Consider the following 286,919-nt stretch of genomic DNA (forward strand, 5'->3'; position numbering starts at 1 on the left):
GCTACCCAACAAGTTGAAGGATCTAGAGAGTTTTACGATTCCTTGGTTAATTGGAAGTTTAACTGTAAGCAATTTTTTGGCAGATTTAGGGGCAAGTTTAATATCATGCTCTATAAAATATTTAAACAACTAGGTCTTGGAAAACCCAAACAAACTAGGATGAACATTCAATTGGCAGATAAAACAATTAGATTTCCTAGGGGTATTATTGAAGACGTGCTGATCAAAATTGATAAATTTATATTCCCAATTGACTTTGTTGTTCTAGACATGGACAAGAATAGTGACGTACCTTTAATTTTAGGAAGGCCCTTTTTAGCAACTACTAGAACTATTATCGATATTGTCACAAGTGAATTGATACTTCGTGTAGGTGATGATACGATTAAACTTGAAGCTCATGATTCTGCTAAAATATCTAGTAATCGAGATGATTGTTTAAGTTCGGTTAATTTGAATAATGTTGTAACTCAAACTCCTTTGCAAGAGTCGCCTAGGAAGAAAGTGATGGAGCCTTATTCTAATCCATCTAACAAAAATAGAACGACTCACGAAGAATGAAGGCTTCAGCTCGATGAACTAGACAAATGGGGAACACATGTAAGGAAAAACCAAAAGCACACGATGAATCAAAGCGACACCACGATAGGCGTAGGGATGAAACAACGCAATTTAAGGTTGGGGATAAAGTATTGTTAAATGAAAAGGACCCCTGAATTGCTACTTAAGAGCTTAATGCAAACAGAGTGACTCCTTTCACGGTACTGAATGTTTTCCCATACGGTACAGTCGAGGTAAATCATTCTTAATTCGACACTTTTAAGGTAAATATTACTCGACTTAGACTTTATATGGATAATAGAATCGATAACGAAAAAAAAGAGTCTCGAATTCGTGATCTGCCATGACCATGCGAATGAGAGGAAAGTCGAGCTTAGACTCTAAATAAGTGCTTCTCAGGAGGCAACCCGAGCACTAATATTACTAACTAGTTTATTTTAGCTATTTTTCATATTTCTTTATGCAAGAACAGTGACCCACATGGCCTGGACACAAGGGCGTGTCCTTGGCTGTATGGAAACAGGGCTAAAAAATCCTCAAGTATCGAGCCACACGGCCTGCGATAGATCCACACAGGCGTGCGACACGGCCGTGTAGACCACACGGCCTGGACACACGGGCGTGTCCCAAACTTTATGAAAATTGGAGCTAATTTTTTAATTTTCAAACAAGTCAAAGAGTTACACAGGCAAGGCACACGGTCGTGTGTTCGGACATACGAGCATGTGGGATACCACACGGGCATGGGAGAAACGAACAACGAAGGACACGGCCATGCGATACAGCTATGTGAACCACACGGGGGTGTACCAAGCCGTGTGACGATTGGGCATTCAATTTTCATGATTAACACTGGATAAACTCGAGCCACACGATCGTGTGACACTACCGTGTGGCCTAACATAGGCCTTCACACGACCATGCCCCTATTTTAACCCCTCAAACCTTAATTTTTTCTCTCTTGTCTTTTTCATCCCACATTTCTCCTAGCCGCTGCAACCCTTTAATCCTCCTACTCCAGCCACCTTCCACTCCTCGTCCGGCCACCATCATCCCTTCTCACCTTCCATTTCCTTTATTTTTCTTTCTTCCCTATCTCTTTCCCCCTCTCTTTTTTCTTCTTTTCTTCCTCTCCTTCCCTTCTCCCTGCACCCGTCCGAACCCAAGATCCACCCACACGCCTCCACCATCACCCCGTGACGCTGACGCATCTGATGATGGGGACCTCTGAGTCCATTTATTTTATTTATTTTTATTTTTATTTTTATTTTTATTTTTATTTTTATTTTTCTTTTATTTAATTTTCTTAAGACTTATGTTTTATATTTTGAACTATGTTTATCTTCATATTTATTATCGAGTGATCCCTTAATTTTCTTCCACAGTTGTGTTTATTTTCTTATTAGCAACTTAGAATTATACCTTTCATTAGCCTTATCCACAACTCTGGCTTTTACTATTCCAAAGATTTCATCCAAAAATTCAGGGCAGTTTCGCTTCTCTCCCTCTCTTCTGATATTATACTTACATTATTATCTAACTTTGTACATTGAGGACAATGTACATCTTAAGTGTGGAGAGGTAATTTATGATTATCAGAAAATCCATGAATTTTTATCTTGTTCTTAAATAAATCTCTCATATTACAATTAGAATGAATTTGATTGATTTATAATTTTTATTGATATGTTTTGAATTAAATTATAGGTAACTGTGCATTGATTGTTTAAACTTTTAGACATTAGAGGATCAAGCATGATAGGTTGACTTTTGAGAATTGAAATTGTTAGGTTATTTCCCTGAATTGAGGTATTATCTTGAAGTTTTGAGTTTACAGGATTGACATCAAACACCCATAACTTTCATGATATTTTGAGCCTTTTAGAGCATTTATCTTTCTTGTTCACTAATTTTTTATGAGTGTGTCAAAATTGATCTGCTATTCTAAAACTTGCATCAATAATATATGTCGAGACCATACCTTTGATTTGATATACTGAAATGATAAAGACACTTAGGTTTTAACCCATTTACCCCATAAAAAGCCTACCCACATAATTGACCCCTAGTGAACCCCTTTGAGCCTTGACTATTATTTCTTGATTTTTCTCCTTAATAGTAACCCTCAACTTAACCCTTTTTGATTTGCTAAGAATTTCTCCTTTCTCGTTGACTCCTTTTTTATCGAGATTTAATTTGATTAATTACCTAACTATGCTCATTCATTCCAGTTGCTGAGTTATTATGTACATTCCATTATTATACTTCTTCTTATTCTTAAAAAAAAAAGGAAAAATAAAAAAACAATATATTTATTTTCATTCAGCCACATATTTGTCTAAAGAGCTTGGATAAGTTAAAGTTGTTTTATTGAGAAAAAGCTCACATCATTAGTTTCGGATAGTTCGAATTCTGGCACTTTTTTTGTACTTCAGCAATTAGCTTCATTTGTCTAAGTTTGGTAATTTATTTAAATTAATCTCGATTCTAACCCTCGTTTTCAGCCTTTATCCACATTTTTAACCCAAACCCCATTACAACCCTGTTAAAGACCTTTTGATTTGTGTATCATCTCATTATAGTGGTGGAGATTTGATTTTCATGCAAGCCTAGGGTAATAAATTTTCATGTTTGACTATTAAGTGCTTAATTATTGAACCTTAAATACTTTGAATGATTTGAGTGAATCTTTAGTAAGGAATGTCAACTCTTGTCGATTTGAAATTAAAGGTAATTACTTAGATAAAGGGGGATACCTACGATTTTATGATTGAAATGTTCAATTTGGATTGTTAGAAATTTTAATGTTCTTTTAGTTAAGCTTTCAATGTATGATTGCTAGGGATTACTTCGAAACATTATTGATGAGAATTATAAGTTGAGAAAGATTTATTTTATTTGTGAGTTGCGAATTTTGGTTGAGGACAAGCAAATGCTTAAGTGTGGGGATAGTTGATAAACTATAATATATACATTATTTTACCCCATACTTGGTATATTTATGGACGATTTTTTCTTGGTTTCATTGAATTTGAAGCTCCTAATCCTTTAATTTCATGTTTTATACTCAAGAGAGTTTAGGATAGCAAAAAAAATCGAGGAACAGGCTAAAAACGGACAAATTGAGCCTAAATCAGTGTTTCACACGACCTAGGTACTTCCACACGGGTGATTCACACGCCTGTGTGTCATGGCTGTGTCGACACTAAACCAAGTCAGAATTATACACGGCCTGAGCACCTTTACACGGGCGTGGTACACGGTCACGCCGTGTCCCTGTCGAGCCCAAGTCTAATTCTACTCGGAAAAGGCTAATTTTGAGAGTTTGAAAGCATTCCAAAGTCTATATAAACACTCTAGAAGAGGATTAAAAGGGACAACGCAGAGTTGAAGACAGAAAATACTCAAGGACAGCCATCAGAATCACCTCAGATGCAGGATCTACATCAAGACTGAAGATTTCCATCTAATTTCCTAGAAGTTCTTTGGGTTTCTTTATGCTTTGTTGTTTTCCAAACTTTGAGATGTTTTACATTATTATTATGAACTAAACTCCCTAAATACCTAAGGGAGATAAAACCTAAGACGGATCTTATTATTATTTGAGTTACATAATAAATACTTGTTCTTATTTTTAATTGTGAATTTAACCCTTGCTTTAATATTCCAGGATATTACTTCAGGTTTTTGATATGCTTATTCAGTAGAGAAAAAGTCTCTGTTTAAGAGTAGATTATTTATAATTAAGTGGAGTTGCATGCAATCCTAGAGATAGGACGACATAAATCTGTCGGATTAGAGTCAAATCTAATAAGGGAATCCATAGATCGAGTTAATGCGGCAATAAGGGTTTTAATTAGAAAGAGATTTCAATTAATCAACCTAGAGTCAATTTTTTTTAGTCTCGAGGGAGATATTAACATAAATCAGGGATTTCTACAGTTTAAGTCAAGTGAATAAATCGTCTAACTCAAAGGTAATAAGTGAAGTCTAGGTGGATTCTTCCTTGGGTATTGTCTTCTCCATCGGTTTTCTAAAAAGTATTTCCAAATTTAATCTCTATCGTTGTAGACCCAAAATTCACGGGCACCGGAAAAGTGAGTTATAGGGCTTCCGTCTTAGTGAAATAAGTTCGAACATACTTATTAGAAATATCTATGAGTTTAGTAGCGTGTCTAATTAGGTTTTAATTAAGTGAATTTAGCTTAATTTAAAGAAATTAGTAAAAAGAACTAAATTGAATAAGGGGTAAAAGTTTAATTCTAGTTATAGAAAATAAAAAGGATTAAAATGGTAATTAAACCATTTACAAAACATGAGGCGGCATATGTGTTAAAAAAATCTAAGATTTTATTATTATTATTATTAATTATTAGTATGGTTTTATATTAAATTATTATTATTTTTAAATTAAGTTAAATATATTTATTAATTAAATAATTAATTTATGAGATTTTTGTTTGACAAACAAATTGAATAATGACAATTGTAATAAAAATATTGGTACATTTGTAATAAATAGATATATGTACACTTGTAATAAAATAATTAATTTACTTAATATTAAAGTAAAAGATATTTGTTAATTAAATTATTAAATTATTAAATTTTTGTGTAAAAAAATAAAATAAATGGTGACAAATGTATGGTATTGATGGTGTACACTTGTGTGTATATAATTAAATACTTAATAGATATTTAAAACAAATATATTATAATATATGTTAATTAAAAAACAAAGTAAATAAAAGTATAAAAGAATGAAATAAAAAGAAACAAAGAAAAGTAAGAACAGAGACATTCGAAACAGAGCAGGAAGAAAAGGGAAAAGAAAAGAAAAAGGAAAAACTAAAAGTTTAAGGTTTAAAGCTTTGATTGGTAAGTCATTTAAGTCCTTTCTATTTAATTTTGATGTTTTAGAAGCTTTAAAACAAAGGGTTCATGTTGGACAAATTATGGAATTAGGATTTTAATTGAATGAATTTTAAGCTAGAATTGATTAAAGGATTAAATTGTAAACAAGACTATAAGTTTTGTGTTGTAGGGAATAAATTGAAAGAAGTTTTAAATTAGGGTTTTGTTATGAACATTAGATAGTTAAGTAGAATATGGAAGGAAATTGAATAGAAATAAAATATGAATTGAGTTAGAAAAGTAAATGAGTTAATTAGGATTTAATTGGAATTATGGTATAAATTTGATAGAAATTCAGTTATTATTTTTAATTAATGTTGTAATTAATAGTGTAAATTATTATTATTTTTGTAGCTAACAAAGAACCCGAGACATTAGCACAAAAAGGAAAGGAGAAAGTTATCGAGGAGTAATTGCGAAATTTGAGTTTGTATTACTATAATTCAAGTTATTTATTATTAAGTATTAATTTTAAATTTATTTATTTTATAGTAAGTAAATATTGAGGTAAGTCATTTTATTGAATTGAATTTAGAAAATTGAATTGAATGAGAAATACGTGTTAGTATTACTATAATTTGAATTTAATTAATATTAGTATTAAATTGTATGAAATTAAATTGAATTGAGATTTATATGTGAATCGAATACCCTATTAACTAGTCGGGCTGAGTCGGATATAGTTGGCATGCCATAGGATTAAAAGTGTTCAGGGATGCTTCGACCTCGAGTCGATGAGACACTGGGTGTCACTATATTTATTCGGATAGATTCGATGAGGTACTGGGTACCAACTTTACTTCGGCTAGGCCGATGAGACACTGGGTGCCAACTATTATCCGATGAGACACTGGGTGCCAACTATTATCCGATGAGGCACTAGGTGCCATATTAGTGTGTTTGGTTGGATCCGTGTATCCGCCAAAGTCCGAGTTACGTTAATAGGGTGAAAAATTGAAATGTGAATTTAAGGTATTGAAATGAGAAAAAAGAAGTTAAATTATGAATAGAATTTGGAATTGTGATAGAAAGAGAAAAGTATGAGCTAAATGTTCATAAGTGGTTTAAATTCAAGTTTGTGAAAAATACATTGATTGACGAATAATTAAATTGAATTGTTATTATGAAATGATGAAAATAAAAATAAAAATAAAGTATGAATTAGTATTTAAGAAATTAATTGTTATGTATTTTAATATTTATGTTTTTATTATTGATGATATATTTTGAATTATGGTAATACCACTGAGTATATCCATACTCAGCGTATGGTTGTTTCCATGCGCAGGTTAGTAGAAGTCAATTGTCTTGGCTCAGCATCCAGAACATTCCAGACTCCAACACAAACTTGGTGATGTATTTTTCTTTTGGAAAAAGGTGGCATGTACATAGGTGTTGTGTGATCACTAGAATATGTATATTATTTTGGTTGTGAATGATGAATTATAAGGTTTAGATGCTTAAATGAAATGGTAAGAAAGGTATATGATATTTTGACACATGAACATTAAGTTGTTAAATGAATGAAGTTTTCAATCAATTTTGAATGATGCTATGATAGTTATTTAAGTTCAAATTATGTTAATGATATAAATATTAGTTAAGTGAATTTGAAAGAAATTGGTATTGGTTGTTTTTTTTTTGTTTGAAATTGCAGGGGTTTTTAGGTAAAAATAAGCAGAAATACTGTCGAAATTAAAAAAAAATTAAAAAATATCGAAAAATTTTCTGGAATACTCGAACAAGTCTCGTTCTACTTTTAATACGTGTTTTGGGATTCGAGGGTCCAATATAGGAACTTAATTACTAAATTATACTATGAAAGGTATATTAATTGTAAATTATTTGTAAGTTGTTTGATAAGTCCGGTAATGCCTCGTAACCCCGTTCCGACGACGGTTTGGAGTTAGGGGGTGTTACAGTCGTAACCTTAGTTAGTTAGACATTTAATTTTAGTTTTAAAACATCCCTTCCATTCTTAGGCTAGATAATAAAAAGATAGTAATTACTAGTAATTTTAGTCATCGTGGATACGATATTTCCGGTCTCACCACAACTATACTACTATTTGATAGGAGCGCTTGCCTTAGTCAAATTTTTAGTTTGTTTTACGACCATCAATCCTCTTCTAATATGTATTTATAAACTTTAGAATGCTTAGAAACCCTAAAAATTGGGTTTTTCCACGTAAAAGAAAAGCAGGGTTCGAAATTGACAAGGGCTAGCATATGGTCGTGTGGCTAGCCCGTGTGGCTCACACGAGTGTGTGCCCAGCTCGTGTGGAAGTGCCCAGGCCATGTGGTTCCTGAAAACAGCTCTTTTTGTCTGATTTTGGCTCGTTTTTCGCTCCTTTCACTTACCTATTCTCACCTAAGTATAGAAACATAAATTTAAAGGATTAGGAGCATCAAAATTCACTAAATCATAATAAATCATCAAAAAACATGCCAAGTAAGGGATTAAAACATGTTACTTTTATGGTTTATCAGAATCAGAGTTGCACAGTAGAAGTGTGCTGGTCAGTGTGGATTGAGAAGTTACAAATTTTGTGGTTGACTGAATAGTGTGACAACATAAATTTCATGGACAAAATTCTTGTAAAGAGGGGAGAGTTGTCATATCCTAAAAATCAGGTTAGTAGAAATTGGAATGGTGAACTGAGAGTGGTCACGCCTTTTTTTTTAAATAAATGTAGTAGAGCTATATTAAGAAATTTAATTTGTTGTAGTGGTTAAGCGTTAGTCATGTGTGTTTGAGATCTTGTGTGTAAATCTCTTCCTTTGAATTTTTACCATTTTTGTTCCAACCTGTGTCTTTGAACATCTAGCTTATATATTATTTTTGCTCAAATATTAACAAAAATGAGCTTGTTGGTTTAATAGTAAGGCTTCAGCTTATTTAAAGGTATTATGTTTAAATCTTAAGAGTGCAATGCAAAAATTATTTTTGGTTCTCCCTAAGTGTGCCTCCATGTGGTTAGTAGTTGGGTCAAAATAGAATTTTGGAAAAAATTGATTAGTGGGGATGTGGGTAGTTTTGCTAAATTCTTTTTTTAAAAATTTCCCAAAAATCTCTCCAAACTGCAGTCTACATCCCACTATCTTTCTTTTCACATTAGTTCCTTTGTTACTGCAAAATTCTTCCTTTTTTTTTTGCAAATTTTCCATTCAATTGCTACTAAAATTTTCTCCCTCTTCTGTGGTGAGTTTCTGTTTTGGTTTAATCTATCTTCCTTGTTCATCCTTGTTGCCGCCATTTTGACTTTGAGTTGTCCTTGATTGTCGACCCATTTCGTTTTTCCTTTGTGTGGTTGATAAACCATAAAAGTAGTATATTTTAATCACATACTTAACATATTTTTTGGATGGTTTATCATATAATTTAGTGAATTAGATGCTCCTAAACCTTTAATTTCATGTTTTATACTTAGTAGAGCATAGAAGAACAAAAGGAGCAGAAAACGGGCCAAAAACAGACAAAATGGGCTGATTTAAAGATCCACACGGCCAAAACTTCTTCCACACGGGCAGAGCATACACCCGAGTGAGCCACACAGGCTAGCCACACGCCCATGTGGTAGCCCGTGTCGATATCGATCATTGTTTCCCAAATACGCGAAAAAAGCCAAATTTTAGGGTTTCTGAGCATTCTAAAGTCTATATAAACACACCAGAAGAAGACCTAAAGGGGCACGCAGAGCAGAAAGTAGAAATTACTAGAAGGAAGCTGTTGGTATCGTCTCAGAAGCAGATCCACATCAAGATTGAAGATCTTCATTCAAATTTCTCTCGAAGTTTATTTGGGTTTTTTATGTCTTATTATTTTTCTAAATTTGAGATGTCTTCCTTTTATATTATGAACTAAATTCCTTAGATACCTAGATAATATGAAACCTAAGACTGATCTTATTATTTAATGTTCTGAATTTAATGATAAATACTTGTTCTTGTTCTTAATTTTGTGTTCTTAATACTTGTTTTAATATTTTCATGATATTAATTCAAGTTGATGTGCTTATTTAGTGTAGCAAAAGTCCCTGTTTAAGAGTTGATCTACCATAATTAAATGGAGTTGCATGCAATCCTAGAGATAGAACGACATAAATATGCCGGATTAGAGTCAAATCTACTAAGGGAATCCATAAATCAAGTTAATGCGACAATATGAGTTTTAATTAGAAAGAGATTTCAATTAATCAACCTAGAGTCAGTTGTTCTTAGTCTCGAAAGAGATATTAACATAATTTAGGGATTTCTATGGATCAAGACAAGTGAATAAATCGTTTGATTCAGAGTCAGAATAATAAGTGAAGTCTAGGTAGATTCTTCTTTGGGTATTGTCTTTATTATTGGTTTATTCGATTGTTTTTTCACTCTCTGTCGCGTTTAGTAGTTAATTAGTTAGTTAATTTTAGATTAAAACAAATCCCTTATATTTTAGGCTAAATAATAGAAATATAGTTAATACTAGTACTTTTAGTCCTTGTGGATACGATATTCTGGACTCACCATAGCTTTACTACCATTTGATAGGTGCGCTTACCTTTATCGTGAGCGTAGTCTAGTTTAGTGAACCATAAAACAATCATTAGTGGTTGTGGGTGGTTAAGGTGTTCAGATTGTAAGTTTCCTCTATTTAATTTCCTTAATTGTTATATCGAAGTATGTGAGTTGATTGTAGGATATCAGTTTAACTAATTTTGGGTTTGTTTAGGTGAAAATCTTGATACGAACATTCCTTCAGTGATTAATGAGCCTTAGAAACTGTTGCTTCAATCTTGGTAAGCAATCGAATGCCTTGTAGAGGCTGATTTTGTTAGTGTTAAAGTCGATTGAATTTTCATTTATTGTTGAATTAGTAGTTGGAGTTAGTACGAGAATTGCTAATTAGTTCGTTCTTAATGTCATTTTAGGTTTTAAAATCCTCGTTGTTGCGTTGACATCGAAAAACGACCAAGTGTATGACTTGAGCTCATAAAAACAATTAATGACATGAAATCGAAAAACCTACTATTGACGCCACACGGCCGCGTGCCAGGCCATATGGCCATATAAACTAGGTTAAATGGGTTGTGTAGGCCACACAACGTGTGCTAGACTGTGTAGGCCACACAGGCTAGGCCAGATAGGCAGTGTGTAATGACCCAAAATTCACAGGCACCGGAAAAAGTACATTATCGGGCCTCCGTCTTAGTAAATCGAGTTCGAAATAATTACTAGAAATATTTATGAGTCTAGCGATGTGTTTAATTAGGTTTAAATTAGGTGAATTTAGCTTAATTTAGAGTAATTAGTAAAAATGACTAAATTGAATAAAGGATGAAAGTTAAATTGTAGATTAAAAGAAAATGAAGATGACCAAAATGGCAATTATGCCATTTGTCCTAAGTGAGGCGGCATAAGCATAAAAATCTGAGATTTTTATGTGTTAAAATATATATTAAATTATTATTAAAAGTAAAGTAAATAGACAGAAAATAAAGTAAAGAACAAAGAAAAGAAACAGAATAGGCAAACGAAAAGCAGGGGAAGGAAAGAAAGAAAGAAGAAAGAAAAGAAAAAGGGAGAATTAGGGTTTGAAGGTTTGAAAGTTTAATAGGTAAGTTAATTTAGCCATTTTTACTTAATTTTAATGTTTTAGAAGCTTTAGAACAAAGTTTTGATGAAATTAAATTAATATTTTGAAAGTTACTAGAATTCTAAATATTGTTCATGTTGAATAAAAAAAATGAAATAGGGGTTTAATTGAATGAAATTCAAGTTAAAATAGATATAAGGATTGAATTGCAAAGTAAGCTATAAGTTTTGTGTTTTAGGGACTAAATTGAGGAAAATTTCGGAATTAAGAAAATATGTTAAAAATTTAATAGTTAAATTTGAGTTTAAATGAAATTTGAATAGACATAAGGTGTGAATTGGTGTTATAAATTTGGTTATTAACATTTTACATCAAAACAGTTTTGGGAAGTAGCAATGGTCTGATTTTGAAAATTCACTAAAAATTGTATAAATTGAACTAGAGGATGAACAAAATATGTAATTAAATCTTATTGAGTCTAGTTTCTTATAGTATAAATAGTGTAAGCAATGAATTGATGAGTTAAGAGATATTTGAAATTTTGTAAGATTGGTTTGGGGTGATTTCGAGATGCCCTGTTTTAACTTTGGAAAATCATTATAAATTGTACAAAAATTATTATGGAGTGTAATTTATATGTGTGAACTCCTTAATGAATCTAGTTTCAAAATAAGTAAACAAGTACCTTATTCGAGTTCTGTACAATGAGATAATTTATTTTTAGTAGAGAGAGGTCAGAACTGTCAAATGAAATAACAGGGGAGTATTTAATGAATAAACTGTACTAATTGGCTAGACCAAAAATTTTGAAAATCTTATGGTGAGAAGATATATGAGTCTAGTTTTAAGAAAAAATTATGGATATTAATTTGGAGTTTCGTAGCTCAAGATATAAATGATTTAGTAACAACGACTTAAGTAGACAGCTTTGAATGAACATATAAGTAAATAGTGGAATTATGTGTATAAAAATGGTTAAATTTGCATGTTTAGGCTCATGGATTAAATTGAATTGTGTTATATTGATAATTATAAATTATTATTATTTTCGTAGTTAACAAAGAACCTAAGACATCGGCGCACAAAGGAAAGGAGAAAGCTATCGAGGATTAAAACGAGAAATTCACGGTTTGTATTACTATAATTCAAATTACTTTTTATTAAATGCTTTATATCAATTCTATATTTAATAAGTGAATTATAAGGTAAGTATTGATATTTGAGTTGAATGAGAATTGAATTGAATGGTGAATGTGTATGTATAATTGAATTGTAAATTGATTTGAATGTGAAAATTTTAATTGAAAAGTAATCTTGGAATGGAAATGAAAGTGAATTGAAAATTGAAATACCCTATTAACTAGTCGGGCTAAGTTGGATATAATTGGCATGCCATAGGATATGGAAGTGTACGGGATTTGCCGGCTTTACTGATCAGGCACTTTATGTGTCGTATTTCAGGCACCTCGTGTGTCGTATCAGGCACCTCGTGTGTCGTTTTAGGCACTTTATGTGTCGTATACTGATCAGGTACTATGTACCGTTTTAGGCACAATGTGCCGTAATGGTGTGTTGGGTTGGAATCCGTGTATCCGTCAAAGTCCGAATTTGTTAATAGGGTGAATATCTAAGATGAGAAGTTCAAATGAATTTGATCGACTGTACTAGTGACTATGAAAGAAATTAAAATTGTGGACTGAAAATTTAGATTGGAAATGAAATGCATGGATTTAAAATGATTGTGGTGATTAAAACCTGGTAAATGTGATTTGTAACTAAAATTGAATAATAGCTAAAGATTGTTTATTTTTTGTTATTTAATGATAACTTAAAAAAAAAAAGAATTGTTATTTGATGCTAAGTTCTTATTTTATTTTTTTAATTGCTATTGCAATTTGAATTATGGTAATACCACTGAGTATGAAATACTCAGCGTACGGTTGTTTCCGTGCGCAGGTTAATAAAAGTCTAGTGTCCTGGTCCAGCATCCGAGTGATCCCGACTTCAGCGAAAGGATTTTGGGTGATGTTTTCTTTCTTAATTGAAAGTGGCATGTACTAGGTGTTGTATAAGTTATATAGATATACTTGTAAAGTTAGTTATAAGAATGGTATACCATATTTTGTTATTAGTTTGATAAAATGGTAAATATTATAATATATAATTTGGTATAAGTTGGAATGAAAAAAATGAATGAAGTTATTAGTTAATTTGGATTAATATTATGAATGTTTAGTTATTAAATGACTATGTTAATGAATTGGTTATGATTTAGATATATTTAGGTTTAAATTGTTTTTGATTGTGCCATTGGTTTTGGATTAGGTGGTTTTTGGTTTGAATTTGCAGGGGGTTTTATGTAAAAATTAAGAAGAAATGTTGTCGAAATTTTTGTAAAAAAATATATATATATTTCCCTGAATACTCGAACAAGTCCCGTTTCATTCCACTTTAATACTTGTGTTGGGCTTCGAAAGTCCATTATAGGGACATAATTCTTCAATTATACTATGAATGTTATAATAATTGTAAAATATCCATAAGTTGTCTGATAAATCCGGTAATGCCTCGTAGCCCTGTTCCGGCGACGGTTTGGGGTTAAGGGGTGTTACACAGTGTGAGCCCATTTTCAGTAAAAATTAGTTAAGGTTGTGTTTGATGTTCGCTTCGAGGTTAGCTACTTCGTATGGTCTATTATGTGTTATTTATGACTTTTGTATATGAAATCCAATATTCTTCTTTTGTATGTTTAACTTCTAAAAGCATGTTAGCATGTTCTGATGTGTAAAATATTTATGATATGTGTGCATATGGATATATGGATAATAATTGCATGTGCATTGGGGTAGGATTATGATGTGATGGAGGAAGTGTTGGCAATTTAATGATCTGGTAGTTTAACCACGTATCTGTTTATGGTAGCTTGGCTACAATTCTAGTGGTTTGACCATTCTTATGTGATTCTAGTGGATTACCGCACTATTTATGGCAGCTTAATGCACTATTTTAAAAAGTGACATATGCTCACTTATAAGTGTGGGGGGTTGAATGGGTAATTATTACCATATTTGGTGTGTAGGGATGGACGGAGATGGTGTGTAGCAGATGGGGGTGGGATCTTTTTCGATTTTGTATTAAATGTTGCATCGCATGATATGTCATGCCTTTTGTATTTGATTTGATTATTATGTTGCATTGCATAGTATGACATGCTGTGTATTCTGTTCGATTTCTAACTTTTGTGTGATTTTGTTATCTATTCTGTATGTATGGGCTAAGTTACACACTGAACTTTGTAGGGGCTCCTAATTTTTTTTGACTTATTAGATAATCAGCAAATTTAGCATCAGACAACGCAACAGAGCTCGGATTGATTTTTTGAGTAATACCATAAAATCATTTTGTTGGATTTTGATATTTTAAACATAAAACTACAAAATCGTATGAATTATCAAACTAGAAATCGGTTTTCAAAACTAAAACTTTGAAAATTTTCCGCTACTATACTAAGTAAGTAATTAAGTGATTTTATTGTAAAATGAATGTTTTTGAGTATGAGATTTTTTAAAAAACGCATAAAAGGTTAGCTAAAATTAATATTTTCTGACCATGGATTTTCCAAAATAAGATGTGTTTCAAGAACAAATGGCTAAAGTTTTTTAATTTATCAATGTAACCTTCATAATCCGGCCATAACTTTTAGGTCAGGCTTAGGTGTTACAAAAATTGGTTCTCACCACCGTTTTGCATTATAGAAAAATATCCAATGGTTCAATTGGTTCTTTGATTAATTAAAATTCCATAGCAATTAACTTTTACCATTTTTACAATTTAGTCATTATACTTTAATTAACTGTCCAATTAACAAAATTAAGGGACCAAACTTCAATTAAACTTTATACTAACCTCGTAAATATTAAATAATAACATTCACGAATTGAATCATCAGAAATGGGGTTCCAAAATCACCGGGTTCGACACCATTGAAAATTAGACTGTTATAGATTTTATTTTTTAATTTTTTTAAAATTTTTATAAATTTTAATAATGTTTTAAAATTTTATGAAATTTTTTAAAAAATAATTTTAAAAAATATATTTTAAAAAAAATTAAGCTTTGAAATGAATGAACCTAGACAACCATTTATCCAGATTCATTCCAATAAAAATATTTTTTTTTATTTTTCATTTAAAAAAAGAATGAATTTATTATATTTTGTTGACGTGGCAGTACATTAGCAACTATTTTTGACATGGAGCGCAACATCAGCGCTGTTAACAGATATGTTAATGTTGTAACAGTCATCATTAGTCAAATGGCCTATTTGACCAGTTTTATTAATTTAAGGGCTCGATTGAGTGTAAAAAAATTCCAAAGGGCTAATTGATTTTTTTTTGAAAAAGTTCGAAATACTTTTAAATCATTAAGCCTAAAAACAAAGATAAAAATTAACTAAAACCTAATAAAAAAATCAAATTTTTTTGTTAAAAAATTAAAAGGCAATTTAAAAAAAACAAAAAAAGTGATTTTCAAGTTTTTAATTGGATTTGTTTTCAAATTAGTTCTAATTATTTTCGATTATATGTTATTGATATGATCTTTTATTCTCAATTTAACATATCAGTTGGATTCAGTTTTGATAACAATCATATAGATATAGTGTGAATATACTAACCAAAATAATAAACCTAAATTTTAAACTACAATATGTAAAAATAAATAAAATGAATGAATGAAATAATACTTAATTTGCAATTTTTTTACCGTCCATTGGATAGTGCTTCTACTAAGAAGGTAAACAGATACGAGGGCCATTTAGATAAAAAATTTTATATGATGAATTAATAATTCCAAATCACAGCGAAAGAAATTAGGGATAATATAATTTTTGGTTATTAATTTGATAATTAAGTTTATTTAGATATCTGAATTTTGTAATTTATTTTAGTCCCTCAACTTGGATTTTGATAAGATTTGATGATGTGGTTAGTGTTTTTAGAATATGATTGAATTAGTTAATCAGATCGATTGGATCAAGTATCAACTTGTATACTAATCCAAATAAAGAAGTTGAATCGATTAAATTACAAACTACTCAAAACCGGTATAAATTCAAAACTAGGACAAAAAACCAATAGTTGAACAAGTTGAATCAATTTAACATTTAAAAATTTTAGTTTTTAATGATTTTTTAATTTATTTTTTTAATTATTGTTGGTTTAGTAGTTGAATTGATCAAACCGATTGAATCGAGAACCAATAGTCTAACACATTCAACCACTAATCTAATTATTAGGATATTGTATGTGACACTTCAAGAATATATCATATAATCACTTAAAAATATATATTTTTTAATTTTTAAGTAATGATATGACATAATTTCATAATACCTTAGTATCAATTGGTAATTTGTCTAAATTTGTTGACACTTGGATTTGAAAATAGGAGCCATTGACTTTTGGTTACATGCCAGTCTTTTCACTTATTGGGGATGAGGTAAGAAAATATGCAAATAAAATCTTATAGAAGATGGAAATTTTAAGGGTGGTTGAATTGGGTCACCACTATTGCAGGATATATTATCATGAAGTAAAATCTCCACTCAAACCCCATTCTATCATGGATGTCAAAAACAATGATTGCAAATTATGACTATTTTCACTCACCCAGGGTTTGTTACTGGATTGTTGCAGAAATTTAAATATGGAATATTATTTAAATTTAAAATTATTAAATTTATTGATTTGAGGATATATTTGAATGATTGGTGTATTTACTTATAGTTAATGTAAAAATATTAGTCGTAGTGAGATTAGATATTGTAAAATATTTTAACATAAGACAAAAAAATAAGTTAAATAAACCGTACTACACTCCTTTATTCATCCAAACCTACTCTGAGTCTTTTAAATCATTTAACGTTATTGATGTTATAATACGTGAAAAGACATGAATTAGAATATACTTAAATTTGTATTATTTTTTTATTTTAGAGTTTAAAGATTTTGAGTGATAATAAAAATTGTATCGGTAATAATTCTAATTTGATAGGACTTAATCTAAAAACTCCAATTGATCTCAAATTCGGAATGAATTAAACCCAAACATGAAATGATTCAAAATGATCCATTCAAATTTAATAGGACTTAATCTAAAAAAATATCTAAACTCAAAATGATCCAAATAAAAATTACCTCAACTCGAATATTTCAATCTTAGAAAACCTTGTTAATAAACTAGAATTACTTGAACCCAAAATAATCAAAACTTACTAAATAGTTGGTTACAGTAAGACAAATTTTACTCTTAACGGGAGACTGTAAGTTTAAACATTAGAGATAACCTTATTGAGAAGGATATTTATAAATTTCGAACATAAACTATAAAATAAAAGAAAATTTGAAACTCACCGCAATGAAAATATTTTATGGTGGGTTTGAATGGATGGTACTATGCGTTTAACTTACTTTTTGTCTTATTGTCGTTGCTATTTTTATGATAAACGCACATGCATCAAAACCCACCTTTACCAAGAAAATTTTAAACCTGTTTAATCCGGATTGAAAATCAACTGGATAAGCCCAATATTAAGTAGATAAATTCTAAAAGGAATTGAGTTTAAAGCCTAAATGAAAGAAAAACTCTATAAAAGATGGTCATTTTAGTTTCTAAAAATCCAATATCATGAATTTACACAAATTCATGTAGCAGACCAGGAACTTAATACATGGAGAATGCTATCTGCAAAAATCTGTTTATAAATCTCCCTAAGTCACTGTTATTATGGTCCATTTCCCCACGTTTCAGCAAAATTCATGGGAACAAACAAAAGTTATCTGTTTATACACATCAATGCTCAATCTCCCCAGTCTTTGTAACCCCGCTTCTCCAACTTCGCCCATCGGATTTCTCATCGTCTTCGCCCTCCACGACGCTGCCCCCACTCGACAGCCCTTTAGTCCAACCGCCGTCTCGGAGTGGACCCTGTGGGGAATCAGACTCAGAAATGTTTGCTTTCATCTTCTCATTACACTGATTTTGAGCCGATGAATCCGAAGCAACCTTTCGGAAATGAAGTCTATATTTCTGCACAAACCAAAATTTCTTTCAACAAACATAAAGGGCATAAAACAAGGCCATCAAAAGTCTAAGATTTCACATATGGTACCTGTAAATGGCTTTTCACTTCATCATTGGTAAGACCATCAACTTGCATCAATTCCCTAATCTGTTTAGGAGTTGCCACTGTCAAAAAACCATTAAGACACCAACAAAAGAATCAGATTCCTGGTCCTAAAAAAGGGTTCTTTTCAGTTCAACTTGGATAACAACCATACATAAAATAAAATACATCAAAATTTGATTACTTTATTTGTAAAGGCCTAACCTTTTGAACCACCAAGCTTTTGAAGAGCTTCAACAAATCGTTTATGAAGCTCAGGTGACCAGCACCGTCTTTGTTTCTTACAATTCTGCATATCTTGTTGGTGTTTGGTCTGAAACTTAGTTTGGTTTTGATCTGAACCAAAACCAGTTTTGCAGTTGTCATTGATCTTCAAGATTGGATTATGAGAAGGAGAGGAAGAACCCAAATCAAAACTTGGGGTCATAAGAGAAAGCTCTAGATTGTCCTTATCCATTTGTCCCTTGAATCTTTTGTTATTAAAAAATTCAATTGGGTCCTCAAACATATCTTGTTCTTCTTCTTCTTCTTCTTCTTCTTCTTCACTTCTCTGTCAAACCCAAAATCCCCTTAAAAACATTAGTAAATACTGTTCTATAAAACAAGATTAAAATCACACACTTGGTTTAGGATATTACCAGTTTCAGTCTTGGAACTTTGTTTGGTTTCTTGTTCTGATCAACGTTGTCGGAATCAGAGTTCCACAGTTGAACAGTACTCCTCCAGTTCCTCTTGTCGCCGGCGCCGCCATCGTTTTCCTTGTTTACCTTTCCATTTCCTTCATCAATGGTCACTGATCCATCACCAAGCTCCTTACACATCATTTCTTCCTCCTTCAATCTCTTAATCACTAAAATCCCATTAAAAATATCAAATTAAATCCCGGAAAAAATTGAAAAAAAATAAACAAAAAAAATACCATCTTTCAAGAGAAGCATGCAAAGAGGAAGCTCGCGTTTGAAGGCATCAATTTTCTTCATCTCATCTTCCAATCTTCTAACATAATCACTAATCTTACATAATCTTTGAAACCCATTTTTGATCTTTGAAGCTTGTTTCAAAAACTCAGATACAGTTTCTGGTACATAAACCAAATCCACATCCATGTTCAACTCCATTATTCTTTTTTTTTTCTCGCTCTCTCTTTTTTCTAACATGACAATAACCAACCAGACATGTTCATATAGTATAAAAGAGATTCAAGATTCGCTGCCTGTTTTTCACGAACGGATCGTCGCGTATTTTTAAAGTTTATAAGAATATAACTCGGTGACTCGGTAGTCGTAACTCAGTGATGTTTGTAAATAATCTATAGGTTCCGTAAAGGCCACGCGGCGAACTGTTGAAAATATGAACATTTTTTAAAATTTTTATTTAGTTTTTTTTTCCTCCACTTTTTGGGATGAAATTACTGTTTAGGTGTAAAAAATTGACCATAAATAGTTGACCCATGAATAGGGGATGCTTTGTCAAAAGTACGTTAGAGGGGTATTTCGGTTATTTCATTATTGTAATAGATAATTTAGTCATAAAATAATTAAGAAACATATGTGTTTGGTAAGAAAAAGATGACCCTAGATTTTCTATTTCAAATCCAAGAAAATGTTACTTAAATGCGAATGATACCCTTACATCTATAGATATTTGTCATCTACCACATTGATTTTACGAATTAACCCGACACTATTTAAATTTTAAAAATTTATAAAATCAATCCAAATTAAATATAAAGAATTTTTATACTAATATTAGTTATTTAGTAAAGTGAATGTTTATCTGTCAACTTTCTTTCCATTTTTATCTATTAGTTCACGCGTCGAACGTTACTACTTGTTGTTATCCACTCAAAACCAGAGACAAATACAATGGGCGAGTAATGTTTAAATCTCTTTACAAATTATAAAATTATAAGTTGGTATGACGGTAAAGTTATATTTTGACCTCAAAATTTAAAATTTCGTTTTGACCTCCCCCAAATTCTTAATAGAGTATGGTATAATGAATTAAGCGAACATCAATTCAATTGAAAAAAATACGAAACAATCAAATTAAAAAGTAAAAAAATTTATACTAACGTTAATTATTTTTTTGTAAATTTAAAACTCGGTTGACTACTTTCATTACATTTATCTACAAACTCACTCGTCAATCGTTACTATTGAAGCAAGGTGTGCTGAATGAGGTGAGTGGCACTCGAAAATGTCACTGTAACTAGCACTGAGGCAGTGAAATTACTTACCATATTTGAAGATTGTATAATCTTTCTATGGAAACTAATCCAAGGCTATTGAAGTATAGATTAGTGCCGAGTGAATCAATTCGACATATTGTGCTTCGAATGTTTAAGGAGTTGTGATGCACTCGTAAACTAATTAAAAATATTAGTAATTACTGTCTTTCTATTATTTAACCGACAAATTGGAGAGATAGATTAAAACTAAAATTAACTAAAGAACATGATAACGAACAAATCAAGAAAATAAATTATTAACAACCAAGAAAAGAAACAATATCTAGGAAATAATCCATCTAGATTTCATCTATCATTATCAATCTGAATTAAACAATTTCTTCACTTAGTATCTTGATCTGTAGAAATTCCTAAGTTATACTAATAACTCTTTCGAGAGTAAGAGCAACCGACTCTAGGTTGATTAATTGAAATATCTTTCTAATTAAAACCCTTATTATCGTATTAACTCGATCTAGATCCCCCTATTAGATTTGACTTTAATTTGGTAGATTTATGTCATCCTATTTCTAGGATTGCATGCAACTCCACTCGATTATATTAGATATACTCTTAAGTCTATTCCTCATTTGATTTAAGCACATCGAATATGTATTAATAATTTAGAAATATCAAACCAAGAATTAAGCACACATAATTGAGAACAATATCCAAGTATTTATTGTGTAAAATAGAAATTAAATAACAGAATCCATCCTAAGGTTCATCTTCCTAGGCATTTGGAAAATTAGTTCATGATAACAATTAAAAACATCTTAAAGACAATATAACCACAAGAAACAACGAAACTCATAATAAACTTCAAAGAAATCAAAAAGAGATCTTCAATCTTGATGGAAAACTAGTTCAAAGTCAGCTTTAATGGTGTTTTCCGAATTGTTTTCTTGAATATTCTATGACGACTTACTCACATCTTATTACATTTGTCATATATAGGTTTTAGAATGCCTGAAAAACCTAAAAATTGTGTTTTTTCGTGTGTTTGGAGTGCAATTTACGATTTTAATACGGCCTGGCAGATGGCTGCGCAACAACCCGTGTGAATCACACGGCCATATGTCCAGCCTGTGTGGAATGGACTAACCTGTGTGGCTTCTAAAACTTGCTCTGATTTTTCGATTTTTGCTCGCTTTTTGCTCATTTTGCTCCCAAATGCCCTTCTAAGTATAAAAAATGAATTTAAAGGATTAGGAGCATAAAATTCACCATTTTAAATTGAATAATCATCCAAAAATTCATTAAGAATGAGACTAAAATATGTTACATTTGTCATTTATCAAGTTGATTATTATTCACTTAGATTCTATGTTAGCAAGCCGTAATTGATATATGCTATGAGGATTGTCTAAGTTATGTATGAGAGCTTATAGAGAGCACTTGAATCTGTTCATTAATGGATTATTTTTTTGAAAGAGTGCAAACTGGGTTGTAAATATTGAGTATTTACTGCCCAAGTTTTCAGGGGGAGGGATTGTAGGTGAATGTTTCAGTATTAAGGTATAAAGGTGATATCTCTATACAAGTCATAGAGTGTGATTCACTTGTTGTATTGGTGATTAAAGATAGTAGAGTTACTCACTAAGTTAGGCTCTAAAGACATGGAAACCAAACTGTGTAAAAAAAGATTAGTGTTCTTTTTTTTTTTTGCACAGTTTTCACAATGATGAATCGTAGTAGTCACTGTAGTCAAACACTTTCATTAACTATTTTAATTCACAATAAACGAAAATTGTATAACTTGCTTGACAACTAATTATTTATTTAATTTCATTGTTTTCACCCACACACGATTTCTAATTTATTTCAGCCTATACCAATATTAAAATTTTGACAGAGTTAATGTCAATCGTTAACCTAACACCAACATAGTTGGGTTAAATGTAAAAAACAAAAAAACCAAATTTAATATATAATATTAAATGAATTTAAGTATAATTATTTAAAAAAATTATTTTTCAAGCCCACGAGTGCAATGGGCTTTAGTATAAGAAAATCTTTTGTTAGATTAATATTTAGAGAGCGGAGATAACCTGCCAAATTATAGCTGTTTGTTTTTCTTTACAAATATTTGATCTATAAATAAATTAAAATTTAATTACATATAAATTTAATTTTGATTTAATTTTAATATTAAAATCAACCAAGTGACTTACATTGAAATTGAATTAAAATAAAGATGTTACTCAATCATATATACAACTTCACTCGGAGTGAAATTAGGGGTACTAACATGTGATCGACTCTTAAAATAGAAAATTTTCTATTTAGGTAATTTGAAGTTTTTAAAATTTTAAATTAGTAAAGATAAAATTGTACTTTAACCCTTTAAAAATGTAAGAATTTGATTTAATCATTTAAAAATTATAAAAATATAAACTATTAAAATGAAAAAAATATATTTTATATATCGTAAAAATTACAATTTAATTTTGACCCTTTTAAAAAAAATTTTAATTTCATTACAATAAATGCAATCTTCGGGATTTGTACCAAATGCATATAAAATATCTCATTAGTTTCACACACACCTTGAGTTTTAAAGCCTAACACAAATCTAAATTGTTTTAAACCTAATAAGTTTCTTATTATAACATTAAACATTTTTAGGTGATTTGTCACTAAAATATGAAGTCTCATAAGATTTTCCTTAGCTTTATTTATTGAATAACAAAGATCTTTTCTCTTTATTCCTTCTCAATGCAAATGCAAATGTGAATAATGAGCAATCAATTTAATTCAAGATCATCCATCAAGTGCCACCCACCTATTCAAGACTTTGTCCTTCACCTAAGACTCGAGATGGAAAAAGATAAAACAAGGCATGCGAAAGATTCCTTTTGACAAAGCCACTTTATTCATTGTATATATATATTTGTCTTCCCTTTTTTTCGGATTGGTGTTCAAATAACTTAACTTTTATATATATATATATATTTTTAAGCATTTGTGTGCCCAAGAAATTAGAATCTCCTAGAGAAAGCAAAACAACCAATTGAATGATGGCAAATGGTAAGGAACCGTTGATGAAGATGAGAGATTCTTTTGCTAATACCCGTTCACCCCAAAAGCAACATACTTTATTGAGTTGAATTCATATCTAAAATTATTTTTAAAAAATTTACATATAAAGTAAGTTATATCTTACTATAATATTTTTATTCATTTTAAACTCAAAATATAATGCGTAATAAACAATTATGTAAAATTTTAATAAATATATTTATTATATTTTTTTTCATCGTGCCTCAGGGATCAATTGATTCCTTAAGGAGAGCCCAAATTTTGTTGTTGAGTACAACATACTAGTGTCACGGGACTAAAATTTTAGTTTGGAAAACCGTACGGTCTTAGGCAATTTCTTGGGTTTAAATCTGTCTAAAGTCATCCATACTCCAGAAAATAAGAATTCTAGTAGAAATTCTCCAAGGCACAAAAAACAAAGCGAAAGCAAACTTGTAAAGATAAAGAAACTTGTATCAAATAGAAAAGTAAAAAAAAAGAAAAAGAAAAAAAGAACAATAACACAATCAGTGTTTGAATAAATGCTTTCAAAAGTATTCTATTACTTTAAAGAATTACAATTGAGTGATAAGAAATTACATCAACAACTAAAGGTAGTGCCTATCTACAATATGAGAGTCCTAAGGGACTTAAACTCTACACATTCTTATCCTTTAGGATTTACAATAACTACAATGGTAATTCTAATTTTACTGGAGTTTTTCACTATGCTACTAAGACTTCAAGTAGATGAGCTTTTTATACAAGTATAATAAAAATAACCCGACCCGATAAACCCCCTATATATATTTCTAAAAACCCCTCTTGGGGGGAAGAGCACTCCAGATACTCTATTTTTACTATCTTCTTCTTCTCTGCTTCTTCACTAAAACTCCCTCCACCTCTTTCTCTACTTCTGTTGATTTGTGTATCAACAATGGTGCGGTGAGTGTGGACGAATTACTCTGGTCTCCATATTGGGTTTGAACTTAGGCTTGACTTGCAGTAGATGAGTCATTTGGTTGCTGGGATAGAACCTGTGACTGAGGCTGCAACGGGGTTTATTCACTCATGTGAAATCGATCAAAATCTGAAATATAATTTAGAACCCTTTAGAGTGTAACATGCCGTTTTCAGTGGTGTAAAAAATAGTGGTTTTGGGACCACAATTTCGACAAGCGAATCAATATTTTAGTATTTACTTAATGTTTATAGGGTTAGTATAGGGTCGTATTAAAATTTGGTTAAGAAATTTAATGTTTAAATAGTTAATTTAGTAAAAAGGACTAAATCATAGAGGCTACAAAAGTTAGTTTCTAATAGCTAAAGATGTTAAATGGATATAGGAAAGTAAACTGGTGAACTTAAATGGTAATTATACCATACCATTAGATAGCGGATAGTTGTGGTTTGGTTTTGGTGAAATTTTGATTATTTTTAAAGGTTAATTTTATAATTAGGTAATTTGGTAATTAAAACAAAAAATGACAAAATCTATTATCATCATCTTCTTCCTTTAATTTCCCATAGTCAAATCCTCCATTAGAGAAATTGGAGAGCTTTGGTCAACATTTGTTCATGCATGGTAAGTGATTTTGATCCCGTTTTTAGTGATTTTTATGGTTTTAAAGTTGTTTTAGCTTAATCTAGCTAACTCGGGGGTCAATTTGTGAAATTGTTAAAAGTTTAGGGACCTACCATTAATGAGTTAAGTGTGTTTGTGAACTTAATTGATAGATTCATGAGTTTGATAGCTAATTATAAGTATTTTGTTAAGTGATTTTTGGTAATTTTAATGTTTAAGGATTTAACTGTTAAAATAGTAAAATTTTATGGAAATGCTCTGAAATGGTGATAAACATGGGCTGATTAGAAACCCTAAGAAATTCAGCTAGCATGAATGATAGTTAAAAATGGTTAATTTGCAAGTTTCAGATTTAGGGGCTAAATTGCATAAAGATTAAAATATTAGGGGTAATTTTATAAATTCACTTTGATAAGGGTTATAAACCTAAGTTTAATTATTTGATATGCATTCATGTGTGCATTCCTAGCTAATAAACTCCATTGAAGAAGCATCTGAACCACAAGTAGGCTTTCGGATTATGTTATAAGTGCTTGTTTGTGTTTAACAATCATTTGGGAAAAAAACAATAGCTATATTGTTCTTCACCACAAATGTATTTTCAATACATTCTTACATGTGATGCTGACACTTTTGTAAAGAAGGGCTAAAAAAATGTTTGGACAGTTCTTAATCTTTTCTAAGTGTTTCATGTAGCTTGATGGTAATTCTTTTGGCAATAGTTGCATTCTTGGCAATAACTGCATTCTGTATATATATGTAAAACACAACTTTTCTATTACATGGAGTCAGTTATGTGGGTCAAACTATATTTTTGTTCTATATTTAGGATCTTATCTTAAGTGAGATTGGTAACATCAAAGTTTTTCCATTAAATCACATGTTCTTACATGTAAAATGTACTAGAGTTACATTATTTTATTTTATTAATTAAACAACTATCTTGTATTCAATATGATTGCCTTAATGTAAGCTTGTGTTCCCTATATTTGTTCCCTATCTATTTCAACGTAATAGGATCACCCTTTAAATATTTTTTCCTTAATGCAGTTTGGAGTAACTCATACTGTTGATGTAGTTTTGTCACCCTTGTCCAGTTAAAGTTGCAAGCCATTAATTCTCTCTTCACAAGCATAACTTAAAAAATATTATGTATGAACGTTATACTCTCTTTTTCAATAAAATTACATTTTTTGCAAATATTGTTTAACTTGCCTAGACAAGAAACAACAAAATATATGAAACAACACGTTGATTTACAATCAAAGTTGATATTATTAAGGTTCATTGATTTGCGATTACAACCTAAGTTCATTAATTTACTATCATGAACAATCTTCTCTGAGTTAGCTGATTTACGATCGCTACTCCAAACAGCTTATTGATTTACGATCACAGTTGATATTATTAAAGTTTGCTGATTTACGATAACAATCTAAGTTCTTTGATTTACTATCATGAACAATCTTCTCTGAGTTAGCTGATTTACTATCGCTACTCCAAACAGCTCGCCAATTTACGATTATAGCTAATATTATTAAGATTCACTAATTTATGATCACAACCTAAGTTCATTTATTTACTATCATGAACAATCTCCTCTAAGTTAGTTGATTTACTATCTTTATTCCAAACAGATCATCGATTTATGATTACAGCTGATATTATTAAGGGTCATTGATTTATGATCAGAACCTAAGTTCATTGATTTACTGTCATAAACAATCTTCTCTGAGTTAGTTGATTTACTATTGCTACGATCACAACTGATACTATTAAGGTTTGCTGATTTACGATCACAGTTTAAGTTCATTGATTTACTATCATGAACAATCTTCTCCGAGTTAGCTGATTTACTATGGCTACTCCAAACAACTCACTAATTTACGGTTATAGCTAATATTATTAAGGTTTGTTGATTTACGATCATGACTGTCGTTTTTAAAACCCATTAATTTCTTCAACAAAGTGGAAGACAAATTTTTACTTACGGGAAAACATTTCATGGTATTCTGCAATACAATTTTTTACTCCTGTACCACACTATTGGACAAAAAAATTTGCTAAGTAAAGTTTCAAGTTAAAACTTATATACTAAGCCCCAAATTACACGCATCACACTTGTAAGCTTGTGTAACACCCCTTACCCGTACTCGAGACTGGGACAAGGTACAGGACATTACTGTGCACGAACAAGACATTTCCGAAAAATTTGGGCTATAAAAATTTCGTCTAAATTAAAACCAGTCAATCATATTTATAATGTCCCTATTATGGACCTACGAGGCCCAAAATATGCATTGAGAATGGTCTGGGACTAAATCGAGAACTTAAGAAAGTTTTTGGAAAATTTCCTAGGTTAAGCCTCACACGCCCATGTGGAGGCAATGCACACGCCCGTGTGCTTTGGGACACGCTCGTGTCCCTTACTTGTATGGAATTAATTGAATTTATTTCTCATTTCGAACCTACAGGGGTTTTCACACGGCCGAGCACACATCCGTGTCCCTAGCCCGTGTACTTCACACGGCCTAGACACGCCCGTGTTGTCGCCCGTGCCCAAAAATTAAAGCAGTCTGTTTATGAGGTCATCACGCATTTAGGGACACACGGCCAGAACACACGCCCGTGTGCTAGGCCGTGTCCACCACACGATTAAGACACACGGCCGTGTCTCTACCCGTGTGTTTACTACCATGCATTCTGACCTAAAAATTTTAGGTGCAGGGGACACACGGCCTTACCACACGCCCATGGGGCTGATCGTGTGTCACATACGGCCTAGACACACGTCCATGTGTCTAACCGTGTGGACCATTTTGGAGGCTACAAATCTAAGCCAATGGTCACCCTCAATAACCACTCATATTCGTGAATCTCAATAAAGTTTAACATGGCCTAAACATGCTTAAGTACTACCATAAATGGTCTATTGCATGTTAACCTCATCTCATCGGTTATGTACATGCTAATTTATCCTCTTTGTATTTGGGATTTACATCTCATTCAAGAACACATTTAGACTTGGCTCATTGTTATAACTCATTGCCAATTATGACCTAACCATCCCAAGTGATTTGGCCACATTTCATATGTCTATTTATAATATACCACATTTAATCATAACAAGAACATTTAACCACAAACAAGCACAATTAGTAGGTCATAGCCTACATCAAAATGAGCTATGTCTTATGGCCATATACAAAAAAAGAAAGAAAGAATAAGTTTAATATTTAAGCCCTTACATAGGCCCACCAATGACACATATCACAAAATAACCAAAACCTATACATGCCATTGAAACAAAATAAAGTATCTATATGCCAAAGCAAAACAAGTTGTTAGTGTTGACAATGCTCCAATTGTCTTCCAATCTTCACGAGTCCAGGAGCTCTGTAAAATAGGGAAAGGAAAGGGGGTAAGTATTAACATGCTTAGTAAGTCCGGATAACGGGAAGTAAACTTACCGGTTATTTAGCATGCAATCATACAAGACATTCAGGCCAACATTCATAGTAAAATTTCCTATCACATGTACTCAACCATCAAGTTAGTCTCATGCCAGTATAATGTAACATCCTACATATATGAGCTCATCAATTCAAACATGTCTATTCCCATTTAACATTTTAATCCCGTCGAATTTCTTGGAATATCGATGGATATCTCGTTTACTATCAAATCATACAAGTGATCTTTCAAATACGCACTCCTGTGAAACTCACTTTAATCCCCCACAACGTAACTCACAGAGTAATGTCGGGATTACCAGTCCAGGCTAAATCCCCTACAATGACATGCACTCCTACGAGTTCAAGTCTGAATTACCAGTCTAGGCTAAATTCAGACCCCATTTGGATTACCCGTCCAGGATAAATCCATTAAAGAACACATATTCTTCGGGATGCTAGATCACTATAGGATCACCTGTCCGGGCCAGATCCTTTATACCATTATTTCATTTTCGAGTAATCCATTAGACATTTCTTTTTATTCAACCGGGACATTTCATCATAACGTTAATAATTCATGAGTTGTCATACAATAAATATTACTATTATAATTCATCTATGTACATACATCTTAAATGTATTTTAAAGATAGTTTACATTCGAGTTACACGAACTTACCTTGTAACTGCTTAAGTTTCGTATTTCAGTTATTTCGAAACTTTTCGTTTTCCACTATTGATCTCTGGAATCGGTTCCTCAGGGTATATATCAGTAAAAATGAATTATTAATACCTCATGCTATTTATTTCGGACCTAAAATTCACCCCGGGCAAATTGGGCAAATTGACCATTTTGCCCCTAACATTTCAAAATTTTACAACTTAGTCCCTAGGCTCGTAAAATGAAATACATGAAATTCCTTGGTTACTCAAGCCTAGCCAAATGTATTATAAACTCATACTAGCCCACATTTTCCCCTATTTCACATTTCTACCACATATTTTGTACCTTTTGCAAAAAGGCCCTTTTAGGGGTTTTTCATGAAAATCACTTAGAAAAAGATATTTAAATCACATCTAACTTTCATATTCCCTCATAAATCATCAAAGAAAAAACATGTCACACATGGGTCATTTTGCATACATGAACCCTAGCTTAAATTATGTGTAGAAATGGAGAGAAAATGTTACAAGGATCTCAAAAATACAAAGAACATTAAAATCGGGGCTAGGAATCACTTACTATTGAGCTTGGAAAATGAAGAAACCCTAGCTATGGTATCCCTTGAAATTTCGGCAGTAAGAGGGAGAAGAATGACTGATTTTTGCCTTCATTTTCCCTTTTTATTGCTTTTATTACCAAATGATCAAAATGCCCTTCTTTACTAAACTTCCAAAATTTTCCATGCATGCCCATTTTTGTCCAAAAACTTAGAAATTGGTCAAATAAATCTTTAAGACCTTATAATTAATAATCTAAAGCAATTTCATGCAAACTTCTTCTAGAATCCAAGTTTTGCCATTTATTCGATTTGGTCCATAATTTCCAATTGGACACCTTACACTAAGAATTTCTTCATAAAACTTTAACACATGCTTAATTTCATATTCTACGCCTCATAATAATCATAAAATAAGTATTTTTACATCGGATTTGTGGTCCCGAAATCACTGTTCTGACTAGGCCCAATCTGGGGATGTTACAGCTTGTCTCATAATAGTCACTTTATAACTCTTTTTTCACAAGGTAGGGGAAAATTGTTATACACCTATAATAAAAATAACTTGGTCCGGAATTCGATCCAAAATTCGACCCGATATAACCCATATATATTTCTAAAGACTCCTATTGAGGGGAGAGCACTCCAGATACCCCATATATATATATATACTATCTTCTTCTTCTTTGCTCCTTTACTAGAACTCCCTCCCCCTCTTTCTCCACTTTTGTTGATACCGTATATCAACAAACTTCTTCATGTGTTTCACGAATCGGGCCAGTTCAAGTGGGTCAAATGAGCTCTATTTAATCAGTTAACCTTCATGAGATGTTTTGTGTGCATTCTTTTGGACTTAGATCCACGACCCTTGACACTAGTAAAGGGTTTTCCAATCTAATGATTGATGCCTCATTTTATAGGTTTGATTCATTCATTGCTCTTATTTGTTATTGGTTGGCTTTAACCATCGCTTCAAATGGATTGTCATGTATGGCTTTGGACATTTGAGATAAGAGTTTCTTCATCTAGCTGAGGATGGCCTTGCTTTATTGTGTTAGAAAGGTGCTATAACGTTTTGTAACCCCACTTTATACTAATTTGTGTTGCTCCTTGTTCTTTTTCTTTTCAAGTCAAGCAAGATTGTATCTTACCATTTTTATGGTTAGTTTATTCTATTTTTTTTTCTTTTGATTAATAGCGTTTTATGTGAACAAAAATTATGTTGTAATCATGTTATTATAAAATTATATTAAATTTCCAAGTTTTTGAAAAAATATATTATTTAGATTTTTTTTTGGTAAATTACAATATCAAGACAAAGTCCAAACAACCAACGTGACTAATGCAACTCAAACCCAAGCTACATTTAGAGCGGTAAACACCCTTGACCATCGAGCCATCACATGGGGTTCGTATTCTTTTTAATTTAATTGTTATATTTAATAGTCTATTTATGTAGGTTGTGCTCAAATTTCAAATAAAAAAATGTGTTTTTTTTATTTATAATTTGTGTAATATCCAAAGAAGCAGTAAAAACTGCTAAAAAAATCCTTTACAACAAGCAAAGGCAACTCAAATTGATAACAACATTCTATCTATCAATCTTTGTCATTATAAGTGTAATATGTACAATTTCTTTAATTATGCAATTAAGAATTTCTTTTAATCCCTAAAACAATTTCTTTTATGCAATTTCTTTGAATGTTGCACAGCTTTAGGACATCTCCTTAAACCTTGTTTGCAAAAACACATTCAGAAAACTAAGTGGTCCCTTATTTCCAACTCTCTTTAGCAGAGGGTAAAATGACCCTCAAAGTCTGTCTTTGGTAGGAAGCCTATTAATAACACCCATTCATGTTATGTTATAAGAGAGTGCTTCCAAGTTAGGAATGTTGAGAGGAAACCTAACAATCTTATGCCGATAGCTTCTCTCCTTTTAATTTCATTCCAGTTTTGGAGTTGGAACATGCAAAAATTCCACCCCGAACATGTTTCAATATTTTGATCATATCTTAAATTACAAAATTTCGATTTAGTCACGTAAAACAAGAATTTGAAGATTTAATTGACTTATTATTTCAAGCATTGGAGCTTAAAAATAACGGAAAGAAATCCAAAAATAGCTCGAAAGGTTTTATTTCCAAACATAACTAAAATTTAACTTAAATCATATCATAATTATCTTTGAAGTTTATCAAATTCCTCCATATACTCTCTCCAACTTTAAAGATATGTTAAAAAATAGTCTGCCTTTTTTAATTAAAAATATATTATTTAATGCATTAAATACATTGTTTAGTCATTTTAAATTAAAAAAAAAAGAAATTATCCAATATATTTTAAAAAAAACAGTATATTCTCTTTTAAAATATTAAAAATTGTATTAGTTTTATGATTATTCTTTTTATTAAAAAATAAAAATTTTAAAAATACTTTTCAAGTTTAAAATTTATTTTAAAATGATACTTAGTGGTTTGGTTTCAGGAAATAGATGCAATTTTCTTTTTCGTTTTCTTGTAAAATGAAAACATTGAAAAAAATATATTTGGTTGAAAATTTTAAAAGTAATTTTTAAAAAATTAAAATACTATACTATTAGAGGATATTTATCAACCCCATGACATTGTTTGTGAAGTTTAAAAAATAAAAATTCTACGACAGTATACTTTTTTTAATTCCATAAACAATTTTAAAAAAATTGACTCTCCTTGTAAATTTTTTAACTTTACTTATAGAATCTAAAAACTTTATTAGTAATGTACCAAATATAACTTTAAAACTTTCAAAAAAAATTGGAGGGATTATATAAAATTTTAACAAACCTTAAAGGGCCATTATAATATTATCCCATTTGAAATTTAAGGCACTCCAGCTTCGAAGGCGTCTCTCCGTCCGAAGGATAGCATTCAATCAACTCTAAAATAATATAGGTACGGAGATTAATTTGTTTTCATTATCCTCTCAAAATTCGAGACACATGTCAAAACATCATTCTAAAATTCGATATTTCTACATGTTGAAAAAAAAAATATATATATATATATATAAAGGTAGTGAAGATAAGGATTCATTGAATTGTTGACGTTGGATATTGATAAATGAAGAAGAAGATAAAGATGCCTTTTTCATGCAAGCTGACAAACCATTTCTGACCATCAAATTATGGCATTATTAATATATCAATTATTTCAACACCATTATCTTGGACTATCAAAATAACTCTCTTTTTCTTTATAAAGTATTTTTTTCAAATTATTCTCTGGATTTGATAATTATTCTTATATTAAAAGTTTGAATTTTTTTATTCATGTTAATTTTTAATATTTTTTTGAAAATTTTAAAGTTTAAGCTCTTATATTAGAACAATTTCAAATTTAAGAATTAATTTTAAAAAAAAATTCATATCTTAACGTAGAAATAATTATTTAGTTTAAATTTCAATACGAAAATAATTGCTAAATACAATTACTAACTTGACAAAAAAAACTTGAGTAAAAATTGTTTTCAAATATCAACTTAGGACAACTTACAGATTACTCAAATATCAAGCATAATTATGGGCCATGGTAATGCATATGTCATACGAAAAAGGGCATATCATGGAATAATAAATTTTTGCTTTGTGATGGTCGAAAAGCCCAACAACTAAAATGATAAGTTGTTTTGTGTTACTCTTATAAATAAATATTAAAATTTTGAATTTTTCTAATTTTAGCTACTCAAAAGTTTTTAAGCTCATTAGTTCCTATTAGTTGGACAAATAGTTAAATATTAATTATTAAGTATTAATTAGTATTTTAATAAATATTAATATTTGAAATTTAAATAAAAAATATTAAGTGCAGTTGTAAAGTATATTATATATATTTAAAAAATATATAAATTTAAATATTAGAAACCAATAGAGAGATAATTGTAAAACTCAAACATAAATTTTAAAACCCATACTAAAAACACAAAAAAAAAAAGTTTGCAAATTTTCAGTCTCTCATCAATAATTTCATTTGGACGAAAAAAAAAGGCTTTAAGTTGATTTTAAGTTAACAATTATCAAATGATATTTTAAGAACATGTTAATGTTACAATATACTAAGATGAATTTAGCCTTAGGGATATATAAAAAGGCTGTATGGGTACTAGAGGTGATCATGGGTCGGGTCAGGTTGGGCCTAGATAAAATTTTAGGCCCATCTATTAGGCTCGGGTCTGGCCCGACCCGAAATATAGGCCTAAAAATTTGTTCAAGCCCGGCCCGAAATAAAATTGCTAAGCTCGAGCCCAGCCCGGCCCATATTAATTTTTTTTGCTTATTTCATTAAATAAAAAAATTTAAAAATATAATAAATCAAATATATTTAAAAACATAAAAACAAATATTAAAACAAATAAAAATAATACTAAAACAATTCTTAAAACAATATACAAATTGATAATATAATAAAAAATGGTTATATTAAAAATTTAAAATGATTAAAAATAAAATAAAAAATATATTAATATATAATTCGGGCCGAGCTAGGCTAGGCCCTGGGCCAAAAAACTCTTACACGAGGTTCGGCCCGTTTTCTAAACGGGTATTATTTTTTTGCTCAAGCCTATTTTTCGGGCCTATATTTTTATCCAAACCCTCAAATTTTTTAGTCGGGCCGGGCCACCCGGCCATGATCAGCTCTAATGGGGACCTCGTCTTCTTTTCCCCTTTTTTTTTTTGGGCCTTTTCATTTGTTTCTTCGACCTTTGGCTGGCATTTTGTGAGCTTTTCCGGCCGTCTTATGAAGGTTCCCTCTTTCCGTTCGTAGCTCGGGCCTAGGCCTTTGACTTCTCTTCGATATTCCCGATCTTTACTTGTTGTGCTCCGCTGTCACCATGGTCCCCTGCTGGTTAGAGCTTGTCGGTGCTCGGGTTTGCGTTGCACCAGTCTGTTCAACTGGTGGCTGAAACTGTTCGTGGTTGTAAATTCTTCCTTCGGCATCGATTACCATCTGGCTTCATGGTGATTGTCAAAGTTTTTCTCTGGGTTGTTGAAGCATGGTCTAACTTCGGAGGCGTTACATGCCGTCATTTGGTGCATTCGCCTTTGACCTTTCGACCTCCCTTGGAACTTTATTCCGGTGACGACGGCTCTGATGTTTTGTTCTTTGTGTTTGCTTGTGGCTTGTTGAGGCTGGGTTCTGCTCTATCGTAAGCCTGTGAGCTTTTATGTTGTAGTAATATAATTTATTTGGTAAAAAAACGTGGTTATCAACTCGTTTAATGATTTTAAGTTTTTAATAATTTATTATGTCTGTCACTATTTATAAGTTTAAAAAAACATCTAAAATAAGTAACACAGTAAGACAATGGTTTTTGTGGAAATACAGACCAATTCCCCTCAACATCAGTCACATAAAGCACTCATCTTATTGCTTTATCGGTCACTTCCCAACAAGCATTACCAGTCTCCATGGCAACCCAATCTCAATTTGGTTGCTTCTTCCCTAATTAAACCAAGACCAGTGATGACAAATATGAAGATGAAATGAAACTAGGATGCTAATTAATTAAAGCTTTAGAAATGGAGATTTTTTACTGGTCAAGAAATTGATTCGTGTATCTCCAAATGAAACGAAACATGGAGTCGCCACCAATCTTTTTTGTTTAGGTGTGATCGGGTCACCTAAGAATTGGGTTATTTTAATAAAACATTTTTTTATTTACTAAAACAACGATTTTGGTCTACGAACTTTGAGAAAGCAGGTTCGGGAGTCGGTTACGTATGAGGAAGGATTAGCACCCTCACTACGCCCAAAATTGGTACCAAATCGATTAAATACTGTCCTTATGTCTAAAATTAAAAATATTTTTGAAATGTGGTTCTTTTTTAATAATATTTGAATAACCCGAGTTGGTTGCCAAAAATCTTCTTGTTTCGACTTCCGAAAGTTTATAATTCGAAAATTGCAAAAGGATGCCCAACTTATTTGGTCCAACGAAAAACTGAAACCCAGCACAGTAGGGCACGATTCCTCGAATTTCCAAACATTGAACATTGCCTTGCCTTAGAAAATACGAGTGAAATTCCAAAGGGATCTTCGATTGTTTTGAACAAATGAAAAAGCGCAACCCAGCACAATAGGGCCCGATTCTCAAATCGCCAAACATCGAACATCGCCTTCGTTTTGAATGGTTTTTAGTAAACATGAATGAAATTCCATAAGGACATTCGATTGTTTTGAGCAAACGAGAAATTGCAACCCAGCACGTTAGGGCACGATTCCTCGAATTGTCAAATATCGAATATCACCTTCATTTTAAAGAATTCTTGAATAATTATGAAACTAGCTTAAAAGGCCTTAATATGTTTGAAATAAGACGAAACCAATCATTAAAAAAATTGAATTTTATAAAGCCATATTTCATAAATCGAGTGGAAAAACAATGATATGGGATATATGCACATGAGATACGATCAATTAACAAACTAATAATTAGGTATAACTAACCTAGGAAATATAATTAAACTCACAAGCATGGTTGAACAATGATTGGTTTAATGACATCAAAAAATAAATGAATATGGTACAACCAATATACATAGTACACAAAACAATATGAACAAACTACAACCACAATAATTATTAAAGCAAAGATTATGAAGAAGGAAATTTGCACCAAATAATATATAAAAACATGTTAAAGATGATGTGTTCATTTAAAGTGGACAAACATACATATGCATATAAAAATAGTATTTAAATGTGAAATCAAAACAATGTGTAGTAAAATGTGTTCTTAAAAACGGTGACTTGTGTACGTAAAAATATATATAGGAAAGTTTAAGAGAATTCATAAAATAATTTAGTATGGGACTAAATATGTACATAGAACCAAATTATTAATTATTCATGAACAAATATATACATGAAACATGTGAGCAAGTGTTATATAAATATTTTAAATAATATAGTATAAAAAAAATGAACTACAAAATGATGGTTAAAAATATATATAAAAAGGTTATTGAAATAGCTCAACAAATATATAAAAATATTAAGTACTTTAAAGTAATGAATATTACAAACTACAAAATTTAATTAGAGATGTACATGTAAAATATTTAAAGAAATATCGTATAAATATCGAAATAACATGGTAAAAAGAACCTCAAACTCATTGTACAAAAAAGACTATAAGTATAAAATCATGAGTCTAATAATGTGTATAGATTAAATATATGTACAATATATATATAAGTACAAAAATAATTTAAACGATATGTAAAACGTGTACACAAAACATATTAAAATAACAAAAACATATGGGTTTAGTAATGTATAGATTAATATATATACCAAATATATGAATATTAATGGTTTGAACAGTACACATATAAATAAAAAAAATAATCATAAACAATGCTAATTAGATAATAGTACATGAAAGAATTTTGAATAATGGAAATACAATAAAATATATTTTTAAAATATAAACTATATACACCATAGACTTGAAAGAAAATATAGATTTAAAAGTGATTATATACATAAAATAATATGGGATTAATAATGTATGTAAAATAAAGCTGATTTTAATATAAACCATATATATATAATATAAAGGTAATTTAAAATAAATATTATACAATATTTCAAGACAACATAATATAAAAGAGAATTTTGAGACAATAATTTTAAAATTTAAACCGATAAATAAAATAAATAAACAAAGTGAAATTATTATAGCGATTCCAAATGTGTATTTAAATAAATCTTTAAAGATAAATATTAAATGAAATTTTCTAAAAAAAATAAATAAAGAACTACACATATTGAAATGAAAAGAAAACTTAATTGAAATAGAATTAAACTAACAAAGATAATTAATAAATAAAAATAAATTAATGAAACTGACATAAGGACCAAAACGCAATGCGCATGAATGCACGAGGGCTAAAAATGCCAATGTTCCCAACCCCCAAAAAAAGCACTCAAGCGCGGACTAAATTGGAGTGGCGCGCAAAGTTTAGGGCAAAAATGAAAGAAATGGAATAGGCTTAAATTAAAGGTGGTGCAAATTGCCCTTTTAAGATGGAAATGCGCAATTCCAGCCTAATGGGCAGGTCAACATGCCGGTTTCCACCCTCTTAATTGCACCACTCTAAATTTAATATAGCTTTTATAATACATTTATTTTAAAAGCTTGCAAAACCATTTTTCTAAGCAAAAAACCCCCCAAATTCCTAACCCTCTCAACTAAGGTTTCAATCAATAAACCTGTAGCAGCCGAAGCACCACCAGATCCGGTGGCTGACAGTGCAGACGATGGCCTAAACCTATCAACGATGGAGAACTTTCAGCCTTGAGATCTCTGCAAGATAAGGCTCTCCTCTCTCTTTTTCTTTAAACAAATTTGATTTCTTTCCTTTTATTTGTTTTATTTTTTGCAGTAGATAAATCAAAGAAAACAGAAGCTAAATCGAAAGAAAAACGGGATTAAAATCACCTTGTGGAGACTTTTTCTTTTCAATGCTTTTTTTGTATTGATTTTTTTTTGTTGTGTGTGTCTGTTTTCGTGTCCAACGATTACAAAGAACATAGGGCTTTTATATAGCCGAAAATAAAAATGAAAATACAAAGAGTTTCTTTTTTTCTCTTTTTTTTTCTTGCTGCTGTCTTTGCTGTGCTGTTCTTGTCCTTTGTTTGTCTTCTTTTGCAGGTACGGAGGAGAACGTGGAGCACGTACAGAGGCTATGCGCTGGCGTACGGAGGTAGCTGGCGATCGGGGGCTGCTGGTGGCTCAGCTGCTGCGGCGCAAGGCGAACCTTAGGGTTCCTGAGGATTGCTTGACCTTTGGGCCAATCGGGCTGTATTTTTGGGTCTAGGTTAATGGGCCATTGTATTTGGTTTTGGGCCTAAACAATGGGTTTGGGCTATTGGATTTTAATTGGGTCTTGGGTTATGCTGCTGGGTTTGGGGTTGTTTAATATTGTAAGTGGACTTGTGGACATTGTAATGATTTGAACTGTAAATGGACATTAGATGGGCCGTTAATTATTTTTGTTTTTTCTTGGTTTATTCTTGTGGTCTGGGCCCGGGCATAATTTGGGCCTTACACACTTCTCTTCTCTCTTCCATAAAGCTATGCAACAACAAATAAAAAGGGCTGTACAAAGCTTTTAAAGCTCAAATTTTCAATCTTTATAATTTAATCCTTAGTTTTACTAATCACTAAATTATCACTTTATAATTTCTTACTTTACTAACATCATTTATTTACATATTCACTACATTTATTTTCTCTTCACTTTCTTATGCTTTCTTTCACTTTCTCCTTCAACTGATTGATTTCTATGGTAGAAAATGATCTAATAACACTCTAACATATGAAATTAAGCTATGGTTTTAAAGTAGAACTCAAGGAAAATTACTTTCTTTTTCTTTTCTTTTCTTTTCTCTCTTTCCTTCTCCTTGCTGCCGTCCCATGCTAAAATAATATAAGAAAATTCTACAATTTTCTTTTCTTTCAATTTCATCCTTATTTTCCACCCATCAATCAAATTTCAACAAATTTCATCCTTAATTACCATATTTCCCCCTCAACTTTACACTTCACTAGGTAATCTCATTATTATGTCTAAAAATATCAATTAAAATAGTAGCATTGCATTTAGGTCCTTTTCTCACAATATACTTTCCACTACTATTCAATTTAGCCCATACTTAGATTTTCCAACTCCACACATCAATACATATCCATGTAACATTCAATAAAATATTTATTCAATTTCAACTCCTTTAAAAAATGGTGAATTTTCACTTTTAATCCTTCAACTTTTACAATTTTTTAATTTACTACATACTAAATTTTCACTATTGATACTTTCTCTCCAAATACTTATTTCACTTTTAAATTACTTAATCCTTTCTGGAATACTAAAATTTTGGGTATTACACCATCATAAAACCATTTAGTCTCGAAATAGCTCGTCATGCATCATGAAAGAATGCATATCCGATAAAATCATATTTCTTCCCCGATCTACTCTTTCTCGACAGTATGAAAACGTCCACCACTCTCCCATGGTATTGGAACAGTTTCCATAACCATATCCAATGCATCCTAGCCGAAAGGTTATTGACGAACACGGTCACTATACCACGAACACAATACATGGTTGAGATCACTGGCACTACTGAATATTTTGCAGGTGAAACGCAAGAGAAGCCATACGATAGAGGTATGTCGGTGACCACGATGAAAGTCCAGAGGATGATTCAGTCACGGTGGCTGCAGGTGGTGGGACAACCGAAGGAAAGCAATGGTGATGTTGGTCGGCAGCTGCAGGACGCACGGCGCTAGTGAGTGGTGGTGGCTAAAGGTTCCAAGTTGAGTGCTTTAAGTTCATGTTAGATTAATTGCTTAATGAATTATCTCGCTTGATAATAACTATAAAATTGCAAAGATTTATAAAATATGTATAACTATTTTGCTGGTTGTTTTGTTGTACATTCAATTTAATTTGTGTTAGGAATTGAATTTTCATTACTGAATTTTATGGAATTGAATTTTGTGTTTAGTGTGCATATCACAGGTAGCTTTTTGTTTTTAATAGTTATGGGTACCTATGTTCTTATGTTGTTTATTGGCATCTTCGTACCTAAGTTTTTGATCCAATCCTTACTCCTTAATTTTCCTTTTGGAGTAATTGGTTGCCATGTTACAGCATGTTCTCATGGATTGAACTTCTTTAATTTATTGTAGCTTCCTAGGATTGAGGTTGATGGTGGGAGCACTGACATGTGACAACTTCTTGTGGGAAACAGATGAGAAACGAGGTTTTTTTTTTTTTCTAGCTTAAGCCAACCAATATATATACTATTTACTCGCATGGGAATGTTTTAAGGTGCTAACTATTGATTATATGTGAAAAGAAAAAAACTATAGATTATGTATTGTGAATTTGCCATTGTGTTTAGTAATTTTATTTTGTGTCTTACTAACAGGAAATATTCGAGTTTTTATACATATTATTACTGTTTATAGTATGACTTTACGGTTCATGACTTGACTCTACTACTTTTAGGACTGACATTTTGAGCGGACTGACATTCTGAGTTGACTTTAGGCATGTTGAACACGTGTTTTATTTTAGATAGGCTGTCAAACCACGTGGTCTCCCTTCTATGAGCTTCCTGGATACATGCGAACTGAGATTGCGACCTCCCCTCAATTCGTGCGAACTATCCTTGTGAGCTAGACTTGCAAACTCCCCTTATTGTCCTCTTACGGTTCGGGTCATACTCAATTTTCTGGTGGAACCTATCTGCATCGCGGATAGGTGACGTGGATCCTACTTGATATTCGGATTAGTGATCACCGATGTATAATACATGGTATATTTTATCATGGGAAAGTGGTCTGATCTTTTTTATCTTCTTAACGTGGGATTGGATCAAATCAAATGAATATCTTCAACCACAATATAAAAGAAAATCGAAACCAACATCTTCAGTTCATCAACAGAATCCAAAATTTTCCCAGTATCTTTATATATCATAACCAGAAAGAACACTTCCAACTCATTCAAGAAGTTCTCTATATCGTCTAACATATTGGATTTTGGCTTGTTAAAATGTTGAAGCACTTCTCAATGTCTATGTTTCTTCCATTGATTGCCATTCTCATCTTTGATCGTGTGAATGATATTCCTAATTCTTCGTTTGTTGGCAGTGAGATGAAAGTATCTGGTGTTCCTCTTACCATCCATAATCCAATCCAATTTGTAATGAAAATTCATGCAAAATGTATATTAATTAAAAACTTCTGCTAAAATCAGATGAAGCTTTGAAAGAGTAAAATTGAAGTTCAAATCTCATAAAATATAAACCTTTTTTCTTTTGTCTTGAGGCTTTTCATCTACTGCCTTAACCCTTCTCCATTGTGGCCATTGGCAAGGACAGCTGCATGGGTTAACTTGTGATATTAGCTTAGTAAAAGTTTTATGTATTATATATATATTAATTTTTTTTATAATTCATAAAATTAACTCAATCAAATATTTTAGATATAACATAGTATACTATAGTATATATATCAATTTTTTGTATAAAAAAAACCAAACATCACACAAAAAAATTTGCAAATATTAAGATACAATTTCTTTTATACATTGGATGTCGCCTCTTAAGAGTGATTATATGAACCAACTAAATTAATTATCGGACTCTATATATATAAATATCAATTTTGTTTCTTCATTTTCTTCTTGTTTTCCTTTTCACCAACTTTGCCCACCACACTCCCAAAAAAAGGCTTAATTCGATCCCAGTTTTTTGCCACCAGCATAGGAAATGTTGTACCCATCATAACACCTGCAATAATGCAACATCAACAACCAAACAAAAATTCTAACATTTTGAATTCATTAACAATATATATTTATATACTTCAATGAAGTAAGAAAAATTCTAGTCATTTCATGTTTAAGATCAAAATCATTTTGAAGTTAAACCAATTTAAGTTGGAATCAAACCAGGTTGGGCATATATTTACCTCTAAAATGCGTTGGCAGATCAAAGAAGGTTCCGGTATAGGAGAAAAGCAAAAGAAAGGCAACCGTTTGTGGAAATACAGACCAACAATTCCCCTCAACATCAGTCACATAAAGTACCCATCTTATCACTTTATCAGTCACTTCCCAACAAGCATTTGCAGTTTCCATGGCAACCTGTTCTCGCAGTTTTTCCAATCTCAATTTGGTTGCTTCTTCCCTAATTAAATCAAAGTAGTGATGATGAAGAGGAGGATGAAACAAAATTGGGATTTAATTAATTGAAACTTTAGAAATATTGGAGATTACTTACCGATCAAGAAACCGATTCACATATCTCCAAATGAACAATGCAGTGATAGCAAAAATGGCTACCCATGAAACAATAGTGAGGAAGTTGTATTCGTAAACTTGTTGTAATAGCCATGTTGCAGCTGAGCTTGCAAAAAGTGATCCACTTATCTTCTTTCTCTTCCATAAAGCTATGTCGTTTACAAGCTCTGCAACAACAACAACAAAAAGAAAAGGTCGTAGAAAGCTTTCAAAGGTCAATTTTGATTTTGGTAAGCTAACATATGAAATTTAATTCTAACAATAACTTAACATAATTTAATCCTCTAATTTTTGGTCGACAACCATGTTTGTGGTGTGTGAACTGATAGTGATTTGCTCCTCCTAATACAAATACCAAAATCAGAACCAAAAGGAGTATATCAGGAACTGACCTGCAGGCTGGGAATTAACAATTTTCTCAAATGAAGCTTTGGATCGAATCAAATCAAGAAAAATGCCACCAGTATTTTTAGCACCCGAATGAAGATCTTCAACCGCAATAGAAAAGAAAATCATAACCAACATCTTCAATTCATCCATTGAATCCAGAATTTTCCTAGTATCTTCATATATCATAACCGGAAAAAATACATCTAACATCGTCCGAATCGAATTATCCACTTCAATCAGCTCTTTGGCAAACTTATACTTCTTGGCGTAGCTCCATGAACTCACCCTATTTGATTTATCAACTATTTCCTTAGCTCGAGTCAAATGATTCAACAGCCTCTCGATCTCATGCGAATCAGTGGACCGACTTATCTCCATCACCCTCGGCGTAACCCAATTACCGTGTCGTTGAGATGATCGAGGAGTGGCTTGAATCTTTTTTCCGTCCTCTTTGCTCTCTTTATGGAATCTAGTAATAAGTTTATTATGTTTGATAGAGCAACTCCTGGGACAACGTTCATCAGTTGAGGAAACATCATGAACTAGTATTGTTTTTGTTTTTTTTTTTTTTAAATTGACGTGAACGTAAAAGGTGTACAATATATATATTCATGAACTCCATTTTATGAACTTTGTTTCTTGGAATCTGCTTTGTTCATCACTAGAAACTGATGATTTTATGTATAATTTGACCGGGTTCTGATAAAATTATTTCATTTTGTATCTGCTAGGAAACCTTCTCCTTCATATTTAATTCCAACTTTCAGATAGTTTAGCTTCAACAAATCTTATGAAAATGGCAGAAAGCAACCTCTGTATATATATATTGTAGCAATATATGTGAACAAAATGATTAGTCAACTAAGCATGAGTCATCCTCCTCTTTTATTAAAATTTTCTGAAACTAATGAAACTTTTCCTGGTTTGATATGTTTTGGTTTATTTGTATTCTTAGAAACTTTGATTTCCTTCGCTTCGATTTATTTTTCTGAATTAATTAATATATAATTTTGTTAACAAAGCTTGTATGGAATATGGTTTCTGTTTGAAACACTTGCTTTATTAAGAAAAATAATAATTTTTTTATTATTTAATTGGAATTTGGACTGACTTGACAATAAACTATTGCAAGTTGATATTGAAGGTAGTAAAATCATTTAATTAATTTAAAATTTAGAAATCGGTTGAGTTTTAATTTGATTAGTATTAGTATTGTTGTTAGTGTAAAGAGGACGTGCTGAAGTTTATTATCCTCCTATTTAAGAATTTGGAGAGAGATTATGGATCATTTTAGACATTGTATAAAAAAACAGATATAATAAGAACTTATAACGACGAGATAACAATATTTCAAATTTTCTATAAAATTTAAAAAAAAATTCATCACTTGTGTATTAAATATAAAGAAGATTATATACAGAAAGAGCCAAAGTAATATAAAATTTCAAGTCAAACTCCTAACTAACAACAACTTGAAATTAAAGGACCATTAATATAATTTATGTTTTTTTTGGGTATACTATTATGGCAATTATCAAAGCTGTATCAATATCGTCAAACTAATAAAAAAACTATATATATATATATATTCGTACATCAAAAACCATATTAAATCTTATTAAAATGATAAAAATTAAATTATGACAGTGCATGATGTGGGCAGTGGCAGGGTGTAGTGTAGACGCATGGTCCTCATTGTAAAATTTTAATTTACATCTTTTATAATTTATACAATTATAAATTAATGGTAAAATTGTATTTTAGTCCCCTCAAAATTATAAAAATTTTGATTTATCCCTTTAAAAATTATAAAGATATAAGTTATTAAAGTGATAAAATTACTTTTTTATTATCATAAAAATTCAGGCTCCGTCAATGAATGTGGGTAAAAAAGTTATGCCTAAAAGCAAATGAGATTTTGGTTGAAATGATGAAATCTATAATGTCTTAGATTTAAATTTGTGGATAATTCTTAAGTTTAAATTGGGGGAGAATGTCTAAAATTATACATGAACTTTGGTGCAATATGTAATTAGACCTATTTATGGGCCGGACTACCTACCCAAAGTTTGGGAGGGTTTAAATAAAAATATTAGGCCTAAAAAATAGGTTTGGGTAAAAAAATTAGGCCCCTTTTAAAATATGGATCAGGCTCGAGCTTGAACATTTAAGGCTTGAGCCCAACCTGACCCGACTCAACCTGTTTTTAAATTTATAATACTTTATATTATGTTATTTTTATATATATTATGTAATTTGTAACACATTAAAAAAATAAACTTGTACTAAAGATATAATTCTATTCTAATGTACATATTAAAATAATGTTAAGAAGACTATATAACAATTTTCAATTAATAAAAAAATAAAATTATGTATATTAAAATAAAATAAATCTTTTTAAAAAATATTTAAAATATAATATGGGCAGGCCTAAAATGACTTGGGTTAGTCTTTTGCAAATATGAGTGAGTTTGCGCAAAATTTTAAACCAATATTTTGGGTCGGGCTGGGCTAAACAAACATAAAGTATGTTAATACCATGTTTAGATCTGGCCCATGAGCACCTCTATATGAAATGCTATACACAAACTTTAATTTTATGCAATTTTATATATTAACTTAATGTTAACTTAATTCAATTTTCACAAATCACCAACATAATTATCAATATAACATCTTTTACATTAACCTACCACATTCACAAATAATTATATTTATTCAATATAAAAATAAGTTAACGTATTTATTTCTTCAAATGTGTACAATAAAGTCAAAATCAAATTTCCATACCTACATTTGAATAGCAATTAAAGTTTCATTAATATAATTGCATCAAAGTTTTTATATTTATCCTTTAAATTGATTTTTATAAATTTTATATATAATATAAAAAGGCAAAAACACTTTGTGACTATTGAGAGAGGTATCCATAGACCTCAAAAAGATTCGTTTTCATGGACCTTAGAACGAACATGAAGGACACATTGACCATGGAAAAAAATATCAAATCACTTTTTTTTTATGAGTTACTATAATGACTCTACAATGCTTAGAACAAGTTTTCAATTAAAATTATGTGAGAGAATATTGCTAATGAAACCTTATTAATGAAATATTTTTTTAATTTTTCATGCTTCAAATATGTCATTAAAGAACCAGGTATTAAATAAATAAATAACTATTAGATTTATTTCATTCAATATAGTATATAAAAATATAATATTTAACATAAATATAATAAGTAATTATATAATAATCGTAAAAGGAATAATCATATTAATAGATAAATAAGAGAAGAATGATAATTCTAAAAACAACCTTTTAAGTGCGTGATTGAGAACAATAACATGCTTGAAAGTGATGAGCTTATGGTGTTCAACGACCTATCATCTTTGCTAGGATGGGAAGCTGATTGCACACATCTTTTGTAATCGATCATGTTAACTATGGTTATTACCTTTCTGATGAACCCAATTTCTCTATTTTAATTTAGCATAATTAATTAGTTGTTTTATTTTTATAATATTATTTGTATATTTAAATTGATAACACCAAATGATTGGTGTGATTTATTTTTGCACAGTAATTATTAATAATATTATTAATTTTAACCTACTTATAGCATTATAAAAATAGAAGGATGAAGTTCCACCAAAATAAAATAAAGGAATTGAATTTTGCATTTCAACATAATTGAAGAACTAAAAAACTATCAAAAAATAAATGAGATGATATTTTAACTTTCCTTGTGAATTTATTAAATAATAATCCATATGTTTGTTATTTAGTCTATTTTTAATTTTTAGCACGATGGAATGTGATAAAAACACATCATAGGTTTATATCGAAGCAACAATATGATTTTAGTTATTATCGATCCAACTAAATTAATACTTGATTAATTCATGATATTAATTCAATCAATGCTTTAATATATAAAATAGTATAGAAATATGTCTTGATAACCCACTGTAACATTTTTTAAGAAGAAAATAATGTAAGTGTAGCTAATTAAGGGTTCGTTTAACATTACTTTTGAAAAATATTTTTAAAAATTACTTTTTAAAAGTACTTTTGAGAATTTTTTTGAAAAGTTTGGTCTAGATATAAGTGTTTAGTATTACTATCAAAAAGTACTTTTAAGAAATAAAATATCCATTTTAGACATGGTATTATAAAGTAACAAATATGCATTTAGATAATGTTTAAATTAGTTAATATCATGATATTTTAGTAAGAATATAAAAATAATTTATTATAACTTGTTAATATTTTAATATATGAAAATATAAATTTTAAATATTTTTAAACAATTAATATTAATTATTTATAAAATTTAATTCGAACATATAAACTATATTTTAAATATTTAAGTATAACCATTAAATATTTGTAATTAGATATTAACACATTTGAATGCTTTTTTATTTTTAATTAATGATTTTAATACATTTTTATTATTTTATTTTAAAATGTAATTTGAATATATAATCCATATTAGATATTAACATAACAAAGAAAATATAAACCTAACAAATTAAAATAGGCTTAAGGGTGTAAAAAGGCCTCAAACTTTAAAAAAAAAACAATTAAGCCCCTCCTTTTTTTTTTTTGCACTCAGTTGAATACTGGAATTTTCAAAATGCATCAAAAAGTCCTCAAACTTCTTCCAAAAAAGTAATTAAGCCCCAGCTCTTTTTTTTTCCACTCAATTGGATACTTGAACTTTCAAAATGCATCAAAAAAACCCTTAAATTTTTTCAAAAATTCAATTAAGCCCCTGCTCTTATTAAAAATTAGAAAAAAAGTATAAAAATAATAAATAATAAATTTTAGAAAAAAATTATTAAATTTTAATAAAAATATAAAAAATTAGAAATTTATTAAAAATTAGAATTTTTTTATAAAAATATTAAAAAATAAAAAAATGTAAAATTTTATAAATATCATAAAAAATTAAAAACCCCTAGTTCTTTTTCAATTAAAGTCATCATGTGTCGCAACATAATGTGTTATGTGGTGAAAAATGATAAAAAAAATCAATAAAAGTTATAAAAAATTATAAAATACTTCTTTTAGTACGATATTTTTATAAAATGTTTTTACAAAATTTATATTTCTTTATATTTTGTATAATTTTCTTACGACATTATAAAATTTTATAACTTTTTTTATATTTCTATATATTTTATAATTTTTTACGATTTTTATAAAATTTTATATTTTTTATGATTTTTATATAAAATTTTCTAATTTTTAATAAATTTTAAATTTTTATATTTTTGTTAAAATTTATTAATTTTTTCTAGTTTTTAACAAAAGCAGTGGCTTGATTACTTTTTTTGAAAAAGAATTGAGGGTCTTTTTGATGCATTTTGAAAGTTCAAATGCCCAAATGAGTGTAAAAAAAAAAGCAAAAATTTAATTACTTTTTCTAAAAAAGTTAAAGGGTTTTTTACTCCCTTAAGCCAATTAAAATATTATATGTATTTGAATTAAAGTTTAAAAAATAGGTAATATTTATATACCAAATATAAATATTAAAAATTTCACATTAACATTTACAAGTACTCTTCCACTGCTACTTCACAAATCAAATTCTATTCAAAGAAAGTGCTATTACTTTATTGTATTTCAATCTATCCTAAAATCAAATCCAAATTAGGATGTCATTATACAAATATTCTCCACAAAAGTAGATTGAAAATGGTCCTAAAATTGCAGGCAATTTGTACATAAATCTACATCACAAAAATTAAATCTACAATCCAACAACAGAATCAATATCATTAAGATGTTTCTTAGCAACTAAACAGAAAACCCAAAAAAATCAAAGGAGAAAAAGAAGGCAGGCAAAAAGAGATTAACCTGAAATATGGAAAAAAACGAGAGAAAGTTAAATGGAGAGATGAAATGATAGATGGGATTAGGGGAGTAGAAAGGGATAGTGTGAGAGAGAGAGCAACAAAAACCCTTGGAGAAAATGAAAGAAGGGAGAACCAGAGAAAAAAAAGGTAAAGTATCGTTGGATTAGAGATGAAAAAGTAATTAAGCACTAAAAAGTGTTTTGGGAGAAGAAAAACTAAAAATTTTAGCATTTCCATTTGGTCAAAAGTAGTTTTAAAAAGCCAAAAATCTCACAAAAAAGTTACATTTTTAGCGAACTTTTCTCCCAAAAGTGATTTTCAAGGCAAAAATGCTTATTCACATCAATACAAAACAAGCCCTTAGCCTTAGCATGATTAGTATCGACATTGCTGTCAGTGTAAGAAGACGTGGGTTTGAATGTATTGAACAGTATTATCCTCCTATCTAAGGGTTGGTGAGAAACTATAGGTAATTTTACACATTATATCAAAATAATATTAATATACCTAAAAAATTCTTGTAAATGTGAACACATACCTACCTTTAATTCTCTCATTTCTACCCTCATTTTCATTCCATTCTCTTACATGAATGCATATACAACACTCTTTTACCACACATAAAACAAATTACCACATCTTTAAATAATCAAATGCCAATTCTCTCTTTTCATACTTCTTTTTCAAGCTTTTGCCTCTCACCTATGTTTTAAACCTGGAGAGATTCCTTGAATACAGAGTAGTAAATTAACAGCTGTCATATTTTGAAGCTAGCAGATCCCCTTTTATCTATATATATATATATGTCGTTGAATAGAAGAAGGGGAAGAATTTTGGGTTGGGAAGAAAGAGCTGAAACAATGGGCAGAAAACCATGTTGTCTCAAAGAGGGAGTTAATAGAGGAGCATGGTCTTTCAAAGAAGATCAACTTTTAAGCAACTACATTAATCTCCATGGTGAAGGACAATGGAGAACTCTCCCTCAAAAAGCCGGTATATATGTAATAGCAATCACTTTTTTATTTCACTTCATAACCTATCTTCTTACTCTTGAATGTGCTGGTTTTTATGGCTGAAAAACCAGGTTTGAATCGATGTGGGAAGAGCTGTAGGCTACGATGGATGAATTACTTGAAACCTGGTATTAAGAGAGGTAACATTTCTCCTGATGAAGAAGACCTTATCATTAGACTTCATCGTCTTCTTGGTAACAGGTAACTACTTTTTCATTTTTTTTTTAATTTTATATTCTAGTCTATTTCTGATTTAAGTCCCTCTATTATCTTGAAATTTAAGGCCCCTCCAGAAATGGTTTTTAATTTGTCTGCACTAGAAATGGTAAAATTTTAAATTAATTAATATAGTGATAAAATTACATTTTAACACCTTCAAAAGTTTATAACTTAATATTTCCCCCTCAAAAAAAATTTTGAACGTCGCCTCTTATCATTATCAATTAACCATTAATTTACACTTTAAAGATAGCAATTAACAATGTGTTATCAATTTGGAGCTACTAATAACATTATAAAAGTAGAGGCAGAGGTGAAGGTAAAAAATAATTTTTTCTGGGGAGGTATCAAGTTGTAAATTTTGATAAGAGTGAAAATAAGGGGTGAAGTCAGAAAATTTTTTTAGGGGCGAATGAAATTTTAATTTTTAGTCGTCTATATGTTTATAATTTTTGAAGGATTAAATCAAATTTTTATAATTTTAGGGGAGCCAAAGTATAATTTAACCTTTACTAATTTAAAATTCTAAAAAAATTTAAAGGGCCTAAATAGTAATTTTCCATTTTAAGGGGGTCGGGGCCCCCTGCCAGCCCCTAGATTCGCCTCTAGTTAAAATTTAATTTCGCCATTGTATTAGCTAATATCCTAGATTCGCCTCTAGTTAAAATGTAATTTCACCATTGTATTAGGTAATATCTTTATAATTTTTTAAAAGACTAAATTGAATTCTTATCACTTTTGGGGGTAAAGTGTAGTTTTATTATTACTAATTTATAGTTTTATACATTGTAAAGGGTAAAAATGCAATTTTCTAATTTTTGGGGGTTAAGCCCTGCCTCTCCTCCCGCCACCTGATGGAATTATATCAAACAAAATTAGAGATTAAATCTTAAATTTTTCAACATAGTAGAGGCACTATAACTACAATTAGACCTTTTAATTTCTTGAATTTTTTTTTTTATATATTGGAATTTTGCAGGTGGTCTTTGATAGCCGGACGGCTCCCAGGACGAACAGACAACGAGATCAAGAACTACTGGAACACCATACTATCAAAAAAGTTGAATGCCGATGTTTCAAAGAAAACATCTGAAAGTGAAGACATGAAATCTATCGAAAAATATTTATCGGCCGGCATTATTACTCCGGTTGTACCAAAGGCCACTCGTTGCACTAGGATTTTCTTCTCATCTGACGAAGTTCAACACTTGAAGAACAACCAATGCCCTCCTTTGTCAACCCCGACGGATACCGATGATGGGTTAACGTTGGAATCTTCCAAGGATAACGATGTTCCCGACATGGATAACGCTTTGGATGACTTTGGTTTCTCACAAAATGGGATAGCGGACGTGTTTGAGAACAGTAACATGCTCGAAAGAGATGAGCTTGCACCAATGTTTGAAACGAAGTTCAATAATGACTTATCATCTTTGCTTGAATTCGAAGATGATTGGACAAATTTTTTGTAGTCGATTAAACTCTCCCTTACTCATTCTAAATGCTTACAATTTCTATTTTTGTCACTCCAAAAAATTAAATTTATTAAATTAGCCACTCCACAATTAAATAGTGACGGAAGTCTAATGATGCATTTTTATATTAGTTACTAAGTAATAAACTAAGGTATCTTTTATATATATAAATACAAGTAAAAGTATTATGGAGATGCTTGATTTAAGAGTTGGATTATATTTGTGTCTCCCTTACTAAAAAAAGACAAATTAAATTTTATACATTAAATCAAAGAGTAAACTGATTCTTCTGTTAAAAATTTTATCTATTTCTACAATTAAAAATTGCCCTGTATGTCAGCATGAGGTACATGTGGCATGCGACGTGTAACTATTTGGTTATTTTGTTAGTCAAACTAGTTTATAATAGTAGAAACGGATGAATTTTTTGTGGACATGAGTCTAAAGAGGTCCTACACGTTCTTAGAGATTGCCCTGCTGCTAGAAGCATTTGGGACAAAATCGTTCTAGATGGAACACTCTCAAGCTTTTACACCAAATCTCTTTAGGAATGGATAACGGGCAACTTTCAGATGCATCAACATTTTTCTTTGGTCAGGATTGATTAGCTGTCTTTTTTGGGATCATCTCTTGCCTCTTGGTGTATTTAGAAAAACTGCAACCTGTTTTCCTTTCAAGGTATTTCATGGAGCACTGACAAAGTTCTTAAAGTTTCTCTTAGCTAGGCAAGACAATATACCTTCGCTTTTAAGTCATTAACACATAGAATCCAAAGGTCTTTTGATAGTTCACCTATGAAAAAAAAAATTGGGTGTGCTTAAATATGGATGGTTCAATGAGATAGGATGAAGGATTTGTTGGAGCAGGAAGCTTAGTGCAGGATCAAAATGGTAGATGGATCATTGAGTTTAACAGATACTTGGGAAATTGTACAGTGACGGAGGCTAAACTTGGGTATCTTGGATGGGTTAAAACTTATTTTAGATAGAATATTTGAAAGAGTCTTAATTCAAACAAACAGTCTAGAAGGCTACTACTACCATTCAGGAACGTGCCTTTAGAATCTCAAACTCAACACTCCTTAGAAGAATTCATCAGATCCTGAAAAAGATAAAGTAGTGGAAGATTCAACATATCCCCTGGGAGGAAAACACAATTACAGATAGACTTATCAAGATGATTCGTGATAGAAAGTCAGGTTTAAGATTGTTTGAGGATCCTCCATTGAATGTCTAGTTTTTTTAGTCTATATCTTGTATTTTTCACCAATTTTTTTATTAAAATACCCTCTCATTTACAAATTAAATTATATTTTATGAAGGCATTTTTATCTTTTTTATATAATAAATCAATAAAAATTTGGTCATAATTTGAACCCAAATCCCCATGCTTGGTAAACAATTAATTTTACTATTGTAACCAAATCATCAATTAACTTTTATATAAATTTTTAATAAATATATTTGTTACATATTTTTTACTTATATCGCGAGTGTATCATAAATCTAAAAATAATAATAATAATAATAAATGTTAAAAATTATTGTGTATAAATAAAAATAATATAAAATTAATCCATAATATATTAATATTTTAAAAATTAATTTTTTAAATATGAATTCAAGCTAGTTAGGTAAGAATTTGCAGAATCTTTATCCAGAATCTAGCTATGCCGAGTGGGCTAATTTTTAAAATTAATTAATAATAATAGCTGCTACAATTTTTACATGCTAGACATTTATGGTCCACCTCAACCTAAATAAAATAATAGAAATACGTTGCATGTACATTATATATTGGTTGACTTTTTGTATGGTTTTGGTCTTCTTTGATCTGTCACATTAATTCACCAAATTAATGTAAAATAAAATAAAAATTTGAAATTATTTAATAACAAAAATATTTTTAAAAAATGACTTAATTCACTTTCTCGGGGGAGACTTACTTCACTTAGGGCATGGCTTTTCCCCTTACACAAAATATTGTTTTCTATGCAATCAAATTTAGTATTAATGTATTTTAAATAAAAATATTTAAATAATAATTTTAAAATATTAAAATCTTATGTCAACTGGTACGAGTTTATATGCACTAGTATGAATTAATATTAATTGGAATGGATTAAAACACATTGGTACAATCTGTACTAACCAAAATTTACAGTAGAATGAAAAATATAATTTTTTTTTTCAGTTTACAACTGGAATAAAATGTTCCAACCGATATAAGCAATGTCGGTACAAATTTGATTTCCTTAGTATTGTATATAATAGTTTCAAAATATATAAAATATTATACCAATAAGTGTTGAGTATTCCGAATGGAAAAAAACATATTTAAAATTTGGAGATAACTTTGTTGGGAGTGGCCATAATGAACCTTAAACATAGACTGTAAAATCGGATATTATGAGTACTAATAAATATGTATATATAATATTTTAATGACATAATTTGATACTTGAGTTTGACACTTTTTTTATCTAATGTGATACATGTGTTATTTTTTTGTCTAACATGATACTTGTATTTGACAAAAGTTATAAATTTTGGTACTTGAAGATAACAATGTTAACCTTTTAGTGTTTAATTCGAGTTTTAAAGTTGATTTGATGAAATTCATAATTAGCTAATAATATTAGCAATTAACTTTCATAAATCTCATCCATCGATCGGGTTGTGTTTGACAAAGTAACTATTAAAAAGTTAACATCGCTATTTTTAAGTACCAAAATATATAACTTTTGTCAAATACATATATTTAATTGAATAAACTCGAATATTACATAATGTATTAAACCTATTTTAAAATTAATTTTTATATTGTAACATGTCTAAATAAGAGTTTTGGATAAAGAAATTGAAATTTTCCTTGTATATGTGACATCCTATGAATGTGAAAAGTGAATCCAGTCATCAATTAGGAGACACCGAGACAGCATAATAAGTCCACAGCTTTAATGCTTCCAATAGAATTATAGAAAGCATACAATTGTGGACAAAATTCAAAGGTCCAACACAGAAAATAAATTATGCTTTAATTTTATGATTTTTTTAATTAGGCCCAAACTTTTTCTTATCAATTTCCCAATTTGGAAAATTTGGACAAGGCCTAAGAGTATAGACTCAACAACTGCTGGAAATTAGGGATCTCATTGTATTTTTAAAGGTAAAATCATGGTTTTAGCCTTTTAGGGTTTTCATTATTTCGAAATATGAATAGACGTGATGTCAAATTTTTTGTGTTAGAAGTTGAAACAAGATTAAAAAAATTTAGCGATTTTTTTTAATAATTTCATTATAGGTTTTAATCATATTTGTTCTTTTTGACACAATTCCTAGAACTACTCATAACTCCCCCTTAACCCATAAATAGGAGGATAATACACTTCAAAGCACTCGAACTGACGTCCTCCTGCATTAGTAATAATGTTCATGTCAATCAAACTACGACTCAATTGACAATTTTAGCAATTTAATTTTAGCGATTTAAAAGCATAAATTTTATACAAACAACTTTCCCTATAACAACCATGCATTGTAATAGTATTTCATTAGAATAACATGTTTATTGTAGAACCGGTTGTTTTTATAATTTTTAGGTTTAAATGATAAATTTGGCTATTAACGTTTTTATGTTCTATCAAAATGACTCTAATTGTATTTTTTGAACATTTTTTGGCCGTCAACCTTTTTTCCAATCTACTTTTTATAACAGATTTAATGAAAGTACCTTTAAAAAAGTTAAAGAAGATGATGTGGAATTTCATATATGGAATTTTTTTAATGAGATGTAATTTATTACTTAGATAACTCAATAAAATAATTACATGAGGAAAACAATAAAATAAATAAATAATACATTAAATTAAAAAAATCTTAATTTAAAGAAAATAAACGTAATTATCTAAAAAAACTAACTGAGTAGAAAAACTTCTCAGTATACAAACGTATGAGAGATTGAAACCTTTTGAAAAAAAAAAGAAAAAGAAAAAGAAAAATTGTAACTTTAAATTTATTCATTAAATCGGTTGAAAAAACATATTGAAAAAAAAAAGGTTGATGGCCAAAAAAGACTAAAAAATACAATTAGAGCCATTTTGACAAACCATGCAAACAATAGTGACCATATCTATTATTAAGCCTAATTTTTACAACTTTTTAACTATAACAATAACAATCCTAAAGTATGGATTATACCCTTTACAAAATAAGTTCTCTATTACAACCTTAGCCACTTACCTTAAATTTTAGTAAAATTAATTTTATTTTTAAGTGAAATAAAAATAATAATTTTTACATGATCTATTACTTCAATAAAATGTTTAAATTTTATATAAAAATTTATTAATCATATATCGTTAAATGATAATAATCTTTAATAATTAGAATTACATTTATAAGTTTTATTAATGATGCGATTTAAATCTCACTAATAAATATTAATAATATATTATGATTTTAAATTTTAAATTTAAAAAAATTAAATATGATCTAATTCTTAAATGTTGTTAGAAGTGTCTCGAATGTTGTTATAAGTGTATAACAACCGTCTCTCTAACTTTCAAAATTTGGATACATAAATGGATTATTATAAAGATAATTGATTGTATCTAAAAAAAATAAATTCAACTATAAATCTTTGGAAATTGCTAAAAGAAAATTATAACAATTTCAACTAAGGGAGGTAAAACCCATGGTTGCCACCCTTGAATCTGCCCCTAAATATAAGATTTTTTATACTTAATATAATTTGATGTCTTCAATTTTATTGGTAGAAGGTAAGGGGGAATGGGTTATCCAAGGCATCAACCTAAGATTAGATGTTAATGCAATACTTAAACCAATAAGTTTTGTGGTTGATGGTCATGTCAAAATACATTTTTAGGGAGGCAAAAGCAGTTGGTGAGACTATCTATCAACAATGAATCATAGTTACAAATCTTCAACAAAGCTCCTATATTAGTGGAGAATGCAGTGTTAGGAGACATGTTTGGTGTAACCCATGACCCTAATTGTGTTATGTGATTTTTGTTAGCTTTAGGATAGCATCTTTTTTTAATTCCAAATTAAACTTGATTATAGGCTGGATCGCGAAGATTCGTTCGAAAAATGAAAAGATTTTTGTAAAAATATAGGTTTGAAAAATAAACTTGAGTAAAAAAATGAGGCCTATTTTTTATACAGGTCGGGTAAGCTTTTTTAACTCAACCCAAATTTGCAAGAAAAAAATTCTGCTACTTTTTGTTGTTGGTTTGGTATTATTTCGCTATTATATTGTTACTGTTTTGTTGTTATTGTTTAGATATTGTACAACTCTTGTTTTATTGTTAATTTTACTACTATTTTAGCAGTATTTACTTACTAAGTTGCATCTATTTTAATGTTATTTAAGTTTAAATAATGTTTTTAGTATACTTTATGTACTATATTTTTTAAATTTATTTTTATATAAAAATAATAATATAAAAAAAATTAATAAGAGCGGGCCGACTCGAGTTTGGGTTTTATTATTTTTATGCAAACCGGACTTGAGTAAAATTTTAAGCCCATTTTTCAAGTCGGGCCTTGACATAAAAAAATAGGTCTAAAATTTTATTAAGATCCAACTTGACTCGACCCATAATTATCTCTACCCCAAATGAAACCAATGCAATGCAAACTTTTTAACTATTACTTGGTAACATGGTGAGAGTGACATGGAAATTTAGTAAAAATTATTTAATTAATAATACATAAAATAAAATTATGGATTTAAACTTATATAAAAACATTACAAAAATTGACATCTCAAATTTCATTAATAAAACCATTTTTGAATAACATCATTAGCATGATCTATTTGATGCACTATTTATGTTGAGGCTATTGAACCTACATTATCCATCTACTCAATCTCTGAGTGGATGCAATATTCAATGAGACCACCTATCGTAATTAATAGGTAAACTTTTATTGTTGGTTCTATAAATTTTCTTTCCATTATTGTTCATCCAAGAGTAATCCAATTCTTAATCTCATATAATTCACAATTTTAGCTACTATAGTCTTGGCATTAGTCCCCTACATATCACCATTCCAAATCCCTTTACTCTATAAACTATATATACAAGGACGTGTGAAGTTAGCTCTCATTTCACATTATAAAAATCACAATATTTCAATTTTGATCCTTCTTTATGCCTAGATTTGAGATTTAATTCATATATTTTAATTTTTAATTGAATTTAATTCTTATATTTTTATAATTTTATTAGTTAGTTCAAATAATTAATATTGTTAACTATTCGAAGAAAAAAAAATCTATTCTGACATTATGAGATGAAATAATGATTAAGGATACTAATTAATGAGGTTATAATAATAAAGGCAGCAAATTAGATCAAATAAAAAGTATACAAATTAAATCATAAATTTAAGTATAATAGAGTGATGAATACCACGATATGGCTTAAGACCACCTATACCTAATACAATTGTTTCTTATATATATATAGTAATTGAATGTATAATAGAAAATAAAATATTCAACAATTTTTAATATCTTTTTACAGATTTATATATATTACATATTTGAATATTAAATTTATTATGAAAGAACAAAGACAATAATTGCAAGCAGAAGCAATGCTTAATAATAATGCCAAAAACTAAGGTACTAGTGAAGAATAAAGTAGAAAAACAAACAACATTCAAAATGTTTATGCAATTCGGTTTTTCGATATCTGTAGGGTTGTCGAGGCTTTATTCAGAGAGATAATTTACTATCTTAACACCTCATACAACAAGTGATTACGAGAACTGGCACTCACTAGATTAGCAATCTCACATTTGCACCTAAGATCTAGATCACTCTCCTCTAAGTTTTCCCTTGAAAACTTAGGATAAAAACCAAGTGATTCACTTGGTTTCTTACAAAATGAACTCTAAAAAAACAAGTTCTAAATAACAAAAAATGTGTTAAACTTCTCCACACCTTTTACCTACACAAACCATTAATATATAAGAGTTTAAGGCTGATTAACATAAAAATTAATTACCATCAATCGTCCCATCAAAATAATAAGATAATAAGCATATAAAATATCTTCAATAAGTTCAAGATAATTCTTCAAATTTTCAAGAAACGTTATCAAGTTACCCAAACCAATTCAATCTTCTCAAAATAGGAAAGCCGATTTGCTTGATCCAATCTAAACCAATATTCAAGTTATGTTCCTATAATAGATTTAGATATCATATATGAGCTTACATATGTCCACATAATTAACAAAGAGCACATCCTAAAGATTTTGTTAACAAAAATTGTCAACTCCATATGAGACAAGTTATAAGGCTGAGCAATGCTATATAGTAGAATGCACTAGTCTAGAAACTATTCATAATTGTCTCAACAATAAAACCCATATTAAGGTTGGACAAGCCTTCCATATTTGGAGCATGAATCCAACTTCACTAAGCAAACTTCGATCCATCATGATCTACCCAGATTTCATCAAATAAATTACTCTTTGTATAAGGAAACAAAAGATCATAATACTAAATATTTTAATGCAAATATTTCAGATACTAATTCACTACTTAAATTCACTTTTATCTTAATGCAAATATTTTAAATATTTAAATTTTAATCAGAATTAGAATCACTCATAATACTAAATATTTTAGATATTCAAATAGAATATTCATTTTTATTGTTTAAAAATAATGTAATAAATTTTAATGTTTTTAAAAATCTAATTAATATATTTTATTTTAAAAATCTAATCAATTCACAAAATTATTATTTACCATTGAAAAACATGCCATATGGATAATTGATTTTAATGGACATGATGAAAGAGATAAAGGCATAAACATTATTAGACAAATTTTAATTGGCATTCCATTTGATTAAACAAAAAGCCATTTAACCATCAAATGAACACCCTTGGAAATTTTGAGAAAAAATACCTAGTAGGTTTAACATATCAACACCAAAAACTACACACACATCATTTTGATTTAAGTTCATGTTCCTAACATAAAGATGGTGGAGAATACAACTGCAAGACAAAAACAAACCAAATCACATGGCATTAAGTCACCAAAGAGCAAATAAACAAAAGGATTATATAGTACTATTTGTACTTTCATGTAGCTAGTAAATTAGTACTAAGATTAACCTTGTACTAGAAATTAACATGAACAATGAACCCCCCAAAAGAGGTGATGATATTCACTTGACCCCATTGGCAGGGGTTGAAATAGCAAGATCAGGCCAAGAAAAACAATCCCCACCAACAAATCCAGTCTCTGCACCTTCAAACTGCCATGCATTCCCCATTCCCGTGGCAGCTCCACCATTACCACGCCCACCACCACCACCAGCGGCCCCTCCATCTCCTACGCATGGCAAAGGCCACATTCCTCTTCCAAGCCCAAACCCAACATCATCAAGTGATGGAGCAATACCTAGCCCAAACCCACCAAGTGCTAGAAATCCAGGTCCTTGAGTATTCAACAATGAAGTGAAACTTCCAAATATATTGCTTCCTTTGGACTCTCCACCGATACTAAAGCTTCCTTGGTTGGATGAGATTGGCAACAAAACCGGGGTAGCAGGTAATGGGAAGCTATTATAACTGGTTGTGGTGGCCGTGGTGGTGGTGGCGGCGGCACTAGGTGCAGCATTGGTTGTGGAAAAGGTGGTGGTGGTGCCAATGTTGCTACGTGAACGCTTAGCATTTTTCCTAGTGCCACCACCAACAGGGATGTCCCTAAGTGTACCACCATGAGTCCAATAACGTCTACACGACTTACAGAAATAACGAGGCTGAGAAAAGTTATAGTTGTTGTAATAACAAAACTTCGTGTTAGTGGAATCACAACGTGGGCAAAGCAGTTGTTCTTGTTCTGGTGGTGGGGCGCCATTGTTAAGCCCCTTGTTAAAACGCCTACATTGATCTGCAGAACTGGATGGCATTTTCAAACCAAAACAGAAAAGAACAAAACAAGCTTAAGTTAGAGAGTATCAAGGGGGGGGAGGGTTATGGGGGGAAAATGAGACATGTTGTGAAGGGTTTATATTATAAGAGAGAGAGAGAGAAGAGTGAAGAAAACACAGGCTTTTTACAGTGTTTTGTTAGGCACGAGATTCTTTGATCAGTGACTCTGCAGGATGAGGTCTGACCCTCTGTGTTGAGGGTCGGCTCCATCAGGTATAGCAATGCTGCATGGTGTTGTTAGCTGTTTGATTTTGGATTTTTCTTTTTTTTTAGTTTTTGGATTTTGTAGAATTAGGTAAAATTACTGGGAGGTTACATTAAATTTTATTTTGTTTCATTTACATAAAATTAGTTAAATTAATTCTCGTATGTTCAATTAAAGAGAAAAATGATTATTTTTGTTAAAAATTTTATTTGTTTTTACTATTAAAATTAGCCTAGCGGACTGACTAATTAAATAGTTATGTGTGGTGTGCCACATGTACTTTATCTTGACATGTAGAGACAGTTTTTTAACAATAAAAATTAATAAAATTTTTAACAAAAAGACCAATTTACTTTTGATATAATGTATAGAGACTAATTTACCTATTTTTAGTAGAAAAAATGCAATTAGACTCCTAGGTACAGTAGGCTCATGCCTAGAAAAGGAAAATTTTAAAGGTTAAATTCTACTATTACTCTATTAGTTCCTATACTTGTTAAAAGTTATGAATTTAATCTATGTACTTTAATTTGATCAATTTTAGTATATGTACTTTTCGATTTGGTTAATTTTAGTCTCTGTATTTTTCAAATTCTAAAATTTTAGTTTGACCCAAACAATAGTAGTTAAATCAATTCGGTTATATTCAATTACTAGTCTTGTACTATGCATACCGTTGTAAATTTATTTCATATTCTCCAATTTGATAATTTTAAGTCATTATATTTTTCGAATTTTAAAATTTTAGTCTTGATGCAAATGACAATAATTAATCCATTAACTGAATTTTTAGTGAGTAATATGTCAAAATAGTAAGCCGACATGACATTACACATATGATACAATGTTTGCCGCATCAAATTTTGGAAATAGAAGAACTTAATGAATTTAACAATTATCATTTGGTGAGGACTAAAATTATAAAATTTGAAAAGTATAACAACTAAAATGACCAATTAAATATAGGGATTAAATCCACAACTTTCATAAAATATAAGGACTTATAGTAGAATTTAACCAAACTAAATCTAACGGATATAAAGCAGTCAAATAAAGGTCCCATTTTGGATTTATGTAAATTAACAGTAGTGAAAAAGACGACAAAATTCAAAAGGATATACAAATTTGTCTAATTCTGATAATGGCAGTAACTAAATCATATTTATGGTCATAATTTTGAGGGTTAAAATATGTTGTTAGTCCCTATACCCCTACAGAATTTAAGATTTAGTCCTTGTACTTTAAAAGTTAAAAATTCAATCTCAAATCCTAGTCCAAGCATTATTGTTGTAGGTAATTTCTAGCAAAATTTGTCAACCTAACATTTTTTTTCCTTTAATCATGTACCACAGTCATATGAGGACATTTTAATTACTAAGTCAAATTAACAAAAAAAGGGAACGATATTAATGATTGGATTGAAAAAATTTTAAATTAGAAAAGTAGGACTTAATTTTTAACTTTTTAAGTACATAGATTAAATCTTAAATTTATCGAAAGATAAAGACTAATAGCATATTTCAACCTACCACTTTCATAATTAGGGCCGAGTAAAAAAAATAAAAAATCGATCCAAACAGATGTTGTTTGGATGATTTTGGTTCACAAATTTAAAACTGTAGTTAACCGAAATGAACTAATTTTTTTTAAATTTAATTTATAGTTATTTTTAACTTTTTTATAATGTAAAAATTAAATATTTTTCGAAAATTTAATTATTTTTTTTCTTGAAAAATTAACTTTTTTGTTCGAAATAATAATAAAAAACTTTAAATAAGATAATATCCAAAAACCATTAAACAAAGAAGATTTTATTAAAATAAAGTTCAAAAATTCAAACCACAAAATTAATATGAAAAAATAAAGAATTGAACCAAAATAAATTATCATAAAGGTTTTAAAAAATTTTTGACCAAATTGAACTGAACTCACTCTTATTTATAATGTTGTTAGTAGATCCAATTTGATAATTAGTTGTTGTCATTAAAATGATCACATGAACTTTATTTTTTTTATCGATATTCAATTATATAATGAAGATCACTCAAAAATCTAGTTAATCATATTCAACCGATAATAAGTTTACATGTTAATGAGATTGTTTTAAAAAATAAGTTCACATATTCATTTAATAGCAACATCTAAAAAATTTTCTAATCTATGATATTATTTAAACCCCTCACTGAATTAGTGTCACGAGTTAACCGAGCACAAACTCAAGTAAGAAAATTACTAAACTACCATTATATATGTGAGACAAGTTATATTTTTAGAATGATACTTTTATCTTCTTCTATTTTAAATGAAACCAATAAAAAATTATAGATGATATAATTTGAACCCATGTCATCAGCACGACATAAAATCTCAATTTTACCACTTCAACCAAAACTTCTAACTTGATTTCTTTTGTAAATTTTAATATTATTACACAAACATTGCTTACCCGTGTTAGAATTTATATCAGAAGTCAACTTAATACCTACTCGATTGAGAAAATTTACTAAAATACTCTTAATTTAAAAAATAATTACTATTATTATAAGAATATTTTTGTTTTTTCATACTTTTATATAATCTTCAACTAAATCAATTGAAAAACGAATCAAATATGAGACCACAAATTTATATAGAAATTTCTTATAGGTGGAGCGGCTGGAGATGGATTGGCAACGGACTTGCCTCCCTCTGAAAATATAAAATTTAATTTTTAATTTTTTAAATTAATAAATGATAAAATTATATTTTGACCCCTAAAGCTCTCGTTACAAAATACAACTAAATTTCAGGTTGAAAAATGTTTTAGGTTCCCACCTTTTCTCACTCCACCGTTGATGATAGGTGTATTAAAAATTTTCATTCAAGTTTTCTTAAAATTCTTTGTTTCACGTTTCTTTCACTCCATTTTTAATTTGCTAAAATAGGAAGTAGACCATTTCAACAACAAATTTGTTCCCTATGAATAAAACTTTGGGGTGCAAATTGTGGCATTGCCATCGTCCCAACAATTAAATAGACCGAACTGAAAGTAGTACAGACAAAGCATGCCAAAGAGTTTCAGCTAATAATGTCGAATTCCCGACAGGTTCTGGCCGAGCAATGGGGGGGGGGGCCAAAAGAATTCGAAACAAACTGGAGTTTTGATGGTCAAAAGAGTAAGAGGATAGAGATTGATGGAAGGGGTGGTGGGGATGGGGATAGTACAGACAGAATCATGAGTTGTCGGACAGCGTGGGGTTCAATTATAGGGTCACCCCCTCTGATTTTCCGACACCTCATGTCCGTATCAGATTCCTGGTCCGTACCTTCCGGTCCTTTCCCGATCTTCTTGCCGGATTTCTCGCCCCTACTGTTACTGTTTCGCTGTTAGCCTTGGATTGCTTCTCTTTGTTTTGGATGTTCACCGTTGATTTAGCTTCACGGTACTAGACCCAGCAGGAACCCGGGGCTGCCATTGCAGGAAGAGATGCTGTCCTATAATCTGGTGTTGGATAAAATGAACAGTGTCCTAGGTTTATGAACCCTCTGTCCCTCTATGAAGAATCTTTTGCAAAAGATTACAGAGTTTATTGTGAAAGGGTAAACTAAACTTAATATGTTTCATGCATTACAAATGGAGCCACTTGATTTGATTTTGGTAACGTTTATGCTATTCCTTAATATTTAGGGTAGATTACACCCAAAGGTAATTAAATTAATAGTAAATTTATATTTTGGTTCCTCAACTTCAAAAAGTTACAAAATGACCATTAAACTAATCAAAAATTTTCCTTTTTAAGTTAATGAACTATTTTGAAAGTTTTTATTTAAGCCAATGGGATATTAAGTTTTTTTTATTTAAAGTCCAGCTAGCGAGCTCTAAGCGACGATCAATACGGTGGAAGTACCCATTGATGAATTGAAGAACATACTTTAGATCGAAGTCAATCTGATAGTCAGTTTTGAAAAACAGAGAAGAAAGTTGTTTCAAATTTGTTTCATGATAAAAAAAATTGTAGAAGAGACAGGTAATGAGAACTTTCGATTGGTTTATTGACCATTTTGTAACGTTGAATAGCTTAGTGACTTATATGAAAATTTTTGAATAGTTTATTGACCATTTTGTAATTATTTTGAGTTGAGTGACCTTGGATGTAGTTTACCTTAATTTTTAACTCACTACTGTACATATTAGTAGATTGTATATAGGTTAAACTATGCCATAATACCTTGTACTTTTTAAATTTTTGAAATTTAATCCCTATACTTTTATTTCTAGAAATTTAGTCTATTTACTTTTCAGATTTCAAAATTTTAATTGATCCAACTGTTAATTTTTTTTTGTTAAATTAAGATTAATTACGTCTTTTTTTAATTATTTGGCTACTAAGTTTTTTTTTATTTCAAAATGTCACACCAACAAATTTAACAAAAAAAATCAACAATATTAACAATTGGACCTGAATTTTGAAATCTAAAAAGTAGAAGAACTAAATTCTTAAAAATAAAAGTATAATGACTAAATTCAAATTTTTGAAAAACATAGACTTATAACATATTTTAACTGGAAGTATATTCTTGAATAAATTAAAAATTAATAATAGTAAGCTTGGGACACCTTTATTTAACATCTTATTCGTAGCGTTGATTTAATACTATATCTTAATTAAGCATAAGTTCAATTAGAAGAAAATAATTTACATTCAAAATAAATTTTAAAAAAAACTTATTTATTACAAATAGAAATTATTTAGTAGATTTTCATGTCACATCACTCATGATCTCATCTAATAATATAATGCCATGTGAAATGGGTAACTAAAAGAGAAAGGAAGGAAAATCTCATGTGATGGCTTGATGGTCAACGTGTTTATCACTTTAAGTGTGACTTGAGTTTAAATCATGTTAGTCGTATTTGTTGTAATTAAAAAAGAAGAAGGAAGTAGATGATTTGAAAATGATGAGTTGGCAAAAATTTTAATCACCTGTAAAAATATTCCATATAATATTATATTATTAGATGGGATCATGAATAATTTGATAAGGAGGACTTACCTAATAAAATTCCCCTACAAATCTTAAACCTAAAAAACCAAAATTTTAATTTTCAAATTGAACCTCATCCATCATGAGTGTATATTGGGCTAAGTTTGGGTAAGTCAAATTTTGTATAGCTAAGCTTTGGGTTTTTCTTGTGGGCAGCATCCTTCACCATTTATAAAAAGGGGACAATTCAAATGTTAGCCCCAAATTTATGTGTCATCTCCAACCCAATACATCCCACAAAACAGGCCCCAATAGCGTACAACATTAAAGTCTATTATATAACTTCAACAGCATAATCAAAAATCCCGAAAATAAATTATAAAATTATAGTAAAAAATATAAAAAATAATAATTATTTAATTTTGTAATAATGAAATTTCAATTTAATGATAAAATTAAACATTTTAAAACTTTTAAGATTTTAAGTTTAACTACCTTATTTTTCTCATATTTTTATTATCATGGTTTGAGTGTTTCTATTGTAACTGTCATTAAATATGAGACTAATTCACAAATTGTCATTTTTTCTATATCGGAGTTAGATTGTATTCTGACTTTTTATTAAGAAAATTGAATAAATCAAATCTTATACGTTAGATCAAAGAGTAAATTGTTAAAAATTGACGTAGCTAGTTGAATAATCAGATAGTTACATGTGATATGCTATGTGTACCTCATCTTGATGTACAAAGACAAGTTTGTAACAGTAAAAATAGATAAAAATTTTACTAAAATGATCAGTTTACTCTTTGATCTAATACGTAATGATTGATTTGCTCATTTTTTTAATTAAAAAGGACAAATTATAATCCGACTCCTAATACAAAAGTTGTTTTTCACATTTATGATGTTTTAAAATCTGTATGGTCGGAAAATTTTAAAGACATGGCCAAGTATAAAAGCATTGATTAAATCCCGCATGGATTAAGCATTGAAGACTGAGAAAACCTTTGGAACATTGGTACTCGGCATCAATGGCAATGCCATGCAGTATAATAATATAAAAAACAATGGAAACTCTTAGCTCAGACTGTAAACTGGCTTTAAGTAACTGTCGGAACCAAGACCAGATATTAAAGCATATGTTTTCAGACCAAAGGCTGATAGTCTTAATTTTCTACACGACAAAGTTAAAGCATTAATTATGCTTAGGAAGCTTTATGATCATCAATTTCATTACAAATATAACATCAATATTGTCTCATTAATACCGAGGGAAAGAAACATCACCTTTACTCCTGCTTACTGCATTGAGCTTTAAATGTCAAATTCTAATTATTGACTTTTTAAAACAAATTCTAAAACAAATTCTAGTTATTGACTTTTTAAAATAAAATTAAATCAAATTTTCAAATTCAAATACATAATAAAATGTCTAACTACCACCTATAAAAAGTAACCAAATAAAGATAAAAAAAAGAAAAGAAAAAGAAAAAGATGATCTCCCACTCATTGTAATCAAATGACCCCAACTTTTTACAAAGTATGATTATGTCTCTTATCAATTCAAGAACAATGACCATAACATGCATGGACATGGATGTTTATGTGAATGAGGTACAGTCAAGAAATGCATTCCCTCAAAAGCCCAAACCCAAAAAAGAAATTCTATTAGGTCCTTAGTGAATTCCACTATCAATGAACAGATGAATGATGATGATGATGATGATGATGATGATGATGATATTATACAGGGTCATTCGATAGAGTCTATACCATGTGGTCCAAGACCTTTGCAAAGGGTATTTTAGTACTTTCAAAAAGATAGTTGACTAATCATAGATTATGAAACATGAAATCATGATCATAATTGGCTGACTTTGACAAATTATATCACAACTAAAGTAATGCACGTGCTCTCTGAAGTAAACAAATTGAATTAAGATTATATTACATGAATATAATTAATTTTTAAAATTTTTTTAAAAAATTATATTTCTATATTCATGTATCGAATTCGAAAACTATATTTAAAAAAATCCGAAAAAATATAAGTTTTAATCCAATATTAAGGGCTGACTTGAAATTTGTTTGTTTTGTATAACTTTTTTTGAAGATGAAGCAATATTTGATGTAGCCATTTTTTTTAAAAATTCAATGTAACCCTACAAATACTTGTTCAAACTTGTGACTAAGTTTTTTTTTTTTCATGTTATTATAAATTTATATTCAACGATACTATATAATTAAGAAAAAGTAGATCTTATATATTTATATTTTATATTTATATTATGAATGATAAGAATTGATGTAAATTGACAATATGATTAGAATTTTAAACCTTTATTAATACGTATCTAATTGGACTTTTACTTTTGAGGCAGATTATTTTTGGGGTTTCGTGCATTGGTTCGGCTATTGAGGAGAGGGAATCCAAAGGCAAAATGGCTTATATGTTTTGTTTTTTCCCTTTACCTATTATTTATGGGATATTTTTTTATCCAATTTATTCTCCAATTATATTATAAAACATTCTTCAAAAACATTACACAAAATAATATTTTTGTTTAGACTTACAACCACTAGCTCATTGGTCTTAAAGGTGATTATAGTTGGGGTCGAGATTTAATTGAATAGTATAACAACTTTCTTTGATAATAGTCTCCTAATTGATCAAGTGCAATCGCCTTTTGTCATTTGTTCCCCCTTACAGCAAGTTGTGATTGTTACTATGAAAATAAAATAAAGAACACACAAATTTTTAAGTGGAAACCCTTTCGGGAAAAAATCACGGGCAGAAGAGAAGAAAATTCACTATGTCAAATTCGAATTATTACAAGAAGAATAGACTATGTCTATTTATAGGCTTGTAAAGCCATATTCTAGTAAGACTGAAACACCTTATTCTAATCAATATCAAATAGATGAAATTTAATAAGGTTTAAAAAACCTTATTCTAAAATAAAATAAAAGAAGTGTAATTCTATATGGATTCTTCTTTTATTTTATTTTACCACTGTATTTTATTTAAATAAGGATTTGAATTATTTAATTCTAACAATCTCCACATTGACACGAATTCTCAATGAACAAGTTCTTCATTGTGAACTCTCAACGAACAAGTTCTCCACCTCTTCTATAAAACCCCTTAAGGGTTCAACTTCAACAATGAACACCAACAAAGTCTAAGCAATGTTCAAACTTCGTTATAGCAAGTGACTTAGTCATAATATCTGCAGGATTTTCACGAGTACTAATTTTGCTCACAACAATATCACCACGAGCAATAATATCACGAACAAAATGATACTGAACATCAATGTGTTTTGTTCTCTCATGAAACATTTGCTCTTTTGTAAGAAAGATGGCACTCTGACTGTCACAAAATACTGCGCTGATTTAAAGGTCTTCATTGAGTTCACTAAAGAGTCATTTCAACCAAATAGCTTCTTTACAAGCCTCAGTAATCGCCATGTACTTAGCTTCAGTGGTAGAAAAAGTGGTTGTAGTTTGCAAAGTGGCTTTCCAACTGATTGCACAATCTCCAATTGTAAAGACATAACCTGTTAGAGATCTTCTTCTATCAAGGTCTCCAGCAAAATCAGCATAAACATACCCAATGACTCCATCTCTAGTTCTTCCAAACTGTAAGCAAAAATCAGTAGTACCTCGTAAGTATCTTAATATCCACTAAACTATTTTCCAGTGTTCTTTACTGGGATTCGCCATGTATCTGCTAACTCACTGACTGCATATGATAAATCTGGACGTGAACAAACCATAGCATATATGAGAGATCCCACTGCACTAGAGTATGGTACATGTGACATGTACTCAATCTCATCATCTGATTGTGGAGACAAAGCCGATGAAAGTCTAAAATGGGCTGCTAAAGAAGTACTAACAGGCTTAGCACTCTGCATACTAAACCTGCAAAGAAGTTTCTCAATGTGCCCCTTCTGACTTAGGTATAATTTACTTGCTTTTCTATCTCTGAGAATCTCCATACCAAGTATCTTCTTTGTTGGTCCTAAATCTTTCATCTTAAATTCTTCAGTTAGTTGGGATTTGACATTTCTTATATCTCCTTTATCTTTTGCTGCTATCAACATGTCATCAACATAAAGAAGTAGATACATAAAAGAACCATCACTGTTTTTCTTAAAGTAAACACAACTGTCAAAACTACTTCTTTTGGAATCATGAGAAGTCATAAAGGAATCAAACCTCTTGTACCACTATCTTGGTGACTGTTTCAAATCGTAAAGAGACTTTTTTAGCAAGCAAACATAGTCTTTTTTTTACTAAGCCTGTAAAACCCTCTGGTTGTTGCATGTAAATATCCTCCTCAAGTTCTCCATGCAAAAATACAGTTTTTACATCTAACTGCTCAAGCTCCAAATCATGCATGACCACAATACCAAGCAAAGCTCGAATTGAACTATGCTTAACAACTAGGGAGAACACATTATCTGTGAAGTCCACTCCTAGAATTTGACTGTAACCCTTTGCAACAAGCCTTGATTTATATCTGGGTTCTTCAACTCCTAGAGTCCCTTCTTTTTTTTTAAACATCCATTTACAACGAACATTCTTTTTACCTTTAGGAAGTTTCACAAGATCTCATGTTCTATTTTTGTGGAGTGATTCCATCTCCTATTGCATAGCAAACATCCACTTTTTTGAGTCTTCACAGCTAACCGCCTCAGAATAATTAGATGGCTCTTGATTCGCATCTATATCTTCAGCCACATTTATAGCATAAGCAACTAGATCAGCCTCGGCATACTTCTTTGGAGGTTTAATTTCTCTTCTAGTTCTATTTTTGGTGATAGAGTATTGTGGTGAAGAAGCAACTCTATTCTCAATTTTTGTATTGGCTTGAGGAGTCGACTCTGTATTAATCTGATGCTCCACCTGCTTTTGATTTTCTTTATTGGAAGAGTCTTTAAGAGATAAGTTAGGTAACATAGCAGTTTCATCAAAAACAATATCTCTGCTAATCACAACTTTTCTATTTTCAAGACCTTATAACTTTTACCCTTTTACACTAGTTTTATAACCAAGAAAAACATATTTAATTGATCTCGGTTCCAATTTTTCATTATCAACATGAGCATACGCAGGACACCCAAAGATCTTTAAATTAAAATGATTAGCAGGATTACCACACCATACCTCTTGTGAAGTCTTTTTCTCAATGGCAATGGATGGGGATCGGTTGATCAAAAAACATGCAGTAGAGGCTGCTTCGGCCCAAAACAACTTTGGAAAGTTGGCATTTGACAACATACATCGAACATTCTCCATAATCGTTCTGTTCATTCGTTCTACAATGCCATTTTGCTGTGGAGTATGACGAACTGTCAAATGTCTCACGATCTCTTCTGACTTGCACAATATATTAAAGTCATCAGAACAGAACTCTAAGCCATTGTCTATGCAGAGGTATTTTATTTATTTTCTCGTCTGTTTTTCAATCATAAGACTTAAATGCGAAAAACACATCGCTTTTCTATTTTAAGAAGAACGCCCAAACTTTTCTGAAAAAATCATCAATAAAGGTTAGCATATAATTAGCTTCACCTCTCGAAGGCACTCTAGATGGCCCCCAAAGATCAGAATGAATATACTCCAACGTTCCCTTTGTGTTATGGATTCCTCTGGTGAATCAAACTCTCTTTTGCTTCCAAAAAATACAGTGCTCACAGAAATTCAATTTGCAAATTCCTTGCCCATCAAGAAGTCCTCTTTTGCTCAATTCTGCCATGTCATTCTCACTCATATACCCTAGGCGCATATGTCAAAGTTTAGTAATATCATCATCTGACAAGGAAGAGGAAGCAATAGTTGCATCACCAGTAACAGTAGAACCCTGCAAAATATATAACTTGGCAGTCTTTTTCTGCCCTTTCATCACAACAAGGGAACCTTTGAAAATCTTTAAAACCCCACTTTCAGCTGTGTATCTATACCCTTTTGAATCAAGAGTGCTCAACAAAATTAAATTTCTTTTCAATTCTGGAACATATCGTACGTCACTAAGTGTTCTGACAACTCCATCAAACATCTTAACTTTAATTGTTCCAACACCTGTAATTTTACACAAAGCATTATTTCCTATCAAAACAACACATTCAGACACTGTTTCGTAAGTTGTAAACCAATCCCGATTGGGACTCATGTGGAAGGTGCAGCCTGAATCAAGTATCCACTCTTCGCTCACTTTAGAATTGTTGACTGAAGCGACTAGAAGTTCACCATCACTGTAGTATTCTACAACATCAGCTTCACCAAAATTTTCTGGTTGTTTTTCCTTTTGATTCACAGCCTCCCTTTTAATCTTGTTCTGTAGCTTTTAGCACTCAGATTTAATGTGTCCTTTCTTCTTGCAGAAGTTACAAGTTTTACCTTTGTTTGAAGACTTTGATCTACCTTTAGATTTACTGTGAGAATTCTATTCTTGTGTCCTTCCACGATCATCATCAGTATTCTGATCTTGTCTCTCACGAACAATGAGACCCTCTCCTTGAGATTCGGGTTTAACCACAAGATGTTTCATCTTATCATACGAGGTTAAAGAATCATAAACCTCATCAACTGTGAGATACTCGTGGCTATATAAAATCGTGTCTCTAAATGTTGAATAAGACGGGGGTAACGAACAAAGTAGAATCAACCCTAGATCTTCCTTGTTATACTGAACCTCCATGACCTCCAAGTTTGAGAGAATTTCTTTAAACATTGTTAAGTGTTCGTGTACAGACGCACCTTCCTCCAAACAATGAGCATAAAGACGCTGCTTCATATACAGCTTGCTTGTTAGAGTTTTTGACATACATATTTGTTCTAACCTCTTCCATAATACAGTGATGGTCTTTTCTTTCATCACATCTTGCAAAATTTTGTTGGACAAATGCATATGTAATTGTGTTAACGCCTTTCGATCCTTACGCTTTTTCTCTTCATCTGTTAATGTCAAAGGTATCTTATCTATCCCTAGCAGGGCATCCTTCAGATCCATCTGTGCAAGAACTACTTGCATCTTAATCTGCCACAATGCAAATCTAGTGTTGCGATCCAACAGCGGAATTTCATACTTCAAAGACGCCATTATCGTGATCGAGATGAACAACCCGAAAGTTCTGATACCAATTTGTGAAAATAAAATAAAATAGAATAAAGAACACACAAATTTTACGTGGAAACCCTTTCAGGAAAAACCACGAGTAGAGGAGAAAAAAATTCACTATCTCAAATTCGAATTATTATAAGAAGAATAGACTATGTCTATTTATAAGCTTATAAAGCTATATTCTAGTAAGACTGAAACACCTTATTCTAATCAATATCAAATAGATAGAATTTAATAAGGTTTAAAAAACCTTATTCTAAAATAAAATAAAAGAAGTGTGATTCTACTTCTTTTATTTTATTTTATCACTGTATTTTATTTAAATAAGGATTTGGGTCACTTAATTCTAACGGTTACTATAATGGTATGTATGAGTGTGAGTCTTCCTATCAGTGACACCTTTGGAGAATTTGATACTTTGACCTAACTCTGCCATAAAAGATTGTAGTACTCCTCTCTTATAGTGAGGATGGATTTTTTTGTACTTGGCAAACAAAATGACCATCCATTAAATGCAATTTCCTATTAATGTGACATGAGCCCCCACTTCAACTAACATATTTAATAAGGATTCTATATCTATGCATTCATTAAAGGCTGTATATTCATAATTCTTGGAAAAATTTAGTGTCCTTTGTGAGTTTGAGTACAAAAATAAAGATTGGGAAATAATATAAACTTAATATTAAATAAATTCATTCAACTGTTGAGTTTCAGAAATATCACCCATGATGAATATAAAAAAAACTAAATAGTCACTTTTATTTATCTCAGGTTATATTTTAGTCACTTATGTTTAAAATGTTACGTTTTAGTCACTTACGTTATCCCATTGTAACATTTTAGTCACCGAGCTGTTAATTGCCACCAACGGTGTAATGGTAAGTTGATTGACACGTTAAATCATCATTTCAAACAAAAAAATTAAGTTAATTTGTACAATCGGTCTCCATATTTTTTTCGTTTTGAGCTATTTAATTTTTTTCTTTTATATTTTTTAACTTTTTTTTTCCATTCTCTTTTGCTCCTTCCTCTATTTTCGTCCATTCTCCGTTTCACTTAACGTAATTTTTCTATGTTTTCCATTGGTTAAAACTAGTCCCTATACTTTTATTTTTTGAACAATTTAATTTTTTTAAGTAAGGCGAGCTTTTGGAATAGTTTTAACAAATGAAAAACATAAAAAAAACCACATTAAAAGAAATGAAGAATAAAAGAAAACAGACGGAGAAGCAAAAGAGAATGTAAAAAAAAGTTACAAAAATAAAAGAAAAAAATTAAGTTGTTCAAAATGAAAAAAAAATAATGATCAATTGTAGAATTTAATCTAAAAATTTCATTTAAAATGATGATTTAACGTGTCACGTTAGCTTACCGTTACACCGTTAACTATAATTAATAGCTCAATGACTAAAATGTTGCAATACAATAACGTAAGTGACTAAAATGCTACATTTCAAATATAAATGATTAAAATGTAACTTAAGACAAACAAAAAATAACTATTTTAATAATTTAACTTAAAAAAATGTGAACCATCTTAAATTTTAAATAATCAAAATCAAATTTTAAATTTTTTATTGATTATTTTTTTTTCTAAAAGAAAGACAACTAGAAGTTTATAGAATTAAATATTTATCCAACTAGATGTGCCCTTATATGATAGCATGAGTTTTATTCCATTGCAAATATATATTTTTGTCTACTTTCAGAAAAGCTTAAATGATCATTTAATTTTAAGATGGCCCATATTAAAAAAGAAATTCAAATAAACATTCATCACATGCTGCAAAAGCAAGTATTTTCTTTTAATATTATTTTTCCTTTAAATAATTTAATTTAATTTTTGTCAATTTTTAAAATGAACAATTAAAGAAGACTACTTACAATATTAATGTTCTTTTCATTAATTGTACATGTTTTTTTATTCATATAATAAATTTAGTTAGTAAAATTTAAACATTCTGTCAATTTAGTTTTGATTGAATAAATTTAGCTTATAATATTTACGCATTTTATCAATTTAGTATTGCTTTAATAAATTTAGCCTATAACATTCAAATAGAATATATAAATATTAAGAGCTAAATTTGTTATTATATCAATTAAAAATATATTTAATCGGCAAAAAATATTAAAGTTGTGATTAATTGTCTTTGGTTGCGAGGGGCAAAGCTAATTTTTTTTAGGATTTTAGTTGTATATTATATTATAATAGGGTTAAATTAAAATTTTATCATTTTTTTAAGTTAAAGTGTAATTTTACCAAGTACTAATTTATAAATTTATAACTTTTAAAGGGAAAAAATTAAAAATTTTCATTTTAAAGAGTTAGACCCTGCTAGCCCTTTGGTAACTAATACAACACTGGTTAATTGCTTACCTTCTAAATTGACAAAAATTAAATTATTTCAAAATTTTAAATATCAAATTGAGAAATTTCTTACCTTTATTAAATTGGGTTACAAATTGCTCATAACTCAAAATAGCAAAATACTTGTGATTGAACCAAAAACATACCTTATTTTATGATCTGATCTCATTTTAGATAATTATTATAGTGTCAACAAAACACTCAATCTTTTTGCATGTATGAAATACACCAATTAGCCACAAAAAAGAAGAAGAAAGAAGCTTTTTTTTTTTGTCCTTTTTAGGTCACTTTGTTTAGTAAGGTGTAAGTCAAATATATAGTTTTAGGCAGATAAAGCTAACATTGTTTTGCAATAGTAAAATGGCTGAAAATTTGTATATAAAATAAATGTAAAAGAATCTGATATGGGGAAAGTTAAAAATGAAAAAAACTGAAGGATTTGGAAGAGGTGGACTTTTTAGTTTTGCTTTTAGTTGGACAGAAAACAGCTTTTACAAGCCAGCTGATTATTTGACTTTTTTTAGCTAAGAGTTTTTGAAGAAAAGGTCTTTTCTTTATATAGGTCCCACCCACCACAAGAAAAAAAAATTGAATTTGGGATATTAAAGCTTTCATTTTTTTAATGTATAAAGAATTAAAAAAAAAGCATCAAACAGATAAATATTAGCACAGTTACAAACACTTCTCGTTTGATTTGTTAAGGAGAGTGGTTATCATTAAAAAAAAAATTGGGTAAGATCTTGGAGAGAGAGAGTCAATGAAAGAGAGAGAAAGACTGTGGTGGGTTATCATCAATTCTTGTTTTTGTATGTATTATTTTGGGTTTTTCACCTCTTCCCCAAAGTAATTGTGCATTTGATGTAAAGGGGATAGCTTTAAAAAAGGTTCCAATTTTTAAGCTGTTTTAATGGTGAGGTGGATTTGTGTTTTGGAGAAGGGATCTTTATAATCTTTGTTTTGTTCTTCTTGTTGAGCCTTTTTTGTTGGTTTCTTGATTTTTGAAGTGTCTTCTTTGAAGAGAGTTTTTTGGTTGTTGATTTTTGGGATCTGGGTTTTTGGGTGTGTTCTAGCTTTCTAGGGCTTTCAATTTATTCACCCTTTGACTCATTTAGTCTCTTCATTGGGTTCCCTTCCATTTTTATTCTTTTGTCTTTCTTATAAACATGGGCTTTTGACTTTCTGGTATACTTCCAATTCTGGGTTCTTCTCTGTGGGTTTTGCACCTGAAATAAAAGTTCATGGGATTCTCCTTTTCTCATATTAGTGCCTGAGATTTGCTTTTTTGGGGGTTTTTTTTATGGGTTGTTTTCCTCTGAATTGAATCCCTTTTTTCTGAATTTAGGGATTTCTATGGGTTTTTGTTTGATGTGTTGAAATCCCATTTTTTGTGGCGAATTTTAAGCTGGTTTTGTTTCTGGGTTTGTTTCAAGCTTTTACCGCTTTGATGCATCTTTCACTGTGGAAACCCATATCTCACTGTGCTGCTCTACTTTTAGACAAGAAGAGCAGCAAGAGAAGAGATGGGTCTGAATCAGCAGCTGAAATAAAAAAGAACCCATCAGTTCTTCGTAGATTACACGAGAACAAACTCAGGGAAGCTCTAGAAGAAGCATCTGAAGATGGGTCTTTGTTCAAATCCCAAAACATAGAACCTGATTCAACAAATCAAGATGAGAGCTTGGGACGGTCAAGGTCCCTTGCTAGACTCCATGCTCAACGTGAATTCTTACGAGCCACTGCTTTAGCAGCTGAGCGTACATTTGAGACTGAAGATTCCATCCCTGATATCCGTGAAGCTTTCAATAAGTTCCTCACAATGTACCCAAAATACCAATCATCAGAAAAGGTTGATCAGTTGAGGTCAGATGAGTATGCACATTTGTCACCAAAGGTATGCCTTGATTATTGTGGATTTGGGCTTTTCTCTTATGTTCAAACTTTGCATTACTGGGAATCTTCTACGTTTAGCTTGTCTGAGATAACTGCGAACTTGAGTAACCATGCGCTTTATGGTGGTGCTGAGAAAGGTACTGTGGAATATGATTTAAAGAGTAGGATAATGGATTATTTGAATATTCCTGAACATGAGTATGGACTTGTGTTTACTGTAAGTAGGGGATCTGCGTTTAAGTTGTTGGCTGATTCATATCCATTTCATACCAATAAGAAATTGTTGACCATGTTTGATTACGAGAGTCAATCGGTGAATTGGATGGCTCAGAGTGCTAGGGAGAAGGGTGCAAAAGTTTATAGTGCTTGGTTTAAATGGCCAACTCTTAAGCTTTGTTCTACTGATTTGAGAAAGCAGATTTCAAATAAAAAGAAGCGAAAGAAGGATTCTGCTACTGGTCTTTTTGTTTTTCCGGTGCAGTCTCGAGTAACAGGGGCTAAGTATTCGTATCAGTGGATGGCACTGGCTCAACAGAACAACTGGCATGTCTTGCTTGATGCTGGCTCATTGGGTCCCAAAGACATGGATTCGCTTGGTTTGTCCTTGTTTCGGCCAGATTTCATAATCACATCATTCTATAGGGTGTTTGGCTATGATCCAACTGGATTTGGGTGCCTCCTTATAAAAAAATCAGTCATGGGAAGCCTTCAGAACCAGTCTGGATCTACTGGTTCTGGAATGGTGAAGATTACTCCTGAGTATCCTCTCTATCTGAGTGATTCTGTAGATGGTCTTGATGGATTGGGTGGAATCGAGGACAATGAAGTTGGTACAAATGGTGATAAGCCCTCTGACAACCGTCCAGGTAAGCAGTTGCCTGCCTTTTCCGGTGTCTTCACATCTTCTCAGGTTAGGGACGTATTTGAGACAGAAATGGATCAAGATAATAGTTCTGATAGAGATGGAGCAAGCACCATATTTGAAGAAACTGAGAGCATTTCTGTAGGAGAAGTGATGAAAAGCCCTGTTTTCAGCGAAGATGAGTCATCAGACAACTCATTCTGGATTGATTTGGGTCATAGTCCTTTGGGGTCCGATGGTGCAGGTCAGTTGAATAAGCAGAAAATAGCCTCCCCTTTGCCACCTTTTTGGTTTAGTGGCAGGAAGAACCACAAGCGGCCCTCTCCAAAGTCAACATCAAAGATATATGGCAGCCCGATATATGACGATAAAGATGCGAACTTAGGGCATGATGATCATGTATTATCCTTTGATGCTGCTGTTTTATCAGTTTCACAAGAACTAGACCGCGTGAAGGAGATCCCTGAAGAAGAACTGTTTGCTGGAACGAACATCAGATCACAAAATCAAAAGAAGGCTTCTGATCATTCACATGTTCCAGAAATAGAGGAAGAACAAAGTACCAGCAAACCACTGGCTGTGGGGTCTGTATCTGGTTCTGCTATAAATGGAGCTCGCCTCAATAATGGGCTAGCAAATGGCTCAACTTCTGAAATTTCCTCGGAGATTAAAGAGAGTGCCATTAGAAGAGAAACTGAAGGTGAATTTAGGTTGTTGGGAAGGAGGGAAGGGAACAGATATAATGGTGGCAGATTTTTTGGGTTAGAAGATGAAAATCCTAGCAGGGGACAAAGGGTATCCTTTAGCATGGAGGACACCCGTAAAGAGCGCATGAGTCATACTTTAGAACCGGGAGAAGTGTCTGTGACCAGCCTCGATGATGAAGACTACACCAGCGATGGAGAATATGGTGATGGACAAGACTGGGACAGGAGGGAGCCTGAGATAATATGTCGGCATCTTGATCATGTTAATATGTTGGGGCTCAATAAAACGACTCTTAGATTACGGTTTTTAATTAATTGGCTTGTAACGTCATTGCTGCAGCTTAAGTTACCTAATCCAGATGGAGATAGCAGAGCGAATCTTGTTTACATTTACGGCCCGAAAATAAAATACGAAAGGGGTGCAGCTGTTGCATTCAACGTGAGGGATAGAAACAAGGGTCTCATTCATCCAGAGATTGTACAGAAGTTGGCTGAAAGAGAAGGTATCTCTCTTGGTATTGGTTTTCTCAATCACATACGAATATTAGATAGTCCGCGACAACAGCAAGGTGCTCTGAGCCTCGAGGATACTACCTTGTGCAAACCCATGGAAAATGGGCGACATGATGGGAAAAGCGGGTTCATAAGAGTTGAGGTTGTCACAGCATCTCTCAGCTTCCTAACTAATTTCGAGGACGTCTATAAATTGTGGGCTTTTGTGGCAAAGTTCCTTAACCCGTCATTCATCAGAGAGGGTACACTTCCAACAGTGGCCGAAGAAGATCCAGAGACATAATGAATCAAGCAATTCAAAAACCAGTCGTGAAACAATCCAGGAGTCTGACTGGAAGATTCAGAAGACCCTAAAGAGGATTTTGCAGGTACATTAGTATATGCATGGCTTGTTCTTCCTCAAGACTCTCCGATGCAAGTGGGTGAATTTGTTAATTAATGTTTGTTGTTGCTTGAAAATGTCCATTCTCTTTTGGAGGTTCTTGTAGAGTTGTTTTAGAAAAAAAAAATGTACCATTTTGGAAGTCACCATGACCTCAAAGCAGAAACTATATGGACAACTGTTACCACTTGAAAGCATTTCTGCTTTTGGTTTATACAACATTCCATTTTCTTCTCTGTAAAAAAGTAGCATCTAATTTTACCTTCTCATTTGCCTAGTTGGTTCTTGAACCATTTTTACTTTTTACCATAGTCAAGATAGACAAGCTTTTTAATGTGAGAATATCAAGATAGACAAAGCATGAATAAACTTTGTTGGAAGTTAGAAATTTTTGTTGGCTATATACCAAATTATGCTTTACTGTCAAATTAGAAGCCATGAAAGTGTAAGAATATCCATGGTAGATACTGGTGGGTGAAACACATTGTTTAGATTAGGTTGAAGTTCAATAGATCATACAACTTGTCAATAACATAAACAATCTTAATAGAATTGACATTAAACAACAAACCCCATCATGAAACTGGATTAATTAGTCAAAGAATCCAAGGGTGGACTGAAAATCAAAGAGTCTGTATTCGATGTCCTTTTCCAACTCGTAAATTATCAAAGGTTGGGCCATAGCCATTGAGTTTTGTTCCCTATGGAATGTAATGCTGAAGTTACATATCAATATCATTATGCTTTTCTTTCTTTTGGTTACTTATTTTGGATCCCACGTTCAACTTAGTGGGGTTTTTTTTAATAAAGTTGGTAGGGTATAAAAAAGGGGCACTGCAAACTTCTTTTCATATCCTGAAATCATGATTCAAGACCTACTTTAAGTTATATTTTTTTCCAACAATATCATCGTATGGTATCTTGTAGGCAAAGCTGTCTTGTACAGGGAACTTGTACGAGGTGGTTGATGATGGTGAAACATTGACAAACTTCATCTAAATTGAAAATTGCAGTTGGTCACCAGTTAAAAACCTGTTTGATATGGAAGATTTTGCATGTCATCATCTTTATGAAGTATTGTTATTATTGTTGTATATTAATAAGGGATAAGGTATGTTAAGGGGGGATCAACTCCTCACGGAGAAGTCTTTGAAGTGTCGTCCTTGGGGATGCCAACCCAATCCTTCAACAGTGTAAGGTATTATCTCTTAGGGAAGAGTTTTGCACCCTCCGTAGAGAGCATGTACGTTTGACAGAGGGGGAGGTGCCTCGATTGTATGTGGACATATGACCACCCACTAAGAAACAATGTGAGCACCTCGCCCTTGGTAGCTAGCTCAAGGGGTACCATATGCCCCAACAAATGACCTATATACCATAGGTTAGGAGTTCAAATCCCAAGGACAAAACACTCATATTGCCTCTTGGTGGATGGTTGTATGTTCACATACAGTCAAGGCATCTCCCTCTGTGAACCATACATGGCTTTCTATGGAGCGGGGGCAAAACTCGCTCAAGGGACAATACTTTCCATCGTTGAGGGACCGAGTCGGTGTCTTTGAGAATAACACTTTGAAGACTTCTCCCGGAGGAGTCAATCCGCACTCAACAAGGTGCAATGACAAACATGGCCAGAAATTTGGTTGATTTGTCAAAGGTGAACCATATTTGGTTGGTTAAACAAGCAACCATCTGGCTTATCCTTATAGTTTGGCCAGAACAGAGATAAAATCATAAAAAAAGCATTAAAGCCCCACTTTTCTAGCTTCTTCTTGCATCGCATAAGATCAATGGCAGAATCATAATATGGAATGATAGAAGTCAATCCATGCTTCCATTGCCTTTAACACCATATGCTCCATGCCAATGAAGCAATCCGGGGCTTTGTCTATCCTTTCTATTTTTTTTTCCCTTTAGTACAGAATGGTTAAGGCCCCATAATAAGAAGAGACATCATTGATTTTTATTAACAAGCCAAAATTCAGATAGGGCATTCCAAGAGTTTTATTAACATCAAATTTTCACACGTGTTTTCTCAGCAATGGCTGAAGGTAAACCTTAACCATAACAAAACAAACTCCATGATTTTGGTTCTTCCTTGGACAAGAGTTTTCAGCCAATGGAGGCCTTTTCGTTTTTTTGTTCAGAGCCAGTGGAATCAAATCAATTTTTAACATTTTTAGAAACTGGGAAAGCAATTCAACAGGAAATCCTGTCCATGATAGCTATAACTGAAATAGTATAAAAAATCCTGGACTGATACTATAGTATTCAATTGTGAGATACACCATAGTTTGAAAGCTATGCTTTATTCTCTGACAGATTCAAAAAGAAAGAAATAAAATGGAGAGCCAAAGGAGCAACTGAGAGCTGCAACAGTTGAGCAAACTTTCAATATGACTAGGAAACCAAACGAAGCCCTTAATTCTTCAAGGTCTTGGTAGGAGACTTTGATAAGAAGTTGGTAAGTTCAAGTCCTACTAGCAGCTATTTAATGTTTGATGTATATAATAACTTATTAGCTGCTGTTTTTGTTCTTTTCTTTGCAGAGAATTCCACCAGCTTTTGTGAAGTATGCTTCCAACGGAAATGTGACTACCATGTTCACCTTGTATTCTGACTCAGGGAACTCATGGCGAGTTTAAGTCAAAGTTCAACAAGGAAGCTACTTTTTCAACAGTGGATGGTCAAAGTTTGACAAATACCATGGCCTGGAAAAAGGGATTTTCTGGTTTTCTTTTTGGTTGATAGTTCAATGCTTGATGTTTTTATTTATAATCGAACAGCATGTGCAAAGAACATCAGTTTGGCTGCTAAGAAACCAAAGGGTCGACCCCCTAGAGTTAGCAGACAGATTGAACAAACCCCAAACAAGAAACCAAGAACAGTTTCTCGTGAGCCCCATCCTTTTCATTTCATGTATAATCCTCCATGTTCATTTTCCATTTCACTAACTTTTTTAATGTTTCATGCGTAGTTTAGGTGCACAGGAGGCTGAGTTTGTATCTGAAGTAACCCCAAAGCATGTTTCATTTCAAATGGTTGGGAAGGAATACCATAAATACTATGGTGTAAGAACGACTACTTATTAAATGCTGTTAACAAGTGTTAATTACTTTCTACATTCATGTAAATATCTGTTTCTTAAATTTCAGTATATTCCGCGTTGTTTTGTCAAAGAAACAGGCATGGGAAAGGAATCCATAACGGTAATTAAGGATCCAAGAGGAGGGATGTGGCTAATGAAGACCAACGTGAGCAGAGGACAGGTTCGTTTTGGTTGTGGATGGTTCCAGTTTCTGCATGGAAACGAAATAGCTGCTGGAGATACCCTGTTGTTTGAGCACCTTCCAAATACAGGCAATTTTATCCACATACAAGTTATTAACAAGGGTGGAAATGGGAATTGTGGGAGACTAAACAAGCAAGCAAATCCCTGTGAGGACACCAGCCTTGCTGCTAAGCGACCAAGAGGTCGACCTCGCAAGCAAATTGAAGAACCACCAAGCACAAAATATGCTCCAAGCACAGCTTTTTGAATATTGAACTGTTGAAGATGGTGACCATGGGTTACATTGTATGCCAGTCTTACTTTTGTTTGGTCTGTAAGAAAAAGAAATGGTATGATCATGAAATTGAAAAGCCCTTTAAGTTCGGTGATCAACACTTCATATCATTATTTTTCTGTTTATAGTACTTCCTCCATTAGACTAAAGATTTTAACAAGACCAAACACGTTACACTGACAATGATGAAGACTAAACACGTTACACAGTTAATTACTCTCTCATAATTCTTATTATAAGGTTTTAATTAATAGTGCTGGACAGATAAGATTATCTGCTATAATTGGAGATCCTAGCCTTGGTTTTGAATGGCTGAAGAGGAAGATGAAAGGCAAATACAAACGTTGGTCATTAAATGAATATGTCCTTCGGTTTCCCGTTGAGCTCAGAAACAAAGAATTTAGCAGTCAATGGCTAATAATCATCATTAAAATTGTATTAATTACTTTTGAAATATGGGTTTACAGGCATTTCCTTATGATGGATAAAATACTCAGCAATGGTCATTTAAAGTATATAAGCGACTCACCTTATTCCTTCAAAATAATTCCCCAAGACACTACCCAAAATGGAAAACTTGTAACCATTTTCCCATCATCTCTCTTTTATTTTATCTGATAGTTGCATGTATTGATAAGAGTTCTTTTACGGGGAATTCCGAAAAAGTTTGTGAAAAACAATGGAAATGGCATGTCAAGCCCAGCAATGTTCTGTGTCCAATCTGGTGAAGTATGGAAGGTGGAACTTACAAAATGTGACGGCAAAATATGGTGTGAAAATGGCTGGCTAGAATTTTCAAATCATTACTCTTTGTACATTGGACATCTTTTGGTTTTTAGTTATGATGGGAATAGCAATTTTCATGTAATCACCTTTGATAGGACTGCTACAGAGATACAATATCCCTACACCGGCAATTATCACAGGCAGTCCAAGTAATTCTGGAGCAGAATATCGAGCAATCCAGGAAACCGAGAGAGGAATCGCAATTGCCTGGCCCTCGCCCTCGCCCTCGCCCTCAGTCTCATAAGATGATGAGAAGTACAAAATCAGCAATGGAAACCGAAACCGAGTGCATTGGGAAGCCTGATTTTCCTTCTAGAAAGGGTGATACAAGCACGAACCATAACACAGTTCGACGATTGAATACTTGTGAAAAGGTTAAGGCTCTCGAGAGAGCTCGTAGTACTTTCAAATCTGAGAATCCATTTTTCTTGGTTGTCATTCAACCAGATTATGTGGGTCTTAGTCTCGGTAAAAGATATAGATTGGTAAGCAATCAATTGAATTCCCACTGTCAACATATATGTTAAGAAATGGCTTAAAATTGGTAGTGGATTGTTGTTGTTGGTAGTGGGTTGTTGGTGGTAGTGGATTAGTGGATGGTTGTTGGTGTCCATTTTCAACCACAAATCTTTGCCAAAGTTTTGGACAATTATGTCCTTGAACTCTCTTATAAATAGAGAGGTTCATTAGCCATATTAATCATCCCAAACCAAGAGAGAGCAAAGCTTGTTCTTTGAAAGCTAGGATTTTAGCTTTCGGGTTTTCTATAGGGGTTGAGAGTTGTGAGGTTCTCGGGTTGTGTCTTGAGTGTAAAACACTTGTAATCTTCATCTTGTTATAGTGAAATTTCTTTTCGCCTCTGCCCGTGGACGTAGGCATTAAAGCCGAACCACGTAAATCCTTGTGTTCACTTTATTTTTCGTTCCGGTCAATTTACTTGTAGTCATATCGGAGTTCACGAAACGATCCTTTCCGCAACAAATTCACCTTAGTTAACATATCTGCAGGATTCTTCTCGGTAGCAACCTTGCTGATAACAATGTCACCTTGCGTAACATGTTCCCGAACAAAATGATATCTGACATCAATGTGTTTGGTCCGTTCATGAAACATCTGATTTTTAGTCAGATGTATGGCACTCTGGCTATCGCAAAATACAACAGTGAAATCCTGTTGTAAACCCAAACTGCTTACTAGACCTTTCATCCACAATGCTTCTTTCACTGCTTCTGCTAACGCCATATATTCCGCCTCAGTCGTAGATAAGGCTACGGTAGACTGTAACACAGCTTTCCAACTAATGGCTCCTCCAGAATAAGTGAAAACATAACCCGTCAGAGATCTTCTTTTGTCCAGATCTCCAGCATAATCAGAGTCCACATAGCCCGTGACACTGCTAGTGCAGTCACTCTGATCATATACCAAGCATAAATCTGCAGAACCTCTCAAGTACCTGAGAATCCATTTCACGGCCTGCCAGTGTTCCTTGCCAGGACAACTCATGTATCTGCTGACCACACTAACTGCATGTGAAATGTCTGGACGAGTGCAAACCATTGCATACATCACGCTTCCAACTGCACTCGAGTATGGAATGTGAGACATTTGCTGCTTTTCTTCATCAGATTGTGGTGACAACTCTGCAGAGAGTTTGAAATGTGGTGCCAACGGAGTACTCACAGTTTTCGCTTTATCCATGCCGAAGCGTTGAAGAACCTTTTCAATGTAGTTCTTCTGCGACACACGAAGCTTGCCCGCCTTGCGATCTCTGTGAATATCCATGCCCAAAATTTTCTTGGCAGCACCCAGATCCTTCATCTCGAACTCACCACTCAACTGCGACTTTAACTTGTTGATTTCCGACATGTTTTTGGAAGCAATTAACATGTCATCAACATACAGCAACAAATAAATGTGCGAACCATCTGAGAGCTTCCGATGATAGACACAAGCATCATAGTCACATCTTGTGTAACCATGCTGAATCATGAAGCTATCAAACCGCTTGTACCACTGCCTTGGGGATTGTTTCAATCCATATAAAGACTTCTTTAATAGACAGACATGGTCTTCTTTACCAGGAACTGTAAAACCCTCTGGTTGACGCATGTAGATTGTTTCCTCGAGCTCACCATGTAAGAATGCCGTTTTTACGTCAAGCTGCTCAAGTTCTAGATCAGACTTGGCCACCATGGCAAGTAATACACGAATGGAAGAATGCTTTACGACTGGGGAGAAAACTTCATTGTAGTCAATCCCCTCTTTCTGAGTGAAGCCTTTAGCAACCAATCGTGCCTTGAATCTAGTTGCTTCAACCCCTAGGATGCCTTCCTTTTTCTTGAAGACCCATTTGCAACCAACTATCTTCTGGTTACTTGGCGGCTTAACCAACTCCCAAGTATGGTTCTTGTGAAGAGATTCTATCTCCTCACTCATAGCAATTGCCCACTGTGCCGACTCATCACACGTGACAGCCTCATTATAACTGGAAGGTTCTATACCAATGGACTCCGCCACACTGAGCGCGAAAGACACCAGATTAGCGTAACGCGGATTTGGTTTGATTTGTCTCTTCGTTCTTCCAGTGGCAATGCTATATGGTTTTTCTTGAGGTGACTCATCTTCATCGGAATCTTGCACCTCAACTTGATCATCCTGGACTGAAGTACCTTCCGTAGGAATTGGAGCGTCCACCTGACACTCCACCTGCTTCTCAACACCGTGATCTCCCATTCTATCTGACTCCTCCTTTTCCCGGGAATTTGTGGTGGATCGAAGCATGGATGACTCATCAAAAGTCACATCTCTGCTGATGATGAACTTGGACGAAACCGGATCAGGACACCACAACCTGTATCCTTTCACCCCTTGGCCGTATCCAAGAAATATGCATTTCTTCGCCCTCGGTTTGAGTTTTCCCTCATTTACATGAGCATACGCAGGGCAGCCAAACACTCTTAAACCAGAGTAATCAGCAGGAGAACCAGACCATACTTCCTCAGGAGTCTTCAGCTCAATAGCTGTTGACGGAGATCTGTTAACCAAATAACAAGCAGTATTAACAGCTTCAGCCCAAAATTCTTCACCGAGCCCAGCATTTGATCGCATGCAACGAGCTCGCTCCAAGAGAGTTCTATTCATGCGTTCTGCAACTCCATTTTGTTGTGGTGTTCGACGAACAGTGCGGTGTCTCACTATTCCTTCATTTTTGCAGAACTCATTGAATTCACCTGAGCAAAACTCCAAGCCATTATCCGTCCGGAATCGCTTGATCTTCTTTCCTGTTTGATTTTCGATCAAAGCTTTAAATTGCTTGAAGTTGATGAGAACCTCATACTTGCTCTTCAGAAAATACACCCAAACCTTTCTCGAGTAATCATCGATAAAGGTAAGCAGATATCTGTAACCACCTTTAGAAATTGTCGGAGAAGGCCCCCAAAGGTCAGAATGGAAGTAATCCACTGTGCCTTTTGTCTTGTGAATCCCAGTGCTGAACTTTACCCGAGTCTGCTTACCGAAGACGCAGTGCTCACAGAAATTCAACTTTCCTGTACACTGCCCAGACAATAATCCTCGTTTGCTTAGCACCGATAAGCCTCTCTCGCTCATATGCCCGAGCCGCATATGCCATAACTTCGTGGTGTCAGAATCTAGATCATCTGATGATGACACTCCCGCAACACCTGTAACCGAGGAACCATCGAGGAAGTAAAGGCCCCGCTCCAAATTACCACGTATCACAGTCAAAGCACCCGAGAATACCTTGAGAACTCCACCTTCAGCAGAGTACCGAAAGCCTTTCTTGTCCAACGTACTCAAAGAGATCAAATTTTTCTTCATTTCTGGAATGTGCCGAACATCAGTTAGAGTTCTAACAATACCGTCAAACATCTTTATACGAACTGTGCCAATCCCCATGACTTGACATGCGTGGTCATTTCCCATTAGTACTGAACCAGAATGCTTCTCGTATGTTGAGAATGCATCTTTCGAAGTACTTATATGAAATGTAGCTCCCGTATCAAGAATCCATCTCCCACCAGCGTAAGAGTCGGATACTGCAAGAACGATCTCGGCATCACTTGAAGAATCTGCATCAGCTACATTCGCACGATCATTTTGTTGCTCCTGTGATTCTGATTTCTCCTTCCTTTTCGGACAATCTACCTTCATGTGCCCGTACTTCTTACAGTAGTAGCACTGTATTCTCTTCTTGGACTGCGATCTAGGATGGCTTTTACTTGAACTTCCACCCTTTGCCTTGGATCTTCCTCGAGCAACCAAGCCTTCGCCTTCATTGTTTTCGACCACCTTACCAGTGATTTTCTTCCTCAACTCACTGGAACTTAAGGCATTTTTCACCTCCTCTAGAGTCAGGTCATCACGACCGTACATCATTGTATCAACAAAATTCTCATACGAGGGAGGCAAAGAACACAAAACAATTATTGCTTGATCCTCATCATCGATTTTGTTATCGATATTATTCAAATCCATGATAATGGAATTGAATTTATCCAGGTGCTGGGAAACAGGTGTACCTTCCTCCATCTTCAGGGCATAGAGTCTTTGCTTGAGGTAGAGCCGGTTCGTCAATGACTTCGTCATGTACTTGCTCTCTAACCGGAGCCACAAACCGGACGCGGTTTTCTCATCCGCTACTTCTCGTAGCACTTCATCTCCTAGACATAGCAGAATAGCACTATGTGCTCTTTCTAGCATGTCATCCTTTTGCTCTTCCGAAAGCGTGCTTGGTAATTTATCTTTACCAGACAATGCTTTTAGCAATCCTTGTTGAACCAGCACTGCCCGCATCTTGATGCGCCATAAACTGAAACTATTTTTCCCGGTAAATTTCTCGACATCATACTTAGTCGATGAAACACTTGTAGCCATAATTTGGAACCTTTGAATGAATGATAATATTTTCTTCCTGATGTGAAAGATCAGACAAAGCTGCAGTCACAGGGCAATTCAGAAAATATTATCACTCCTTCAACTACGCTCTGATACCAATTTACTTGTAGTCATATCGGAGTTCTCGAAACGATCCTTTCCGCAACGATATATGTATGCTGTTCATTCATTTTGTTATGTGCAGGCCATACCAGCTGACTTTGTAAGGGAAAATTTGATGAAAGAGCACTGTTCTATGACTCTTTGTCACTCAAGTGGGAAAAGTTGGATGGTTACCTTCAAGCAAAATCAAAAAGGGAAAAAGCTATATTCATTTCTACAAACTGGTTGGGGTAATTTTGTACGGGATAACAATTTCCAAGTCGGTCATATACTTAAATTTTCAGTGAAAAGTTAGTGGAGCAAAATTGTTTTTGCTACCTCAGCAACAGATAAATTTGCACCATCAATTTACTAAAGTTGTCTATCCTTTTATCCAACGAGGTTTTTTTTTTAATTTTAAATATATTAAAAAAATCTTTTCTAATAGGTAAATATATTAAATATATTAAAATTTTAAAATTAGTTATACTTAAAATTTTTTTAATATGTTCAAATTTTAATATATTTAAATGTATTAAGTATATTAAAAAAAATTAAAATTGGTTATACTCAATATTTTCTTCAACATATTTAAAATTTTAATATATTTAAATTATTTTTAAATTTCTTTAAAATTGTAAATATATTAAAAAAATTCTCTTTACCTATTAAAAAATATATTAAATATATTAAAATTTTAATATAATTAAAAGTTTAAAAATTTTTAAAAAGTATATTGAATATATATATATTAAAATTTTAAAATTGGTTATACTTAACATTTTTTTAATATATTAAAAATTTAAAATTAATTATAATTAACAATTTTTAATATATTTAAAATTTTAAAAAACTTTAAAAGAAAAAATCACATTGTAGCTTTGGAGTCTGGTGGCCCCAGTTTATTTGGCTCCACCTGAAAATAGAAATTTTTTTAAAATCCCTCGTTGTTTAAAAAATTACAGTAATTTTTTATATTTATACAGGTAGTACCATTCTATATAGCTCTATCAAAAAATTAATTTTTTTTATTCCGGTTGTTATGTAGCATGTTGGTGGCGCCAAACTCTCTAGCTCCATTAACTTTCACTGTAGATCTAAAGTCATTTATGCGTTTAATAAAAAAATGAGTCATTTATATAATTAATTAAATTTTTTTAGTTAATTTTATAAAAAAGCCTGCCTTTGAGCTAATAAATAGCATCAAAATATCCTTCAATGTAGTCATTTACCAAGGCCAGCATGCAAATTGCCATCAATCATTAGCTCCAACTGATGTGTTTCGTTCAGTGAAATGAAGGCTTTGATTCACTGAAGGCTTTGAATGCAATTGCAAGTCCACGGAAGGCTCCGTTGTATGCAAGTTGGGGCAGCCTGGAACCAGTTAGTTCAGCTTGGTGATTAAAACTGAATTGGCTTGGATGAAGGAGAAAGCAGAGATACCAGCCTGTAGGGTCTATGTCATTGATTCAATGATTTGTTTGTCGTGTAACCATTTCGAGGATCACTATGTTCGATTGTTTTCCTTAGTTAGCCATGATATTGTAACATGTGTCTAATGTTCTCTGTATGAATATTTCACCTGTAATTGAATTTCTGATCCTAGCATTACCTAAAGCTTTCCCTGTCTTCATTCAATTGCCTGGTTTCAGCACAATGAATCACTTGAATAAGGCCAAGGCCATAACTAGAGCAGAGATAAAGCATTAAACCCCACTTTTTCCGGCTTACAAGAAGTGCATAAAATTAATGGTAGAATCATCAGAATGGAATGCTAGAACCCAACTTATGCCTCCATTGCCTTCAAAATAAATGCAGTCTCCAAAGCTGACTTTTAGCACTTACGAAACCTGTTCTGTTCCACAGTGCCTGTCATTAAATTAAGCACTATAGGATGTCTATCACATAACTCAAATTTGAAAAGAAAAATGGTTATGATATTTTCACTATTCGGCACGAAATTATAGGTGAACAATTTTTGTATTTTTGCAGATACACATATTTTAGCCTGTGCTCCAACATTTATCAAGCAATTTCACAATATATGCTCCATGCTTATGAAGCAATGACTGAACATAAACCCATAAGTTAAGAAAACAAACTCTGGGTTCTTTCATGGTTTAGTATAGGAGCCTGGGGGGCTTTAAACCAAATCAAAATTTACCAATTTTAGAAACTGGGGAAAGAGATTTTATACTCTATAGGTAATGCTGTGATAGCTTTTCCTGAAAATAGTATAGAAAATCCCAGGAAAATGAAATCTCTGACACCGCTAAAATCTTTTTAACTCTAGTATCTTATGGAAAGTCATTTGACTGCAAATCTTCTGCAACTCCACGTTCAACAAAAAAATAAAAAAAAAAAAAGATAAAAAGAAAGAAATAAAATTGACAACTAAAGAAGCAAATGAGAGCAGTAGCAGTAGATGCAAACTTTGAATATGACTAGGAAACCCAAAAGAAACCCTTCTTTCTTCAAAATCTTGATAGGAAACTTTGATAAGAAGCTGGTAAGTTCAAATCCTACTAAACAACCATTTAATGCTTCTTAGTTCTTAATCACTCAAGTTTTCTGTATGTAGTTATTAAATGCTGTCTTCTTTGGTTTTTTTGCAGAGAATTCCACCAGCTTTTGTAAAGTATGTTTTTAAAGGAAATGTGCCCACCATGTTGACCTTGTATTCAGACTCAGGGAACTCATGGCGAGTTAGAATCAAAGTTGAACAAGGAAGCTATTTTTTCAACAATGGATGGTCAAAGTTTGTCAAATATCATGACCTGGAAATAGGGGATTTTCTGGTTTTCTTTTTGGTTGATAGTTCAACGTTTGATGTTTTCATTTATAATCGAACGGCATGTGCAAAGAACATCATTTTGGCTGCTAAGAAACGAAAGGGCCGATCCCCTGGAGTTAGCAGACAAATTGAACAAACCCCAAGCCATAAATGTACTTCAACTTCCAAGAAACCAAGAACAGTTCCTCGTGAGCCCCAACCTTTTCATTTCATGTGTAACCCTTCATGTTCATTTTGCATCTCACAAACTTTTTTTAATGTTTCATTCATGGTGTAGGTGTACAGGAGGTTGAGTTTGTATCTGGAGTAACCCCGAAGAATGTTTCATATGTAATGGTTGTGAAGGGATACAATAAATACTATGCTGTAAGAACACAACTACTTTATTCGATATTGCTGGCTGTTAGTGTTAATTACTTTCTACTTCATATATGTTCTTTTTTTCAGGGTATTCCGATATGTTTTACTGAAGAAGCAGGCTTGGGAAAGGTATCCATGGTGATGGTTAGAGGTCCAAAAGGTGGAATGTGGCCAATGATGACCACTTTTAGTTCAAAACAAGTTCTTCTGAGTGTTGGATGGTCCAAGTTTCTGCATGAAAACGAGATTGTAATTGGAGATACCCTTTTGTTCGAACACGTACCAAATACAGGCCATTTAATCCATGTCCAGGTTGTTAACAAGGATGGAACTGGAAACTGTGGTAGCCTTGCTGGTAAGCGACCAAGAGATCGACCTCGCGAGCAAACTGAACTACCACCAAGCACAAAATATGCTTCAAGTTCCAAGCGTACCAAAGGTCCTTTAACTTGCATTTCATCACTTCAATTTTTTTCATGTTTTTTAGTCTCATTTCATTTCAATCATCATTGCTTGTTTAGGTGTATCAGAGTTAATCTTGGAACAGGCTTCATTTGTAGTTGTTTTGAAGAAATACCATCAATACTCTGTTGTAAGAACTATGTCTTGATTATCTATTCTCAATTCAATGCTGTTTCTACTCCATTTTAAATATCTTTTACTTAAAATTTCAGTCTGTTCCAGCCAGTTTTGCCAAAGAAACAAGCTTGGCAGAGGAACCGAGCACGGTGATAAAGGACTCAGAGGGTAGGAAGTGGGAATTAAACATCTTGGTTGATGCAAAATCAAATGTTCGTCTAGGTGCAGGATGGTCACAATTTGTGCAAGAAAACAAATTAGAAGCTGGAGATACCATTTCGTTTCAACACATTCCCAACACTGGTAATGTAATTTACTTCAAGATCATTAGCAAGGCTAGAGCTGCAAATTATGGTGATGGAAGAAACATGAGAAAAAATGTCTGTTAAAAAGTGGTATCATTTGTAATGTCTGTTGTTTACCAGTTGTTGAAGATGGTGATGGTGGTTTGTAACTTGTATGATTGTGTTGTACCTGTCTATCTTTTGTTTTGATGGTAAGAAAAAGAATTGGTATGATCATGTATGAATTTCCAGGAACCCTCTTTGAAGTTGGAAAGTCATTCAGGAAAGCTTGATCATTATGTTTCTGTTTATAGTTAACTTGCTGCAGTAGACTAAAGATTTGTTGGAGATTGGATACATGACAATATGTACTTGACAATGCATGTACATGATGATATAGTTTAACAGATCCCATTTTTTGGTAATTCATATTAAAAATATTTTTAGACTTTCCAATTATATATTCTTTTATATAGCAAAGTAACTTTTTTATAAAAATAATTAATTATTTAAATCAATTATTTTTTTATAAAATATGAAAATAATTCAAAATCTATTATAAAAGTTAGTGAAGTCAAAGTGTTTGGCGCTATCAACATACTAAGTCAGCAATTTGTATTAAAAATTTATTTTTTTGGTGAAGCCAACATGTCAAGTTACCAATTTGCATTATAAAATTAAAATTTTAATTTTTGGTGGAATCATATAAAATAACGTTACTTTAGAAATATTGTAATTTTTAAAAGTATAGGAGATTTAAACAATTTTAACTTTTTCTAAATTGGCGTCACCAAATTTCAAAATATTAGCTAAATTTCAAAATATTAGCCTGTTATGTATATTTGCCTATTGAAACAACCTAAATTTTTTATTTTTTTGTTGGTTACTTTTTCTGATTTTTTGTTTTTTTTTTCATTTTTTTGTTTTTCATTTTAAGTTTTTTATTTATTTACTTTTTATAAAACCAATAACAAACAAATAAATAAAATAAATAAAGTAAAAATAAAAAAAAACTTAAAAATTAAATAAATAAAAAAACTTAAAAAGAAAAAAAAGAAAAGGACAGAATTAGAAAAAGTAACAAATGAAAAAAAAATTAAGCTGTTCCAATAGACAAATAGGCAAAACAAGCAAGTGTATTGGAATCTAGTAGCGCCAATTTATTTGGCTCCACGTGAAAAAGGTAAAATTGTTTAAATTTTCTATACTTTAAAAAAATCACAATATTTTCCTAGTATATATACAAATGACGTCATTTTATATGGCTCTACCAAAAAATTAATTTTTTAATACAGAATTGCTGACGTGACATGTTGGTAACGCCAAACACTTTGGCTCCACAACTTTTACTGTAAATTTTGGATTGTTTTCATATTTTATCAAAAAACAGATCACTTAAGTAATTAATTATATTTTGGGTTATTTTTATAAAAAACCCTCAAGTTCTTAATATGATTTTCGTTAGTGCACCTCTCATAATTTAATAGATAGATTAATCTGTTGTAACTAGAGATACTAGCCTTCTTTTGAATGGTTGAAGAGGAAGATGAAAGGCAAGTACAAAACTTTGTTTAATGAAATGAATCTATCATTTTGTTTCCCTCGAGTCCAAAAACAATGAATTTAACAGTAAATAGCTAATAATCATCATTAAAATTGTATTAATTACTCTTGAAGTATCGATTTATAAGAAATGAACGGAAAGCTAAGCAGTCAACTATCTCTAAGCATATGTTTCATAGTATAGTAACCAGTTCAACAGTCCCTGGAAAGTCGAATCAACCTATATTAGTTATTACTTCTTTTTTTTAGCTTGTTTTGTGTTTAGTTCTCAAAGGCTTATTCTAAAGCTGATCAAGCATGGCTGTTGCTTCTCATCAGCAAGGCAGTGATCTTTTAAAGTATATAAGCAACTCACCTTTTTTCTTCAAAACAATTTTCTTAGACACTATTCATAATGGAAAACTTGGAAGCATTCTCTTAAGACCTTTCTTTTATTTTATCTTATTCATAAACCTCAAGAGTATATGCAACTTACCAAGCGCTTTTGTAAAAATGTCAACCAATTGAACTGAGGTCGGAACATAAAAAGGTACAATCAACTCATCCTAAATTGTATCCCTAACAAAGTGACAATTCACTTCAATATGTTTAGTACGCTTGTGAAATATAGGATTCTGTGCAACATAAAATGCAGATTGACTATCACAAAATAAAGTAATAGCTTTAGGATGATAAACACCTAAACTCAATAGCAATGTCTTCAGTCACTTGAGCTCACAAGTGGCAGAATCCTAGACCTATACTCAGCCTCAATGGAAGAACGAGAAACAATACGTTGTTTCTTAGTTTTCCAGGAAATAGGAGATTGTCCCAGAAAGACAAGTCAGCCAGTAAACGAACGTGAGTTAACAGACAAGCAACCCAATTTGAATCATACCACCCCTTTAAGGACAAATCACTATCAAATCTCAATAGAAATCCTTGGCCAGGAGAGTCTTTCAAGTACCAAACAACCCACAGAGTTGTGTCCTAGTGCTTCTACCTCGGCTCATGCATAAACTGAGATAAAACATGAACCGAGTATGCTAAATCAAGTCTAGTCACTACCAAATAGATTAAACAACCCATTAACCATCTGTACTACTCAGAATTAGTCAAAACTGCCCATGGAGCATGCATCAATCTATGATTTTGCTCTGGGAATCTTACGGGCTTTGCTTCCAAATAACCAATCTCTGAAAATAATATCAAGTGTTTATTTCCTTTGACAAAGAAACATACCCAAAGAAATATTTTTGGAAGCAAGAATTGAGATACCCTTTACAAGTTTTTAAAGCAACATAATCATTCCTAAAAATAATCAAATCATCAACATAAACTAGCAAATTAATGTGTACAAATTCCTTAGTGTCTGTAAAGAGATTAATAAGAATATGATTGAAGAAACTCATAGCCTTTCAGTGTAGTAATCAGCTTAGCAAACTAATACCAAGGAGCATGTTTTAACCTATACAAAGACTTGTGCAAACGAAAAATTAGTCTAGGCATATCAAGTGCAAAACCTGGAGGAAGCTTCATGTAAGCCTCTTCTTCAGGATCACCATGCAAAAAGGAATTATATACATCCATTTGATGTAACTCTTATTTTTCGAAACTGCAACAACTAAGAAAGCACTAATAATCACCATTTTTGCCATAAGAGCGAAAGTTTCATTATAATCAATAGCTTCTACTTGGCTATTACCAAAAATGACAAGACAAACTTTAACTCTCTCAATATTTCCATCGGAGTTATATTTAATCTTATACACCCACTTACAATCTAGAGTTTTCTTTTTAGGAGGAAGTGTCTTTATAAACCACGTGTCATTATCCTCCAAAGTATGAATCTCCTTCTACATAGCATTATGCCATACTGCATCTTTCACAGCCTCTTTAAAAGACTGTGGCTTGATCTTTGCAGTAGTAGCTATATGAAAATTCCAGTGTTTCATAGTAAATTTGTCACAGAACATAATACGCTATAAGAAATGGAGTACCTGTGGAAGGCCCTAAACTATCTAAGGTGGGAGATGGACTTTTCCTTATGGCAGTATTAATGATAAAATCTTGAAACTATTGAGGAAATTTTTCTCTATGCTCTCACCCCAATTCAGATACATCATTATCCAAAGCCCCAAAACCCTTTGTACCACCGTGTCATCGGAGGAAGAAGAATACTCCACAAGTGACGAAAAATCCGCAAGTGGCGAACTCACAAGCTACGGAGTGACAAGAGAATGAATTGTATAAAAAATATGTATAAAATATTTCGTCCGCACTCTTATATGGCAGAACAACATTGTCGAGCTCAATAATTGCAATATTCCCATCCAAATTCTAAAATAATATCTTCAAAAAATTTCACATCACAGACACAAAAAACTTCTTAGAATCCATACAATATAAATATAAACCCTTTTTTCCAAAAGGATACCTAACAAAAACATACTTTCGAGCAAACGTATTAACTTAGAACGCCGATTATGAGCAAAACATAAGCAACCAAGCACACGAAGATCATCAAACAAAGGAGGTCTACCAAATAACATTTCATAGGGTGTTTTACCATGAAGAAGAGGTGAAGGAGTTCGATTGATAAAATGAGAAGCAGCCACATTTAAAATATGTTAAAATATGTTAATGCTTCTTGAGGACTCCCCCATTTTTCTGAGGAGTACAACACAAAATGTTTGAAAAATAATATAATTTGTAAGAAAATAATCCTAGAGATACAATATCCCTACACCTGTAATAGTCATATGCGATCCGATGAATTTCCGGAGCAGAATATCAACCAATCCGAAGATGATAACTCTATAAAGATCATAAAATACATCTCTCCAAGAACAATGATGGAGGAGCTGAAATCGAATTCAGCTATGGAAATCGAAACCGAGTGCAATGGGAAGTCTAATGGATGTCAAGTTAGAAATGGTGATAAAAGCAAAAGCCATACTATAATTCAACAATTTAAACCTCATGTAGTGATTGAGAACCCATTTTTCCAAGTTGTCATGCACCCATCATATGTTGGTCACACTAGTGATAAAAAGTGCAGACTGCTAAGCAATCAATTGAATTCCCCACTAGATCCTATGCATGCAGTTCATTTCATTACTTCATTAATATGTACTAAACTTGCATAAATGAGCAAAATTTTCCTTTTCACAGGCCATACCAGCTAACTTTGTGAGGAAACATTTGATGAAAGAGCAATGTTCAGTACTCCTTTGCAACTCAAGCGGCAAAACTTGGATTGCTACCTTCAAGCGGAGACGAATAGGGGAAAGACTATATATACGAAGCGGTTGGGATACTTTTGTACGGAATAACAATATTCAAGTCGGTGATTTTTGCGCGTTTGAGCTAATAAATAGCATCGAAATATCCTTCATAGTAGTCATTCACCAAGGCCAGCATGCAAATTTTCATCAGTCATTAGCTTCAACTGATGCATTTCGTCCCGAGAAATGGAAAGCTCCGTCGTACGCAAGTCGGAGCCGCACCGAACCATTGACTGCTCTTGAGAAAACTAAAGCTTTTCGAATAGCTAGTGCTTTCTAATCTGAAAATCCGTTCTTTATTGTAATCATACAGCCATCAAATATTAAGTCATGTAGATTGGTAAGTTTTTCTGTTGAAACTTGTTGGCCATTTCCAAGTTCTTATGACTGCACCATGCAAATGTTATAATGCAACTTGAAAAGGCAGAAAATAACTGAACTGACATGTTTTTGTTTATACGAACAGAGTATACCAGTGAATTTTGCTAGGAAATATCTCACAAAGATGCACAAAGAGGTCATACATCTCCTTTCAGATGGAAAATCATGGCCAGTGATATTTTTTCAGCACAGTATCGAAAAACCAAGTGTAATATCCGGTACGGGTTGGCGTGGATTTGCTATGGATAATAACTTAGAAGTTGATGATGTTTGTGCCTTTGAACTCATTGAGGGTCCTAAAACATCAATGAAGGTAACCATTTATAAGATGCAGGCTGTTGAAGACTTATCTTTGGGTAAGTAGGTTCCATTTCAGGTAAGGCCTTAGAAGAGGCAAATTAAAGCTATCAAGCTTTTCAAGAGGATGAAGCAAATCCCAGCTACCAAACCGTAGGACCGATTTCATTGATTCAATGATTAGCTTGTCCTGTAACTGTTTAGCCATGACATCGTAACTTGTTTCTGATGCCGTCCTATGAACATTTCACCTGTAATAATTTTCCTTTAGATGGTTTTGTAAATTCACTAACCATTAGCTTGAAAAACTGGTCTGTTTCATATTATAAAAAACGCTGCTTGCAAAACCCTCCAGATTCTCCTAAAGAACCCAAATTACCTACGAGCTTGATGGAGGTGTAAACAATGGTTGGATAAACTGTCACGAACATTTTTTTTTATTCCTAAGCAAGTAAATGAAAATAGCAAAATTAGTGATATATGTAGCTTTCTAAAAAATTAAAGCACTGTTAATTTTAATGATTCAATTTACTTGGTCAAATAATTAAATGATTTTTGTGTGAAAATATATTTTCTAGCAATGTATCGCAAAGAAAAAAAAGTAAAATAGAACACAAATTCGAATGATACAAGTGGAGAGGCGATTATATCTATTTATAAATTTGTAAAACTATATTCTAATCAAAATTAAATAGAAGTAATGCAGTAAAGTTAAAATATCTTATTCTAATTAACAAATAGAGATAATATATTTCTATACGTATTTCACTTGTGCATCCCGCATCGTACTGCGAGAGTCCAGAGGCCCCTACACTCTCGATTGTGACCTGAGCCCAATATCTTGCCACTTCTATTTTATTTTAATAAGAATTTTACTATTTTATTAAAGAAATTAAGTTATCAAAAAAAATTTATAAAATTTTTACAAGACCCATTCTTTATCATGTCTATTTGACTATTTCTAATGTGGTTGAATTTTTAAAAAACGACATAAATTTACCGAATGCAAATGATATGGGCAATGTAAAAGGTAAGTTTTAGGTTTGCTCTTCAAGTTCTTGCTGCTCGGGTAAATGGATTTCGGTTCACTTTTTGTTGGAGCCAATGGAGGACAATGTTGGCTCTTAAGCTTAAATCAAATCAATGTGTCTTTTAATGAAAGAAAAAAAAATGGAGATTGTCATCTGCATTTTGATTCTCTGACATATACAGGATCATCTTTCCTGCTCTGGTGGGGTAAAAAGCTAATGTGATGGAAATCATTTGACTGCAAATCTACAACTTCACGTCAAAACAAATAAATAAATGGAGAGAATCCAAAGTAGCAAAGCAAATGAGAAAACTGCAGCAGTTAATGCAAAACTTTGAATATGACTAGGTGTTAGAATATACCATATCACATGTGCAAATTGTTAGTCTGTTATTGAATTGTTAAATGGAGTAGTTTAGTGATTGAAAATAGTCAAGGGTCTAGACTATAAACATATAAACATGTGTATTGTATAGGGTAGATTTTCAAGTTTTAATATTAAGAATATACTACTCTCTTCGATCCTTGTTCATTCTTGTAGGTTTCGATAGGAGATTTTGATAACAAGCTGGTAAGTTCATATCCTATTAACAGCCATTTAATGCTTCTTAATGGCTCTAGTTTCATGTATATAAACAACTTATTAACTGTTTTTTTTTTTTTCCTTTTGCAGAGATTCCACCAGCTTTTGTGAAGTATGGTTTTAAAGGAAATGCGCCCACAATGTTCACCTTGTATTCTGACTCAGGGAATGGCGAGTTAGAGTCACAGTTCAACAAGGAAGTTACTTTTTCAATAGTGGATGGTCAAAGTTTGTCAAATATCATGGCCTAGAAATAGGGGATTTTCTGGATTTTTTTGGTTTTTAGTTCAATGTTCGATGTTCTCATTTATGATCGAACTGCATGTGCAAAGAACATCATTTTGCTGCCAAGAAACCAAAGGCCCAACCCCTTGGAGTTAGCAGACAAATTGAAGAAACCCTAAGCCAAAAATGTGATTCAATTTCCAAGAAACCAAGAGCAGTTTCTCGTGGGATAAATTTTTCATTTCATGTGTAAACCCTTCATATTCATCCCCCTTTTTTTCACTACTCATTTCAATGTTTCATGCATGGTTTAGGTGCAAGAAATGTTAGCCAGGACCAGGAGGTTGTGTTTATGACCCCGAAGAAGGCTTCATTTGTAGTGGTTTTGAAGCAATACCAGAAGTTCTATTTTGTATGAACAAAACATATTAATTCTCAATTCAATGCTGTTTCTACTCCATTTTACATAAGCATTTTTCTTATATTTCAGCCTGTGCCAACGAGTATTGCCAAAGAAATTGGCTTGGCAAAACATAAGTTCTAAAGGCAAATACGAGTTCTTTTTTGGTAGAATCAAAGTATCTTTCATTTCCTTTTACAAGAAAAACAAGCTCTTGGCCATTAATGAATCAGCCTCGAGCCTAGAAACACTTAATTTAACAGTCATTAGCAAATCATATTTTAGAATGGTATTAATTACTTCTAACAAATGGACCATTCCATACTTTAGGTAGATATGAGTAATAATGAGGAGAATGTACTCAGCTATCTTCTTCAAGTTCATGTTTATGTTTATTAATTTCTCAAAGGCTCATCCCTCAACTGTTCAAGCATGGCAACTTCTTCTCACCAGCAAGGCAATGGCCATTTAAAGTATATAAGCAACTCTCCTTATTTCTTCAAAATAATTCTCCTAGACACTATACTGAATGGAAAACTTGTAAGCATTTTCTTTTACTATTTATGTATATTATATATATAACATTTGCATATGTTGATAAGAGTTCTTTTACAGGGAATTCCCAGAAAGTTTGTGAAAAACCATGGAAATGGCATGTCAAGCCCAGCATTGCTCCAGGTCCCATCTGGTGAAGTATGGAAGGCGGAACTTACAAAATCTGATGGCAAAATATGTTTTGAAAATGGCTGTCTAGAATTTGCAAACCATTACTCTTTGGAGTTGGGGCATCTTTTGGTTTTTAGATATGATAGGAACAGCAATTTCCATGTAATCATTTTGTTGAAGTCAGCTCCCATGTAGCAGCAAAGGTGGCCATGCAGGGAACGTGCTTCAACAGCAAATTGGTGCAGCAAGCTGAAGCTATTCATTTAGTTTCTTTAAATGAATGTTTTGTATTTAGTTAGGATCAAACTTAGTTGGTAGCTGCCGTTTGATGTAACTAAGTGATGAATGACAAGTTTAGGTAGCTGTTTATGTATTCAAACAAGTTTACCAAGTTACTAGGCAAATTAGTGGTGTTAGGTAAGTTATTAGGTGATAACTTGTTTGTTTTGCTATTGTAATCCCTTATATGTATTGGCATCATGCCTTCTTAAAATGTTAATGAAAATTCAGCTCATTTTCATTCAAATCTCTCTCTTTCTTTTCTGTTTTCCATTGCAAGTTTTTTGATTGTTTCTGCTGCAAGCCTCGAGACTTGCTGTTTAAGTAAGCTGAAATCAGCTTGTTGCTGCCTCTTGCACCAACAATTGGTATCTAGAGCCCTTGTCTTAGTGGACCTGTTGCTTCAAACCAAGGAACCTGATGGCTTCTTCAGGATTTTCACCAACAGCCCTACCAGTCTTCAATGGAGAAGGCTTTCACATATGGCTGGTCAAGATGAAGACTTACCTACAGGCCTTCGATCTGTGGGAAGTTGTCAACACAGATGCTGAGCCAGCACCACTGAGGGCTAATCCCACAGTAGCTCAGATCAGGCAACATGCTGATGAGAGGACCAAAAGGCACAAAGCCATGTCCTGCATCCAGAACTGTGTGTCAGATGTCATCTTCACCAGAATCATGGCCTGTGAGACTCCAAAACAGGCCTGGGATAAGCTTAAAGAGGAGTTTCAAGGCACTGAGAGAACAAGGCAACAACAGCTGTTGAATTTGAGAATGGATTTCGAGAACCTAAAAATGAAGGAAGAAGAAACAGTGAAGCAGTATGCAGACAGAATCATGGCAGTGGTTAACAGTATAAGGCTCCTAGGTGAGCACTTTGATGAGGCAAGGATAGTGGAGAAAGTCCTCTCCACTTTGCCTGAGAGATATGAGGCCAAGATATCCTCTCTAAAGGACTCAAGAGATCTTGCTACCATCTCTTTGACTGAGCTAATCAACACCTTCTATACTCAGGAACAAAGAAGAGCTAGCAGAACTGAAGACAACCAGGAAGGTGCATTCAATGTCAAGGCCAGAGAAGCCTCGAGCATCAATGCTTCTAGAGGTAAAAAGCCTTGGAAAAGCAGACCTAAGCCTGATGCTGCAAGGAGCAATGACCAGCCCTGCAGACATTGCAAAAGGCCAGGTCATCCAGAAGGCAGATGCTGGTTCAGGCCAGATGCAGTATGCCAATACTGCAAGAAGAAAGGCCATGTTGAAAGGGTTTGCAAAAATAGAACCAAGCCAAGGCAGAGCCAATTTCAACAACCAAAGGTTGAAGCTCAGGTAGCTGAGGACAGTAGTGACCAAGAAGAGCAGGTCTTTGCTGTGTCTTGCTTAGCTGCTGAGAAGAAATGCTCAAAAGGCTGGTTATTGGACAGTGGTTGCACTAATCACATCTCACCAGATGCCTCCTTGTTTAAAACCTTGGATAGAAGTTGCAAAACCAAGGTCAAGGTTGGAAATGGTCAGTTCATAAGGGCTGAAGGAAGATGAGAGGTGCTGATAAGTACTCCTACAGGCAACAAGATTATTCCAAATGTGCTTTTGGTGCCTGAGATTGACAGAAACCTTCTCAGCATAGCTCAATTGCTCGAGAAAGGCTATTCTGTTGTGTTCAAGGACAAACAGTGCCAGATTGCTGATCCAAGTGGATCAAGCCTTATGAATGTCAAAATGACTGACAAATGCTTTGAGGTGCACTGGCCAAATGACTCAAAGTCAGCATACACAGCTTCTGTTGATGATTCCAAGCTTTGGCATCAAAGGCTCGGACATGCCAACTTCAGATCACTGGCTCGAATGGCCAAAGAGGGCTTGGCAGAAAACTTTACCAGCTCAGTAAAGCATGATGATGTGTGTGAAGTTTGCCAAATAGGGAAACAGGCAAGACTGCCATTTCCTACAAATTCAGCTTGGAGAGCTTTTGAAAGACTGCAGCTGGTGCACTCTGATGTATGTGGCCCGATGAGGATTGAATCACTCAGCAAGAACAGGTATTTCATCCTCTTCATTGATGATTTTACAAGGTTTTGCTGGATTTTCTTCTTAAAACACAAGTCTGAGGTAGCTCAAGTGTTTGTGAAGTTTAAAACTGCAGTAGAGACAGAAACAGGTTGCAAGCTGAAATCCATAAGGTCAGACAATGGCACTGAGTACACTTCAGCTCAGTTTCAAGCCATTTGCAATGATGCTGGTATCAAACACCAGCTTACAAATGTCTACACACCTCAGCAGAATGGGGTATCAGAAAGAAAGAATAGAAGCTTGATGGATATGGCCAGGTGCCTGCTGTTTGAGAAGAAACTGCCCAAGACCATGTGGGCTGAGGCAGTAAACACTACTGTCTACCTTCAAAATAGGCTTCCTACCAAAGCTCTTGCATCCAAGACACCTTTCGAGGCTTGGTTCGGTTTCAAGCCTTCATTGGCACATCTGAAAGTGTTTGGTTGCCTGTGTTATGCGCAAGTACCAGCAGCAAACAGAGACAAGCTCTCTGAAAGGGCTCAACCAGGTGTTCTTATAGGCTATAACTCAGTTAAGAAGGGCTATAGGGTGCTAGATCCTTTGACAAACAAAGTCCAAGTGAGCAGAGATGTCATCTTTGATGAGAAGGCTTGCTAGAATTGGGAAAAGAGTAAACCAGAAGCTGCTTCAGAAGACCTGGTGCCTAATCAAGCTGAACTCGAGCACCTTGGTCCTGAAATGGATGTTGATGATGTGCTTGTGAGAGGCACAAGACCCCTAGATGAGATTTATGAAAGAGCACAAGCTGCTATAGCAGAACCTAGTAGTTTTGAAGAAGCTGAAGCAGATGAAGGTTAGAAACAGGCTATGGTTGATGAAATCAACATGATTGTGAAGAACCAGACATGGGAGTTGGTTAAAAAGCCTGCCAACAGAAAGACCATTGGTGTAAAATGGGTCTATCGAGTGAAGCACAATGCAGATGGAAGTTTAAACAAGCTAAAGGCCAGGCTAGTTGTGAAGGGCTTCAGTCAAAGGTATGGTCTGGACTACTTGGAAACATTTGCTCCAGTAGCCAGACTCGATACAATCAGATTGCTGATTGCAGTTGCTGCTCAGAACCAGTGGACAATCCACCAAATGGATGTCAAGTCTGCATTCCTCAATGGATTCTTAGAAGAGGAGATATACATCGAGCAACCCCTAGGTTTTATAATGCCTGGTAAGGAACATTTGGTGTATAGGCTAAGAAAGGCCTTGTATGGCCTAAAACAGGCCCCTCGAGCCTGGTATGCTCGAATTGACTCATACCTGGTCAGTTTGGGATTTGAAAGGAGTGCTAGTGAGCCAACACTCTATGTTAAGAGGAATGGAGCTGAAACACAGCTTATTGTGTCACTGTATGTTGATGATCTTCTAGTGACTGGAGGAGACAAGTTTATGTTGGCTGATTTCAAAACAAAAATGAAGGAAATGTTTGAGATGTCAGACCTGGGATTGATCACATATTTCCTAGGAATGGAAGTCAATCAAGTAGAAGGAGGAATCCTCTTGAAACAAAAGACATTTGCCTTGAAAGTGCTGGCTAAATTCTCAATGGAGAATTGTAAACCAATGAGCACACCAATGGCTATTGGCATGAAGCTATCGAGCCAAGAGGAACATGAATCTGTCTGTGAAACAGATTACAGAAGCCTTATTGGCTGTTTGTTGTATTTGACAGCAACAAAACCTGATATTCTATTTGCTGTGAGCATGCTGTCACGATTCATGCATTGCTGTAATCAGCAGCATTATAAAGCAGGAAAAAGAGTTCTGAGGTATATCAAAGGTACCTTGAACCATGGTATATGTTTCAAAAGGGTCAAGGAGTTGAAATTGATTGGCTATACAGACAGCGATTGGGCTGGTTCAAAAGATGACATGAAGAGCACCTCTGGTTATGCTTTTACACTTGGCTCTGCAATGATTTGTTGGAGCTCAAGAAAACAAACAATGGTGGCTCAGTCAACAGCTGAAGCTGAGTATGTAGCAGCTGCTAATGCTATTAATCAAGCTGTGTGGCTGAGAAAAATTTTGAGTGATTTAAACCTACAGCAGAATGAAGCAACTGTGATACATTGTGACAACAAGTTAGCAGTTGCTATTGCAAAAAATCCTGTCTTCCATGGTAGGACAAAACATTTCGATATTAAACTGCATGTGATAAGGGAGATGGAACAAGCTCGAGAAATTGAGCTGATTCATTGCAGTTCTGAAAATCAGATTGCTGATATCTTCACAAAGTCTCTTGGTGTATCAAGATTTCTAAGCCTAAAGTGGGAACTAGGAGTCTGCTGCATAGAAGCTGAGGAGGAGTGTTGAAGTCAGCTCCCATGTAGCAGCAAAGGTGGCCATGCAGGGAACGTGCTTCAACAGCAAATTGGTGCAGCAAGCTGAAGCTATTCATTTAGTTTCTTTAAATGAATGTTTTGTATTTAGTTAGAATCAAACTTAGTTGGTAGCTGCATTTTGATGTAACTAAGTGATGAATGACAAGTTTAGGTAGCTGTTTATGTATTCAAACAAGTTTACCAAGTTACTAGGTAAATTAGTGGTGTTAGGTAAGTTATTAGGTGATAACTTGTTTGTTTTGCTATTGTAATCCCTTATATGTATTGGCATCATGCCTTCTTAAAATGTTAATGAAAATTCAGCTCATTTTCATTCAAATCTCTCTCTTTCTTTTCTGTTTTCCATTGCAAGTTTTTTGATTGTTTCTGCTGCAAGCCTCGAGACTTGCTGTTTAAGTAAGCTGAAATCAGCTTGTTGCTGCCTCTTGCACCAACACATTTTTTATAGGAGTGCTTAAGAGATAAAATATCCCTACACTAGCAATTATTATAGGAGGTCCGATGAATTTCCGGAGCAGAATATCAACCAATCGGAAGATGATGCCTCTATAAAAGATCATAGGAAACATCTCTCCAAGCAAGAAAATGAGAGAGGAATTGCAACCGCCATGTCCTTGGCCTCATAAAATGATGAGAAGTACTAATTCAGATAACGAAACCGAAACCAAGTGCAATGAGAAGTCTGAATTTCTAACTCAACAAATTAGGCATAATGGATGTCCAGCTAGAAATGATGATAAAAGCACAAGCCATCCTATAATTCAACAATTTAAGACACATGAAATGACGACTGAGAAACCATGTTACCAAATTGTCATGCACCCATCATATGTTGGTCATAGTAGTGATAAAAAATGTAGACTGGTAAGCAATCAATTGAATTCCCCGCTAGATCCTATGCATGCTGTTCATTTCATTACTTCATTAATATATACTAAACTTGCAGAAATTAGCAAAATTTTCCATTTCACAGGCCATACCAGCTAACTTTGTGAGGAAACATTTGATGGAAAAGCAATGTTCAGTACTCCTTCGCAACTCAAGAGGGAAAACTTGGATTGCTACCTTCAAGCGGAGACGAATAGGGGAAGGCTATATATACGAAGCGGTTAGGATACTTTTGTACGGGATAACAATATTCAAGTCGGTGATTTTTGCGCGTTTGAGGTAATAAATAGCATCGAAATATCCTCCAAAGTAGTCATTCACCAAGGCCAGCATGCAAATTGTCAGCAGTCATTAGCTTCAACTAATGCATTTTGTCCCGATGGAAAGCTCCGTAGTACGCAAGTCGGAGCCACACAGAACCATTGACTGCTCTTGAGAAAACTAAAGCTTTTCGAATAGCTAGTGCTTTGAAATCTGAAAATCCGTTCTTTGTTGTAATCATACAGCCATCACATGTTATGTAGATTGGTAAATTTTTCTGTTGAAACTTGTTGGCCATTTCCAAGTTCTTATGACTCTACTATGCAAATGTTATAATGCAACTTGAAAAGGCAGAAAATAACTGAATTGACATGTTTTTGTTTATATGAACAGAGTATACCAGTGAATTTTGCTAGGAAATCACAAAGATGCACAAAGAGGTCATACATCTCCTTTCAAATGGAAAATCATGGCCAGTGATATATTTTCAGCACAGTATCAAAAAATCAAATGTAATATTCGTTACTGGTTGGCGTGGATTTGCTATGGATAATAACTTAGAAGTTGGTGATGTTTGTGCCTTTGAACTCATTGAGGGTCCTAAAACATCAATGAAGGTAACCATTTATAAGATGTAGGCTGTTGAAGACTCATCAACGAAGGTAACCTTTTCAGGTACAATGTGCATATATGTATAAAATTCATTATACATTTGATATGTTCAAATACAAGCTTGGATTTTGTTCTTTGAAAACAGATGATAGAAGTAGAGAGAAACAAGTTGAACCCCATGAAAGCTTGGTAAGTAAAAACTGCAGAATCAGCATCGATGAAGAAGAAAGGAGATATATCTAATCTGCTTGTTGATTATAACTGTGATGCTTCAAGAGAAAATCTTAGATGACATTTTGGTGCCCAGAAAAGGCCATCGAAGGGGCAAGTCAAAGCTATCTAACTTTACAAGAGTATGAAATCAATTCCACATACCAACATGTAGGACCGATGCCATTGATTCAATGATTAGTTTGTCCTGTAACTTTTTAGCCATAACATTGTAACATGTTTCTGATGCTGTCCTGATGAACATTTCACCTGTAGTAATGTTCCTTTAGATGGTTTTCTAACCGTTAGCTTGAAAAGATGGTGTATTACATATCCTAAAATCAAGTTCAGAACATGAAACATAGCAGTTGCTTGAAGCTACCCAAGTGCTAATTTCGTGTCTACTCAGGTGCATGGATTTTGTTTCACTTTTTCTTGGACAAGAGTTTGCACCCATGGAAGTTGCTCTCAGCTTAGAAAAATGGAAACCAATTCAATAACAAATGCTATGGTAGCTATTACTGAAATAGTATTAAAAAATGGAAGAAAAAGAATCCTGGGCTGATTGTATAGCATTCATGTGTGAGTTATCATCTGTGTTAAGTTTAGTTCCCATGCAAAGGTGGCCATGCACGACATGCAAAGGTGGTCATGCTCGAAGAAATAGCAGTAAGCAGTGGTGCCATGGTGTGCAGCAACTGAAGTTTGAAGCTGCCAATCCACTTGCTGTTTTTAGTTCCATTTTGATTGTTTTGTAATCTAGTTCATGTTGAACTAAGTAGGTAAATGTTTTGATATTGATTGACTGAAAAGTCAGCAATGCAAGTTGTACAAGCTAATCTTGTAAGTTTCAATGCAAATTAGTGGAGTTAGGTGGTTGATTAGGTGATTACTTGTTTGTTTTACTTGTTGACTGAAATATGTAATAGCTCAATGCCTTGTTGGTGTGTTAATGAAAAAAAACATCAGCTCATTTTTCATTCAATCTTCTTCTCTCTTTTCTGTTATTCACTAGCTAGTTTCATTTTCTGTTTTTGCTTCTGAGTTTGTTTCTTCACCAAGGCTCGAGGCTTACTATTCAAGCAAGATACAAAATAGCCTGTTATTGTCTCTTTATTCCAACAATTGGTATCATGAGCCTATGTCTTACGGGACCATTGATTTTGCTTCCCCTGCTTGTTGAAAAGAAAGAAGCTGTCAAAGCACAAGCAAGTCATTAAGGACTGCTTGTAGAGAAGATAATATCGGCTCAAACTTATAAGATCCCCAAACTAGCTTGAATAAGCTGAAGGAGGAGTTTAAAGGAAAGGTGTGAGCTTTCCAAATGTGCAAGCTTAGCAAGATGTCAAAGCTGCAAGCTTAGCAAAGTGCGAGCCTGATGAAGACACCTATTGAAGACAATATGCAAAGATGTGAGTCTGTCAAAGGTGTGAGCTCAGCAACATGTGGAAGCTCAATGCGTGTTGTATAGTTGCAAGCCTCTTGAAGACAGTAAGCAAAGTGTGAGCCTGTCGAATTGCAAGCCAAAATGGCAGAATGAAGGCAAGCAACTATACTCACGAACTGTTTGTGCAAGAAGAAAATGAATTGGTCAGCTTGAATCAAAGCATCTAAGAGCTGCCAAGTTCAAAAAACTTGATGAATGACTGGTATTTGCAGCATGGAGTCCAAGGAAGAGTATTGGAAATTGGCCAACCATGCTGCTGTTACATTTTGTGGTTGAAGTGCATGCAGCTTGATGACATGCTGCAGCACATATGCTTGCTGTAACAGCAAGGTTTCTCTTTAGTTTCATTCTAATTAATCTAGTTTAAAATGGACAAGTTGATGACAACTTGATGCATTAGGTGTTGAATGACTAGTTTAGGTGGCTTGTTTATGTGTACAAGCAATGTTTTAATAGTCCCAATGCTGATTAGTGGGGTTAGTTGACTATTTGGTGATGTATTTGACTATAAATGTATGTTTTTTCTAGTTGAATGAATGAGCTGAATGAGCTATCAACCATTAGCTCCCTTGCTGCACATTTGTGAGCAAGTAAAAATGCTTCTTGCACCTTGATTCATGTTTTGTGCTCTTGTTCTCTCTTTTGTTGCTACCTCTTGCACCAACAATTGGTATCTAGAGCTTCATTCTTAGTGGACTTGTTGTATTAAACTAAGAAAGCTGAATGTCTTCCTCAAGTTTTTCACCAGCAGCCCCACCAGTCTTCAATGGAGATGGTTTCCACGTCCTGCATCCAGAACTGTGTATCAGATGTCATCTTCACCAGAATTATGGCCTGTGAGACTCCAAAACAGGCCTGGGATAAGCTTAAGGAGGAGTTTCAAGGCACTGAGAGAATAAGGCAACAGCAGCTATTAAATTTGAGAAGGGATTTCGAGAATCTGAAGATGAAGGAAGAAGAAACAGTGAAGCAGTATGCAGACAGAATCATAGCAGTGGTTAACAGTATAAGGCTCATTGGTGAGCACTTTGATGAGGCAAGAATTGTGGAAAAGGTCCTCTCCACTTTGCCTGAGAGATATGAGGCCAAGATATCCTCCTTAGAGGACTCAAGAGACCTTGCTACCATCTCTTTGACTGAGCTAATCAACACTTTCTATGCTCAGGAACAAAGGAGAGCTAGCAGAGCTGAAGATCACTAAGAAGGTGCATTCAATGCCAAGGCCAAAGAAGCCTCGAGCTTTAATGCTCCAAGAGGCAAAAGGCCTTGGAAAAACAGGCCTAAGCCTGATACTGCAAGGAGTAATGACCAGCCCTGCAGACATTGCAAGAGGCCAGGTCATCCAGAAGACAGATACTGGTTTAGGCCAGATGCAGTATGCCAACACTGCAAGAAGAAGGGCCATGTTGAAAGGGTCTGTAAAAACAGGAGTAAGCCAAGGCAGAATCAATTTCAGCAGTCAAAGGTTGAAGCTCGGGTAGCTGAGGACAGTAGTGACCAAGAAGAACAGGTCTTTGCTGTTTCCTGCTTAGCTGCTGAGAAGAAATGCTCAAAAGGCTGGTTGTTGGACAGTGGTTGCACTAACCACATGTCACCAGATGCCTCCTTGTTTAAAACCTTGGACAGAAGTTATAAAACCAAGGTCAAGGTTGGAAATGGTCAGTTTATAAGGGCTGAAGGAAGAGGAGAAGTGCTGATATGTACTCCCACAGGCAACAAGATCATTCCAAATGTGCTGTTGGTGCCAGAGATTGACAGAAACCTTCTCAGCATAGCTCAACTGCTCGAGAAAGGTTATTCTGTTGTGTTCAAGGACAAACAATGCCACATTACTGATCCAAGTGGATCAAGCCTTATGACATTCACAATGACTGATAAATGCTTTGAGGTTCACTGGGCAAATGACTCAAACTCAGCATACACAACCTCTGTTGATGACTCCAAGCTTTGGCATCAAAGGCTTGGACATGCCAACTTCAGATCAATGGCTCGAATGGCCAAAGAGGGCTTGGCAGAGAACTTCACCAGCTCAGTGGAGCATGATGATGTGTGTGAAGTTTGCCAGATGGGGAAACAGGTAAGACTGCCATTTCCTACAAATTCAGCTTGGAGAGCTACTGAAAGACTGCACCTGGTGCACTCTGATGTATGTGGCCCGATGAGGACTGAATCACTCAGCAAAAACAGGTATTTCATCCTCTTCATTGATGATCTTACAAGGTTTTGCTGGATTTTCTTCTTAAAACACAAGTCTGAGGTAGCTCAAGTGTTTGTGAAGTTTAAAACTGCTGTAGAGACAGAAACAGGTTGCAAGCTGAAATCGATAAGGACAGACAATGGCACTGAGTACACTTCAGCTCAGTTTCAAGCCATTTGCAATGATGCTGGTATCAAACATCAGCTTACAAATGTCTACACACCTCAGCAGAATGGGGTAGCTGAAAGAAATAACAGAAGCCTGATGGATATGGCCAGATGTTTCCTGTTTGAAAAGAAACTGCCCAAGACCATGTGGGCTGAGGCAGTAAACACTGCTGTTTACCTTCAGAACAGGCTTCCTACCAAAGCTCTTGCATCCGAGACACCTTTCGAGGCTTGGTTCAGTTTCAAGCCTTCCTTGGCACATCTGAAGGTGTTTGGTTGCCTGTGTTATGCACAAATACCAGCAGCAAAGAGAGACAAGCTCTCTAAAAGGGCTCAACCAGGTGTTCTAGTAGGCTACAGCTCAGTCAAGAAGGGCTACAGGGTTCTGGATCCCTTGACAAACAAAGTCCAGGTGAGCAGAGATGTCATCTTTGATGAAAAAGCCTGCTGGAATTGGGAGAAAAATGAGCCAGAAGCAGTTTCAGAAGACCTAGTGCCTAATCAAGCTGAACTTGAGCAGCTAGGACTTGAAATGGATGTTGATGATGTGCCTGTGAGAGGCACAAGGCCCCTAGATGATATTTATGAAAGGGCACAGGTTGCAATAGCAGAACCTAGCAGTTTTGAAGAGGCTGAGGCAGATGAAAGCTGGAAACTAGCTATGGTCAATGAAATCAACATGATTGAGAAGAACCAGACATGGGAGCTAGTTGATAAACCTGCTGGAAAGAAGACCATTGGAGTAAAATGGGTCTATCGAGTAAAACAGAATGCAGATGGCAGTCTGAACAAGCTAAAAGCCAGGCTTGTTGTCAAAGGATTTAGCCGAAGGTATGGTCTGGACTACCTGGAGACATTTGCACCAGTAGCCAGGCTTGACACAGTTAGAATGATAGTTGCCTTGGCTGCTCAACATCAGTGGACCATTCATCAGCTTGATGTTAAGTCTGCATTTCTCAATGGTTTCCTGGAAGAAGATATCTACATCGAGCAGCCTCAAGGATTTGTGATCACTGGCAAAGAACACATGGTGTACAGACTGAAAAAGGCTTTATATGGCCTGAAACAGGCTCCTCGAGCCTGGTATGCTCGAATTGACTCTTACTTGCTCAGTTTGGAATTTGAGAGAAGTCCCAGTAAACCAACACTGTATGTAAAGAAGAACCAAGCTAAAACTCAGCTTATCCTGTCACTATATGTTGATGATTTATTGGTAACTGGAAGAGATAGAAGAATGCTGGAAGATTTCAAAAGAAAAATGATGGAAATGTTTGAAATGTCTGATTTAGGCAGAATGAACTACTTCCTTGGAATGGAAGTGAAGCAAATAGAAAAGGGAATCTTTCTTAGTCAGAGTTCTTTTACTATGAAGATCCTGGATAAGTTCTCTATGAAGAACTGCAAGCCAACAAGCACACCAATGGCTGTTGGAGTGAAGCTTTCGAGGCAAGGGAGTGGTGAACCAATTTGCGAGACTATGTACAAGAGTCTCATTGGTAGTCTGTTGTATTTGACTGCAACAAGACCCGATATCATGTTTGCTGTTAGTGTGCTATCGAGATACATGAATTGCTGCAATGATCAGCATTTTCAAGTAGCTAAAAGAGTGCTAAGATACATCAAAGGCACCATTGATCATGGTGTATTGTTCAAAAGGGCTGAAAACATGAAGCTGATAGGCTATGTTGATAGTGACTGGGCTGGATCGAGTGATGACATGAGGAGCACATTCGGATATGCATTTAGTCTTGGCTCAGGCATGTTTTGCTGGAGTTCTAAGAAACAAAGTCAGGTGGCACAATCAACAGCAGAAGCTGAATATGTTGCTGCTGCATCTGCTGTGAATCAAGCCATATGGCTTAGAAAAATCTTGGCTGATTTAAACCAAAACCAAAAGGAGGCAACAGAGATTTATTGTGACAACAAATCTGCTGTTGCAATTGCAAAAAATCCCATTTTTCATGGCAGAACCAAGCACTTCAATATTAAGTTGCATGTTATGAGGGAGATGGAACAAGCTCATGAAATCGAGCTGATTCATTGCAATTCAGAAGTGCAAATTGCTGATATCTTCACAAAGGCACTCAATGTGTCTAAATTTGTTAAATTCAAAAGGGAATTAGGTGTTACTAGCATGGAAACTAAGGAGGAGTGTTAAGTTTAGTTCCCATGCAAAGATGGCCATGCACGACATGCAAAGGTGGTCATGCTCGAAGAAATAGCAGCAAGCAATGGTGCCATGGTGTGCAGCAACTGAAGTTTGAAGCTGTCAATCCACTTGCTGTTTTTAGTTTCATTTTGATTGTTTTGTAATCTAGTTCATGTTGAACTAAGTAGGTAAATGTTTTGATATTGATTGACTGAAAAGTCAGCAATGCAAGTTGTACAAGCTAATCTTGTAAGTTTCAATGCAAATTAGTGGAGTTAGGTAGTTGATTAGGTGATTACTTGTTTGTTTTACTTGTTGACTGAAATATGTAATGGCTCAATGCCTTGTTGGTGTGTTAATGAAAAAAAACATCAGCTCATTTTTCATTCAATCTTCTTCTCTCTTTTCTGTTATTCACTAGCTAGTTTCATTTTCTGTTTTTGCTTCTGAGTTTGTTTCTTCACCAAGGCTCAAGGCTTGCTATTCAAGCAAGATACAAAACAGCCTGTTATTGTCTCTTTGTTCCAACAATCTGTATTCTGATTATCTGACAGATTCAGCAAACGTGATTTTAATCATTTCAATGCTAATCTACAACTTCACGTCAAACAACCCATTTCCCCCCAAAAAATAAATAAATGAGAGAATCCAAAGAAGCAAATGAGAAAACTGAAGCAGTTAATGCAAAACTTTTGAATATGACTAGGAAACCAAAACGAAGCCCTTCTTTCTTTAAGGTCTTAGTAGGAGACTTTGTTACCAAGCTGGTAAGTTCAAGTTCCATTTAATGCTTATTAATGGCTCAAGTTTTATGTATATTAAATGCTGTCTTCTTTTAACTTTTTTCAGAAAATTCCACCAGCTTTTGTGAAGTACGTTTTGAAAGGAAAAGTACCCAAAAAGTTCAGCTTGTATTCTGACTCAGGGAACTCATGGCGAGTTAGAGTCGAAGTTCAACAAGGAAGCTACTTTTTCAACAGTGGATGGTCAAAGTTTGTCAAATATCATGGCCTGGAAATAGGGGATTTTCTGGTTTTCTTTTTGGTTGATAGTTCAACATTTGATGTTTTCATTTATAATCGAACTGCATGTGCAAAGAACAGCATTTTGGCTGCTAAGAAACCAAAGGGCCGACCCCTTGGTGGTAACAGACAAATTGAACAAACCCCAAGCCAAAAATGTACTTCAGCTTCCAAGAAACCAAGAGCAGTTTCTCGTAGGCCAACCTTTTCATTTCATTTCATTTCATGCAAAACCCTTCATATTTATCCCCCTTTTTCCACTAATCATTTCAATGATTCATTCATGGTTTAGGTGCAAGAAATGTTAGCCAGGAGGTTGAGTTTATAACAGAAGAAGCCCCAAAGCATGTTTCATTTGTACTGGTTGTGAAGAAATACCTAAAATACTATGTTGTAAGAACAAGTACTCATTCAATGCTGTTAAGTGTTAATTACTTTCTACTTCATATAATTTTATATATACTTTTAAAATTTTCAGTTTATTCCAAGATATTTTGCCAAAGAAACAGGCTTGGGAAAGGAATCCATAACGATGATTAAGGGTCCAAGAGGTGGGATGTGGCCAATGAACACAACCGAGAGTGGAAGACAGGTTCGTCTGGGTGGTGGATGGTCCCAGTTTCTGCATGAAAATGATATAGTAGTTGGAGATACCCTTTTGTTTCAGCACATTCCAAATGCAGGCAATTTAGTACACGTCCAGATTCTTAACAAGGCTGGATATCGAAACCATGGACGAGGAGGACGACGGGGGCGACAAAACAAGCAAGCAAATGCCTCTGAAAAGAACACCATTATTGCTATTAAGCAAAAAAGAGGTCCACCTTGCAGGCAAATTGAAGAACCAAATTCAAAGATAACCAAAGGTCTTGTAACTTACATTTCATATGTTAACACTTTAGTTTTCATTGTTCTTTTTAGTTTCATTTCATTTCAATTGGTTGTTTAGGTCTAAGCATTGAGGGGGAGACAGATATTACCCGGAAGGATGAGTTCGAATCAGAGTTAACGCCGAAGAAGGCTTCATTTGTGGTGGTTTTGAAGCAGTACCAGAAATTCTATATTGTAAGAACAACTTATTTATTCTCAAATGGTACTCGACTTTTACACATTATTCCAATATAGGAACAATGTTTCTTTTATCAGATAGCAAAAATAATCATTGTATGATTTATCATGTATGATTTACATGTGATAGATGTCATAATACTTCTTTTTTTTGCATTTTAAATGTTGATTTACTTTTAGTTTAATTTATTTATTTTATTAATTTTAAATAATGAATTTCTTTATTTTGGGTTTTCAAAACTATTGTTTTCTCATTCAATACTTATTTGTTAAGCATAGCTCAATTCAAATTTTTTTAACACGAATGTCCTCATGTACTTATGATATTTTAGAGCATACACGAATTTTATCAAAACCATTAGTGTTATGGGTAATTTGTATAATATTTAAAAAGTTTAGGTACTAAACTAAATCTAAAAAAAGCTAGGCATCAAATTGGGAAAAATGTCAAGTTTAGGTACTAAATTAGGCCCCTAAAAAGTTTAGTTATCAAAAAAAGTGTAAGTTTAAGTACAAAATTAGACTGAAAAAAGTTTAAATACCAAATTAAGAAAATATACCAAGTTCAATTACCAAATGTTATATTAAGCATTATTAATTCAATGAAGTATGTGCCCCATTTTAAATATGTTTTTCTTGAATTTCAGCCTGTGCCAACCAGTGTTGCCAAAGAAATGGGCTTGACAAAGGAACCAAGCACAGTGATAAAGGACTCAAAGGGTAGGAAGTGGCGATTAAACATCTTAGTGTATGCAAGATCAGTTCATCTTGGTGCTGGATGGTCCAAGTTTATGGAAGAAAATAAATTAGAAGTTGGTGATACCCTTTTGTTTCAGCACATTCCCAACACTGGTAATGTCATTTACTTCCACATTATTCGCAAAGCTAGAGATGGAAATCATGGGAAAAGAAAGAATTGAGTAAATGCCTGCTAAAAAGTGTAGTATCATTTTGTAATTTCTCTTTCAGTCTTTTGTTTTATTAGTTTTTTGTTTGAATATTAAACTGTTGAAGATGGCAACAATGGGGTTGTATTGTAAGGTTGGTTTTTTTATCAGCCTCTCTTTTGTTTGGATGGTGAGAAAAAAAAAAGTACGGTATGATCATGTAATTCCAGGAAAGCCTTTTAAGAAAGCTTCACCAGTATGTTTTTGTTTACAGTTTACGTCCTCTATTAGACTCTAAAGATTGGATGGAGCTTACCAATGCATAAACAAGATAATATGGTGTAACAGATTCATATATGATTATATGCTATAATTGAAGATCCTAGTCTTGTTTTGAATGGCTGAAGACAAATTTTGGTCATTCAATGAATCTGCCCTTCAGTTTGCCTCGAGCCCAAAAACAATGAATTTAACTGTCGATAGCTAATAATCATCATTTAAGGTTATATTAATTACTCTTGAAATTTGGATTTTATCACCATTTCCTGCTTTAAGTAGATATAAGAAACAATGGATCCTTTTTAAGTATATGTTCAAGTTACCCAATTATTTGCAGAAACTCTCTAAGTAAGCTGTTCAAGCCTGGCTGCTTCTCATCAGCAAGGCAATGACCATTTAAAGTTTATAAGCAACTCACCTTGTTTCTTCAAAATAATTCTACAAGACACTATTCAGAATGGAAAACTTGTAAGCATTCTGCCAACTCTGTTGTAAGACATTGTATTTTACTATATATATATTTGCATATATTGATAAGAGTTGTTTTACAGGGAATTCCTAGAAAGTTTGTGAGAAACCATGGAAATAGCATGTCAAGCCCAGCAAGCTCAGGGTCCCATCAGGTGCAGTATGGAAGGTGGAACTTACAAAATGTGGTGGCAAAATATGGTTTGAAAACGGTTGGCTAGAATTTTCAAACCATTACTCTTTGGAAGTGGGGCATCTTTTGGTTTTTAGATATGATGGGAATAGCAATTTCCATGTAATCATCTTTGATAGGACTGCTTCAGAGATACAATATCCCTACACCAGCAATAATCAAAGGCAATCTAACGAAATTCCGAAGCAGAATATCAACGAATCCAAAACCGAGTGCAATGGGAAGTCTGGATTTCTTGCTCAACAAGTTAGTCATAATGGATGTCCAGCTGTAAAAGGTGATAAAAGAACAAATCATCCTGTAATCCAACGCATGAAGGGTCGTGAAAAGGTTAAGACTCTTGAGAAAGCTATTAAGACTTTTAAATCCAAGAACCCATTTTTCCTGGTTGTAATGCAACCGTATTACGTCGGTCTCGGTCACAGTAGAGGATGTAGACTGGTAAGCAATCAAATGAGTTCCCACTAGATCCTATGTTCTATTGCTTCAAAAGTTGAGGTTCGTTTTTCAATTTTATTTTGTGCAGACCATATCAGCTAAGTTTGTGAGGAAACATTTGATGAAAGAGCATTGTTCTATGACTCGTTGTAACTCAAGTGGGAAAACTTGGATTGTTACCTTCAAGCACAATCAAACAGGGAAAAAGCAAATTTCAGTACTGCGAGCTGGTTGGGGTACTTTCATACGGGATAACAATATCCAAGCCGGTGATGTATGCGCCTTCGAGTTGATAAATAGTCTCCAAATATCTTTCAAAGTAGTCATTTACGAATGCCAGCATACAAATTGTCATCAGTCATTTGCTTCAACCGATGTATTTCGTTCTGTGAAAGGGGAGGCTCTGTCATATGCAAGTTAGAGCTGCTCGGAACCATCGACTGCTTTCGGGAAGATGCACACATCTCCTTTCAAATGGTTGGCGTCGATTTTCTGTGGATAATAACTTAGAAGTTGGTAAAGCTTGTGTCTTTGAACTGATTGAGGATCCTAAAAACATCAATGAAGGTAACCATTTATAAGATGCACAGGCTGATGAAGACTCATCTTTGGGTAAGTAGGTTCTATTCATCGTCCAATTGTTATATAACATGTTTGAATGTTTGTCCTGTAACTGTTAGGTGGATCATTGTGTTGGAATGTTTTTTTACTTAGCCATAACATTGTTAACATGTTTCTGATGCTGTCCTGATGAAACATTTCACCTGTAATAATAAGGTGCCTGAGAAATTTTGCAGTAAAATATAGTCTTCAATGGATTTTGCTGCTTGGAGAATCAGAGACCAGGCTTGGATTTCTTCATATCGTAAAATCATGATCAAAACATAAAACAGAGGGGTAGCTTGAAAATTCTGAAGTGGTAATATTTCTTTAAAATCATTAATCTAAATGCAAATTAAACCGACTTAAAAACATAGTTATTGTGCAAATTTCAAAACATTCTAAGGGTAAACAATGCCATTAGTCACTCAACTATAGAAAAGTTTTCATTTTAATCACTTAATTAAAAAAAATTACAATTTAATCGGTAATGTTTTTGAATTATTTTTGTTTGGTGTAACAATTTTAATCTTCAGCTTTTATACTTTCTGTCAATTTTAGCTTAATTTTGTATAAAAATTGTAAAAATTCAAAAATATTTAAAAATATAAAAATTCAACTAAAATTAATTTTTTTTTAATTTTTATATAGAATCAATGTCAAATTGATAAAAAATATAAACCCTTAAAATTAAAATTGTTATTTTATCAACTAAAAAGGTGTCATCGTTAGTCTTTTAATGATTGGGTGACCAAAAATAATAATTTCAAAAACATTAGTAATCAAATTGTAAATCTTTTTAGTTAAAGTATTAAAACAAAAATTTACCTATAATTGAGTGAATAATGACGTGTTTAACCGCATTCTAATTGTAAAGTACCATTTGGTATTTGAAATTTATATTTGTTTATAATTTCGATATCAAAATATTAATAATGAATTATGACGATTTAAATTCATGTCACCTATGCACCCTATTGGGAGCTTTAATCATACTCCAAACAAATGTCAATTAATATTAGTGATTTTTTTTCCAACAACTAATATTAATAAATTTAAATATATTTTTTATTTTATAACATTATATTTAAGATAAATATTTTATTTTCTCAGGCGTACTTCTTATTGTGTTGAACTTTAAAACTTTAAATACTAATTTGAACTTTAAAACTTTAAATACTAATTTGAATTTTACATTAAATATATTTAAAACATATAAATATCAAATGTGTTGAAAAAACTATTCTCATTATTTTTAATAAAATAGTTTTTTTTATAATACTTTAGATACAAAATTATATATAAAACAAGTACTTAAAATTAATTTAAAATCTTTACCATATTTTTTAGAATGTCAGATTTAATAAACATTTTAAATTTAAAATATTCATATTAAATGAGTAATATCTTATTGAAAAATTTTGGGGTTGCTTGATATATCATTGAAAATTTTAATTGGTTGAAAATTAAAATTTTTATATTTTAATTTTTTTTAAATTCATTTGATAATACAATATAAAAGCTACTTGATATTGAAAAGGTGATGAAAATGATGGATAAGTAAGAGATATTTATCATTTAACAAATTATTACTAAATTTATATTTTGATTATTTAATTTTAAAAATTATAAATGATCATTAAATTATTTAAATTTTTTCATTCAAGTCACTTGACTTTTTTTAATAAAATAGTTTTCAAAGTCACAAATTTGAGAATTAAGATTTTCTAGACACCAATTGTCAACTGGATCTAAAATATATTTTTTTACTCGTCGATTAGTGCTGATCATCTAATTATCGTTTGAAGCTTGTTGGTTGAATATTTTTAGGATAAATTACATCAATAATCACTCAATTTTGAGTAGCTGGTAAAACAGTAACTCAAGTTTTAATTTAGTCACCGTTAATCATTTTCTGTTACAAAAGTAACGGAAATATCATTTTCCATTATAGAGTTTCAAATCACTTACTCAACTATCAAAAAATAACAAAATAACCATAACTAACTATTTTCTGTTTTGTCAGTTTCTTAAATAGTTTTGTAATTTAAAAAAAAAAAGTGACTAAATTTTTAAAATTAAGCAATAACTTACTAATAATTTGGTAGTTTATGGATGGTAAATGTTAAGATTATAGAAGAATGATGGAAAATACTGATATTACTTCAAGCGAATACAGAAAAAATTACATTCTTGAGGAGAAGCTGTGCATGCTTATATAGAACAACATGCAGTCAGTAACTGCTAACAGTAACAGAAACTACTAACTAACTGTTGTTAATAACTGATATCAACAGACTTAACAGCAATAACAGAAGCCAACTATTACTCTAACATTCTCTCGGTTTCTTTGTGTTTGCACAAGTGAGAGCATCAGTCAATGTGAGAACTCGAAGAGCTTGTCGAAACGAGCTGAACTGCTTAGGTGTAATGGGCTTGGTAAGAACATCTGCGACTTGTTCTGATGAAGGGACAAAATTCACTTGAAGTGTGCCATCGAGAACCTTTTCCCGAACAAAGTGATGATCTATTTCTACATGCTTTATGCGGGCATGATGTGTGGGATTTGCAGCTATGGACACCGTAGAAGTATTGTCACACCAGATCACAGGTGGTGAACAAGTTGACAGGCCTATTTTATCTATCAGTTGTTTAACCCACAAAAGTTCTGACACACAATTGGCGAGACTACGATACTCTACTTCATAGGACGATCTGGACACAACATTTTGTTTCTTGGAACACCATGCAACAGGGTTTGGTCCTAGGTATACAAATAACCAGTGGTGGAATGTCGATCTTCAACAGATAAGGCCCAGTCAGTATCTGAGTAACAAACAACCTCAACTCGCCCTTTTGAGAAATATAAACCATGATCAACAGTCCCAATAAGATATCTTAGCACCCGTTTTACTACTCGCCAATGAATTTCACTCGGAAGATTCATATACTGACTTAGCTTGTTAACATAAAACGAAAACTCTGGTCATGTGATGCACAAATACTGAAGTATCCTGTAACACCCCTCGCCTGCATCCGACGCCGGGACGGGGTTCGAGGTGCTACCTGACTTTTACTAACACTTCTATACTAAACAGGGCCATGAAATCTCAAATAATTAAAAACTTTTCTTTTCACATACAATTTGTCCCATATACGGGCTTACGAGGCCCAAAACATACATTTGGAGTGGTTCGGGACCCAACCGAGAACTCATGAAAAACTTAGAAAATCTCTTGCATCAAGGCTTCATACGCCCGTGTGCTAGGGACACGCCCGTGTCCCGAACCCGTGTCCAAAAACCTAGACAAATACAAGGCTATTTTCCAAGCCATTTTGTCACACTCACAACAGATGCACGCATACTTATACAATAACATACAATATGGCAAAATTAGGTGCTTAAACATTCCTAACATGTCATGATTATGGCAATTTCACATGCAATAGATATTATAGATTTTACACACATCTTTACCACATTAATGTTATAATCATTATAAACTCATCACATAATACCATAGCACATGCATGCATAATTAAAATGGATTTACAACCCCATAATCAAAATAGGCCAACACATATGGCTAAAGCCATGTCACATACTCTAATATTTAAACTCCTATACATGCCATAGGCTCAAAGTACTAGAAATCACTACACCAATAACGTTAGCTTGACAGTGTGATAATATCTCCGACGAACTCCAACCCGAGCTAACCTGGAAACCCTAGGAAACATGGGAAAGAAGGGGGGTAAGCTTTCGCTTAGTAAGTTCATATGAAAACAATAAGCAACTCATTAACTTGTTTTATCAATGTTTACAACATATTCTCAAGTTCACTACAAGCTGCCTTTCTGAGCAATTGTTACTAAATTATTTATATCTGGAGCTACAAAACTCCGAATTAAGTTCCGTTAATTTTCCATGAAACTAGACTTATTTTCCTTTCTTCCATAAAATTTTCATAATTTTTGGTTTAGCCAAATAGTACAGTTTATTCCTCAAAGTTACCCCTGATTCACTGTCTGATAGCTCCGACCCTTCTGTACTAAAGTTCAATTGTCTCATAGTACAAGACTCGAATAATGTTCTCATCTATTTCTCTTGAAACTAGACTCATATTTCTACTTACTAATTTTTTTCTAGAATTTTTGGTTGGGCCAATTAGTACAGTTTATTAGTTAAAATCTCCCCTGTTTCAGGGTATGACCACTCTGAACCCTGTGCACTACGAACCGAATTTCTCCCTGTACAGAATTCCAAAGACCATGCCGTTTATTTCCCCTAAAAATAGACTCAATAAGGAATCCATGCATGTAAGGTATGACTCTTAATAATTTTTGTACAATTTTTGGTGAATTTCTAAAGTCAGAATAGGGGATCTCGAATTCATTCAGATCCTGTTTCACAAGAATTCAAATATCACACAATATGAAATTCTTTTTCTTCCCCTGTTTCTTTCATGTGAAAATAGACTCATTAAGCTTTAATCCCATATTTTATTCTGCCTCTAACTCATTTTCCACTATTTTTAGTGTATTTTCAAATTTACACTACTGCAGTAACTCAAATCTGTCAAGGCTAAATTACTCATTCATGATCATTGTTCACAAAATTAATACAACATCATTTGTATAATCATCACCGAGACATTCATATCACATTTTCATTTACCATCTTACCATTTTGTTGTTATGTCGAGTTTTCAACCCGAGGGTTAAGTACATACCTGTTCAAAGTATCCATTTCACAACATTTATCAATACGTCCCTTTCATCTCGAGTATTCCTCCATTTGAGTAGAATTTTACCCATTGAACACATCGGAATATAATTCGGATACATGGAAAGTTTTCACATAAGTGCCACATATGTAGCCAAGCTACCATGTAACCCGCCCATAAGTGAACTCGGACTCAACTCAACGAGCTCGCCGTTCGCATCCATAAGTGAACTCGGACTCAACTCAACGAGCTCGGATGCCTAGTTACATCTCACGAACTCGAACTCGGACTCAACTCAACGAGTTCGAACATTCGCATCCATAAGTGAACTCGGACTCAACTCAACGAGCTCGAATGCCCAAATATTCCAGTGACATGTCACTTGTATCTTAATCTATTCCTAAGGTTCAACGGGACCTTTTTTCCAATCATGTGTCTCAACCATCTTCTACGGAATGCCGATACCAATACTCGGTAGTATTTCACATTTTCCAAGTATATCATATAATTTGACATATTATCAAACAATTATCACAAGTATAATATCTCATAATAGCTATCATATCATTTAAATAACATCAAAACATTTAAAATAATAACTATGTTACCAACATTTACATATGAACTTACCTCGATACCACAAAGGTAAAAAAAGACGTAATTATCCCTTAATCGATTTCTTTCCGTTCTAGGTTCAAATCTCGATTTTCATCATCTAAAATATCACATTCAACTTATTAAAATAATGTACTGATCAAATTAGTCCATTGACACACTTGAGCAATTTTTACAATTTTGCCCCTATATTTTGCCAAAATTACTAAATTACCCCTAGGCTCGTAAAATAATTTTTATCACATTTCTTTACTCCTTGAGTCTAGATGAACCATTTTTATAACTATAGCAACTCATAATTTCAACTATTTCACACATTTACAACTCATTTTACAACTTAGCAATCTAGCCCTTTTTAAGGTGTTTTCATGCAATTTCTTTCACAAAAGTTGTTTATTAGACAACTAGGACTCATAATATTCCATAAAAACACAGAAAACAACACATTTACTCTCATGGAAAAACCCTAGACTCTTCATCATTTTGCAAAATAGACCCCTCATATGAAAGCTCATGCTTTAGGGGTTCCAAAAATATAAAAATCATCAAGAAAGACATTAAAAATCACTTACTAGCAAGGGATGTAAGTGGCTGATATTTCAGAGCTTCAAAACCCCTTTCTTTTCTACCATTTTCGGTGGAGGAGAAGAGAAAAATGATAGCTTTTTCTTTTTAATTTGTTAATAATAAAACTAGTCAAAATTGGTGACCAACTTCACCTAATTTTGACTTTTCAACAATTTTTTTTTGTCTCCCATGGCCGACCATCATAATTTAAATGGCCTAATTTCACTTTAAAGACCCCCAATTTAAGATACAAGGCAATTTAACACCTTTAGGTATTAAAACACAACTTTTACCTTTTACGCGATTTAGTCCTTTTTCGAAATTGGACTAGAAATTGCTAAAATTAACTTACCAAAATTTACATACACTTATAAAATTATATTATAACACATAAAATAATACTAAAAGAATTTTCTCTGGCCTCGGAATAGTGATCCTGAAACCATTGTTCCGACTAGGCCCAAAATCGGGCTGTTACATATCCCCACTGTACTGCGATATAAATGAACATCAGGAAAAGGAGGGTTGCCATCAGAAGCAGACAATTTTGGAGTGTTTACCATAGGTGTAGGAGTAGCTGCTGCCCCTTCCATGCCAGTCTTGGCAAGTATCTCTAAAACATATTTTTTCTGACTAAGGAACACTCCTTGCGACATGTGCTGCACATCAATGCCTAAGAAGAAACCCAGCTGCCCCATATCCTTGAGAGCAAATTTGTGGTGAAGTTGTCAAACCACACTGTCCACCTCAGTAGCTGAACTGCCTGTTATTACGATATCATCAACATACACCATAAGGAGCACCACATTGTCAGATAAAGTACGGATAAACAAGGAGGTATCAGCATTGGAAGCATTAAAATGGAGCTGCGTAACCAAGTATTGCTTGAGAGTAGTAAACCATGCTCGAGGTGCTTAGCGCAGACCATAAAGTGCTTTGTTCAGCTTACACACGAGCTGCTGGCCATTGACACCTGGTACCTCAAAACTTGGTGGCTGTTGCATGTAGATTTCTTCTGTCAGATCACCATTGAGAAAGGCGTTATTGACATCAACCTGTCGCAAAGACCATCATTTCATAACAGCAATAGCAAGCACAATTCGGATGGTTGCTGCTCGAACCACTGGGCTAAATGTGTTGCAAAAATCAATGCCAGCATGTTGAGAAAAGCCTTTGGCCACTAATCGGGCTTTATACCGTTCGACAGTCCCATCAACCTTTTTCTTCACTTTAAACAGCCATTTGCAGCCAACAGCTCTTCGATTAGCAGGAAGAGGATAGAGACTCTATGTGTTATTTCGAAGAATAGCTTGTAGTTCATTGTGCACTGCTGCTCGCTAACACTCACTCTGCATTGCTTCATGGATGTCAACAGGAGGATCACCTGATAAACAGGCTGCCCGAGTTAGGTATACCTTAGGCTTAAATATTCCGGCTTTACTACGGGTGACCATGGCATGAGAGTTGAGTTGAGTAGTAGGTTGAGGGACAGTAGGTTGAGGAGCAGCAGATTGAGGGGATGAGGCTGGTGAACTGTTATTAGGAGTAGGTTGATGAAAAGGTTGAGCTGTACTAGACGAGCGGGCTAAAGGAGTAGTAGGAGTAGAGTTTGGTGAAGGTCTAGGAACCGCATTAGATACTGACGTATTGGCAGATTGAGAATTATGGTCTAGAACAAGTAACTTAGAACTTGACTGTAAAGAGACCACAGCGGGACCAGACTTGGATTTAACAGCTTTGTAAGGAAATGATGACTCATGGAACGTAGCATGACGAGAAATGTATATTTTGCCATTATCAGCTTGGCAACGATAACCTTTATGTAAAGGTGAATAGCCTAAAAACGTGTAAGGTGTGGAACGAAACTGAAGCTTGTGGGTGTTATATGGCCTAAGGTTTGGAAAACATAAACAACCAAAGACTCGAAGGAAAGAATAGTTTGGTTGGACCTGAAATAATTTCTCATATGGTGACACTTTGCCTATAGGTGAAGAGGGCAACCTGTTGATCAGATATACAGCACTGCTGAAGGCATCGTTCTAGTAGGACAACGGCATAAATGCATGAGCTAGCATGGACAGACCTGCTTCCACGTTCTGTTGATGTTTTCTTTCAACTAAGCCGTTTTGTTCAGAACTATATGGACATGTAACCCTCTGCTGAATACCTTGCTGAGATAAATAACCCTTTAATGCTTGGAACTCTCCACCCTCATCTGTTTGTAGAGCAAGCAACTTGTAACCGAGAACTCGTTTTACTTGTTTATGAAAGAGTGGAAAAATATGAAACACATCGAATTTTTTCTTCAAAAAATAGAGCCACATATATCTGGTACAAGCATCAGTAAAAGCAACATAGTAATGAAAACCATTAGAAGAAATCGGAGCAGGGCCCCAAACATCTGCAACTACAAGTTGCAATGGTTTAGTATATTCAGATACAGACTTAGAAAAAGGTAATTTGTGTTCTGTTCCTAAGTGACAAGCAACACATGGAAGAGGCTCTGTAGAAGCACCAAAACTTATATTACAATGACGTAACGCCGTTTGAAGTGTAGCAGTACAAGGATGTCCGAGTCTGGAATGCCATAGACTTAGAGGAAGAGAAGTAGCAGCAGCAAAACACTGAGCTGAAGTCGTAGAGGCAGCAATAGAAGACGAGTCAGGTAAGTCAAGTTTATACAGACCATTATGTACGGAACCCCGGAGCAGAACCTCATTGGTTTGTAGATCGCGAACCTAACACTGTTTGGGAAAGAACTCAAACATTACCTTGTTGTCCTTAGTGAACTTAGAGACAGACAATAAATTTTTGGTTATCTCAGGTACAAATAGTAGAGACTTCATCAATAAAGGACGAGAGTGAGGAAGAAGAGAAGATTGACCAGTTGACCGGATAGAGAGAGCATTACCATTGCCCATATACACCATACCTGAACTATTGTATGGAGTACTGTCACATAGGGAAGCAGAGGAGTTAGTGAGATGGTGTTAGGCGCCGGAGTCTGGATACCATGCATTATCACCCACAGTTTCAGGAGTAGCAATAAGAGCCTGAGGTTGAGAAGGCGATGGTCCTGGAACAGGTGCACTAACATGCTGCAGAGGATTGACAGCAAACGGACTAGTCCATGCATGAGGATGAACTGGGGGAGCAAACCAATTATGTTGTGAGTAGGGAGGCACAACGGGCATAGAAGACGATACCCAGGGATTAAGAGATGAACCATTGCCAACCATGCAGACATTGGCCTGAGAAGTGGGATTAGGCCGATAGGCAGTACTCTTATAGGTGGAGTCGAATCGATAATAGCAACAATCAACAAGATGACCAGCCTTTCCACATAACTGACACTGAAATCGAGAGCCTGAGGAACGACCACGACTTCCTGAAGGTCGATAAGCTGGAGGGGAGACAGTATTGACTTCAGGAGCAGTAGGCTGGTGAGAGACCATGTTCGCAAACTGGGAGCATCAAGCATAGTGAGTTGTTGACGAGCTTCAGCATCAAGCAACATAGTAGTAACCCTCTGGACACTATAAGGCACCGGACTTGCAGTAATGATTGTGAGTACAGACTCATAATCAGATGATAAGCCATTAAGAATGGCTGTAACATGTTCACGCTCACTGATAACCTCTCCACAACTAGCAAGACTGTCATAATAGCCCTTGATTTTCATCTAAAATTCTTTTATAGAAAGATCAGCCTTTCGCTGAGAATGTAACGCCCTTCTATAAAACATTAGTTGAGAAGTGGTTTTGCTGCCAAACAAACTAACTACAGCATTCCAAATTTGAAGACTTGTATCTAGACCAATAAGATGATGAAGAATAGAAGGACTCACCGATGACAGTAACCATGATGCAAGCGCACTATCTTGCTGTTCAAATCGAGCAAACTCAGGATTTTCATGCGAGATGCCAGCATCATAAAAAATGAATTGAGAAGAAGGAACAAAGCACGAATTAATGAAGTTCTGAAGCTTATATGTCTTGATTGCAAGAAGAACCTGTTGACGCCACAATAGGTAATTATTATCATCAAGAATCACACTGATCTTCTTAGTAGAGAAAAACCGACTGTCAACAACTTCATTTGGAAGAGAGGACATTGCTAGAGTAGCCGAGTGAATATCAAAAGAATTGGGAGGAGAAGTCATGAGAGATTACGCCAGGCAAACATGGACCTCCGATACCATGTTAAGATTATAGACGAATGATGGAAAATATTGATATTACTTCAAGAGAATACAGAAAAAATTACATTCTTGAGGAGAAGCTGTGCATCTTATATAGAACAGCATGCAGTCAGTAACTGCTAACAGTAAGGGAAACTACTAACTAACTGTTGTTAATAACTGATATCAACAGACTTAACAGCAATAACCAACTATTACTCTAACAGTAAGCGCCAGGTATCTCCAGCTTTATGGATTTTAACCTCCCATTAACTAATCCCCAGCCCCTAAACAACGTTGATATTTGGAGGGAAAATCGGTAGAGAACCCTAAATTTAACTGTCCCCAATTTCTCATGCAATCCACGATTTATGACAAAAATTTAAGATATCATGGTTTCCAACTCCCATGGAAATTCTCAAAGCCTCCAACTTATGGTAAAAGATCCTGACTTTGACCAATTCACTAAGAACCCAAATCATGTACGAGCTTGAAGGAGGTATGATCAAACCCGGGCAAGCTCCCGGTATTGATACGGAGGTACGGAGAAGTTTCAAGGTACTTTCAGGATAGAATTCGTGTCAGGTTGCTTGCTGTTGACGGCGGAGCCGGCAGTGGGACGTCATTTTGTTTCAATTTGGATAAGGTGGTTGAAGCTTCTAGCTTGGATGTTAGGAACCTTTTTATTGTCAAGCAAGTCAGTGAAAATATATGAGCTGTGTAAACTGTAAAGTGGAAGTTTTTAGCTCTGCTCTTCAAGTTCTTGCACTCAGGTAAATGGGATTAATGGTTACTTTTTCTTGGAGCAGTTGTCTCTAAGCTTACATCAAATCAATTGATTTTTTTAGAAAATGGAAAACAATTCAATAGTATAAAAAATGAAAAAGAAAATCTTGGGGCTGATTGTATAGCATTTACGTGTGAGATCATCATCTGCATTCTGATTTGCTGACATATACATGATCTTTCCTGCTCTGGCGGCGTAAAAAAGCTAATGTGATGGAAATCATTTGACTGCTAATCTACAACTTCACGTCAAACAACTATATAAATGGAGAGAATCCAAAGTTGCAAAGCAAATGAGAATTGTAGCAGTTAATGTAAAACTTTGAATATGACTAGGAAACCAAAACGAAGTCCTTCTTTCTTCAAGGTTTTGATAGGAGACTTTGATAACAAGCTGGTAAGTTCATATCCTATTAACAGCCATTTATGCTTCTTAATGGCTCTAGTTTATGTATATAATTATTAAATGCTGTCTTCTTTTTTTCATTTTTTTTCAGAGAATTCCACCAGCTTTTGTGAAGTACGTTTTGAAAGGAAATGTGCCCACCATGTTCACCTTGTATTCTGACTCAGGGAATTCATGGCGAGTTAGAGTCATGGTTGAAGAAGGAAGCTACTTTTTCAACAGTGGATGGTCAAAATTTGTGAAACATCATGACCTGGAAATAGGGGATTTTCTGGTTTTCTTTTTGGTTGATACTTCAACGTTTGATGTTCTCATTTATAATGGAACTGCATGTCCAAAGAACATCATTTTGGCTGCTAAGAAACGAAAGTGCCTACCACCTTTAGCTAATAGACAAATTGAAGATACCCCAAGCCAAAAATGTGCTTCAGTTTCCAAGAAACCAAAAGCAGTTTACCGTGGGATAGCCTTTTCATTTCATTTCATGTGAAGCCCTTCATACCCATCCCCTTTTTTCACTAATCATTTCAATGTTTCATGCATGGTTTAGGTGCGAGAAGTGTTAACCAAGAGGTTGAGTCTATAACAGAAGTAACCCGTAAGCATGTTTCATTTGTAATGGTGGTGAAGAAATACCATAAATACTTTGCTGTAAGAATAACTACTTTATTCAACGCAGTTCATTACTTTATACTTTATAAATATTTAAATGTTTCTTAAATTTCAGTGTGTCCCGAGGTGTTTTGCCAAAGAAACAGGCTTGTTAAAGGAATCCATAACGTTGATTAAGGGGCCAAGAGGTGGGATGTGGCCAATGAACACCACCGAGTGTGGAAAACAGGTTCGTTTGGGTGGCGGATGGTCCCAGTTTCTGCATGAAAACGAAATAGTTGTTGGAGATACCCTTTTGTTTGAGCACATTCCAAGTACAGGCAATTTAGTCCACGTACAGATTGTTAACAAGGATAGATATAGAAACCGTGGGAGACGAAACAAACAAGCAGATGCCAGTGTGAAGAACACCAGCCCTGCTGCTAAGCGACCAAGAGTTAGGCCTTGCAAGCAAATTGAAGAACCATCAAGCACAGAACATGCTCCAAGTTCCAAAAGAACCAAAGGTCTTTTAACTTATATATATATATATATATATATTTACCTTTTCATCGCTTCATTTCAATCATCCACGGTTGTTTAGGTGTAAGCATTGGAAATGATGAGATTGTATCAGAGTTGACCCCAAAGAAGGCTTCATTTGTAATGGTTTTGAAGGAATACCAGAAGTACTCTGCTGTAAGAACAACCACTTGATTTTAATTCTCAATTCAATGATGTTTTCTTTTTCAACTTCATTAGATATGTTCTCTTAAATTTCAGGTTGTTCCAACCAGTTTTGCCAAAGAAATGGGCTTGGCAGAGAAACCGAGCACCATGATAGAGAACTCAAAGGGTAAGAAGTGGCTGTTAAACACCATAGTTGATGCAAAATCACAAGTTCGTCTAGGTGCAGGATGGTCACAGTTTGTGCAAGAAAACAAGCTAGAACTTGGAGATACTCTCTTGTTTCAGCACATTCCCAATACTGGTAATGTCATTAACTTAAAGATTATTTGCAAGGTTGGAGATGGAAATAATAGGAAAAGAAACAAGTGAGCAAATGTAAGTTAAAAAGTAGTAGCATACCATCATTTGTAATTTCTCTACCACTCTTTTGTATCAAATTGTTGAAGTGGCAACCATGGGTTGTATGTATGATCATGTTTTTACCAGTCTCTCTTTTGCTTGGATGGTAAGAAAAAAAAATAGTTTGATCATGGAAGTGCAGGAACTCCTTTTTGTAAATGATCTAATCTTTCTGTTGAAATTGGAAACGATTTAAGAAAGCTTCATCATTATGTTTTTGTCTACACCTTACTTCCTGCTTTAGACTAAAGATTTGATTCCATGTCACATTGACAATAATGAAGATTCGATATTTTTAATTCAACTCTTTCCTTCTTTTTGTTTTAATCAGTACAATATTTAGCTTAATTAATAGTGCTGGACAGATAGATAAGTTGTCTATGATTGGAGACCCTAGCCTTGTTTTGAATGGCTAAAGACGAAGATGAAAGACAAATACTAACTTTGGTCATTAAATGAATCAGCCCTACAGTTTTCTCGAGCCCGTAAACAATGAATTTAATAGGGCAATGGCTAATAATGATTACATTTGTATTAATTACGCTTGAAATATAGGTTTACGAGCAGTTTATTATGAAGGTAGATATATGAAAGGATGATGGATGAAGTACTCAGCAATCTCCTTAAGTTTATGTTTATGTTAGTCTATTATTTGTAGAAACGCTCATCGTATTGGAAACTACATCAACCTATTTTTCCAGATATTACTTCTTTTTGAGCTTGTTTTGTGTTAGTTCTAAAAGACTCATTCTGGAGTTATTCAAGCATGGCTTCTTCTTCTCACCAGCAAGGCAATAGCCATTTAAAGTTTATAAGCAGTTCACCTTATTTCTTCAAAATAATTCTCCAAGACACTATACAGAATGGAAAACTTGTAAGCATTCTCCTAACACCTGTCTTTATCTGATATTTTGATAATCTCTGAAGTAATTAGGTCATAGCTGAAAAACAACAGTTTGTTCTTGGACATTGTATTTTGCTATATACATAAGTATTTGCATATATTGCTGAAAATTGTTCTACAGGGAATTCCCAGAAAGTTTGTGAAAAACCATGGAAATAGCATGCCAAGCCTAGCAATGCTCAGTGTCCCGTCTGGTGCAGTATGGAAAGTAGAGCTAACAAAATCTGATGGTAAAATATGGCTTGAAAATGGCTGGCTAGAATTTTTAAACCATTACTCTTTGGACATTGGACACCTTTTAGTTTTTAGATATGATGGGACTAGCAATTTCCATGTAATCATCTTTGATAAGAGTGCTTCAGGGATACAATATCCCTTCACCAGAAATAATCATAGCCGGTCCAGTGAAATTCTGAAGCTGAATATCAATGAATCCAAAGATGATGGCTCTATACAGATCCTAGAGAACATCTCTCCAAGCAGGAAAACAAGAGAGAAATACAAATCGCCATGTCCGCAGTCAATTAGGATGACGAGAAGTACTGATTCAGCTATGAAAACCGAATGTAATTTGAAGTCAGCTCAACAATTTGGACATAATGGAAAAGGTGATAAAAGCACAAGTCATCGTAGGATTCAACGATTGAAGGCTCATGCAGAGGTTAAGGCTCTTGAGAGAGCTAGTATTACTTTTAAGTCTGAAACCCCATTTTTCCTGGTTGCCATGTACCCATGTCATGATAAAAGGTGTAGACTGGTAGGCAATCAACTTAGTTCCCACTGGATCCTATGTATGACAGAAATGAGCAAAATGTTTTAAGTATTTCTCTTCTATTGCTTGCAAAGTTGAAGTTTGTTCTTTAATTTTTTTATTGCCGACCATACCAACTGAATTTGTCAGGGAACACTTGATGAAAGAGCATCGTTCTGTAACTCTTTGCAACTCTAGTGGGAAAACTTGGATTGCTAACTTCAAGCAAAGTCAAATGGGGAAAAACTAATATTCATATCTACAAACTGGTTGGGGTACTTTTGTACGGAATAACAATATCCAAGTCAATGATGTTTGCGCCTTTGAGCTAATAAATAGCACTGAAATATCCTTCAAGGTAGTCATTTACAAAGGCCAGCATGCAAATTGTCATCAAATATTAGCTTCAGAGATGCAATATCCATACACCAGGGATAACCATAGTCAATCAGACGAAATTCTGGAGCAGAATATCGAGGAATCTGAAGATGATGACACTACAGAGATCCTAGAGGTCATCTCTCCAAGCAGGAAAATAAGAGAGGAACTGCAGTCGCCATGTCCTCGGTCTCATAAGATGATGATAAGTACTAACTCAGCTATCAAAACCAAAACTGTGTGCAATGGGAAGAAAGGTGATAAAAGAACAAGTCATCATACAATTCGACAGTTGAAAACACAAGAAAGTTTAAGGCTCTTGAGAGAGTTCGTAATACTTTTAAATCTGACCCTTTTTTCCTTCTGGTCATTCAACCATCATATGTTGCTCTTGGTCACACCACAAACTTTAAACTGGTAAGCAATCAATTGAATTCCCACTAGATCCCATGTGTTTTCATTTATATTGCTTGTAAATTGAAGTTTGTTTTTCAATGTTCTTTTGTGCAGGCCATACCATGCAACTTTGTCAAGGAACATCTGATGAAAGAGCATTTTTCTGTAATTCTTTGCAACTCAAGTGGGAAAACTTGGATTGCTACGTTCAAGCAAAGAAAAATAGGGAAAAAGCTAACTTCATATCTAGTAGCTGGTTGGGGTACTTTTGCAAGGGAAAACAATAACCAAGTAGGTGATGTTTGTGCCTTTGAGCTGATTAATAATAGCATCGATATATCCTTTAAAGTAGTCATTTACCAAGGTCAGCATGCAAACGGTCATCAGTCATTAGCTGCAACTGATGTGTTTCATCTGGTGAAACTGAAGGCTCCGACATGTGCAAGTCGAAGCTCCTCAGAACCACCTGTGAAACACAAGGCTCCATCATATGCAAGTCAGGGCTGCCCAGAACCATTGACTGCTCTCGAAAAAGCTAAAGCTTTTCAAATGGCTGGTGCTTTCAAATCCGAAAATCCATTCTTTGTTGTTGTCCTACAGCCATCGTATGTTCATGGAAATAAATTGGTGAGTTTTTCATTTGAAGCCTGCTAGCCATCCCATGTTCTTTTTGTTGTTCCAATAGGGTCGGAAGCGTGTAAATTATTGTACTAAAAAATCACACAAAGTTCAGTTCCCAGGGAAGAGAGGTGGATCACATGGATCTCTTAAATACCAAGTCTTTCCTTAGACAGAATATCCCTTCTATAGTAATTTAATAACACAATTAAATACTACTATTATACCCTCAAATATTGAAAGAAAAATAGGACAAGAAAGAACACAATAGTTTTAACGTGGTTCGGTAAATTATACCTACGTCCTCGGGCACTAACACCAGATGATAACTTTACTATCTCCAAAGTATTACAAACAAATAGAATTCCTTAAGAATTCTCAAATGGGAGAAGAGAGAAAACTAAGAGAGAAAGATTGGTTGGGATGGTTGAAATGAGAAATGGTTAGGCCTATTTATAGTTGAAGTTCAGGGACTAACTTGCAAATGGCCTAAAAATTAGGGACCAAAATTGCAATTATCCCTTTCAACTTTAAACAACTTGCCAATTATTTTTTCTTTCGGTGCCAATTGCACCTCCCACCATTTTTGACTTTTCAACCCCTTTTTAATTTAACTTATCAACAATCTCCACCTTGAAGATTTGATTAGGATAATCACATCTTCACACACTTCCTTCAACTCCCCAAATTTGATAAAGCTATCTTTTGTAGTGCCTCCAAATGCTCTCTCGAGCGCCATACACCTAAAGGTGCTCAAATTCTCAGGATGTTAATCAAGTTCAAACAATGATTAAACTTGATTGTTGTTACCACATTGGTCATCATATCTGCGGGATTATCTGTTGTCGGAATCTTCTCAAGTAGAATTTTTCCTTTTTCAAAGACTTCCCGCACAAAGTGATATCTTACGTCGATATGCTTGGTTCTTGAATGATAGACTTGATTTTTCGCTAAATGAATAGCGCTTTGACTGTCACAATATAGACTAATGTGACTTTGAACAACTCCCAAGTCTTTCAATAATCCATTAAGCCAAATAGCCTCCTTAACAGCTTCTGTAACTGCCATATATTCTGCCTCTGTAGTAGACACAGCTACTGTAGACTGTAAGGTAGACTTCCAACTCACTGGGGCTTTCGCAAGAGTAAACAGATACCCCGTAGTTGAACGACGTTTATCTAAATCACCAGCAAAGTCAGAATCAACATATCCAACTACAAACTGACCAAGTGCTTCATCCTGTTCAAAAATTAAACCAACATCTACGGTTTTTCGAAGATACCGTAGAATCCATTTCACAGCTTGCCAATGTCCTTTTCTAGGATCATGCATATACCTGCTCACAACTCCAACAGCTTGTGAAATGTCAGGCCTCGTACACACCATCGCATACATCAAACTCCCAACTGCATTAGCATATGGGACTTTCGCCATATATTCTCTTTCTTCTTCAGTTTTCGGAGATAATTGAGCACTAAGTTTCAAATGAGAAGCAAGTGGGGTACTTACATGTTTTGTGTTTTCATTTACACCAAAACATTGTAATACCTTTTTCAGATATTGCTTCTGATTCAAACAAAGCTTGCCTCTCTGTCTATCTCTACTTATCTCCATGCCGAGAATCTTCTTGGCCTCACCTAGATCTTTCATCTCGAACTCTTGATTCAACTGAGCCTTCAGCTTATCTATCTCATTTTGGCTCTTCGAAGCGATTAACATATCATCAATATACAAGAGTAGATAAATGAAAGATCCGTCATGCAGCTTCTGCAAATACACACAATTGTCATATTTGCTTCTTGTGTACTTCTGCCTTCTCATAAAGCTATCAAATCGCTTGTACCACTGCCTCGGGGATTGCTTCAATCCATATAGCGATTTGTTAAGCTTACAAACCCAATTTCTACCACCAGCATCTGTGTATCCTTCTGGCTGAGTCATATAGATCTCCTCTTCTAACTCACCATGCAAGAAAGCCGTCTTAACATCAAGTTGAGCTAGCTCCAAATTCAACTGTGCTACCAAGGCCAACAAAATTCTAATGGAGGAATGCTTCACAACAGGGGAAAATACATCATTGTAGTCAATTCCCTCCTTCTGAGCGTAGCCTTTAGCTACCAATCTTGCCTTGTAGCGAATATCCTTCTTGCTAGGAGATCCATCTTTCTTTGCGAATACCCACTTGCATCCGATTGCCCTTTTACCTTTCGGTAATTGCGCCAACTCCCAAGTATTGTTCTTCCGGAGAGACTGCATTTCTTCATCCAAGGCGCTTTTCCATTTATCACTTTCTAAGCTTTGCATTGCTTCTTGATAAGTGATAGGAATATCATCAAAAACGGGAAGGGCGTAGGCCACCATATCAGTAAATCGAGCAGGTTTACGAATTTCTCTCCGTGGCCTTGCAACTGCAACTGGTTCTGGTGTACTTAGTGGTTCTTGGGTCAGAACCTCTTCAACCTCTAATTCCTCCATTGTGGCTGGAGAATTAGACTTATTAACTAGGCAAATCCCCATCTGCTCAAACTCCACCTGTTTTGGAGTACACTCCACCTGCTGTGGAGTATTGCTCGTCTGAATATCTTTATCTGCTACCTTTTTCAATGTGGCAGATTCATCAAAGGTAACATCTCTGCTACAGATCATTTTCTTTGTGCTTAAGCACCAAAGACGAAATCCCTTCACTCCAAAAGTGATTCCCATAAAGAGAGCTTTCTTTGCCCTCGGATCTAACTTTGACTCCTTCACATGGTAATATGCAGTGGTTCCAAACACATGTAAGGAATCATAATCTGTAGCCGGTTTTCCAGACCATACCTCTATAGGAGTTTTTCTTTCTAATGCAGATGATGGCAAACGATTAACAAGATGGCCAGTGTATGTCACAGCCTCAGCCCAAAATTGCTTGCCCAACCCAGCATTGGACAACATACATCGAACTTTCTCCAGCAATGTTCGATTCATACGCTCTGCCAATCCATTCTGCTGTGGTGTATCCCTAACTGTGAAGTGTCGAACAATACCATACTCTTGGCACACATCCAAGAACGGATCACTTTTATATTCCCCTCCATTGTCCGTCCTAAGCCGCTTGATTTTCTTGCCAGTCTGGTTTTCGATCATAGTTTTCCATTTAAGAAAAACTCTAAGCACTTCATCCTTAGTTCTCATGGTATACACCCAAACTCTTCTGGAAAAGTCATCAACAAAAGTAACAAAGTAGTGTTTTCCTCCCAATGAAGGTGTCTTGGAAGGCCCCCACACATCTGAGTGAACATATTCCAAAATACCTTTTGTATTATGGATAGCAGTACCGAATTTCACTCTCTTTTGCTTTCCCAGAACACAATGCTCGCAAAATTTTAATTTGTAAGCCTTTGCACCTTTCAACAATCCTTGCTTTGCCAGAATTTGCAAGGATTTTTCGCTGACATGTCCCAACTTCATATGCCACAACTGCATTGAGTCCAAGTCTTTGTTACCGGAAGCTGCAGCGACTGCTCCAATAACTGTACTACCTTGGTAGTAATACAAGTTATTTTTCCTGATGCCCTTCAATATCACAAGTGCGCCAGATGTCACTTTCAAAATCCCATCTCTCATAGTAACAACTGAACCATTGGATTCCAAGGCTCCCAATGAGATGAGATTTTTTTCAAACTGGGCACGTACCGAACATCAGTCAGAACTCTGGTTGATCCATCTTGATTCTTTAATTGGATTGAACCTATCCCAACAGTTTTACAGGCATTGTCATTGCCCATATAAACAACTCCTCCATTTAGTTCTACTAAATCAGAGAACCACTCCCGGTTAGGGGACATATGATAGGTACAACCCGAATCCAATATCCACTCATCTGAATGGAACGATGATGATGATGCAACCAGTGATAGTTCAGAGTCACTAGTATCATGCTTTGCAACACAAGCATCTACAGCAGCTTTTCCCTTATTCTTCAGCTTTGGACAATTTTTCTTCCAGTGGCCTTTCTCATGACAAAAAGCACATTCATCTTTCCCGAGTCTGGACTTTGACTTTGATCTCCCCTTTTGAGTTTTCTTCCGAGTGTATGAACGACCTCGGACTACTAAAGCTTCTGTATCTCTGATTGAGTTTTTCTGTTTGTCCTTCTTTCTCTGTTCATAACTGTATAAGGCCGCACAGACTTCGCTCAGAGATATATCACTCCTGCCATGAAGTAGAGTAGTTTCTAGGAACTCAAACTCCTCAGGAAGTGACCCCAACAGCATCAAAGCCAAATCTTCATCTTTGAATGTCTCATCCATATTCAGCAAATCAGTGACTAACTAATTAAATTTGGTGATGTGATCATTCATTGTGGTACTTGGGACGTATGTGAAGCGAAACAGTCTTTTCTTCAAGTGGAGCTTATTTTGACTGTTTTTCTTCAAAAAATTTTCTTCAAGTGCCACCCACAACTTATTTGCAGAAGTCTCCTTTGAAAAAGCATACCTCTGCTCTCGAGAAAGGCATGATCGAATTGTGCCACATGCCAACCGATTGATCGTCTTCCAATCTTTCTCCTGTACATCATCTGGTTTCTCTTCATCAATGGCAATGTCTAGACCCTGCTGAAAAAGGGCATCTAGAACCTCACTTTGTCACATACCAAAATGGCCCGTGCCATCAAAGATCTCCACGGCCAATCTTGCATTTGCAATTGTCGGTCTTGTCCACATGGACGATGTTGAAGCTCCTACACCGACCATTTTCTCCATAATCTTTCAATATACCTAAGGAAATCTTTTCTGATGTGGAAGATCAGTTTAAACTGCAACCACAGAGCATACTACGATTAACCTTCGGCTCTTGATACCACTTGTTGTTCCAATAGGGTCGGAAGCGTGTAAATTATTGTACTAAAAAATCACACAAAGTTCAATTCCCAGGGAAGAGAGGTGGATCACATGGATCTCTTAAATACCAAGTCTTTCCTTAGACAGAATATCCCTTCTATAGTAATTTAATAGCACAATTAAATACTACTATTATACCCTCAAATATTGAAAGAAAAATAGGACAAGAAAGAACACAAGAGTTTTAACGAGGTTCGGTAAATTATACCTACGTCCTCGGGCACTAACACCAGATGATAACTTTACTATCTCCAAAGTATTACAAACAAATAGAATTCCTTAAGAATTCTCAAATGGGAGAAGAGAGAAAACTAAGAGAGAAAGATTGGTTGGGATGGTTGAAATGAGAAATGGTTAGGCCTATTTATAGTTGAAGTTCAGGGACTAACTTGCAAATGGCCTAAAAAATTAGGGACCAAAATTGCAATTATCCCTTTCAACTTTAAACAACTTGCCAATTATTTTTTTCTTTCGGTGCCAATTGCACCTCCCACCATTTTTGACTTTTCAACCCCTTTTTAATTTAACTTATCAACACTTTTAACTCATGCAGATGACACAATGCAACTTGAAAAGGCTTAAAATGTTGAAGTAATTATTTAAAAACATTTTGTTTTGCTTCATCTCCTTTGAATAAATGACTGAACTGACGTGTTTGTATGAACAGAGTGTACAAATGAATTTTGCTAGGAAATATCTCACAATGATGCACAAAAAAGTCATACATCTCCTTTCAGATGGAAACTCATGGCCAGTAATATATGACCCGCGTTTTGAATGGTCCTATGTATTCCTCTGTAATGGATGGCATAGGTTTGCTGTGGATAATAATTTAGAAGTTGGTGACGCTTGTGTCTTTGAACTGACTGGGGGCATTGAAACCTCAATGAAGGTAAACATTTATAAGAAGCAGGCTATTGAAGATGAAAATTTGGGCTCATCCTTGGGTAAGTGGTATCCATTCCAGTACTATATACAGTCATTGTCCATGTGATTTGTTTATATATATATATCTCATCTTTGTATTCTTATTTTCAAATGTTTTCCTTAGAAGTGTTTATTTCAGGGGGTCATCATCTGTTATATACCAGATGATTTTTATTATCACCTACAATTTACCTTGAAAGTTTTGTGTCTGATGGGTTGAAATTTTTTTCCAATGTTTATGTTTCTCAGGTATTTTGCAACACTGACTCATTTTTGCCATTCCTGAGACACAAAACATAAAAAATACCGATTGATGATGGGACCTGGCTTGTCATTAATGGGACCTAATTGGTAATAAATTAGACCTACTGGATAAAAGCTGGTGAATGTGCAAGCAAGTTAAAACCCAAGGCTCTGCATGAAACATGAAGCTGAAGGATGAGTCTCTTTTACTCTTTGACCAGCAATGAAATGCTAAAAAGCAGCATTGGAAAAAGGAAAAAAGAAGACAGTTTTGCTCCTTTTTAGAAATGGCTATGGCAATTGACAAAGCACATCATGCCTTAAACTTTTGTAATTTATCTCACACTCTTTTGTTTACTAGTTGTTGAAGATGGCCATGATAGGTTGTCTGATTGTGTTTTACCAGTCTCTCTTGTAAGGTAAGAGAAAAAATGGTGTGACCATGTAACTCCAGTAACCTCATTTTGTAAATGATGTAATCTTTCAGTTGATACTGGAAAGTCCTTTAAGAAAGCTTCGTATTAGTGCTTGACAGATATGTTATCTGCTTTTAGTTGGAGATCCTAGCCTTGTTTTCAATGACTGAAAGAGGAAGAAGACAAAACAAAACATAAGCTGTGAAAGCAAATACAAACGTTGGTCATTAATGAACCTGCTCTATAGTTTCCCAATAGCCTAGAAACACTGAATATAACAGCCTATAGCTGATAGTCATCAGTAAAATTGTATTAATTACTTCTGACAGATTGACCATTTTGTACTTTAAGTAGATATGAGAAATAATGGAGGATAACTTACTCAATTATCTCCTTTATGTTTTTAGACAATTATTTGCAGAAACTCTCATAGTATAGTAACCCATTCAGCAGTCCCTGGAAACCATCAACCCGTATTTCGAGTTATTACTTCCTTTTATCCGTTCAAGCATGGCATCTTCTTCATACCAGCAAGGCAATGACCATTTAAAGTTTATAAGCAACTCACCTCACTTTTTCAAAATAATTCTCCAAGACACTATCCAGAATGGAAAACTTGTAAGTATTTTTCCAAAACTATTCTTCTTTTATCTTATAATTTTTTATTATCTGTTAAGTAATTAGTTCATAGCAGAAAAACATCAGTTTGTTGTAGGACATTGTATTTTACTGTATATATATTTGCATACATTGATAAGAGTTCCTTTTCAGGGCATTCCCAGAAAGTTTGTGAAAAATCATGGAAATAGCATGTCAAGCCCAGCAATGCTGAGTGTCCCATCTGGTGAAGTATGGAAGGTGGAACTGACGAAATGTAATGGCAAAATATGGTTTGAAAATGGCTGGCTAGAATTGTCAAACCATTACTCTCTGGAGTTTGGGCATCTTTTGGTTTTTAGATATGATGGGAATAGCAATTTCCATGTAGTCATCTTTGATAGGACTGCTACAGAGATCCTATATCCATACACCAGATATAATCATATTCATAGACGATCCAATATTGACAAATCCAAAGATGATGACTCTACACAGAACCTAGAGGACATCTCTACAAGCAGAAAATTGAGAGAGAAATCACAAATGCCATGTCCACAGCCTTGTAAGATGATGCACAGTACTAATTCAGCTATCAAAACCGAAATCGAGTGCAATGGGAAGTCCGAATTCCTAGCTCAACAAATTAGGTATGAAGGATGTCCAGCTAGAAATGATGATAAAAGCACTAGACATCGTATAATTCAACAATTGAAGCCTCATGAAAAGGATGATGCTCTTGAGAGAGCTAGTAAAACTTTCAAATCCGAGAACCCATTTTTCCTGGTTGTCATGCAACCATCATATGTTGGTCTCAGTCACAGTAAAGGATATAGACTGGTAAGCAATCAATTAAGTTTCCGCTAGACCATATGCATGCTGTTTCAACCCATTACTTCACTAATATTTAAGTTTTTTCCATTTCTGTTGCTTGAAAAGTCGAAGCTTGTTTCACAATTTTGTTTTGTGCAGGCCATACCAGCTAACTTTGTGAGAAAACATTTGATGGAAGAGCTTTGTTCTATAACTCTTTGTAACTCAAGTGGGAAAACTTGGATTGTTACCTTCAAGAACAATCAAATAGGGAAAAAGCGAACTTCATATCTACTGACTGGTTGGGGTACTTTTGTACATGATAACAATATCCGAGTCGGTGATGCTTGTGCCTTCGAGCTGATAAATAGCATCGAAAAATCCTTCAATGTAGTCATTTACCAAGGCCCGCATACAAAGTGTTATCAGTCATTATCTTCAACTGATATCATTCGTCCCATGAAACGGAAGGATCAGTCATATGCAAGTCCAAGCGGCTCAGAAACATTGACTGCTCTCGAAAAAGCTAAAGCTTTTCAAGTAGCTAGTGCCTTCAAATCTGAATATCCATTTTTTATTAGTGTATTACAGCCATCATATTCACGTAGAATGGTGAGTGTTTCAATTGAAACCTGCTAGCCATTTCAAAGTTCTTATAACTCCACCATGCGGATGATATAATGCCATGTGTGTCTTTGTATGAACAGAATATACCAGTGATATTTGCTAGGAAATATCTAGCAAAGATGCACAAAGAGGCCATACTTCTCCTTTCAAATGGAAAATCATGGCCAGTAATATATTGTCAGCACAAGATTGAAAGTACAGGGGCAAATGCAATATTCGGTAGTGGTTGGCGTAGGTTTTCTCATGATAATAAGTTAGAAGTCGGTGATAGTTGTGTCTTTGAACTGATTATGGCTGCTGAAACCTCAATGAAAGTAACCATTTATAAGAAGCAGGCTGTCAAAGACTCATCTTTGGGTAACTAGGATCTGTTTCAGTACTATATATATAATCTATATTCATTGTTCATGTGATTTGTATATATATATATGTTTAATGGTTGGGTTTTGTTCTTGAAAAACAGCTGATAATAGTAGAGAGAAACAAGTTGAACTCCATGAAAGCTCGGTGATTGGAACCAAATCTGCTTTGATGAATGAGAAAGAAGATATGTTTAATCTGCTTCTTGATTATAACTGTGATGCCTCGGGAGAAACCTTGGATGACATTTTGATGTCAAATATCAGTTCTCCAGGTAAGGCCTTAGAAGAGGCAAGTCAAAGCTATCAAAGCTTTACAAGAGAATGAAGCAATCCAAGATACCAACCAGTCAGATCGATGTGTTTGATTCGCTGAATAGTTATGTTGGAATGTTTTCCTTAGTCATGACTGTATAACATGCTACTGATGCTGTCTTGATGAACATTTCACCTCAATAAGGTGCAATTTTCCTGTAAAATTAGTTTGCTATCACTCTTGGTTCTCATTTTCCATTGTAGCATTTCGTGAATTAGGGACCAATTTATTCGTTGTCGGAGAGAGCACAGCTTTGGTTGCTACTGAAATAAACACACCAATACGGATGTTTTCGGATCTAGTAGCTGATGCCTTCATTTCGGATCTAGTAGCTGATGCCTTCATTTTGTAGGCTTGATTTTCTCTGTTGCACTTGTTTGCCACTGGTTGGATTCAACCATTGCCCCTATCACCCTGATGATGACAGTCCTTTATGGCTGCTTTTGCCTCTGGGACAGGTTTTATCATCCAGCTGATGTTCTCTGCTCATTGTATTGGAGATATGCTATAGCATTTTATTACCCTTCTTTGTACATACATGTGGAGAGCGTTTTAAAGCTTCCAACCAAAGGAGGAGTGCAATATGACTTACAAACACTATGAGTTTACATTAAAGAAATTCTAATATAAATGTACTAGCGAAATTTATTTTTTAAAGATATGAAAAAATTTAAAAATTAAATTTGAAATTCAAGTAAATAATTTAACTTGGTCAAATGACACTAATAAAAAGATTAATTCTTTCTAAATTAGGAGCTGAATTCTTTCCCAAAGCACCTTGAATTGAAACGTTTCGTTTTAGTCCAAAAATAAGTATGCGGTTTATAGTGTAACTACCTTTATCCTTTATCAACTCTGTTTCTTTCTTAAACCCTAAACCCTCCCCTATTCCCAGCCAATCCCCACCCCTTAAAATACACTAAGAATTGGTGGGAAAATCGTTAGAAAGCCCTAAATTTCATTGTCCCCGATTTCTCATGCAATCCACTATTTATTACAAACCTTCAACTTCTCATAATTTCCAACTCCCATGGAAATCCACAAAAAACCCTGCTTTCAAAACCTCCAGATTGTCCTCAAAAATTCCAACTTTGACCAATTCGCTAAGACCCCAAATCACGTTCGACCTTGAAGGGGGTGCAAACGATGGGTTTCGGCCATCTAACCCGGTCAAGCTCCCGGTAGTGATACAGAGGCACGGAAAAGTTTCGAGGTACTTTTGGGATGGGAGTCGTGTTAGGTTGCTTAGTGTTGATGGCGACGGCGTTGAAGGCAGAGGTTCTCGGGTGCCGTTTTGTTTCGATTTGGATAAGGTGGTTGAAGCTTCAAGCTTGGCTATTAGGAACTTTTTTATTCCTAAGCAAGTCAGTGAAAATTATATAGGCTATGTGAAGTGGAAGTTTTTGCACAGGGTTTTTAGCTCTGCCCTTCAAGTTCTTGCTACTCAGGTAAATGGAATATTTAGTTTTTTTTTGAATGCAAAATTTTAAGTGGAATTTTTCGTCTTTTTTTTTTTGGAATTTTGATGTTAATGTTATACTGTATGGTTATATTATGCATTGGATTTTGACAGTTTAAGGAGAAAAAAATTATACATTTGCATCTTCTCGTTGTTAGACGTTGATTGTAATTTTCACAAAACTGTATTTAACTTATTTTTGACAGAATGTGGTGAAAACAGGCAATGTTTCGGGCTATAGGAATCGGGTATTCTCGTTCACTTACGTCAGCTGCTGCACTTAACTGGGTATTGAAGGATGGACTTGGACGATTAAGCAGGTGTATTTATACAGCTAGTTTGGCATCTGCTTTCGATACCAATTTGAAGGTAATTGGCTCGTGCTCATGTTATTATGATTCTTCTTAATCACAGTTTTGCGGTTACCAGTTATCTTACTATTTGTAGTCTTATCTCGTTTGAAGAGTATCTTACTATTTGTAGTCTTATCTCGTTTGAAGAGAGTTAGGTTTACAACCTCGATGCTGTTCACTTTTAGCATTGGAGTTGAACTGCTCACTCCGGTATTTCCTCACCAATTCTTGCTTCTCGCGTCATTGGCCAACATTACAAAACAAATGAGTTTGGCATGCTATATGGCAACCAGCGTAAGGATTCGGTGTTCATTTAAGTGTAGCATCTTTTAACTTTCATCATCTCAGTCTTGGGATTTTTTTCACGTTATATGCTTTGGTGTTTTAATGTTTTCCACCATGAATGAGCAGCCTCCCATTCATCGAAGCTTTGCAATAGCTGATAACCTTGCTGAAGTTTCTGCAAAGTCACAGGTTACAGTTCGTCCTTCAAATTCATTGCATGGTTGATACTTTTTGTGTGGAAAATGCTCTGATCCTTGGAATTGTTTTCAGATTCAATCAGTATGTTTCGATAACCTTGGACTCATGCTTGCTGCTATCTTGAATATGTTGCTCAAGAACAATCAAAGGTTTATACTCTTTAATATCTCTACTGTTTCAATGATGTTGCTCAAGAAACAATGAATGGTTTATACCGGTTTCACTGTTTGCTATTTTGGACATGCTCATTTGTAACGGCAATTCAGTACCATTGATTAGGCTCATGCTTGTCTAAAGCCTTATATTAGATGAATTTGTTTCTACTAGTGCATAATTATGCTTGATCGTTCAACTCATTCTATTTGGAAATTAATTCCGGTTTTCTTGATTGTCCCAATTACGCTAGGCTGCAAACTGGACTACCTTTCATTCTATACCCTATTTTCTCAGCAATTGACCTGTTTGGAATATATCAAGGTCTGAAGCATGTCCATCTGCAGACCTTAACTAAGGTAGAATGTTTATTTTGAGTACATTTTCAGCTTTCTCATATTTAAGTTGTTACTCTGAAGAAATAAAAGAATCCACACGTATTTGCTCTGATACCATTAAAATGTGGCACCTCACACTTGACCCCTATGGGGGATCCAAATGTAGGATGTCACATTCTGTTCCCAGAGCAACTCAGACTATTATCATTCTTTTTCCTTGAGTTAAATGGACAAGCATGGCATAATCCGTAAGTTATACATTATGCACGTATATAAGGTCAAATGGACCCACGTAAAGTGGCCCAGGGTCTTACGAGGTCAAAACACAGAGTCAAGATACAAATCCAGTTATCCAAACTCAATCTATCAAGATGGAGGGTTGTCTCGAGACAGTGAAGCCATGTCTCGATATATGCCTCCCTGTTTCAAACTTGTTATGGGGTTCTTGTCTAGAGACAATGACCCTTATGTCTCAAGACACCTTATTCGATGTTCATTCCTTAGAGCATGCGGACAGTTGAAAAGAGAGTTTCTGTTTTCCTGTCTTAGTCTCTGGGTTTCTTAATTGGTTCTCTCTTTTTCTTTACCAACATTCAGGATAGATTGGAAATTATAATTGATTCATGGATTTCATCCGGATATGTACCTTCACCTGAAGAAGTGAGTAAAGATGAAGAAATCAATTTTATGTGGAGCAAAGGTAAAGGTTTTTTCATGGTTATGGTTTACCTTTTATTCACCATTTACCTGAGCTGGTAACCATGGATGAAACATTTGGATTAGGCAAAGAGCCATTGCGCATCAGAATAGGGTGCTTGAATCCCAAGGCCCAATTATCCAAGTTATCGGTGATGACAATGCAGTCTGTAAGTAACGAGGATCATTATTTCATATGCACGGAAATCTTCTACCGAGGATTAGCAAAAACTAGAGAGGTGCATATGCAATGCAATCTTTACTAGCTGTGTTTCACTATGGTGCTTACATGAAAAGATCTCATTTGTGCCTTTTGTTCCTTTTCATTTCGTTCTTGTACGAAACTCTAGCAAGGGATCCTTCTTTGCATACGTGAAGGAGCTCGCATGGCTGATGTTATAATGGGATTATTGCAGGTGAAAGGAATTAAGTTTCACATGTACTCACAAGCTTATGTTTATTGCTGGTGGCTAAATGTTGTGTTGTTGCAGGCTTGCAATGTTCGCAAGGCACTCCGTTCAAGCATGTGGGAAAGCACAACAAAGGCTAGTGATTCCTCGGACTTAATTCTCAAAGAATGGTTTAAACTGATTGATGATAGCAAGCGGTACGTACAGCAACAGTTCGGGCCGTTGAATGAACAAATGATGGTACGAGGTTGGGCACTTAAAAAACATTTTATTGAACACAGAAGAGCAGACACGGTACAGTTACATGGATGACTGAAAAATAAACATTCCCTTGAATCAAGTTGCTCTTCACAAATCATCGAAGAGTATTTGGGTTCGCATTGGTTCAATTCTTTTTCATTCAAGAAAAGCCAACAATACAACCATTTTTCACAAAATGCTTTGTTGTAATATTGGACATTTGTTCTCATTTAATTGTAAATAGAAAAGGTGACCCTTAGCAGTCATAATAAGGTACTCTGAAGTGATTGCTGCAATTAGCGCATCTTTAACATACTTGAAGAGCCATTAGCAAATCACTGAACCCTGCATTTCCATCATATATTACAAATGAATGTAATGAATTGTGTACAGAGGAAGAAACTAGACAAAGCATTTTACAAAAATACATCTGGTCTCACTGTATAAGAAATGGAGATTCACTATATATTCCATTATAATTTGTATTCTAATACCCTAATAAAGCACCATAGCATGAGTCATGACACTGTACACTGGCATTGATGACCAAAAAAGAGACCTTTTCTGACCCGGAAATTAGACATCAATGAGAGAAGGAACTTGCTTCGGTGCTGTAAAATGAGTGTTCACTTAAGCTGAAGTTGATTCTCTCTTCATCCCATTTTAGAATCTCCCTTGCAAATTTAAGTGCAGCATCAACGCTGTTGGGTTCCAGTCCCTTCACGTGTGAAACATACAACTTCCGGCCAGTGAGTGAAGAATAAAGTCTCTTGAACTTGACAGCAACATAATGGAAAGCTAACTGTCCCAGGGTAGGGTTATTATTAATGCTGTTGCTATTTGTATTTGTACGATGACGACTGATCAGGGGATGAAAATCATCAAACCACTCGCATCGAGTCAATGGTACCCGTTCTACCTTTTCCTCGAATATATCAAACTTGTTTAGTATTAAAAGGAAGTCCATCTGCTCAAATGTTGGATGAGTAACAATGGTTTCAAAGAATTTCTTGCTCAGTAGCATCTTATTAGTCCCATCAGCCGAGTACTGGTCATAGTCACTCAATGAAACACAGAAGATGACCATCCCAACATCTTCAAACATCTCTAGCCACTTGCAATTTTCTCCAAAGCCTCTTGCTTGCACTCTAATTAATTGGTACCTGAGATCCAAAACAGACTTTTAAGGATAAAAGACACTCCACAATAGCCTAATGAGTTTTTAAAATTCAATAGGCACTGTAGATCAGCACAGAGTACACTGGTTTAACAAAATAAGAAGTGATTTTTAAGTACCAATTGGTTGATAGCAATCAACAAGAACTACAGCCTCATCACATGCAGAAAACTTCATTGGAAAAAGCACGTGATTAAGACTTTGCTTGGTAAGAAAGGGAGAATTTGTTAATCTAATGGTCATTAATGTTGGCCATTAGATTAACATGCATTTCATCCTTACCTCTTTCCATTATTCCTACCAAGCAAAGCATAAATGTGCACTCAATATTGGCACCAACCTGAGCAATGAGTCATGCTGTTCAGCAGTGTCGATATTTTCATCGGGTGAAGATTGGGGAAAAGAAAAGTCGACACAGGCAAGACCATTGGAAGAAGTAACACCTTCAGCATAGAGGATATCTAAATCTGAAGGTTCATAGTCCGTTTTCAATATCTCATCAACCTGGAGAGTAGCAAAAAAAAGGTATTACAAAATAATTAAAAAAGACAAGCACTGATCATAGAGACAATCTGGCATAAAAGCTCAATACAAAATGTAGTGCCATACAAGTGCAACTGTGCAACTATTAGTGCAAATTGAGATTGCTTGACAGATCTGTGTTAAGAATGATAGACCAGTTTAAGAGGTCACTATAACTTTAGGGATTAGCCTAGATAGAAGGCAAGTGTATTGCTAAATAAACCAAATCTACGGACCATACACTTCAAAATGAAACACAAAGAAGTCAGCAACTTCTCCTTTTGTGTCAATTAAATGTTTGTCTCTAACCACATTCTGAGGGTACAATTCGTCATGGAAGCTAGTGGAACGTTAAATTTACATCAAGGACTAATTTAGTTATAGGCAACAAGTTGGAAAGATAAAAGGAGTATTATTCTTGAAACTAGTAATATGTTCAAGTAACCTTCATTATTCTGATACATAAACCTAGCTATATATATAAATCAATGCTCTCTGAGAAGTTACAACAAATTTAAACAATAACTTCTGCATCAACCATAATCTTACCCGCTCGAGGTAATAACTAGCAACACTGGGTAACATTTCCAATTCATTTCTCCTGTTGTAAGTTTCCTGAATGGCTGCATGTTTCCACAGCTCCTCAACTAATGGAGCATATTCACGAGTAGCAGCTGGAAAAATGGCTTCTAAATTGCCAGACACCATAGTCTTCAGAAGCCAGTCAGAGAATGATTTGAGCCTCGGGCCAATGGAATAGATAGTTTTGCTGTCAGCACCATCACTACTACCTGCTAATAAACACGAAAAAAGAAATAATTAGATGGTTCAAATAGAAATGCTATTAATCAATTCATTATGCTCATGCTGGATATGAAATGCTAACCTGCCTTGCAAAATTTCGAGAAAATCTAGACTTAAATCCATAATTATCCATATATAGAGAAGTTACTCATAAAGAAGTTGTCTATCAAAAACATAAACATTGTCATATTTGAACATCCAACAAGGGATATGAACTAATTTCTAGGTGTAATAAGCTTGTTCCTTCCAAAGTAATTGTCCTTTAATGACGGCAGAAACATGCATATACATTCACAAATCGATGCATATGCAGGTAAGAAGGATGATTTCGAGAATAAAATCAACACACAGCCTCACCTTCAGGTTCAGTTTCCTTGGAACTTATCCTTTTCCTCATTTCAGCCAAACTCTCTTCCTCAAAACGTTCACGGCCCTCAAGAAGGATGCCAAGATAACCATACACATTGGTTTGGATAGTCAACTTAATATTTTCTCGCTCATCCTCTGAGAATGGTACATCTTTATAAAGAATCTTTGCCTGAAACAATCCATTTCATTTAAAAGATCAATAATGAGTTGGATGCTGGCACAATGGTAAACAAAAGCACTGAAATCAAAGATGCATAAAATTTCAGGGACAATTTCCTATGCTCACAATTAAGTATATAAAATTTCCCTACACCATGAACTTGAGAATCATAAATGTTGTAACAGACTATCCCTGAGAGTCTATTCGCACTATTATCTCCGTAAAACTATGGTGTATCAACTACAGAAATATATAAATTCTATAGAACCTTTAGAGGATTATACCCCAAACATAAAGAGACCCATACGCTGGTTAAATAAATTTGATTGATGCACTTAAATATCTCTTTGTGTGCAGAGGATTATACCCCAAACATAAAGAGACCCATACGCTGGTTAAATAAATTTGATTGATGCACTTAAATATCTTTTTGTGTGCACATAAAGAATGTGAGGTTCTTATACAAGCGGTTTTAGCGATGAAAAGCTCTCTGCACAAGTACAACTACAAATCAATGAAAGTTAAGATGTGATTCCCAATAATTTATTTACCTGCTTAAATATGGTACTTGACCCAGATCCAGTAGATCCAACCAACAGAATTTTCTGTAATGTGCGCTGCTCAAGATAGTCAGGAACAGATCTGCTGGTCATGCTTTTCAGTTGCTCCTCACAAGAATTTGAAGATTTAGAAGGAACAGGCAGTGATAATACAGCACAGACAAGCTTTGTTCCAGCCTACATTAAATTTGAATGATAAACGAATGCTTAATAGAACTATCTTCATCCAAAAAAAGGAAAACATATAAATGCAAAGTGCATATTGATATATGCATATATTATATACCTTTCCCCATATATATCCTTTCGTATTTTTTTGTCCCTCTTCTTGGTATGACCCGTCCTCATTCACCCAAAAATGTGGGTTGCCTGCAACTTGAACCCCTGCCAACTGCAATGTTTCACCAAAATTGTCATTGATAATCTAGCACAATAGTGACCATCTAAACAACATTAGGTGTTTAGAAATTTAAACCTGCAACATCCGAAGTTCAACTTTTGTGATTTCTCGTCCATTTATAAAAACTTGTGTGTTTCCGTTGCTAGCATCTGGCCTGATAGAACCACCAACATTCAGATGGGGACTAATTATCTTCGAAGGTTTCTGTCCCTCCTGTGAATTGCAGAAGAATCATCAGTTTCCTAATAATACAAATGAATTCTAGCAAAGAAACCAATGAACAAAGTCATTAGAAAGATCCCATATTCACCTTTCCCCAAAGACCAGATACTTTATCATACCAATAGTTTCCGGGCTTTAGCTTCTTGGGTGGGTTAGGGCAACTCTGCAATATAGCTAGCTCCTCATACAAAAGAGCTTGACCATTCACACAAATATACTCAGGGGGCAGCTGATTTGCTTCACACAACTTTTCAGCCTTCATTATCTGTCTTACCTCCAAATCATTAAGCAAACGTTTAAGCATTCGAGAACACTTTCCCAAGCCTCCACGTTTCAACTCATCAATCGGAAATCCAATACAAGTAACACATTTCCTTCCTTCAGGCATAGACCCCATAGCTCTAAGCACACAATTACTACAATATTTAGCATCACAAACAATACAAACCTCCTTCTCAGTAAACCTATTCCCTTTAAAACATCGATAACATGACCCTTTCTTCCCTTTTGTTTGCGGCTCTCTTTTAACTCTAACAACCTGAGCTTGCACCTCATCTTGACTAAAGTCCTCGTCGAGTCCATCGTCCGATTCAATATCTCGAAAAGTAACAACCTGAGGCCTCCTAACATCACCATTTGACTCATTATTACAATCCCCTGTCTTAAGCGATGAAACACGCGAAGACGGGTAATCCAAACTCAAAACAGACTCGTTAGAACCCCAATCAGCTTGATTCAAATCATCATCATTTGATATCCTAGCTCGTGAAGAACTTCCCCTTGATTTATCAAAGCTATCACAAGAATCAAGCTTACTCGAATGTTCATTACTAACAGAACAAACCGCTGCTAATCCCCTCGAAGAACTATCATTATTAATAATCAATTCAGCTAACTCCCCAGACTCATAGCTACTCAACTCCCCAGATAACAAACAATTATTCGTATCCTCAGAAACCCTTTCTTCAAAAGCAATAACCGAAGTTGGTGAAACAGTTGGTTGAAGAAGCAATTCTTTAGAAAACTTGTTACGATCCGGTGCTAAAATTGGAGGCACAACCGGTATATGTAGTTCAGTATTCGAAAGGGGTACCTTAGAAACAACAGCCGCAACTGGGATTTTCTCGACGTTGATTGGAACAGCCCGTGGAATATCGTACGTCACCGGAGGACCGGTATACTCCACCGCAAAAGAATACTGTTGGTCTTCATCATTTTCTTCGCTTGGAAAACCAGCAACCTCCTTGGGTGGTGGCATTTTTTTCTGGGTTTTCACTGATTAAACAAAAGGGAGTAGAAGAGTTGTTCAAATTTGGGGAAAAAAGAAGCAAAATGAAGGTAAAGGGTAAAGGGTAAGGGAGGGAGGGAGGGAGGGTGAGGGAAAATGACAGCAAAAAAAAAAAAAGGGAAAAACAAAAAATTGGGTAATTTACTGGGATTGGCTTAGAATTGGAATCTAATTGTATAATTTAATAAATTGTTTTTCAAGATTTGTAAAAAGAGAGAGCATGCGGGGTATGAGCTGTGGAAGAACTTTTGTCTTTTTAGGTAAGAGGAGGGACCAACTTGTTCAGCTTATGTGAAAAACTTTGAGTGGTGGTGTATTGGAATTGGAGCTATCAAAGGCCAAAAAAAAAATTAAAGTATTGGAGAAAGCAGCCATGGCGGAATTTTGGATTTGGCTGTGGATTTTTCTTTTCGTTTTTTGATGGTAACTTTTGATTTATTTTGGTTTTAAATGATTGAATTGATGAATCTCTTTTTTGAATTTTGAACTGAAATAATAAGTACAAAATTTTGGGTTGAAATCATATGATAAAAACATCAATATTGAAGGATGTTAGATAAAGAAAAATAAGTATACTTAAGTGGGGTTTGAATAAGCTATTGGTTACGGTAGGATAGGTTTAGTTTATTTTTTGCTTTATATTAAATATTTTTTATAGTATTTCGTAGATAAATGTATCATCATCCAAACTAAACCTTATTATGAAACATCTTTTTAATAATAAATTTATTTGTGATTTAACTTTTAATTCGATTGATATGAATATGTGATTCGAATACGCTGAAATATATTATCTTCTTATTTATGAATTAAGAAAATGTTAAGCATTATGTTAAAAATATATATAATCAGAATTTATAATAAAATTATTCTAAAATATAAATAATACAAAGGAATTAAAATTTAAAACACCCACAAAATTGTTTGTTGGCATATCAAATTTGATTAAAGTTGCTTTTATCAAACTTTCATGCTTTGATATCAAGCAAGCACAATTGTAGTTTGTGCTAAAGATTAGGGCAATTAGGCCCCAATTTAATTGCAAATTAATATATATATAGATTCTTCTGGGGCTTCGTTGGACTAAAATAATAATTTAAAATTACTTTGAAAAATTTTATTATTTATAATTTAAAATTTTTCAAATAATAAAAATAATAATTTATTATTTTCGAGAGGGTCAAGGCATCATTCCTACGTTGAGATAAAATTAACTATCACTGAAAATGGTTAACGAAAGTTTAAATTGACATCTTTATTTTCGTCTTACTAAAATTTTGATAAAATTTCTTATAAAAAAGCATTTGTGGCATGACAATGAAATGGAGAAAGATTGTTTATTTACAAATATTAGATGGTGGATTTGAAACTGCAAAAACAAATCTTTATCCTTAGACAATTCTTATTGTTCGAAGAACATGTTAGGAAATGCAAGCTTCTAAATAGAGAAAAAGGTTGAATTAATTTATTACTATAGAGATCATGTGTAGGATGAAAACTCTTTCTTGCTAACAACGATATCTTACTAATGATGGAACATGCCAATATTATACAGGGACTCAGATTAAGATATGTTGTTAATGGAGGAGATGAGAAGATGGATAAAATATGCATCAAAAGTTAGAATATCTTAATGATAAATTTAGTTTTCAATATTTATATTTTTTTATTAATTTGGCCCTTTTTTATTTTTTGAGTTAAATTAAATTATTAACCTTTCAAAAAGAGTAACAATACTCACGTGCTTCATGTTAGCGTGATATTATTTATCTTATATATCACAAAGTCAATAAATAATTTAATAATTATAAAAAAAAATCAAAATTTTGAAAAATATATAAAAATTTAAAAGAAAATAACATGAACTACGAGTAGATTGGCCTAACATTGAATCGAAATAAAATTCGGATGTTTGTATGAGGAGAAAAAAAATGAAAAAACGGCAATTCGTTACATTTCCTTCTATCTTTGAATCTGGGCATGACATAACATCAATTAGGCCATGGAGATCGAGTCGAGCCCCGAAATTACGTTTAAGCTCTTCAATATCGTTTCCCCAAAGTTAAGTCGATGATGATGATGAGGTCGGCGTACGTTTGTCGTCCGATGAATCAATCTCATTCGAGCTTTGAATCGACTGTTCTTCCTCTGATACCCGCCAAATCTTCACCGACTTATCTAGGCTACCACTGTAAAGAATCCACTCATTTTCAGTCGATTCTTGATCCTTTTCGATCGCCAAACACTTAATTGGACCCTTGTGACCTTTCAACGTCGACAACCAACGATGCTCGTTCCCCGCCGTTCTTTTCCATATCGATATCGATTTATCTGCCGATCCGCTAATCACGAGATTCCCCGCCGTTACCAAACAAAGAACGGCCAATTTATGTCCTCTAAAAGCACCACCATGAGAAAAATGATTCTCACATTCCCAGTAATTAACCAACCCATCGGAAGAACCACAATAAACAAACTTAGAATCAGGGCTTACAGCCAATGCTGTAGTAGCACAATCCTGTTTCAACAATGTTTGAGACAATAAATGCCTTGTCCCTTTCCCTTCCAATTCTCGTCGCCAAACCTTCACCGTCCCATCCGCCGAACCGGTAAACACCAAACCATCACACCCGACAACGATCGAGTTCACCGCATCGTCATGTGCTTGAACCGATTCCAAACATTTCCAATCCGAAACACGCCACACTTTAAACGTTTTATCCCAAGAAGCAGAGTACAACAATGTTTTATCTTCGTTAAAACTCAAACACGACACTGCATCCGTATGTCTTAACCAAACATCACGACGACAAGGCTCCGTTTCGAAGTACCGTCTCGGTTGAATCGCGGCTTTTATATAATCTCTAATCTTCGGTAACGACCCAACTCGTTTATGTACTCCATTATTATCCATCTTACTCGAAACTTTCCAGACTCGAATTTTTCCGTCTCTATGACCCGTAAATATCTTATTTCCGACGACGACAATCGCTTTAACCAATCCACCACGTGATTTAAACCATGAAAATTCCTTTTGTTTCATCCAAACACGTATGTTTTTACTATCAGAACCTGTATATAACAAGTCCCCTATAACAGCCAATGAATAAACATGTCCTTCTTCACGTACTAATGACCCAATCATCTCCTTAGAACAGATCGATTCATCATCTATCGACGAATCGTAGACCACCAAAGCCGTCATTGACCACGGCGAATTCACATACGAAGATGGCGTTGAATTACCCGAAGAACTCCCTAATGAAGAACAATCATTACAATTCGTTAAACGCGAACCACCACCATTATCATCACACGACGTCGTTGGTGAACTACCCTTTGAATCTTTAACCTCCTCTATGCCGGCGATGGAACATTTTATTTTCGCCAGTTTCCGGCTGACGACGGAGCCTGTTTCTTCAAATAAAACGTTGAAAGCACCCCTTTTTTTAACCCTAATGGATTCCATGCAAAACAAGGAGGTAACGAAACCAAGGTAGATGATCCAACGAAAGGGTAGACCATAAAATAAAGTTACACCTAAATGAAGGAGAATAAAAAACGAGGGGAGGCAGTGGAAACGCAGCATTTGCAATGCCTTCCCCCCCTTTTCTTTTTCCCCAGAAGAGAAAATGATCGAACAACAAAGAATTTTGTGCCATTTTGTTCTTGTTCTTTAGAAGGTAGCTTGGATTATTGATTGTTGCTGTTTTGGGATTGTTTTTATCTTTATCCAATTGGGTTATGACACGTAAGATAGACTTGTCTTTTTCTTAAAACTATTTTTGGCCATCTTATTCAACGGCTTGTAAAAAGGAAATTTTATTTATGATCATATTTGGTTTTGGTCCCTTTATTATGCTTAAATTTGAAATTTATCCTCTATATTTTAATTCAACATAATTTCATCTTTCTATTTTTATAATTTCATTAAACAATCTAAACAGATAGCACCATCAACTATTACAATGAAAATGCTTACATTAAATCGAGTTTCTATTAGAGAATTTCACATCAAGATATAAACAGAGTATTAACGGTGCTAATTATTTAGACTAACCAATAATATTATAAAATTAGAAAGACCAAATTATGTCAATTTTAAAGTATATAAACTAATTCACAAATTCAAATATGGTAGACGACCCAAATTATGACATTTTACTATGCTAAAATTTTAGAATTTAATCATTGTACTTCAACTCAAAATAATTCGATCTCTTCAAATATTTAACAATATTAACTATTTCAACTAGCTAATGGTATTATAAGAATAAAGTGACCAAATTAAACAATATGGACCAAATTGAAATTTTGAGTAAAGTAAAGGGACAAAAACCATAATTTAATCTTTAGTTTTTTGTTTCCTTTAGGTTTAAGATTGTGGCTAAGAATGTTTGTAGGGAACAAGTTTTTTAGGGTTGTTTTTGGTTGCATGTAGTGAAGTTAGGATTATATCAAATATTTTTTAAGTCAAAAATAACTCCCGAAATTTAAGGTGAATGTTTATTTTCATAATAATAAAAAAAAGGATAATTTAGACAATGGATTAATTTGGTTGTTTTTTTTAATACATAATTAGTTGTTGATAACATACCTAACATAGATTTGGTTCTGTTTTTTTTATTGGATAATTTCATATTCAAATAGGACCAAATCCAGGTTTAGTAACTTATACAAATGGTTAAACTTGATTTGAAATCTATTACATAAATAATTTTTAAAATATTTCTCCAATATTTTAACAATCGGAGTGATAATGAACATGTATTTTAGTACTATTAAACACGCGTACAACCTCCAAGTTTGTAATTTTTAATTGTTTTTTTTATAATCATCAAAATAATATTAATTATAATTAAAAAAAAAAGGATCCCTGCTATATGCCACATCAATTACTGCGACCAATTACATTTGACCACTTATTTACCAATGCTCTAATCACAGAACAACATGTAATTCCATGAGATCAAAGAAGATCCCAAAATATATAAACCGAGAACTTAATGAGAGGGGCGAGTAACCAAATACCTAATCTTCCTACATAACAAAAGTGAGTTTGGAGAAAAATACGTTTACCTACGATTAGTGTAAAAATAGCGGTGATCGTGAGATTAGATACTGTAACAATACTATAGCGTGAAACAAAAAGTAAACTAAACATACTACACCGCACCCAACCGCCCATCTAAACCCACCCTAAGCCTCCACTATTCCTACACCTTTCTACTACCCATCTCCAACCACAACTCTCCGCTTAACAGGGTGAACCGTCTGGAGACACAGCCACCTCATCTTTGTATCAACATATACATGTATATATATTCATAAGATATAACTTCTGCATTAAGAAAAGTTAGTATTTAGTATATGAAGTAATTTCCATCTCATTAAAGGATAAAATGATACCAAAAAGAAAAGTATTTTTCCTATCTAAATAGCTTGAGTATGCGATATTAAATTTGCTCAAATAATAAAACATGATCAAAACCACAAAGGGCACAAATTGTTGGAATCCCCTATGAGCAAATTAACAACCCAGAGGAGGCTTACAAATAAGAGGCAGCTCATTTTTCAGCTTCATTTCGTTCAGAACCCGCAATAGGAATAGGCTGCATTGAACCCTCTTTTAGAAATATTGACGCAATGTCCGGTTCAGAACGACACTAGCAAACTTCATTACAGTCTTTTACAACTTTCACGTAACCCAGAAGTCGAAATGGCACAACTAAGGCGGAGTACTTGGTTAGAGTTCTTTAAAACCAAAGATGATCTTGGAACCTGCATTTTCCTTTTCTTCAAGAACTCCAAGGAGCTTTGTAAGCATTGAGGAGGTGGCATGTCGTTCAAAATAACGGGTTCAACCCTGCATGTAACAAAGGAAAAAGCTTAATTTCAATTCGAAATGCTTCTTTTGTTATCTCAAAGAGAAAAAGACCGCTTTTTTACGATAACGAGAAGAGTAACCCCTCACCCTGAGTTTTTCTTCTTTTTCTTTCTCGGAATTGGATTTACCTCAGCCTTCTCATCCTCGGAGTCGGATAAGAAAACTTGTCTGCAAAAAAGAACATGTCATCTTAACTTTAAACTACGCACACAAATTGTATAGATGAGTAGATAGATATGTCATACTTTTCACGAGATGCAAGCATTTCAACGATGTTGGTAGGAAGCATCCCCTTCTTAGCCTGAGATTCCTCATCAGTTTCTACATCTTCTTGGACCTTTTCAACCTTTGTAGATTGACGGGGTGTTTTCCTCTGAGCCCAAAGCCTTCGACGTTCTTTTCCCTCACGACGAACCCTATAAAGAAAAAAAACAGATTAAGCTCCATTAAAAGTAAAACTTAATGCAATCAAAAGGTCAACAAGACAATTATGAAGCAGAACAGCATAAGCATTCAATATGATCCAAAATTTTCTTCTCGAATCCGTAAAGTTAATCACTACCAATTCTTTCTCACTGTATTCGAAAATACCAGTCACCGTCTTTCTCACAAATCGCAGCAAAGCAAACAACTACTGCATTTTCGAGACAATCCCATGAACCGAAGGGAGCTAGATAAAAATCATAAACCACAGGTAACTCAAAACCAGCATGGCGGCATATCTAAACTCTAAAATCCCATACTTCATATTTAAAAGAATGAACTTTAGCATCACAACATTAAATCAAGCTCGATACTAACCCCTGAATATAGTAATACTTAACCACTAATCACAGCAAGCGCACAACTACTGCACTTTCAAAACAACCCCATGAACCATGGGGAGCTCAATAAAAACACAGACGGCATATCTAATCTCTAAACTCAAAATTCCCATACTTCAAATATATATATATACATGTTTCCGGTCAAGGATGAACTTTAGCATCACCGCATTACCACAAAACCGGCCAATTAATCAACCTTTTCTTGCTCTGATGTTAAGTTCAATAAAATTAAATCAATAAAACTCTTACATTTAACCAAGTATTCATTTAAACCTGGTAGTAACATATCAATGTCTTAAGCAGCTAAAACATACCCAAAGCTACAAATTCTTCTCCAATTTGATTTAAGCCAATCAAATAAGCAAATTGATTTTACACAAAATAAACACAAAAAAAATTACCTAAACAATTTTCTCCAATAATAACAATATATATTAAAAAGAATAGTAAATAATAAATTAACTACCTGGCCTTGTTTTCTTTCTGGATTTTTCTTATGTTCTCATCTTGCTTTATTCCCTGCAATCCAAACAATTTTTTAAAAAAGAGAAATTTTGAAACTCTCTTCTTCTTTTTTCCCTGTAAATTTTCAATTACAAAAAGTATATATATGATTTTTTTTTCAAATACCTGCTGATTTGAAAACTCTTCGGGTGCATCAGAATCGTAATCTTCTTCTCTTTCCGACATGTTTAGCTGCGTCGTCGACTGTTTCCGGTTCAAGGTGTTTTTAAGACTGCTACTGTCTCTGCTTCTCTAGGGTTTAAATTTTTAAGTTAACGCCATTGAAACCAGAACTTGAGAAAATATAAAATAAATTCACCAAAAAGTGACCCAAAAATGTAATGGCCCAAAACTTTAATATGATTGGATTGTGAGGCAATGGGCTACTTTCGATGTTGTTTGTTTTTTATATTCTGTTGAGCCCAGAAATTTTATAATGGGGATGATTATTTGCATTATAAAATTTTTCAAGGGTTGAAATATAATTTACTATTTTCTTAGCTAACAATAACTACTATTTTTTAGTGTTTGAAAGAACAGATAATATAATTATTCGACTTTGAATTTGGCATTGACTTTGATACCTATATTTTTTCGGCTTATTTTAACACTTAAACTTGACAATTAAGTTTATTTTGACTTTCGAACTTGAAAATATAAAAGTTTAATAATATAGAACTTTGAAATTGTACCACAATTTTTAACTTTCAAGTAATGATATGGCACAATATTATAATGTCACATTCAATGTATTAGTAATCAGATCGGTAATTGAATAGGTCAAACCATTGATTATTGATTCAATCAGTTGGGATAATTAAACAAATAATTGAAAATTCATAAAAGCTAAAAAAAAATAAAATGGTTAATCTGTAGTTTACCCTTTGAATTTGTCCAAAAGCACCTAATTGGTACATGAGCTTGTATTCTGTCATACACATTGCCCTAATTTATTAATTGTGTTAATTTTTTAAGGGTTAACATGTAGTTTGTGCCTTAAACTTGTCCAGAAGTACCTAATCGGTACATGAACTTGTCTAAAAAATTAGACTTTTTAAAATTAATTTATATTTTTCAAAAGATTTTTAATTTTTTTAATTAGTGTACATCATGTGTCACTATAGTATTGGCCATCAATGCCACACCAACACAAATTAATGGTGTTAGTGCAAAGGTACGAATTTTGGTGGAAATACAAGTTCAAGTACCAACAAGGTACAAAAAAAAGTTTAAGTACCAACTAAGTTTTTTTGGGATAAGTTCAGGGGACAAATTATATATTAACCCAAAATAAAAAATAAACCATTACAATATGTTTCACTGTCTATTTTTGTTATGATTTTTTTTTACCAATTTTAAATAGATTTTGAGTCAATCGATTCAAGCACTTTGTTCAGACCGTTATATCAATTAGTTCTCCATTCGTTTGATCTAATCTTATTCCAATAATACTAGTCACATCATCAAATGTTGACATAATCCAAGTTCATGGGCCAAATTGAAACTAATCACCACGTTTAAATATCAAAATGAAAAAAATACAAGTACCAAAGTAAACTTAATTGCTAAGTTTAGAAATCAGAATTTATATTGTACATTGAAAGAACAAGGGAGACCAAAGCTCTTGTCTACCTATTTTCGAAATACTCAAGTATTATTTAAATTATCTGTTAAACGATTGCCCCTAGAGTTACATACGGAAAATATATGAAATAAAACAAATAAACAAAAGTTCGAAACTCATGCAACAAATGGCCAAATAAACATGAGTCGTGAAACGGATTAGGATATTAATTGAAAAAAATACATTAAAATGATTAGTTTATAAATTAGTGCGGATTAGTTGAATTGAGTTGTTAAATTAATTTTTTTATAATTCTTTTGATAATTTATTAAGTAAATTAATTTTAATTTAAATAATAAATCAACTACTTAACTGATTTAATCACTAATCCAATTTTAAAAACGTTGATCGAAATTGAAAGAGGGAGAGAGTAATATGGCATTGTAAGGGTAAGGTTTGTTTATGGTTTATCACATTTTGATAATGATTGGAGGAGGTGCATTCGGATGATAAGGTAATGAATTTATGCTCAATAAAGTTTGATTATTCCACGTAGACCATGACGTGTCAAGTAAAAGACATCTTAATGAATGAGATTGAAACATATGTCTTGAACTTTTTCTCTTGTTTATTGTTCTCTTCTGCAAAATAAGATGCCACGAAATTTAATATTTTTTTCTGATTTTAAAATTTATGTTTATTTTATTAAATTTATTGATATAATATTTTAAAATAAAAAAAATATTCTAATTAAATATATATATTTTAACAAATTTAAATTTTAAAATCTAAAAATTAGAAAAATTAAATTTTAAATTTACAAAAAAATATAAGGATTAATGATATATTTTAATTATTTTTCCTCCAAGCACTTAAAATTTGAAATCATCACCAATGAAAAACCTTGTTCAGAAGGATTCAAAGATTAATGCGTTCTAGAGGATAATGGGAGGTCAAATACGTACACAAGGATTACAATTTAATTGCAAATCAACTAGCAAAAATTAACCACTTAGCAGGCAAGCATACAAATCTTTGAAGTACCTCTTGATACTATATTTATGACTCTTCAACAAGACAAAGTATTTAATGTTTCTCAATAGTCAATTTAATATAATTCTATTTTATTTTTCAGCAAAAAAAACTACTTTATCTCAAATTATAAAACAAACAGAGACATGTAAGATTATAAAACAAACAACAATCCATTTCACAAATTTTATTTGGACATGGAAAAATGAGAAGAATCAATCTCACACATCACTTTCTAATTGCTCCATGTTTTGAAAAATCACTCTTTTTTTTTTTAGCACAAATCAAGTTGTAAAAGGCATAGAATTACAACTGGCCATGTGCAATTCCTTGACTTACTTAAATCCAAGCTAATTTCAAGTCCCCACCCCTTTTCCTACCTTTTTTATGTTTCTTCCACACCCTTCCAAATGTTATTATTTTCCACAAATTAGACGTTGGCTTTGACTATGTCAATAAAACCCAAACCATTTGTACATCCTTTCTACACCCCAACTTGCACGTTATGAATACAGGGGATAACGTAATTTTTTTTCTCCTCTATTCGGTAATTAGCTCTATTTTAGCTCTATTTTAGTATTTAAACTTAGATTTTGTCAATATTTGATGATATAACCAGTGTTATTAAAACATTATTGAATCAGATGGATCAAGAACTGATCAATATAACGGTCCAAATAAAGAGTTGAATCGATTGACTCGAAAATTACTTGAAATTGGTAAAAATTGAAATTTGAGCTTTTTTAAATTATTTTTTAGATTTTTATGTTTTTTAATTATTGTTGGTCTAATGGTCGAACCAATCAAATTAGTTGAATAGAAAACTAGTGGCCTAACTTGTTCAATCACTACTTTGATTATTAAAACACTAAATGTGACACTTTGAGATTGTATTACATCATCACTTAAAATTATGTATATTTTAATTTTTAAGTGATGATGTGGCACAATCTCAAAGTGCAATGTCATCTCACTTTTATAATTTTCAAGTTTAGGGATGAAAAAAATATAAGTGTTAAAGTGAACCTAATTATCAAATTCAGGGGCCACAAATTATATTATCCCTAACAATAATTACAAATAAGAATACTAGAGGATTATCTAAAATTGAATTCGTAAATTTGTTTAAAATTTTAAATCTATTTATTATTTATAAATTATCCATGTTTATGTTTATATGTAAATCTAAATTCAAATTAAATATTATTATTATTGATCGAATATTCGAAATTTAAAAAGAAATTATTTCAAAATTTTCCAATAATTTTTCGAATATCCAAATATGCAAAATCTGAATTAAAATATGTCAAGATTCTTTATATATGTAAATAAAATTATAAGACAGATTAAATATTCAAATTCACAATCCAAGTTGCCATCGCTAATTATAAACAACACATATACGAATTAAGTATAATTAGAATAAAGTATTACAAAGCATAATTAGATTCATAATCAAAGTATATCTCGAGTCAAACCAAAATAATTTTAGAAAAAAGTATATAAATTATATATTGTGAGACTCGAATACGAGACATCAATGTCTCAAAGCTCAACCTTACCAACTCTGTCTAAGCTCCATTGTAGGATCGTTACAATGTCATTTTTACTTACATTGTTACCAAGTGGATGCTTTTTAAGGTTAAAATATGTCACATGTCATTGTACTATTCGCAAATCTAATTTTAGTCCCTATACTTATTACTTTCAGGAATTTAGTTTCTCTACTTTTTAAATTTTAAAATTCAGGTCTCATTGTTAACATTGTTAACTTTTTTTGTTAAATTTGTTGGTGCGACATTTTGAAATAATAATAATAAACTCAATTGGTTGCAATGTAATTTAAAAAATGACCTTATAATGAACATGATTTTAATAAATTATTTTTTAATAATATTAACAATTAAATTTAAATTTTAAAAATCTAAAAAATATAACAACTAAATTCCTAAAAATAAAATATATGGAATAAATATGAAATTTAGTAATGTGAAATTATTGTGTGATTATCTTTTCTTTTCTTTTTATACAATGAAGTCAACCACGTGTTGCGACCATGATTAAATCCTATGGTTAGGTCGTGCTGTTTACTCAATTACACTTTATCTACTTAACAATTAGTGAAGTTAGAAAAAAAACTTTGGAAGGCTGAAATTAATTTTTTCTAGAAACTTAAAAATGTAATTTTTTTATAATTTTTAGAAAGATTAAATTGTAATTTTATTATTTTAAGAAGTAAAAATGTAATTCTATCATGTATTAATTTTTATTTTTTTAAATTCTAGAAGGGTTAAAACACATTTTTATTTTATTTTAAGGGAGCTCAAGTCACTTGCTTGTCCCTTTTAGTGTCGCTCCTCTAACTAGCTTATAATTTCCTCAAGGTTCTTCTTAATAAGATAGTCGAGTCTTAATATCTATCTCAAGAGTGGATCGTGATAGACTGTCTAAATTTATAAAAAAATTTAATTATACCTCCAATATTTATGAAAAAAATTCTCATTAAAATTTTAAAATCTTTTAAATATTTGAATTAAAATCCAGAAAACTTAATTCCAATATTGGTACTATTATTCGATTGGTCATATAAATGCATTGGCCTACTAAATCTACTTGGTGATCAATTGGTTGACCCTTTAACTTTAATTGCTCAAAGGTACTTTCTGATAATATTATCATATTATTCTATGGCTTAGTTTATAGTATGATGAGACAATATTAATATCATCAAACAATATTTTAAAATGAATAATTTATTAACATATTTTAAATACAATATCTACTTGTTATTTGTAATGTTGTTAGGTCAATTTTCCACACAAGTTGTCCCAAGCTACATGCACACAAAAAATACGAAATAAAAAATAAATATATTTGTTGAAATATTTTTGGCCATGCATGGGCAGTCGTCATGCATGCAAATTTCCAAAGGGTTTTTTAATTGTGTGTCTAAAAAGTCATTTTCAATGAGTTAGGCACCATGGTGTACTTCACTGGTCAATATTTGCTGCTCTTTTTGCATCTTCCTACGTCATGTGGAAAATTCACTTACATTGCCTACTGTTTTACGAACCCAAGATGGAAAATTTCAATACGATTTGAACTTTTTAAGTTAGAATTTTGAGTTTTATTTACGAAAATCGAGAAATTAATTTAAGAATAATAAAGTAATTAATAGTTCAACGATTTATACGTCATTAAATAGTAAAAAAAATCAATAGTTTAAGGATAATTGAATTAATATCATTAAAGTAGAGGATTAATTATGTAGTTTTCATAAAGTAGACATGATTAGACTGAAGTTTTACCATATAGGACAAACTAAATCAACTTTTTTCTTAATAATTTGGTCTAATTATGGTTTAGTCCTTTAATTATATTGGTATTTGGGATTTGATGTTGCACTTTATTTTGGTATGATTTGGCCATGTTTTTTATAATATTATTGGTAAGTCTAAATTAATAACATTGTTAATTGTTTTCATCAAATTGATTATGTGAATTTTTTAATTGTTACTTGATTACATTGCCAATGGTACATAGAAACAGGGGTGAAGTCAGATATTTTTTAAGGAGATCAGAATTAAATTGTGATTACATAGAAACAGGGGTGAAGTCAGATATTTTTTAAGGGGATCAGAATTAAATTGTGATTTTTACGATTGTAAAAATATAATTTCACTATTTTAATACCTATATCTTTATAATTTTTAAAGGACTAAATTAAATTTTTATTAATTTTAAGGGGGAAAAATGTTATTTTACCTTCAAAAGCATAGAAAATTTTCTATTTTAGAAGGGGCTAGCCCCTACCAACTCCTCTAACTATGCCCCTACATGGAAATTCAATTTACCTTATTCAACTAATACTAAATTTACATATAAACTGAATGTTTAATATTTTTAAAGGGACAAAATGTTATTTTACCTTTAAAACGTAAATGAAAAATTTTCCATTTTAAAGGAGACTAACACCTACCAACTCTCCTAACTATGCCTTTACATGGGAATTTAATTTACTTTATTCAACTAATATTAAATTTACATATAAGCTAAATGTTTAATATTATTTAAAAATTTCATACTATCACTTTAACAATTAACAATGTTATCGATTTGAACCTTCCAAAATAGGATGAACAAATTATGTCAAATTATAAAGATTCGATTCATTATTATTTACTTATTTTCTTTCCCTCCTTTTAATCCAAACATAAAATTAAGTATATAGACACTTTGGGAATTAAATTTCAAACCATGAAAATTTTTATTTTTATTTTCTCAGCAATTCATCTTCTTCAAGCAACTCTTCTTCATCACTAGCTTCTTCTTTTTTTTTTTCCTTAAAAAAAGTTAATTGTTTAGGTAAAAAGAAAATCCATGTACATGTAACATGTTAGTGTGTTAGGTTATCCACCATGTACTAACACTCCAAGGGACAATTTAGTTTTCCTGTCATAGCCACCTTATGCCATGGATTCATTAGTAATTTTTATTTAAACAATAAAAAAGAAAACAAATTATGGTGATGGTGTGTCAATTCCGTGTTATACATAATTAAATTGTGATATTTGTGAATAAAAAAATTATAATATATTTTAAAAATTAATATAAAATTAAACATAACTTTAATTAAAATGTTCAGCATAATTAGAGTAAATTTAGATGGACACTGCACTGCCATGCACTGTGAATTACCCATTCAACCCATTAACCTATTAAAGTAAACAATAAGACTGTGTCAGTCAACTATTTTGTCTGCATGGGCAATATAGTCCAATCACTCAATGTCACCTTATTATATACGGCAATAAATTGCCCACATCAAGGAAATGTGCTTCATATGCATTAGTATTTGATACAAGTTTAAATTATCATTGTATATATATATAATTAAAAAAGATCTACAAGCAATTTTTAAATAATATGACATGTTTAATTAAAAAAATATTTTTTATTATTTTAGTACATAGGATATGAGTTACATATTTAATTCTGTTTGCAGGTGGGAGGGAAACCAATAATTCATTATTAGAGGCTAAAAATAATTTTTTAAAAGAAGTTTAAATTAAATACTTTATAATTAAAAGGGTTTTAAATGGATATTATATTCTTTAATTAAGTGGTTTGGGTCATTATTTATTGCTCTTAAACTACGCCTCTATTTGTAGAGTTTAAAAATTCTACTGACAATATATAAAAATAAATTTTCATCAAATATATAAATTAAAATAAAATTCGATTAAAAAATTACGAATTGCTGGACCTCGAATACTAAATATAGGAGAAATTAATTTTATAGACCATTCCTACCATATCATCTATGATCCATTTCTAATTATTTAATGTCATTTTAACAATATTTTCTATGTCATTGACACGTAATTTTGGTAATTTTTTTTTATTTTAAACCCTAAACCTCAAATTTAGAACCATAAACCTTGAATCATAAATATTAAATCTTGAACCTCAGACTTTAAACCCTGAACCCAAAACTTGACCTTTGAACTATGAACCTCGAACCTCTAGTTTAGGATTTGAGACTCAAGTTTAGGTTTGAGATATATAATTTAGAATTCTTTGTTTGAAATTTATACTTCAAAATTTGACATTCAAGATAAAAAAAATTATTAAAATTATATATCAATAATTCTTAAAAAATTGCTAAAAATTATTAAATAATTAAAAATTAACTATAATAATATAATTAAAAGGCTCGATAAAATAATTTCTCCCCTTCAACCCCTTAATCATCTACTCGTTTCGGTTGTTGAAAGAGTTGTTCATTCGTTTAATTTATTAAAAGGCGTGAAAGCATGTTTGTGACAATTTCAATGATTTTACATTGTTTTATAATTTTTTTTTTGTACATAATGCAAACAAGTCCACCACAACCAAATCTGGGTTGTAATTTATCATTTAACCGTACATTAAGAATAAAAAATAATAATTGGTCCCAAATCTAACGGCACTCATTGTTTCATCACTTGGTCATCTAATATTAAATATATTATTATCTTAGATCAAGTTTTAACTCGGTCGACACTGATATTATTATAGTAATAAAAATAATATGAATTCGAAACACTTAAATTCATATTATATTTGGTTTAAGTATTGAGATAAAATTATGAGTAGAAACAAATTTTATACTACCATGCTTGAATTAAAATTTTAATTTAATATGATATAATTTCTTTTCATTTTTATAATGTTATTAGTAGGTTCAATTACAATTTTAATTATTCAACTAACTTATATATTTATTATTGATTGAACACGATTTATGAAATTTTAAATTGGTTTGTAATCGCCTAATTTAATAATAAAAATAATCATGTTTCCACTCTATCAATAGCTAAATATAAAAGTAAAATAATTAAATTATGTCAAGTTAAAGTCAAATAATTAAATATCAAATTTAACATAATAACGGATACTAAAACCATAATCGGGTCGAAATATTTAGAAGTTACAACTATAATTATGATTACAATTTAAACCAATATACTTGAATACTTGTAACCATTGATTGAATCACGAGTAAAGTGGTAAATTTTTTTTACATCAAATCATCTATTGATATCAATCTCAAATTCGATCTTAAAGCTTAAATTAGAATAAAATTTAAACTACAACATGAAACCTCAAAATAAATTTTAGAAATTAAAAAAAAGAAAAGAAAAAGAGAGGAATATTTACGGTAGGCCAACAATGTGATAATCATTTTTATTTGTCAAAACCTTTTTCTTAATTGCGTGCTGACCACAACATTATTCCTGTCAGGGGTGGGCCCTTTTGTAATTTAGCCATACTTTTTCAATGGATTTTTCGTCTAAATTACTCCCACTTGATCCCACAACATAAGGGTATATCAGTCATTTCACATAAAAATACACGTAAGCTTTTTTAGCTTTTTTTAACGCATGGAGTAGTTTGCTAACATCTCTTTTTCTTCTTCATTTCCTGTAAAAAATCTCATTACTTTCCCTCGAAATTTTCCTTTTTTATTTGATTTTAAGTAAGAAAAAAATCAAAAAACCCAAATTAAAGAACTTCAAAAAAATGAAAAAGGGTTAAAGATTCAAAGCAATTCGTTTCTTTTTGAAGCTAAAAAAAAATGTGTTATTAATTGCATTGCGGCCATTGAAGAAGTTTAAAGGTGAGCTCATGAGTACCCATTTAACTTTCTATTAAGCTTTTTAAGTACCCGTTTTTTACTTTATTGCTCTGTTTCTCATAATGAAGCTCTGTTTTTTGTTTTATCTTATTGTTTTCAGGTAGCTAATGATTGCTCTGTTTTGTTATTTGAGGGTTCGAAGATGATAAGGATAAAGCTATGCTTCTCAATAACCATAACAGTTCTTTTCGTTATCTCCCGACTGAATTCAGTTAAGTCGGAGAACAACAACATCAAGTGCAATGGCTCCTACGTTATAGGCAACACCCGGAGATTCCTACCGTTTCCATTCGGATTCTCATCGGGTTGCCCGATTCGACTCAATTGCAGCTCGACCGGGGTTAAGATCGGAGACTTCCACGTTTTAAACGTTACTCCCACCAACATCATCGTCGACCTTCCCGCCAAATGCAACCGGCGGCTGGATTCAATCGCCGTTCTTTTCGGCGAAAACTACAGCGTTTGGGCCGCTAATAATCTCCTCCTCGAAAACTGCTCCAAGGCCGTACCAACTCCTTGTGATTTAAGTCCGACGTTTCTAGAACGTTCGTTTAAACTCAAGCCTTGCGTCGCTAAGAGCAACGATATAAGTTGTTTAAACGGCGGTTACGATGGTGGGTTGATGAATTACAACGAAGTTAACAATACCCAGTGCCGTTTCCTTCTTTCGTCGACTACAATTTTAACCGAACCGGAAAGGGGTTCGGCAGTTTCATTGGTCATGGGCCGAATTAACTTGAAGTGGTGGGTTAAAGGGGAGTGTAATTGTGATGAAAATGCTAATTGTACCAAAGTTAAAAATGGGAACAGAACAGTGGGGTTTACGTGCCTTTGCCGTGAAGGGTTTGAAGGTGATGGGTTCAAACAAGGCGGTGGCTGCCGGCGAGGTGAGTCAAGTCCTTTCCATATCGATAATTATGTATTTTTGTTGTTTATGGGGGTGACCTTTAGAAGAGGGAAGTGGGTAAACTAGACGTTAAAGTGAGGAGCTCGTTTCCCAATGAAAATGTTGACGCCCCATTTTTATGACTGGTATTGGTATATAGGGATTAATTATGGCTTTTGGTTGTTTGTTTTTGACTTGGAATTTAGATTATTTTGGAGCGAAATTTATGGGATTCTTGATTAGTGTCTAGAAATTGAAGCTTTTATCATTGCAAATGAGGTGCAACATTAGCTTTTGAGAATTTAAGTTGGAGTTAAGCTCATTAAGTTTAGTGTTAATAATATTATTTTTAGGTTTATAATGATTAATAGAGAAAGTAAAAATATTATAGAAGCATTTATAGTAAGAGTCATATTATATTTTTTATTTATTAAAAAATTGAAAAAAATAATTATTGTATATAACATCAAAGGGTAAACTGATTTTTTTTTGGTAATATTTCATCAGTTTTTATTGTTAAAAAGTGGTATGATTAATGAAATATCTTGACCATTACATTGGTGTACTGCATGTACTAACATACATAGATTATATTTTAACAGTAAAAATAGATAAAATTATTATAAAAAAGATCAGCTTGTACTTTGATTTAATATACATGGATTAATTTATCCAATCTTTTACCAAAATTATAAGAAGGTAGGTACCAATAACTAGAATCATCTGACTGAACATGAAGAGTTTTTATATAACAGGCTGTTTTTTTTTCAATGCATTTCTTATTTGAGTTGATGAATTGTGGCAAAATGGAGGAGCTTTTTGCTGAAAATTCGAAACAAATTTTAATTTTGGTCCTCTATGTTTAAATTTCAGATTTTATTTTTATACTTCATATGCATAATTTGTACTTGGATAATTTACTAACTCCCCTTTTCATATATGTTTATCAGTTTCTAGCTGCAATTTTTCGAAATTCTTGTCTGGAAAATGTGGTAGAGCGACAAGAGTCGGTGTTCTCATTGGAGGTAATCATGCAAGAACTGACTCTAATTGTGTATAGACTGTTGTTTTTTTCATCATTCGTCTCGTAGTTTCCGAATTGTCTTCTTCGAGTAACCGACGAACCATGTTGCTTTTCATCTTAGGACTCATCGTCGGATCTTTGCTAACGGGTGGTCTGGTTCTTTTATGTTGCTATGTTCGCCGGTGTTGTAATTCCTCGAACAAACGAGCAAGGGCAAAGCGCCGTTTATGTGAAGCCGCTGGCAGCTCGAGTGTTCCTTTCTACGCATTTCGGGAGATCGAAAGAGCTACTAATGGTTTCTCTGATAAAAATAGGTTGGGTACTGGAGCTTATGGTACAGTATATGCTGGGAAACTCCATAATGATGAATTGGTTGCTATAAAAAGGTTTAGATATAGAGACCCTGATAGTATTGATCAAGTGATGAATGAGATTAAGCTCCTTTCCTCGGTTAGCCACCCGAACCATGTTCGTCTTTTAGGTTGCTGTATCGAGGAAGGTGAACCGATCCTCGTTTATGAATTCATGCCTAACGGAACTTTATCCCAACATCTACAACGAGAAAGGGGTGAAGCACTCCCATGGATGGCAAGGCTCACTATCGCTGCCGAAACTGCCAAGGCTATCGCATATCTTCACTCGGTGAATCCGCCGATTTTTCATCGAGATATAAAGTCTAGCAATATACTCTTGGATTACAACTATCGATCCAAGGTAGCCGATTTTGGTCTTTCCCGGCTTGGGATGACTGAATCATCCCATATCTCGACTGCACCTCAAGGAACACCAGGTTATCTCGATCCTCAATACCATCAATACTTCCATCTTTCCGATAAAAGTGATGTTTACAGTTTCGGGGTTGTTCTCGTTGAGATAATAACCGCATTGAAAGTAGTCGACTTCTCCCGTCCTCACTCCGAAGTAAACTTGGCCGCACTTGCTACCGATCGGATAGGAAAAGGCTGCGTGGACAAAATAATCGATCCATACCTCGACCTAGACGGGGATGCTTGGACATTGTCATCGATTCACAAAGTGGCTGAACTTGCCTTTAGATGCCTTGCTTTTCATCCGGACATGAGACCGACAATGCTCGAAGTAGCAGAAGAGCTCGAACGTATCCGACTCAGCGCTTGGGTTCCATGTATGTGCATTGAATCACCTTCAGCTTCCTCTTGTCCAACATCTGACAATGAAAGCGACACGTCATTGAGTACCAAAACAGTGATCGAGAAGGCACTGATCATCGGGAATCGGAGGTTGATTACGAAGCAGAATTGTTTAACTTCATTGAATGATGTTAAAACAAATTCCCCTGTTTCAGTCCAAGATGATTGGTTAAGTGAGCAAAGCTCACCTTCAACAAATAGCTTGTTGGGTAATAATGCATCTCAACGAGAATGATTTTTGAGACCTTTGTAAAAAATCAAACATTAATGTTATAAAAGTTAAAAGTTATTTGAATTTTGATACAAATGTTAGATATACAATATGTTCGTATTCATATATCACACCCAAATGTCAAACAAGAATAAGAATGACAAAAAAATAAAAAATAAACTTGATGAGTTTTGATTTGATTCGACTTGATAGACTAATTTTTATATTGAGTAAATAAATTTAATTTTAAAATTTATTTGGTTGGGATCGACTTCAGAGAAAACCCACCGTCCTAATATTTATTTTAGTATATAATATATAATATAATATTTTTTATATAAAATTATACTATAATTTAAAATATATGATAATAAAATTTATATTAATATTTATTATAGTATAAAAATATAAAAAATAAAAATTATAATCTATCGAATCGAGTCTATTTGAAATTAGATATAACTTTAATATTTTATATCAAATTTGGGATAAATAAAATAATATTTAATTTAAAATCAATTAAAAAATATATTAATTCTGAGTTACACCAAGAAGGCGGTTGACAAAAAATCAACCAACCCCCATTACACTTTTTCTTTTTAAGAAAAAAAGCATGAGAACATGGTAGTCAGTATAGTATTAGAAAGTACGTATCGTTTCTGTTCTCACTCGATATTTAGAAATTTAAATTTTGTTTCGATCAAAATTAAAATTTTGATATATATTAATAAATATCAAATTGTATTTGTACATATCAACCCGGATCAGTTGGTAAAAAATTTAATATTTTAATACTAACTTTTTTTTTATCTTATACATTTTAATTTTTCTAATTACATTTAAAATTAAAATTAAATTACAATTATTAAATTAGGTTATTAAACTTAATTAATAATTTTAAAACTTATATCCACTTATAAATATATTTATATAGATGTAATTGAAAAATTAAAAATTAGATTATATATACTAGAATTTCTATCAAATGTGTATACGTATGAAAATCACAAATTTAAAATTGAAATATATGTTTAAAAAAAACAAACAATAAATAATAAAACGTATAACTTAAAACTAATTATAATAATTACATATGAAATATGTATGATATTTAAAATTTTAAAAAATATATTTAATTGTTTATCTGTGTTGCAATCAATCTTAAGTTGATATCAAGTTAACTCGTAACACCAATTCAATCAAATACATTATCAATATATGCACAATTGATGGAAGTAATAAAAGTATGCATAATTGAAATTAAAATGTATAAAAGTATTAAAATAAAATTTTAATTAATAGTAAATTAAATATTTTACTAATGTAATTAGTTCATGTTCAAATTCCTCTATAATTTTTTTTTACTTTTTTTAAATGTAAAAAACTAAATTACGTTTAAATAATATAATTTATTTTAATTATGAAATATATTTTTGTAATTTAACAATTGAGTTGGTGATTTAGTTAATAGTAAGACTCACTTAATAGTAATTAATCATTTATATATCAAAATGAAGCTTTAGTTGATTGTTAAATTGAAGGTTTTACTAATGTAATTAGTGTGAGTTTGAATCTCAAAAGTAAACTACCTCGAATAATATTACTTATTTTAATTATAGAGATATACTCTCGTAATTTTCTAACCGAATTGATAATTAATTAACTCGTGACAGATTAGAAATTTAAATAATAATATACATAACCACAACCGACTCATCCGTACGAATTATATAATAACACAATGAACAAGAAAAAAAATTGTAATTACTTCAATTAATAACATTACTTTAAACCAAATTAAACATCCAAAAAATTTTAAGATTTTTGAGGATCAGCCCCTAAAATTCCATTAACAATAGAAGTAGCCACCACAACCCCGACTAATTCGGCTCCCGCCACGGCACCCGCCTGAACCAACGCGCCATAATCAACGCTACTTTCTATTTCCTTTTCCGCCGTTTTAATCTCAATCTCCGCCGTCTCCAGCCCATTCTCAGCTGTCCGGATCCCTTCCTTTACTATCTCCGTCGCTTCCTCTTCCGCTTTCTTCAACTTCTTCCTCAAACCGAACAATGGAATGTCCTCCGCTTTCGACGGCGGGTCTTTAACTGTCAATGCCGTCGTTGCCGTCAGAAAGAACAGAAGCTGCCTCCGGTTAGGGAGAGAAACCGTCGGCGCAGGTTTACTGACCTGCGCCTTGATGGATCGTCCGGGGAGCGCGTCGCGAACACGGCGGACTGAGAGAGAGTGGAGTACAGGTGGCGAAATTGTGAAAGCCATTTTGCTTTCTTTTCTTCTCTGCCTTATCTTTCGAATCAGATGCTTGAGACACTAATAAATTTAAAATAGAATGAAAGGACAATTCCACCCGAATTAAGTTTACTTATTTAATTTTAAAACAAATAATTACTAAACTTTTCAAAAAAAAAAAAATATTTAATTTATCCAACTATTCTAAAATTTTATTTTTCTCATTAAATTATTATATTTTTTTTAAAAAAAAGTTTAATTAACAAACTCTAAATAAGGATCGATAATCGGTATGATAAATTAGTATCTTTTGGTAAGTAGAAAAATATATACTAGATCAAAGTTAATCTGACGATTGGCATCTAAGATCGAAGAAGAAAGTTATTTAATTTTGATTCGTAAATTTGTAACGTTCAAAGCTGTTTTGTAAAAAAAATAAAAATATAGAAGGAAAAAAAGGAATTAGAGTTTTCGATTGATGCAGGCGGTACGAATAGATAATGTCATATAATAATTATTTTAGCAAAGTGACTTAAATTAAAACAATCGAAAAGTTTACTAATTATTTTATAACTTTTTAAAGTTGAGTAATCAAAACATAAACTTACTAATAGTTTAGTGATACAGAGTATAGTTTACCCATAAAAAGAAAACAATTTTCTCTCAATTACGAAAATATCCTTCATCGAGCTACCTACTAGAAACGCTGTCGTTTAGAATGTTGGTCTTTCCCTCCTGAATCTCCAATTTTATGTATCTTTTCCGCCAGAAAGGGCTTTTCGAAAGGAAGCGCAAAAGAGAAACCCCCAGAAGCCAAAACCCTCTTTCCATTTTTTTTTTCTTTTGCATATTTCGGGAATTCAGTAAATCAAAAGACCGATGGCCGAAGAAGAAGTTACGACCGCGGAATCAGAGGTGACGGTGGCTGTGACGGAGCAAACACCAGGGAAGGAAACAGATGGAACCCTAGAGACGCAAGGTTCAATCGAAGCCACTGTGGAATCGGCGGTTCAAGGTGGCACCGAGTCTACATGCAACAATAACAACAATGCCAACGGTTCTGAACCGGCTTCCGATGTTGATCGAGAAAAGACGCTGGAGTTCGCAGACGAGTTAACGGAGAACGGATCTAAAGCTTTTAAAGAAAATGATTTCGCCGAAGCTGCTGATTGCTTTAGCCGCGCCCTTGAAATCAGGTTCAAAACCTTTGGCTTATCAGCTTATGTTTCATTTCATCTCATTTTAGGGTTACAAGAAGAAATGGAAACGAATTTTTACTAGTTTAACAAATAATTTCATGATTTAGGGTTTAGGATTTAATTAAAAAGTGGTTGGAAATCTATGAGGAGGTAATTTAAACTACCTTTAGGAAAAGGCAGGTTTCGAGAATTTCCATTAGTATCTTAATTTACTTGTTATGTATCAAGATTGTTATTTTTGTTCGCTCTAGGGTTGGACATCACGGTGAACTTGCAGTGGAATGTCTCAAGGCCTACTATCTCTACGGCCGTGCATTGCTGTACAAAGCTCAAGAGGAGGCTGATCCTTTGGTTTCTGTACCGAAGAAAGAGGGCGAAACTCAACAAGAATTGAACAAAGACAAGTCGAGTAAAACCATTGCAACTCGTGAATCTTCAGTTGCTTCTGTATCAAGTACTGCAGTTGCAGATGGCAGTACGTATTCTATTCATAAAAGGGGTTATGTAACTCTAGTGAATTGAGCACAGATAACTAGTAGAGCCATTTTTTACTGCCTTGGTAGTTTTGCCATTGTTACCAATTGTAGATAGCTGCTCCACGAGCAATGTCATCATTGCATATGTTATCTATAAACCAAATTGTCAACCTTTCCTTGCCCGAATTTTAGTTAATATCATTATGTGCTTCAGGTGGAAAAGATGAGGAAAGTGATGATAGCGACAGTGACACTGATGAAGTGGCCGAAGCAGATGAGGATGCGGATGAGTCCGACCTGGATTTGGCATGGAAAATGCTGGATGTTGCCAGGGCGATTTCTGAAAAACAGCAGGTGGGTGACACCATGGAGAAAGTTGATATTTTATCATCATTAGCTGAGGTTGCACTCGAAAGAGGTCAGTACATGATGGCTCATTATTATTAGTTGCATGTGCTTTGTTGGGTGACTGGGTGGAGGAACCTTCTTTATGAATTTTCCGTGGATTTTTCTTGAAGCATGTCATTTCACCTAAAATCATCGATTTTTGTTTCTGTCATGCTTCTTTAGAGGATATTGAATCTTCGCTTGGCGACTACCAGAAAGCTCTATCCATTTTGCAACGGCTGGTTGAACCAGATAATCGACAAATAGCTGAATTGTATCCTTGATATGGCTGAAATATCTTTATTATCAATTTCTAGTTCAATTAAATGGTGCTGTGTCTTGGTTAGTCAATGCATGCTAGTTAAAATTGAAATGGGGATTCCCGAATTACACCCTTTAATTCCATTCGGGTTCTATTTTTGCCACTTAACCCCATAATTTAGAAATTTTCGAATATGTATGTGTTTGGAAATTGGCTCAAAGCCTGAAGAAGCAATTCCGTACTGTCAGAAGGCCATCTCCGTTTGCAAGTCTCGGCTGCAGCGACTCACAAATGAAGTAAAGACTTCCTCAGACCTGGCATCTTCTTCAGCTACCTCTGAATTGGATGATGGTGTTCAACAGTCCTCCACTGGCTCTCAAACTGTCATATCTGTCAAAGATAAAGAAGCAGAAATTGAAACACTTGCCGGACTTGCTGAAGACCTTGAAAAGAAGGCAAGTGCAATTTTGATTTATCTAATTTGAACTAAAACGGTAAAACCTCAAGTGTATAACTTCATTATTCCATCCCTTTCGGCATTTGCAGCTCGAAGATCTACAACAGCTGGTAGCCAACCCAAAGTCCATTATTGCCGAAATCCTGGGAATGGCATCTGCCAAGGCAAAGGCTGATGAGAAGAGTGCATCTCCCGCTGTGGGGAGTTCATCGCGGATGGGTACTGTTAACAGTAATGGAGGTTTTGATTCTCCAACTGTTTCCACTGCTCATACAAATGGGCCTGCAGCGGTCACGCATCTTGGTGTTGTAGGACGAGGTGTGAAGCGTGTTTTGATGAGTCCGGTAGAATCGGGACCAGCAAAGAAACCAGTCACCGAGCCATCGTCAGACAAAGCAGATGGAAGCAGTGCCCCTTGACAGATTTTGGTTTTGGATTCTGATAATGCATGCTTAGTAATTGCTAGTGAAAATTAGCCATTGAGGATATTATGCTCTTTGAACCCATACCATACTAATGCTTGATTTTAATGGATTGTTGTAAAATTCAGATGAGGAATTTGTGATGCAATGGACTTATTGTTGCTATATATGATCTATTGAACAGTTAAACTATTATTTATATTTTTTTAATTGGGAAAATTACCCCTAAATTCAGTAATAATAATTTATGTTTTAGTCACTCATTTTTTTAAAAAAATTTATAAAATGGTTATTAAAGTATTCAAAAGTTTTCATTTAAGTCCTTGTATTATTATTGTATAGTTTTTTTTGTTTGACTTGGATTTAAGGTATCTTTTACTCGTTAATAAGTATTGATTCTTTGCATCACTTGTCGAATTATTATTTGGAGCTTGGTAGTTGAACTTTAAAAAAAAGATTAACAATCAAATAATTTCAAAGAAATTTTTTGAATAATTTAATGATTATTTTACAAGTTTTTGAAGTTGAGTGAACTAATAAAAACTTATTAATAATTTAGTAACATTGTAGTTGTTTACCTTAAAATTTAAGATAAATTATACTAATAGTCACCTAAATTATGAGTGTTTTTATTTTGATCATTTAATTATAAAAAATTCAATTTCATTAATAATGGTATCAATTTGATTTTGATTTTAAAATTTTAATAAAATATTAAAATACATAAATTATAAAATATTTTAAAAAAAACAGATGTAACGATTTGGTACCTTCTAATTAGAAAAATTAAGTAAAAAAAAAAAGGGCAAAACATCAAAGTAGAGAGAAGGAAAAATAGAAATTAACCTGCCCCATAGTCATGCCTGCATATCATGTACAGACATAAAAAGAAAACATTATATTATCCATTTCCCTAACGATTAGCTACCTAACCTAACCTAACCACGTGAAAAATAGCTAAATTAAACAAAAGTTCTTCCAGTACACCTGAGTCTACCTCTTCAATCATTTTTCTCTATCTTCCAATTTCCCTTCCAAACACAATTATTATCAGAAGATTCAGCTTTGAATAACAAAAGCTTTGTATTTTTTTTTTTACTTCGACATCATCATCACCACCACCATTTTAACTGAATATGACAACAACACTCTTTAATAAGTTAAAAGAAAGAATCAAGGAGAGTAATAATTGTAATTCATGTCTAATCACAAATCCTTTGCCTTGTCTTCTTCCTTTGATTTTGATTCACATTTTATAAATCTTTCCAACTCTTCATAATGATCCTATTGATCTTCGATTTTTTTATATTACTTTTTAGAGTTTTTAAATTTATTTTTACAAATGTTTATGACCTTTTGGACATTATTTGGTATAATTCCAAAGTCTTCCCTATAATATTTATAAAAAAAAGAAAACAGTTTTTCAGTTAAATATAACATAATTAATAACTTTTCAAAATATTTGAGTTAAATAAGGTTAAAATTATGAAAATTGTTCTCGTATTGAAAGTTATCACTGAACTTGACAATTGTTTCAACATTTGGTCTAAACTCTAGGGTTTTTAAGGACTAACTTGAACAAAAAAACTTCAAGCATAAATTTGAGAATAATTGTCAAGTTCAAAGCCTAATTTAGACAAAAAAAATTAAGCCCCAATGTGAGAATAATTACTAAGTTTAGTGCCTAACTTGGACAAAAAAAAAGTTGATACTTCAATGTTGGAAGAGTTGCCAAATTCAAGCTCCAAAAAGTAATTTAACCAAAATATTTTTATAAAGATATTTTATTTTTTTACTATTTTAAATAGGGGTAAATATCATAATTATATATAAACTTTGATACAATGTCTAATGTCATACGTGAACTCTGATTTTGTGCAATTTTATACATGAAATTTTAATTTGGTTCAATTTTCAAAACGCACTAATAGCATTATCAAATTGACACTATTTTACATTGATATATTGCATATATAAACAAATATATTAATCCAATATGAAACTAAATATATATATTTATTTTTTAAGGGTGTACAATTGAATTAAAATCAAAATTTCATATATAAATATGAACCACAATTCAAGTTTCATGTGTATAATTACACAAAATTAAAGTTCATAAATCAAATGACACATTAGACAAAAGTTCGATAAAAATACCATGGAGACCATTTTTTATATTTGATATTTATCCCTAATTTTATATAAAAAAATTAACTTATTATCGTTATTTTAAATATAAAATAATTTATTTTTATATAAAAAATAAAAATAACTAGAAATTAAATAAAATATATATTTCCATTCAATTCAAGTAACAACAAATTTTAATTTATACTGCAAAAATATTCAAATCAATTTTCCATTTTTCCTACACACCCTATTTTCCTTAACTCCATTTACACACATCCTTAATGGAAAATTGTACAAAATATTCTTTAGTAGTTGTCTCATTAATGTATTCATAAATGCAATGCAACGAAGAGGGTGGAAGAACTTACAAGGGTGGAGGCCATGTTGCTATTAATGAAAGCCAGCGCCACGTTTTCAGACCTGAAAATTTCAAAAAGAAAAGCTTCAAATTAGAACTTCAAAACACAACAAAAAACCAATCATTTTTAAAGCTGTGGGGTTTTCTTTTATGTGGGTCATGTGCTTTAGAATATGGCCAGTACCCCCATTTATTTTCATATGACTATATTAAATAACAATGGCTTTTTTTTACTTGCAGTGTTGGACACCCAAAGTTTTCAATTCTTTCCTTTTGCCCCTCAATGGAAAAAAGTTTGAAGAAAAAGCTTATCAATTTCCTTCTCAATTAGTTGTTGCATCTAAAAGCATTTTTAACAAGACTCTTAAAACTATCATGGTAGACAATTTTGTCATCTTGCTTTGGGATTTTGGTTTTCTTGTAGATATCTGGTACCAACTTTGATAATGCCCCCACATGAGAAAAGCTAGTAAAACCCAATAATCTCTTGTTCTCTTAGCCATGGAAGTAAAAAAAAAAAAATCCAAATAAGAGTATTTATCACTGGCCAAAAAAAGTGAAGAGTAGATACTACTCACTCACTCTGTAGTTGTTGTTGATGATTCTATTAAGCATGCTTAGCTTTTGAGTCAACTATATATCAAACTTCCCAAGAACTCGATTTGAATATTGTGAATAAAAATAAATAAATTACAGTAGAGGGCATCTAATTTTTTTTTTAGTTACAAGATAATAGTTCAATTATGATTTTTTTTTCCTTTTTACTATCAACCATGAAAAGTTATAAAATTATTATAAAATTATTAAAATTTATCATTTTTTGTCATAATGTAACTAACGTAAAAATGACCATATTCAAGATAGTTGAGTGACAAAAATGATAAAATTCAATAATTAAATTATCATTTTATAAGTTTTCATAATTAGTAATCACTCTAAACCGGATCCAAACTTGTGACTATAGCATACTAGGGTCAAAACTCAGACCAAAAAGGAACTATAACTAACCTAATAGAAAGAAATTTAAAGGTCATTATTGAATAAAGTAGGAAGTACTGTGTACTAATATCATGGTATAATTACATTATAATAAGTTATACCACTTTAATTATTTATTGTTTTTGGCACAATTGTGTTTTTATTATTAAATTTAAAAGAATAAGGAATTATAAAATATGCATTATATACTCAAATGGGAAGCAATATAATGCCAACCAAGATGGGATTAATTGCTACTTTTGGTCTTTTTCTTCTAAACGTTACCCTTTTTCAGTCCCATTTTTCCCTCTCTTTGACATTTTTAGACAGAGTTGGAGCAGTTGAGACTTGAGATTCTGATGTGATTCAAAAGGACCCAAAAATAAAAAATTAAAAAAAAAACTTTTTTTGGGGGGTAAAAGAATATAATAAAAAAAATTTGATCTTCCTTCTTTGAAATTTGTCCAAGTTTCATTTGTCCCTCCTTGAGTTTTCCAGGATTCCAATTTCCCACCCTTTTTTTATTTTACCAATTGCTTCTTCTTCCTAAACCCAACCCCTTCTCTCTTCTCTAAACTAGGGGGGGAAACCCTAAATTAATCTGCTTTAGGTTTTTCCAGAACTGTTTCTAAATACCCAAAGCATTTTCAACTTAATCTGAAAGAAAAAAAATGGCAGCTGATAAACCTAGCTCTAAAGGCCAAGCATGGTTAGCCTTTCATTTTCGTTTCCTTCATTTTTTTTCATACTGCAAAAATATGTTAACTTTTTTTTTTAATTTTTACAGGTTTTGTGCTACTGGGTTACCTAGTGACATTATTATTGAAGTTGATGATATGACTTTTCATCTTCATAAGGTTAGCTAAGTTTTGAATTTTCTTTTTCATGGTGTTTTTTTTTGTTGGTGAAGCAAACATTTATTTGTCTTTTTTGTTGTTGTTGTTGTTGTTGAAGTTTCCATTGATATCCAAAAGCAGAAAGATTGATCAGTTAATAGAAGAACAAGGTAAGAAATCATCTACTGTAACCGTTACTAAGCAAAAGCAACGTGAAACCGGGAATGAAATCGAAGAAGAAGAAGAAGAAACAGAGGAATATCAAGACCAACAAGATGATGAAGAAGAAGATCGGTACCAGATATCTCTGCAGGATTTTCCGGGTGGTTCTGACGCTTTCGAAACCGCCGCCAAATTCTGTTACGGCGTCAAAATCGATCTCTCCTCCTCCACCGTTGTTCCTCTCCGTTGCGCCGCCGAGTTTCTCGAAATGACCGATGAGTACTCCGAAGATAACCTGATTTCTAAAACCGAAAGGTTCCTTTCTCAATCCGTTTTTAAAAATCTTAAAGCATCGATCAAAGCGTTGAAATCATGCGAATCGGTGATGACTTTAGCGGAGTCTTTAGGCATTGTTGAGAGATTGATCGATTCGATCGCTTTGAGAGCTTCTTCTACAGATCCGACTCTGTTTGGCTGGCCAGTGAATGACGGAATCGTTGAAGCGAAAGGCACTTCGGCTCAAGCTTTGTGGAACGGAATCGAAACTGGTTTGAGAAGAAAAGCTTTAGCTCGAACAAGCAATGTGGAGTCGTGGTTTGAAGATCTGGCATTGCTGAGTTTACCGTTGTTCAAACGCTTAATTTCAACATTGAAAAGGCGAGATCTGAGTCCTGAGGTCATCGAAAGCTGCCTTATGAGTTACGCAAAGAAGTACATTCCAGGAACGTCGCGGTCAAATCGGAAACCGTCGTCGTCATTGGCCGCCGCTATTACAGAGAGTGAACAGAGAGAGCTTTTGGAAACGATAATCTCTAACCTTCCGTTAGAAAAGACACATTCAAGTTCATCAACCGCAACGAGGCTCTTATTCGGTTTATTACGATCCGCTAACATTTTAAACTCATCGGAATCTAGCAAAGCCGCGTTGGAGAAGAAGATCGGTTTCCAACTCGAGCAGGCTACGTTAGACGATCTGTTAATCCCGAGTTATTCCTATCTCAACGAGACGCTCTATGACGTCGATTGCATTGAGAGGATTTTAGGTTATTTTCTGGATGGATTAGAAGAGAGAAACGCTGCAGGAATCGAAGCCGAAAACGAAGGTAACAACGATAACATTATTAATAGCAGTAGGCTGCCTGCATTGATGCTCGTCGGAAAATTAATCGACGGTTACCTTTCTGAGATCGCATCCGACGCCAATTTGAAACCGGAAAAGTTCTATAACCTCGCGATTTTGCTTCCCGATCAAGCTAGAAATTTCGACGATGGACTTTACAGAGCTGTCGACGTATACCTCAAGGTACAATTAACAAAAACAAGCGGTTTAAATTTTGAAAAAAAAAATATGATTTAAATTAGTTAATTAAGCTTTTTTATAAACTTTTTTTTTGAAGGCGCATCCATGGATACCGGAATCTGAGCGGGAAAAGATATGTGGAGTATTAGACTGTCAAAAGCTTACACTCGAAGCATGCACTCACGCGGCACAAAATGAGCGTTTACCATTACGTGCGGTGGTCCAAGTCTTGTTCTTCGAGCAGTTGCAGCTACGTCACGCGATCGCCGGTACATTGTTAGCGGCGGAAACGGCGCCGATGAATGTGGGGAGATTGTCGGGGACGAGAAGAGATGACGACGAAGAAGAAGAACAACAACAAGATGAGGAGGAGGAAAGGGTGGCGATGTCACGTGGTGAACAAGGAAGCACCACGTGGAGAGCAGCCGTGAGGGAAAATCAAGTGTTACGACTAGACATGGATTCAATGAGGACGCGGGTACATCAACTAGAAAGGGAATGTTCCACAATGAAGAAAGAAATCCAAAAAATCGAAAAGGAAAATCCACGTGGCAGCGGATGGAGAGGGTCATTAAATAAACGGTTTGGATGTAAGTTCAAGACACAAGTTTGTGATTCTCATGAATCAACGGTTACGGAGACACGAAGACGAAGACATCATCATCATCAAGAATAGAGGTTGGTACATTAGAACATTAATAATTAACGAACAATAAAATTGCTTTTTATTTTATTTTTTTTATGGGGGTCTGGTTATTTTGTTTATTAAAAAAAAAGGAAAAACTCATCTTTTGAGGCAAATGGCCAACGCAATGGAATATGTAAATAATGAAAGGGGCAGGTCATGATAGGGCCATGGAGTTAGTGGAGAATTGTAAGGCGGATGGTGAATGCCCTAATTTTTTAGTTAAAGTTTTTTAAATTCTTGTGCTTTATTTTTCTCATTTTTTAATATATATTTTTGTGTTGTTTACAAGTGGGATCCGTGGGGGCGTTTGCTTTGGAAGCATGCTGTAGGGGTGAAATTTCTAAATCCGGACGGTATTTTTTTTAATGTAAAAAGTTGTCAATTTTTTTTAAATATTCTTTTTATCAAATAAATTAATTTAATATTTTTTTAAAAATATGAACCATTTAATTGTAAAAAGATATAAAAAAAGCACACTATATTAAAATTTTCATAAATATCATTTTAATTCTAAAAATTAAATTAAAAAATCTAGCCTTAGTCTTATATTTTAATACTAGGCATCTTAAATTGCACTTTATGCGTTTTCGTAAGATTAAACTCATCAATAATAGAATTTGTTGAAAATTATTGAGTTATCTTTTTTTAAATGTATTCTACTAAGTAAGTTGAAAGAAAATCATATTTCATTATGTTGTGAAGTTTTATCTTTACAATTTTCATAGTTGAAAATGTTTGTTAGGTTGTTACAGTAGACACAGGAAGAGTTAGCAGAAGATGAATAATTTTATCTATAAGAGGATAATACTTTACTTTTTTGTCTTAACTAGCACTTGACTTCGTAAAAGCTTTTTGCAACTCCGTGCTTTCATGAACATCAAGTTGAAAATGCTCTAATTGAATTTTAATGTGTAGCTTTTCTTGCTTCGTAAAATTGTGCGGATAAAAATTATTCATAAGCTTGCAGATATCTTTCACTCAAAAAGCTTTGTAATTATTGTGTAGATTCAAAGCGAAGCTAAGAACAAGTAACTCCATTACCTCATCATTAAAGTGATAATTCATTTCTGTTAGCAATAAATATATCAAATTGATTGTGATGCTTAATTGTGAGGTTATCTCTTTGGATGCGAGACCGACCTCAATCAGCTTTGTACGAAGCACTTAAATTAGGGACTTCTATCTTATGATCTTTACAAAATAACTTCACTTTCTTAAATAAAGAATCTCATCCATGTTCTTTGAATTTTTGGAGAAGTGTTTTAGTTGATGACATCAGTTGCATCGCGTTTAGTATATTCTGCGATTTATACTGCAATGTTTGACGGAGATCATTAGTGATTCCAAGTATCTCAATCATGAAATACAAGATGAAAACAAATTAAACGAATTTCAATGCATCATATATTCCATCAGCTTCACTTCTTTAAGTAAGGTTGCCGGACGTGATGGTATATTGTAATATGACAGACAAAATCGAGCATCCTCATCAAGCTATTGAGAGAAGCTAAATGAGATCCCTATTAGGTATTGAATGGACATTGGAGAGTATTGATTTCATTTTTTCGTTTGCCAATTTCAAGCTCACCATTGTCAATCAACTCCGCGATATGAGATGCCTCAATGTATCTTAATTGATCATGCCGCTTGCTCCAAAAAAGCAACCAAATTGATTATACCAGTCAAGTATTGGTCCTCTAAGTTTAGTCTTTTAAGGGCCCATCATGCATTAGTATTTGATTGTTATTATTATTAAAATTAACCTTATGGGTCAAGGGGGCGAATCTTATATAACGTGGATGCCAAATCTAAAATATATGATAATATATATATAAAATTCAAAAATCTAAAAATTCTAAGGGGGTGGCCGCCCCTCCTGGATCCATCCCTGAGTCGGGATTTTCTCGGTAAAAGTATTGTAAATGATTTTTTCTTTTCATACTCAAAGATTAAATTGATTTTATCTTTTTTTATTATTGTAAATTCATCTTTGTACGTATAAGGATTAGTTTATCCATTTTTATGTAGAAATAGATGAATTTTTTTAACAGAAAATATCAACTTACTATTTAATTTAATGTACATATGTCAATTTATCTAACTTTTTAAATAAAATAAGTAAAATACAATCTACTTTCTAAAACAAAGATTTTCATAATATTTTTACAGGCTTTCCCCTTAATTTAACTATTAATTTAGATTTGATAGGTAATATATTTAAAATATGTGAATTAAATTATAAATATTAACTTATTAATAGTTTGAATTTATCACGAAAAAAAATTGTGATGTTGAAATTCAGGACAATTTTTTTTTACTTCTTTTTTTACTTTATATACAACTATGTAAAAATTACATACAAACTTGTAATTTGATTTATGTGATTTAATATACATTGAAGAGAAAAATTAGGATAAGTTATTTTGTTAATCACTATGATCCTTTTTATTTTAGTCACTTTAAATTTATGTTAGTCACTTTAAAATTAAGATAAACGATCCATTAGTAATTCTAAATAGGAGTGGTTCTTATTTTGATCACTCTAAACAATTCGTGAAAATGTACTGTTAGTTTTTTTATTACCATTTAATGTGAAGTAAATAATTTAGTTATTTTCGTTTTTGAAATGACTAAATTAACAAAAAAATAAATAATTTGAGTGACCAAAATAAAAACAATCACTATTTAAAATGTACAACAAAATAATTTATCCAAAAATTTATTGATACAACATTAATATTTTCAAATTTGAAACCAATTTAAAATTTAAAACATGATTTTGGGGTTGTCTGTGAAGTAACAAACCCACATTTCAACCCCCTAAATTCTCTTTAAACAAAATTAAAATGGTAGTTTGAAATCAATAAATGCTGGGTTCTGTCAAAATAAATAGTCATTAAGCCATTCACAGAACAAATCAAATGTTGTTTTCTCCAACTAATGAATCTCTTAATGCATTCAACATTATTTTCAGTCAGAATTTGATTAACGTGCGTCAAGCATAATTATCTATTCAAAATATGTGCGACATTTGTGTTTAGTAGAATTTAAGCTCACTCCTTTGTATGACTTTTATCCGACATTTATATTATTATTTGATTGTTTTGAAGTGTCATCCACTCAAAACGGACATGCCCTCCAATGATTTTATATTAATATTTAGGTTATTAATTTTAATTTAAGAAGAAAATACTTCCGTCATTGAATTTAAGAGTAAATATTAAAATTATACATGAATTTTGGTCCAATATGTAATGTTGTACTTAAACTTTGATTTTGTACAATGTCATACATGAAATTATAATTTGCTTCAAAATTTTACAAATCATTGACAACTTTACGAAATTAGCATCATTTTATGTTAATATATATTATATATGCAGACAATTATATTAATTTAATATCAAAATAGATGTATGTATTAAAGTTTTTAAATGTGTACAGTTGAATCAAAATCAATGTTTTATATATACATATGGTTCGCAATTCAAGTTTACGTATATAATTATATCAAATCAAAATTTACATATAAAATTACATATTAAATCATAATTCATATATAAATTTGATATTTACTCATTAAATTTAGTCATTCCCCTAAAAAAAAATTATTCAAGTTGAACTACCTGCGGGCTCCGCCTGGCCCATGGGTTGGACCAGGCAAAATGGCGTATATATCTACCTAATTATAATTAGGTCATTGGGCCCAAACCTAAGGACATGTTAATTAGTTGGCCTTTTGGGTAGTCTACGTGTTAATTAATATTGCAATTCAAAAATTTTACATCAACAAATATATTGAAATGTCATTTAAAAAAAGATAACTTGAATAAGTAACTTAAAATGACCTAAATTGATCGATGGAGTTTTAACTAGATTAGTATGAATATTATTGTCGATGCTAGAGGATGTGGGTTCGAGTGTACTGAAACACATTATCTTCCTGTTTATGAGTTGGGAGAGAGACTATAAGTAGAGCAAATAAAAAAACCCAAATTGGTTTTATGTTTGATGTGCCTGAATTTGAAATAATTTGAATAAATATTTTAAAATGATTTAATTTTAAAGTGATTTAATTTCTCATAAAAACCTAAACCTCAAGTATGATTTAAACTCTAAATTATATAAATTCAAAATAACCTAAACTCGAAATAATTTGAATTCAAAAATGAAACAAACATTGTGAAATAAAAAGAATAAAAATAAAAATTGTTTTGTTTCCAAATCAACTTCACCCACAAACCAAAGCCCAATATCAAAGTAGGAACCAAACCCAATGGCTGTTTAGGTAAATTTAAAAAACATAGAGGGTAAATATTTAATCAAACAAACCCTAAACCCTAAATCATTTCGCCTATAAAAAAGAAAGCTCGCTATTTTTCATTCCAAGCTTCCTCTCTTTCATTTTGAAATCCCATAAACCTTTCTATATATTTATTTATTTATTTTTTTGTCTCATCAATTCTTAGCTTAAATTGTTAATTTCTTCTTTTTAGTCTTATTTTTTTATGTTTTTAATGATGATTCAAGGGTTTCTCAATGATGATTCAACAAAGATGACGAGTCTGATCCATTCCATTCTTTCAAATCGTGACGACAAATCGAGGCATTTGTCTGAGAGAAATCCATCCCCTTTTTTTCTCTAATTTTGCTTCTTCTTTTTTCATTTAATAATGAATTTATTTTTTAATTTGCTTTTGCATGTTAGGATCTCTCAAAGGCATAATGATGAATTTCTTTTAAAAAATCTGATTATTTTGATGATCAATTACCTCCTACTCATTCTGAATGCCTGAACCAACATCAATTTTTTTTCCCATTATAAGCATAATTTATAAGCATCTTTTATAAATAGAGTATTATTTGTCGTAAAGCGCAGCGATGATTTAAAATGATGTCTAGGGTTAATGAGCAATGGGATTTAACCTTTCGCTTTGATTACATTTCATAAATTTCAAGCACTTATGAGCTGCCGTCATTTCTTTGCTACAATTTTTTAGGACTGAAATTTATTGAAAGTTTTATCTATTATCAATTTTGGATTATTTTGAAATAATAGAAAAAACAACATTTATTTACAAAATATTTATCGTAAACGCCTATTAGCTCAGTTCATTGGTGATTTATTAGAGAAATTTGAATGTGAAATTATTTATTAAATGAGGAAATTAATTAGATGAATAAGCTTAACTTGGTTAAATACATATCATTAATTTTCCTTAGTCATGAAAGCTTAATTCTAAATCGAATTAGGTTACTTAAATTTTTTTAGGATTGTAATTATCTGATCAAATCTAAAGGTTCGTTTGGGCAAAAATTAGATTTATTTAAAATATAAATTGGTTTTGGATTTAATGCTTAGGAGTTTGAATATTTAGGGTTTGATTTAGATTGATTTATTTTTAAAATTTATAATATTTTATTTTATAATATATTTTTTATAATTTAATTTAGAACACAAAAGATCTATCTTAAATTATATAATATATAAAAATAATATAATATAAAGTATAAAAAATGGTTGGTTTAAAATAGATTTAATTTAATTTTTTTGTAAAAATAGAAAGATTTTGACAAAATTTTAAGGGCTTCGATAAACATAAAAGATGTTATATTAGATTTACGTTTGATTTGAATTTGACTTGATTTGACCCAAGAAGTGGTTTGATATTTGTTGTTCATTCAATACCTTAATACATAATGATTTATCAATAAGTTAATTTTACAATTGTTTATTTGTAAGATTGGAGAAAAATATAAAGGTATAAAAATGAATTTGAGAAAAAAATTAGATCATTTTTATATATTATATAATTTATTATACATAAATTTATGTTGATTGAGATCTCTTTTGGTTGGCATTAGATTCATTCTCTTATTTAAAAATTTAGGGTTTAGATTTTGGGCCAAAATAAATATATTTAGACAAAAAAGTTAGGCCCGTATTTAAAATGGGTTGGGTTTGAACATTTAAAGTCTAAACTTAAGTTTATAATACTTTATTCTCTGTTATTTTTATATATGATGTAATTTAGAACATATTAAAAAAATAAATCTATATTAAATATTTAATAATACTTTAATATAAACATTAAAATAATGTTAAGATGATTATATAAAAAAAATTTAATAAAAAATTTGTATAAAATTATTAAATATTAAAATAAAATAAAATAACTTAAAATTTATAAAAAATTTAAAAATAATATGGACGGGTTAAAAATGAATTTGTGTTAGTCTTTTGTGAATATGAATGAGTTTGGACAAAATTTTAAACTCATATTTCGAGTCGAGCTGGGCTTGAGTAAGCATAAAGTATGTGCTCGACCTAACTCAACTCATGAGCACCAGTACACATTAAAGAATGTTAGATTTTTATATATAAAATTTTAATAAATTAAAAGTATATAAAATTATTAAATATCAAATTAAAAAATAGGGTGAACTTTTTTTTAAACATTAATATCATTACAAGTTCTTATCATATTTGTTCTTTTTGATACAATACCTAGAAATACTCATTACCCCTCCTCAATCCTTAAATAGGAAAATAATGCGCTTCAGCGCCTCGAGCTCACGTCCTCCTGCACTAACAACAATATTAATATCAATCGAGTTAACACTCAATCGACAAAATAATGTGAATTTAAAATGAGTTTAGATTAAGTATTAGATAATATAAATTAATTTAAACAAATTTTTAAAATTATATTTTAAATTAATTAAATTTAAATAAATATAAAATATGTTAATCTCATAAATTCAGTTATTAGTGTTATATATATCACACTAAACCTAGAATTGGTCTTTGTGATTTTATCTTCACTTTGAGACAACCCCAAAATTAGCTATGATGAGCCAGCCTTTAGCTGTAGCAACATTGGGTCTAATCAAGGCCCAAAGCTTCCCATTTGTACATTGATTTTATCCTACCATCTTATACAAACCCAAGAGAAAAAATCATTATTTTGTTTTATGAATTATTTTGGAATTGAGGTTTGTTAGTTTAATTGCTTGGTATAATTTAATTAAATAAATCATTAAAGTTTTGTAGTAAATTTTAAAAATTTAGTGGATTCAATTGATTTTTTTAGTTTAATTTAATTTATTTTATTAATTCATAGTCAATTAATTTAATGTCTCTTTTTGAATTGATACCCAATTAAATTTTAGTCGAATCGATTTTGAAAATCTTGTTTATGATTTTACTTTCACACTCTTATTTAAAACTAAAGGATAAAAATTGATTCTAATACTAAAAAAATAAAAAAAGAAAGGGATAAAGGAAAAAAAAAATTATAAACCACGTGGATCAAATTGTAAACATTTATATACTTACCATATGGACAACTTGAATATAAAATATGAGCATAATTTTTAAACATAATTTATGCGATAGACACTCGTATACAATTTGAGTCATAATTTTTAAACATGCTTCACGTCAAAGTAGGAGTAACATTTAATGCCTAAGCTAATGGGAAAATTAATAGGGAAGAGCATTCAATTTTTTCAATTAGTTTAGTCAATTTTTTATTAAATTGATAAATTTGACCATAATTTACAAAAATTGGCTTGACCAAATAAAGTTCAAGCATCGATGTATCCAAACTGACTTTAAATCGATCTGTTCAATCAATTAATTTACTTAATCAACTTTAGATTAGTTGATTCAATCAATAATTTAAAATTTCGAAAATGTTTAATGAAATTAACCCATTTTAATATAAAGACTTTCAAATCTTAAAAGCATGGGTGGCACTATAGGGACCAGAGCAAGCAAGGGCTGGCCCTTCAAAGTAGAAAATTATCTTTTAACCTCTTTAAAAATTGCAAAATTTAAATTAATCCAATAACATTACCAAGCCCATAAAATTTAAAATTCAAATTTAATTCCTCCAAAAATAGAACTTTTATATTTTAATCCCTAAAAAATCGTAAAAATTTACATTAACAGAATACTAAAATTATTAAAACATCTCTAAAAAGTTTATAATTTAAAATCAAAATCCAATAATTTGATTTGCATAAGAGAGATAAGTAGCTGTGTTGTTGTCTCATGATCTCAGATTTTGACCATGGAAGATCAAAGTCCCCCTTAAATGGCCCTACCAAATGTGCATGACAACCTTACATTATAATATATATAAAAGCTTCATGTTCTCAACGATGGAGGAACCTTCATGGGAATGTTCCAATGGTCACCTTTTCCATGATCCCCCCCCCCATATGATTGAAATCAAAGATACTATATATTGAGAAAAAAAAGTTGTCTGTCACTCAAATCTTATTAACAAATCTATAAGATCTAATTAAATTTATATTTAATTAAATCCATTTTTATAAGGGCATTTTTAAAATTTATATATAAAAAAATCATGTCTCTAGTGTGTTGATGCCGGTTGTTGGGGGCTTTAATTTCTTCCTTTTGCCAACTATTTTTTGTTCATACAACCCCCCAATGGATTAAGCAAAAACATGTATCCCAGAATGTCACACACATCAAAATCCTTGTCTATATTTTTTCATGTTTTTTTTATTGTTATTGTTGTTATTTATGGAAGCTTCAAGCATGGTCTCTCCTAAATTTTTCATTAGTTATGTACCATTAATATTTGGTATAAATATGTATGATTTATGGAAGTTAGGCATGTAAATTGCAATTATGGTTTCAACCCATATATATAATATACACACACACAAGTTGATAGGCATTTAAATGTAAGCCTAACTCATCAACATGCAACAACTTCATAATTTCAAAGTAATTGAGATTAAAGATAATTATTAACTTTAATTTATTAAAAATATTAAGAAGACGGATTAAGTGTTGGGTGTAACGTTATGGTATATTGCATTCGTAATTGGAGAATTCAGGCAGGGACAAAGGCACTTTAAAATGGAAAATTTTAAGTAAATACATGGTAAACTTATCATTTCGGCTTAAAAATGATAAACATTTGATTTAGTTTTTTTAAAACTATTAAGATATACACCGATGCAATGAAAAAATTATATTTTTAACTCCAAAAAAAGTTTCTAGCTTCACCCCTAAATTCGAACTCTGAAGATGATATTGTTTGAAGGAGTAGTCACAATCATTGAACGGATCTTTATAGATTGTAAAATGGACATAGATGATACCTTAATTATACCAAAAAATATTAAGAAGAAAAAAATAAAGGGATGAAATAGGGTTTCTTTGAATAAAAATCTTGTGATATTTCATTTTCTATATATCACAAAGGTTGATTCCATCGTTTAAAACAAAAAAGAAGTGTCACTAGAGATTTTTCAACCCTTAATAAAAATTTATCTTTTTTTAAAATATTTTTAATTTCGATTTTTCTTAATTCTCATCCAGATAAAAAACTTAATGAATAAGTCTTATTGATATACAGTATCAACAGATATCAAGATCGAATATTCAGATGGAGAAGGATGGTGTTCTCAACCAAAAATTAGAGAAAAAACCCCCAAATGGAGTGTTTAGTATTACTTAAATCATAAGTATTTCAAATCGGATAATCGAATTAGATACTGAATCGAATTATTTTACATTTTATTCTCTTTAAAACGAAAGTAGAGTCACCTTTTTTTTAAAGTCAAATGAAAAAAAGGGAAATATAAATGTCACTTAATTCAACAAGGAAACTAATGTAGTTTAATTAGAAGTATATTAAAGAAATGAAAAGCATTCGTGTGAGCCCTTTATATATATATATACACACATATATGTATGTGTGTAAAGTTTGATTTCAATTATTGGGTTTCTTTTTAACTAGCTAGGTTGAGTGTTTTCGGTGGATGGTGTGGGGGAGAGAAGATCCCACATGAAGGTTCGTAGAAAGGGTTGCAATGGGACATCATGTTCATTCCTCAATTATTATGCAATATTCCTTTATTTTAAAATCAAATTTCGATTTTTGATCTCTATATTACGCTCATATATTACACTTATTTTTTATAATTTAATTTAATATAATTTACCTCTTTATTTTTATGATATTATTAATTCATCCAAATAATTAAATTATTGACTTGATAAATACTTTTAAAAAACACATTTTTCCAACACAAATCAATGAGTTGAAATGGGTATTTAGAAAAATATTCTCATCAGTATTTAAGTAGAATATATAGTTGAATAGATTTGGAACTAGAATCTTAATATTTGCACTTGCTTTCTTGTACCAAATTTGACTTTTTTTTAAAGAATTTTTTATGTTTAAAATTGAAATTTTACTTAAAAGGTATTAAATTTTAGGGGCTGGCCCATTTAAAATAGTGAATATAATTTTTAATACTTTAAAAATTATAAAATTTTAAGTTAGTATATGATAAAATTATATATTGACTCCAAAAATGATAGAAATTTGATTCCGTCCTTAAAATTATAAAGATATAAACTATTAAAATGGTGAAATTACATTTTAACTCTTGTAAAAATATATAACTTAATTTCGCCTCCTAAAAAAAGCTTCTTTTAACTTTGTCCCTAATTAAACTTATTGCCGCTTGACCCAATAAATATCAATAAATTTTAACTTTAAAATATAAGATCAGCTATAAATTCAAAATTCGAGTTGAATGAAATGATAAAGGAGACAACTAGTGTCATGGGTAAACAAAATCATGCTACTCATCATAAATATATGGTAAAACCAAAACCAACATTTCAAAATTTGACCTAAATTGTTATTAGTTCTTTAATAATAATGATAAATTCCCCCATTTAAGACCAAGTTTACTAAGGATAAAGTTGACATTTCCCATACATCATGATAATCAAGTTGTGAATTTATGTTCAATAGCATGTTGTCATCAATAAATAGAAGTCTTCAATTAAATTGCAAAACAATAAAAATGTGAGAAAAAGAATTTCGATTTAAACAAATGTGTTTTGACGGTTTATGAAATATAAGTTAAAAAATTACAATTACAAGAATCAAATTAAGTACTAATTTTTATTTAATTTATAATAAATTTTATTTTTTACAATGTGAAAATAAATATCTTATATTTAAAATAGTGAAAATAACTTAAAATATATAAGAAATATATATATTTAAAAATAACATATAAAAATTATTGTTTTTTTTTTAATTTACTTGAAAAACTTTTAGAAATATTTATAAAAAACACATTGAAAATTTACCTCATAAAATAAATCTCATGTTGTCAAAATAAATCTAAAATAAAAAATTAATATATAATAAAACATAAAACTGAATTGAATTATGATAAATTGTTTAAAAGATGCAAAAAAAACCCGACTGAACCTATCTCAACCCTAACTAGAATAAATTCAATGAAAAAACTCACATGTACATAAGATTAAACATGAACTTGATGGCGAATGTAAATGGGCAGACAAGGGGCCTCCAAAAAAATGAAATTCAACCCTTAAAATATTAAATTATAAATTAATATATGATAAAATAACACTTTGGACCTCTAAAATGAAAAAGTTTTTGGCCTTATACTTTGTGTTAATTGTGTATTTAGTATATGTACTTCAATTTCATCAGTTTTAGTCGCTGTACCTTTCTAATTTTCAGATTTTGGTCTTGACCCAATCGTAACAGTCAAATCTATTTGGCTAAATTATGTCATTAGTTCTGTATTATGCGTAAAGTTATAGATTTAGTCCATGTTCACCAATTAGATCATTCTTAGTGGTTATATTTTTTGAATTTCAAAATTTTAGTCTTAATATGCAAACGACAATCATTAAATCTATTAATTGATTTTTGTGAGTAATATGTGAAAATAATAAATAGACATAACATTACATATGTGATAATATGATTGGCACATCAAATTTTAAAAATATCAGAACTTAACTTAATGAATTTAATAGTTGCCATTTGATTAGTATTAAGGTTTTCAAATTCTAAAAGTATAGAGGTCGAAAATGACTGAATTAAAGTATATGTACTAAATTCACAACTTTACGCAAAGTACAAAGGCTAATGGCAAAATTTGACCATCATAAACTGATTTATGATAAAATTATATTTTGACTTTGTTAGAGTTGTGTAACTCGAATCATTGTTAAAGAAATAATACAGTGGTAAAACTAGGGGATCTATGGTAGGGACTATGTTGCACAAGTATAATCCGTATAGAACTACACTTCCTCTATATGACTTTCATTAGAATAAGGTTTTCTCAATCTTTAAATAGATATAGTCAGAACTCTTTTTGAATCATTTGCTTTTCAACACTAGTAAATTTTTTTCTCCTCCGTATGTTTTACTTTTCTTTCTTATTGCTTTGAATCGTTTTATATTACCATTATCGACATTCAATTTTACAGACTTCTCGAAAATTTATAATTTAATTCCAACTCACCTAAAAATTTAGATCATCACACAACCTTACCATTAAAGCAATGTGTAACTTGCCAAAATTTAGAGTATTGAGTAGCATATATGCACATGTAAATCCTGAGGGCTAACAGCTAAATAGAAAAATAAGTGCCATTGTCGACGCTTCAACGACAAGGAAAGGGTATAAAATAATTAAATGAAGTAAAGAAAGAGGGACATGACCGGCTTAAGGGGAGGCTTTGCCGCTTTGGGGTCGAATCCACGGCAGCCGTGCAGCGGCAGTGCCAGATCAGATGTCGGATTGTTGGGGGTTCTGCCCCACGTGTCTTTTCTGTTCCTCATGGATACTTGCTTATTTCATATTCCCTTTGGGATAATATTATGTATCAATCTCACGTTCTCTTCTTCTCCAAATACCTTAATTTTTCAATATAAATTTCGTTACACGATTATTTGATACGAAATGTTTAGAAAAATAAATTATTAATCCATCAAAAGTGTACGACGGTGTTCAATTACTTTATCAATCTGTTGTCAAGTCATAATGAATTATATTGTCGAGTTAATAAGAGAAATCATAACAACCATCAATCAGGAGATGGCACGTAACTACTATCACACACTTGCATCTCTTGAGGTGTTCTCCTTAAACTTTTGGCTCATTTCTCCTAAAAAAAACTTTAGGCTTTCGATCGATCATGTAGGGGTTTGATGGCGAACGGAGTGGAGCTCTTAAAATCAGAAATTGCTTTCTTAGACCCCAAAAATCTATAAAATTTAAAGTTAATATATGATAAAGTTATCGTATGGCCCTTGAAAGAATACTAGAATTTCAATTTAGTTTTTTTGAAAAACACAATGATATAAATTAATATAATGGTGAAATTTTATTTTAACTCTTATAAAAACATATAATTTAATCTCGCCCTCACAAAAAAAAATTTAACTTTACTCTTATCACCAGGTGTACCATCCCTACGAGGCCTCGACATCATTTATCTCTACATATTTTAATCTACTTTAAAACTCTCTTGATTCTTTAATTAATTATCCTCGTATTGAAAAAAATATTATCTGATTAAATTTATTGAAACTTGTGAATCATGTATGAAATAATTTTTATGACATATAAACCCTCAAATAACTATAATAAAAATTGGAAAAAAAAAAAGAAAATTAGGTTATAAATTTAAATTTTATGAATAGAAAATATTTTTTCCCTCACTTAAAATTCCATTATGAAATATCAAAACATTAATATCACGTCGCGCTAATCCTCAACACTTACTACAACCTGTCTGTCACCACCACCAACTTACAGGCTGGCACCCATGCCCACTGTTCCAATAAAAATGGTTTATTACCACGTCACGACAAAATCCCACGTGGCAAACCCGGTTCAATATCCTCTATATAAACTCACCCATCATCTTCCCCTTCACCAAACCCAAAAAAAAAAAAAAAAACACTCCGTTTCAGTTCCAAAAAAAGGACACGACATTATTTAAAATCCAGGAAAAAATGGGTATTTGTAGTTCATGTGAGTCGACTCAAATAACGACGGCTAAGTTGATCCTACAAGACGGAAGGTTACAGGAATTTCCGTACCCTGTAAAGGTTTCTTACGTATTGCAAAGGAACCCCATGTGTTTCATTTGTAACTCCGATGAGATGGATTTCGACGACGTCGTTTCCGCCATTGAAGAAGACGAAGAGCTTCAACCTGGTCAGCTTTACTTTGCTTTGCCGTTGACTTGGCTTAAACATCCTTTACAAGCTGAAGAAATGGCTGCATTGGCTGTCAAAGCTAGCTCGGCTTTAATGAAAAGTGGCGGCTGCGGTGGTGAAAAATCTGGGTCGCGGCGTAAAACTGTTATCCCTTTCGAGTTTGCGGGTGAGTCTCCAAGCCGGAAAGTTGGTTCCGGCATCGGTTGTGGCGGAGGGAAGAGAGGGGGAGGGGGAGGGGGAAGGGGAGGAGGAAGTTTACGGCTATGTTGAGTGCTATTCCTGAATAAGTGGGAAAGGGTATATTTGTAAATATGAGATCGTATTGGGGTATTTTAGTCAAATCACTGTGAAATAAAGTGGTTGACCAAACATTTTGATGAACTCACTTGTCTTCTTTACGTTCTTGGGTAAGCCCATTTGAGGGTAGTTTTACAATTTTACCCCTATTTGGGTCAAAATGAATATTCTTTTAAAATGATAATTTTGGATTAGTGCCTCATTCTCCAAATGCAATATATATGTATTTATAAAAAAGTAATTATAAGTTTCGATAGTTAATACAATATTTTAAAATTGTTCATAGTCATCTCCAACTTAAGAATAGGAATATAATACGCTTCAGCGTACTCGAACCTACGTCTTCCTATATAGACAACAATATTCATGTCAATTAAACTAAAACTAAATCGAGCCCAATGCAATATATTTTAAATACATGTATTATATTTATTTTTAAAATTTTAATATATTTAAAAATTGATATAATAATAAAATAAAAAAGAGCATGGTCCATAGAAGATTAAATTAGAAGAATAAATAAACCTTGAATTATTGCGTACGTTGTCTACTGTGTAAAAATATTTACAAATGAAAAGGAAATATTTCAGCAGTTATATTCTCTATCATATTAAACAATGGAATGTAATTTTGTAATTTAATTTAATCGAAATAATTAATAGTATTAATTTAATTTTTTTTAAAAATATTTCTTTTTGACACCAAAATATTCATGTTAGCATGATGAGTAAAAAATAATATTTTTTAAATCAACGTAAATAATTTATCAAAATTATTAATAGTATTAACTATTTAAACAGACTAATAACATTATAAATATATACAAAAAAAATAAATTATACCACAATAAAATAGAAGATCTAAATTCCGATCTTAAACATAATAAAAATATCAAAATCAAATTTAATCTAAATAAATCATATAATTATTAATTGAAAATCTTAAATATCATTTTACCAAGTATCATTGGCATTAACATTTTTTTTTCATCACTAGAATTTTATAATTTTCTTTTTTTATAGATAAAACATAGTATAAGGCGATTACATCGATCCGTCCATATTAAACTGAATTAGAATCATTACAATCAGCAATCAACACATCTTTTATCGAATCCGGCAGAATTTCAAACAATTAGAGCATGGGATTTCCTATTACAACATATTTAGTCATATAATCTGTAACACCATTCTAATTTTTCGAAATATGACAAACCCTTACATCTCATTTCCTACGCAACAACTGATCATTTAATAAGTCGAGTTTTGCCATTAGGCAAGTGGCTTTATCTGCCCATAATTAATTTTATAACATGGTTATATATAAAGAGTGGGACAACGTAATGGGAGCTAAGAGGGGTAAATTTAATTCATTAAGTTCCCTAAAAGTTTCAAAATTTTTAATTACACCCTCTAAAATTTATAAAAAATCCCATTTAATCTCTTAATATTTTTAAAAATTTTAATTGGCAATGTATATATTTGAAACCATAAAAAAGATATTTTTATGTCATTTTTTTTCTAAATGGGGAACATAAGATTTACTGTGCTGAAGCTGATGTATGCTTGTTCTTTTGATCTTGTGGCATTAAGCAAAGATTGTGATTTTTTAATTAAAAGTAGGGAATGGGTAAGATTTATTTTTCCCACTAAGTTTGAAAATTTCAGATTCATGATGATGCTGGTGAAAATGACAATTGATACTCTCATGGAAACTTGTCACTAATTTGCCACTTTGGTTGGTTTTGGATAAGGCAAAGAAATCTTAACTCACAATTTCAATGCATGAGTTTGGGTTTTGAGATTTTTATGTTATTTTGAATTAAAAGGATGTAAATAGTTGAAAAAAAATTATTTTTTTAAGATATATATTGTTACAATACAAAATATAAAGGTGATTTATGGTGATCGTTCACATTTGAAGAGTATAATAGTAATTAGGATAAGGGCAATTCACACCGTGAATGGTATGAAAAACAACTATACAGAATGAGGTTGTTTGCCCTTTACTCTACTCTGGTGAAGAGTGAAGAGTATGGAACGAGGGTTGGGTGTGACTTCTAGCCATTGAATAACCTTCCCTCTAAGTGCAATGATAAAGTAGTACGTGCCAATGTAGGACACTATTGGAGCTGACTTGAATGAGATTAGATGAAGTGTTCGTCTAATGTAATGAACTGATAGATAATATCAAGTTTGCGTGGGTCCCCAAAAGATGATGTCTTGTGATGTTAAGAAGTTATAGCGAGGCAATGCATTGTCAAGTTCTTGTAGTGAGCAACTATTCTAACGAAGATATAATATATGTATATTATTTTTATATGAATTAATTTCATCATATGTTCTCAAACTATGTTATATATATATATTAAATTGACTTACACATATTTAAAACACATGAATTAAACTTGAAATATGTTTGTATTAATTGCATAGATAATCAGGTACATATGTGTTTAAAATTTGACCTATATGCTAACAGAATGACTTAATTGATATAATACTAATATTTTAAAAACTCAATTAAAATGATTAGAAATTTACAAATCGATTTAGAATATGAATCATAAATCGAAGACGTATGACGCAATTAACCCTTTTTTATATTTAAAAGATGAAAACTTATCATCTTTTGATATTTCTGTTTATAATTATATGTTCCATTGAAGGAAAGTTATATTTGGATAACAACCACTTTAACCTTAAATCCACAAAGAGAAGGAAACAAATATGTAATAATTGGAGCTAAGTAATAAAAAATAATTGTTTGCATTGGATGTATTGATAATGTTATCACGATATCGGTTTGGTTCGATTAGAATTTTTAAATTTATTAAATTATTTATAATAATTTAGTTTGATTCAATCAGGTTAACGATATTTTTATATCAATATTGAGTTATTTTATTTTGATAAAATAAGTTTTAATTTATGATTTTTGAACATTATTCGGCAAAGTTTTTAAGTCTTTTTCATAAATATATCTATAAAAAATATTTTTTACATAGATAAAAAATCATCAATAACTCTTATATGGTATTTTAAAAAAAAAATTATATTAATATTATTTTTACTATTTTAATTATAAAATATTTATTTTTTATATCATAAGAATTTAAAATTTATTTATAGATTAAATAAAAAATAGAATTTAGTTCTTTTAAAATAATTGCGATTTTTAACTAGTAAATCAAAACCGTTCAAAACATTATGGTTCGGATCGATTTTCAATTTCTTGATTTTTTTGCTCAACCTTATCATATAGGCTACCATTAGTGGCGAAGTCAAAATATTTATAATGGGAGCCAAAATTGAATTGAAATATCATGGGGTCCAAAATAGAAAGATTACTATTTATTAACTAAAATTTATCAAATTTTAAAGGGTTAAAAGGAAACTTATACCAAATAAGGGGTCCAAAGTTGGTGTTGCACCGACTATCATGAAAGTTCGAGATTGTTTGCTTAACGATAAGGTTGAGGCATAAATTTTAAGTTTTCAAGTCTCACACTATGTAAATTATATTTGAAATTTCTTCAAATTTTTATTCTAATTTACGTTACATGTGAGTTGTATTTAAATATATTCTAATTATCGGTAAATATAATTTCGAAAAAGCTAATAAATAGCTGGACCCCTTGATTAATTACCACATTTTTAATTCAAAGGTTAAAATAAAGTCAAGCTAAACTTTATAAAATGCATATAGCTTCGAAGAATCCAAGGCATGGCAATGGCAAATCATGGTGAAGAAGATAAATAATTTATTTTTAAAATTTTTTTTGGATAATTTTATAAAAGAACTGTTTAAAGTAAACAAAACACAATATTATTATTAACTTTAGGGGTGATTAAAACTCGATTCGATTAAAAAATTAAAAAAATTTAAATTTCGAGTTATTTAAGTTATTCGAGTCAACTCAAATAAGTAATTCGAGTTTCGAGTTCGAGTCGAGTTAAATTTTAAAGATCGAATAATTCGAATAACAGATTGGTGTAAATACCCCTTTTGTCCTTATCAATTTTGAAAATACACAAATAGGTCTCTCTCAGAAAATATACAAAATAATTTTCAAAAATTCAAAATATTTATAAAAATTCTAAAATTTATTTTTTTTTAAATTATAAAATTTAAAAAATTTCTAAAGAATATATAAAGAAAGTTAAAATTTTTAAAAATTTTCTAAAATAATAATTTTGAGACCTAAATAAGTTAATTAATTATTCCAGTTCATCATACTAAAGTGTTTTTTTTTATTGTTTTGCTTCCAAATTTTTTTTAAATATATACGGTTTCAAATTTATGTGCTCTAACATGTAATTAATTATTCTGTAACAAGGTTTTAATTTGACATGTTTAGCTTTTAAATTTAACTCGAATAATTTCACTCAATTCGATTTAGTTTGAATTTCATTTCACTAGACTTGATTCGAAAAAATTTCAAATCGAGTTAGGATGATAAAATATGGCTTGGCCATTTAATTAACTTTAAATATATTTACTCGATTCGACTCGATTCAATCGAACACTAACCCTAATTAACTTTAAAAAATTACCATGCATGTGATAATTTAACAAAGTGGGATGAAAAATAAAATAAAATAAAGTAATTAAAAAAAACAGCCAAATATAGGTTGCCATCATTTCACATACAAGTTGGTGTTGTGGTCCTTAGTTTCTTCTGAGTTGGTCCAATTAAAGGTCGAAATTCCATAATAATACTTTAGGCCAAATTTTATAGAAGGTAGTGTATTATATTTTTTTATAGATTTAATCCTTTTACTTTTTGAAACCTTTATTTTCAATCTTATATGCATTAAAACATTTTTCTTTTTGCACATTTTAAGAAAATGGAGAAAATTGTATAATCCAACTAGAGGTGGATAAGAATTTTGGAAATTTGTTATTAAGCTCTTCAAAGTTTCTGAAAATTTTAATTAGACTCTCCACATTTTTTTAAAATTTCTCATTAAATAAGCCCATTGAAGTTTTGGAAAATTGACATAAAATCTCAAAAATTTTGAAAATTTTAATTAAATCCCTCAAAACTTAATGTGAAAATTTACCACTAAATCCGACAGAAAAAAAAGAAAAAGAAAAAGCCAAGCTACTATATATATATATCACATCAAGACATTAAAAAAATAGGTCAAATCGAATTATTTGATAAAATTTACAGAAAAATTGATCTCATGAATAAAAATGCATATATGATCAAATTATAATATAGGGACTAAATCTGTCAAAAACATATATTCCAAGGACCTTTTATAGAATTTGACCTAATACTTATCCAATCATGCACAACCATATATATTTGGCTCAATTCATTTGGAAATATTCAATATTGTAAACCAACAAAGAAGAAAGCAAAAGCATTATTGGGGGTTTCAAAGGGTATTATTCTTATCTTCTAATTCCTCTCACCAAGGTTACATGCCCTTTTATGAAATTGTAATGATTTTACTGTACCTTTCGTAGAATTATACCATTTTCTAAAACAACAGTCGTTTTTGGCATTTAACACCCACTGTTTTTTGTTTGTTTACCTTCATGTCAGAAAACAACTAATACCAAACCCTACAAAATTGTTAAAAATTTGAACCCTTTTGGTCAATTTTGGGTTGCAATATGTGCTATTGGAAGGCTTCAACTGCTTTGAATTTGATTCTACAGTGTTTGGATCCAGCTGTTTCTCAGATTCCAATTTGTATAACAGTTTGGATATAGGGTTCTTCAACTTAGCAACAATTTCTATATTGGGGCTTGAACATTTTTTTGTTCAAGTTAGCCATTGATCTTGTTTTTGTCCAAGTTAATCTATGAATTTTGTAATTGTTCTCACATCAGGGCCAGAACTTTAAGGTTTTCAAGGAAATATCAGGAACTAACTTGGACCAAAAAAAAGTTTAGGTTCTAAAATAGGAACAATTGTTAAGTTTAAGAATTAACTTGGACAAAAAGAAATGCAGGCCTCAATGTGAGAATAGTTACCAAATTTAAGTTCAAAATAGTGATTTAACCCTTCAATATATTAAATGTCAACTTTTTTTAGGCCAAATTGTGAATATTGTCCTTCTACTCTACGAAAATCAAGAAGTTAGTCTCTCAACTTTTAATTTGTCAAAACTTGATTCTCGATTGTATCTTATTAAAGCAGAGAAGTTAATTCAATTAAGTAACACTTGTACATCTTCTTGTTAAATTATTAACCTAAAAATCAACAGTTCAATACATTACACATAAGAAATTAATGAAAATAGCACTGAATCCCTTTATATGCAATAAATTAGGAAAAAAGAAATCAATAACTCAAGTTCACGTGTTTATCAACAACTGAACGAACTGATCTATTTAATGTACGAGGATCAAATTCAGAAAAATTAGAATAAATGGAGTAGCTTATTAAATTTCATGAATTTCTAATTCATAATTAGGCCTTAAGTTTTTTTATGTATTGTATAAAAATATTAAAAGAGGTAAATACTTTTATAATAGTATTTACTAATTTGAAAAAAATATTGTTTTTTTTACATATTTTCTAATCGAGCTGGTGTCCATTAACTCATGATGTTAAATTCAGTCAAAAAATTATGTGTTTATCGATAATTGAATTAACTTTTCAAAATTACTAAAATAATTATAGCAAATTAAAGTAAAGGGACTAACTTTCAATTTTTGTAAAATACTTAGGTATTAGACTAGTGGAAGAGCTAAGGGAGGTTGGCAGGGGCCTCGACCTCTCTAGAATAGAAAAAAAATTTAGGCCTTTTATAATTTATAAAATTTTAAATTAATAATAGTAAAATTACACTTTAACCCCTAAAATGATAAATTTTTTATTTAATCAATTAAAAATTATAACGTTATAGACTATTAAAATAATGAAATTGTATTTTTACTATCGTAAAAATATATAATTTAATTATTCTCAACAAAAAATTTCTGGGTCAGCCACTGCATTATACCTTATTTATTTATTAATTTATGTATATAGCTTAATAAAGAGTTGCCTATAGTCCCTACTTTAGATTTGAGAATTTGTTCAAAGAAATTAACAAATGTTTTATAGCCAATCCTTCTCTGTTAAGCAAACTATATATATATATATATATATAAATCAAGGCCTGGTATAATTAAAGTTAGAAGACAAATTAGGCATTGAATCTGTGTCTAAAATAAAAGTTTCTTGAATATGCATGTATGGTTCAAGTACTTTTAATTGTTGCTTTACTTTTGGACTTTATATTAAACTGTGAAATCTTAAATATATGTTTTATTTCATGTCTCATAATAGAAACTTTTTACATGTGAATAATGATACAAGTTTTGAACAAAATAATAATAATAATAATGATATAAGTAAAGAAGGTTTAATTATGGTCATGATTCTTGTACATTTTTCACAGTTAAAATTTATTTTTTTATATTTAATTTTAATATTTTAGTTACTTTACTCTTTTAATTTAATAATTTAAGTCCAATTGATAACAATATCTGATCAAAATATTATACCTGTGGAAGACCAAATAGACTAATAAAATGTTAAATCTATTTCAATTTCAAATTTGGGGTTACAAGATTATTCGACATTATTTTAAAAAATGTCGAGTGAAAATTAATATATTTTTTTACTTACATGCTTCCTACACATCTTTAAATTGGTCATACGAGCAAATTTTTTAAAATATATACAACAAAACTTAATTTAACCGAACTTATTTGACGGTATTATTAACTAAACCTTAATTACGATATCAAAGTAAATGAATTAAATTTTAAGTAATATAAGAATACAAAGTGTGAAAGCACAATTAGACCAAACAACAAAAGATTGGTCCACACTTTTGCGTCTAAATATGGCATAATGTAAATCTACTTAAGCATATGATAATTCACTTTTGATGGAGCACTTTGGGTTTTATTGCATTAAAAAGGAAAGGCTTTCATTGCAATATATTTTCACATTTAGTTATAGTTTAAAATATTTTGGTCCCTCTATTTTCATAAAGTTATTAGTAAATTTAAATAATTAATGTCATTAAATATTGTTTATTGAACTTTAACTCAGTTCACATTATTATTATTGCGATAATTAGGAGAATGCGAGTTCAAATATTTTTGAACACGTATTATTCTTTTATTTAAAGGCATGAGGATATTATAAACATAAGTAAATGGTTAAAATATGTCATAAGTCTTTGCTCTTTTGGAAATTTTGAAATTTAGTCCTTATACTTTTATTTCTAAAAATTTAGCAATTTTAGTTTTCAAATTTCAAAATTCAGGTAATAAAAAAATAATCACTTGATAACCATGTAATTAAAAAAAAGGGGTCAAATTTTAAAATTATACATAAACTTTGATTTGGTGCAATTATATACGTGAAATTTTGATTGTGGTTTAAATGTATACATGAAACTTTAATTTTGATTCGATCATACACATTTAAAGAAATAAATATATCAATTTATTTATATATTGGATAAACATAATTATTTGAGTATGCAATATATAAATATAAAATGATTCTATATCAGCAATTGTGTTAATAATTCATGAGAACTAAACCAAATCAAAATTTCATGTATGAAATTGCACATTAAACCAAAGTTCTTGTATAATTTTGAGATTTATTCCTAAAAAATTGACGTTGTAATGAGCTTGAATTTAACCTAAAAAAAAACTAACAGCGTTAACTGTTGAACTTAAATTTTGAAATTTAAAAAGTAAAAGACTAAATTCCTAAAAATGAAAGTATTTTTGAAGAGAAAAAGGACTTATGACATATTTTAACCCAAAAGTAGAACGCCAAACTTTTTATTTTTGTACCTAACAAATTAGGGTAGAGAATAACGTTGTTAGGGTTTAAACCCTAAACGTAGAGGTGTCAATACAAATCTTTTAATCACTTAATCCTCTGAATTGTTGACAGGTTAACTCAATAAATTGAAATGATGAGTTTAGTTTGAAATAAGAAACCAATTATTTCTTCAACTTAAACTCAATTATCAAAGCTTAAAATCAAGCTCAAATGATGGAGGTAGACATGGTTTTCAGAAGCAACAGAGAAGAGTGGATGACAAAGCTGTCTGTCACTTTTTGGTGTTCTTGTCTGAAAGAAAATTTTAGATAATTTGAGAAAATTGTTGCTGAAAAAGGAGGCAAGGGTTATCGGCATTTTAGATAGCCTGTTAGGAATTGAGTATTGGAAGGATGGAGACAAAATTTTAGAATTTTGGGATTAAGGATAAAATTTTTGTCTAAATTAAGTTTAATATTTAATAACTGTGAGGACTAGAATTGTTATTAGTCCACTTAATTACTGGTTCAAGGTTTTTGTTATAAGACCGTTTAGGTTATTAGTTCCCAATTAGACCAGTTGAGCTCTTGCATACCCCTAGTTCTAGGTGTTTGTAATAGAATCAATGGTCAAATTAGTCAGGCTATTAATTCTTAGTCGGATTAGTTGGGTCTTTGCTTTATTCCAGTTTTAAAGTTTTTGTAATCAGACAGGTGGTCAGATTAATTGGGTGAGTCCTTGCTTGTCGCTTAATGGTGATCAAATTGATTAAGCCACCCCTTCTCGGTTTGACCAGTTGGTTCGATTTGATTAAATAAATTATTAAAAGTTATTTGAAAATAAAAATTATCTAAATGGAAAAAAAAACCATGTTCAACTAATTTTTTAATTTTATTGCACCTCTTTCTCCTAATTAATATATCAATTGATTTTCGATCCAACCAATCCAATCCAATTCCAACAACCTTATCCTAACCGTTTCTCCATGCTTACAAAAAGAATTAATTAAAAAAAAAGTGATCCATCGTTTTCAATTTTCTTTTCCCCTTTGAAGAAAAATTGTCAAAAAAAGAGATATGAACATATTAGATAGTGGGCATTGGATGAACTTTAAACTGTTCACTATATTGCTGTTGAGTATAAAGCTACTTGGAAGGTGGGGATGAGCTAATATATATATATATAATATAAACAAATTAAAAGGAGTTTTCTAAGAGATACATACATTAATATTATTTATACAAAACTCTTCAGTTGTCTTAAAGCTGTCTGTTTGCATTAGAATGCGAAAAATCAAGTTACACTTTATCCATGATCGGTTGAAGTAGGTGTCTTTAGTTCGCTAGGATTGTTGGTTCTACCTCTTCAAAATAATGACTATGCTTGACAGTGTATTAATATCTATAAAAATTAAAATTTTTAAAATTTATAATTATCCCTTTCAACATTTCATTTCGAAAACTTAAATCTAGATTCTACTTCCGAAGTCCGAAACGCTCTAAAAGTATAATGTAACTTATAAGATATTTGTCACTTTGAGTTATGTACTCTTTGGAAAGTGAATGTGGCTCAATGGGTCAAAACAGATGACACAAAGCCTGCTACCTTGGGGTGGTTAGCGTAGTGGCTAGCCAATTGAAGCCCAATATCAGACTTAGTCATTGGACCATTTAGTATCTGGCTCAAGGATCTACCACTTGTTTTAGCCCTTTGGTTCAGGTAATGTGGCTGAACCCGAAGTTGACAAATTGATTAAATGCACATAAAACCTGCATACTATGACTTAACAGATCATAGTCAACATGGTCACATGCAAATTTCAATGCTCTAAGGAAAACCAAGCTGTTCCATTAATCAAAGATTACCATATATCTTGAAACCTAATTGAACATCAATTAAAATGCACCAAAACTCCATAATTCTAACACCCCGTTTCAGTGGCTGCAATACACCCCCACCTAATGTTATTTTTTCCCACCATATTGTTTTTTCAGATGATATAATTTTTGGTAATTATGTTGATGTTAGCCCTTGAACTTAGCAACTATGTTTATTTTGATTCTTAAATTTAGATTCTGTCAAGATATGATTATATAACCAGTGTTACTGAAATAAGATCAAATCTGACAAACCAATAATTGATCTATACAACAGTCTTAACAAAAGGTTAAACTGATTGACTCAAAAATTGCTTGAAACTGATAGAAATTGAAAATCGAAAAAAAATCATCAGTTCAACATATTGAATCAACTTAATCATTTTTTTAATTTTTTCTAGATTTTTATGAATTTTAAATTATTTATTTAATTGCTGTTGGTTCGGTGGTTGAATCAGGAACAGGTAGTTTGGCTTGTTCAACCATTAGTTCGATTATTAAATCACAGAAAATGACGATTTAAGATTATGTCACATCATCAAACTTTTATAATTTTCAAGGTTAGAGATCAAAATAGACCTACTAGTCAAGTTTAAGTGTCAAAGTAGATAAAAAAAAGTACATGTATTAAAATGAACATAATTACCAATTTTAGGGATCAAAATTTGTATTATCCCTTTTTAAACTTTCGGATGAAAAACTTTACAATCAATAAGAGCCAGCTCGGTATAAAAGAATTAAGTATAAGCATTCGGTCGAGTCGAGTTGAATCGAGTAAAAAAAATTCGAGTTAGTTGAGTTGACAAATCCTATTTTAGCAATCGAACTCAATTTGATTTTTTTTAATCAAATCAAGTAAAAAAAATTCTAGTCGAGTTAATGAATCATGTACAGCCAAAATTTTGCCCGGGCTAAAAAGCCCAACATATAAAAACCCAACAGCCCAAAATCCAACAACCTCTAAAGCCCAATCACCTAAATCCTAATGGCCCATTTATGAAATAAAAAAATAATAAAAAAAATCCAAATATCTTCACTCCAACCAACCCACTAAACCACCCCAACCAACCCACTAAACCACCCTAACCACCCCACTAAACCATCCCAACCACTCCACTTGCCGTAAAAAAAATTAGTTGTAAAATTTGGCTATAAAAGCCATTCAAGACTATGTTAGAAGGGTTTTTTTTTTTTTGGAAGGCCAGTTTTTGGAGAAAAGAGTTTGAGGAGGGGTTTTTTTTTGAAAAGGCTAGTTTTTGGAGATTAATCAAAAGATCAAAGCAAAAGAGGTTTCTTTTGTCTATTCTCATCTTAAGTTCTTTGTTTGTTTATTGTTTTCCTTTCAATTTTATTTTGTTTTTTTTATACGAAAGTAAAAATAAAAGTAAGAAGCTTACCCATATTTTCCTTACCGAAAAAGTTTTTTTGAGGTCTGGCCGCCGTGTACAGTGGTACCGACGGCGGCTCGTGGGGGTCCGTGACCGGAGCAAAGCCGGACCAATAGCCGGATTTAGAAGAGAGGGAGAGAGTGTTATTTTTAACATTGTTATTATTTTCTATTATTATTATTATTACTAATACCACTATTATCAACATTATTACTATTATATTATAATACCTTTTCATTATTATTACTATTGTGTTTTTACTATTATTATTATATTTTCTTTTTTTGTATTTACTTATACGTTATTATTTTTATATTAACTAATTTAATAAATATATATTTTTTAGCATATTTATTTTATTTACATATCATTACTTTTTTTATTATTATTTCATCATCTATTCTACTTATAGTTTTTTAAATAATTTCAAACATTTAGCTTATTCATTATTTCCCTTTCTTATTATTTGTTCGACTCATTTATCTTACATTCGTATTTATCGTTACTATTCATATTTGTGTTTATGTTTATCTTGTTATAGTTATTGATTTTTATTGGTTATGCGTTCTTTATTATCTTGTTCCATCACGAATTTAGGTTTTATCTAACCCAATAATAATTCTTTCATAAAAATAAATATTCCGTATTTGATAATTCGAGACAATCATGCCCTAACTTACTGGGTCTCGACTTTTCTCATTTAATCTAAATACGTAATACTCTTTTAAATCGCAATACGAGTTTTGAATAATACTTATTTTTGGAAGTACGAGGTGTTGTGCTCTAACTTACTGGGTATAACACTTCGTTACCTCTAAGTAAGAATTTGTTTTAAAATAAAGGCAGTATTCGGTATTAGGAAATTCGAGAAAACGTGCCCTAACTTACTGGGTTTTGACTTTTCTTGTTTATCCTAAATAACCGAACAAACCTTTTAAAAAAAATTAGAATATATGAATTTTAAATAAAGGGGAGCTCATTCTCAAAGTTTGAGATGTCGTGTCTTAACTTACTGGGCGTGACATTTTATTACTTCGAGATGAGAGAGTCTTTAACGTTTGTTTTAATCTATTCGGTCATTTTCAAATTAGCGTTTTTACGAAAAGGGATCGTATTTCAATGTCTTTCAAGCTTTCAATTTTCGACACTAAGATATTAATTAATCAACTAGGTACCAATTTTTGGGCGCTACGAGGGTGCTAATCATTCCTCGTGCGTAACCGACTCCCGAACCTGTTTTCTTGATTTACGTGGACCAAAATCGTTGTTTAAATAAATCAAACCATTTATTAAAAACAACCACTTTTACAAGGTGATCCAATCACACCTAAAAAGATTGGTGGCGACTCCCGTTTTCATTTTTCTCCAAGTCGATACCCGTTTTTCTTAAAAAAATGGTTACGACAACTTGGCGACTCCGCTGGGGATGTTTATAAGAGAGTCAAGCCACAAGTTGATTAACTTTTGTCTCTTTTCAAAAATTGAGAATTTGGTTTTGATATACGATCTCTTCATTGCGTTTCACCCGTTTTTTGTACTGTTTTCATCATTTTATTCCTATTTTCTTTAATCGTTTCAAGTTTTTATGCATATATCTTCTCGCATTGCATTGCATGACCGTTGTGGTCACACCCTTAAGTGGGAGTGAGAAACTACGCCTTCGTGAGGTTTTCGCCTCCGTGCAGAATAGTAGATCACTTTCGGAATACATCCGTACCTATGGTTTCGTGAGATTTTCATCTCCGTGTAGCCATAGGGAAATGTATTCCCCTGAATTGAACTCGATTCAAATGAGCCTATAATGGGTGAGGATCGAGGAATCTGCTGATTCAGGTACCTCAAACTTTAGAACCAACCTCATATAGAAAAACCGTAAGAACCCAACTTAGTTAGGATTAAACCTTAGATATTACCCCTATAAACTATCGTTGAGATTTATTGATATCATGCAATACTGACTACTTCTTTTCTTTTGTTTGCATGTCATTTTGCATTTATAAAGGTATCGATTCACGGTCAGTTTCTAAGTTAGGAAGTTTTATTATGGAAAACAGACTTTTTGATAGAGTGGAGGACAACGCCGATGTTCATAAATAATCAGAACAAACTCAATTAGAAAAGGGAGACAGTATAGTTATAGGATATGTGTCGGAGCTGCCAGATTATACTCGTATAAGTGTCACACAGAATGATCTCTAAGAGCTTAAGGAAATTTGGGATCAGTGGGACAATGGGACCAAGCAGTTATTCTACGATAATTACGGAGATTTACCTTGCTTACTCGATATTCAGGTAAATGAGCACTTATTTCGAGCCCTTGCTCAGTTTTGGAACCCGGCGTACAGCTGTTTCACCTTTGGAGAAGTAGACTTGGTACCTACCGTAGAGGAGTACACTGCCTTACTTTGTTGTCCCAGGTTTCAGAGTAATAGGATTTATTCTCGAGCTGCTTGTGTCCCTACCTTTTGGAAGAAATTAATGGCCATTACGGGGATGAGCGAGCAGTGGGTTACGGCCAGAATTAAAGAGAAAGGTGAGTGCAAGTGCATCTTGTGAGGCGCTTTGAAAAATTTGATTTTGACACACCCTGATAAGACGAAGAAGGTAGACATTTTTCCTTAAGTTTGTATGGACTGATGGTTTTCCCTAGGGCTTTGGGATATGTGGACGAGGCAACCACGGATCTTTTTCATCGACTCAGCAAAAGGGTCACTTCTGTCCCTGCGATTTTGGCTTAAACATTCAGGTCCTTAGGTGTATGTAGGAGGGCTGGCGTAGGCAGGTTTATAGGATGTGCTCAGTTACTTTTGGCTTGGTTCTACAGTCACTTCCGGTTGATTGATAGGACTGTTTGTCGAGTTTTCTTTGAGAACTACTCCCCAGTGAAAGATATAGTAGCCTCGTCTAGAAAAGTGGATGTGCCGAAGGAGAATTGGATAGCATTACTTCGGAATCTTCAGTCGAAGGATGTGAAATGGAGAGCTCCATGGATAGTTCCTGGTGATATACTTTATCGATGTGGCAGCTTTAATTGGGTTCCCCTGTTGGGAATTTGGGATGCTATTGGTTATGCCCCTTTGCTCGTGCTGATGCAGCATGGATTGAGACAGTTCGTACCAGTGACTCAGGGGTTAGGTCAAAGTAAGTTTGTATACAGAGGAGCCGATTACAAGAGGAAGGTTAGTGAAGTTTCTAATGCTTGGAACAAGACTTATCGATTGAAGGGAGTGGCCATTAATCCTGCTACGACACCAGAAAATGTCGAGTAGAGGAGTAGAAGGATTAACGATAATGTCCTTATGACAAAAATAGAGGAAGTTTGACCAATTGAGGAATATCTACAAGTGATAACCTCGGAGCTTGATATCATGAAGTAAGAATTTAAGAGAAAGAATTTGGAACTCGAAAAGAAGATAGAAAAACTTGAGGAGGAGAAGATGTACCTAAGTCTAGATGTCGACCTGCAAAACAAGGAGGTTGAAAAGGTTAGGAAAGAAAAGAGGAAGGTTGAGGAAGACCGAGATGATTTAAAAGAAAAGTATAAGAAGGCACAAGTATCTTTGAAGCGAGTGAGGTTAGGAAGGTCTTTAGAACAGTGGCAGAAAGAAGTTCAAGAGGAAAAAGTTAGAGCCGAATACTGGGAGAAGAAGTGTCAAGAAATGCGATCGCAGAATTAGACATTAGAGAGAGAGAATAAAGGGTTGGAGACTAAGGTAATTGAGCTTGGAAGATCTCTTCGTTGGCATAGAAACCATGATCCTACGGTCGAGTTAGAAGAGCTAAAAAGTAAGGTTGAAGATTTGGAAGCGGCATTGCATGGTAGTGAACTTCGTATTGAGCAGTTCGAGGTGCAAGAAGATTGTCTCAAAGAAGAGCTCCATCAAGTTAAAGGTCAAGTCAGAGATAGAGATTATATTATTGGAGAGGCAATAGCCCAGATCCGAGAGGTTGCTGAATCTGTTCAAGACTTAGTAGTACGAGCGGATGCTTTGAGCATGATGTATGAGTCAACGTCTGATAAAGGTCGAGAGTTAGCCCTTTTATTAGATAAAGTTAGAACTTTGGGCATTAGGGCAAATGCGTATATGTAATCCATTTATATGAAAAGATATTCTTTTTCTAAATAAAGTTTTCTAAATGAGATTGAATCGAGATCGATACCTTTTTGCATTCATGCATTTGCATTACATTACATCAAAGAAAAGAAGATGTTGATTCGAAATTCGATTCCTAAATAGAATAGTTTGTCATAAGGAAACAAATTTCTTGATAAAGTGGATTCTAGTGCCGTCGTCTGAATATAGTTCAAGTAAACACGACGAGAGAAAGCTGATAATCCACGGAGGAATACATGATGTAATTGCCAGAGGTTCAAGCCAACAAAGGTTATCCAAGGGCATGACGAGAGAAAGCCGAAAGTCCACGAAGGAATACATGACTTGATTTAATTGCCAACGAAGATTATCCAAGAGCCGACACTTTTTTATGAGTATCATGAAGATAAGCGAGCAAGAGATCGAGGCTCAGATTAAGCAACAAGGAGCTAGCAGAGGCATCTTTTAGAGAATTTACAGGATTCGACCATGAAGAAAAGATCAGCGTTTACTTGGACTATGAAGGGCAAGACCGCATATGTAATCTATTTTCATGTAAAGAAATCTGTTTTCTAGAAAAGTTATTATAATGGAATTGAATTCAAGATCAACATCTCCTTTTCTTTTTGCATTCATGCATTTGCATTACATCACATCATATGCATTCAAAATTATAGAAAGACCCTAATTAGTTAAAGTTTTCTTCCAGAGAGGTAGAAAAGGAAAATCTGGAAATCACACATCCCTACGGCATTCGCACTAAAACTATAAGTATGGATCAAAAGTTCGAACAATTACAAAAGGATATACAAGACCAATTGCAAGAGCAGTTGGCCAAGATGCAGAATAACATGAGGGAACAAATACTAGAGGTTCAGAGGAGTATGATGGCCAAAATGGCTTAGTTTCTAAGGGCCACTGATAAAGGGAAGACTTCCATGGCTATCACTGGTGAGGAGGATGAGGATCATCCTCCGGGTTTCACTCTGCCACGTATGCCACTGCAAACTGAGGTACCTCCTAGAAGGCCATCTGTTACTATAAGACCTCAACATGGGCCGGTTGATGCTGGAATCCCCGTGAATTTCCCATCTGGGTCGGGAAATAACGTGGGTGATAGCCTGATCAACCCTGTCACTCCTGATCTAGATATGATGGAGAGGGAAAGAATGGCAATTGAATCCTCAAAACAGTTGCGGGATCGTTGCAAGTGGTTGGAAGAGAAATTTAGGGTTTTGGAAGGCGCTAGCAATCATCAAGGGATTGATGCCAAAGACTTAAGTTTGGTCCCAGACTTGGTGCTTCCTCATAAATTTAAGATGTCGGAGTTTGAAAAGTATAATGGGACTACTTGCCCAGAGGCACACATAACAATGTTTTGTAGGAGAATGACTGGGTATGTGAACAATGATCAACTATTGATCCATTGTTTTCAAGACAGCTTAGTAGGAGCAGCGGCTAGGTGGTACAATCAGTTGAGTCGTGCAAGAATCGGTTCATGGAGAGATCTTGCACAAGCTTTCATGCAACAGTACAACCATGTGACTGATATGACGCCAGACAGGATCACGCTTCAAAACATGGAGAAGAAGCCTAATGAAAATTTTAGGCAATACGCACAACGATGGAGGGAAGTAGCAATGCAAATACAGCCACTACTGTTGGAAAAGGAGACCACCATGTTATTTATCAACATTCTGAAGGCGCCATTCATCACTCACATGATTGGAAGCACCACGAAAAGTTTCGCAGATATAATTATGACAGGAGAGATGATTGAGAACGCCGTAAGGGACGGTAAAATTGAGGGGGAAACAACTAAAAAATCAGCCCCAATGAGAAAAGACAATGAGGTGAGTAGTCTCAACTCGAGGGCAATCACTGTTGGTCAACCCAAAGCAGCTATGGTCGAACAACAAAATACCCAAAGACAGGATTCGGGCATAAGACAGAATTTGGAAAGAATGCAATTTATGCCTATCCTTGTAACGTATCGTGAGCTTTATCAAAGGTTGTATGATGCACATGCCATTGCTCCATTTCACTTGAAACCACTACAGCCACCGTACCCCAGATGGTATGATGCAAATGCTAAATGTGAATATCATGCTGGAATACCGGGGCATTCGATCGAAAACTGCACCGGATTCAAGAAGGCCGTGGAGAGGCTTATCAAGATGGGGGTTGTGAAATTCGACAGTACCCCTAATGCCGAAAATCCATTACCAGATCATGGCAATCAAGGAGTGAATGCCATTGATGAAACAATGGAAGGAAAAATTAAGGAAGATATTGCTGAAGTGAAGACACCCATGAAAGTAGTATGGGAGGAAATGGTGAAGAGAGGTATGTTGACCTCTGGAAAAGGTAGAAGAGGAATAAAGAATTATTGTGAATTCCATGGAGAGGTGGGTCATGTGATCCAAAATTGTGAGGAGTTCAAGGCCACGGTGCAAGGCCTTATGTTTGACAAAGAGCTACAGATTTTTTAGGGTAGTTCTTGTAAAAGACAAATATGTGTGCTGGAAAATGAACAACAAGGACCAGCCGACCAAGAATTATTATTTCCTTACCAGGGAATAAAGAAGTGGGGACACGAACTGGGCCCAAGATCTCATCCATAAACCCACTCATTTCCCTTACAAGGATGACAAGAGGGTGCCATGGAGCTATGATTGCAGTGTAACAGTACCTGAGGGAGGAGAGCATAGCCAGTGCATCTAGGAGTGAGCAAAATGAAGGTTCCCATACGCGAAGTGGGAAGCGCTATAATGGGGGGACATCAGAGTGGAGCCCACGAAAGTAAAGGATGTTGACGTTGAGAAAAAGAAAGAGGTTGAAATCCCTGTCAAAAAGCTAGTAAAGGAAGATGAGGCTAAGGAGTTTCTAAAATTCCTTAAGCATAGCGAGTACAGTGTGGTCGATCAGTTGCATAAGCAGCCGGCGCGTAAATCAGTATTAGCCTTACTTCTGAGTTCTGAGGTGCATCGGGGTGCATTGTTGAAGGTACTTAATGAAACATATGTCACCCACGACATATCCGTTAACAAGTTGGACCGGTTGGTAAATAACATCAGTGCGGATAATTTCATCTACTTTAATGATGATGAAATTCCACCCGGGGGCATAGGGTCAACCAAAGCCTTGCATATCACTACTCGGTGAAAGGGATACACGCTGCCAAGTGTACTCGTTGATAACGGGTCTGCTTTGAATATCCTTCCATTATCCACATTGAACAGATTACCCATTGACGGTTCACATATGAAAACATGTCACAACGTGCTAAGAGCCTTTAATGGAACTGAAAGGAAAGCGATGGGACGAATCGACATCCCTTTGGAAATTGGGCCAAATACATATGAAGTTGATTTCTTGGTAATTGATATCAAGCCCTCCTATAATTGTTTATTGGGGAGGCCATGGATACACTCGGCAGGAGCGGTGCCTTCCTCATTGCACCAAAAATTGAAGTTAGTAACAGATAGACGGTTAATAACCATCAATGCGGAGGAAGACATTATAGCAGTAGTCACTAGCAAGGCCCCTTATGTCGAGGCGAATGAAGAAGTTATTGAGTGTTCTTTTCGCTCTTTAGAAATCATCAATGCAACCTTCATTTTGGAAGGAAGTGAGGTGTCGGTACCCAAAATGTCTAGAGCCACAAGGATGGCCCTACAAATGATGATGGGAAAAATGGGCATTACCGGGAAAAGAACTAGGAAGATAGTTGCAATGAGGGATTCAAATCCCAAAACTGATTGAGAAGAAAGATCGCTTTGGTTTGGGCTTTAAGCCAGACCATAAGCACAAAAAGCAGGAAATGGAGAGGCGCCAAGCGAGAAGGAAGGCGCGTTTGAACGGAGGAGAAGTGGAGTGGGAACCAATGACATTCCCACCTATATCTAAATCCTTTAAGTCAAGAGGGTTACTGATAGAAGAGAGTTATCAAATTAATGCTGTGCACGATGAATGATTGGAGCAAGGAAGTTTCGAGGACATTCGCCCTTACGAGCCAGGGAGCTCTCTGAATAATTGGACTGCTGAAGACCTTCCTGTAGTCTTTAGGAATTTTTCAGAGTAATTCCCGAAACATGTCTATTACTCTAAGGCTTAGGAGTAGTAAGATTACATTTGTGAAAATAGGTCTATGTTCATCTATTAGTATTTAAATAAAACATAAATTTTATCGATTTTAAACAAGCATTGTTTCATTTTTATCAACCAATATTCTTTTAAATTTAAGCAATTCTTATTCTTTTATTCATAGCACATAAACAATCATCCTTAGATTCATTCATACCCCACAGGTCTCTAGATATCAATGATATGAGCACTGATACTGCCACTCCTGATTTCTCTTACGAGCAAGACACGTGTTTAGAGGAATCTCAGGATTTTGAAGATGTTTCAGATTGTGACGTATCCATCGATCTGTTAAGAATGGTAAAGTAGGAGGAGAAACAAACCACGCCACATAAGAAAGAGGAAATAGAGAATATATCCCTAGAAGAAAGGAAGGAGTTGAAAATTGGAACACTGATTACCGAGGACACAAGACATAGTCTGGTTGAGTTGCTTCGAGAGTTTAAGGATATCTTCGCCTGGTCATATCAGGACATGCCCGGATTGAGTACTGACATTGTAGTACATCGTTTTCTGATAAGGCAGGATTGTAAGCTAGTTCAACAGAAGTTACGGAGAATGCGGCCGGACATTGTTCTAAAAATAAAAGATGAGGTTGAAAAGCAGTTTGATGCGGGGTTCTTACAAGAAGTGAAATACCCCGAATGGGTAGCTAACATTGTACCAGTTCTTAAGAAAGACGGGAAGGTACGAATGTATGTTGATTACAGAGATTTAAATAAAGCTAGCCCCAAAGATAATTTTCCTCTGCCACACATAGACACTTTGGTGGACAACACAGTAGGATATTCGTTGTTTTCCTTTATGGATGGTTTCTTAGGATACAATCAAATAAAGATGCATCCAGAGGACATGGATAAAACCACCTTCATAACCTTATGGGGCACCTTTTGCTACAAAGTAATGCCGTTTGGACTGAAGAACGCAGGGGCAACATACCAACGGGCCATGGTAAACTTATTTCACGACATGATGCATAAGGATATTGAGGTATACGTTGATGATATGATTGCCAAGTCGCATACAGAAAAAGAGCACATTGAGGCCTTGAGAAGATTGTTCTTGAGGTTGAGAAAATTTCAGTTGAAGCTTAATCCAGTAAAGTGTACCTTTAGAGCCAGATCGGGAAAGTTATTAGGCTTCGTAGTCAGTGAAAAGGGAATTGAGGTTGACTCAGACAAGGTCAGAGCCATACGAGAGTTACCTCTACCATGTACTCAGAAGGAAGTTCGAGGATTTCTAGGAAGGTTGAATTACATCGCTCGGTTCATTTCACAACTAACCGAAAAATGTGACCCTATCTTTCGCCTCCTCAGAAAGCACAATCAAGGTACTTGGGATGAGGAATGCCAGAATGCTGTTGAAAAGGTCAAGCAGTATTTGTTGAATGCTCCGGTATTATCTCCACCTAGCCTAGATAAGCCGTTAATACTGTACTTGTTAGTGTTCAGTAATTCTATGAGATGTGTGCTTGGCCAGCATGACGAGTCAGGGAAAAAGGAGAAGGCAATCTATTATCTCAGTAAGAAGTTCACTGACTGTGAGATGACATATCCACCAATTGAAAAGTTGTGTTGTGCTCTGATTTGGACAACTCGGAGATTAAGACAGTACATGTTATACCATACCACTTGGCTCATCTCAAAGCTTGATCCATTGAAATACATGATGGAGTCAACGGCTCTGAATAGAAGAATGGCGAGATGCAAATTTTGCTTTCAGAATTTGATATAATCTACATAAGTCAGAAGGCTATCAAAGGAAGTGCGGTAGCAGATTTCTTGGCCAGTAGGGCTCTAGAGGATTATGAGCCATTGATCTTTAATTTTTCAAATGAGGAGTTGATGTGTATAGCAACGGCCGAAGATTCTTCTTGGAAGCTCAATTTTGATGGGGCTTCTAATGCAGTCGAAAATAGAATTGGGGCAGTCTTGGTATCCCCAAATGGCAATCACTACCCTTTCACGTGCAAGTTGGACTTTAATTGCACAAACAATATGGCTGAGTATGAAGCGTGCATCATGGGACTACAAGCAGCTATAGAGCAAAGTATAAAAACCCTAATAGTATATGGAGATTCTGCATTGGTAATTTATCAACTCAGAGGTGAATGGGAAACAATGGACCCTAAATTAATCAATTTTCAAAAAGTAGTTTTGGGGTTACTTGAGGAGTTTGATGACATCACCTTCAATTATCTCCCACGAGACGAAAATCAGATGGCAGATGCTTTAGCAACCTTGGCCTCAATGATTAAGGCGAATAAAGAAGAAGAGATAAGACCAATTCAAATGAGTGTCTACGAGGCTCCAACACATTGTTGCAACATTGAGAATGAAGAAAAGGATGATAACCCTTGGTATCAGGATATATTACGATATGTGAGGGATCGTAAATACCCTGAACAGGCTAATGAAAATGACAAACAAACTTTGAGAAGGTTAGCTTGCGACTATATCTTGGATGGGGATATCATGTACAAGAGAAGGAAAGACCAAGTCCTTTTGAGATGTGTTGATGCCGTGGAAGCTAAGCTAATTTTAGAAGAAGTTAATGAAGGCGTATGCGGGACATATGCAAATGGGTTCACGATGGCTAGACAAATCATGAGATTTAGATATTATTGGTCTACCATGGAAGGGGATTGTATCAACTACGCCAAGAAATGTCATAAATGTCAGATTTATAGAGACAAGATACATGTACCACCTTCACCTCTACATGTTATGACTTCTCCATGGCCCTTTTCCATGTGGGGCATGGATGTCATTGGACCAATATCACCGAAGGCTTCAAATGGACATCGGTTTATCTTCGTGGTCATTGACTACTTCACAAAATGGGTAGAGGCCACTTCTTATGCAAATGTTACTAAGCCGGCTGTGAGTCGATTTTTGAAGAAAGAGATCATTTGTCGGTATGGGATGCCTGAAATGATCATATCAGACAATGCATTGAACTTGAACAACAAAATGATAGCAGAAGCTTACGACTAGTTCAAGATTAAGCATCACAATTCTTCCCCCTATCGTCCAAAAATGAATGGGGCAGTAGAAGCTGCCAACAAAAACATTAAGAAAATAGTGGGGAAAATGACTGAGACCTATAGAGATTGGCATGAGAAGTTACCGTTTGCACTCTTGGCCTATCGAACATCTGTCAGAATCTCTACCGGGGCAACCCTATTATCGTTAGTTTATGGGATGGAACCAGTGTTACCTATTGAAGTAGAAATACCTTCTCTTCAAATTTTGACTGAAATAAGGTTAGATGAAGCTGAATAGGTTCAATCCCGATATGACCAGTTGAACTTGATTGAGGAAAAGAGGCTAAGAGCCATTCGGCATGGTCAGATGTATCAGAAGCGAATGATGCGAGCTTATGACAAGAAAGTTCGACCCAGAGAGTTCCACAAGGGAGACCTTGTACTGAAAAAGATTCTTCCTATTCAAAAGGATTTTAGGGGGAAATGGATGCCGAATTGGGAATGGCCGTATGTCGTGAAGAAAGCTTTCTCCGGCGGTGCATTGATCTTAATGGAAATGGATGGGAAAAGTTCACCCAACCTAGTGAACTCAGACTCAGTTAAAAAATACTTTGTCTAAAGGAGAAGAGAATCCAAGGTGAAAACCTGTAAAGGGCGCCTTGAGATTAAAAAAAAACAGAGAGGCCAATGTGAAAACCCGCAAAGGGCACCTTGTGACAAAGTGGTTTTGAGTTGAAAACCCGAAAGGGCAGCTCAAATTTTGAAGAGTGCACAGTGATCTTGCTATATTTGAAGGGCGAAGCACGTTGCATATTGGGGCATTAACAAAGTACTTTGGATCTTTTTAAACACATGTTGAACTCAAGAAAGACTTCATGGAGCTGGTGTATAGGCACTCAAGCAGCAATATCTTGAGCATCTAACTTTTATCCTGTTTTCTATCTTTAGATTTTGTTCCTTCCTAAAGATAGGCTTTCAGATTAATTTCCTTTGTATCCTTTCCTTTTAATTCATTCAAATCCAATTATTCTTAAAGAGTTATTCATCTTCCATGTTGCATTAAAATAATGATAGATGAACTAAATATATTTACAAATGAAGTTTTGCGCATTACTCTGGAATTTCTAGATAATACAAGAAACTAAAACAAGACAATTGTTCGAGAAATTCACACATCCTCAGTGGGCTGTAGCATTAGAGGAAGGGTACAGGCCTACAGGTTGCGCAAGAATAATGCTTTGAAAAGACAAATGAAGGAATGAGTGGTGACGTCTAGGATAGGGGTCATATTCACAAAATTCTGCATCATAACATGTTTAATTAGGAACATCCGACTCATTTCGATCATGGCATCCTAATTATCAAGCATAATCATTCTACAGGTTATCAAAGATGACGCACCTTAACCTCTAAGCAGTAGGGTAATAGGCCGCAGCATAGCAGATCTGGCTAAAGCAAATCCAAGATGGTTTGGCATCCTTGTGCTTACAAGGACAAATCGAAGACATAGCTGATTTAGCTTTCGCGTGCTTACGCTAAAGCAAGTCTAAGATGATTTGGCATCTCTGTACTGTCAGAGAACAAGTCGAAGTCTGGCATCTCCATTTCGACGGAGAGCAGATACATAGCAGATCTGGCCTTCAGATGTTTATATTGAAGCAAGATCCAAGATGATTTGGCATCCTTGTGCTTACAATGAGCAAATCGAAGACATAGTTGATATAGCTTTCGCGTGCTTACGCTAAAGCAAGTCTAAGATGATTTGGCATCTCTGTATTATCAGAGAACAAGTCAAAGTCTGGCATCTCCATTTCGACGGAGAGCAGATACATAGCAGATCTGGCATTCAGATGTTTATACCGAAGCAAGATCCAATATGATTTGGCATCCTTGTGCTTACAAGGAACAAATCGAAGAAGCAGATTTGGCGTCTCTGTGTTCGACGGGGAACAGATTGAAGATATCAACATGACAGTCATGAGTTTGCAAGGAGTAGATTGACGAAGCAAATTTGGCGTCTCTGTATTAGACGAGGAGCAGATCGAAGATGACAGATTTGGCGTCTCTGTATTAGACGGGAAGCAGATCAAAGATAGCAGATATCGCTTTCCTGAGTTGCAGTGAAATAGATTGTAGCCGTCAAGAGGCCATTTAAAGAAGATCAAGGATCAAGAACTCAAGACTCGGCGAGCCCGGGCAAAATTGGTCTTTTTATAGTCTTTGCTCTGTTCACGTTACACGACAACAAGCAAAGAGGGGCAGCTGTACAACCCAAATTTTGCCCGGGCTAAAAAGCCCAACATCTAAAAACCCAACAGCCTAAAACCCAACAACCTCCAAAGCCCAATCACCTAAACCCTAATGGCCCATTTATGAAATAAAAAAAATAAAAAAATCCAAATATCTTCACTCCAACCACCCCACTAAACCATCCCAACCACTCCACTTACCTACAAAAAAATTAGTTGTAAAATTTGGCTATAAAAGCCATTCAAGACTATGTTAGAAGGGTTTTTTTTTGGAAGGCCAATTTTTGGAGAAAAGAGTTTGAGGAGGGGGTTTTTTTTTGGAAAGGCTAGTTTTTGGAGATTAATCAAAAGATTAAAGCAAAAGAGATTTCTTTTGTCTATTCACATCTTAAGTTCTTTGTTTGTTTATTGTTTTCCTTTCAATTTTATTTTTTTTATACGAAAGTAAAAATAAAAGTAAGAAGCTTACCCATATTTTCATTACCGAAAAAGTTTTTTTGAGGTCCGGCCGCCGTGTACAGTGGCGCCGACGACGGCTCGTGGAGGTCCGTGCCCAGAGTAAAACCGGACCAATAGCCGGATTTAGAAGGGAGGGAGAGAGTGTTATTTTTAATATTGTTATTATTTTCTATTATTATTATTATTACTAATACCACTATTATCATCATTATTACTATTATATTATAATACCTTTTCATTATTATTACTATTGTGTTCTTACTATTATTATTATATTTTCTTTTTGTATTTACTTATACGTTATTATTTTTATATTAACTAATTTAATAAATATATATTTTTAGCATATTTATTTTATTTACATATCATTACTTTTTTTTATTTCATCATCTATTCTACTTATAGTTTTTTAAATAATTTCAAATATTTAGCTTATTCATTATTTCCCTTTCTTATTATTTGTTCGACTCATTTATCTTACCTTCGTATTTATCGTTACTATTCATATTTGTGTTTATGTTTATCTTGTTATAGTTATTGATTTTTATTGGTTATGCGTTCTTTATTATCTCGTTCCATCACGAATTTAGGTTTCATCTAACCCAATAATAATTCTTTCATAAAAATAAATATTCCGTATTTGATAATTCGAGACAATCATGCCCTAACTTACTGGGTCTCGACTTTTCTTATTTAATCTAAATACGGAATACTCTTTTAAATCGCAATACGAGTTTTGAATAATACTTATTTTCGGAAGTACGAGGTGTTGTGCCCTAACTTACTGGGTATAACACTTCGTTACCTCGAAGTAAGAATTTGTTTTAAAATAAAGACAGTATTCGGTATTAGGAAATTCGAGAAAACGTGCCCTAACTTACTAGGTTTCGACTTTTCTTGTTTATCCTAAATAACCAAACAACCTTTTAAAAAAATTAGAATATATGAATTTTAAATAAAGGCGAGCTCATCTTCAAAGTTTGAGATGTCGTGTCTTAACTTACTGGGCGTGACATTTTATTACTTCGAGATGAGAGAGTCTTTAACGTTTGTTTTAATCTATTCGGTTATTTTCAAATTAGCGTTTTTACGAAGAGGGATCGTATTTCAATGTCTTTCAAGCTTTCAATTTTCGACACTAAGATATTAATTAATCAACTAGGTACCAATTTTTGGGCGCTACGAGGGTGCTAATCCTTCCTTGTGCTAACCGACTCCCGAACCTGTTTTCTTGATTTACGTGGACCAAAATCGTTGTTTAAATAAATCAAACCATTTATTAAAAACAACCACTTTTACAAGGTGATCCAATCACACCTAAAAAGATTGGTGGCGACTCCCGTTTTTGTTTTTCTCCAAGTCGATACCCGTTTTTTTAAAAAAATGGTTACGACAAATCATATTATTTATACTCAATGTTGCGTTTGCATGGATCGATTATTTAACTAATAGACAAAGTACACGATTATTTAACTACACAAGCAATATAATGATTTTGCCTTTAACTTAATGGCTAGCCATTTATTAAAACGACATATTTTTGCCTTTTAACTTAATGGTTTTGACTTTTAACTTTAGAAAAGGTAAACATTTTTCAAAATAACGTAGTTTTGTCTTTTCTTATTCGAATTTTTGGATAACTCAAATTGTTTAATTCATATTCGATTTAAATTGAAAATTTTGATTTTTTATTCGAGTTGATCCAAATAACTCAATTAACTTGAACTATTTAATTCAAAATTTGAATTTTTTATCGAGTTTTTCAAACCGGATCAGATTTTGTTCACCCCTAAAAAGAATGAGAGCATAAACTTCGAATAAGAAAAAAATTCTGACGAATTTAGTACAATGAATAAGAGACAATGCTTCGACCAAAACAAAACAAGGATCTTACAGCAAATAAATCAAGAAATTATTTATAGACCATTCTACCACATCATCTATGATCATTTTCTAATTATTTAATGACATTTTAGCAATTTCTTCCCTATCATTGACGAATAATTTTGGTAATTTTTCTACACTAAGCCTCGAATCCTAAACCCTAAACTTAAACCTCAAACTTAAACCTTAAACCTTGAACCTTAAACCTTGAACCTTGAACCTTAAACCTTGAACATTAAACATCAATCCATGAACCTTAAACTCTAAAACCAAAACCATAAACCCCAAACTTGAACTTAAATCCTAAACTTGTTTAGGGTTTGGGGGTTTGATATTCAAGATTTAGTGTTTGAGTTTGAGATTCAAGGTTCAAGGTTCGGGGTTCGGGTTTGAAATTGAAAGTTTAGAGTTTGGGATTTAGGGTTAATGGTTTAGGGCTCAATATTCATGACATAGGGTTCATTATTTAGGGTTTGAGGTTTAAGATAAAAAATGACCAAAATTATGTGACAATGACATGAAAAAATTACTAAAATGATATTAACTAATCGGAAAGGGACAATGGATGATGTGCTAGGAAAGGTCCATAAAATAATTTCTTCCAATAAACCTGATCTCTTTCTTCAAACTTTATAAACATAAAAAACAAGGTGAACTTATGTGATAGCCTCTCTAATTTAGGGGTTGGTTCAAAATAGTCCTTGGAAAAAATATTCGTATAAATTCAAAATTGAATCTCATTTAAAAATTATATATATATTAATATAAGGTCTAAATTGATGGATTAATAGCAAACGAACTAGCTAATGGAACCTTAGTTGTGCTGGAAAGGCCGAGGCTTTGACACTTGAAGTACCTATGTTTGAGTTCCACATTATGAAATTACATGTGGGCTAGTTAGTTAAATAGATAGAGTTAAATTATACAGTTTAATGATTGTAATGATTGATTGAGATCGGAACTAATGGTAGGGTTAGTTGTAAACCTAAAAAAAAAAGGATTAATTTAAATAATCCCTATAATAGAAGGACATGGGAAGAAATTTCACCTCAAAAATGGAACCTGAAGTCTATAAATTCTTTCCATGGCAATTAACCCTCATCTAAACAATAGACAACAGAGATCATGGCCTACTAACCATGGTTACAATTCTATGTAAATTGCATACATGTGACAATCTTGTTGTTTAAACCTTAATGTATGAGACAGGGACGAAGTCAAATTTTTTTTATAGGGATAAGAGAGTTAAAAATGGAATTTTGTTATTGTATTAACATAAAATTTTACAATTCTTCAAATGATTAAACTATAAACTTTTCATTTTTAAAGAGGTCAAAATTAAATTTTAAATTTTAAGAGAGATTAAAATACAATTATGATTAAATTATCTTAAAACTTTATACATTCTAAAGGGATTAAAGGAGCAATTTTTCATTTTTAGGAGTCACCCCCTTGCTTGTCATCCTTTGGCTCTACCATGCTATGAAATGAATTTTTCTATTAAGTATTTGTCACAAATATAAAAAAAATTGAAATGATATGTCAAAACAAATTGGTATCAATATATATCAATTTTTATATAAACATAATTATAATTAAAAATAGATTCAATGTTAATTGAATTAGATCGGTTAAATTAAGAATCGAAGATAACTCGGAAAAAATTGATTAAACCCTTATATATCTTTGAAAATTTTTGTTTGTAACCGATTCTATGAATGATCCAGATCTGAAAACCGGAATCACATTCACAAAATTGTCTCTTAACTCAATGGGGGACCAATCCTCTGCAACTCTATAAATTCTTGCCACCAACAGAAACCATTAACCCTCATCTCAAAACACAACCCAACACCCAAAATGGCCTACGCCTTGATTACAATTCTACTCCTAGCCATTTACCACCACACGGCCCAAAGTGCAGCACCACCACCAGCAACCACAGTTCCACCATCAATGCTGCCACCAGCAGCCAGAGACTTCCTCCAAGCCCACAACCAAGCAAGAGCTGCAGTAGGTGTCGCACCTCTCAAATGGAGCCAACAACTAGCCAATGCTTCAAGTCTCATCGCAAGGTACCAAAGGAACAAAATGGATTGTCAGTTCGCAAACCTGACAAACCACAAGTACGGAGCAAACCAGTTATGGGTAGCGGAGCCGCCGTGACGCCGCTCATGGCGGTGGAAACTTGGGTAAAAGAGAAAGATTATTATGATTATGGACTAATACTTGTGCACCGAATCATAAATGTGGTGTTTATACTCAAGTTGTTTGGAAGAATTCTTCGGATTTGGGTTGCTCACAAGCTACATGCAAGGATCAAGTTACTTTAACTATTTGTTTTTATATTCCTCCTGGTAATTATATAGGTGAGAAACCATACTAGAACAAAACCAGCTATATATATATGTGTGTATGTATGTATAGCTTGTTGCAGGATCTGATCTGATCTGAGAGTTATTCTGGGAAATTTCTTGATTATGTAGGCAAGTAGGTAACAATGCTGTATCATCTTATATCCATAACTTTGGATCTAAATAAAAACCAGTTCTGAATATGTTGTCTGATCATTACATTTTTCATCCATTGTTGTGTCCATGGTGAGCTCGACCGACAAAACAGGACCCGTGTGGCTAAGAGCACGGGCGCCTCCCAACAGGACTTGGCTGGCACATTGTGTACAGTGACAGATGGTGAATGATTTGAGACAATTCTGTAGATTTTCACCATCATACATACTTGATTTTAAAATTAAAATTAAAAAGAAAATTAAATTACACAATTTATTAAAATCAAACTACATTGACATAATTTTTAATTTATAAATGTTTTTAGTTGAAATTGTTTTTATAATTTATAATTTTGGGTCGGCTTAATCCGGGTTGAATCATGTTCGGTTTTAAAATTTTGGGGTCATTTCGGTTTTTTCATAGTTTCATGAATTTGACAACTATTTTCATGTAAGAGCTTAAATTATTTAAGCCCTAACGGGAACGGGAACAATTGTAATATGAGAACAAATGTTAAATTCAAAGTCTAATTTAAAAAAAAAAAATCAAGTTTCAATACGAAAATAATTGTAAAATTCTAAACTTAACTTTAAAAAAAAAATTCAAAATTCGAACCCTAGTGCAAGAACAATTGTAATGTTTTAAACTTAAACTTAAAAAAATATTCAAGAAAATAATTGCCGCTGAATCCAAGCCCCAAATAATAATTTAACCCTTTGTTATATACCGCTTTAATCAACATTACATAAATCATTGGTTCCTCCTATTGAATGACAAAGGATAATAACAATTAACATTGCAAAATATGATAACAATTAACATTGCAAAATATGCTCCATTGTTATATATCCTTTTTCATTTCTACATTTTGTACAACGAAAAATCATCTTAGTAATTCTTTAGATATTAGATACCTAAAGGTAAAGTTCCGAGGAATCCATGCTATGTTCTTACGTGATTTTCCTAGCTGACATTTTCTAATGCTCCTACGAAGTGATTGGGGCAATGCGTATTCGACCATTTCGATGATGCCGACCGAGTCCAAACTTGAATCCTTCGCGAATGACTCTATGATCTTCGGTAACAAAATTTTCTGGTCTTTACGGACACCGAACGTAGCACGAATGTACTCTTCTTTTGCTGTTTCTAGCTCTTGAAATACTCTCTTTGGCGTGTAAGCACGAATCTAAAGAAAAAAGGATTAAGTATAACAACAAGGCTGATAAGGGGAAAATATGGAAGGATATGAGACAGTACCGCAGGATCAGAATGGTTTCCTGTGCAGAGGGCGAAGTACAAAAGAGGTTCGGGTTGTTTGATTGCATATGCTTGCTTCTCGTCTCCGGTTTTAAACTTTGTCTTTGAAGAGAGTAATAACCGAAGCCACTACAAGTAGGAAAACTTTATCAGCACCATAAAATCGAGGAAATGAAAGACGAGGCGTGTGATTTACCTGTCCGGGACGAGATATACGGCATCCAAGGATAGAACTCTGTATTGTATCTGCACTGATGGTGTGACCCCCTATGTTATATGCAGCCTGCACGGTAAATGGTATAAGATAAAACGAACCAATGCAGTTGCATCGTTCTAGATATGCAACAACGGGACAATGGGACGAGTTATTCTTACCCTTAGTAGTAGAAAGAGTCTCTTCACATTATTTTGCGGGATACCGTAAGCTAGAAAAGCCTATCATGGAGGAAACGAAAGACTGATAAAACTGAGCCAACATTATTATAGCAGATTCTTTTCATTGATGAGGACACTTACATGCATCACTAATGAATTGTGTATGTTTATCCAAAATGCCAGCTTCTCTTCGTGTTTCAAGTTCATAGGATCGATTTCTTCAAGTCGACATATAAGTGACCTATATAACAAAAGAAATTGATGAACATATGAAAAACCGTGACAGGTTCTTATTGTGATGTTTGTAAGTACAAAAGACGTGCCTGAAATTTAGTAGCAAGTGTTCAACATCACCCAGCTTTTGACTATCTCTGAAAATCCAAGGCACTTCGACCATTGTGCTATACGGTCCGCTAAACTCTTTAAGTCCTTCCACGTGAAAAGGGTTATCTAACCGTACATCAAAAGATGAATTGTTTCGGAACCCAGGACTCCACATGTCATGTTGTTGTGGTGGGGAAAATGCACTGGCCGATGACATGGATGAATTGGGAGATGAAAATCCGTTTTGGATCAAAGGCGGGTCTGCAAGCTTGCAATATATAGCAGCCATGCATTTTATCATATCCTCGGAAAGCTTGTTTGGTGTCTCTGGAACATGATCAGAAATACGAGTCCCAAGATGTTCGGCCAGACTAATTATATTTGATGCATTCTGTGCGTACTGTCGAGAACCAAGCAAAAGCATGTTAACCGACTGATGGTTTATCATGCTGTATATAACCGGCAACTAACCAAAAATGTAATGTAAAGTACAACAAAAAACGATTCTTTCGGGATGGTTACATGCTAAACGTAAGTTACCTCAGTCATGGACAAAGGTTGTGAATGGCAGGCACGTATAGCTCTATCCAAATTCTTGTCCAGAGGTGAAGTTCTACCCGAAAGTAGCGAATGTTGAGATAGTGAGGAATGACAGCGATGAACACTAGGCTCCTCGCATGGGTTCTCACAGTAACTGGACCATACAGCTAAATTTTCAACTTTTGATACATCATCAGGTCTCGAAACTTTTGAAAACCTCCCTCTAGGGGAATCTAGTGGTGTTTTTATCCTTTCATCCCGTTTAGACAGTGATATAGAAGACACTTGTTGATCAAAAGCTTTCCTATACAACAAGAGAAGGTATTGTTCTAAATAAACAACTTCCAGTTCTAACACGGCAATTTCCTTGATTAACTCTGTAGCTGGCTGCAGAAAAGTAGTTCAAACCATCATGACGTAAACATATAACAAAAGGGCTAAAATGATAGTTCGAGAGTTCAGAGGAACTACCTTAGTTATGGACACTGATGTTTCATTTCTATTATCATGAGAGGAAGTCCTATAACCCAATGCTGTTTCCAATGCACGACGAACCTCAAATTGATCTTGTAACCGTTTCTCAAGCTGTAAAATCTGCATGAAAAACGATATAAAGACCTGACCGAGCAATCCTTGAATCAAATTAAAGCCCTCAAATGACCAAAGATAAGTAAAATGATATAAAAACAGGTCAGTTCCACACCTCTTGCTTCAAAGAGTTTTGTTGGACCTCAGTGCCGGGACTAGGAGATTGTTTATTCCGAGTTTTGACAGAGTCCTTCAAGTTCCTCATATCCTACTTAGCATATACATACATATATATAACCATACCCTTGATCTCAAATAATTAATCTATATATCAAGAGACATTAAACTCAGCTAAACAAAGCCTTATACCCCAGTTTTTATTGAGGAGCATATGGTAAAAGTATCATGGAGTCCCCCGAGTAGAGGGGCAAAATGCAATTCAACTCCTAGTACAGGGGCCTCCATGGTACTTTTACCGTGATTTATAAATCACTTTTAGAGTTAACAAGGAAAAAGAAATACCAGCTTTATACGATTTGATGCTTCAAGAGAACCATCCAAGCTATCTTCTTCAACTCTTCTCTTTTCTGGAAAGCTGTTATGTGAATAAAAAAAATCCAAGAATCAATGGATAATATTTGCAAAAGGCAAGATTTTTGAGAGCTATCATTGCAATTCTGAAACTAAAGCATAAAGAAGATAACTTTTTTTTTCTTCTACAAGCAAGAAGACCAATATTTCAGTTTCTTAAAGTAATTCACCTACGGCTTATTAATTGCAAATCGCTATAAATCAACAATATTAATCAAAGAGTCAATATTTAAGTTGTTTCATGGTTTATGAAACTTCCCTTTGTTACTCCATATGAACCAGAACCACAGCAAAAACATGGAGAGCTAAACTGATAAAGGGGAATTAGCAAATTTGGTCCTTCAAGTTCTAAGTTTTTTCTTAAGGAAAACCCCATATCAGAACTCACCTCTTTGATCGCTTGTGCTTTGATGATGTCAATTTCAATCCCAACATTTTACTTTCTACACTGCTTTGAAATCCCATCACTGAGAAAATAATATCAGAGAAAACTTTGTTCATAACTGAACAGAAAAAAAAAAGTAAAAAAACGTTTCTTTGAAACAAGAACAGCTGATAATGGAATAAAGAACAGGACTTTACCACTCTAAAAGAAAAACAAGGAATACCCAAAAATGGTTCTGAGGAAGATGAAGAACTGTGAAATGACAGAGAAGGACCATGTGTGTTCACAGAGACCCGTGAATATGTGATCACACTCCTAAAACCAACTTGTTTGTTTGCATTTTTCAAGAGTACTTCAAATCACAAAGCAGCAAAATTGATCATTTTTACAGCTTAAAAACAATCCAGAAATTTAGCAGAGAGGACTGATATTGCTTTTGCATTAAAAACCCACAAATTTGGCTCAGTAAAGATGAGACCTTTTATGGCTTTTGGGCAGTGCTGCTTCTTCTCTTTTTCCTAAGGTACTTGCTTCACTCCACTTTATAAATCCTTTAGCTTTTGCAATGAGGACATTCTCTTTCTCTCCCTACACCCTTTTTTCTTTTTTTTTTACTGTAAAAAGATGTAAAACCAGCTTGTGGGCCTTAACGGAAGAAGAAAAGTTGGCATAAACATTACTTTGCTTTTGATATTGTACCGCTCATTGGTCTCAACAGTCAATTGTCAAATGAGAGGAACATAAATAGTGGCTATGACTATTGAAAAGAGTTCAGTATTAGATGAAGAACTTTTTAGTCTAAATCATGCATTTATTAATTAATACCTTAGTTTCAACATTCTTTTTTTTCTCTTTGGTTGAAAAAGCAAGTGGGAGTTGGTGACCTTCCCTGCTGCCCTGTCTCATACTGGTACCATACTTTGTAACTAGGAGGGCTGACTCCTTTTGGAAAAAAAAATTGTAATAGTTCCAACCTAAAGGATATTACCAACATATTTGTAAGAATTGCTTAAGTGCCTTAGGTTGATAGTTTAAGTCTCTCATCGGGTCTAATAAAGTGATTTCCATAATTAATTTTATACATTATATTGATTCATCTCTATTGAACATTCACAGGTCATATCTTCATCAATCTTGTAAACTAAATATTTTAAAGTAAATTGATTTTCGACAAAATATGACAGACAAAATCTTTTATCAGAAGATAATACATTAACACTGTTAAAGATTTAATTAACTGCTTAACAAACAACACTTCAAAAACTTCTTCTTAAAAAATAAATCCCTCAACACTATCAATTTCAATCATAGTTTGTTACTTGATGCATTACCTATTTTTGTTGCAGTTAGATAAAGATTTTGTATTTAGAACACCAATACTAATAATTTGCTGGTCATTTGATGTTTAGGCTAACTTAACATAGGTGGAGTAATGGGGTTAGGTTAATTTAATTGTTAAAATGTTTCAACTAAAGTGTCACAAACAGTCTAATCCACTTAGAAAAAAGCTGGTACTTAGTTGATTTTTTTCAACTAATGTGCCAATAATTTATATAGCATCAAACATGCAACCCATTTAACATTCAATTATCCTTAAAAACAATGACAAATTTCTTTTGTATTGGTTTGATATAACTCTAGAAAAAGTCTGAAGCAAGTCCTTCCAAATATAAAGGATTATGAACATTAACCAAGAACATGTTTTCATGTCCAAATGTAAGTTGTTAAACAATAATAATGTTTAAAAAAACAATACCAAAAACCTCTCACCTCAAAAGGAAATGAGATTTTGTGGTTTCTCCTTTGTCTAAATCTTCTTTTTGGGATGAAAATAGGCGAATAGCCAGATACCCAAATTGTCTTTCAGTATCAAAGAGACTAATGTTTGTCATAGAATCCACACACACTTGGAATAAAATAATTATAAAAGATAATATCCTTATGAGGCTTGACCTTTTTACAGGTTCAATACAGAAAATATTGAAAATATATATAGGGTTGTGTGTGTGTCATTGTAAGGTGGCCTGGTTTCTCTTTTCCATTAATAATTGTTTAATTGAATTGAGATTGCAGAAAAATCCAAAAGGCTACTCGATAAACAAATCTAGCTTAGAGAGAGAAAAAAAAGTAAATGGCTTTGATTAACTGAAAATTTTTGGCTAATCAATCGGTTGCTTCCTAATATCTATAATGATAATAACATCTGAAAATGGGTTACTTAGTTCTGATTAAATTATTTATTTTTATTTAAAATTTTATTCATTTTTATCTGTAAAAACTAGTGTTATTAATGAAATAATCAGACAATTACACGTGGTGTGTCATGTGCATCTCATGTTAACGTATATAGACTTGTTTTTAACAGTAAAAAATAGATAATAGAATGACTAGTTTACTCTTTGATCTCATATATAAGGATTAATTTATCTCATTTTTAGTAGAGGGAGAAAAATTCATCCAATTTCTAGTAGGGGCATAGTTTTACCTAATAATACCCATTGAGAAGCGTTAATGTTATAAAAGTATTATAAAGGTTATTATACTAAAAATCAGATTACATTTTGCTTCTTTTATTAAAAAAATGAGCAAATTAGTCATTATTCCTTAAACCAAATAGCAAACTAGTCATTTCAATTAAAATATCCATTCAATTCTATTGTTAAAAATTGGTATGATTAACAAAATAATCAAATTGTTACACATAGTGTGTCATTTGTACCTCAAGTCGACATACATAGACTAGTTTTTAACGATAGAAACTGATGAAATTTTTAATAAAATGACTAATTTACTCTTTAATCTAATATACATTAACTAATTTGTTTATTATTAAAAAAAAGAGTAAAATATAATCCGACTTTTAGTATAAAGATCTTTATAATATTTTTACCGTATTAATGTATATGGTTAACATAATCATTTTCCTTGTTCATAAATTAAGCTTTGCAAAGTTAATTCTTTCCACTGGGATGGAGTTTCTTTATGGAGCTACATATAGCACAGGGTTTAAAAACAATTGCAGTCTTTGTAAATAATAAACAAATGAAACTTCTATTTTATCTTATTATCTATATATAAGTCAAATATGATGGAGTAGCTTCTCAATGACAAAGATATGACAGTACCAAGAAAACATGATAATTTATATTATTTTTATTTTGGGGAAGTGGAGAAAGAATCAAATTTTCAAATCAAATTGACAGACATACTTCGTATAGATTCACAAAGTTCCATGCTTGATGCAATACTATGATTATAAGCACAAAATGAGGGCTACATTACCTGTGTTTCTATTATAGGGTTATTGATTAAGTTTGAATCCTTATTTTAAGTATAAAATAATTTTAAAATTTGTAATTAGTATTTATTTATTTTTATTAGACTTATAGAAGGTGAAAAGTTAATTATTGGATTTGTTTCGATAGATATTTTGAGAAATTAAAAAAAAGATAGGAAATGTTTATTTTAAATTCAGAAAAATTATTATGAAGGTATTTGTATTAAAAATATATTGTGTTGTTATTTTTACTTAAAAGATGGGTAAATTAATTCTTATAAATTAAATTAAAAAATAAATCATTCATTTTTACGGTTAAAAATTAGTATGATTAACAAAATAACTAGACAGCTACATATGGTATGTCACATGTATTTCATCCCGTTGTACAATAACTATTTTTTAATAGTAAAAATTGATCGAAATTTTTAATAAAATAATTTTTTTTAAATGGTGACAATCAACTCAAAGTGATTAAAAGAAGACAAAATAGACACGGAAAACAAAAACGTGTATGAACTTTTAAGGAAGCCTGGAAAAAATTCAGGAACCAGATTATACGGACCGTGCTATTTAGGTGCTTGTTCTTTTGTTTCTGCTACCATTGTTGTTCATTTCATGTAGAAAATAAGTTCATAATTGGTATATAAGAAGTTAATTTGTATTCGTCATTTGATTATAAAAAATAGATATATTTGTTCTTATACATTATATTAAAGAGCAAATCGATTTTTCTATTAAAAATTTTATCTAATTTTTACTGTTAAGCGTTGATATGGTTAATGGAGTAATCAGATAGTGGCATTTAGCGTGTCATATGTACCTCATATTGACAAAGAGGAATTAATTTAAGTAAAGTGAATAAAACTTTTAATAGATATTAAAATGGATAAATTTTTATGATATATTTATAGCTATAACTCAAAATAGATATAAATTGTTGTACCATCATATACAGAACATCATTACTCTTTTTAAGTATCCACTGGAAAAAAAGTTGAACGTAAAATCATTTGATAATGATGATTTATCAGCCTTGTACTCTTGAGTCAAGCATGTATAGGCAGAAATGATAAATTTTACTGGTTGCATTGTTACCATCATTCTGCACACAAAACCAGCTTTGAACAGAAGAAAAGAAAAGGACAATACAGAATATACAATAAAAGAAGTGACCAAATCACTAACAAGAACACGATTCAGAATTCAAAAGGCAATGAGTGGGGTTGGGGGGAAGGGGGGGGGACTGAAGCAAAACAGTGCCTTGAGTTGGCCAAAGCAAAACCATAAAAAAGAGAAAAATGCAACCATTAATTTGACTGATGAAGACAGAGAGAGGGAGGGTTAAGCATAAAGTAGCACTTAGCAATTAGGCAGTGTTTGTATGTGTGAAGTGGTGGGGAAATGGGAAGGGGGGGTTAGTAGCCATGGACCTTATGGCCAGCCATATGGGGGTTGTAGTTACAAGGTGGTGGCTGGTGTAGCAGTTTGAGACAGGGAGGGAATAGTAAAGTGAAGATTCCACAATTGTGACTGAAAAAGTGGAACTTTCCAAATACATTTGGACAAGAGAGTCACTGCCAATCATAACCAGCAAAAAGGTATCTCTCTCCCTTCCCCATTTCTGTCCCCACTCCCTCCCCTCCTCTCTCCCTCATATGGGTTGGTCCATTATCAACATTCCATGCATCCCATATGAGTAAAAGAATGATCGAAATTATTACATTACTTTTTTATTTAAAAGAAAAAAATAATTAATTATTTTACGTTAAATAAAAATGTAAATTAAATTTTTTTAAAATTTTATTCATGTGTAGCGACGTAAAAAATTTCAACTTGGTCGCTAATTGTGGCAATTTATTGAAAACTTGAAAACTGAAATTTGATTTTTTGAAACATAAACTGAAAAACGGAAATAAAGAGGGGAGTCGCCACCGATCCTTTTTATACGTGTGATCGGACACCTAATAAATTTATTTTTAAAAACAAAAGAAGGCCGAGTTTAGGTCTACGTTAAAATCAGAGATAAAGTAGGGCTCGGGAGTCAGTTACGCGCGAGGAAGGTATTAGCACCCTCGCAACGCCCAAAATTGGTATCTTTTAAACATGTGTTGTCTTAATTTTCAAAAATGCTAGTTCAATTTAAATTCCAATCGTGATCCGATTTAAAAGACGAGAACTTTCAATTTTTGATTTTTGAGAAGGATATACCATTTTAACACGAGCCGACAAATTCCATCCAACATATAGCGATGAAATTTATGACTTAATGTTAAATCGATATACTGCCTCGATTAGTAATTAAAACATAAAAAATATTCATGAAATAAGAATTTAAAATAAATCAAAGAGGCAAACAATGACATTATCAATGAAAAATGTTAACATAATACTAGAACAGTAGCAAAACAATAATAATAATATTTAAAAGAGAAATAAAAACCAAACATGAACAAGTATAAAGTACATTTAGTAATAATAATATAAGGTAATATATACATAAGATAATATGCAAAAATATAATATATGACATATATACATGATGTATGAAAATATAATGTCTAATAGACATATATGTGCAATATTACTAAATATATATACGTACTAGATACAAGTGCACATAGTATAATTGAACATATACAATAATATTAGGAATATTATGGACAAGGAAAATACATTTATACTAATAATGGTAAAAAATGTATGTACACCAAAGAATAATATAATAAGTAGCAATAGGGAAAATAATAAATACCAAAATTAATAATTCGACATACACAAATAATGCAAATAAGAAAGGTATATATCTACGTATGATAAAATAAATGTATTAAAATTAATAATAAATACAATATGGGTAAAAATAAATATATACATGATATATACGTAATGTGGTACTAAGAAAATATATATATATACAGTATAGTATTTAAAAATATATACATAAGATGGTATAAAAATATGTACATGGAAATGTATACGAACTATATATAACTAGTAATATTAAAAATATATATAACATATATAGAACATATACAATACGTACATACCTTAGAAATGATAATAATAATAAGAAAACTATTTTGTACACTACACACATACTTATACATATATATATAAATAATAGTATTAGAAATCATATAGTATAAAGATATATAACTGATAATATTAAAATATATACATGATATTACATATAAACTATCCATATAATATATATTTAGAAAAAAAAATTGACTATTAATACGTACTAAAAATATGTACGGGGTAAGAGGCATACACTAATAAATATAATAATAATAACCATGTAATACAATACAAAAAAGTAAATATAATAAAATGATATTAAAATAAAGTCATTAAAAATAGTAATATATGTATATATACATCTAATAAGAATATATAGTAATGTTAATGATAATAATAATAATAATAATATTGAAATATACAAGCTATTATAATAAAAAATATTAAAATAAAGTAATAAAAACATTACTACATATATATATACATACATGAAGATATACACTAATGTACAATAATAATAATAATAATAATAATAATATTGAAATACAAAAAATGTAATATTTAATAAAGAAACAAAAACAAATAAAAAAGGACTAAAATTGAACTAATAACAAAGTTTTGGGGCAAATGTGAAAGGAAATAAAGAGAAAAGGGCTTATTTGAGCGCGCACAAAACATAGGGGGACCGAAACAGCAATTATTCCTTTCCATTAAAACGCAGCACATTAGCGGGGACTAAATCGAAAAGTGCGAGAAATTATGGGGCCAAATTGAAAATAAGAAAAATGACTTAATTGCAAAACCCTGAAAAAGCGGAAGGACCGCGAACATAAATAACCCATTCAAACAAAACACGCGGATCCTCCTGGCGGGTCGGGTCGAATGGGTCGGGCATGGCCAAAACGACGTCGTTTTGGGGCTTAAGTGTAGCCCCCAAAACGACGTCGTTTTGGAGGGCTATATAAGGCCTAAAATAACCAAAAAAATCATTTGGGGAGAGGGAAAGAAAAAAAAAGAAGAGAGAAGGGAGAGAGAAGGGAGGGGGGAAGGGGAATCCGGCCAGGGGGTCGGTCACCGGAGGCTCGCCGGCGCCGGCGCCGGCCACCGAAAAGGTAAAAATTTATATATTATTTTTATTTTTTATTTTTTTGTATTTTCTTTTATGTTTTAATATATGTATAGGTTTAAAAAAACTTACAATCGAATTTAAAATGGAAAGAAAAAAAGAAATCACCTTAGGGTTTTTTAAGCTTTTAATCCTTTGATCTTGGTGTTTTTGTATGCCTGAATGTTAGATCTGTATTTAAGCACTGATTGAATCACTATATTGAATCTGAAATTGAATGTTTCACTTTCTTGTTTTTGTGTTTATTTCTTACTGCCAAAATGAAAGGGAAAAAAAGAAGAAGAAGCCCCCTCTATTACATTCGGATATGGCCTTTATAGCCATTTCTATACAACATTTTTTTAAATTTCTTGCCATTGCTCCTTGTCGTCTACTCTGTCTTGGTGTTCGTTTCATTTTGCAGGGCATGGAGGAGTTGGTGGAAGTGTGTGATGCCTGGGAAGTGCCTGGTCTCGGGCAAAGGAGGAAGTGGTTTGGCAGCTCGTGTGGGGGCTGAGTGGTAGCGCACATGGGGAGGGGTTTGCTGCTGAAAAATGTTTTAGTTTTTTTTTTTGGGGCTAGTATTTTGAATTGGGCTAGGTTGTTGGGTTAATTTGTAATGGTTTATTTATTTATTGGGTTTTGGGCTGTTGAGGTTATTGGGCTGAAGGGTTGAGGTTTAAGAGTGGGCAAAATTGGGCTATAACAATATGTATTGTTAGAAATTGGTGTGGCTAACGGAATAACTAAAAAATGACACGTGACATGCCACATGTACCTTTATGTTGATGTATATGGACTAGTTTTTAATAGAAAAAATAAATAATTTTTTTAATAAAAGAACTAATTTATTTTTTTATCTGACGTACATAAACTAATTTGCTCAAATTTTTTAATAGAGGGAGCAAAATTGAATTCGACTCCTAGTATAAAGTTTTCCATAATACTTTTATCGAAGCCCTTGTACAATAAGTCAAATTGCATTTTATCATATTTACTTAAAGAATGAGCAAATTAGTTTTTGTACATTAGATAAAATAGCAAACTGATCATTTATATTAAAAATTCTATCAATTTCTACTGTTGAAAAGCTATTAACCATCTCAGCTTTTAATAGTAATTTATGTAATTTTTAACAAAAAGAATCAATTTACTTTTTTTATTTAACTTACGTGCATTACTTCACCTATTTTTTGGATAAATGGAGTAAAATACAATCTAACTCCTAATATGAGAGTCTTCGTGATACTTTTATCCTCATAAAGGCCAAAGTAAGGGATCTAAGTTGTGGTTTCAAATTTTTTTTTAATTATTTTACATTTCATCATAATTATTGATCTAATATATGTTATCTTGATCGATTTCAATAAATATCGATGATGAATATCAACAATAAAAGATATTATTAATCGACAAACTTGCAATATATCTAATTTCATTTGCAGATAAAAATCAAATAAATCATTGTCAAAGGTCTTGTGTTGTCATGGTCTAAATTCTCCCCATTAAGGTATACAATGCAAGTGTAAATCAAGAACATTGAGGCAATGAAATCCCCCATTTGTTGGTTATCTTTATTCAATTTTCTCAATCAACTCCTTCAAAATTTGAACAAAAACACAAAAGGAGCTATGTACTATCAAGGTCCACAAAACAAAGGCTCCTTTCTCAGCCTGTGTGGTTGTAACAACCCGGTTTTGACTCTAATCGGACATAGTGGTTTCGGGACCACAAGTCCGAGTCAAAAAAATATTTTAATATTATTTTGTGTGTTTATTATGTGTGAATTTAATTGTGTGAAATTTTCGTGTTTTAATTTTGTCATTTGAGTGTCCGATTAAATAAAAGGATTAAATCGCTTAAAATAAAAATTTAGGGGTTAAATCTAAAAGTACCTAATTGTTGTTGTCTTTTTAAAATGGGGGATTAATGATGCAATTAGACTAAAACATAGATAGTGGGTGGCAAAGGACTAATATGACCTTATTATATATGTTTTGTTTATTAATTATTAAAGGTTAAATAAGTAAATTAATAAATAATGTATAGTATAATAAAACAAAACATAAAACAAGCCATTATCATCTCTTTTGTTGGCCGAATGTTGCAAAGAAAGAAAACATCCATGGCATTTAGGGTTTCGGCACTTTACTAGCTTGATTAAGGTATGAAATTGTTTCGATTTTTGATGATTTTTACGTTTTTGAGATCGTTGCTTTGAATACTTCAAAACCCATGTCTTAATTTTGTGAATTGATGAATATTTTGAATTATGCCATTGATGAATATTTGTGTTTTGGGATGTTTGATGATGAATAATGGAAGATATGTCTTAGATTAACATGTTTTGTCTTGGGATTTTTGATGAATTTGAGTATTTAGGGCTAGATTGTGAAAATAAATTTTTGAGGGACTAAAATGTGAAATAAATGAAATGTATGGACTTGTATGAATACAAGGAAGATTCGGCCTAACTATAGTGTTGTGAGATTTTGTGTATTTTGTGTTTTATGCAATAGGGACTAAATTGCAAAAAGTGTAAAATGTCTGGGGCAAAATGGTAATTTGCCCATTTAAGTGTTTTTGGATAAAATTGAATGATTTGATGAATAAAAGGGTTAAATTTGACTATGTTTAGATCAAGGAACGAAGAAAACGAATTTGGATCGGGGGAAATCGAAGGTAATCGAATAGTCGATCGTGTTTGCTGATATCCGAGGTAAGTCTATTAGCAACTAAAAGTTATTAAGTTAATATTTATACATGCATACTAATTTTATCTTATGATTGAGCTATAATTTAGAGTATAATAGTTGAATAAACTTTGGACTATAGATATTGTATATAACATGTTCGAATATACAAGTATGATCTTGTATAAATTATTGGATTAATCAAAGGTATGTATAAGATATAGGTATATATATATATATATGGTTTGAATGATTATATAAGTATGTATATATATATATAAAGTCGAATAAGCATGCAAATATACATGTATGCGTTGTGTATTGAATTTAGTTATGTCATTATATAAGTATGCGAGGATTGATTGTGCATTTATATATGTACAAGTTTTTGTTTTGAAATTGAGTATGAAATTATACATTCATATGGTAGATTCGAATATGTATAAATGCACATGTATAAATTCTTGAATCGAAATTTGGTATGGAATTATATATGTATGTGAAAGTTTCGATTTTGTATGTATATTCACGTAAAAGTTTTTGAATGGTAGTGAAGATATGAAATTGTTAGTTTGAATTATTATAAAGTGATTGAATATAATACAGACGTTACGTCTAGCAGGCTTAATGCCGGTGAAGTAATTCAGACTTTAAGTCTAGCAGGCTAAATGCCGGTGATACATTTCAGACTTTAAGTCTAGCAGGCTTAATGCCGGTGATACATTTCAGACTATATGTCTAGCAGGCTTAATGCCGGTGATACATTTCAGACTATATGTCTAGCAGGCTAAGTGCCGGTGTACTGAATCAGGCTTTAAGCCTAGCAGGCAAAATGCCGGTGAATCTGTTTAAATTGTGTTAGAATATGCAATGGATATATCTATGATTTGTGATTATATGAAATCGATGAATACATATGTACATTAGATATATGTGATTGCTGAATTTATAAATGCATATGGTGATATGTGGTAGTTAAACATATATATGTTGAGCCTATGTGTTTGATAATTAATCATGTATGCATTTGAGATATATATATATATGTGTGTATTTCGAATGTATGTGTTACCTAGGTATTCAGGTATAAATTCATAATGAGTATATTTATATACAAACAAATATAAGATGTGATTGATGTATATATATTTGTGTTAGATTTGAATTGATTTAGAACATACCATGAGTGTACATATACAATCGGTTTGATATGTATATAATATGTATATGTATGCTCGGTGGTATACATTCAATTGTAATGTTGTTTTGTATAATATATATATTAAACTGAATTCATCCGACAGGTATACATATCTGACTATAAATGCAATGGTCTGAGTAGAATAATGTATGAATGTTAGTTGGTTGTGTTAGTTGAAATTTCAGTAGAATAGATTAAAAAGGTTATAATAATTATGTGTTTATAATTATACATTTAGTTATGCTGGAGACTTACTAAGCTATAAAAGCTTACTTCGTTTGCTTTCGTTCATTCGTTTTTATAGATTTGGAGACGCGTTACGAGCTCGGGGATCATCAGCACAGTCCATCACACTATCGACTTCTTTTGGTATTTTGTTAAATATTTGAACTCGATCTTATGGCATGTATAGGCTTGATAATGTTTTGGTTAGTTTTGAATCCTATATTGTAAATAGCAATGGGAAAAGAGTTTAGTTTCTATGCTTGAATTTGATTATATATGTTCATGAATTGGACTTGCATTTGGAATTAGATATTAAAGTTATGTTTATGTGAGCTTGGTTTCGTAATGCCTCGTAACCCTGATTCGGCGACGGAGACGGGTTAGGGGTGTTACAGTGGTACTTTTCATGTGATGAAACATGTCTCATAGATTGTGAAATACTAAAAATCATGTTTCACCAAAAAATAAATATTAATCTAGGTAAAAATCATGTTGACGCTAAAAATATGGATAAATCAGTCATCATACTTTAGATCAAAAGTTAAATTGGTTATTCTATTAAAAGATTCATTCATTCATATTGCTAAAAAGCTAAAATGAGTAACAAAATAACCAAATAGTGACACATGGTATGTCACGTATATCTTATGTTAATGTGTAATGACCTATTTTTAATAGTAGAAATTCATAAAATTTTTAATAGAAATACCAGTTTGTTTTTTGATCTAATGTAAACGAACTAATTTACCCTTTTTTTTAGATAAAGAAACTAAATGCAATCTGACTTATAGGGATTATTATGATACTTTTACCAATTAATATATTATAAAGGGATATGGGGAAAATTAGCAGCCATTACCAATACCATCTATGTATGGAAACTGAAGAATGAGAAAAGCTGGTACATTTGATTTACTAAAAACTCCATTTTCCCTATAAATGAATGAAACATCCAAAGGTGAAAAAAAAGGGTTTTTCTTTTTTAACTTTTATGGTAATTTCAATGTGAAAGTAAACTGCTTGAAAAAGTTGAGAACTTTAAGAATTCATTGAAGTTTGCTTTGTTATTACTGGTTATATAACAGTGGAAAGAAACCCGGTAAAAAAAAAACATGTTTGCTTCACTAATTTTCATAAAAATGGTTAAAAGAAGAAGAAGAAGAATAAAATCTAATGTGACTTTTCAACTCTTTTTAAGCAGATTTTTTTTTAATCTATTCTCAAAGGAAGAAAATAGAATAAAGGGTATTGAGCAAAAAGGCCAAAGAACATGTAAAAATACACCAAGGTGGAAGAATCCCAGATTTTATCTCAAATTTGACATTTTCATGGTTCATTTCAATGGTGTAAATTAGCTTAGGGAAACAAAAACAAAAACCATAGCCAAGATAGCTTTGCTTGCTCCCTAGTTTCAATAGGGACAAGGCTTTTAGGTCTTGATTTTTGTCCTTAATGAATGTGCTTTGGTTGTACCAAATTGTAGCAAATCTTAGTAGTTAAGATGCCATATGATCTTTCAACTAAATCAATATCTAAAAGCTAATTACTTTGACTACTATCATAACTAAGTTTTAAGATTTGTGATAACTTCTGATGAGACCAGTTCATAGATCGAATTATTCGTCTAAATCTGAAGGTTCGCTCGAAATTTGGGAGGATTTAGACAAATAAATTAAGCCCATTTAAAAAATGGGATGGGCTTGGACTTGAACATTCAAGACGAGCTTAGCTCGGCCCGACCCGTTTTAAAGTTTATAATATTTTATATTATATTATTTTTATATATTATGTAATTTATAACACATTAAAAAAAACTTATACTAAATATAAAATACTACTATAATATAAATATTAAAATAGTATTAAGATGATTATATAAAAAAGTTAATAAATAAAAAATATAAATTTATTAAATATTAAATTAAAATAATATAAACATTAAAAAAACTAAAAATAATATGGTTGAGCTTAAAATGGATTTGGTTTAGTCTTTTTGCAAATATGAGCGAACTTGAGTAAAATTTTAGGCTCATATTTCAAGTTAGGTTGGGCTTAGACAATCATAAAGTTTATTAACATCATGCTTAGACCTAACTCGACTCGATCATGAGCACCTCTAGTTGTGACCAAAATATGAATTTTATTTAGATAATACAAAAAATTTTATTTAAATACTAAAATAGTATTCCAATACCATTATTTATCAAAATGGTATGTTATGAACAGTGTTGAAGGGTAGAGGATGAGAAGGTGGCGACACCACGATTGTTTTTCCACCCAATAATAACCCCATCATTAGCCTATGATTAGTGTTGAAAATATATATATTGAAATGGTGGAGGGCATACGAATGGCGACACCTATATTTTATATCAATACACGAGTGAGAATTGAGTTAAAATACAGATTGAAGAGGTGGAGGGCATGTGTCAAGCGACACCCAGATGTATGGCTTGTATTTTATTTTTTTTAAAGGTTGTATATGGCCTGTATTCTGATCGGATTTTTTTCAGTCCGTATACTAGTGCCGCCATCCATATGCCTTTCACCATTTAAATATATATTTTTTTCAACAAAAATCATAGGTTAATAATGGGGTAGAAAAATAATGGTGGTGCTGCAACCTTCTCACTCTCCACCCTCAATACTGTTCATAACATACCATTTTGATAAATAATAGTATTGGAATACCATTTTGGTATTTAAATAATTTTTTTGTATTATCTAAATAAAAGAAACCCAAAATATCTCTATACATATATTTACTGGAAACTTTGGATTTCCTCTTTTGGGTCTAAATTATTTTTTGTTTTTCCATTAGGCTGAAATTTTAAGGCCCAAGAAAATTCTTAACAGGCCCTGAAATTTAGTAGTAGACGGAGAATGGGGCCTATTCAACAATTGAGGGGCTTGTACGGGAGCTGAAAGCTTGAAAATCCGACATCGTTCTGCTTTTATAATGACTAATATTAGGGAGGAATAAAATTACAATAACCCATTCCTTGCTTTTGTAGTTTCATGGCTTTTATTCTGCCATTCAGGCTTATAAAATGTTACATACAGTTTGATTGGCAAAACTTGAATAAATGGCCAGAATATTGCAATGATCCTAGCATGGAAATTGATTCCCACCATTAATTTTTTACTTGTAATATTCTCCTTTAATACTTTTTCCCTTGATTATCTGCATTTTGGATCATGTTATACATATATATATGTTCTGATTAAGCATCTCCATGAAAGATTGTCTGAAAAAAACAGTAATCAAATTATAATGAAAGTATGATGTTAATTGTCATGTCATATTATGTATTCGCCATGATTTGAAAGACTGTATTAAGCTAGAAATGGTCTTCAAATCCGGTTTCTTTCTGTTGATGTTCAAATATTAGTTTGGTGGTTTGCGGCGGCCGTTCGGAAGCTGAGAGCCGTATAGATGAAAAGAGTTGGAGATGTTTCCGAAGTGAGCGAGAGGTCTTTTTATTCTCTTACCTTTCTTTTTATGTCGGGAGTAATTGTCCTCAATTAAGTCATTGGTGTGTAAGAGCTATATATAGATTATGTATAGCGCGTAAAAGTATCATAAAAACTCTTTTACTAAAAGTTAAATTGCATTCTGTCTTCTTTAGTTGTAAAATAAGAAAATTAGTCTCGATACGTTAGATTAAAAAGTAAGTTGATACTTTTTGTTAAAATATCCATTCAGTTTTATTATTAAAAATTGGTTTCTGTATGTCAACAGGAGGTCCACATGGCACGCCATGTGTAAAAATCTAGTTATCTTATCAGTCATGTCAGTTTTTAATAATAAAATAGATGAAAATTATAATAGAAATGACCAATTTACTCGTTAATCTAACATACAAGTACTAATTTACACACTTTTTGAGTGAAAGAAGAAAAATATAACCAACTCCTAATACATGGCCTCCATGATATATTTATCTATATAATCCACATGTCTATAACTATTTAACACTTGGCAATGTGAAATGTTGACAAATAATATAACTAACAAGTGTAAGTCATGTATAATTTACGTGTCCACTATTAATTATAGATTATTATAGATGTCTCTTAATTTTACTCCACGTTATATTAATTTTTAAAATATTCGTATTTGATACATGTTAATCATAAATATGATCAACATGTAATCTTAAAATTACTGAATTTAGTGTTTATTATTAGAAAAGGATTTGTTTCATTGAATTTATTAATTTTACCCAATGTAAGATTTAGCCATTAGTTCTAAATAAAGTACATTTTTTTTTCAAATATTATAAGATTTTAGTCAACTATTAGAATTGGACAACAAGACAAATTTGTGATCACATGGCTTTGACACTTAGAAAATTTCACATATAGACTAATAAGTAGTAATTAGAAAAAGGTTAAATTATGATTTTGGTCCAATTCTTTTCATATTTTAGATTTAATTTTTATATTTTAATTTTATATAATTTGATTCTTTTACTTGTTAATATATGATTAGTTAGTCAAAATAGTTAATAACATTAATTATTCCAGGTAAAATATTGATATAGATTTTTTTTAAAAAACTTTCATTTTAACAGAAAAAAATTATGTCAACATGATGAGTTAGAATTTTTTTTAAATCGATGTTATTATTTTAGTCGAAATAATTAAAGGCGTTAACAATTTGGATTAAATAATCGCATCGGAAAATAGATATTAAATTCTGACAAATTAAAATATAAAGATTGACATAACAAATTGACCAAATTTAGAATTTAAGCATTAGAAGAAGATGGTGGAATTAAAAAGATCAAATTATGAGGAATTAAGTGATTTATACACTTTTTTTTTCACTTGATTTTTTGGCAAATTTAAAAAAGACAAAAATGAAAAATATAGAATTAGTTTGATTGTAAAAAAAATACCAAGATATACATGATTGAAAACTAAAAATTTATACTTCGAAAAGTAAAAGGACTATAAGGATTAAATCAATAAAAATACATAGTATAAGGACTTTTTTTGAAATTCGACCATTTATAGACTTCACACGGTACCCAAAAATATAAGGCGCACCACAATTTCGCACATTGATTGATAATTAAAAACCAAATCTGATCTCTCTCTCTATCTCTCGTCAAAATTCTCTCTTTATCTTTACCAAATTAATCTCAAATCTCTATATTTAGTCAATTTTCACCATTAAACCAATTTCCCTAGTTTCTCTCCTCCCTCTGTTTAGTCAATTTTATTTACTTTTAAAATAACACCCAAAGTCTAGTTTTTTAGATTTTGACCCCTAAATGAATGACAAAATTACTGAACCAGAACAACACAAGCAAAAGGCCGTATATACAGACCAAAAGCCTGTTTCGAGTTTAGGCAAGGGTATCTTTTTGCAAGTGTGTTTCCCTTTGTTCCTTTTATATTTAGTTTTGATTTTGGCCACGGGGACAATGCCCGATTCCCCACTATATCACGACTCATGAACCACATATGTAGTGTTATATATGTATAACCTCATCAACACCCAAATCCCCTCAAAAAGAATGAAACCCTTTCTTGAATCTCATTTGCCTAACCAAAAAATCAACAACCGTGGAAAATAAACATTGGGTGATCATCCATAACAATTTTTTATATATATAGAAAGGTAAAATATATTAGCCACCTCCCCTTCTTTTTTCTTTGTCTCTCCTATGTGATGCATGTTATTATGTTTTATGTGAGTCACATTCTGCAGTCAATTTCTAATTCTTTACCCTCGTCTGTGATCTAGCAGCTGCTTACCTAGCCTTCCCCCCACCCTAGGGGAACTAACCCATTATCTTAAAAGTAATGAACCCCTTTTATTTTTTTTCTTTTAATTTTAGCCAAAATTTCGGGATATTAATTGTTCTTATGTTCTTAGATACATGTTTTATGATTTGGGGATCGTGTATATGTTTATTTGTTTACTTGTATCATCTGGAATTTGGACACACCTAGAATGTTAGTCAACATTTTGATGATATGTCTAGGCCATGGTGGGTTCTTACATAATGTGAATCTAATGAAAGGAAAGTTTTTTTTTATTTTCTTTTGGGGGTTATTATTATTGTTACTAGCAAGATAATGAAGGATGAAATTTGCTGATTATGTTAGGGTTTTGTGGCAATTCTGTTTCTGGGTTTTATTGGTTTGGGCTTTTTCTCTTGGAAATTTTGGTTTTTGAGATGCATTTTAAGATCTGGGGTCTAGCTAGCCATCTTGAAGTTTTTATATGGAGAAATAGCATAGATTTTAACAGGAACCCTACGCTTTGATAATTTAACTAAATGGGTTTTATATTTCTAATTAATACATTATTAAACGAAGGTATCTTTCAAGTTCCTGGAAAGCTTTTTCCTTTTGCTGGTTTGTTGGTTGATTTTCTTTACCTAATAAAAGACACTTTGATAAATTTACTGCTTGAGAATCCAAATGAAATGGTTGATAATAATAATAAAGACTGCAATTTTGGATTAAAATTATGCATGGATTAAGTAAAACTTGACCATGGATTTTGTACTTGATCCAGGGTGTTTAAGAAATTTATAAGTTGCTGTAAAAGGTGAGGAACTAAGGAATTTAATGCTGACAAAAGAGCTTTAGCTTTAGCAACATGGAAGATGTTATGTTCTTTAAAATCGTAAATAATGCTGTGGTAGAGACCATATTAAGTTGGTCATTTGACCCCTATCTTGGTGTTCGTATAAATGAGACAGCAAAGCTATGTGCGTTTTACATGTTCATGTTCAAGTGTAATTGGTATCTTCGTTCTGTCTTCCTTTCAGTCCTACATATACTATGTCATATATGCATGTATGTATATATTAAATTTTCAGTATATATATTGGACAAGGCTTCTTTTGCAGCATCTTACGATTGCATGGATTGAGCTTTGTTTGGACAGTAATGACTTTGGTTCATAATCAATGTTTATATGCAGATTATACTGCTTTAGAGATTCCGGTTTGAATCATGGAAGTGCTGCCCTGCTCTGGTGTTCAGTATGTTGCGGATTCTGATTGTGCTCAACCGACTCCAGAAACAACTTTTACTTATGACCCAGAATCTAATTGCTTGGAACAAATGAAACAAGTTCAAGTGTCAGATAGTAGGATGAATGACTTATTGGTGACTAATGAAGGGAATCAAACTGGAAGACAGGATGAAGGTCAAGGCACAAGGGGTGAATTACCAATTTCAGAGGAACATCATAGTGGATCTTCATATTATGATTGTCAGGCAGAAGGCCAAAGATTATACTGTGGATCACATGATGATGAATATGATAATTTGAATGCTCAGAGTTGTTGCACTGGACCTTATTTGACCTCTGAAAGTTCTCATTTACTCGTTAACACCATCAAGAGTGAATCACTGAGCAACAATAGGGAGGGAGAGTTGTCTCTTTCAGAGCCCAAGTGGTTGGAGCATGATGAATCTGTTGCATTGTGGGTCAAGGTAGCATATTTTTCTTTTAGCTTTGGTTTCCTTGAAATATCATATCTCTTATCTAAATATTATGGTTTGGACTTGCATTACGGCAACAGTTTCTAGGACGTTTTCTCACAATATGCCCTATGTTTATTTTCTTGGAAATGGTTTATTTGTGTGCTTTATGGATCATCCATTTGACCACTTAGGTTCCCTTGATAATTCCTGTATCTGGTCCCCATTTAAATATATATTTTGCTTTTTTTTTTCTCATTTTTTAGATATAGTTTCTTATCATTTTTTTATTTCTGATTTTCTGGAAGATAAGGATACATGCTAAATTTATTTTCATATGATACGCTTCTGTTTCTCCAAGTACAGTGGAGAGGAATATGGCAAGCTGGAATCAGATGTGCAAGGGCTGACTGGCCATTATCAACTTTAAAAGCAAAACCGACTCATGATCGAAAGCAGTATTTTGTAGTATTTTTTCCTCACACCAGGAATTATTCTTGGGCAGACATGATATTTGTCCGACCCATTAATGAGTTCCCTCAGCCTATTGCATATCGTAGTCATAAAGTTGGACTGAAAATGGTTAGAGATTTGACTGTTGCAAGGCTGTACATACAGCAAAAGCTAGCTGTTGGCATGCTAAATATAATTGATCAGTTCCATTGTGAGGTAATGATTTCTGATCTTTATATTGCTTGTGTATTTAATATATTTCCGCAATTCTTCATCTCTATTCTTACCAGAGTTCTATTCCTATTTGTGTAGGCTTTGATTGAGACAGCACGTAATGTGGTTGTCTGGAAGGAGTTCGCTATGGAGGCTTCACGCTGCAATGGTTATTCTGATCTTGGAAAGATGCTTTTGAAGCTTCAAAGTGTAAATCCTTCACTTACTTGACATCTAGATTCTTTCTCTCTCTCTCTCTCTATATATATATAAATATAAATTTCCTAACTGAGTTGGTTCGTGACACCAAGTCAGTTGGTGAAAATATGAAAAAGCCAAGTTATTAAACTAAAAGAAAAAGAATGCAAGTATAATTATGTCATTTAATTTTTTTAATAAAAAATCTTTTTTTTTTTAAATTATCCACTCCTCTAAATTTATGCCCTCTTAATAGCCAAAAAAAAAAAAACCCCTACACACTGTTATTCACATAACTTCTCAAATTATTTTTGTCAAAAAAATATATCATTATTTCTCAAAGTAAAATTATATATATTTATATTCTCTTTTTCTCCCACATTGTGGTGGAACAAATTCTAGTACTTCATAAAATGTCTGAAAATTCTCAACATTAGATGATGGACCAACCATATAATATATGCATTATTTCTCAAAGTAAAAAAAAATATGCATTGAATGTTTGTATTATACGAGATATTTCCCGAGGGATCTGGATGAACACAAATCCTTACCTGTTGACGTTAGTTGGGCAATACTGCTATCAATATCATAATCACTGTGTTATCTCCACTGTAACCTTTCATCTAATTTATCTCTATCTTGTCCACTATTTTCTTCTTGTACATGCATTAAAAATGTAAGCAGTAATATTTCTCTTCTCTGCAGATGATATTGCCGAGCTACATAAATGCTGACTGGTTTCAAGAGTCTTTTCACTCGTGGGTGCAACAATGTCAGAATGCACATACTGCTGAATCCATTGAATTGCTAAAGGAAGTATGTCTCACTCTATTGTTGCCTGTTTATGTTATTATTGGTGCATACTGTCATAGTATGTGGATTGTAATTAACAAATGGTCTTCCCATATTTGTAGAATTTCAGTTACCTAACATTCACTGCCACCTCTCCCTTATCACCTAAAAGAAGAAGAAAAGAAAGGGAATGAAACCTTCTTCCCTTGACCTTTGGGCATGGAAGTAAAGGTTTTATAATTAACCTGAACATTCCATCAAGGCAAACAAAGGGCCCTGTGCATCAGTTGCATAACTTTCTTTTCTTGCTGGGCATACCATTCTTAGGATTGCATAGTCAACTTCATACTTTTGAGTCAGGGACTATTCATTAATGCATCAGTTGCATAGTGCATGTTGAAAAGTAATATTTCTCTTTGCCATTGATTCAGGAATTGTATAATGCTATACTATGGAATGAGGTTAAGTCTCTTGGGGATTCACCGGTACAGTCCACAATTGGTTCTGAGTGGAAAACCTGGAAGCATGAAATTATGAAATGGTTCTCAACGTCTCATCCTGTATCTACTGCTGGAGATGTCAATCAACGGAACAGTGGTAGTCCCTCAAACACAAATATACAAGTTAGCGGGAAGAGGCCCAAGCTTGAAGTTCGTCGTGCAGATACAGATGCCTCCCAAGTGCAAAGCAATGGATCTGATCAAACAATGGCTGCTGAAATTGACTCTGATTTTTTAAGTAACCGAGATGCTGTAGATGTCAATCTGCCAATACCACGACTTTGTAGAAAGGAAGACGAGAGAGAGGAAACCACACCAATGGACAGATCAAATAATTTGACTGACAGATGGGATAATATTGTTGTTGAAGCAAGGCATTCAGAAGTCATTCACACCAAGAATGTTGAAATAACAACAGCAAGTGAAGAGGTCAATAGTACCTCAACTCTGCACATTCAGTCTAAAGAAGTGGAATTAACGCCTGTGAATGAAGCAGTTGCTAAGAAATCCATGGATGCTGGGAGTAAAAACCGACAGTGCGTAGCATTCATAGAGTCGAAAGGAAGGCAGTGTGTGAGGTGGGCAAATGAGGGGGATGTTTATTGCTGTGTGCACTTGGCATCTCGTTTTACCGGTACCTTCAGCAAAATAGAGGTGACAACCCCCGTTGATACACCAATGTGTGAAGGTACCACCGTGCTCGGTACTAGATGTAAGCATCGGTCGCTATATGGCTCCTCATTCTGCAAAAAACACAGACCTAAAAGTGATGCAAATAATAGCTGCCATTCTCCAGAGAACAAACGAAAAAGGAAGCATCTGGAGATTATTCAGAGTTCAGAAACCACATTCTGCAGAGATATAGTGTTGGTGGGAGACAATGAAAGTCCCTTGCAGGTGGAGCCAGTATCGGTAATTGAGGCCGATGCCTTGCACAGAGGAAACAGCTTAATTGAGAAGCCTGAACATTCTGGTAAAGATCATGATAGCACAGAATTACTGCATTGCATAGGCTTATACTCCAATAATGGTTTTGATCCTTGTCAAGAAAGTCCTAAGAGGCATTCATTATACTGTGATAAACACCTTCCAAGCTGGCTCAAGCATGCAAGAAATGGCAAGAGTAGGATAGTATCCAGAGAAGTGTTTGTAGATCTTTTGAAAGACTGTGATTCACTTGTGCAGAAATTGCATTTACATCAAGCATGTGAACTTTTCTACAAGCTCTTCAAAAGTATTTTCTCTCTTAGAAATCCAGTTCCTGTGGATGTCCAACTTCAGTGGGCCCTTTCTGAAGCATCAAAAGATTATAGAGTTGGGGAATTTTTAATGAAGTTGGTTTACAGCGAAAAGGAGAGATTGCAAAGTTTATGGGGCTTCACTGGTGACAAAGGTACACCTTTGTCGTCTTTCGTGGAAGAACCTGTTCCATTGCCATTGGCCATCAATGATAGCTTTGATGATGACAAGACCATTAAGTGCAGAATGTGCTCAGTGGAATTTCTTGATGACCAGCAGCTTGGAACACACTGGATGGAGAATCATAAAAAGGAAGCACAACGGTTGTTTGAAGGTTATGCTTGTGCAATCTGCTTGGATTCATTTACTAACAAGAAGGTTTTAGAATCCCATGTCCAGGAGAGACACCATGTGCAATTTGTCGAACAGTGCATGCTCATCCAGTGCATTTCCTGTGGCAGCCATTTTGGCAATACTGAGGAATTATGGTTGGATGTGCTGTCAGCTCATCCTGTTGAGTTTAGGCTATCAAAGATTGCTCAACAGCATAATCTATCTGCAGGTGAGGAACCTCCACCGAAGCTTCAGTTCGGCAATTCTGTGGAGAATAATTCAGAGAATGTAGACAGTTTTCAAAAGTTTACTTGCAAGTATTGTGGCTTGAAATTTGATTTGCTGCCTGATCTTGGCCGCCACCACCAGGCTGCTCACATGGGACCAAGTTTAGCTAGCTCTCGTCCTCCGAAGAAAGGGGTTCGTTATTATGCTTATAAACTAAAATCTGGGAGACTTAGCCATCCTAGATTTAAGAAAGGTCTGGGGGCAGTGTCATATAGGATCAGGAATCGGGCAACTGCTACTATGAAAAAACGCCTCCAGGCATCAAAGTTGATTGATGCTGAAGTCATTAGTGCAGAGCCTCATGTTATGGAGACTTCAAATCTTGTTAGATTAGCAGAACCGCAGTGCTCTGCCCTTGCAAAAATATTGTTTTCCAGAACTCATAAAACAAAACCACAGCCTAATAACTTGGACATTCTGTCTATTGCTCGCTTTTCTTGTTGCAAAGTGAGCCTCAAAGCCTCATTGGAAGGGAAGTATGGCATGTTACCTGAATGTTTGTACCTTAAGGCAGCCAAGCTTTGCAGTGAGCATAACATTCAAGTTGAGTGGCATCAAGAGAAATTTGTGTGCATAAATGGATGTAAGCCTGCCAAGGATTCAGATTTTCTGCCCCCATTGAATCCCCTCCCTAATGGTTTTGAGGGTCACCAATCAGCAGATTCCTTGAAAGATGTAGATGAGGAGTTGGAACTGGATGAATGTCACTATATCATCAATTCACAACATTTTAAAAAAGGGCCCACGCGGAAGGCCAGTGTCCTGTGTGATGATTTAAGCTTTGGGAAAGAATCAGTTCCAGTAGCTTGTGTTGTGGATGAAGGTCTTTTTGATTCTCTTAACATCTCTGGTCTTAGTTTCAACGAGCAAAATGCTGGACCCTCCATGCCTTGGGAGAACTTCACTTATGTTACAAGTTCTTTGCTTGATCAATCCCTTGATCTTGATGTTGAGGTACCTTCGTATTTTGATTATTTTATTATTTTCTTCATTGCTACAACATATAGGTGCCTTACAATTATGCCTCAGTGGAGTTTACTTTGATTGCATGTCAAAGTGACCTTGCAACCATAAGCTATTCTTAGGATTCTTGATAATTCTCTTTCCTTGAGATTTCTGGGTTTTGTTTGATACTACCATGAAGTGCCTTGCAGCAGCATCCTTGTTTCATATGGATTGTATCTCACCTGTCACATGATGGGATATATTGTACATTTCTTGGATTGGCTTAACTCATATGTTTTGTTTTGTTTTTGTTTTGTTTTTCCTTCTAATTACTTACATATCTTTTCAGAGTATGCAACTTGGGTGCACCTGTTCCAATACAACATGCTGTCCTGAGACATGTGATCATGTATATCTCTTTGATAACGATTATGAAGATGCAAGAGACATATATGGTAAACCCATGCGTGGTAGATTTCCTTATGATGACAAAGGGCGAATTATCTTGGAGGTACTGTAATTATTTTCAGTCAAGTGTGAACCATTATTACTTTTCACTAAAGTGTCATATGTTGCTTGGTTGCTTATGGTGATTCTCAAATCACATATAAAAGAGCATGTGCTATTATCTTGTCAAGGGAGTGCAATATTGACTTGATATGATACCGATAAGAGTCCAATATGATTTTTTTTCCCTTTTAGACTTGCAACGTTTCACCTTCGCCATTCAGAACATTATAGAAATATATGCCCTTTTTCACAAGTAGATACTGATACATAGCCTTGTTGGTATCTTCCTGTGCACCTTGATTCTGGTTTATGACTTGAGATTAAACCTTTGGGAAACTGTGCAGGAGGGCTACCTTGTCTATGAATGCAATCATATGTGTAGCTGCAATAAAGCATGCCCAAATAGGGTTTTGCAAAAAGGTGTACGAGTAAAACTGGAAGTCTTCAAAACCGAGAATAAGGTAATTATTTCATCTTTTCCTTGTATTCTAGAGTCTGTCCTTTGACTTCGCTCCATGTTGATCTTCAGGGCTGGGGAATCAGGGCTGGTGAACCAATTCTGAGTGGCACATTTGTGTGTGAGTATGTTGGGATCTTAGGCAAGCAGGAGGCAAACAATAGGCTTACCAGGTTTCAATTTGATTTTCAGAGATCTGCTGTTACCTTGTGCTTGCCTTTATGCTGAATTGGCTGTATGATCTAATATCAGGTATGGTGGAGATGGTTGCAACTATATGTTTAATGTTGATTCTCATATAAATGATATGAGCCGATTGATTGAAGGACAAGCGCGATATTTTATTGATGCATCCAAATATGGAAATGTTTCTCGGTTCATCAATCATAGGTGAGGATACACTTGTATGCATCCGCTATCTTATACTGAAATGTTTTCCCATTCTCTTGATTCTGACATTTCCAAATTATAACTTGGCCATAAAAATTGTGTAACGGAAGATCCTGAGATTTTAAATACGTTCACCCTTTTCTAATCATATGTAATAGGGTCTTTAGCACTTATGACATTTCTGGAGTAATTAGTTTAGCCAAGTGGTTCAGCTCAACTTGCTGTTTTTAAAAAGTGATACCAAATCTCTACTTTTGAAATCCCAAATTCCTATTGATGCACTCATGATTATTTCTTCGCTTTCTTTCCTTGAATTCTTCTCAGCTGCTCGCCAAATCTTGTGAATCGTCAAGTTCTTGTGGACAGCATGGATTGTCACCGAGCTCACATTGGTCTCTATGCCAGTCAAGATGTAAGCGCATCTAAAAAATATAGAGTGCAAATCTGTTGCATATATGGAATCTTGGATGATCTATTGTTGAAAATGGTTTGTGGAATAAGATGTGGTTTAGATGGCTGAGTTTAATTGAGTGGCTAATCTCAAAAAATATATATATGTATATATAAAACCATTAAGTATTTATTGCTCCAGTGGTATAAACGTATTGAACCTAGCCACCCTTTCATTTCACAATTTTGCAGATATCTGTAGGTGAAGAGCTGACTCTTGACTATCGATATGAACTGCTTCCTGGACAAGGATATCCATGTCAATGTGGAGCTTCTACATGTCGGGGCCGCCTTTACTAAACCCTCAGTGAGCATAATGGGATCTCTATGGCATCTAAGATTTTTCTTTCGAGTTCACAAATGCGGATACCAAGCTCTAACATAATAGGAGATTTACTTCCAAACGACTAAATCTGGCACTCTGGTTCTTGCACTAGGGCCACTGTAAACTACCGAACCACTATCAATTGGAGTTCAACAGAAATTTCAACCAAGCCAGATTGTACCTATTGTAGTTCTTTCGAAATGGGATGAAAGCATGCAACGTATTTACTCATCTCTTTTTAACCTCTCTTCAATCTCCCAATTCTTTTTCTTCTATCTCGAGTAGCTAAGTCTGCTTTTGGGCAGAGCTTGCCATCGGATTTTTCCCCCTTTGATGTTCCCATCTTAGTTCACAGGTTGATAACTTAGCCTAGGAATGTTATTTAGCAGTTTTTTTTTTTAATGCATGGATTGCCTTTTTTTGGTAATAGTGTCTCAGCCTTACTTGTGACATTCTCTAATCTCTGTAGTTTTTGCTCTCTGTTGTATAAAGTTTGAACAATTCTTCCTATTGTTTAATCTCTGATACTCGTTGATTAAACGTGAGATGTGTAAGACAAGGTTATATCCTTACTGACATGTCAGAACTTGCAGTTTCCTTGAGAAATTTGTAAGCAAATTTTCTCGAGAAACAAACAGAAACATGGATCATTAAGCCCCAGAAACAAACAGAATCCACATCTGTTGTTCCCTTTCTGAATCACAAAGAACACAATGGAAGCCCATTACTGCAAGCCACTAAGCCTGACATTCCTGTTTTTGACAATTTAAGCAGAAAGCACAACAATTAAAACTCTCAGTCTCAGATTCTGATTTTCACATCAACCATAAAACCCCGAAAGTTTTAAGTACATGAATTGAAATCAAATGGAAACAAAATTGGTTCTAGTGCTAGTGGCATAATCATAGTAACCCTTCTCTTTCACCCATGTCTCAACCACCATGTGCCGTAGTGGCTCTGCTACCCCATAGCTGTTTTGCTCCGTACTTATGATTTGTCATGTTTGCAAACCAATAACCCATTTTGTTACTTGGTACCTTGCGGTTGCTTGCTCCACTTGAGAGGTCCGACCCCTACCGCAGCTCTTGCTTGGTTGTGGGCTTCCAGGTTTTCTCTGGCTGCACGTGGCAGCACTGCTGGTGCAGCCATGGTGCCAGGGCACATTGCTGGTTCAGCCCCCAGGTTGTATGGTGGCAAATGGCTAGAACTAGAACAGCAACCAAGGTGTAGATCATTTTTCGCTGGCTATTATTTTAGATGAGGTGTTACCGTGCAAACAAGGGTTGGATGTTTTAGTTTACTACTAGAATGATGAACATCACCTGATACCGTCAAAACCGGTGCAAATTTGATTACTTTGGTTGGAACAATGTTGTAAATGACATAGTGGAATAGTCTCAATCGATTGAGCCATAACTTCTAGTTTAGTTTTCTGTAGACAACAATTAATGATGTTTCTTTATTGATTGATCGGGTTTAAAGATAATTTTTCAAAGTAACCGAACTATGATGTCCCTACAATATGAACATAAGACAAAAGGCAAGGCACAATTTATTATTTAATGAAGAACTTAAAAAAATAGAATCAAAAAAATAATTAACTTTAAAAACTCGAGACAATAAAAAATCCGGATTAATCATAATTCTTCAACATTGTTTAACAAGTACAGGAATTTTACACCGAGCCATGACACCAAATCCAAGCCTACCAAACAATTTAGGAACATAAGCTTGGACCATTTCACCCAGTGATTACCTCATTTAGGAGGCCCTTTTTGCTGCCAATACTTGCTCATAATAGAGCTGAACTGATCACACAGAGCTTTAGGAAGGGGAAACCAAGATATGGCATAAGTAGGAATTGACAGTACATCATATTTGATAAGAATTTCTTTACTCTATGAAAGAAAATAATTATACCAGTTATTAATTTTTAAGCTGAATTTATCATATAAATTTTGAAAAAATTACCTTCGATAACCTATAAATTAATCTTCTTTAGATTATATATCAACCAAGCGCTTGCTTAATGTTACTTTTAAAAAAAGTTCACATCAACATTTTAACGGCAAACATTAATGGTATTTTTAATTTAGACCTAATAAAATAAAGTCTTTAAAAACTAAAATCACAATTAATAAATAAAGTTCACAAAATCAAAAAGTTAAAAAAGTGTTAAGTGTTGACCCGTAAAATTACATATTAAATGGCCTAGCGGCCCATTGGGCTCATTACTAATATCATAGAATATACAACTCACGATTTAAGCCCAATTTTCATTGATGTGTCCTCATAAAAGCAAGATAAATGGGCACTTGTGTCACTTTTATGGAAAATGACTTATAATATATATATATTTGCATTTTCAACATTTTTTTATTTTTATTTTATGAAAAATAGCTTGATTAATGAAAAATGATTTACTGATAAAGGAAGAAATAAGTTTTTTTTTTTTAAAATGACTTTTTCACTTGAAATGTGTTAGCTTTGATTTTTAAATGTTTTGATACAACAAAATAAAATTCCAAAATTCCCTTAACCAAAATTTGCAAAAAGATTACCTTGATCACATTTAAAGTTATTTTCTAGTGTTACAAATTAAAAAACAAAGTTTCGAAATGATTTAAGTAATTTACAAAATTTTTGAATGGTTCGATGACTTAAATGTAAAGTTTCAAATAGTTTAATGATTATTTTATAATTTTTTAAAGTTGAGTGATTAAAACGTAAAATTTCTAATAATTTAATGACTTTGTATATAATTTACCCTAAAAGATAAGATTTGACAGAAATAATAAAAAATTGGCCGAAAAGTAAAAAGATAATAAGAATTAAATAAATCAAAACTACATAGTACAAGGACCTTTTACAAAATTCGACCATAAATATACTTCTCACGGTAACCAAAAACATAAGAGACGCACCACAATTTCGCACATCAATTAATAAATTGAAAACCAATCTGATCTCTCTCTCTCTCTCTCTCTCTCTTTTGCTTTCTCAAATCTCATCAAAATTTTCTCTATCTTTACCAATTTATCACAAATCTCTATGCCCTTCCACCATTAAACCAAAGTTATATACTTTTTTAAAGGTTTAAAACAACACCCAAAGTCGAGTCCAAGAAAGAAAAAACCCCGAAGTCTAGTTTTTTTGGATTTTGACCCCTCATTGAATGATAAAATTACTGAACCAGAACACAAGCAAAGGGCCGTATACAGACCAAAAACCTGTTTGAGATTAGGTAAGGGTCTTATTGTTATCTGTTTACATGTGTTTCCCTTTGTTGTTGTTTTCATGTTAGTTTTGATTTTGGCCACGGGGACAATGCCCAATTCCCCTCTATATCACGACTCATGAACCACATATATATATAATTATATGTATAACCTCATCAGCACCCAATTCCCCTTTCTAAAAAGAATGAAACCCTTTTCTCGAATCTCATTTGCCTAACCAAAAAACCAACAACCATGGAAAATAAACATTAGGTGATCATCCATTTAACACTTTTTTATGTAGAAGGTAAAAATACATTAGCCACCCCTCCTTTTTTTTCTTTATCTCCTATGTTATGGATATTGGTATGTTTATGTAACATTTTTGCAGTCAATTTCTAATTCTTTACCCCTCTTCTGTGACCTAGCAGCTGCTCTTTGTTATGCGTATTGTTTACTTACCTAAACTCCCCCATCTCCCTTAGGGGAACTAACCCATTATCTTAAAAGTAATGAACCCTTTTATTTTTTTCTTGTAATTTTAGCCAAAATTTCGGGATATTAATTGTTCTTACGTTCTTAGATACGTGTTTTATGATTTGGGGATCGTGTATATGTGTATGTGTTTACTTGTATCATCTGGAATTTGGACACACCTAGAATGTTAGTCAACATTTTGATGATATGTCTAGCCATGGTGGGTTCTTACATAATGTGAATCTAATGAAAGGAAAATATTTTCTTTTGGGGGGTTATTATTATTGTTACTACCAAATTAATGAAGGATGAAATTTGCTGATTATGTTAGGGTTTTGTGGCGTTTTTGTTTCTGGGTTTTGTTGGTTTGGACCTTTTCTCTTGGAAATTTTGGTTTTTGAGATGCATTTTAAGATCTGGGGTCTAGCTAGCCTTAGTGAAGTTTTTCTATGGAGAAATAGCATAGATTTTTCCAGGAACCTTACGCTTTGATAAATTAACTAAATGGGTTTTATATTACTAATTATACATTATTAAACTAAGGTATCTTTGAAGTTCCTTGAAAGCTTTTTCCTTTTTGATGGCTTTCAATTTGATTCTCATATTGAAGCAATTGGTTGATTTTTCTTTACCCAATAAAAGGGTTTATCCTTTTTTAAAAAAAAAAATCTATAGAAAAGATTAGCACTTTGTTAAATTTATTTCTTTAGAAACAGAATGAAATGACTGATAATGATAAAAAGAGTGCAACTTTGTTCAAGAAATGCGATTAAAATTATGGACGGATTAATTAAAAATTGAATTTTGTTCTTGATCCAGGGTGTTTTAGAAATTTATAAGTTTCTGGAAAAAGGATTTATAGCTAATGAATCCAATGCTGACAAAAGACCTTTAGGTTAAGCAACATGGAAGAAGTTATGTTATTTAAAGTCGTAAATAGTACAGTGATTATGACCTTGTTAAGCTGGTCATTTGACCCCAATTTATATGATTGCATAAATGAAACATCAAGCCCTATGTCCATTTTACATTGCATGAAGCACATTCATGCATGCATATATGTGCTTTTTACATGTTCATGCTCAAGTGTAATTGGTATGTTTGTTCTGTCTTTCTTTCAGTCCTACATATACTATGTCATACATACATACATATATACATATGTATATTCAATTTTCGGTATATATTTTGACAAGATTTCTTTTGCAGCATCTTACTCTTGCCTGGATTGACCTTTGTTTGGGCAGTAAAGTGGTTTTGGGGGATAATCAATGTTTATATGCACATTATACTGCTTTAGAGATTCCAGGTTGTATCATGGAAGTGCTGCCCTGCTCTGGTGTTCAGTATGTTGCGGATTCTGATTGTGCTCAACCGAGTCCAGAAGCAACTTTTACTTATGACCGAGAATCTAATTGCTTGGAACAGAAGAAACAAGTTCAAGTGGCAGATAGTAGGATGGATGACTTATTACTGACTAATGAAGGGAATCAAGAAGGAAGACAGGATGAAGGTCAAGGTACAAGGGTTGAATTACCAATTTCAGAGGACCATCATAGTGGATCTTCATATTATGATTGTCAGGCAGAAGGCCAAAGATTATCTTGCGGATCACATGATGATGAATATGATGATTTGAATGCTCAGAATTGTTGCACTGGACCTTATTTGACCTCTGAAAACTCTCATGTCCTCGTTAACACCATCGAGAGTGAATCACCAATCAACAACAGGGAGGGAGAGTTGTCTCTTTCAGAGCCTAAGTGGTTAGAGCATGATGAATCTGTTGCATTATGGGTCAAGGTAGCATTTCTTCTTTTAGCTTTCACTTCCTTGAAATGCCAGATTTCGTATAATGTTATGGTTTTGACTTGCGTTACAGCAACAGTTTCTAGCATGTTCTCTCATGACATGCCCTACATTTATTGTCTTGGAAATGATTTATTTGTGTGCTTTATGGATTATCCATTTAAATTCCCTTGATAATTCCTATATGTGGTCTCCTATTAAATATATGTATATTGTTTTTTTTTTCTCTCATTTTCTAGAAATAGTTTGCTACCATTTTATTATTTCCAATTTTCTAGAAGATAAGGATGCATGCTAAATTTATTTTCATATGATACTCTTCTGTTTCTCCAAGTATAGTGGAGAGGAAAATGGCAGGCTGGAATCAGATGTGCAAGGGCTGACTGGCCATTATCAACTTTAAAAGCAAAACCGACCCATGATCGAAAGCAGTATTTTGTGATATTTTTCCCTCACACGAGGAATTATTCTTGGGCAGACATGTTACTTGTCCGATCCATTAGTGAGTTCCCTCAGCCTATTGCATATCGGAGTCATAAAGTTGGACTAAAAATGGTTAGAGATTTGACCGTTGCTAGGCGGTACATACAGCAAAAGCTAGCTGTTGGCATGCTGAATATAATTGATCAGTTCCATGTTGAGGTATTGTTCTCTTTTTCATCTTTATAATTCTTGTGTATTTAATATAATTCCTCAATTCCTCAGCTCTATTCTTACCGGAGTTCTATTCCTATTTGTGTAGGCTTTGATTGAAGCAGCACGTAATGTGGTTGTCTGGAAGGATTTTGCTATGGAGGCTTCACGCTGCAATGGTTACTCTGATCTTGGAAAAATGCTTTTGAAACTTCAAACTGTAAATCCTTTACTTGACATCTATACCATATATAGAGTTCCTCATTGGTTCATGACATATACTTAGTTGGTGAAACCACGAAAAACCCAAGTTATTAAATTAAAATAAAAAGAATGAAAGGATAATTATGTCAGATAAGAATTTTATGAAAAATCTTTTTCTTTTTTTTTTTATAAATATCCCCTCCTCTAAATCTATCCACTCTTAATAGCCAAAAGAACCAAAAAATAAAATAAAAACATTCCACACGCTTATTCACTTTTTTGATATAATATATCATTATCTCTCAAAATAAAATTTATATATAAATATATATAGGAATCAAGTCTATATGAATTGATATCATTACAGGAGATAATTCTGATAGCATTATTTCTACTAGATCTCTATTTCTGTATAATAGATTCATTTGTTTTCAGTTGTCTTGCCTTGTTATTTCCTGTAATGATATCTATCTCTATATTATATATCATAACCACTGTGTTATCTCCACTGTAACCTTTCATCTAATCCATCTCTATCTCCACCGTTCTCTTCTTTTACATGCATTAAAATGTAAATGGTAATATTTCTATTCTCTACAGATGATATTGCCGTGCTATATAAATGCTGAGTGGCTTCAAGAGTCTCTTCATTCGTGGGTGCAACAATGTCAGAATGCACATAGTGCTGAATCCGTTGAATTGCTAAAGGAAGTATGTCTCACTCTATTCGTGCCCATTTATGTTATTATCAGTGCATAGTGAAATAGTTATGTTGATTGAAATTCACAAGTGATCTTCTCATCATTGTAGAATTTCTGTTACCTAAAACTCACTGCCACCACTCCCTTATCACCTAAAAGAAGAAAAGGAAAGGAAAGGAACCTTCTTCCCTTGACCTTTAGGTTTAGAAGTAAAGGTTTTACTACTAACCCGAACATTCCGTCTATGCAAACAAGTGGCCCTTTGCATCAGTTGCTGAACTTTTTTTTTTTTTTTTTTTGCCGGGCAGACTGTTCTTAGGATTGCATAATCAATTTGATCCTTTAGGTCACGGACTGTTCAATAATGTATCAGTTGCATGGTGCATGTTGACAAGTAATTTGTTGTTTCAGGAATTGTATGATGCTATACTATGGAATGAGGTTAAGTCTCTTGGAGATGCATCAGTACAGCCCACACTTGGTTCTGAGTGGAAAACTTGGAAGCATGAAGTTATGAAATGGTTCTCGACGTCTCATCCTGTATCTTCTACTGGAGATGTCAATCAGCGGAGCAGTGATGGTCTCTCAAACACAAATATACAAGTTAGCAGGAAAAGGGCCAAGCTTGAAGTTCGTCGTGCAGATACACATGTCTCCATGGTTCAAAGCAATGGGTCGGATCAAACTATGGCTGTTGAAATTGACTCTGATTTTTTTAGTAACCGAGATGCTGTAGATGTCAATTTGCCAACGCCACAACACTGTAAAAAGGAAGATGAGAGAGAGGAAACAACACCAATGGACACGTCAAATAGTTTGACTGATAGATGGAATAATATTGTTGTTGAAGCAAGGCATCCGGAAGTCATTCACACCAAGAATGTTGAAATAACAACAGCAAGTGAAGAGGTCAAGAGTACCTCAACTCTGCACATTCAGCCTAAAGAAGTGGAATTAACACCTGTGAATGAAGCAGTTGCTAAGAAATCCATAGATGCTGGGAGTAAAAACCGACAGTGCATAGCGTTCATAGAGTCAAAAGGAAGGCAGTGTGTGAGGTGGGCAAATGAGGGGGATGTTTATTGTTGTGTGCACTTGGCATCTCGTTTTACTGGTAGCTTCAGCAAAATAGAGGCAACACCCCCTGCTGATACACCAATGTGTGAAGGTACCACCGTGCTTGGTACTAGATGTAAGCATCGGTCGCTATATGGCTCCTCATTCTGCAAGAAACACAGACCTAAAAGTGATGCAAATAATAGCTGCCATTCTCCAGAGAACACACGAAAAAGGAAGCGTCTGGAGATTATTCAGAGTTCAGAAACCACATTATGCAGAGATATAGTGTTGGTGGGAGACAATGACAGTCCCTTGCAGGTGGAACCAGTATCGGTAATTGAGGCTGATGCCTTGCACAGAGGAGACAGCTTAATTGAGAAACCTGAACATTCTGGTAAAGATCATGATGGCACAGAATTAATGCATTGCATAGGCTTATACTCCAATAATGGTTTTGATCCTTGTCAAGAAAGTCCTAAGAGGCATTCATTATACTGTGATAAACACCTTCCAAGCTGGCTCAAGCGTGCAAGAAATGGTAAGAGTAGGATAGTATCCAGAGAAGTGTTTGTAGATCTTTTGAAAGATTGTGATTCACTTGAGCAGAAATTGCATTTACATCAAGCATGCGAACTTTTCTACAAGCTCTTCAAAAGTATTTTATCTCTAAGAAACCCTGTTCCTGTGGATGTCCAACTTCAGTGGGCCCTTTCTGAAGCATCAAAAGATTATATAGTTGGGGAATTTTTAATGAAGTTGGTATACAGTGAGAAGGAGAGACTGCAAAGTTTATGGGGCTTCACTGGTGACAAAGGTACACCTTCATCGTCTTTCGTGGAAGAACCTGTTCCATTGCCATTGGCCATCAATGATAGCTTTGATGATGACAAGACCATTAAGTGCAAAATGTGCTCAGTGGAATTTCTTGATGACCAGCAGCTTGGAACACACTGGATGGAGAATCATAAAAAGGAAGCACAACGGTTGTTTAGAGGTTATGCTTGTGCAATCTGCCTGGATTCATTTATTAACAAGAAGGTTTTGGAATCCCATGTTCAGGAGAGACACCATGTGCAATTTGTCGAACAGTGCATGCTTCTACGATGCATTTCCTGTGGCAGCCATTTTGGCAATACTGAGGAATTATGGTTGCATGTGCTGTCCACTCATCCTGTTGATTTTAGACTGTCAAAGATTGCTCAACAGCATAATCCATCTGCGAGTGAGGAACCTCCACCGAAACTTGAGCTCGGAAATTCAGCTTCTTTGGAGAATAATTCAGAGAATGTAGGCAGTGTTCAAAAATTTATTTGCAGGTTTTGTGGCTTGAAATTTGATTTGCTGCCTGATCTTGGCCGCCACCACCAGGCTGCTCACATGGGACCAAGTTTAGCTAGCTCTCGTCCTCCAAAGAAAGGGGTTCGTTATTATGCTTATAAACTAAAATCTGGGAGACTTAGCCATCCTAGATTTAAGAAAGGTCTGGGGGCAGTGTCATATAGGATTAGGAATCGGGCAACTGCTACTATGAAAAAACGCCTCCAGGCATCAAAGTTGATTGATGCTGAAATCATTAGTGCAGAGCCTCATGTTATGGAGAATTCAAATCTTGGTAGATTAGCAGAACCGCAGTGCTCTGCCCTTGCAAAAATATTGTTTTCCAGAACTCATAAAACAAAACCACGGCCTAATAACCTGGACATTCTGTCTATTGCTCGCTCTTCTTGTTGCAAAGTGAGCCTCAAAGCCTCATTGGAAGAGAAGTATAGCATGTTACCTGAATGTTTGTACCTTAAGGCAGCCAAGCTTTGCAGTGAGCATAATGTTCAAGTCGAGTGGCATCAAGAGAAATTTGTGTGCATAAATGGATGTAAGCCTGCCAAGGATCCAGATTTCCTGTCCCCATTGATTCCTCTCCCTAATGGCTTTGAGGGTTGCCAATCAGCAGATTCCTTGGATGATGCAGATGAGGAGTTGGAACTGGATGAATGTCACTATATCATTGATTCACAACATTTCAAAAAAGGGCCCATGCAGAAGGCCAGTATCTTGTGTGATGATTTAAGCTTTGGGAAAGAATCAGTTCCTGTAGCTTGTGTAGTGGATGAAGGACTTTTTGATTCCGTTTACATCTCTGGTCTTAGTTCTAATGAGCAAAATGCTAGATCCTCGATGCCTTGGGAGAACTTCATTTATGTTACAAATTCTTCGCTTGATCAATCTCTTGATCTTGATGTTGAGGTACCTTCGTATTTGGATTGTTTTATCGTTTTCTGGATTCCTACTACATATAGATGCCTTATGATTATCCCTCAATGGAGTCTAGTTTGGTTGCAAGTCACAATGACCTTTCAACCATAAGCTGTTCTTAGGATTCTTGATAATTTCTTACCTGGAGATTTCTGGGTTTTGTTTGATAATACGATGAAATGCAATTTCTTAAAACAAGGGCACCATCATCCTTGTTTCTTATGGATTGTGTCTCACCTGTCACGCGATGCGATAATTTTTACCTTGTTTGGATTGGCTTAACTCTTACATTTTTTTTCATTTTCCTTCTAACTACTTACATATCTTTCCAGAGTGTGCAACTTGGGTGCACCTGTTCCAATTCAACATGCTTTCCTGAGACATGTGATCATGTATATCTCTTTGATAATGATTATGAAGATGCGAGAGACATATTTGGGAAACCTATGCGGGGTAGATTTCCTTATGATGACAAAGGGCGAATTATCTTGGAGGTACTGTAATTCTTTTTCTGTCAAGTGTAATTGTTAATTTTCACTGAAGTGTCATATGCTGATGTTGCTTGGTTGCTTATGGTGTTTCTCAAATCACGTATAAAAGAGCATGTGCTTTTATCTTGTCAAGGGAGTGCACTATTGACTTGATATGATACCCATAAAAGTCCAATATGATTATTTTTTCCTTTTTAGACTTGCAATGTTTCACCTTCACCATTCAGAACACTATAGAAATACATGCCCTTTTCACAAGTAGATACTGATATGTACTCGTTGGTGTCTTCCTGTGCTCCTCGATTTTGTTTTATGTCTTGAGATAACCTTTGTGAAACTGCACAGGAGGGCTACCTTGTCTATGAATGCAACCGTAAGTGTAGCTGCAATATAGCATGCCCGAATAGGGTTTTGCAAAAAGGTGTACGTGTAAAACTGGAAGTCTTCAAAACCGAGAATAAGGTAATTATATCAACTTTTTGTTGTATTCTAAAGTTCTGTCCTCTAACATTGCTTCATGTTGATCTTCAGGGCTGGGGGGTCAGGGCTGGTGAACCAATTCTGAGTGGCACATTCGTGTGTGAATATGTTGGGGAGATCTTTGGCGAGCAAGAGGCAAACAATAGGCTTACCAGGTTTCAATCTCATTTACAGAGATCTGCTTTTACTTTGTGCTTGCTTTTATGCTTATATGCTTTATGCTGAATCAGCTGTATGATCTAATATCAGGTATGGTAGAGATGGTTGCAACTATATGTTCAACATTGGTTCTCAAATAAATGATATGAGCCGGTTGATTGAAGGACAAGCACGATATTTTATTGATGCATCCAAATACGGAAATGTTTCCCGGTTCATCAATCATAGGTGAGGATACACTTGTATGCATCCGCTATCGCATACTGAAATGTTTTCCCATTCTGGCATTTCCAAGTTGTAACTTGGCCATAAAAATTGTGTGACTGAAGATCCAGAGATTTTAATATGTTCATCATTTTCTAATTATGTGTAATAATGACTAGCATTTATGACATTTGTGAAGGAATTAGTTTAGCTAAGTGGCTCAGTTCAACTTGCTGTATTCAGAAAATGATACTATATCTCTACTTTTGAAATCCCAAGTTTCTATTGATGCACTCATGAAAACTTCGTGTTCTGTCCTTGAATTCTTCTCAGCTGCTCGCCAAATCTTGTGAATCATCAAGTTCTTGTGGACCGCATGGATTGTCACCGAGCTCACATTGGTCTCTATGCCAGTCAAGATGTAAGTGCTTCTCAAAATATTGAGTACAAATCTGTTGCATATATGGAACCTTAGATGATCTATTGTTGAAAATGGTTTGTGAAATAAGATGTGGTTTAGATGGCTGAGTTTAATCGGGTGGCTAGTTATCAAAAAAAGTTTAATTGGGTCAAGAAGGTTTTAAATAGACATGTCTTTGACGTTTCTTTACCCTCCTATTTCACTATTTTGCAGATATCTGTAGGTGAAGAGCTGACTTTTGACTATCGATATGAACTCCTGCCTGGTCAAGGATATCCATGTCAATGTGGAGCTTCTACATGTCGGGGCCGCCTTTACTAAACCCTCAGTGAGCACTACGGGATCTCTATGGCATCTAAGGTTTTGCTTTTTGAGTTCACAAATGCGGATACCAAGCTCTAATATAATGGGAGCTTTACCTCCATCAAACCATTCATGGGACTAAATCTGGCATTCTAACAGTTCTTCATTTTATCCGGTGGTTCTTGCACTAGGGCGACTATGAACTGCCAAATCACTATCAGTTGGAGTTTAACAGGCTCCATACGGAACATGCAACTTGCTGTACAGAATTTTCAACCGAACCAGATTGGTTCTATGGTAGTTCTTTCGAAATGGGTTGAAAGCATGCAATGTATTTACTGGATCACTTTCCAAACTCTGCTCTCTCCCCTCTGCCCTCTCCCCTATTTCTTTTTCTTCTATCTCGAGTAGCGAAGTCCGCTTTCAGGCAGATTAGCTGTCAAATTTTTTCCCGTTTTATGGTCCATCGCAGTTCTTAGGTTGATAGCTTAGCCTTGGAATGTTAGAAAGCAGTTTTTTTTTCTTTCTTTTTAATGCATGAATTGCCTCTTTCGGGTAGTTTTCCTTTTTCGTGACTTTCTCTAATCTCTGTAGTTTGCTCTCTGTTGTATAAAGTTTGAACAATTCTTCCTACTGTACCTTATCGTCATTAGTTTACTTAAATACTCAATCATGACATCCATACATTTTGTAAAGTCAACAAAACTGTCATATGTAGTTCCCTTAAGTGAGTCATGAGCAAATTTTCTCGGGAAACAAACAGAAACATGGATATCATTATACCCCTGAAACAAATAGAATCCACCAAATCTGATGTTTAGAACTTCATTTCCCCTCTCTGAATCACAAAGAACACAAAAGGAAGCCCATAACTGAATGCCACTAAGCCTGCCATTCCTGTTTAAGAATGGCACCCAGAAAGCTGAAAGTTCATGAAATGAAAGCAAATGGAAAAAGGTTAAATCACTTTTTGACCTTAATATGGGAACAATTGTCAACTTCAAGAGTTAACTTGGACAAAAAAAAAAAGATCAAGCCTTAATATAAGAACAATTTTTTAGTTCATATCCTAAATTATTTGTCTTGTTAAGAAAATTTTATTTGTTTCTATTGTTAAAAATTGGTCTTTATATGTCTGCATGAGGTGCACGTGGCACCACATATAATTATCTGGTTATTTCGTTAGTTACGCTAGTTTTTAACAGTAGAAATTGATGAATTTTTTTAATAGAAAGAACTATTTTACATATATAGAGACGAATTTGCCCATTTTTTGTGTGAATGGGGCAAAATGCAATTTGAGTCTTAATACGGGAGCTTCCATGATACTTTTACCTAGCTTATTCTTGCTAAAACTAAGAATATCATGTGACCTGTATGTTCTATTTCAAGCTCGCTTAAGATGCATGGTCTATCATATTTCGATCCATGAATGATATTCACTAGTTTATGCCATGTGATCTTTGTTTATTGATAGTTCACCGCGACGTTATTTGACATCCAACAATTTGTTTAGTCATAAACTTCAATACATGTAGAATGTATTGTTAAATGTCTCTTTTTGTGAAACCAGATAGTGCATATTAAAAATTGTCCTTTTACTTATGAACTTCTTTTCAGGTTGCCGAACTACTTGGCTTTAACTCATGCATACAGTCATGTTGCCTTATTTAGTCTGCCATTGGGGAACAGTATTTTCACAATTTGATCTGATGTTTACGTTATAGAAGCTGCGAAGGGTATGTCTGAGAAATCCAGTGGAAGTTGATGATGCTATTTAAGCAAAACTTTTCTGCGATCTCCCTCTCTAATTTTAATGTCCTAAAGGCTTTGGGTTCTTTTTCCTTTTTATAGATTGAAGCTGCCTAAAAATTTTCTACTGTGGACACAATAAATCAGCAATACCGGTTTATACCTACGAAATACAAGGTTGCTGATTCTTCTTAGCATTTATCAAACTTCTGATGATTTTCATTATTGTTTTGTACTGAAATTCTATCTTTGAGAGAGATCTAAAACTTACCGAAAAAGATTGAGTGAACTTTTTGGTCCATGTTATACTAAGTCATAAATTTCGTTGAGTCACCCCAGGGTGGTGTGCAAGAAAACTTTCTGGAACCTTGTAGACTAGTTATGGTGCAGCAAAAGGACCCATGATTTGTGTGATTAAGTTGCCATATCTTAAAACTTTTACATCTTAGTGCCATAGCTTGAACAACTAGGTTTCACATCCTTTTGGACTCTTGATAGCTGTATTCAGCTCTCTTCAGTTTCTGGAAACTGACATGTTAAATATTAATATTAGCACCAGACCCCAGTTTGAGCAAACATAGGTAATCATATAAGCTAGGCCTGGAAATATTTGGCAGACTTGTCAAATAATGCTAGTATCGTTCTGCATGCTTTCAGAATGCTAATTTAAACAAATTAATTGCCAAGACTATTAGTACATATATATATAATATATATATATATTACTCGGGCTTTAGCTTAACAGATTCAGAACCTGTTTGAATAAAATGTGCCGAGTCAATCGATCCACCAACCATTATCCGATTCAACTTATGAGTCTTGAAATTATAAAAAGACACCCACCCGATATCCACCATGAACACAGTGTCAGCACCATAAAAGGAATGAAATCGAGAATGAGGAACCTTCTCGTTAAAGCTTTCCAAATTGATGGTGTGTTTTTTAATCCAAATCTTTTCATAGTTTAAAATCCAAACATCTAGCATCTTAGTTTGATAGCTATGGTGATCAACCCGAGTTTCCCTTGGTATGACACATGGGCGATCTGACACCGACGATCTTTTCCACCAAGTGAGTCCGGCAGTGAAGTCATTCCCCATTCCTCTTTGTCTCCGTCGAAAGATAATATGGTGTGCTTGTCTTGTTCGTGGTTGAACATAAGCCAATGGAGGCCGCCACACGCAGAAACAACTTGAGTGTTCTTGAAAGAGTCGTGGCATGTCAATTTTAAATCGTCTGATTGCTTCCATTCCCAACTCTTGGAATCAAATATCTCGCAGTGCCACGATACATCTTCTTCGTCAGAATATTCCGATTCGGAGTGGTCTGATACGCGGCCTATATCGTCGTACCTGCTGTCGGAGAGTCGGACAATTTTGAACCGTAAAGGGTTCGATCCGAGCACCAACATGCTTATATTTGTCTTCCAAAATTGAGGTTTTGGAGACGGGATGACTTCCCATTGTTGAGTAGTTGGTTTACAAATATAAAACGAGTTACCTCCAAATTTGCTTAGGCTACATAAAACCAAACCTCCATTGACCGCTGCTACAATCCAAGTAGGTTGGGTCTCACTATTGACACCAACTCCGGTGGTAATGGATCAAATATTCTCGAACGCTGAACTAAATATCCCACCATTGTTGATGTCCTTTCAGAATGTAGCCGCATAAAACTAGATTGGTAAGTGAGATCCTTCCATTCTTTCGAAAGAACCCTACACTTTTTCATTGTTTTCAATTCAGCCCTCGAGAAGATTTCAAATAAAATCTCGTCGCTAAAATCATAAGACGCCATCAATCTATTGGGATAAAGAAAAAAGCAAAAAGAATATGTAGTTAATTACAGTTAAGATGTTTATATATATATATAGTAATTGGATGAATTTATTTCCTGCGCGGAAAGTAACTTCTAGTTCGAATAATAGTAGGACGAGGTTAATTATAAAATCTTCATCTTTAATTACTTGACTACTAAGTAAGTATTTTGTCAAAAATTTTACCATTATTTATGAAAATTAACAAATAAATTACTTACATAATCTACTTTAAAACTTACATAATAAAATTTTCTCATGATAATACAAATTAAATATCAATAATTAAAAAAATCATGTGTAATATATTTCATTTTTTATATAAATTTATTTTTTTTAAATCAATTTAGCTCAATTTTTTTTAGTTGGTTGATAAGAGCCAAAATAAATTATATGCATTTATTAAAGAACTTAAAAAGCCAAATCTTTCTAAATCAACATTAATAATAATTAATATGATTTGATTTACTTTTTCTTTTTATAATTACATAAAAACTAAAACTTTAAGTTGTAAATCTTTGACTTATGATACATCATAAATTATAATTTGATACCTTTTAATATATTTATGATAATTTATAAAGATTAATTTAGACCAATAATGCATGATTCAATGTTGAATTTATTTAAGGAGAATGGTTGTTTTTTTTTTTTTCTGAAGAGTGCATACAAGAAACTTAGGGAAGATTTGTGGAATCCGAAAGAACTGATATGAAAAATTCTCATGACAGAGAGTGGATTCTGGGCTACAATAGATATTTGGGTAATTGCTCTATTTTCGATGCTGAGCTATGAGACATTTTGAGCGAATTGACTCTCTTACTTGATCAAGGTTATGATAGAGTTTGAATCCTATTTGATAATCTTGAGGGGTACAAGCTATTCTGGAGGAAGACGCCAAAAGGTTATAATTCTGCATTAGGCCAAAGAATTCATCAATTTGCTGGAGTGCTTTAATTACCGGTATATTTGTCCCATTTTTAGAGAGAAAAATCAGGATACGGATAGATTGGTTAAACTTACTCACATTAGTTCATATGATGTGTACTTGTATAAGGTCTCCCTGTTAAGGGGAACAAGTTAATTTTTGTAATAAGTTTGAGTATCATTCCTTTTCACCAAAAAAATAATAATAATTTTAACTTAATTTTTAGTTATCATATCTTAATGTTGCTTACAATATCTCTTAAATTACATATAAAGGAGCGGGATAAATCTCAAAATCACGTATTCACAAGAAAACTTTCTGGAACCTTGTAGACTAGTTTTGGTGCAGCAAAAGGACCCATGATTTGTGTGATTAAGTTGTCATATCTTAAAACTTTTACATCTTAGTGCCATAGCTTGAACAACTAGATTTCACATCCTTTTGGACTCTTGATAGCTGTATTCAGCTCTCTTCAGTTCCTGGAAACTGACATGTTAAATATTAATATTAGCACCAGACCCCAGTTTGAGCAAACATAGGTAATCATATAAGCTAGGCCCGGAAATAGTGTTAGTATCGTTCTGCATGCTTTGTGGTTGAATAAGGAATTTATTTTTTTTGTAGTTTTTTTCTGTTAGTCTATAAATGGATGAAGCATGAAAGATGTCTACATTGTTGCTTCCATTTAATTTTTTCTGTGCTTGCATGCAGGATTGCTATCTTGTTTATATTTTGACTTCTTTTTCCTCCTAGAGCAGTGCCATTGAGGTGTTTGATTTTTCAGTATTTGTCAGGTGGATAGATAGATAGAGGCTTCAGTATTTTTATATTATGAAGAAACCCCAAAATAGTGTGCAAATCGTTGTGTGGCTTTCTTAGAGTATTAATGGAGGCATACTTCAAAAATTTATTACTACATTCATATATAAATAACAATATAATAAGATATACATACATCTTTAAACTTTTAGAACTAAACAGTAAGAGATTAATATATGTATTGCTGGGGCTTTAGCTGAACAGGTTCAGAATCTGCTTGAATAAAATATGCCGAATCAATGAATTTACCAGCATATATCTCCTTCAACTCACCAGTCTTGAAATTATAATAATACACCCACACGGAATACTTGCACCCCAAATCCATCATAAACAGAGTGTCAGCATTGTAAAAGGAAAAGGAAAGAAATGGAGAAGGAGAAGGAAGGACCTTTTCGTGAAAGCTTTTCAAATTTATGGTGTGTTTTTTAATCCAAATCTTTTCATGGTTTAAAATCCAAACATCTAGCATCTTAGATTCATAACTATGGTTGATCAACCCGAGTTTCCCTTCGCATGACACATGGGCGATTTGATCATCCCGATGAGTTTTTCGACCAAGTGAGTCCGGCAGTGAAGTCATTGTCCATTCCTCTTTGTCTCCGTCGAAAGATAATATGGTGTACTTGTCTTGTTGGTCGTTGAACATAAGCCAATGGAGGCAACCGCACACAGAAACATCTTGAGTGTTCATGAACGAGTAGTGGCAGGTTAATTTTAAATCGTCTGATTGTTTCCATTCCCAACTCTTGGAATCAAATATCTCGCAATGCCATGATTTTTCATTGGATAATACACTGAAATTATCTTCTTCGTTGGAATATTTCGAATCGAGATCTACAGCGTCGTCCTTGCTGTCGGAGAGTCGGACAATTTTGAACCGTAAAGGGTTCGATCGCAGCACCAACATGCTTATCTTTGTCCTCCGAAATCGAGGATTTGGAGGCGTAAGGATTTCCCCTCCTTCATTACTAGTTGGTTTATAAACATAAAACGAGTCACCTCCAAATTTGCTTAGGCTACATAAAACCAAACCTTCATTGGCCGCTGCTACAACCCTAAAACGGTGGTGTAAAAAATAACTCACATACGGAGAATACGCAGTTGGTTTTACTGAATCGGCTATTGACACCAAGTACTGAGTCGGTACTCTCGAAGACTGAAGTAAATATCCTACCATTGTTGATGTCCTTTCAGAATGTAGCCGCATAAAACTAGATTCGTAAGTGAGATCCTTGCATTCTTTCGAAAGAACCCTACACTTTTTCATTGTTTTCAATTCAGCCCTCGAGAAGATTTCAAATAAAATATCTCTGCTAAAATCATAAGAGGCCATCAAAAAAGAAAAAAAAAACAAATAAATAACCAAAAAGAATATGTAGTTAATTACAGTGAAGATGTTTTTATATATATAGTAATTGGATGAATTTATTTCTTGCAGGTGAAGTAACTTCTAGTTAGAATAATAGTAGGATTAGGTTAATTATATGGCTACCAAGTAAGTATTTTGTCAAAACTCTACTATTAATTATGAAAATTAACAAATAAATTACTTACATAATCTCCTTTAAATTAAAACTTAATTAAATAATAAAATTTTCTCATGGTCATACAAATTAAATATCAATAATTAAAAAAAATGGAACATTATAGAAATACATGCGCTTTCCACAAGTAGATATATACTGATACGTAACCTTGTTGGTGTCTTCCTGTGCTCCTCGATTCTGGTTTATGTCTTGAGATTAAACCTTTGTGAAACTGCGGAGGAGGGCTACCTTGTCTATGAATGCAACCGTAAGTGTAGCTGCAATATAGCATGCCCGAATAGGGTTTTGCAAAAAGGTGTACGTGTAAAACTGGAAGTCTTCAAAACCGAGAATAAGGTAATTATATCAACTTTTTGTTGCATTCTAGAGTGGTGTCCTCTGACATTGCTCATGTTGATCTTCAGGGCTGGTGAACCAATTCTGAGTGGCACATTTGTGAGTGAATATTTTGGGGAGATCCTAGGCGAGCAAGAGGCAAACAAGAGGCTTACCAGGTTTCAATTTCATTTACAGAGATCTGCTTTTACCTTGTGCTTATATGCTTCATGCTGAATAGGCTGTCTGATCTAATATCAGGTATGGTAGAGATGGTTGCAACTATATGTTTAACGTTGGTTCTCAAATAAATGATATGAGCCTGTTAATTGAAGGACAAGCACGATATTTTATCGATGCATCCAAATACGGAAATATTTCCCGGTTCATCAATCATAGGTGAGGATACACTTGTATGCATCCGCTATCGCATACTGAAATGTTTTCCCATTCTGGCATTTCCAAGTTGTAACTTCGCCATAAAAATTGTGTGACTGAAGATCCAGAGATTTTAATTATGTTCACCATTTTCTATTTATGTGTAATAATGACTTTAGCATTTATGACATTTCTGAAGGAATTAGTTTAGCTAAGTGGCTCAGTTCAACTTGATGTGTTCAGAGAATGATACTATATCTCTACTTTTGAAATCCCAAGTTTCTATTGATGCACTCATGCTTCGTGTTCTGTCCTTGAATTCTTCTCAGCTGCTCGCCAAATCTTGTGAATCATCAAGTTCTTGTGGACAGCATGGATTGTCACCGAGCTCACATTGGTCTCTATGCCAGTCAAGATGTAAGTACCTCTCAAAAATATTGAGTACAAATCTGTTGCATATATGGAACCTTGGATGATCTATTGTTGAAAATGGTTTGTGGAATAAGATGTGTGGTTTAGATGGTTATAAAAGAAAAGTTTAATTGGGTAAAGAAGGTTTTAAATAGGCATGTCTTTGACATTTCTTTCCCCTCCTATTTCACTATTTTGCAGATATCTGTAGGTGAAGAGCTGACTTTTGACTATCGATATGAACTGCTGCCTGGACAAGGATATCCATGTCAATATGGAGCTTCTACATGTAGGGGCCGCCTTTACTAAACCCTCAGTGAGCACTATGGGATCTCAATGACATCTAAGATTTTTCTTTGCGGATACCAAGCTCTAACATAATAGGAGTTTTACCTCCATCAAATCTGGCATTCTAACAGCTCTTCATTTTATCCGGTGGTTCTTGCACTAGGGCGACTATAAACTGCCAAATCACTATCAGCTGGAGTTCAACAGGCTCCATACAGAACATGCAACTTGCTGTACAGAATTTTCAACTGAACCAGATTGGTTCTATGGTAGTTCTTTCGAAATGGGATGAAAGCATGCAATGTATTTACTGGATCTCTTTCTAAACTCTCCCCTCTCCCCTCTCCCCTATTTCCTTTTCTTCTATCTCGAGTTAGCTGTCGAATTTTTTTCCTTTTTATGGTCCATCGCAGTTCTTAGGTTGATAGCTTGGTCTAGGTATGTTAGAAAGCAGTTTTTTGTCTTCTTTTTAATGCATGAATTGCCTCTTTCTGGTAGTTTGCCTTTTGTGACATTCTCTAATCTCTGTAGTTTGCTCTCTGTTGTATAAAGTTTGAACAATTCTTCCTACAGTGCTTTATCTTCATTAAGTTACTTAAATACTCAATCATGACATCCAGACATATAGTAAAACAAACAAAACTGTCATATGTAGTTCCCTCAAGTGAGTCATAAGCAAATTTTCTTGAGAAACAACAAACTGAAACATGGATATCATTAAACTCCAGAAACAAACAGAATCCACCAAATCTGATGTTTAGAACCTCATTTCCCCTTTTTGAATCACAAAGAACACAAAAGGAAGCCCATAACTGAATGCCACTAAGCCTGCCATTCCTGTTCAAGAATTAAGCCTTGAAAGCTGAAAGTTCATGAAATGAAAGTAAATGGAAAAAGGTTAAATCACTTTTTGGACCTCAACTTCGCAGGTTTTTTCACATCTGGATCTAATTTTTTTTTATCTAAGTTAGACCTTGAACTAGACAATTATTCCTACATTAATGCTTAAACTTTTTTTTTCAAGTTAATCCTTTAAATTTCCCGAAAACCTTAAAGTTTAGTCTCCAATATGAAAACAATTGTCCTTAAATTAAAAGAAGTGTAAGCCAAAACAATTACCTAATTCAATCGTAAATAAAAAAAAGTTCAAACCCCAATATTGAAAATATTACCATGTTTAACTCGGAAGAAAAGAATTAGGCACCAAAATATTTAGTTGAAGCTCAAAAAGTGATTTAAACAAGTAGAAAACAAAAGTGGTTCTAGTGTCACTCACCATATGCAACAACACCTCTTCCGACAATTTTCCTCTTCTTTCTTTGCTTAACATCCACTGGTTCTGATAAACATACCAAATGCAAAACCATGGAGATTATAGCCAACAAACTCCCTGTTTTCTCCCTAACAACTCTCTCAGCCAAATCTAATGACCACAATCCAGCTATCTTTCTTACATAACCTTCAACCACAACCTTAATAAACAACAATACTCCAAGACACAGTGCTACTTGTGCAACATGTTTGATATACCCTTTTGCTGAGATTCTCCAGTTTAGTAGATTGACAATACAAGCACAAGCATAGAGGGGAAACCAGAAGTACCAATCTATGGGAGAAATTATCAGATATTAAAACAAAAACCCAATATTATTAAAACATAAAAACGAAAACAATAAAACAGGAAGTATACCAGGGTCATTTAATTGAACTGATGATGAAAAACCAAACATGATTGCCATTAGCAGAGAGCAGCAGGTGAAAAGATTTCTGGGTTTTGCCATTTTCTTAGGTTGAACATGGAAAACTAATTTAATTATTATGATATATGGGTATATTATTAATAAAAGCTATGATATAGGTCAACCCTTTCTGGCATATATATTTCTTCCATCATCAATGCACTAACTTTCATAAAATTGCAAATCTTCTTTCATCTACCAAAATCTAAATATGTTTGATAATCTTAATTTTTAAGCTTCTAACAATTAAAAATTGTTGGTTTCTGTTGATGGGTGGGCGCTTTTGAGGAAAAAATCATGCTAGCTTTCGCTAAAATACGAGATACAAAATCTTTCATCAAGGAAAAATATATTTAGAAGACTAAATATCAATTGTTTGACTGACGATATTTTAGTTTTTAATAGTAGAGATAAAAAGATTAATTTAATCTTTGACATAAAGTACAATAAAAGAGATAAAATGTAATTCGATTAGTTACTCACAATATTCTTATTCTTGACGAGATGAATTAACTACCCAATAAATCTCACAAATTTCAAATTACAATGCTAAAATGGAGTCTAAAATAAAGAAACAAGGAAAGTGACCATTGACCACATAGGCAAGGGGTTGGATTTGGGGGTGACAAAAGTTGAAAAAACAAAGCTAAGACATATAGCAGCCAACTTAGTTGAGTCTACTTCATACGTTATCCACAAGTAATGAGGGTAAAACAACAGTACTTCAAGTGAGCCCAAAACATGTTACAGATAAGATTCCAATGTCCAAATTACATAAAGGACAAAAAAAAAACATTTTGTTCTTTTGCAAAATATGTATGAATATAGTGAAAAGAAAAGGAAAGAAAAACTTGAGTTACAAACTTATTTATGGAGTTATAGTGACAAAAAAATTCAGGAAAAATAAAGGAAAAGAAGAAGAAAAAAATGGGTAATATACATTTTAATCCTTGAACTTGGTAATTAGGTTTATGTTGATCATTTTATGTGATGATAAGATACAATATTAGAATGTCGTATAATAAAATTATTGTAAATTTGTTAAGTTTAGTGACCAAAATTATAAAAATTAAACACCAAAACCAACAAAAATAGAAATGCTCAAACAAACTTAGCTATCAAATTCAAGTCATAAAAGTTCTAGTAACCCAAATAAAAAACAAGAAATTTGACTTATTCTTGAGTCTCAAATGACTCTATATTTATATTGAATCTTAATTAAATTCGGAGTTAAAAAAAATTTAACTTCTAAATTAGTAAGATCTCCTAAAATTATTATTTTCTACTTAAACCCGAAATTTTATTTTAAAGACATTTAATTCTTTACGAATTTAATAAAATTTATGGGGAAGCAAATGATGATGGCACACCTTATGAGAAGGCATGATTCATATGAGTGGTAAAGGTGGGCCAAAATTTTACAACTAGCCATGCCCATCTTTGCAAATGATTCTTTTATTCTTCTTTTCCATCATTGCTGAAACACTCCATTATTGCATTCCAGCAGAACCTTTTCTTAAAGAGTAAAATACAGACCAATGTTTGAACTTAGAACCAAAGTAAAAATAAAAACAATATTTAGTCCCTGAATTTATCAAATTTTTCAATTTGATCTCTGATTGTCTTTTTTCATTTTAGTTCCTAAACTTGATGATTTTTTCTTAATTTTAGTCCTCGTAATGATGTGGCATTTTAAGATTGTGTTGCATTGTTACCTACATTTTTAAAAGAAGTTAAAATATTTTTAAGTCTCTATATTTTTTGAAAAATTAGAATTCAGTCCTTGCACTTTTATTTTCAAGAATTTAATCTTTCTGCTTTTCAGATTTCAAAATATAGGTTCAATTGTTAGCATTATTAATTTTTTTGTTATTCAAGTTCATTACAACCTCATTTTTTTAATAACATGACTATGAAGTGAGTATTTTTTAAAAAATTTAAAATGTCACACCAACAAGTTAATAAAAAAATTTAACAACTTTGAATTATGAAAAATAGATGGACTAAGTTCCTGAAAAAAAAAAGTACAGGGATTAAATTCTAAAATTTTGAAAAGTACAATAACTTTGGCATATTTTAATCTTTTTAAAAATATATAGTTTTTTGAGTGATGACATGACACAATATCAAAGTGTCACGTCATCACATGGACTAAAAATTGAGAAAATTTTGTGAAATTCTAAGACTAATGTAGACAAATTTAAGGATTAAATTGAAAAAAAATATTAGATTTAGGGACTAAATATTGTTTTACCCAAAGAGAAAAGACTTTGAAAAGCATTAACTAATTTCATCATATTGTATATAAAATGGCCACATGCAAAAGCTTCCTCCTTTTGATAAAGTAAGTATATTTTCATGTTCCCATAAATCAAGATGTTTCCTTCTTTATTATTATTATTTACAGATGGGTCCATTGAGAAGCTTTTATTAAGATCTGAATTTATGGCAAATTAGAAAACAAAAGGGTAAATTTGAAGGGACCAATGACATGATGGAATATCTAATAACTTTGAGGAAATAAATGAATTAAGAATAAATGGTTTAATTAAATAATATATTTGAGTTGTTTGATTAGAATCTAACATAATTTCTCAATATGATTTTTTTTATATACAATTTAATTTGAATATTTCAAGGTCATAACATCTTTTATTAATGTTTCGGGATAAAATAATATTCAGGATGAATTTGGACGGGCGGTGGGATATGTTTAGCTTACTTTTTGTCTTACGCTATAATATTGTTAAAGTATTTAATCTCACCGTCACTGTTGTTTTTACATTAACCGTAAGTAAACGCACCATTCATCTAAACCCATCCTTAGTCTCTAAATTTGACTTTTTTTTAATTTTTTAATTTTTATAATCTTGAGATTTTGTAATTTTTCTTAATTTTGATTTATGTGATGACGTGATATTTTAATATTATGTCACATCATTACATAAAAATATTCTTTTTTTAAAAAAAATTAAACGACGATGTAGTATAATATTAATGTGTCACATCATTATAGAGACTAATTTAAAAAAAAAAGTACCCAATTCAGAGATTAAAATAGGCAAAGAAAATGTAGGGATCAAATTAAAAAATACTAAGCTCAAGGCCTAAATATTGAACTTATCCCTTATGTTTTTAGCTCCCTCGTTTTAAAATGTCATAAATTTGTCCAAATTACTGTTGTGGTCATAAAAGTTACCAGAAATAATAATTTTAAACATTTATGATGTTTCCTACCTCATTAAAAAATTGCTAGATTTAGCTCTCACTATTCATTTTTTTTTCTCTCGATATCTTTTAAATGAAATTATGACAGGTTTTTTTTTTTTTAAAATGCCTCTTTCATTTAGAGGTCTTATCTAACTTGCCAGATTTAATTATGATCCAATATAACTGCCCGACACCAAATATAGAAAAACACTCTCAATCCCTTAATTTGATTTTTTTGCCTCCTCAAAATGCCCTTCACCAACTCTTAATAGGGGAAAGCAATTTGCGATTTTAACCGAAAAATTCAAAAAAATCAATCCACAAACTAAACTGACCAAAAACATTAACTTATTTTATATTATTTTAAATTTTTTTAAATATATTTATATTTTATGATGTATAATAAATACATAACCATATAAATCCAACATAATAACCTAAAGTTGGTTAATTGAAAAAATCGACCGAATCAAAATCGGTTTAATTTGGTCAATTTTCTCAACTAAAGTCAATCAGACCAG

The 286,919-nt window shown here is 33.0% G+C and overlaps 27 protein-coding genes, 1 long non-coding RNA gene, 2 other non-coding genes and 1 pseudogene across 41 annotated transcripts; 21 read left to right on the top strand and 10 right to left on the bottom strand.

Moving 5' to 3' along the window:
• Window positions 1-17,904: 17,904 nt before the first annotated feature.
• LOC107909337 (uncharacterized) lies at window positions 17,905-19,356 on the bottom strand. Its single transcript, NM_001327013.1, is given in 5 exon segments — window positions 17,905-18,141; window positions 18,224-18,300; window positions 18,443-18,788; window positions 18,877-19,088; window positions 19,158-19,356. Coding segments are annotated over 5 exon segments (1,071 nt in total).
• Window positions 19,357-41,825: 22,469 nt separating this feature from the next.
• Window positions 41,826-43,587, bottom strand: LOC107908225 (reticulon-like protein B13). The gene is made up of 4 exons (XM_016835463.2): window positions 43,003-43,587; window positions 42,591-42,777; window positions 42,280-42,497; window positions 41,826-42,098 (listed from the first exon to the last, which is right to left on the bottom strand). The coding sequence occupies exons 1-4, from the start codon at window positions 43,376-43,378 to the stop codon at window positions 41,968-41,970; spliced, it is 912 nt and encodes a 303-aa protein (XP_016690952.2). The 5' UTR covers window positions 43,379-43,587; the 3' UTR covers window positions 41,826-41,967.
• A 5,877-nt stretch (window positions 43,588-49,464) lies between these two features.
• LOC121209638 (transcription factor MYB1) lies at window positions 49,465-51,689 on the top strand. Its single transcript, XM_041080611.1, has 3 exons — window positions 49,465-49,863; window positions 49,955-50,084; window positions 51,082-51,689. Exons 1-3 carry the CDS (start codon window positions 49,674-49,676, stop codon window positions 51,572-51,574), a joined length of 813 nt encoding a protein of 270 aa, XP_040936545.1. The 5' UTR covers window positions 49,465-49,673; the 3' UTR covers window positions 51,575-51,689.
• Window positions 51,690-59,560: 7,871 nt separating this feature from the next.
• Window positions 59,561-60,747, bottom strand: LOC121209639 (dof zinc finger protein DOF3.4). Its single transcript, XM_041080615.1, has one exon. It carries the CDS (start codon window positions 60,539-60,541, stop codon window positions 59,795-59,797), a length of 747 nt encoding a protein of 248 aa, XP_040936549.1. The 5' UTR covers window positions 60,542-60,747; the 3' UTR covers window positions 59,561-59,794.
• Window positions 60,748-75,884: 15,137 nt separating this feature from the next.
• LOC107909340 (uncharacterized) lies at window positions 75,885-79,873 on the top strand. The gene has a single exon (XM_016836822.2). It carries the CDS (start codon window positions 76,687-76,689, stop codon window positions 79,495-79,497), a length of 2,811 nt encoding a protein of 936 aa, XP_016692311.2. The 5' UTR covers window positions 75,885-76,686; the 3' UTR covers window positions 79,498-79,873.
• An 815-nt stretch (window positions 79,874-80,688) lies between these two features.
• LOC107907804 (uncharacterized) lies at window positions 80,689-83,299 on the top strand. 2 transcript variants are annotated; one of them, XR_005904755.1, is made up of 4 exons: window positions 80,689-82,060; window positions 82,146-82,490; window positions 82,574-82,667; window positions 82,752-83,299. XR_005904755.1 is itself a non-coding variant. In XM_041080618.1 (4 exons), the coding sequence occupies exons 2-4, from the start codon at window positions 82,352-82,354 to the stop codon at window positions 83,133-83,135; spliced, it is 612 nt and encodes a 203-aa protein (XP_040936552.1). In that variant the 5' UTR covers window positions 80,708-82,060; window positions 82,146-82,351; the 3' UTR covers window positions 83,136-83,298. The 2 variants fall into 2 exon arrangements, 1 of the variants encoding a protein (XP_040936552.1); XM_041080618.1 differs by having other exon boundaries at window positions 80,708-82,060; window positions 82,579-82,667; window positions 82,752-83,298.
• Window positions 83,300-91,133: 7,834 nt separating this feature from the next.
• On the top strand, window positions 91,134-93,262 carry LOC107908228 (putative B3 domain-containing protein Os03g0621600). Of its 4 annotated transcripts, none has more exons than XM_041080633.1 (6): window positions 91,134-91,455; window positions 91,562-91,928; window positions 92,018-92,106; window positions 92,188-92,539; window positions 92,631-92,692; window positions 92,785-93,262. In XM_041080633.1, the coding sequence occupies exons 1-6, from the start codon at window positions 91,372-91,374 to the stop codon at window positions 92,830-92,832; spliced, it is 1,002 nt and encodes a 333-aa protein (XP_040936567.1). In that variant the 5' UTR covers window positions 91,134-91,371; the 3' UTR covers window positions 92,833-93,262. The 4 variants fall into 4 exon arrangements, with proteins under 4 accessions (XP_040936567.1, XP_040936559.1, XP_040936561.1 ...); XM_041080625.1 differs by having other exon boundaries at window positions 91,156-91,455; window positions 92,775-93,262; XM_041080627.1 differs by having other exon boundaries at window positions 91,160-91,455; window positions 92,622-92,692.
• A 21,360-nt stretch (window positions 93,263-114,622) lies between these two features.
• On the top strand, window positions 114,623-117,232 carry LOC107908230 (putative B3 domain-containing protein Os03g0621600). The gene is made up of 6 exons (XM_016835469.2): window positions 114,623-114,751; window positions 114,834-115,200; window positions 115,299-115,399; window positions 115,485-115,872; window positions 115,956-116,071; window positions 116,722-117,232. Exons 1-6 carry the CDS (start codon window positions 114,623-114,625, stop codon window positions 116,992-116,994), a joined length of 1,374 nt encoding a protein of 457 aa, XP_016690958.2. The 3' UTR covers window positions 116,995-117,232.
• Window positions 117,233-129,739: 12,507 nt separating this feature from the next.
• LOC121212169 (B3 domain-containing protein Os01g0723500-like) lies at window positions 129,740-130,710 on the top strand. The gene is made up of 3 exons (XM_041084488.1): window positions 129,740-129,801; window positions 130,151-130,211; window positions 130,312-130,710. The coding sequence occupies exons 1-3, from the start codon at window positions 129,740-129,742 to the stop codon at window positions 130,708-130,710; spliced, it is 522 nt and encodes a 173-aa protein (XP_040940422.1).
• On the top strand, window positions 130,321-132,147 carry LOC121209648 (B3 domain-containing protein REM13-like). The gene is made up of 4 exons (XM_041080641.1): window positions 130,321-130,871; window positions 130,948-131,338; window positions 131,416-131,510; window positions 131,595-132,147. Exons 1-4 carry the CDS (start codon window positions 130,758-130,760, stop codon window positions 131,868-131,870), a joined length of 876 nt encoding a protein of 291 aa, XP_040936575.1. The 5' UTR covers window positions 130,321-130,757; the 3' UTR covers window positions 131,871-132,147.
• Window positions 132,148-132,666: 519 nt separating this feature from the next.
• LOC121212172 (B3 domain-containing protein LOC_Os12g40080) lies at window positions 132,667-134,983 on the top strand. Its single transcript, XM_041084489.1, has 4 exons — window positions 132,667-132,774; window positions 132,926-133,561; window positions 133,914-134,264; window positions 134,444-134,983. Exons 1-4 carry the CDS (start codon window positions 132,667-132,669, stop codon window positions 134,981-134,983), a joined length of 1,635 nt encoding a protein of 544 aa, XP_040940423.1.
• A 5,480-nt stretch (window positions 134,984-140,463) lies between these two features.
• LOC121209650 (B3 domain-containing protein Os06g0112300-like) lies at window positions 140,464-141,807 on the top strand. Its single transcript, XM_041080649.1, has 2 exons — window positions 140,464-140,774; window positions 141,004-141,807. The coding sequence occupies exons 1-2, from the start codon at window positions 140,465-140,467 to the stop codon at window positions 141,018-141,020; spliced, it is 327 nt and encodes a 108-aa protein (XP_040936583.1). The 5' UTR covers window position 140,464; the 3' UTR covers window positions 141,021-141,807.
• Window positions 141,808-141,812: 5 nt separating this feature from the next.
• Window positions 141,813-144,643, top strand: LOC107909341 (B3 domain-containing transcription factor VRN1). 2 transcript variants are annotated; one of them, XM_016836823.2, is made up of 5 exons: window positions 141,813-142,031; window positions 142,185-142,850; window positions 142,983-143,435; window positions 143,531-143,807; window positions 143,914-144,643. In XM_016836823.2, exons 1-5 carry the CDS (start codon window positions 141,924-141,926, stop codon window positions 144,135-144,137), a joined length of 1,728 nt encoding a protein of 575 aa, XP_016692312.2. In that variant the 5' UTR covers window positions 141,813-141,923; the 3' UTR covers window positions 144,138-144,643. The 2 variants fall into 2 exon arrangements, with proteins under 2 accessions (XP_016692312.2, XP_040936580.1); XM_041080646.1 differs by having other exon boundaries at window positions 141,890-142,031; window positions 142,196-142,850.
• A 311-nt stretch (window positions 144,644-144,954) lies between these two features.
• On the top strand, window positions 144,955-148,570 carry LOC121209652 (protein root UVB sensitive 4-like; annotated as a pseudogene).
• A 20-nt stretch (window positions 148,571-148,590) lies between these two features.
• Window positions 148,591-154,206, bottom strand: LOC107944479 (extra-large guanine nucleotide-binding protein 1). 2 transcript variants are annotated; one of them, XM_041080658.1, is made up of 8 exons: window positions 152,560-154,206; window positions 152,325-152,462; window positions 152,136-152,240; window positions 151,841-152,026; window positions 151,118-151,298; window positions 150,506-150,747; window positions 149,775-149,938; window positions 148,591-149,420 (listed from the first exon to the last, which is right to left on the bottom strand). In XM_041080658.1, the coding sequence occupies exons 1-8, from the start codon at window positions 153,727-153,729 to the stop codon at window positions 148,841-148,843; spliced, it is 2,766 nt and encodes a 921-aa protein (XP_040936592.1). In that variant the 5' UTR covers window positions 153,730-154,206; the 3' UTR covers window positions 148,591-148,840. The 2 variants fall into 2 exon arrangements, with proteins under 2 accessions (XP_040936592.1, XP_040936588.1); XM_041080654.1 differs by having other exon boundaries at window positions 150,506-150,750; window positions 152,560-154,156.
• A 1,409-nt stretch (window positions 154,207-155,615) lies between these two features.
• On the bottom strand, window positions 155,616-157,404 carry LOC107944478 (protein JINGUBANG). The gene has a single exon (XM_016878301.2). It carries the CDS (start codon window positions 157,346-157,348, stop codon window positions 155,822-155,824), a length of 1,527 nt encoding a protein of 508 aa, XP_016733790.1. The 5' UTR covers window positions 157,349-157,404; the 3' UTR covers window positions 155,616-155,821.
• Window positions 157,405-159,130: 1,726 nt separating this feature from the next.
• Window positions 159,131-161,327, bottom strand: LOC107944477 (uncharacterized). The gene is made up of 5 exons (XM_016878300.2): window positions 161,104-161,327; window positions 160,940-160,992; window positions 159,892-160,062; window positions 159,734-159,814; window positions 159,131-159,625 (listed from the first exon to the last, which is right to left on the bottom strand). The coding sequence occupies exons 1-5, from the start codon at window positions 161,161-161,163 to the stop codon at window positions 159,439-159,441; spliced, it is 552 nt and encodes a 183-aa protein (XP_016733789.1). The 5' UTR covers window positions 161,164-161,327; the 3' UTR covers window positions 159,131-159,438.
• Window positions 161,328-170,474: 9,147 nt separating this feature from the next.
• Window positions 170,475-174,127, top strand: LOC121209661 (wall-associated receptor kinase-like 14). Of its 2 annotated transcripts, none has more exons than XM_041080683.1 (4): window positions 170,475-170,735; window positions 170,854-171,640; window positions 172,590-172,664; window positions 172,785-174,127. In XM_041080683.1, exons 2-4 carry the CDS (start codon window positions 170,896-170,898, stop codon window positions 174,065-174,067), a joined length of 2,103 nt encoding a protein of 700 aa, XP_040936617.1. In that variant the 5' UTR covers window positions 170,475-170,735; window positions 170,854-170,895; the 3' UTR covers window positions 174,068-174,127. The 2 variants fall into 2 exon arrangements, with proteins under 2 accessions (XP_040936617.1, XP_040936621.1); XM_041080687.1 differs by having other exon boundaries at window positions 170,517-170,735; window positions 170,896-171,640.
• A 1,664-nt stretch (window positions 174,128-175,791) lies between these two features.
• On the bottom strand, window positions 175,792-176,412 carry LOC121209667 (uncharacterized). Its single transcript, XM_041080693.1, has one exon. The coding sequence runs from the start codon at window positions 176,321-176,323 to the stop codon at window positions 175,859-175,861; it is 465 nt and encodes a 154-aa protein (XP_040936627.1). The 5' UTR covers window positions 176,324-176,412; the 3' UTR covers window positions 175,792-175,858.
• Window positions 176,413-176,975: 563 nt separating this feature from the next.
• On the top strand, window positions 176,976-179,663 carry LOC107909350 (protein HGV2). The gene is made up of 6 exons (XM_016836834.2): window positions 176,976-177,489; window positions 177,744-177,967; window positions 178,183-178,386; window positions 178,539-178,629; window positions 178,799-179,072; window positions 179,164-179,663. Exons 1-6 carry the CDS (start codon window positions 177,173-177,175, stop codon window positions 179,491-179,493), a joined length of 1,440 nt encoding a protein of 479 aa, XP_016692323.2. The 5' UTR covers window positions 176,976-177,172; the 3' UTR covers window positions 179,494-179,663.
• Window positions 179,664-181,778: 2,115 nt separating this feature from the next.
• Window positions 181,779-185,039, bottom strand: LOC121209670 (uncharacterized). Its single transcript, XR_005904763.1, has 2 exons — window positions 184,100-185,039; window positions 181,779-182,049 (listed from the first exon to the last, which is right to left on the bottom strand). It is a non-coding gene; the product is annotated as an uncharacterized lncRNA (long non-coding RNA).
• Window positions 183,200-186,185, top strand: LOC121209669 (BTB/POZ domain-containing protein At5g66560). Its single transcript, XM_041080704.1, has 4 exons — window positions 183,200-183,674; window positions 183,753-183,822; window positions 183,920-185,266; window positions 185,361-186,185. Exons 1-4 carry the CDS (start codon window positions 183,637-183,639, stop codon window positions 185,937-185,939), a joined length of 2,034 nt encoding a protein of 677 aa, XP_040936638.1. The 5' UTR covers window positions 183,200-183,636; the 3' UTR covers window positions 185,940-186,185.
• Window positions 186,186-190,485: 4,300 nt separating this feature from the next.
• Window positions 190,486-190,574, top strand: LOC121216695 (small nucleolar RNA SNOR75). Its single transcript, XR_005912879.1, has one exon. It is a non-coding gene; the product is annotated as a small nucleolar RNA SNOR75 (small nucleolar RNA).
• A 94-nt stretch (window positions 190,575-190,668) lies between these two features.
• LOC121216574 (small nucleolar RNA Z105) lies at window positions 190,669-190,739 on the top strand. Its single transcript, XR_005912759.1, has one exon. It is a non-coding gene; the product is annotated as a small nucleolar RNA Z105 (small nucleolar RNA).
• Window positions 190,740-199,712: 8,973 nt separating this feature from the next.
• LOC121209671 (uncharacterized) lies at window positions 199,713-200,395 on the top strand. Its single transcript, XM_041080712.1, has one exon. It carries the CDS (start codon window positions 199,808-199,810, stop codon window positions 200,282-200,284), a length of 477 nt encoding a protein of 158 aa, XP_040936646.1. The 5' UTR covers window positions 199,713-199,807; the 3' UTR covers window positions 200,285-200,395.
• A 15,421-nt stretch (window positions 200,396-215,816) lies between these two features.
• On the top strand, window positions 215,817-217,378 carry LOC121212174 (prelamin-A/C-like). The gene is made up of 3 exons (XM_041084494.1): window positions 215,817-216,028; window positions 216,128-216,409; window positions 217,183-217,378. The coding sequence occupies exons 1-3, from the start codon at window positions 215,817-215,819 to the stop codon at window positions 217,376-217,378; spliced, it is 690 nt and encodes a 229-aa protein (XP_040940428.1).
• A 14,030-nt stretch (window positions 217,379-231,408) lies between these two features.
• On the bottom strand, window positions 231,409-235,332 carry LOC107940585 (uncharacterized). Its single transcript, XM_016874023.2, has 12 exons — window positions 234,905-235,332; window positions 234,711-234,789; window positions 234,254-234,326; window positions 233,907-233,999; window positions 233,675-233,797; window positions 233,204-233,590; window positions 232,663-233,063; window positions 232,481-232,580; window positions 232,340-232,399; window positions 232,161-232,247; window positions 231,965-232,093; window positions 231,409-231,893 (listed from the first exon to the last, which is right to left on the bottom strand). The coding sequence occupies exons 2-12, from the start codon at window positions 234,785-234,787 to the stop codon at window positions 231,591-231,593; spliced, it is 1,833 nt and encodes a 610-aa protein (XP_016729512.2). The 5' UTR covers window positions 234,788-234,789; window positions 234,905-235,332; the 3' UTR covers window positions 231,409-231,590.
• Window positions 235,333-251,336: 16,004 nt separating this feature from the next.
• LOC107940589 (histone-lysine N-methyltransferase SUVR5) lies at window positions 251,337-261,414 on the top strand. 2 transcript variants are annotated; one of them, XM_041080716.1, is made up of 12 exons: window positions 251,337-251,864; window positions 253,182-253,699; window positions 254,054-254,356; window positions 254,453-254,563; window positions 255,260-255,370; window positions 255,778-258,660; window positions 259,001-259,162; window positions 259,506-259,622; window positions 259,691-259,791; window positions 259,871-260,008; window positions 260,333-260,420; window positions 260,651-261,414. In XM_041080716.1, exons 2-12 carry the CDS (start codon window positions 253,214-253,216, stop codon window positions 260,756-260,758), a joined length of 4,608 nt encoding a protein of 1,535 aa, XP_040936650.1. In that variant the 5' UTR covers window positions 251,337-251,864; window positions 253,182-253,213; the 3' UTR covers window positions 260,759-261,414. The 2 variants fall into 2 exon arrangements, with proteins under 2 accessions (XP_040936650.1, XP_040936659.1); XM_041080725.1 differs by lacking the exon at window positions 251,337-251,864 and adding an exon at window positions 251,890-252,046.
• Window positions 261,415-264,564: 3,150 nt separating this feature from the next.
• Window positions 264,565-280,624, top strand: LOC107940587 (histone-lysine N-methyltransferase SUVR5). Of its 2 annotated transcripts, XM_016874025.2 has the most exons (12): window positions 264,572-264,698; window positions 265,688-266,281; window positions 266,627-266,929; window positions 267,030-267,140; window positions 267,725-267,835; window positions 268,237-271,125; window positions 271,467-271,628; window positions 271,971-272,087; window positions 272,157-272,260; window positions 272,355-272,492; window positions 272,802-272,889; window positions 273,103-273,825. In XM_016874025.2, the coding sequence occupies exons 1-12, from the start codon at window positions 264,663-264,665 to the stop codon at window positions 273,208-273,210; spliced, it is 4,761 nt and encodes a 1,586-aa protein (XP_016729514.2). In that variant the 5' UTR covers window positions 264,572-264,662; the 3' UTR covers window positions 273,211-273,825. The 2 variants fall into 2 exon arrangements, with proteins under 2 accessions (XP_040936668.1, XP_016729514.2); XM_041080734.1 differs by lacking the exons at window positions 271,971-272,087; window positions 272,157-272,260; window positions 272,355-272,492; window positions 272,802-272,889; window positions 273,103-273,825 and adding an exon at window positions 280,277-280,624 and having other exon boundaries at window positions 264,565-264,698.
• Window positions 280,625-280,630: 6 nt separating this feature from the next.
• LOC107940591 (histone-lysine N-methyltransferase SUVR5-like) lies at window positions 280,631-281,582 on the top strand. The gene is made up of 3 exons (XM_016874034.2): window positions 280,631-280,771; window positions 281,080-281,167; window positions 281,363-281,582. Exons 1-3 carry the CDS (start codon window positions 280,659-280,661, stop codon window positions 281,468-281,470), a joined length of 309 nt encoding a protein of 102 aa, XP_016729523.2. The 5' UTR covers window positions 280,631-280,658; the 3' UTR covers window positions 281,471-281,582.
• A 495-nt stretch (window positions 281,583-282,077) lies between these two features.
• On the bottom strand, window positions 282,078-283,445 carry LOC107940590 (uncharacterized). 3 transcript variants are annotated; one of them, XM_016874031.2, is made up of 3 exons: window positions 283,140-283,445; window positions 282,726-283,055; window positions 282,078-282,303 (listed from the first exon to the last, which is right to left on the bottom strand). In XM_016874031.2, exons 1-3 carry the CDS (start codon window positions 283,228-283,230, stop codon window positions 282,272-282,274), a joined length of 453 nt encoding a protein of 150 aa, XP_016729520.1. In that variant the 5' UTR covers window positions 283,231-283,445; the 3' UTR covers window positions 282,078-282,271. The 3 variants fall into 3 exon arrangements, with proteins under 3 accessions (XP_016729520.1, XP_016729522.1, XP_016729519.1); XM_016874033.2 differs by having other exon boundaries at window positions 282,078-282,311; window positions 283,140-283,440; XM_016874030.2 differs by having other exon boundaries at window positions 282,078-282,286; window positions 283,140-283,431.
• Window positions 283,446-286,919: the final 3,474 nt, after the last annotated feature.

The sequence above is a fragment of the Gossypium hirsutum genome, chromosome A02 (assembly GCF_007990345.1).
Source record: "Gossypium hirsutum isolate 1008001.06 chromosome A02, Gossypium_hirsutum_v2.1, whole genome shotgun sequence".
Classification (NCBI taxonomy): Eukaryota; Viridiplantae; Streptophyta; class Magnoliopsida; order Malvales; family Malvaceae; genus Gossypium; species Gossypium hirsutum.

What these genes read in the sequence shown, in the direction of transcription:
- LOC107940590 (XM_016874030.2), bottom strand. Translation starts at nt 283,230, where the DNA reads ATGGCAAAACCCAGAAATCTTTTCACCTGCTGCTCTCTGCTAATGGCA. An exon ending in AGTTCAATTAAATGACCCTG is followed by an intron (nt 283,056 to 283,139) that starts GTATACTTCCTG and finishes TTTCTCCCATAG; the next exon opens with ATTGGTACTTCTGGTTTCCC. An exon ending in AAGAGGTGTTGTTGCATATG is followed by an intron (nt 282,287 to 282,725) that starts GTGAGTGACACT and finishes ATTCTTGAACAG; the next exon opens with GAATGGCAGGCTTAGTGGCA.
- LOC107940591 (XM_016874034.2), top strand. Translation starts at nt 280,659, where the DNA reads ATGTTTAACGTTGGTTCTCAAATAAATGATATGAGCCTGTTAATTGAA. An exon ending in TCCCGGTTCATCAATCATAG is followed by an intron (nt 280,772 to 281,079) that starts GTGAGGATACAC and finishes AATTCTTCTCAG; the next exon opens with CTGCTCGCCAAATCTTGTGA. An exon ending in GTCTCTATGCCAGTCAAGAT is followed by an intron (nt 281,168 to 281,362) that starts GTAAGTACCTCT and finishes ACTATTTTGCAG; the next exon opens with ATATCTGTAGGTGAAGAGCT.
- LOC121209638 (XM_041080611.1), top strand. Translation starts at nt 49,674, where the DNA reads ATGTCGTTGAATAGAAGAAGGGGAAGAATTTTGGGTTGGGAAGAAAGA. An exon ending in AACTCTCCCTCAAAAAGCCG is followed by an intron (nt 49,864 to 49,954) that starts GTATATATGTAA and finishes CTGAAAAACCAG; the next exon opens with GTTTGAATCGATGTGGGAAG. An exon ending in CATCGTCTTCTTGGTAACAG is followed by an intron (nt 50,085 to 51,081) that starts GTAACTACTTTT and finishes GGAATTTTGCAG; the next exon opens with GTGGTCTTTGATAGCCGGAC.
- LOC121209669 (XM_041080704.1), top strand. Translation starts at nt 183,637, where the DNA reads ATGGCAGCTGATAAACCTAGCTCTAAAGGCCAAGCATG. An exon ending in AGCTCTAAAGGCCAAGCATG is followed by an intron (nt 183,675 to 183,752) that starts GTTAGCCTTTCA and finishes TAATTTTTACAG; the next exon opens with GTTTTGTGCTACTGGGTTAC. An exon ending in CTGTCGACGTATACCTCAAG is followed by an intron (nt 185,267 to 185,360) that starts GTACAATTAACA and finishes TTTTTTTTGAAG; the next exon opens with GCGCATCCATGGATACCGGA.
- LOC107944479 (XM_041080654.1), bottom strand. Translation starts at nt 153,729, where the DNA reads ATGCCACCACCCAAGGAGGTTGCTGGTTTTCCAAGCGAAGAAAATGAT. An exon ending in TTGAACTTCGGATGTTGCAG is followed by an intron (nt 152,241 to 152,324) that starts GTTTAAATTTCT and finishes GAAACATTGCAG; the next exon opens with TTGGCAGGGGTTCAAGTTGC. An exon ending in CAGCATGACTCATTGCTCAG is followed by an intron (nt 149,421 to 149,774) that starts GTTGGTGCCAAT and finishes TTTGGATCTCAG; the next exon opens with GTACCAATTAATTAGAGTGC.
- LOC121209667 (XM_041080693.1), bottom strand. Translation starts at nt 176,323, where the DNA reads ATGGCTTTCACAATTTCGCCACCTGTACTCCACTCTCTCTCAGTCCGC.
- LOC107908225 (XM_016835463.2), bottom strand. Translation starts at nt 43,378, where the DNA reads ATGGAGATAAGTCGGTCCACTGATTCGCATGAGATCGAGAGGCTGTTG. An exon ending in GTGAATCGGTTTCTTGATCG is followed by an intron (nt 42,498 to 42,590) that starts GTAAGTAATCTC and finishes TGATTTAATTAG; the next exon opens with GGAAGAAGCAACCAAATTGA. An exon ending in TCTGCCAACGCATTTTAGAG is followed by an intron (nt 42,099 to 42,279) that starts GTAAATATATGC and finishes GCATTATTGCAG; the next exon opens with GTGTTATGATGGGTACAACA.
- LOC107940585 (XM_016874023.2), bottom strand. Translation starts at nt 234,787, where the DNA reads ATGGGATTTCAAAGCAGTGTAGAAAGTAAAATGTTGGGATTGAAATTG. An exon ending in CATCAGTGTCCATAACTAAG is followed by an intron (nt 233,591 to 233,674) that starts GTAGTTCCTCTG and finishes ACTTTTCTGCAG; the next exon opens with CCAGCTACAGAGTTAATCAA. An exon ending in ACAATTCATTAGTGATGCAT is followed by an intron (nt 232,400 to 232,480) that starts GTAAGTGTCCTC and finishes CCTCCATGATAG; the next exon opens with GCTTTTCTAGCTTACGGTAT.
- LOC107909350 (XM_016836834.2), top strand. Translation starts at nt 177,173, where the DNA reads ATGGCCGAAGAAGAAGTTACGACCGCGGAATCAGAGGTGACGGTGGCT. An exon ending in AGCCGCGCCCTTGAAATCAG is followed by an intron (nt 177,490 to 177,743) that starts GTTCAAAACCTT and finishes TGTTCGCTCTAG; the next exon opens with GGTTGGACATCACGGTGAAC. An exon ending in CTGAAGACCTTGAAAAGAAG is followed by an intron (nt 179,073 to 179,163) that starts GCAAGTGCAATT and finishes CGGCATTTGCAG; the next exon opens with CTCGAAGATCTACAACAGCT.
- LOC107940587 (XM_016874025.2), top strand. Translation starts at nt 264,663, where the DNA reads ATGTTAGTCAACATTTTGATGATATGTCTAGCCATG. An exon ending in TTGATCAGTTCCATGTTGAG is followed by an intron (nt 266,930 to 267,029) that starts GTATTGTTCTCT and finishes CTATTTGTGTAG; the next exon opens with GCTTTGATTGAAGCAGCACG. An exon ending in TCTTCAAAACCGAGAATAAG is followed by an intron (nt 272,088 to 272,156) that starts GTAATTATATCA and finishes GTTGATCTTCAG; the next exon opens with GGCTGGGGGGTCAGGGCTGG.
- LOC107909340 (XM_016836822.2), top strand. Translation starts at nt 76,687, where the DNA reads ATGCATCTTTCACTGTGGAAACCCATATCTCACTGTGCTGCTCTACTT.
- LOC121212172 (XM_041084489.1), top strand. Translation starts at nt 132,667, where the DNA reads ATGGCTTCTTCTTCTCACCAGCAAGGCAATAGCCATTTAAAGTTTATA. An exon ending in CTATACAGAATGGAAAACTT is followed by an intron (nt 132,775 to 132,925) that starts GTAAGCATTCTC and finishes ATTGTTCTACAG; the next exon opens with GGAATTCCCAGAAAGTTTGT. An exon ending in TAAGGCTCTTGAGAGAGTTC is followed by an intron (nt 134,265 to 134,443) that starts GTAATACTTTTA and finishes TCTTTTGTGCAG; the next exon opens with GCCATACCATGCAACTTTGT.
- LOC121209639 (XM_041080615.1), bottom strand. Translation starts at nt 60,541, where the DNA reads ATGCCATCCAGTTCTGCAGATCAATGTAGGCGTTTTAACAAGGGGCTT.
- LOC107940589 (XM_041080716.1), top strand. Translation starts at nt 253,214, where the DNA reads ATGGAAGTGCTGCCCTGCTCTGGTGTTCAGTATGTTGCGGATTCTGAT. An exon ending in TTGATCAGTTCCATTGTGAG is followed by an intron (nt 254,357 to 254,452) that starts GTAATGATTTCT and finishes CTATTTGTGTAG; the next exon opens with GCTTTGATTGAGACAGCACG. An exon ending in GTCTCTATGCCAGTCAAGAT is followed by an intron (nt 260,421 to 260,650) that starts GTAAGCGCATCT and finishes ACAATTTTGCAG; the next exon opens with ATATCTGTAGGTGAAGAGCT.
- LOC107907804 (XM_041080618.1), top strand. Translation starts at nt 82,352, where the DNA reads ATGCTTGATGTTTTTATTTATAATCGAACAGCATGTGCAAAGAACATC. An exon ending in GAAACCAAGAACAGTTTCTC is followed by an intron (nt 82,491 to 82,578) that starts GTGAGCCCCATC and finishes TGCGTAGTTTAG; the next exon opens with GTGCACAGGAGGCTGAGTTT. An exon ending in AATACCATAAATACTATGGT is followed by an intron (nt 82,668 to 82,751) that starts GTAAGAACGACT and finishes CTTAAATTTCAG; the next exon opens with TATATTCCGCGTTGTTTTGT.
- LOC121209650 (XM_041080649.1), top strand. Translation starts at nt 140,465, where the DNA reads ATGACTGAACTGACGTGTTTGTATGAACAGAGTGTACAAATGAATTTT.
- LOC121209661 (XM_041080683.1), top strand. Translation starts at nt 170,896, where the DNA reads ATGATAAGGATAAAGCTATGCTTCTCAATAACCATAACAGTTCTTTTC. An exon ending in AGGCGGTGGCTGCCGGCGAG is followed by an intron (nt 171,641 to 172,589) that starts GTGAGTCAAGTC and finishes TATGTTTATCAG; the next exon opens with TTTCTAGCTGCAATTTTTCG. An exon ending in AGTCGGTGTTCTCATTGGAG is followed by an intron (nt 172,665 to 172,784) that starts GTAATCATGCAA and finishes TTTTCATCTTAG; the next exon opens with GACTCATCGTCGGATCTTTG.
- LOC121209648 (XM_041080641.1), top strand. Translation starts at nt 130,758, where the DNA reads ATGCATGGTTTAGGTGCGAGAAGTGTTAACCAAGAGGTTGAGTCTATA. An exon ending in AATACCATAAATACTTTGCT is followed by an intron (nt 130,872 to 130,947) that starts GTAAGAATAACT and finishes CTTAAATTTCAG; the next exon opens with TGTGTCCCGAGGTGTTTTGC. An exon ending in AATACCAGAAGTACTCTGCT is followed by an intron (nt 131,511 to 131,594) that starts GTAAGAACAACC and finishes CTTAAATTTCAG; the next exon opens with GTTGTTCCAACCAGTTTTGC.
- LOC107944477 (XM_016878300.2), bottom strand. Translation starts at nt 161,163, where the DNA reads ATGTCGGAAAGAGAAGAAGATTACGATTCTGATGCACCCGAAGAGTTT. An exon ending in ATGCTTGCATCTCGTGAAAA is followed by an intron (nt 159,815 to 159,891) that starts GTATGACATATC and finishes TCTTTTTTGCAG; the next exon opens with ACAAGTTTTCTTATCCGACT. An exon ending in AAAAAGAAGAAAAACTCAGG is followed by an intron (nt 159,626 to 159,733) that starts GTGAGGGGTTAC and finishes TGTTACATGCAG; the next exon opens with GGTTGAACCCGTTATTTTGA.
- LOC107908228 (XM_041080624.1), top strand. Translation starts at nt 91,372, where the DNA reads ATGCAAACTTTGAATATGACTAGGAAACCCAAAAGAAACCCTTCTTTC. An exon ending in GAAACCAAGAACAGTTCCTC is followed by an intron (nt 91,929 to 92,017) that starts GTGAGCCCCAAC and finishes TTCATGGTGTAG; the next exon opens with GTGTACAGGAGGTTGAGTTT. An exon ending in AAGTTCCAAGCGTACCAAAG is followed by an intron (nt 92,540 to 92,621) that starts GTCCTTTAACTT and finishes TTGCTTGTTTAG; the next exon opens with GTGTATCAGAGTTAATCTTG.
- LOC107909341 (XM_016836823.2), top strand. Translation starts at nt 141,924, where the DNA reads ATGGCATCTTCTTCATACCAGCAAGGCAATGACCATTTAAAGTTTATA. An exon ending in ACAGTAAAGGATATAGACTG is followed by an intron (nt 142,851 to 142,982) that starts GTAAGCAATCAA and finishes TGTTTTGTGCAG; the next exon opens with GCCATACCAGCTAACTTTGT. An exon ending in CATCATATTCACGTAGAATG is followed by an intron (nt 143,436 to 143,530) that starts GTGAGTGTTTCA and finishes TTGTATGAACAG; the next exon opens with AATATACCAGTGATATTTGC.
- LOC121209671 (XM_041080712.1), top strand. Translation starts at nt 199,808, where the DNA reads ATGGGTATTTGTAGTTCATGTGAGTCGACTCAAATAACGACGGCTAAG.
- LOC121212169 (XM_041084488.1), top strand. Translation starts at nt 129,740, where the DNA reads ATGAGCTGTGTAAACTGTAAAGTGGAAGTTTTTAGCTCTGCTCTTCAA. An exon ending in CTTCAAGTTCTTGCACTCAG is followed by an intron (nt 129,802 to 130,150) that starts GTAAATGGGATT and finishes GAATATGACTAG; the next exon opens with GAAACCAAAACGAAGTCCTT. An exon ending in GAGACTTTGATAACAAGCTG is followed by an intron (nt 130,212 to 130,311) that starts GTAAGTTCATAT and finishes ATTTTTTTTCAG; the next exon opens with AGAATTCCACCAGCTTTTGT.
- LOC107908230 (XM_016835469.2), top strand. Translation starts at nt 114,623, where the DNA reads ATGAGAGAATCCAAAGAAGCAAATGAGAAAACTGAAGCAGTTAATGCA. An exon ending in GAAACCAAGAGCAGTTTCTC is followed by an intron (nt 115,201 to 115,298) that starts GTAGGCCAACCT and finishes TTCATGGTTTAG; the next exon opens with GTGCAAGAAATGTTAGCCAG. An exon ending in AAATTCAAAGATAACCAAAG is followed by an intron (nt 115,873 to 115,955) that starts GTCTTGTAACTT and finishes TTGGTTGTTTAG; the next exon opens with GTCTAAGCATTGAGGGGGAG.
- LOC121212174 (XM_041084494.1), top strand. Translation starts at nt 215,817, where the DNA reads ATGTACCTAAGTCTAGATGTCGACCTGCAAAACAAGGAGGTTGAAAAG. An exon ending in GCCGAATACTGGGAGAAGAA is followed by an intron (nt 216,029 to 216,127) that starts GTGTCAAGAAAT and finishes TCGTTGGCATAG; the next exon opens with AAACCATGATCCTACGGTCG. An exon ending in ACGTCTGATAAAGGTCGAGA is followed by an intron (nt 216,410 to 217,182) that starts GTTAGCCCTTTT and finishes GTTTTCTTCCAG; the next exon opens with AGAGGTAGAAAAGGAAAATC.
- LOC107944478 (XM_016878301.2), bottom strand. Translation starts at nt 157,348, where the DNA reads ATGCTGCGTTTCCACTGCCTCCCCTCGTTTTTTATTCTCCTTCATTTA.